Here is a 251,533-nt window from a genome sequence, read left to right as displayed (position 1 = left end):
GCTGAGCTCCCACCTGTCGCGCCGCGATCGGCCGGTAGAGGCCTCCTGTTGGCCAAGTTATGGACGCCCGGCGGGCCCAACTTTCTTCATATCGCGTCGTCACAGCATGCTGACATCGGAGCGCCGGGAACGCCACTGATTGGTTATCTCTTTCTTGCCCCAAGAAAGTCGACCGCAATTCGTGGTATTGGGTGCACATTTCTGATATCATGAACAAACTTTTTGTCGTCTTGGCAGCAGAAGCCGGTACCTAAGCCGGTGCCATCCGGTCATTGTTGGGACAAAGCACTTATTACTATTGCATGTGATGCTCCTTCTTGCTGTAGTTGCGCTGAAGGCGTATAATGCGGGTAGAGCTGGGCATACGAATATGCATTATTTAAATTTTGCAGCTCAATCAATCGTGACTAGATGTGGATTTGATTTGAACTGGAGGCCCAATGCCTCATCAATCAAGTTTGTTTGGTCGTTGGTCTAGCGGAAACTGTTTCTTATGGGAAAACTGCAAGTTATTGTGTTAAAATAACGACGAACGAGGCAATCGTTGTTCCTTTATTGTTCTCTGTGGACTAATATGGCCTCGAGCGTGATGTTCAAGTTGTTGTTTTTATCCGATGAGAAGGATTCCCGCGAGCCCACTATTGCCGAAACTTACACGTCCCAGTGTGACGCTATGTTGCGCCGCTCCGAATTTATGCAGCCGCTGTTTGGCCAGAATCTGGCTCGGAGCTTCGGCTGTCGGCGCCGCCGCTCGGGCTCCTCCATTCGTTCTCGTGTCTCCATTATCTCTTCAAATCGCGGCCGGACACTGCAGTTGCCACCGGACTGGGGTGGCTACAACCGGTTATCTGGTAGTATGTTAGAGGCTGCCATATTTCAGTCACCCGACGCTCATTCAAATCTAGTTGAGCGTGTGTTAACCCGGCGCTAACTTCGTACATACTGTAGTGAAGGTGTTTGACCCGTGAACGACGCTTACCGCCCCCTCCCCGTTCGATTCTGATTGCGTGTCGTATGCTCTTGTTGGTCACCAATCGTGTTCTTTCGCCGGCTGTTCTCTATGACCATCACTGACGTTCGGTCCTCTCCTGTTTCAGACATCACCCCGCGATGACGTCCATCAGTAACGGCTCGCTGGAGATGGCGTCACTGAACGTCAGCTCGCCGGACGAGATGACGGAGCTGATGGAGATGACTGACGAGGTCAGCTCCCTCACCTTGGCCACACAGATATTTGTCGGCACCTTCCTCTCTGCCATCATCATCCTGGCCGTGTCGGGCAACATCCTCGTCTGTGTGGCCGTGCTGACCGACCGCAACCTGCGCAAGATCGGCAACCTCTACATCGTGTCGCTCAGCTTCGCAGACATGACGCTGGCCGGCGCAGTGATGACGTTCGCGCTCACCAACGACTTGCTGGAGTACTGGCCGTTCGGCGCGCAGTTCTGCGACGTCTGGATCGCGTTCGACGTGCTCTGCAGCACGGCCAGCATCCTGAACCTGTGCGCCATCTCTCTGGACCGCTACATCCACATCAAGGACCCGCTGAGGTACGGCCGGCTGGTGACGCGCCGTGTGGTCACGCTCAGTATCGCCGCCATCTGGCTGATGGCTGTGCTCGTGTCGTTCGTGCCCATCTCGCTGGACCTGCACCGGCCGCCGGGACGCAGCGCCGAGCCGGTGGACGAGCGCGGCCTGCCGCAGTGCGCGCTGGACCTGACGCCGCTGTACGCGGTCGTCAGTAGCTGTATCAGCTTCTACGTGCCGTGTGTGGTGATGCTGGCCATCTACAGCCGGCTCTACCTCTACGCCAAGCGGCACGTGGAGAGCATCAAGGCGCTTACCAAGCCCGTGATGCTGGGTACGATTGACGGCGTGGCGCCGCCGCCGGCCTGTAACCGGTGTCACGTCTCCGAGGGCAAGGCAGCGACCACAGTGGGCATCATCGTCGGCGTGTTCCTCGTCTGCTATGTGCCGTTCTTCTGCGTCAACATCGTGGCCGCCTTCTGCAAGACGTGCGTGCCGCGGCTGGCCTTCCAGACGCTCTCCTGGTTCGGCTACAGCAACAGCAGCTTCAACCCCATCATCTATTCCATCTTCAACGTCGAGTTCCGCGAGGCGTTCGTGCGCATTTTCGGCAAGGTGCGCGGCGCGTTCGTGCGGCTCTGTCAGCGCGCGGGGGTGCCCACGCGGCCCCGGCAGCCGTCCCAGTGTAAGTCGGTGAGCTCGATGACGCGTCTGAGCACGGGCGCCGTCGTGGTGGACCTGGAGGTGACGACCAGTGAGCGGGTGACAGCCATCTGACGCAGCGCTGCCGTCACCGTCAGCGCGCCGGCCGCCGCGCCCGAGCCGGCGCCCCGCTCCCAGGAGCTGATGATATGACTGTGGGGGAAGGGGAGGGATGGTGCTGCTAGACTGTCACCACCGGCTGGTACCGGTGCTGTGCTGGTGTTGGTGATGTTGCTGGTGCCGATGTCGGTGCCCATGCTTGCTAGTCCTGGCTGTCAATGTCAAACCGGTGTGGTTGGCTGAGCCTTCTTGTTGCATGTTTGCGCGTATGAGGTGTGTATGTGCGAATTGTAAACGCTGTGCGTTCCAGGCCATAAACTACCGAAATGTCGCCACAGTTGTGGTTGTGACGCTATACTGAAGCTTTACTTGGCATTGTTGCTACTGATGTGAGCAAATTACTACTGTCCGAGTTGATGAGACAGGCTTGTTGAGAGCGTCTATGGGATCTCTTGTTTGCTATTTATTTGACCGGCATTGTTCCCGCGCGCCTGTCGTTGTGTGCCGACCGGTACCAATCCCGCGTAAGCCGCCCTGCTCTGTGCCCTATGTTGTGTGTCGCTGGTCGACCCGTGTCTGCAGCGGGTGTCCTGTATGCTCCGCTCTGTGAGCCACCTATGGCCGGGCCTCGCACCTAGTGCGACCGGTCCGCCGAGGGGGCGCTGCGGTCTCTGTGGTCCGCGGACCGGACCGCCGGACCACCCGTGAGCTTTGGGCCGTGCCCGCTGTGTCCCTGCCCGTCCGAACCGCTCCGTTGTACGTCGGAAAATACAAATGTCCGCGACCGACCGAGTGCTGTCGACTGGCTGGAGGGAGTGGTGCTAGCGACTGAGAGCCTCGAGAAGCTGTGGCGAGGACACAGATGGAAATAGCACCTTCATGGACCTATGCATCTCGAGCTCTATTGTGTATAATGTATATGTAACAGCTGAATTTTACGATTTAAGTGTAGAAGGGAAACAGTCATCCTCACTACACTTGAGAAGAACAGCGTTAGTAATTCCCATCGTATCGTATTCCTCATTCATGCAAATCGTTCGGCGAACGTGTACCAATACCATGCAAACACACAGCCGAACATTGCCGATGCTTTGGTCTTCCTTCGCTGCATCGCACTACATCAATATGGGACAGACGCGGGGGCGGTAGGCTCAGCTGTATGGTGGCGCGCCTGCCGAGCCGCCCCACACCAAATCGACCCTGCGATATCAATCATCACTTATCCCCGAGATCAGTGAACGCCGCGCACCGCATAACCAATGGCCTCGCCGCCATCGGTCTTCATTCGGAGAGCGAAATACAAAAAGGCGCGGCGCGGCAGGAGAAAAGGAACTCGTCGCAAGCGCTAAACCATTATTCACGTCGGTATGAATGACAATTATGGATATATGCGTACCTACTGTGCATTGCATTAAACATTCTGAGAACAGATAACGTTATGTCACAACTGAATAATATGCTAAGAAATGTGAGAAGGACGGCAATGTTACACATCAAAATTTCAGACTGAGGTAGAGGAAATGATCGTTTTCCGGGTATCGAGAGGCATGCCTGTTCCGGAATACGCATGCACACGTCGGTGTTTCACTTACACGCCGGTGAGGTCTAATTAGGGTGCTCTCTTTGGGGGCCGGGGGGGGAAGGCGGCCGATATACTGAAACCGATATCTGCTGCCGACATCTATCAACTTTCTGTACAACTTGAGAAAGATTCAAAGGCGCTGTTGTACCGGTAGGCGCTTTCATAAAATTTTGACGGCAGCGTCAGCCGCTCTTGAAGTTTTTTTTATTTTTTTTTCTCTCTCACCTCTTTATTATTAAATTTAACGAAACACAAGGACGTACAAATCACTTATGCAACACACACAAGCTACACGAATCACAATCAAAGAAGGACATAAACATGACATTGGCCCACATTCACGACACCAACCAAACAGGCTTTGGGCGGCAGGTCACGACCGATGGTCGGCGGATAACGGACGCGCGCGTCGCGCGTCGACGCTTCGTGCGTCGAGGCTGATTTCTCTGCGCACAGTGTAGCGCCGCACTGCGTACACATGCCATAAAGTATGCACGCGACGTCCAAGTGCCGGCACAACGACCATGTGAATTTATTTGCGGACAATATTCACTGAAACAAGCCTCCGTGGTTCCTGTATACGACTTTTTCCCATTTTTCCCAAAATTGGTCGAGCTTATCATCTTTTTTGGCAATCGCTTTTTCAATTTCGTGCTGGTTCATGACCATTTTTATCGCACCTTCTACACTCGGTTGTTGAGTAGAATTGTTTTGTAATTTACATGCTACGATATACTGCTTGCACAATAAAATTACTAAGTTAATTATATTTGGACTGGACGCACTACCGAGAAGCACCGTTTTGGCGTTTACGAAACTGTTTGGAAGTCGAAAGGCCGCCGCTATCTTACATAGCACCTTATCCCAGATTTCGCGAACATCAGTGCAGCGATAGAAGAAATGTTCGAGCGTATCTACCTCAAAGCATTTCAGGCATAATCTGCTACCAATAATGTTTCGTGAACATAGGAATTTACGTGTTGGAATATATCTGTGTATAATGCGAAAATGCAATGATTGTAATTTAGTAGACGTTGTTACTTTGTACGGTATCTCGTACATATCTCCCCAACAATAAAAAGAAATGCCCTCTTGTTCCCATTTGCATTGAGCGGTAGGTGTTTTAATCGTTAACAACTTTCTGTATATGTGATTACACATGAGTGCCCTCAAACAAACTTTCAAAGTGGCACTCACATTAATAAGGCAACATTTTCTATCATCTGGGTCCAGCATAGCCCTGGTGTTTAGCCTAACCATTTGTTTCCATTTGGATGGTATTGCATTTTTTATGCTCTGCAGTGTGAGGAAGTCAACTCTTAATTGTGGCATTTTTTCCTTCAGTTGACTGAAGCTTAGCATACTTCCATCGGGCCCAACTAAGTCATCTACTATTTTAATGCCAGCTTCATACATTTCCTTTTGAAAGGCAGGCTTCCCTCCAATTAATACCGTGTCATTATACCAAATCGATTCAGCTCTTGCTTGGAGGGCTTCGCAAGGTTCTTTATAAAATAACTCTTGATACTGGCCGACCACTTGTTTATAAAAAATCAGGAATGTTCGACTTTTTAACGAAGTGCCTAGCGTTACGGTTCCTTAGCAAATCATCAATGCTATATTTTCCTATGCGAGCCTGAATAATCTTTCTCCACTGCGAGTCCACATTTGTGTACATTCGTTTAACCCATTGCAACCTTAATGCATCATAAAACTTCAATGTATCCGGCGCTTTTAAGCCACCCTCTCTAATACCTAGGCACAAGACACTGGCGGCAACTTTCGGGGGTCTTCCCCGCCATAAAAACTTCATAATCAAACCTTGAATCGTTTGTAGGTCTACCTTAGGGATGCTCACAGAGGAAGCTAGATACACTAGTTGGGATGCGACAAGCGTCTTTGAAATGGTTATGCGTCCCTTTAACGTTAAGTGCCTCTGAGACCAATTGTTCAGCACATTCCTAAACCTTGTAATAACAGGTGCTACGTTTTCTTCCGCACAGTCAGCGACGGCGCTGTGGGTGATGCCAAGGATTTTCAACTTCGAGACAGCTTCAATTCCTTCCACGGCCTCCTTCCTAAATTTGGCTGATCCTACCCACATCAATTTCGTTTTCGTTCTGTTTATTTCAAGTCCAGAAACTTTTCTGAATTTGTCTAATACTTCTAATACTCTATGCACCGACGCTTCAGAGTTCAAGAATACCGTTGTATCATCGGCATACATGCTCAATTTTACTTCGATGCCAGCAATTGTAATTCCCTTGATTAGCCTATCTCTTCTTATCTTGTTCGCTAGTATTTCTCCTACTAAATTGAACAGTAAACCACTCAGCGGAGAACCTTGAAAAGTACCGCGACCGCACGCAAACCAGTTTGACGTAAAACCGTTATTGCAAACAGCCAGAAGTGAGCCGTTATATAAAAGCTTTATCCATGCTATCAATTCAGGACCAAAATTAAATGCTTTCAATGTATGCCAAATAAACTCGTGGTTGATTGAATCGAAGGCATTTTTGTAATCTACCGCTAATACTGCACCTCCTAAGTCATCTGATTCACAATAGTTTATTACATCTGCTATGAGTCTCGAATTTTCACCAATATACCTCCCTTTCAAGAACCCACTTTGATCTTTGTTTACCAATTTGTCAGCAACTTTCTTTATTCTTATCGCAATCACTTTGGCAATCAATTTATAAATAACATCTAGGAGACAAATGGGTCTCTTATTTGACAGCAACTTTTGATCACCTTTCTTAGGTATTAGCGTCAAAATCCCTCTTCTATGAGTGATGAATAATTGACCGTTATCTTTGGCATCGTTAAAATAGCTCACAACTATGTCCCCAATCTCATTCCAGAAGAAAGAGAAAAATTCGGCAGAAAATCCTGAGATTCCTGCTGCTTTATTTTTAGCCATGCCAAGTAATGCCGCACTGCATTCCTCTTTCGTTATATACCCTTCACATCTATTTTTCTCTTCCTCCGTTAATCTTGGGTCTTCATCGCTCAAGGCAAACTCATCTAGATATTCTTCGTTAGTTAATTGTTTTGAATAAAGCGATTGAAAGTGTTCAACGCACATGTTGAGAATAGGTCGATTACCTTGTATTAGCGATCCGTCATCAGTTTGGAGGGTGCTTATCGTTTTTTGCATCGCTCTCTGTTGTGCAGTTCTCATGAAATACCTAGTTGGCTTTTCCCCTTCTTCTGTCCATACTGTTTGAGATCTCAAAATCAGGGATGCGGAGCCGTGGAAATTTCAGACGGCTCCGGCTCCGGCTCCGGCTCCGGAGAAAAAAATCGGCTCCGGCTCCGGCTCCGGCTCCGGGTGAAATGTCATGGCGGCTCCGGCTCCGGCTCCGGCTCCGAGTAAAATGATCCAGCTCCGGCGGCTCCGGCTCCGGCGGCTCCGGCTCCGGCTCCGGCGGCTCCGGCTCCGGCTTCTACTCAGTACATCCCTTATGCGATCAATTAAATACGGGTGGAAGGAAAAAGGCGATGGGATTGGTACACGTTGTTTCTGTATTTGTATCACAAGGCTATTTTGAATACCACATTGTTTTACGCCTTGTACTGTCAAACCGAACTAGGTAAATAATTGTTTCCTCGTAAGAAAAAGAGCCGGAGTCGCCCCCTTTTTTGACGGCTCCGGCTCCGGCTCCGGCTCCGGGTTATATTGTTTCACGGCTCCGGCTCCGGCTCCGGCTCCGGGCAAAATATGCCGGCTCCGGCGGCTCCGGCTCCGGCTCCGGCTCCGGCTCCGCATCCCTGCTCAAAATTGCTGCCTTGCCACGGTTAATTTTGATCTCATCTAATCTTTGTCTGGTATTTTCGTACTCTTTGACCAGTTCCTCTGTCGGCGAACTGGCGAGCTTTGACTCACATTTACTTAATGCGTCATATAAAAGATTTTCTGTGCGACGTAGCTCGTACGCAATTTTCTTACTTCTTTTTATCGCAAGCACTCTTATGTTGCTTAATAGCATATCGATTATCACTCCTTTCTGAATGTTTTGCTGATAAGGTTCAGTTTTTATCAAAACTTTATTTATTTCAGACTTAGCTGCGTTAATGAATTCATCATCTAAAAGAAGGGAATTATTGAAGCGCCACAGACCGGGCCCTCGGGGTTCATCCGAAAAACAAAATGTTAACGTAATAAAGCTGTGGTCACTCAGGATGCCGGTATCGATATGGGCTTTTACTACATTGTTGTTGATTATCCAGCTGCTTACAAAAATCATATCAATTCGAGACTGCTGCAGAGGGTTTGTTCTCCTCCAAGTAAATTTTTTCTCCGTTGGGTGCAGTGTTCTCCAAGCATCTTCCAGAGAAAATTCTCCTATCAACTCTCCTAGTTTTTTACTAGCTCTGCTTTCCCGGAAGGAATGACTGTCAGTGTCGAGTGAACTTAATCTAATATTAAAGTCTCCCGCCATAACTATTTTAGCACAACTGAAATCAGTCAAGACTTGTCTCAGTTCATTTAAGAAATCGCATTTTACGTTTTGATCGTCAACGGCAGGTGCGTATACCCCTAACAACACTACTTTATTCGGCACAGATCCAATTTCCACACAGACTAATCTTCCTTCATGATCAGCAAGTAATTCATTGACGCTATACTCAAATCCACCCGGAACCAACACAGCAACACCTGCTTGTCCTGACTCTGAACCATGTGAGAAGAAAATTTGTCCCTTCCATTCATTCTTCCATGTGTTTTCCATCGACGGTCTAGAGTGTGTCTCTTGAAGAACAACGATACATTTTTTGTACTTTATTCGAAGATGACGAAAAATGGATCGTCTTTTGGTGCGATTGCGTAAGCCTCTCGTATTAAAGGAAACCACCGAAACTTCCTTCATGAACCAGCCTGTAGATTTACAGCAAGGCTATATGTTTTAAGAGGTCTTGGTTGTACCGGCACCACCGCCTGGCACAGACAAATATGGCAGTATATGCACGCCAAAGGAAACCTAGCACGTATATCACCAGTAAAACCATCATTTACAATGAAAAAAGAACTCAATACCTCTAGACCCCACACTTCCCATTCCCCTAACATTACGGCCGTCCGCAGGCTAGTCATATGGACCTCCTACAGACACAGCAGTGCACGAGCGTGCCGCTCCGGGCAGCAATTATCGACGCATAATGGCAGATCACTTCTCACAACAGGTTAAATGCGTCTAGTCAAAAGTCTGATACGTCTAAGCTATCTGTTACAGATCAGAAAACTTTTCCAAACGAGAATATACGTAGAAAATTGAGATGACACGTAAACAACTAAATATATAAATTAATGAATAATAAAAATGAATATCTTATGAAAAAAGCATTTCTATATTATCTTGGAGGGTTCACTAATACAAGACACAAGAAATTCGTCTAATACAGGCGTCATTGGTTAGCTGTACGTTAATGCTAGAAGACAAACATCTACCAAGAATCATCAAGGCGCTATTTAGGAGCACTTACTTCAACGACCAGTAAACGGACCGAACCCGGTGACGAAGACCTGCACCGGAAACGGTTTCCGGTGACCGCGCGCACCGGTCTCACCGGGCTCAGACGACTGACGTCACCGGGTCTCCAGAAGCGGCGACCGCCGGACTGTTCGGCACCTCACCGCGCGACTCCGTCGACGGCCTCGCGGCCGACACCGGCTCGGAGTTTGACGCGGCACAGGATTGCGCTGCAGTAGAACCCGGCTGTGGGGCACCGGATGAAGACGAAGGCGTTGATGTTCCCTTACCGGGCCCGGCCGAACGTACATACGGCGATGACGCCGCTTTTCCGCCGGAGGCACCCACCGCAGGGAGGACGCCCGAGTGAACAGAGGGCGGCGGCGGGCGGCCACGGTGCCGAGTCGAGAAACGGGAGCCGTCCAAGACTCGCCGGAGGGCGGCTTGATCAGCAACCATGATATTGTCGCCACGTTTCACACGCCGACAGAACACAACGCCACGTCGAGTGAACACCGACGCGATTTTCGCACCGTTACAGGGCTTACGAGCCTCGAGGAGTTCATTATAAATTGCTCTGTTGCTCGGGGTCAGGCTCTCATTTACATAAAGAGGTGACAGCCTTTCCTTGCGCGCTGAGTGAGCACTGCCGGAGTTCATGGAGAAGCGGCGTTCATAAATAGAGTCACGTACCCGCTGTTTCGCGAACTTCACGATCACTTTGTCGTCGCCCTGAAGGCGATGTGCGGTCTGTAAGTCTGCAGCGGTCAAGCGGATGTCCGGGTCGCGTTTGTTGATAACATCAACGACTTGTTGTTCGATCTCTTCATTTGGCCGACGCTTCCCGAAGTCCGAGCAGGTGAAAATCAGCGAAGTCATCCGCCCGTTCATGTCCATGGATTCTACCTGCTTCTGCAGCTCAATATTGACGTGAACTTGCATCTCTAGGGTAAGGGCGGGTAAGAGGACGCAGGCGACAAGAGTACGCAGCAGCTGTTTCGGTTGCTTAGCAACGCCTCATCAGCGTCATCTCGAGTCCTAAGGAAGCTGTCTCTCACGCGGCTTCGATGGTGGAAGGTGGGGGCGCTACGGGTTCACTTGTCTTTTTTAGAGGCTTAGACGTGTTTTTCACATCGCTTTTAGATTTTTTGGGGTGCAGGAAAAGGTGTGACCTTCCTCAGGGAGCGGCAATAGAATTTTCATTTTTTCCTATCAAGATACCGCGGGGAATTTGGTGTGTGTGTCAAGTCCCAATTGTTTACGCGACGACTGTGGCGCCAGCTCTCAGCCCGCTTTGTGTCTACCGTATGTGTCGGCCATGAGTACGCATTGCCGTGGCGGACAGGAGTACGCAACTTTCCGAGTGCGTGGTTGTGTTGCATTAATCAACTTAGTGCATCAGGCGCGCAACCCCTCAGCAGATTCACGGGATTGGCCAACAAGGTGGATGACACTCGGGGAGACGCCGAGCAGTTGGGGAAACCACGAAGAGCATCACTGTTTCTGGTAGACCAGGGGGCATTTGCACGACCACAGCGGGGCGCCTCGACTCTGTTAAGAGTGACCGTTTTAGTGGCTGCGGCAGTAAAGATAACAATAGTTTAATTACTTGCATGAATGCATTGATTCCAGCGAGTAGGAATGCATACACGTAGTGCGTACTCCACCCGCACGAAGTGCGTACTCTTGTACTGCCTATCGGGCAAGAGTACGCAAATGCAGGGTGTTAGAAAATTGCTTACGGTCACGCTTTAAATTGGACGTAGGCCGCTGTGGTCATTGCAGTTTGTGGACAAATGATCAGGCTTTATCGGAATATACTGATCGTAGCCGTAAACCAAAACCGAACGGCGTGAGACGACAAAATGCATTAGGTGCGTACTCTTGTACGGTCCTCCCCTAATTGTTCAGATAATCTTCTGATTTCTATGTCGCGATTCATTTCTTCACCCTCAAGAATGGAGATCCTCTTTTCAAGCCGATCAAATTTGGCCTCAAACGCAGAAATGACCTTTTGTATGCCGTCACCGATCATTTGCTGTATGGCGCTCAGCGTCTCGGTGTTCAGCCCCACCCCGGCCCGACCGGACGCCGGGGCGGCCAGCCCTGTAGCCCGGGGCAACGACCGGCCGCCCGGCGCCGCCGGGACGGGAGGGCCGCTGCCCCGGGCCGCACGTTTTGCGTTACGTTCTTCGACGCGTCTCACCATGTCAGAAACGGAAGATCGACGCTTGCGACGACCACTTTCTGTGCCGGAAGTAGCACAGTCGGTGGAAAAGGCTCCCTCACTGTCTGAATCTGAAGTCATGGTGTTTGAAGGCGACTGGATCCGGTGAACAGCGCAATAGATATTTCCTCACCTCTTATGTACGAGCACACAGCACTCGGTAGCAATTCACAAAAAGTCGCTCTGCCGCCAACCTCACTTAACACTGGCCGCTGCCCGGGCGTGCACTGAGCAGCGCTCACGCCACTGCCATGACTGGAGCCGCGGACGGGCGACCCGACCTCGGCCACGGTCAGCCGCCGACTTACCGCTCTTGAAGTTTAGGTGCACTTCAACGAGGCCAGGCCAGGTAGCACATACTGCGCACCTGGCAGAAGTCAGACATACCCCTTAGCCTTCCCGACTGCCTCGACCCGCGGCGTAGCGGCCATGGTGAAAACATCCGGCGGTGGGGTCACCGGCACGTGATCCCTCAGATAGCCCAGGGGCGGACAGCTGGGTCGGGTAGGGTTCGGATTGACAGTAGTGCCCGGCGTCTCGCAGAAGTGGGTCTAGTGTGGTGACATGGAGTTAGGGACCACGGAATTGCGGCGGACCACAATCATGAATCACGGTCGCGGAGACCACAGAGGACCACAGACGGCAGGCCCAGCAACAGGAGCAGCCAGAAAAGCTTCGTGGTGAGTCGTCAGGCCAGCTTTCCTGGCACTTCCCGCGTAATTTAGATGACTGGCTGTGTGTGACTGTGAGCTGGCCCCCTCTTCAATCGGCCCCGCAGCCGAGTCCGATGCCGTCCCCGCTCGTTCCATCCTGCGGTGTTGATACCTGCCACCACCGCAGCACCGAGCTGGCGGAGCTGCGCCGACCATAGATGTCACTGCCATCGGATCTCAACCCTCGCAAAGCTCCCTGGAGCCGGGAGCGTCCTCCACTGCCCAGAGTGACATTTTTGTGACCGGTGACCCGACCTCCTTAGCCTGGAAATTGTACATATTACAGGAAGTGTAGTCAAAGTGTAGTAGTTACAACGTAAGGTGTTACCTTTTGTTCAAGATATAGGTATCAACGTGCGCCCCGCTGGGATTTCTACGCCGTGCTGGGGGGGGGGGGGGGGGGGGTGAAACATCCCGACTTCTAACTCAGCTCCTGGGGTACGCAGCGATACGAAGAAGGCGGCGTCCGAAAGAGCGTAAAAAATAATGTTTGTCACTTTTGTGGTCAGGTCAAAGGTCAGGTTACCGGAGGTCAATGAAGGCCATATTTCGTCGATTTTTAGGTCGGTCACAATTCTCAGCAAACCAACACCGGCGCTAACTCGGAAACCAATAAAGCTACAGCGCGCCGGAAAAGCGTATTTGATAGCCCTTTTGAACGGTCATCTGAACAACTCTCTCAGATTTGACCTAAGGTCAACGGTTTTGCCTGCAGGAGGAACATCTGTGAAAACAGCCGATTTTTGCGGAAAGTTTGATCTGCAATCACTTTTGACTCAAACCTTGCACGAGCCTACTTTTACCGGTGTCGTGTTCCTCTCGTCAAGACGCATCGAATCGACTATAATTTGACCTTGAAAGGTCAACTTTAATTCTAACTTCAGGTCAAGGCTATGACCCGAATGGAAACGGTCATGTTGCATATCAGTCGATCCGTATCGTTGAGCCGGGTACAGCTAAGGCATTTTCGCTGCTCTAGCATGCCTCTATCAAGAGTTATTCACGAAAAACTATTAGATATCATTCGTGACATGACATGACCTGCAGGGGCATGAATAGGGGTCACGGGTGCCATTTTCCAGTTCAGTGTGTCATAGTTACACTTGTTATTCAGTGTTTGAGAGTGTTTAGAATGACGTTTTTTTTCAAAAGAGGCGGCTCTCAATTTTGTTCCGTTGACGTAACGCGGAGGTCGCAAAATTGACCTGACCTTATCTCACTGATATAAAAATTCGGAGACATACGTTTGGTTTGGTACATAGTACATACTAATGTTCTTATCAATCTCTAAAAGTTTAAATGCGATTCGTCACTCGGTGTTGACCTAAAGCAGACACTGAAACTTTTTATGAGGTGAGGTCACTTGAAGTGACCTGGTATAAACCTGACCTTGAGGAATTTTGTTCTGAACTTTTCTTACCATGTTTAAAAAATATGTATGATAAAGTGTGTCCAAAACGTCGACGCTTTGCGCCGCCGTTTTTTTTCTTCTTCTTATAGATAGGTATTCCCGAAAAAAAACACAGGTGGGTGTTCAAATGCCCCCCCCCCCCGCAGGGCGCGGGTTAATAAACGCCGTAACGGTTGATCCGTGACTTCATCGACCATCGTTTAGCCCTCGCTCTTTTAGGGGAGGGTCGTACGGACTCCCTCGTTTTTCACACATAGGTAGCTCACGGATGAAGCGGATCGCGACGAATTTTTTATCATTCGCGGGTCAATGAATTTTACAGTCTTTAAAATTTCATGACTCTGACCTTATTGACTTAATTGACCTCTGATGTTTCTCGTGGTCATGTTTGGCCGGATGGCAATACGACGCAAGTCACATTTAAGACTTTTTGTGATTAGAAACGTGCCAACCTAATGTTTGTGCCATGGATTATGGTGGATGTTAGTGTCACGTCAAGGTCAGGTCAAGGACATTTATCTTAAGTGACCTCGGTTGACTTTATTGAAAGGTTGAACGGCTGAGAAGGGATGGTCGACCCTATTGGCAAGCGGCTGTAAAAATGTCAGGACGGGCGAGGGTTAATTCATATGATTTCATTGAAGTACCTACAACAAAATCATTTCGTGAGTCAATCAAGTATCAACACATATGTCATAACAATAGAAAATGTCTTCTTATCTGTTTGCCCTGTAGCGAGGGAATTAAGAAAAGAAGAAAGAAGGAATAAAAAGAGCTGCATCTTCTTTGCGGTTCATCAACCACCTCAGTCCGCTGTTGTTCGGCTGGTTTAGCAGAAGAGAGAGAACAATTTGCTGCTGTACTGAACTCGATAGTAGAGCTGGTAGAACAGGGGAGCTTGAGAAGAGTCTTGGAAAAGATCTTGAGTTAGCTATAGAGAGGGATCCAGATAGTGATGAAGATGAGATCCTGAGATAGAGATGTAGATATCCTGATAGAGATCTTCACTGACGTCCACCTGGGAGAGATGTAGATACAGAGCCACCCTGAAGAAGATGTAAGTCTAGATCCACCTTGCGTACAAATACATCTGATGGAAGATGCTTTTTAAATTGGAGGCTTGATGATTCTGTTCATTGTATAGACCATGATGCACGAGATGCTTCTTCACTGCTCGGATTAGGGATAGAGGGATCCGATCAGCTGGGTTTGCAGCACAGTTGGGCAGGTGAAGGACAGGGCATTCGAAGTCCCGATGACCACTGCCAAACATATGGGTGGTAATTACATTGATTAATTGAATGTGATCATTCGTCCAGTCACCCATTCCTATATCACTGGCCTCCCCATTACAAAAATTGCCCGCTTAGTTCGTATTAGCGTTGCTAGTTTAGTTGCCCTCGAGAATCATTTGTTCGACTGCCATAACCGAATTCTACCAAATTCCTATCGGCCTTACTCTAAGATTCATGCGTCATCATTCTCACATCCTTGCTCGCATTACGTTCACATTTCATGTATTCACCCAAATTTAATTGGTAGCCCCCGAAATTCCCTCCGATAGTGTTAGGCGTCTTACAAACCATGGTCTCCCCGGCGAGATAAATGTCTCTTTCCGAAATCCATATGCATGCTCCGCTAACCGGCGACAAAGATACTTATCGCAGGGCCGTCCAGAATAATTATACACAAATATCCACCCTACTAATTTATGGGATTCACTACACGTCCGATAGACTTATGGTACACACATACACGATTTATATCCGACTTATCTCTCTACCGGGAGAGATTACCTATGCCCTCTTCCGGTCCGCGTGTAACATTCCCGTTCACGACCCAGGGACCACCGTTCATATCCTGGAACTCTCCTCAGGAACTCTCCTTAAACCATGGGATTTACTCTTCAAGGCCTTACGTGTCCTGGAGTACATTCTTCCCTCCCCTGAGGCTGTCCAGTACCGATTAAGGTACCTTTACAAAATAAGTATGAGGACTTATTCGGGACACTACGGCGCGCCTTATCCGCACTTTTGGGTGACTCACCCCTGACCCTCGGCTTCTTGCCTTTGGCATAACTTACTCTCCACTGCACACTGTGCCAATCTTCCCCTTCCCCCTGCCGTAGAAACCTCTCACTGCCTTCTCACCCAGTGTTACCTAAGCGGGAAAATTAACAGTGGCCGGTACCACTGGCGGAAAACGTGCATATGCCCTGCGTACGTGACGGCGTGTCCCTCTTATTATTCCGGTCTGGACGTGGGTTTAGAGAAGTGCATCTGTGTCTCATACGGTCATGCTGGTAAACGCTACGCCATAGGAGACGGGCAAACAAGCCGTCTGTGCCTCACAATGCCCTGTGCCAATATTGGTGGAGTAATTATTGGCGCTAACTCTCAAGAACGCGAATAACAGAAACGCATCTAATCGTAATCTCAAGTCCTAATTGCTGCTGCACGCGTGAACCTAATCATCAGTTCTCGTAAACAATCCTAGCAGACCTTGAACCGCTCTTGATTTCATCAGATAATCTAGAACCAATTAGTACGCACCGATCTGTCGTCTGGTTGTGATCCACCGTATCATAGTGAATTGCTGAATGCTCAAACGGAAATGACTCCTTGAAACTCGTTCGATAGCTTCTGATGGGCTACTAGTTACCTAAACAAATTATCTTTATAGAGTGCCAGAATATTGTCATAGGGTCCCTAGCCTTTCATAGGGAATCTATTTTAAATCATCCTATTAGCAGTAAACAATGCGCATCAAACGAAGTGCAGTCCTAAATATCAAATAGCATGTCATATTTAAAATTATGCATTAACTGTTTACGTTCTTACCCCGTTGCAACTTTCCACAACTAACCATGCTCCTATATACAATGACCTTCACCTACCGCCCGCGCCCCAATTACGGCTAACCCACTGCCCCTGTTGTGGCTGCTTTTTACGCCCTCTGGCGGCTCAACGCCCGCGTCGAGAGCGACGATACTGGCCGCCGGCTGGCGTCGCGTCGACAGTCAGTCAAGGCCACGCCGCGATGGGCGCGTCATCACTCGCGGTGCAATGCTCGTGCGTGTTGTCTCTTCTGGCCGGGTGGATTCACCGGATGTGTCAGTGAGTGTGAATCTGGTAAAATATCGCTGCAATATCTCCCTGTTCGACATCTCATCAGCTCCATTCAACGTAAGTTTTTTTTTTTAAATTAAATTCCTGTCCCATTTAATCGTTCCCAAACAAAGGTGGTCCTTTCTAGTATTTATTCTACAAAAGCACAACGATCGGCACCTATATTAGTCGCATATTAGTTCTAACCACAAACAATTCTACATCTACCTGTTACTCGACATTTCGCAATTTCAATGACGCAAAGTGACCATCTAAAGTCGCTAAGTGTCAAACCGTCAACCTCAAACCACTGCTCGCAACTCTGCACCTAAGTAACAGAAGAAATTCCGCCGTAAGCTCAAGCATTCGTATCTGTCGGAAATCATAACTCATAGCCATATTCATAGATCGATCGCATGAATCAGTCGCCACCTTAAAACATTACATTCCCTTTCAACCGTATTTACCTGTTCTATAATTGATTTCGACTTCGCAATTAATTCCTACAGCAATATTACCAATGATTTCGCAATGCAACTTTTAGTGAGTACAGCACGAATCTAAACCCTTAATTTCACAAACGTTCCAACCTCAAAACGCACCTGGCCATCGCCCATAATAAATCGAACGAACCAGCTTGACCGAAGACAAAGACATTTCAACGCTGTCACACATCCAGTCATCAATCTCAACGTTCGTGACCATGAGCTGCTTATTCAAATTTTAGCCTCTCGCTCTGGGCCTAATCGTGAACTCCAACTGACAATAACGGTTTGCTGGCGACTCTGACATGACTTCGAAATTCAGATCCTAATATGCTACTAGGGTGTCTGGACCAATAAGCTCAAAGTAATTTAAGTTTTCCAATTCCAATTGAGAGTGCATTTTATGGCAACCGAAAATGTTTGGCAGTCGTCACGGCACGGCAACCGGGCAGAGGGGGGGGGGGTCAAGGATTGGGATTGAGCAGACTTTTCAACAACACTCACATTCTGGAGTTTCTCTGCGCTTCCGCTTCTCAGTGTGGTCACAAGCGTCGGCTGCTGTCCTCGGTTCTGATCACTCGAACTGAAGAGGCTTCTCGCGGGTGACCCCGGACTGACGGCGGCCTCCAGATGGCGTCTCCGGCTCCGGCTGCAGACTGTGACTCTCGGCTGCTCGACTGTGATTCTCCCTCTGGTTGGGTGGCGCACCCTTTTATAGTTGGGGGGAGGGGTGACTGCCACGCCCTTGCGACGTCATCTTCCTCTGCCTTCTTCTGGTGGGTGGGGCCGTAAGATGGCGCCCTCTGTCCTGTTTAGTCACCTTGCTCCTCTGTGCCTGCAATTTTTGGCCGTCGAATCGTCTTCGTGTTGAGTGCTTTATCATTTTAGTAATCGCTGGCATAAAACAATCCCCGAAAGGTTTGTGATTTTCGAGTTTTAATTTTGATTCTTCAATTTCATTTTATTCAAACTTTTGTTTCCTTCCGTTTCGTCTGCCGCCAACGCCCCTGTGACGTCACTCTTGCTCCGCCCACCGTACCGGGGCGTGGCCGTAAGTCAGCGCCTTCTTCCTCTGCGGAGATCTCTGGAACTACCTCATGAGGCCATTGTGAGGTCGGTCACCCGGTTGTTTTGCCAGGTTCACTCACCCTGGGTTGCTGTGCCCGACAAAGGAGGCTGTGTGCTCCAGCCGGCATCCATCCTTGACACTGCTCCATGATCTGTTGACATATCTTACTGATCCAGCGTTATTTGAGGAGGCTCGGATCGCTCATCCTGCGGTAGCTGTCTCCATAGGCGAGCGTTGTAATGAGAGTTTAACGGCTGCCCATTGCGAAGACCTCTGGAACTACAGCGTTTTTGCTTGCCGTAGGATCTTTCTGGTTGTGCCATTCCCACCGTGGGACTCAGCGCGGCGCAGCTGTTGTGGTACCTGACAGAGTACGTGACAAGTGACAGAGTACCTTAACGTGCTCGCTCGCCGCCGCCGCCGGCCGCAGTCCTGACGTAGCTTGTTGACTCAGCTGTGCCTCAGCGGTTCGTACTGATGTGACCGGCATCGTCTTCTCGCAGACGTGTCTACTGCGGGCTATTCTCACGGACAGTGCTCGTTGAGGGAGTTGGGGAAAAGTGCTGAATGGGGATGGCGGGCCTGGTGACTGGGGGGGGGGTTAGTGAATAATGAGAGGGGAGGAGAGCGCAGCAGCAGCGCTCCGCTCAGCTGTGCGTCACCCGGTAGCAGCGACGGGTGTGTGAATGGAGGGCTAGGCCTGTGACCGGACTGCGAGGGGGGGGGACTGCCGGACCGAGCCGTGCCGAAAAGATACTACGTTAAATGTTCAAGATGTAGCGTGCTACATCTTCAGTCCAAACAACCCTAGTTGCGTCCTCGCAACTCATACAAAAAAAGTCACACCCCTTACTCATCTAAAGCTACACAACCATGAGAACTTCCGCAACGCCTACAACATGACATCGCATACCTAGTACAGTACACACACGCACCTGTTGTTCCTCGTCCCCACCTCAGTTTGTCGTTCACCAGATCCGGGTCACGGGCACCAACCACTTTGGTTAGCCCGATGTCGACGGTGGCCGTCCGGTAAGTGGCTTCTCAGGAGGGTGAAGACCTCTGTGGCAGCCCAGATGGGCGGCCTCCACAGCAGTTCGGGTGGCGGCCTCCATGGCAGCTCGGGTGGGCAGCCTTCATGGCGGCCCGGGTGGCGGCCTCCATGGCAGCCCGGGTGGGCAGCTTGCACGGCGGCCCGTGTGGGCAGCCTACGTGGCAGCCCAGGTGGATGACACCTCCGTGGCAGTCCGGGTGGCAGGCTCCGTGGCAGCTCAGGTGAGCGACCTCCATGGCAGCTCAGGTGGGTGACCCCCGCGGCAGCACGCGAGGGCAATGCATCCCCGTGGCAGCTCAGGTAGGCGACTTCCGCGGCAGCTCAGTTGAGTGACCCACGGGGCAGCACGCGAGGGCAAAGCTTCCTCCGTGGCAGCTCAGGTAGGCGACTTCCGCGGCCGATCAGGTGAGTGACCTCCGAGGCAGCACGCGAGACCAATGCTTCCTCCGTGGCAGCTCAGGTAGGCGACTTCCGCGGCCGCTCAGGTGAGTGACCTCCGAGGCAGCACGCGAGACCAATGCTTCCTCCGTGGCAGCTCAGGTAGGCGACTTCCGCGGCCGCTCAGGTGAGTGACCTCCGAGGCAGCACGCGAGACCAATGCTTCCTCCGTGGCAGCTCAGGTAGGCGACTTCCGCGGCAGATCAGGTGAGTGACCTCCGAGGCAGCACGCGAGACCAATGCTTCCTCCGTGGCAGCTCAGGTAGGCGACTTCCGCGGCAGATCAGGTGAGTGACCTCCGAGGCAGCCCGCGAGGGCGCATGCATCCTCCGTGGCAGCACAGGTGACCTCCGTGGCAGCCCAGGTAGCGACCTTTCGGCGGACCAGGTGACAGCCGTTGCAGCAGCCCAGGTGGGTGATCTCTGCAGCAGCCCATCTCAATGGATCGTTTGGCAGCTGGTCTTGCAGCATCCTGGCACCCTCTCCTCGTTCACCAACATGATAATCGCCTCGGCTGTGTTGTGAAGACGACCGTGCTTGTTTTTGATTCATTACAACACGAGCATTCCGCCTGTTCTTCTTCCTCTTCTGCTTTTGATATTGCTGTCCTCTTATCATCAATACTCTAGAAAGTTCGAGCTCCCTTTGCAATACATCAGCTGACCTTGACTTGTACTTGTTGTACAGCAGAACGTAGAAGAATTGATATGCTGCTGCAAACAATTGTCAAGTTTCATTTTCGGTCTGACTTCTGTATTGGTCTGATCCTTTGTTTCATGAGACAGCTTCATTTCCTTATCTTATCTTCAACAACTTCTTCTATGTCCTTTTCAGTATTCGTAAGACCGCTTCCTCTCATCAGCCACCATCATAAGCTTAATCATCTTCACACAGCTTTCTTTAGCTCATCCTCTTCCTTCACGTCGACCCCTGCAGCACGTTCATTTCCACTACTGTCAGTATTTCGAACACCTGCTCAATTCTTCAATTTCGCTGTCATCAGCCATCATCATAAGCTTCATCATCTTCACACAGCTTTCTTTAGCTCATCCTCTTTCTTCACGTCGACCCCTGCAGCACGCTCATTTCCACTGCTGCCAGTATTTTCGAACACCTGCTCTATTCTTCAACTTCTTCCTCTTCTCCATACGGTTGACTTTCAATTCATCAACTTCGGGTTCGGCGGCTTGTGCCAGTCTACCAGCTTCACAATTTGAGAATTATCAAAGCCCCACGTTGGGCGCCATTTGTAGCGAGGGAATTAAGAAAAGAAGAAAGAAGGAATAAAAAGAGCTGCATCTTCTTTGCGGTTCATCAACCACCGCAGTCCGCTGTTGTTCGGCTGGTTTAGCAGAAGAGAGAGAACAATTTGCTGCTGTACTGAACTCGATAGTAGAGCTGGTAGAACAGGGGAGCTTGAGAAGAGTCTTGGAAAAGATCTTGAGTTAGCTATAGAGAGGGATCCAGATAGTGATGAAGATGAGATCCTGAGATAGAGATGTAGATATCCTGATAGAGATCTTCACTGACGTCCACCTGGGAGAGATGTAGATACAGAGCCACCTGAAGAAGATGTAAGTCTAGATCCACCTTGCGTACAAATACATCTGATGGAAGATGCTTTTTAAATTGGAGGCTTGATGATTCTGTTCATTGTATAGACCATGATGCACGAGATGCTTCTTCACTGCTCGGATTAGGGATAGAGGGATCCGATCAGCTGGGTTTGCAGCACAGTTGGGCAGGTGAAGGACAGGGCATTCGAAGTCCCGATGACCACTGCCAAACATATGGGTGGTAATTACATTGATTAATTGAATGTGATCATTCGTCCAGTCACCCATTCCTATATCACTGGCCTCCCCATTACAAAAATTGCCCGCTTAGTTCGTATTAGCGTTGCTAGTTTAGTTGCCCTCGAGAATCATTTGTTCGACTGCCATAACCGAATTCTACCAAATTCCTATCGGCCTTACTCTAAGATTCATGCGTCATCATTCTCACATCCTTGCTCGCATTACGTTCACATTTCATGTATTCACCCAAATTTAATTGGTAGCCCCCGAAATTCCCTCCGATAGTGTTAGGCGTCTTACAAACCATGGTCTCCCCGGCGAGATAAATGTCTCTTTCCGAAATCCATATGCATGCTCCGCTAACCGGCGACAAAGATACTTATCGCAGGGCCGTCCAGAATAATTATACACAAATATCCACCCTACTAATTTATGGGATTCACTACACGTCCGATAGACTTATGGTACACACATACACGATTTATATCCGACTTATCTCTCTACCGGGAGAGATTACCTATGCCCTCTTCCGGTCCGCGTGTAACATTCCCGTTCACGACCCAGGGACCACCGTTCATATCCTGGAACTCTCCTCAGGAACTCTCCTTAAACCATGGGATTTACTCTTCAAGGCCTTACGTGTCCTGGAGTACATTCTTCCCTCCCCTGAGGCTGTCCAGTACCGATTAAGGTACCTTTACAAAATAAGTATGAGGACTTATTCGGGACACTACGGCGCGCCTTATCCGCACTTTTGGGTGACTCACCCCTGACCCTCGGCTTCTTGCCTTTGGCATAACTTACTCTCCACTGCACACTGTGCCAATCTTCCCCTTCCCCCTGCCGTAGAAACCTCTCACTGCCTTCTCACCCAGTGTTACCTAAGCGGGAAAATTAACAGTGGCCGGTACCACTGGCGGAAAACGTGCATATGCCCTGCGTACGTGACGGCGTGTCCCTCTTATTATTCCGGTCTGGACGTGGGTTTAGAGAAGTGCATCTGTGTCTCATACGGTCATGCTGGTAAACGCTACGCCATAGGAGACGGGCAAACAAGCCGTCTGTGCCTCACAATGCCCTGTGCCAATATTGGTGGAGTAATTATTGGCGCTAACTCTCAAGAACGCGAATAACAGAAACGCATCTAATCGTAATCTCAAGTCCTAATTGCTGCTGCACGCGTGAACCTAATCATCAGTTCTCGTAAACAATCCTAGCAGACCTTGAACCGCTCTTGATTTCATCAGATAATCTAGAACCAATTAGTACGCACCGATCTGTCGTCTGGTTGTGATCCACCGTATCATAGTGAATTGCTGAATGCTCAAACGGAAATGACTCCTTGAAACTCGTTCGATAGCTTCTGATGGGCTACTAGTTACCTAAACAAATTATCTTTATAGAGTGCCAGAATATTGTCATAGGGTCCCTAGCCTTTCATAGGGAATCTATTTTAAATCATCCTATTAGCAGTAAACAATGCGCATCAAACGAAGTGCAGTCCTAAATATCAAATAGCATGTCATATTTAAAATTATGCATTAACTGTTTACGTTCTTACCCCGTTGCAACTTTCCACAACTAACCATGCTCCTATATACAATGACCTTCACCTACCGCCCGCGCCCCAATTACGGCTAACCCACTGCCCCTGTTGTGGCTGCTTTTTACGCCCTCTGGCGGCTCAACGCCCGCGTCGAGAGCGACGATACTGGCCGCCGGCTGGCGTCGCGTCGACAGTCAGTCAAGGCCACGCCGCGATGGGCGCGTCATCACTCGCGGTGCTGTGCTCGTGCGTGTTGTCTCTTCTGGCCGGGTGGATTCACCGGATGTGTCAGTGAGTGTGAATCTGGTAAAATATCGCTGCAATATCTCCCTGTTCGACATCTCATCAGCTCCATTCAACGTAAGTTTTTTTTTAAATTAAATTCCTGTCCCATTTAATCGTTCCCCAACAAAGGTGGTCCTTTCTAGTATTTATTCTACAAAAGCACAACGATCGGCACCTATATTAGTCGCATATTAGTTCTAACCACAAACAATTCTACATCTACCTGTTACTCGACATTTCGCAATTTCAATGACGCAAAGTGACCATCTAAAGTCGCTAAGTGTCAAACCGTCAACCTCAAACCACTGCTCGCAACTCTGCACCTAAGTAACAGAAGAAATTCCGCCGTAAGCTCAAGCATTCGTATCTGTCGGAAATCATAACTCATAGCCATATTCATAGATCGATCGCATGAATCAGTCGCCACCTTAAAACATTACATTCCCTTTCAACCGTATTTACCTGTTCTATAATTGATTTCGACTTCGCAATTAATTCCTACAGCAATATTACCAATGATTTCGCAATGCAACTTTTAGTGAGTACAGCACGAATCTAAACCCTTAATTTCACAAACGTTCCAACCTCAAAACGCACCTGGCCATCGCCCATAATAAATCGAACGAACCAGCTTGACCGAAGACAAAGACATTTCAACGCTGTCACACATCCAGTCATCAATCTCAACGTTCGTGACCATGAGCTGCTTATTCAAATTTTAGCCTCTCGCTCTGGGCCTAATCGTGAACTCCAACTGACAATAACGGTTTGCTGGCGACTCTGACATGACTTCGAAATTCAGATCCTAATATGCTACTAGGGTGTCTGGACCAATAAGCTCAAAGTAATTTAAGTTTTCCAATTCCAATTGAGAGTGCATTTTATGGCAACCGAAAATGTTTGGCAGTCGTCACGGCACGGCAACCGGGCAGAGGGGGGGGGGGGTCAAGGATTGGGATTGAGCAGACTTTTCAACAACACTCACATTCTGGAGTTTCTCTGCGCTTCCGCTTCTCAGTGTGGTCACAAGCGTCGGCTGCTGTCCTCGGTTCTGATCACTCGAACTGAAGAGGCTTCTCGCGGGTGACCCCGGACTGACGGCGGCCTCCAGATGGCGTCTCCGGCTCCGGCTGCAGACTGTGACTCTCGGCTGCTCGACTGTGATTCTCCCTCTGGTTGGGTGGCGCACCCTTTTATAGTTGGGGGGAGGGGTGACTGCCACGCCCTTGCGACGTCATCTTCCTCTGCCTTCTTCTGGTGGGTGGGGCCGTAAGATGGCGCCCTCTGTCCTGTTTAGTCACCTTGCTCCTCTGTGCCTGCAATTTTTGGCCGTCGAATCGTCTTCGTGTTGAGTGCTTTATCATTTTAGTAATCGCTGGCATAAAACAATCCCCGAAAGGTTTGTGATTTTCGAGTTTTAATTTTGATTCTTCAATTTCATTTTATTCAAACTTTTGTTTCCTTCCGTTTCGTCTGCCGCCAACGCCCCTGTGACGTCACTCTTGCTCCGCCCACCGTACCGGGGCGTGGCCGTAAGTCAGCGCCTTCTTCCTCTGCGGAGATCTCTGGAACTACCTCATGAGGCCATTGTGAGGTCGGTCACCCGGTTGTTTTGCCAGGTTCACTCACCCTGGGTTGCTGTGCCCGACAAAGGAGGCTGTGTGCTCCAGCCGGCATCCATCCTTGACACTGCTCCATGATCTGTTGACATATCTTACTGATCCAGCGTTATTTGAGGAGGCTCGGATCGCTCATCCTGCGGTAGCTGTCTCCATAGGCGAGCGTTGTAATGAGAGTTTAACGGCTGCCCATTGCGAAGACCTCTGGAACTACAGCGTTTTTGCTTGCCGTAGGATCTTTCTGGTTGTGCCATTCCCACCGTGGGACTCAGCGCGGCGCAGCTGTTGTGGTACCTGACAGAGTACGTGACAAGTGACAGAGTACCTTAACGTGCTCGCTCGCCGCCGCCGCCGGCCGCAGTCCTGACGTAGCTTGTTGACTCAGCTGTGCCTCAGCGGTTCGTACTGATGTGACCGGCATCGTCTTCTCGCAGACGTGTCTACTGCGGGCTATTCTCACGGACAGTGCTCGTTGAGGGAGTTGGGGAAAAGTGCTGAATGGGGATGGCGGGCCTGGTGACTGGGGGGGGGGGTTAGTGAATAATGAGAGGGGAGGAGAGCGCAGCAGCAGCGCTCCGCTCAGCTGTGCGTCACCCGGTAGCAGCGACGGGTGTGTGAATGGAGGGCTAGGCCTGTGACGACCGGACTGCGAGGGGGGGGGGGGACTGCCGGACCGAGCCGTGCCGAAAAGATACTACGTTAAATGTTCAAGATGTAGCGTGCTACAGCCCCTATCAAGTCCCTTCCCACTCCTCTCCACTTCTCTCTCTCTCCCCCTTCTCTCTCTCTCTCTCTCTCTCTCTCTCTCTCTCTCTCTCTCTCTCTCTCTCTCTCTCTCTCTCTCTCTCTCTCTCTCTCTCTCTCTCTCTCTCTCTCTCTCTCCCCGTGGCCCGTGTCTCCTTTCAAGAAGATACTTCTGCTTGCTGTATGCCTGTTTGTGTCGTCAATAGAGATTTGCATTGCAAAGCTTCCAGGACCGCAAGTGACGTCAATGAATGGACGGGTCAATGCGAATTACATGACTCGTTAAACGTAAAGTAATGCCGGCACAAAGCTGGCTGCAGGCAGCACGCTCGGTAGATGGCTCATGTAACATGTTCTGTGTCCCTTTGGCTGCTTCAAAAAGATACCCAGCTGCCATTTATGCATGCATATTGCATATGCAGTTATACGATGCATATTGTATGCCTACTATCGGTGCTGAGTATGACTGCTGACGCATGACAGTGCACATATGAATTTCTTATTATTGCCGTACAAGCACCGTTCCGAGTTGCGAGCCCTATAGGAACACGGTGTAACATCACCGACGGCTTAAACTGGCGAAAGTCGTACAAGCATACAGCACCATGTCAAGGCTGAAGGGTCTCTGTTATATGCAACGTATACGTGTACAAATGTACACGATTAGTCAAGCAGTAAGCAGCGTGGGTCATGTGGGAAAACAATAGAGGGAATTTTAAAGCAGTGAGGTGAATGTGAAACTTAATTCTTTTTTGTAAAAAGATTATGGTCATTAAAAGTTGTTTCACCTTTTTAGTTCCCTGCAGCGTATACCTTGTACCTATATTCAAGTAAGGAGAAATTGTGGGTCATTTGTGAGGCTGTGACATCCACATCCACAACCACATATCTACCGCTATTTTATTGATAAAATAATACAATTTAATGTATCCTCTGTAGGCATCGATGATAATATGGATAGGTATATATGCTTCTGAACACCCGGTCTGAGTGAAGAAGCATAGATTTATAGAGGCCTAGATGTTTGGAGGACAGATATGTGCAATAGAAACGAAGGTGTAGGTACAGAGGTCTATGACAGACAATGGGCATCATTTATTCTGTAGCTCAGACCTCAGGCGTCGGCATGACTCATATTTCTTATGAACTCGGAGTTTTTCTGCACACTAAGCCTTATTATCACCATGTTTTGGCAAATTTTCAAGTATAGTTGCAGCATTTGTTTGCATTCATTGCGTGATTCTGTTAACAAATCATGATGCGGTAGTGTCGAGCCTGGAAACCAGCTTAGAAACCGTCGGGAACGCTATGTGAATGCACGCTGCGCTTGTACACAAATTTGTCTCTCGGAATGTGGTCCTGTCATAGGCGTCCATTCTCGGCCTGTGCCCTCGGAACATATTCAGGTAACGACCTCACAGCAGTGCTGCCCGGTATGGGCGTCTGTCGCCTGGGTTCAGGGTCGGTCAGTGCGTCGACCCGGGTCATAGGGGGACCTCTGACCCCTCTGACACCGTCCGAGGCAGGTGGGATTCTGTTTGTGTCAGACGTGTCTACTGATGTATTCGCTGCTTTGCTCACCTATGCATAAATGTGGTCAATGTTCAGCGTCCACTGACCATCACAATGCCGTGACTGTTCAGTGCTCAGAAGCCAGTTCCCACTATAGGTAACCGACATCCAAAGTCCAGTGTTGTCATTGCTCAGCCCTCCTCCAGCGCGATTCTGAAAAATGTCCCGAGTGTTTGAGGCGCGCTGCGTGCGTCAGATGACCAAACCAACTGGTCAACAACGCCAGCCTTTTCATCGTTACCGCGCAGGACTGCGGGATGACTTACCGGTTACAAAATCATCCATCCGATCAACGATGCCACCTCCGATAGATGCGCTGTTCAATATCTTAATCTGGTGGCTCCGCATACAGAACCCCGTGTCTTCTGTCCGATGGATGCGCGGCTGATCCGCCTTCCGAATGTGACGTATGCTAATAGGCCGCCGCCTCTCGTGGCCCTCTCGGGTGTCCGTGGCGTCTCGGCGCGGTGAAAGGGCCGGCGGCGGCAGACGCTCCGGCCAGCCGGGCGACCTTGGCGGCAGCTGCTGACCTTGACTGCCCCCAGGGTGCAGCAGCCGAGCGCCGAGACTCGGCATCAGCCGGCCGGCGCGTGCATAGTGCAGAGCCACAGGGGGCCCGGTGAGCCACCGTAATCCCCTCGGACACGGGTCTCCGGTGGGAGGGCTGACTGGATGGCCCCGCTGAGCAGGGGTGACAGTGTCACCGCCGCTAGTCCTGACAGATGGTGACAGGTGACCGCCGTGATGACAGCGATCACATAACACACCCGACGCCGCTGGATCCAGTTAGAGGAGAGGGTGTTCGGGCTTCCCAAACACAGTCGACCAATCACGATGGCCTACGTATGCTATTCAGCAGTCATTGGAAAAAGACGCATCGGTAGGGTAGCCAGTGAAGAAAAACGTGGCCTAAAATAGAAATGCCTTGTAACAAAATTACCGAAAGCATTACTCAGAAATCAAATGTCATTGCATTGATACTTTCAATTACATACGGGTCATGGGACTTAACTCCACTTTCCATTGCATTAGAGATAAATAATACGTATAAAAAACAGTTACAATTTGCTTTTATTTTCAATGTAACCACCGAACTCAAATGTGCCATTTTCAAATCGAAATCCGTGTGGTAATTGGAGTAATGAAACCAAAAGCAACGATTTTTCTCAATTATTATGTAGACTTTAATCACAAAGATTCTATCGCTATTTCCAGTTCATCTCCCACCATCTCGTCGTCATCGCCCTCAGCCGAACACCAGCTGATCAGTCGGGTCTTATGGTTCACAGCACCCACCTCTCCCTCCCATGACCCTCGTCCACTGACCCCGGTGGAACACTGACGAAACCTGACGCCCACTCGCACCGTACGCACCGCCCCGGGGCGAACGCGCACCGACGCCGTCTCCGGTGACGCCGTATCGGGCCGTCAGGCGCGCCCATCGGTCTTCTGAACAGGGCGACGCGACGGCGGCGGCGGCTCTGGCGGCGGCGCCTGGGAAGTGACCGTCACCTTGACTGTTCACCGACGCCAGCACGCACAGTTCACGCACATTATGACGAGAAGCCGCGGGCGGTGTGGCGAGTGACCGAGGCCCGAGTTTGGGCGCCGCCCCGGGCGGAGTTCATGTGTGTTTGTGGGCGGGACATTCTATATATAACGCAGGAGGATGTGGAGAGGACACCAGTCGGTCCCAGGGCATCAGCAGCACCATCACAGACACCCGGACATGAGACTCGTAAGTAGGAGCTGTGGTTGAAGTTTCAATATCACAAAGTGATGTAAAGCGTGTTGTAGATGTGCTTGTTTTCTTTAGGACTCGGTCGATTGCAGATGTCATTGATAGCATGTAGGTCACCGGTCCGTAGTGGTTTAGAGCGTATCTTACTTGCAACTAACTCATTATCTTCCAGTTAATTCCGATTAGAGTAAAACTTCAACATACAGGTGCTAACATTTTGGGCACATCGAAGTGATCAGAACCTTTCAGGATATCTTGCTTGCTTACTACCCTGCTCCTTTACCGCTCGGGAGTGAAAAATTTGTTCTGCTATCACTCAAATGCATCTTAGCACAAGGTATAAAGTGAACTTGATGAGTGTCTTATCTAAACAACGCACCATGTCAGTGTCTAGCTGTGTTTCACCTCCCTACCGATTACTTATCCTGGGATTCCTCCTCAGATCACTGACCACCGCCTCCCACCCTCAGCTGCTGCTCGCCGCGCTGCTGGTCGCCGCCGCGGGCCGGCCGGCGGTCGAGGAGGGCTCGCCGGCGGTCGAGGAGGGCTCGCCGGTCGTCGAGGAGGGCTCGCCGGCGGTCGAGGAGGGCTCGCCGGTAGCCGAGGAAGACTCGCCCCCGGACCCGCCGGTCGAGGTGCTCCTTTCCAGCCACGTGCAGAACCCCGACGGCTCCTTCTCCTACAGCTACGAGCAGACCGACGGCCAGGCGGTGGACGTGAGGGGAGAGCAGCGACAGATCGGCGAGGAGTTCGGCACCGTGATGCGCGGATCGTACAGCTTCGTCGGTGACGACGGCGTCACCTACACCGTCACCTGGGTGGCCGACGAGAACGGCTTCCAAGCGGAGGGCGACCACCTGCCGTCGTAGGCGGCTGGCCGGAGGTCAGTTACCGTGGGAGATTGGCTGCTGCCGGCGCAGCATGTCTGGGCACCTCAGAGATCCGCGTCAGGGCATTATCTTATTACGTGTGATGTTTTTGTTTTTATGAGTCCCTGACCGTGTAGTTTATTACATACATGGCGCACCGGACAATATCTCGGCCCTGGCAGGTGACAGTGGAGGCGCAGCGGCGGCGCTGGTGACGCGTCGGCGGGCGTCTCTGCCACCCCGTGCCGAGCCGAGTGTCTCGATGAGGTCGGATGTTCGTGTTCCGTCTCCGTCTGTGTCGTGTTTCGTTTGTATCGCGTAGCTGCGAGTTGCGTAACTCGTGAGGTTGTCGGACGTTCGTGTTTTGTCCGTTTGTATTGTGATGTGCGCGTTGTTCGTGTCTCTCCGCGTTGTTCGTGTCTCTGTTCGTGTCTCAGGCCGCGTCAGCTGTGATAGGAGCGGCCCCGTCTGCACTAACGCGGGCACACAGGCGGCTGGAGCCAGTCCAGAGCGCTCATTGGTACAATCGTGCTGATGTAATACATGTGTTTGAATGCTACAATATATGCCTCAAAAATATTTCAACAAATTATTCACAAAGCATCTGTAACGAAGGAGGGTAAATTAAAGTTGGAGCTTCATAAAACGGGATCAAGAAAATCAACATCATGGGCTGTTCAAATGCATGAACGTGACCTGAATGCTGCCGTCCAGAATGTAGGGTGTGCATATTTGGTAGCATGCATTATGTAAAAGGTTAGCAAGGTTACCGCATGTAAATGGCGGAGACATTGAACACATCCTTGATCGCAGCCGATCGCCTCATAGAAAGCAAGAGTGGCGTATTCAATAGCTTCGCGACAAACAAACTGAAGGCTGCTTGCATCGCATTGCAATGCAAAATCCACCCACCTGGCCAAGAAAGCTTATCAACCGCGTCCTATGTGCTTAGATGCAACATGAAACCAAGACAAAGACGGGATTTGCCTCCTTGTCATCAGATTTGACCTCAGCCCAGCGGTTTAGCCTCCAGAGGGCAAAAAACTGAAAAATAGCCGTTTTACGAAAAATACTCTTTTTCAATAACTTTTGACTCAAGAGGGTCTCGACATTTTTTTTTGCCAGCATCGTGTTTCTCTCGTCGAGACACTTCGAATGAACTATAAGCTGACCTTGAAAGGTCAATTAGAAAATTTGACCTCGGGTCCAGATCATGACCTGACCGGAAAAGGTCATGTTGCATATCAGTCGATCCGTATTGTCGAGCCGAACACATCTAAGGCGTTTCCATCGCTCTAGCATACCTCTATCTGAAGTAATTAGCGAAAAACTACTAGACAACATTTGCGACCTGAGATGACCTCAGGGACATAAGGAGAGGCCGCGGGTGTCGTTTTCCGGTTCAGTGTGTCATGTTTACTTGTAATGAGATGTTTGAAAGTGTTTACAATGATGTTCGTCCAAAATAAGCGCATTTCAATTTTTTCCATTGATTTATAATGGTGAGGTCGCAAAATTGACCTGACCTTAGGTCACCGATATCGAAATCCCGAGACATACCTACTTTTTGTACATACTGTTGCTCTCATCAACCACAAATGTTGAAAGCGATCGGTCACTCGGTGTAGATGGCGGACATTGAAACTTTTTAGGAGGTCAGGTCACTTGACGTGACGGTGACCTGACCTTAATTGCCCTGGGTCTGTAAGTTGTGCGTAAAAGATATATGAAGAGGTGTGCCACAAACGGCGGCGTTACGCGCTGCCGTTTTTGAGATATTTGCAAAGAAAAACCTGAGGGGGGTGAAAACGCCCCCTGCCCTCAGTTTGTTTCCTGGTTTGGCTTTCACCTTTCGAATGAAATATCCGCTATGCTTCTTGTTTCAAGCAAATTCAAGCAAATGGGGCCCAATGCTTAGTCATGAAAAGTGCTAACGGGAAACTGTTGGACAATTATGTGCGATTCCTTGCGATTTAAAGTTGAAAACTAGAATTTCCAGTGTTACGCCTCCCACATGACGTTCATTCATTCATTCATTCATTCAGTGTAGCAGAGTATCCGAGTCTTTTTACACAATATGATTTGATATCCCATTTTTTAAGATATTCTAACTCGTGCTGATAGCCAATCAGGCAAGCGGTACGTAAGGATAGCTCCTAGAAAGGAATCTTACAACGGAGTGGCGCTTTTATGGTTGGTAATCACTCATGCCCATCCGCTGGGTGCCTGTCCCACGGAATGGGTTCAGCTGCTACCAGCGGTTAGACATATCAGCCGAATGTTTCACACATTCTCTCATCCCAGTAACCAGTTATTTTGAAATGGTTTGATTGACCAGAAGGACCTAGCCCAGTAACGCAAAAAGGGTGAAAGTCGCATGTTTCAGAGTTATGAGGCCTTCATGAGCAAAAAAAAAAACTTTTAAATTTAATGCTTTTACAATTAAAACAAGCCAACAACAGAATATAGCTGCTAAAGTGAACAGTGCAACAGTGCATACTCCAGCTGTGCTCACTATCCTTAGGACCAGCACATCTGGATCGCTGCTCAGTGAGCAGGCCTTCACTGCTCAGTGCCTTGTTCGAGGCCAGTCCTACTCTGGCTCATCCCCGTGTCGGTTTCACACGCTTCATGTGGCCGCGATGTATGTATTCGGCAGCGAACATGTGCAATATACAATAAAATGAAAACAACTAAATGAACATGGACGAACCGTGCGGGGTCGGAATGGATCAGTGAGTCGGCGCCAATGAATTATCACGTTTAAACCGCCGGAGCCACCGGGATGGCATCGCCCTGCGGCTGGAAGCCGTTCTCGTCGGCCACCCAGTTGATGGTGATTGTCTGACCATCAGGGGTCTCGAAGCTGTAGGAGCCCTGCATGACGACACCGATCTCCTCTCCAATCTGCTTGGCCTGTCCGGCGGCCTCGACGGTGATGGGGTCGCTGGTCTCGAAGGCGTACTGGAAGGAGCCGTCCTCGTTCTGGGTGCTGTCCAGCCGCAGAAGCTCCGCCGGCGGGGTGTCCTGGGGCCTCGCCACGGCCGCGGCCACGCACAGGCAGAGGATCACCTGGTGGACAGGTCAGACAGCGGGTAGTGAGAATACGGCAGCACAAGCACGTGGGTGGCATAGAGCTGAGAGGTACTTGAACTGGTGGTTACTTGAACAACAATCTGCAGTCCGCAGTACTGGGGCGTGAATGGACGACGAGACAGTCACATTCCCATCAGAGAAATAGTTCCTCATTGCTGTTTTCTGGCAGCTTGCAAAGGGAGTAACTAATTGCCAATTTGTTCAAATATCGGCACATCGACGAGACTTGGAGACGAACAGTTCAAAAGTGATGTCACCATTTGAAAGGCAGGCAAGCGAAAATGGTACAATGTAAATGTACCTTTCATGAAGCGAAAGAAAGCCGAAACCAAAACGACCATTTACTATGACTATTCTAGCCGAAGGCTTCCATTCAGAAATGCTTCACAATCTCAGTTCTCGCAGGGGTTTGGTTCTCACATGGCTCACAGCTCGACTGTTTGAATGTGTGCGGTATGCCATGGGCTCGGAGGTCACTCACCAGCTTCATGGTCTCGATGGGAGGGGGGCACAGGTGAGACTGTTGCACACCTCCCAGCTGGCCACCTTTTTATACCGGCGCGTTCGACAGGCCGGGCCCTATGGGCGACCCACCGGCCACCAGACGCACCACTATGTAAATTCCCGCCTGCACTGAGGGGAGCATTCATCGTGGTGTCACGTGGTCAGGTCACGTGGTGGCCGGCTGATTTCCATTCGCACACGGTCCGGTGTCATTTGTATGGCTCTGTGTGCTGACCGCCCGGCGACCCCGCCGGGTCGGGCTGTCCTCAGCCGCGGGACTCGGCCGGGGAGCGGCACAGCTCCGAGAGCTGCAGATATGAGAGGGAGAGTGACACCCGCTGGGTTCGCAGAGCCAGAGAATGGGAGAAGGTGTGGGTGGGACGTGGGTGTGACATTTGCCAGGTTTGGGCGCTGACTGAGTTTTGATTCAAGCCAACCCACTGTATGCATTGAGCCGCAGTAATATACGCAATTTTGTCTCACTAGCTTCAGTCAAAACACCTGCTGATTTCCATACCTACGACCCCCTTCGCTTCAAGAGAAGAGTTTACGAAATGCCATCTAGTGTGTAACACGTGAAAACTGTATGTGACGACATTGATCTTCAAAGAGTGGACAATTTCAATTCTCTCAAACTACTTTTAGCACAACACTCAGCTTCTAACCGAGCTAAGGACGATCATCTTTGAAAATATGCGTTTCAAGCAGAAAAGCCGCATTCTTCGATTAATCATAACTTAGCCCTATAGCTGTATAAGTGTATACCACTGCTGCAGGTGAGTTGTATCCCTTGTGAGAGACGTAAGACGTCCATTTTCATAGACATGTTCATTGTTTAAATGTCCTATGTCCAAAGATATCTATTTATGTATTATGTCCCCGAAAGCTCAAGGGCCGTCGATCCCTAAGCTGGGCTTTAACCTCGTTCGCTGATATCCTAGGAACCAAACGTGCTACCCCTAGGTCAGGTGCAGAGAGAACTCGCTAGACGCTAATCAACGCGCCACGGTACGTATGTTTCCGGTGTCGGCTGTCTATCGGCTAAGACGGACGACCAGTGGGCTAATGACGTCACAAGTATGTCAGCGATTCAGAGTATCTCTTTGAGAACAAACGGCAAACACTTGTTGGTGGGAAAATGCGCAATCGTCTTCACTTATCCCACACAAGTTACTTTGTTTTACCCGTCAGTTGATGGGATATTTCGCTACCCACCAGTTGCTGGGGGGGGGGGGGGATTACACGCCCCCCAGCCAATAACTCAAGAACCAATAAGCGCAGCGAAACGCACGAAGCTGCAAACGAAAGAACGTGACAGGAAGCTTCTGATGAGAGCTTTGAGCTGCATACGAAAAACTAGCACGGAATTAAAGTGCAAGCAGCTCTGTTTTGCCTCAAAAATACACATTGTACAGTGTACTGCTTCAAAGGGTCTCCCTCAGTCAGGGGCGGATCCAGCATTTTGCCAAGGGAGGGGCTATTCCGAATCGGGGGCCCCCCATCGATGGGGGCCCTACCTACCCCCAAAAGTTTAAGCCTGGATTTCGTCCACTTTATTTTTGGGGGCCCCCTATCATGCTTTTTTTTGCAAAAAAAAAAAGAAAATGAGAAAGTCGCCCGGGGGGGGGGGGGCGCTATAGTCCCTATCGCCCCCCTGGATCCGCCCCTGCTAGGAGGCCTTGTATGTGAACTAGGAAGCCCTCTGTGATAGCTAGGAGGCCCTCTGTGCAGATGCGAGCGCAGGCCCTCAGTACAGACTTGGAGACCCTTTGTGTGGATGCGAGTGGAGGCCCTCTGTGGAGATTAAGAGGTCCTGTGTTGGCGAAGAGGATATCTGTGCAGGCTTGGAGTCCCTCTGTGCAGGATAGGAGACCTTCTGTGTGAGTTAGGAGGCCCTCTGTGTTGGCTAGGAGGCCCTTTGTTCGGATGCGAGTGGAGGCCTCTGTGTAGGCTAAGAGATTTTGTGTTTGTTAGGACATCTGTGCAGGCTTGGAGGCCCTCTGTGCAGGTTAGGAGGCCCTGTAAAAGTGGTCATCTCTGTGAGTATAAGAGACCTCCAAGTTATGAAAAGCTTTACCAATCTTCTAACAAAGAAGTCTTCTCAGCTAGTCTTCTAAGAAATAACTAAGTGGGTAGGTTAAAAAAAAACTCATCGGATTTCGGCCACTTTATTTTCAGGAGGCCCCCTTTTCAGCTTTTTAACTTTTTATTTTATTTTTGAAAAAAAATCGGCCAAGGGGGGGGCCATGGCCCCCATGGCCCCCCCTTGTATCCGCGCCTGCCCTCAGTACCCTGTTTCTTTAGCTACTATAACTTGTAAGTCTTGAAGGGGAACAGCGGCTTTACCAGCCATCAATATTATTTGGTTTGTCACGCCTTTAAGGCTGGATTCTTACATAACGCGTGAAGGCCTGTCAGGGGTGAAGATTGGTTTTTCTACCGAACGGATTAGCTACGCACGGGATCCTCTTCAAAGCTGAGGCTTCCAATTGACGTCCGTGGTATGGTAAAGTTGTAATTTAATTTCCGAGTGACGGTTTACTGCGTGCATTTTGAAGGATTGATGTCGACATTAGAGGATTACCTGGTGATGGTGGGCATGTATAAAACCGAGAGCCACCGTCGACGTTCACAGTACAGTGCCGGCATCTCCGAGAGCCCGAGGAGCTTCAAAAACATCCACTATGAAACTGGTGAGTAGCAAAACAACAGCGAGAACGAGAGAGATAAACGCTAGCGATTTGCCCGTTCTCGTGCTCACGATAATTTTAAAGTTTGCATGATAGCTAAATGCATAAGTTTGTGCGACTAAGATCGAAATGAATGTACTGGCCATATGATTGTGCAATGTGTATACATCCATGCTTTTTAGCATGATATGGGTCTAATAATAAGCAGTTGATCTTCTAAAACTAAGATGGAAATATCAGTAAAACTCATGATCGAAGGAAGATATGGATATCGCAGTACCATATCCCTTTGTGTTTAGGCTAACCTGTCAACCAAAACGACGCCCAACGTTTTTTTTCGACTGTCTCTGAATGTTTGACCCATTTCAGTTCGTGGTTTTCTGTCTGGTGGCCCTGGCCGCGGCCCGGCCGCAGGATTTCGTCGACGACTCCCCAATCCTCCAGGAGATCACATACAAGACGCTTGAGGACGCCGGCATCCTGCGCATGGAATCGTCAATGAACGATGACGGCTCGTTCCAGTACGGCTTCGAGACCACCGACCCCATCCAGCAGGACGTGGCCGGACAGCCCAAACAAATCGGAGAGGAGATCGGCATCGTCATGCAAGGATCCTACAGCTTCCAGACTCCTGAGGGTCAGACCATCACCGTCAACTGGGTGGCCGACGAGAACGGCTTCCAGCCGCAGGGCGATGCCATTCCGGTGGACGCCAACGCCGCCGCACAGGCTGCCGCCTTCGCCAACGCGCCGCAGCAGGTCACCTTCGACGAGCAGTTCTAATGAACTCGGCTGCACGGAGCCATAACACACAGTCTGCAAACGGGTGACCTGACTTGGACTGACCTGAACTGACCTGGAGTGACTTCCAACCGGTGGTGGCCGCCGCCAGTAGTGCCATTCTGCCAACTGTTTAAGATGAAGTGATGTTACACTTTCTCGATTCTTTTTTTTTTGTCTTTGAAGAGTGCTTGTCGTGTATGTCGATGACTTCTGCAATACATGCAATACTTTGCATATTTACCTAACGACTTTGCTGGGAGAGTATTTTGATCCATTAAACCCTCGCCGGACCTATTAGTTTTCTTCATACGTACCGGCCAAGGGGAAGTGGGGTACAGCCCCCTCGCCGTTTCGTCACCAATGGAGCAAGAGCCTCGCAAAAGAAACGAGCGTGTGGACGTTACAAGACACAGCTACTGTTACCCGATGTTAAGGTCTCAAGTTGACTGGTGGCCTCTGAGTTCAGGTCAAGTGCACCAAAGTACAGGTTCGTGTTTTATGAGCTTTGCTAAAAATGTTCGCAGAACCGCGACTTTGGCACCATCGTGTTTTCCATGCTCAGACACGTCCATTAACCAGCGCATGGCTGGGGTATTTTCCAAAACGCGGCTGACTGGGCCAGGGGGACTTTACAGAGCCCCCTCTCCCCACCCTCCTATTTCCGAAACCACTGGTCCGATTGTCAAAATTCAAACGAACGGCGGGTAATAGCCCTCGACAAATTGTCGGACGAAAACTAATTTCATTGACCTTGAGGTCACCGATGACGTCACAAGTCAGATCAAATTAAAAATTATCAGCATTTTGTTTTGGCTTGTTCACAATTTAGGCTCTTGCCGCCGGCTAACACGTCCGATCAGGCTCATTTTGGTTTGCGCACTCGTTGATATGCGCCAAAGATCCCCTGAGGGTAAGAATCTTGTACTTGTGTTACTGTGAAGCTGCTATGGGGTTGTTCGGGGTAGTGATCACGTATTTCATCTTAGTTTTGATCATAGATGATGTTTTCATGTATTTAGGCCAGGTCGGGTCAGGTCAGGTCAGGTCAACCAGTAGGCGTCCTGCCGGCTATCCATAGTAGGTGTCAGCTACCACTGACGGCGTCGTAACATGTTACGAAGGCACCAAAACTACTTCGTAAATATTCAAATGAATGCTAACTTCGAAATCAGCCCGAAAAAAACTACCCTAGAAACGTGTAAAACTCGAAGAATAGAACCGATATCATGGAAGGTCAATGACCTGACCTGACTTTTAGGTCACCTTGACACCCGCCGTAATTCATGGGACGAACATCATTTCACATGTTTGAGCATTTACAATCACAAAAAGACTGGAAACGCGCGAATAATGTGAGCTGACATACGCTGAACCGCGATTCCGGGCAAACATGGTATCGAGAAATAGGTCACAGGTCAAAAGTCAATTGGGTCAGAGTCATGAAATTTTCAGAGTCGATTTAAAATTGATAACTCGAGGGTGCAAAACGTTTCGTCGCGATTTTCCGCTTTTTGCGCGAGTTATTCGAGAAAACCGAGGGCCATCCAACCCCCTACACATGCGGGGGTTAAATCGATCTTCTTCGACACAACACGTACTCGTATGATACAATCAATGTCACAATCGTGTTCTACGCCTAAAAGTACCCATAGGTCATGTGTCATATGCTGCGAATACTGCAGTTTTGCCTTTCGGTGATATATGCTTACCTGATTGACCTGGCCTTGACGCTTACCTGATTTGTATTTGCTTGACTGACCTCTACATACATGAAGCTGACATTCGTGTAGCACTTCTATGAAGGATTGTGCACAGTTTTCACAGAATTTATGTCGAGAGATGCCCAGTGCGAGGCATTGTATTTGTATTTGTATTTGTATTTGTATTTACATTTAAGAGCGATCCACATACAAAGTGCGTGGCGATTACTGCTCAGAATCCGTATCCGCGGTTGCTAATCTAATCATTCAAAACATTTGCACATTCACTCACGTCAAAACAAGGACAAAACACTCTCAGGACAGCCTCATCGCTCTTACCCACCCCCCTCCTATTGGTCAGCGACAATGTGCTGATTCATCGTCCACGATTGCGGCTTTAACAGCGCGGGCGAAGCGGGCGGGAGGCAGCTGCGACAGGTGAGGTGGCAGGCTGTTCAGCAGAGCTGCAGCTTGATAGCCAAACCGCCGCTTGCCCGTTTCCAGCCGCGGACGGGGAAGATGGAAGAGGTGATCTTGCCTGGATGGTCTCTCGCGGATAGCGCTATTAGCGACGAACAGGGCTGCTAATTGCTCGGGCTCTCGGCGCTGTATGACCTTGTGTGCGATAACAAGGGTGTGGAAATCGGACATACCTACCGCGCGGGGACAACCACCCGGATTTTGTTCGCAGGTCGGAGACATGGTCAAATTTACGGCGGCCGAAAATAACTCTAGCGGCGAAGTTAATAATGTTTTGGAGTCGATCGATTTTTTTGGGACCCATTACCATAAACTGAAAGGCAGTACTGGATACGCGATACAACGAGTGCCGTCACGAGCGTTCGAATGATGCCATCTGGGAGACAGTGACGCGCGTGTGAAAGACCAATCAACAGTCCCGTACACCGGCGGCAGAGTTCAGAGACGTGTGCGTCCCATGGCAGAGTGCTGTCGAAAGTGACGCCAAGGTTCCCGACTTGTGCGCATGGTTGCAACGCTGCGTCGCGGAATGGTACTCTAAAGTCTGGTAATTTACGTAGATTTTGACGAGTGCCAAATACAATAAGCTGTGTTTTACTTGCGTTCACGTTGAGGGCGTTAGCGCAAAACCAGTCGTTGAGAGACGCGAGCGAGTCCTCCATGCGCGAGATGAGAACTTCGAGGTCCCGAGCTGGACCGCTAACCAATACTTGAGTGTCATCAGCATACTGAAACACTTTTGCGTCGCCCGCGTATAGCGATAAGTTGTTAGAGAAAATGGTGAAAAGAAGCGGCCCTAACGCAGAGCCCTGGAAGACACCCATGGCATTAGAAAGAGGCCTAGACAGCACTCTACGTCCGGATACATCTTTCAAAGACACGTTCTGAGTGTGTCCATGTAGATAGGCGGCGAACCAGGAAATTTCAATGCCGTGTAACATCAGTTTTTGCATCAGAAGATCGTGGTCAATCACGTCAAAACATTTACTGAGATCGAGAAGGCCTAGCATTGACAAATCCCCCCTATCAGTGGCGGCCAGGATGTGTTCAGTGACGGACAGCAACGCGGTTTCCGTGGAGTGCCGGGGGCGGAAGCCGTGCTGGAAGGATGCCAGAAGGTGATTATGGGAGAGGTAGGCGTAGAGCTGCTGATGGACAATGCGTTCAACTACTTTCATGATTACAGGAACTAGGGAAATGGGTCGGAAGTTTGCGGGGTCTGAAGGGTTACCGGACTTGAACAGAGGGTGAACTATGGAATGTTTCCATGAATCGGGGATGTCAGATTGGATTAAGCAGGTATTGATAATATGCAAGATGACACCACCAATAGCGGGGAATCCGAAGTTCAGCATGCGGACACAGACGTTGTCGGAGCCGCAGGCACTCGAGTTACGCATGCTGAGAATAATCCGCTCGAGCTCCCCCAGCGTTATCTCACGAAGTTGAAAACTGCATGCGCCGACACGGGTGAGACGCACATCCAAATCGGTGGGAGTGCTTTGGGCTCGGATCTCGTCAGCGATACAAGGACCGACAGATACAAAAAATGAATTTAACTCATCGGCAGATAGATCGGGCTGGACGTTTGGGCCGTCCTTCTTCGCGGCTACCACTGACCTGATGCATTGCCAAACTTTGTTGGGGCCCCGCTCCCCAATTTCCCTCCGTATCTCTATTCGCCTGTCTCGACGCACTGCCGCCCGGACTGAGCGGTTTAGGTCTCTATATACGCTCGAGTTGCGGCCTAGATGGCAAAGCGCAGCGCGACGTTGAGACATGAGGTTACGGGTGGCGGCGGAGACGGGAGGAGCGGTCGGGTTACGGATAGACACACGCTTGATTGGGGCATGGACATCAAAAACAGGTACGAAGAACGACAAGAAAGCATGCCACTTGTCACTGACGGTTTCGGCAGAGAAAACATAATCCCAGTCGACATCGAGTAAGTCGTGATACAGCGCAGGGTGATCTCGGCGCTTAACCCTAGAACGCCTAGGGGGGGGGGGTTGTATCAACCCCCCCCCCCCCTGAGGTTTTTTCGAAGTGCACGCTAAACGGCTTGTCGTAGCGGGCTGAAATTTTCAATACCCTCTGGGGCAGCCTTTGCGCATCTTTTGCCGAAAAAAATTGATCGGGTCATGTCAGGTCACGGAGTTATGACGTCATAAGAGGTACAGCCTCCGGCCGGATTTTCACAAACTGAGTGCCAACGCCCGAGGTTTCCTGCCGGTGGTACGGACATCGGTTGATGGATCGTGATGAAACTTCCTATGCATGTTGGGGCAAGTATTGGCTATCATATGGTATAAGAAATTTGACCGGGTCAGGTCAGGTCACGGAGCTATGACGTCACAAGAGGAACAGCGTCCGGTACTATTTTTGAAAAGCGCCCGAACCATAGATATAAAAGACTAGATGGGACATTGGCAGTGTTTTAGTGCGTGCGACTGGCCGCCATGTTTGTGAGGACGGGAATCTGCGGCGCTGTGTAAACACTACGGGAGGAGGGGGGTATTTGAGACTGATTTTGTGGTATTTTTCGACCGAAAAGTGCTAATCTTTTTTGCTCACGGCATTCTTTGGAATGTGTAGATTGTGGAACAAGTGCTGAAATATGCTTATCTATTGTAATTTGGCTACGTTAGCCTTAGACATGTTGCACTGTTGACGCTGATGAAGAATAGGCGGCACCAAAGGTAGATTTGCTTGGCATGCCTGTTTTAGATTTAATTCAGTTCCCATGTTTTTTTTTGTGCACACCACAATCCTTTAATTATTCTTGCATGGATAGAGCATCAGTCATATGATTTTTCACAAAGAAAGCTTACCTAGATAGGTACCAGAACATTGGCAGCGGAAAGCAGACTCATTACCTACACTTGCTTTGCCTGCTCACTTTCTACTGTTGCCTTCAATGGACAATATTTATGAAGTAAGAAGGTTTTATGATTATAGGTTTTAAATAAGTACTTTACTTAATGTCATCAGTTAGTATTAAATAGTAGTTCAGTGCCAAACGAAAAATCCATGCACTATGCCAGATGCCTCGGGGGCTCTTATCCGCTCTGGGTTCAGAGTGCAGTGGCATACCACGCTCACCCTCAACCAGGGGCGCCGCCACGGATTTTTGACTGGGGGGGACGGACTGACCGACTGAAAACCCAAAAGTAGACATTCTTACCGTGGCTTTTTCGGTCGGATGCATTCAACGTTTAACCCGGCAGGCGGTGGGCCTACCAGCCACCTTCCGCGCGGTGGGGGGGGGGGGGGGGGGGGGGCACTTTTTTGCCCCCCCCCCGTATCTCCGAAACTGCTGGACGGATCCGGAAAATTCAAACGGCGTTCGATAGCCCTGTCAAATTTGTCGAGGGAAACCAAATTTCATTGACCTCAGGGTCACCGATGACGTCACAGGTCAGGTCAAAGATAAAATGTTTCACCGTTCACGGGGCTTCTAGGGAAAGCGCTATAACACCGAGTAAAACGCATTTTGTCGAAAATCAGCGATAAGGCGTCGGTTGTCTAGTACATATGTTGCTATTAGAGGTCACTGGTCATACCAGGTCAGGTCACAGGTCAGGTCACCAAAGGTCACCAAGGGTCACCACATGAGCCCAACTTTACTAAGGTTATGCGATGCATGTTTTATGGCCAGTTTTTCATTTCCAACTCAATGGTGTTGGTTATAAGACCATCAGGTACGGTTTAGGTCACTTTCTGGTGGAGGTCAGGTCAAGGTCAGGTCAAAAAAGGTCAAATTTCAAAGTTGATATTTATGCATGAAATGGGTATCGATTCGATGCAGCTCGTCACGGGGAGTCTAATGGTGGTCTTTGTTTTGCGCTACGAGGTCTAGAATTGCTAAAAATGGAGTTTGAAAATTTGACGTCATCAATTTTCAACAGTTTTTTCGCTATAACTTGGCCAAAAAAAGAGGTATCGATCTCAAATTTGGTATGTAGATAGAAGGCGGTAGGGGCTATCACATATATTCCGGTTTTTTTTCGAAATTCAAAAAACTTTTTGGATTTTTTGGCTATTATAGTCAAAAAATCTATTTTTTGATTTTTGGGGGTCAAAGTCCAAAAAATTCGAAAAACCGAAATAGCAGTTTTGTAGCCCTTTTAATTTTACATCTTTTATGTCTGAAACATTTTTCTGTATCTCTAAAGCTGTAGGCCTGACAGCTCTTCCCACGAAACCTTTTTTTGGGTCGAAAATGGCAAAAATGACGTCACTCTGACGTCATTAGCGGCCAACCTATCATGGCCTTTGGAAAAAATTTTGGTCACCATGTGCGCTAGCTGCTCCCGGGAGGGTACTGAAAGTTTGGTGACGATCGGCGCAGCGGTTCTCGAGATATATCGAAAAAACTAAAGGGGGGGCAAAAAATTGCCCCCCCCACCGCCTGGAAGGTTAAAGCAAATATGCCACTTTTAACATAGGGTTTTGAACTGAAGTAGCAGTTTTGTAGCTTGAGCTGAGACGAGAACAAATCAGGAGCTTTTATGGCCCAACGATCGCCCTAGCCAAATATACCGGTATCGATTTTAGGTTTGAAGACTGACGTCATTCGCATAGATTACACTTTGTCATTCTCTTACCGAGGAATCCATTCCCTTACGGAAAAATGCTAGCCAATCAGCATTCAGCTGGTTTGAGTTACGTACTATGCTTGGTCAACGCGTAATCAGCTACCGCTGCAATATAGGTAAGTAGCCTCTACGAAAGATGGAAAATAGTGATGTAAAAATAAATATAAAATCTATTAGCAAATATTCATTATTTCCTGACCATTTTAAGTTTAAAAACTCATAAAACTGTGGCAAAACAACTGGTTTGAGGAAAGTAGTTTAGGTACATAGGTGTCGATTTCTACCGAGTTTGGGGTGCCCGGGCGCAGCAAATCCGCCGCCGCCCTAGCGGTGACCTTGACCCGCGCGGTCTGTTGAGGCTCCAAAGCCAAGCCGGCCGAGCCGGCGGGGAATTTGGAGAGCTCGGGCACCCCCGACTTGGCGGAAATGGACACCCATGTTTAGGTATTTCCTTACAGTAATGGCTATAGACCGCATTCCCACCGAGTACCTACCTATATACACATCTGATGTCCGATTCAGTTTGACACGGCAAAGCCTCGTGTTGTATCACGGTATAATTGCTGATGTATGCCACTAATATGATCGATAATGCATATTGCATAGGTAATGCATATTGCATACCCGCATGGGGGAGGGGGCGTTGTATAGTCACAAATCTCTCTTTTTGGGTTGTGCACGAATCGGCGCGAAGCGCCGCGAAAATTGGCAAAAAAAACACTAGGCAAAACTGCTCCAAAATACTAATTTTGCAGACCGTGTAACAAGCTTGATACCAGAAAACCTTAGGTCAGGAAAACCAAATCAAGTAGTCAAGTCGCCTCAAAGTTTTGTGGTCCTGTCAACCGTATAGCTTATTTCTTAGAAGCTGGAAATTTAGTGTAGCGTGACTGCAGAAGTGTGGGGTCGGAGCCGGAATCAGTCGGAGTTGGCCAGAGTCGGAGTTGAAGTCTTCGAAAATGTTCGGATTTTGACTTCGAGGTCGGATTGGTGTAAAGTCATGCTCTTGGCTGGTTAGACGAAATATATTAGGCCCGTGTTCGGCCAGTCGTGTTATACGACACACGTTGATCACGATATCAAAAATCGGCAGTTCCGCGATGACAGGTCGGAAAAGAGCTGGAGATTTTGTTGGCCGAGGTGGCAGGGGTCAGACCAATGCATCCAACTTCCCTTTCTGCTCTACATAAGTTGGAATGAGTGAAAAGCCACGTTTATTGTGGACCTTATTTGAATACCTCTGAATCTGAATCTGAATCTGAATCTGCATGTAGGCCCACACCCCATATACTGAGTAGGTATCTAAACCTCCTGGACCCTCTCAGATTCGGCACCGGCCGTTCCATCTCTTCCATCCTCAGGACAGTCAAATCCTTCTCCTCCACGCCGCAACCCCTTGCTCTGGGCTGGACGGGCAACTCTATCCTATGCGGGAATGGCTCCACTGGAGCTATAGTCCTTTGCTGGGTGAGTGAGTGCCAGTGGGCTGGGCTGCCTGTTCAATTAGTCGGGTTCATCCCAAGTGGCTCACTGGGGTGGCTGCCCCGACCAATGTCTCCCACTAATTCTTTCATACTTGCGGCTCTGAAATGGTCTCATTGGACCGAAGGGCCTAATCAAATTTCGAGTAGGATAACAACCAGTAAAACGCCTTTTGGGGCGACCAACGGAGCGAGCGAGAGGGTGGAGTGGGCCTTGCACGTGCGAAATTGCGAGGGGATACCTCCAACTAACTTGTGCACTGCACTCTGCTAACCGGTCCCTAACGATGTGCCAAATTTGAGCGCAATCGGCCCAGCCGTTCTCGAGATCTGGAAGCGGCACCCTGCACGTGCGCACGTGCAAAATGGGTCCCAACTGACTTTTGCACGGCACCCTACTAACCGGTCCCTAACCATGTATCAGATTTCAGTATAATCGGTTCAGCCGTTCTCGAGATCTGGAATCGACCCCTGCATGTGCGCACGTGCAGCAGCACCCCAACTGTGGCACATGGATATGCATTGCCTAGTGGGTAGGTATACCTACCTACATGCCAACTTTCAGCGCAATGGCGGCCCAGTAGTTGCCGAGATATTGAAATTGTTACAACACTGACACCTCTTCGTTTTTCACGTGGCACGTGCATATGGGGTCACTCACATGCATCGGGAATAGTCCGATGCTCGTTAGCTACCCTACAAAAATTACCGCATGTAAGTCGATCAAGTGGTTGCTGAGATATAAGCCTAGCAAAAGCGTGACCACGGCATACTCAGAAATTTCCGTTAACCTACGAAAGACTACGCTCGCTTCGCTCGCTCCGTAATGAGTTTGGGGGGGACGTCCCCCTTCCATTCTGTGAGTGGGGGGGACGCGTCCCCCCCGTCCCCCCCGGTGGCGGCGCCCATGCCCTCAACCAGAGCTGATAGATAGTGAAAATGCCAGACGTCGTGATATCTGCACCAGTGAACCGTGTCGCACATTTGATCCCAATAATGAACAGCACAGGGGTGACGTAAAAATGTGTGTTAGTTGGAGCACCTAAACTCAGATTGTCATTACCTAATTAGTTTTCACATTGTAAAGCTTAAACTACACTTCATGCTCTTTTGGCTCACCTGTTATCAGTATCAGTAAATAGGGTATTAGTAAATCTGGCGTTACCATCAATGCTAAGTGCTAACAAGTAAATATGAAGTCCAAGGAAGATAAAAATCATAATCTTACTTGACCTAACCTTACCTACTAACCTAACTAACCTACAACCTACAAACCTCAACCTACATACAACCTCCATACCTACAACCTACCCACCTACAACCTACCAACCTTATATGTGCCGACGGTGGCACCAGATTTATGGATACCCTTATTTGTTAGGTACTTCAATCCACTTCTCATTTTATTTGAAGCTCATTTAAATTATTGTATTTAAGTCTGTGTAAACTATTATTTAAAAAACCTGATGCTTTTCCATGACTGTAATCTCACTGTTTGCTATGTGTATTTTGTAGTGTGTACTGTGTGCAAATCCAGTATCCTACACTTGTATGCTACAGGCCTTGTTTTGATCTGACTAACTGTTAATATGTTTCAGCTTTAAAGACTAGTATCTTTTGAAATTGAAATTTGCCTCTCAGTCTCTCAAGAATCAAGATGCCAAATAGATGTGCAGGATTTGATTGCTGACAAACCAGGGATGAGGCTCAAGAGTCAAGAGATCACCCTGCATTGGCAAGTAAAAGCTACAGACTCTTCATTTTTTTATATTGTTACAGGTTATCTGTCACCGAGAGCGATTGCTGTAGTTCAATTTCTTGCATCAAAATTGGCAGAATATGACTTCACTGATCACTCTGACGTCATTTACGGCCGACCTATGGTAGCTACACAATTTTTATTTCTATAAAATGTTTCAGATTGATGCAGCCGAAGGTACTGCAAGTTTCGTATTGACACGTCTAGTGGTTTAGAAATATTGCAACAAATATATATTTTAATTTTTTCAATATATAAATGTAAATATTTTATTGCAGAAAACAGGAGAGGGGCTCTGTAGAGCCCCACCCTCCAGTCATGCGTGGGTAAAGGCCCATCAGTCACTAAAACCAGAATAAGTGCAAAAAATTATTACCAAATGCCCGGAGACTGCTTTACCATTGCCAACATGTGTGTGTGTGTGTGTGCGTGTGTGTGTGCGTTTGCGTGTGTGTCAACAATGTGTTAACAACAAATACAACACTTGTGCCTGGCGTATGTTAACACTAAACACTATTAGCCATATTTTATTGATACTAATCGAACCTTCCAGGTGGCTGGAACAACCCCAGTGCCGCACAGTTCTGCGGGATATTCCGGCACCTGCTCCACCGCTGCGGCGTCCGGCCCGGCAGCACAGGGAAAGTGGCAGCCCTCGACCCGACCAGCATCCTGGCAGTCGGTCACACGACCAGCGGACGGGGAGCCAGCCTTACTACCTCGGCCTCCACCACCTCAGACAACGGTGCCACGGCACTCCACATCATCGCGGAGCACGACTTCCAGCCTGGGCTGTCGTCTGGTGGGCAACATCGTCACCTACATCGCAGGGTTCGTGGTGAAGAAGGCGCTCGACTCTGTCAGCTGTAGCACCTGTCAGGAGGCCCTGGTGAGCGACATCCAGCCGGACGACATGACACAGCTTTACCACCTCTTCATCATCTCTGCCAGATGAGCTAAGGTGGGGACGGGTTACATGCCTGGGATCTGACTGAGACCCGCTCATACCCTGCCGAAGTGTTGGTGATTTCAGCGGTCAGCTGTCTCTAGCCGGTGTCAGTGAGTCGCGGCCAGCTGCCGCTGGAGTGGGTATCTACCGTCGATAGCTGCTGTGTGGCGGATAGCGTGGATTTGGATGGACACTTCATATTAATGAACATATCAATGTCTGGCCGATAAAAGACGTATTTTGTCGATGATTGCTTAGTGACTGAGTGGGTCCACTGGCGACCAATGCAGTGGGCGCTGGGTTAACGCCTCGCCTCTTGTGACCGTGTCGATATGTAGCACTGTTAATTGCCGATTCGTTGCCGGCCGTCTCTGCTCCGTGACTGGCTGATCCGGCACAAACTGGTGTTCGTGGCTGAAGGCGCGGCTACAGTTACACTAGCTCGCCACGTGCCTGTGCGACTATCGTCGGTGCTGTCTGCAAGGGCGATGTCGGTGCCTGTAGGGGGCGCGGATTGATTCAAAGTGAGGAATGGGTCATCGGAGCTCGGGCCAGGTCATGTTCGGCTAAAATAAGCGGATTTTGCGATTTGCCGCATCCGGGTGAATTTCCTTGCCTTCTAGTGCATGTTTATGCATTTTACATGCGTTTTTTTAGTGTTGATGTCTAGATAACGTGCATTTGCCTCGAGGTCAAGGCTGCGCTTCATATGGGCAGTTTTCGGAGCCTCTTGCTCATTTTATTCGTAATCCTTAATTATGTTTGCGGATTTGTGCCCGCAAATCATTTTTTAAAGTAAGATTGACACGGGATTCGAGATCGGCGCCCATAAATACACTTCACATGACCCGCCATGTGTCAAGGCCATCCGAGGTCATCTAAGGTCGCTGACCTTGTATGACCTTATGTGACCCGGTTCGCTAGATTTCGAGATGAGGTTGATTGGGAATGATGTAACCCATTTCGCCGACAGTTCACGCGTTTTGGTCGATTTTATAGCGAAAGATCTCAAACTCCAGTGACTTTACTGGTTCGATTTCCAGTGTTTGACCTGACCTCTGAGTTCACCCGTTGACCTAGTACCCTGAAATTTTGTATCACTGGTTTACTCACATCGCGGACAGCATACCTATTTTTGTCCGTTCTTGCTCCGTCGAGGGGCGAACGGCTGGAGTTCACTCCGTTCACCCTGGCTTCCCCTACTCGTAAGACGCTGACAAACTACGAACGGGTGAGGGCTAAAATTGCACTTATTGTCGATCATTGTCCATTGCATACTGCATACATAGATATAAAGTATGGTAGCCATAATGGGAAACGAATTTAATCTTAAATTAGCATGCCAATTGCATCTACCTTCGGTGCCGCATATCCTTTATCAGCGTCTTCAGGGCTATATGTCTAGGGCTGATGTAATTACATTACTATAAATACACATGTTTCTGCCCTTGTTTCACAATCTACTCATTCCAAAGAATGCCATAGGTAAAAAAGATTAACACTTTTCGGTCGAAAAATACCACAAAATCTGTCCCAAACACCCCCCTCCTCCCATAGTGTTTACACAGCGCCGCAGATTCTCGCCCTCACCAACATGGCGGCCGCTGCTACGTATTCGCGAGTCGCTCCCGACATGGGGGTGCCCTATCTAGTCTTTATATCTATGGCCCGAACCACTATTTTGCTAATTCTTGTCACCTCAATGGGAATATGCAGCAATATTAGCTTCTATAGGGAGCAAATGGACCTCCCAAATCCAAAAATACAATCAGATTTCAAAAATTTAAATTTTGATTTTTCGAATTTCTGCCGCCGACTGTGACCTTGCCGACTTCCGGCGCTCCCAACGCGCCATTTTTAGAACTAGGGAAACGAAATACATACCAAACGATAGAGAATTGATCAAGGAACACGATAGTGAAGGTTTCAAGTCGATATCTCCCACCGTTTTGCCGCAATCGCCGCCGAAAGTTGAAAAAAGTCTATTTTTCCGAAAATTTGACCTTTGACCGGTCAAAAGTAGGTCAAATGTTGACCTAGGACCAAAAAATATACCACCAATCGCGAGATCTCGTTGAGAGCAATCCGTTGGTTTTTTCCGCTAAGCTCTACGACCTTCCGTTTCGAAACGCCAGGGGGGGGGTCGTAACAACCCCCCCCCCCCCCCCCCTGGTCGTTCGTGTTATGAGAAATGGCCTGGTCGTGCGAGGGTTAAAAGAGCGAGATGAGATAACGGAGAGGTTCTAACTCCATGCTACTGAAAGCCCAATTTCAGGCGTTTGACGAGATGTTGATTCGACCTTTGACCTCAAAGTTCAGCTTTCAAAAACTCATCTTGAAGCGCCTTGTCGCGTTCTTTCGTTCGCCGCCTCGTGCGTTTCGCTGCGCCTATTGGTTCTCGAGTTATCGGCTAGGGACGTTTAACGCCCCCCCCCCTCCCCAGCAAACGGTGGGTGGCGAAATACCCCAGCAACTGCCGGACTATGAAAATTGCCTTGGGCGAGCATTATTTCATATGCATCAGAAACAATTATATAGTTATGTTGTAGAATTTTCTCAGCCAGCTTCACTCAGGAAATGTTTGAACTTTGAAACATCTGAGGGAATCGACATGAGGCTTCTTAGAATACACATTGGCGATGCTTTGTATTGCAGAAAACATTATGTACACTTGCACATAGCTAACCGAGATAACGGCAAATGTGAGAGCATATCATCGTCCAGCATCCAGCACCCAGCAGGTGGCAACCGGTGCAGGTCGCCGAACAATGGTCAGGTCAGGTCAGTTCAGGTCAGTCCAGGTCAGGTCACCCGTTTGCAGACTGTGTGTTATGGCTCCGTGCAGCCGAGTCCATTAGAACTGCTCGTCGAAGGTGACCTGCTGCGGCGCGTTGGCGAAGGCGGCGGCCTGCGCGGCGGCGTTGGCGTCCACCGGAATGGCATCGCCCTGCGGCTGGAAGCCGTTCTCGTCGGCCACCCAGTTGACGGTGATGGTCTGACCCTCAGGAGTCTGGAAGCTATAGGATCCCTGCATGACGATGCCGATCTCCTCCCCGATTTGTTTGGGCTGTCCGGCCACGTCCTGCTGGATGGGGTCGGTGGTCTCGAAGCCGTACTGGAACGAGCCGTCCTCGTTCATTGACGATTCCATGCGCAGAATGCCGGCGTCTTCCAAGGTCCTATACTGGGGCCGTGGCTCCTGGTAGATGACGGAGTCGTCTACAAAATCCTGTGGCCGCGCAGCCACCAGCGCAACCAAACAGCAGACCAGTACCTGAAAAGGAATGAAACATTTAATGTCCTTAACACGAAAAGGAAAACCTTACAAGTCTTTTTCTTTACATTTTTTATCATGATGCTTTTTTATCTAATAAAAAATGCAGCTTTATGAAACATAGTACGAAGATCAATTTTGCTTCGTGATATGCCCTAGAAGTACAAAAAAATATCTGCCTCAGAAATGAAACTACATTCATCACGATGGCTCGTTAAACTTGCTCTCTCATGTGTGTTTACCGTACCGTCCAGAAATGATTATAATAATGATTAGCTTTAAAAAAAACTTACACAAAACACAATTTCTATGATATTTGTTTAATATTGGAGAGCTTTAGTGCAAAGTATTAAAGTAAATACAAATTACAGAGGTGTGGATATCGCCGGTGCCAAAGCAAGCATAGAATCGCTTTATCTAGCAATTTATTAGAAATTCATTTTTATAAGCTTATTTTTAACACAAATAATATTTCTTATAACTCAAACAGATCGCGCACTGTTGTTTCTCTGTAGGTGCGTACAATTGGTGCGCTTTGCATGAGTGCACTCTGTGACGTTTTCTACTCACGAGTTTTGTCATCGTTGCCAGAGTCGGGTCCGTGTCGTACGTAGCTGCACGAGCCAGGTCGGAGCGCGCAGGCCAGTGTCGGCCGATCGCCGACTCCTCCGCTATATACCTCCGTCTCCCACCCATTGGGCCCGATCACTGTGCATCTCAGACTCAGCGGCTCCTAATCCAAGACTTTAACTACCGTCACGCAAGTAAATTACAGCTTCATAGCTCTAAAACCATTGGACTCGGATTTAGAAGCGTGCATAGACGGATGTTGGATAAACCCGGCTGAAAGCTTTGAGGCAAGTCATGAATACTTATTATAATATACACATTACACATCTATCCCAGAGGTGAATTACCTGTTAAGAGTAAAAAGGATTGTGACAAAGCCAGTCCAGGTAGCACTTATCAGATACATTAGCACTACATGTCTTCCACGTATAAAGATTTCTACAATCAGCCTAACTAACGCCTGGGATCGAGGATCGAGGAGACTTATTACCATCCTGCGCGGCTGTCATATTTTTTCGCATCTACATAAATCTATAAAGTGCAAAAAAGCAAAACAATGATAAGCATTCGTGAAGTTAAATCCAGGACGAGCTTGACCTCCGATGTCATGTGTTGACAAAGCTTAGTTATTTTTTCAAGACTCTCAGAGTTCATAATTTCTGAATAATCTTTTATAAAATGACATTATTTTACTCGGTAAAAATGGAAAATGATACCACTCACCAAAAACATGATCAACCTAAGGTGCCAGCAGGAAAACAAATATTGTGCAAAACAATTTCAATGTCGTTTTACATTTTATTCGACTTCATGCTGTTGATTATGATCGAGTATGTACGCGCGCTGGGATTTGTCCAACCACAGACCACCACATCGCCTATTAGATCTGTTGTCATAACAGATTTAGCTGTTATCATAATACTTCAATGTGACGGTAGGTATATGGAAGAGAATCCTGTTCTTGGAATCCTTATATCCAAATATGGCTTACTAACTGCATATCTCATTATTCTTATTGCCAAACTTCCACGCATTGATTCTTAACCCGCGCACCGACGGGGGTCTGCGCCAACTTCGCACCGACGGGGGGGGGGGGGCGGATGACCGCCCCCCCCCGAGATCTCGAGAACGAAGCAAGATAGCGACAAGCGGTAAACGGCATCGGATACGCACGGCCAAGATCTACAATTTTTACTAAGGTCATTTTCAGGTCAGGTCAAAGATGACGTCACAGGGGTCGAAAAAGTCAAAATGGCGGCGCTAGATATGGAGAGAGTTTTTCTCGAATAACTTTCGAATTAGTCAAGATAGGAACAAACTAAGGGCATCATCGTGATCCTCTCGTCAATCCGCATCGAATGATATATATGTTGACCTCGAAAGGTCAAGGTCAAAGGTTGACCTCAGGTCACGTGACCTCGAGGTCATCATGTATATCATTCGATGCGTCTTGACGAGCTGAACACAATGAGACCATCCACGCGGCTGTATCTTGTTCCTGTACGGAGTTATTGGCCAAAAACCTTTGGTGACCTTTGATGACGTCACATGACCTCACAGCTGCCCAACAGCAAAACAGACCTCAAGGTAGTGAAGGTTGATCGTATATGAAGTCATGTATGGTATATGGGGCCATTCCGACCCGTTTTAGTGGTAAAAACAGGGAGTTGATTTTTCCCCCATTGACTTATAATGGGGAGGTCGCGAAATTGACCTGACCTTAGGTCACCGATATCAAAATTCCGAGATATACAAATTGTAGCAACTAATGACCTAATAATATCCTGCGACTTTCAAAGGCCTCCGACATCTACTGTAGCTCTGGCACGGTGACAAAGTTGCAAAAAAGTGACTTGAGGTTGGGTCATTCAAAGTGACCTGGTGACCTGACCTTAAAAGGTAGGAGGTTCAAACTTGCACACCATGTGTAAAATTGATGAGGTTATAGTCATACCAAATTTCGCGGCGCGTAGCGCCGCGGTTTTCCCGCTATTCGCGAAAAACCTAAGGGCGGGCGGATATCCGCCCCCCCCGTCGGTGCGAGGGTTAAACGACAGTGAGCAGCATCAGAACACTACTGGCTCGCTGCCAGACGATCAGAACCAATGCCATCATCACAATGATAAAGCACCGCAAAACTGGCTCCTTGCGCTATTCCATGCCGCCGGATTAGGCTCGTCGTCCCTGCCGAGTATAAAAGTCCACCAGTGGTCTCTTCTGTCATCAGTGATCATCGAATCGCAGAAATCACCACCATGAAATTCGTAAGTTGTCTTGTTCTTCATTCGCTAGTGTGTGTCTACATATTTGCTGTCTTGTCGGTGCTTTCACCAACATCATTGATTATCTTCATTTTCTGCTTTTGTGATATTTCAATTTTAGTCCAAAGCATCACTTAAGAATAGGAATAGATATATGTCAATTAAAAACCAGTGAAGTCCAAAATAACGGAAGTCAGCTCAATTTAACAATACCTCAATGCCTAATCCGCCTTCACTTGAGGGAAAATTGGCAGCACATTGCATATATCCTAACGATCAGTTATTAAATGTTGTTGACAAATCTTGAGTCGGAGTTAATTTATCATAACGTAACTGAAATGGTAAGGATCAGGGAAAAATAAAAAAGGCCTTTAACTCTGCATCAGCCATTAAACATAGTGAGGCAGTACGCCGGCGGTCGTCGGCCTTTTCTGGGTGCGACTGCATGTGTTGCCAACCATAATAAATAATATATTGTTAAAGAGGGACGCCATTTAATTGCGTCCCAGAAAAGCTATTTCTGGCACCTAAAAGCTGACTCGCCCCAAAATTGGTCCTCAGCACCTATTTGGTGGATACCAGCACCAATCATGGAAAATGACCTTAATTAGCTGTTTCTGGCACCTATTCATCGGTACGCCTTACTCTTTTTTCTGAATCTGGCACCTAAATGCTGAGCGTAGCACCAATCTAGTAGAAAAATGAACTACTGGCTGGTAGAATCATGTTGTTCTGGTATAATGACCCCTGGAGTCTAGCCTAATGGTTGCCAGTGCAGCTACACTCTAAGACAGCCCCGTAGTGATCTCAGCATTGTATATGACGTTTAAGTAAGCAAATAATATTGATTTGTTTGAAAAAACAATGTCATTTAAATATTTAAAAGTATTTATTTGTAATGCTTAAAGGGAAACATTTTTGTGAGTAATTGTCTCGATTTTGACCATTAAAACGGGTATTGTATTTTTTGACGTCATCAAATAGCTAAAAAAGGTAATGTTTTCATTCCGTTCAAGGCCGCTGAAGAAACGCGGGATCTTGCGCGGGACATTGTCCGTTGTTTGCCGCGCAGAGTTGTGCCGTGGCCACGGCACAACCACGCGTGGTTGTGCCTTTTTCATCCGTTTCTGCTTATGTCCAGGGCACTAAAGAGTCGGGTACTCCAAAGTTTTTCCTAGTATATACTAGAATTATACTATATCATCTAGAAAAACAACTAGAACTGGGAGCTTTTTACTATATACCGAAAATTATCCTAGGATATGGCTGCGCTGAAGCGCGGCGCAGCTGGCGCTCGTGTTTCAATACATTGCGCTTCATATTTATACACAAGGCGGCTTGTGGTTTCACGCGGTTCCATGGTGTTCTCCCTACACTTAAAGACTTACAAATTGTGCTGGCCAAGTATTTAATAACTATCGTGTGCATTAAAAAATTGGCTCTTCATTATGCATGGAATTGTGTGAACAAAGGCCTTTCTGAGTAAGTGTATGCAAATTTGTAAACTGCTGTACTTGACTGGGTGGTGGGCCAGCCTCATGCTTTCTCATTCTTTCACTGTTGCGTAACAATGTGTTAAAAAAGAAGTTTCAAGGAATTTTATCAATTGTGATGCATGGCGACACCTTTTGACTTAGCTGTGAGCATAGGTATTTGGTATAATCGTATTGCAAAGATTGCGCACACCGGCTTTATCTATTTGCAATGGCAGCTTTCGTACGACATTTGTGTATTGTCTTTTCTATGTTGGTCACTACTTGTTTGTATGTATTTTTAGAGCCCTGACAGGCTGATGAAGGAAGACTGAAGTCTTCTGAAAGCTATCATTACTAAGAAATGAAGCTGTTGTTATGACTTATGAACAGTGAACAGAGTCCCAAAATTTTATTTCAGAGTGAAAAATTGTTCTTGAAAATTGGAGATGAAAGTGGAAAATTGATTTCAGTTAGATGTCATTTCCCCCCAAAACTGGCAAATTTTGGGATTGGTTTTGAACAAACTTAACAATACAATATCACTGTCCCAGGCTCTAGCTGAATAACATCAACATATAACATAATACTTTGTGTGAGCATCTCGTACAACTGTGTTGCTATGATAATGAAATCAAAACACATGCATCCTGCATCCATGAAAGTGGATAGTAAGTAGAAAGAAGCATTTGTTGCCACATGTTAGTGATAATTGTGCAATTTCTTGGTAATTTTAGTTTGTATGAAAACGCGTAAGATTTAGGTGATTGAAACTAAACATGGAAGATAATTTTTAGGTCAATTTTTACTCTTTCTTTTTTAATGCCGTTCTTGATATTCCACTTCACTCAAAACACACCAGTTCATAAGTTATTTCAGGGCTTTCACAATAGCCATGTCTTTGTGGTCAATCATCCTCAGAGCAGCCTGAGTCAATTCCATTCATAACTTCCTTAGCCATATATCTCTGATCCTTTTTCAGGACAAGACATGCACTACCATGTATGCTGTGCCTGGCTCAAGATTCCTATACATATGTAGCCAGGCTGCCCTACCGACACTGGCAAAATGAATGCTTCCTTGAACAAAGCTAACCAAAGGTGCCATCAACTGTCTTAATCTGAACAGGAAGGAAACCTAGTTTTCAACATAACAACAGCTTGTGTGAAGCTGTCACTTTCAGGGTGTGCGCCACCCAGTGTTCATTTGTTAACATCAATAATGTGTGACCACGAAAGGAAACCCTTCTGAAGGTAACATCTCTCGCCTATTCTAAGATCCTGTTAACAATCCACTACCTTAATATTAACAGGTCTTTTAAATAACCATGCATTAACTATTCCTCTGATAATGCTTGTTATGTTTTCAAATAGGTTCATGTTCTTTCATTCTGATTTTTCAAAGATAAGTATCACTTGAGTTTGTTTTTATTGCAAGTGTGATACATGTAATTTCATCATGTTTTCTCAGATCGAAGATCCTGCTCGCAGCTATGCCTCATTGCCTACCATGGCCAAAACCTCTTTGAGGTTTACCGTAGTGTTCTCCGTCTGATTGTTATGTGTTGAGGATGAGCTGAATGTTACTGATATTGATACCTGATATCTAATTGTGGTCAATGTTTAGTGTAATACTGTGACATCTTCCAATGCCAAAGTTTATTTCCAACGAGCCAAAGCTTATTTGCATTGCAATTACGAGCGGTAGTGTGATGTGTGGAACGTGTAGTAAGTACCATTGGGAACCACTTACTCTGTAACCCAAAGTGGCATGTTTGCATATATGAGAATGTTCAGTGTTCATCGTCTTTAGATAATAAAAGCATTGGCATACCAGGAAGTGGATTGTTCGGTAGTCGCCTAAAATGGTATCAGAGCTGCAATTTTGACACCATCGTGTTCGTGATGCTCAGCCACGTCGAATGATATGCTTTTTGTATTTTACGATGTTGACCTCCGTCCAAGGTCAAGTCAGGTCATTACCTCATGATGAGGTCAAGTTGCACGTTATTCAATTCGGCAGGTCTTTCTGAGTCTATTTGTCTCTTTTCCGTCTAAGATCACTGTCAGCGCCAAAATAGCTGTATATCCCCCCCCCCCCTATCGGCTTATAATGGCCAGATCACCTGACCGACCTGACGTTAGGTGACCCTTAGGAGAAATCCGAAGTTAACGACTTTTGAGAATAAGGGAGTTTGATAAGTTCTGTAAGTTTCATCTACCTGTGATAGATCTCCTTGAAGTGATGGAGTAGCTATGTTACGACGTTTTTTAGACCGTGCAGAGGTTCACTTATGACGTCATAGGTCAGTGACCTGACCTGACCTGAAAATGAGGTTGGTGCCGCAAAATCCGGCTTGAATCAAAGGTCAGGTATACCAACTTACAACACTCCATCACCAGCGCGCTCACCCCTACTTTACTTTGCAGCAATGGTTTGCCGCACATTAACGATAAAAGTTTTGAGCTGTCCGAGATTCGAACACAGGACCTTCCGATGTATCAAAAACATGGGGTCATATATAGACGAATATCTCGAAAACGGTTGGATGGGCTTGAACTTTTCGTCCCAAAAATGGAAATAAAAATGTTGTAGCTATCTTTTGACATACTTTGTATGTGGATGCCCACACTACGAAACCTTGAAAATCGAGCGCGAAAAGTCGCATTTTAACACGCAACCCTATGGGCTAGTAGGAAAAGTCACGCCCATGCTGCCATATGACTTTGGAGGGGGCTGCTTATGTCATATGTGTGCATGAAGCTTTGATTTTGTTTTTGGTTATTGTGTGGCCGGTCAGTCAAACGCCCCTTAGAAACCGGATGCTGCGTTTGATCGAGATGGAGTCAGACGATGATTGCAGAAAGCTAATAATATTGAAAAGAGGGCCGGTTGCGTGGCATGTCTGTTCAGAGTTGACATTTTGCTTTACTCCAGTTTATGAACTGAGAGCCTGGCTGGAAGTGACGGATCCAAACTTTTCACGTTAAAATGGCTGAGGGTGCAATAATCTCTAGTCTCTACATAGCGGGCTGGTATATGAGCGTCTTGCTATGCTGCACCATAGCTGGCTAGTGATTCTCTTTTGGCTAGAAATGGCATTAATCATTATCTCCACTGGCGAAAATGGCACTTGACATCACCGAATGCAACGTTCATGTTGTTAGGATACATAAAATCAGGAAGATTACGCGAATTAGGTAGGCAAACGTGGAATAAAATAGGTGCTGGATGTTTTGGTTTTGTGCTGAATCAGCAAACAGCAAATACGGAGTTCAACTAGACGATCTGGCAACTTTAGGCTGTGTGGAAGCAATTAGGTGCCAGATTCAGATATTAGGGTCGAATAAGCATTTTGGGGCTGATCAGCAATTAGGTGCCAGAAACAGCTTTTTAGGGACCAGAAACAAATATTCCCCGTTAAAGAGATTGTGCCATCAATCGTCGCTTTTTATTACTGGTACGCCACTGCCTCTGCATTCATACATCATAATCCTTCTTGCAGGTATATGCAGAGATGCCCCTGAATTGCTTGCTCTTGTTAAAAATAGAATGATAATCTTTACTTTGTTCATTTGCAGTTCCTGCTGGCTTCTCTGGTGGTGCTGGCGGCCGCCCGGCCCCAGGACCTGGAGCCCCAGTTCAAGACCCTGGAAGATGCCGGCATCCTGCGCATGGATTCGACCATGAACGAGGACGGCTCGTTCCAGTATGGCTTTGAGACCACCGACCCGATCCAGCAGGACGTGGCCGGACAGCCCAAACAAATTGGAGAGGAAGTTGGAATCGCCATGCAGGGATCGTACAGCTTCCAGACTCCTGAGGGTCAGACCATCACCATCAACTGGGTGGCCGACGAGAAGGGTTACCAGCCGGAGGGCGATGCCATCCCGGTGGCTCCGTCAGTCTAAGTCCATACAGAACCGAGTACCAGACCATCCCCTGGATCCCTGGGTGAGGTCTGACGTCCGTGACACCAACCGTTCAGCCACCGCCCAGAGGCCTCCATCCGGCCACCCGGCGACCCGCACCCGAATGTCCTCAGTCTTTATGTCATAATGCGCTCGCGGTCACTTGTATGCTGTGTGTATGTAGGCATAGAAATGCATGCAATATATATCAGCAGCAATCTGTACGGTGTTTAGAAATAGGAACATTGGCGAGTGTTTGAATGGGTTCACGAGGAAGCAAAGCAATAGAGGGCAGTAATCGCCATGCCATGTGTGGATCGCCCATGATCGTAAATACATACATACATACATACATACATACAATATTTGACTGACGATCAGTTTTATATGCGTCACAGTCATGTTTGCAAGAACAGCCTGGCGTAACAAAATTAAAGGCTCATGGTCGCCACATGTGTTTGACAATGCCTGATATCCCTCTTATATTATACATACCGGGCTTCTCAAAAAAGTTAGACGGATTTCTTTTGCGAATAGAGGACCCTAACAACATTTAAGCAAAATCAATGCACGTGGAAAAAACGGAGTATTTTTAGTAGATTTATATGATACCATGGTTGTTGGGCTTAAAGGGACCCTCCCACCTTCAAAAAAGTTTATGAATTGGCATGAAAGTGATGTCGCTCGGTTCAGAAAGAGCGAAAACGAATATCTACCAAATTTCACCGAAAAATATTCACCGGTTTTCAAGATATTAGACTTTTACTTTTGTTTACTTTTTTTGGGATCTACGCTGTTTCTAGCGACTTTATTTTAGAAGTGCGGCGTTTGCGGCAGATATTGCGCACAAATAGCGTATACCACCGCGTGCTACAAAACGTTTTAGTCAAACATTTAAAAATCGTTAGATATCTGCGCTGACGTCACACATTCAGAGGGGTATTTTTATGCATTAGCCCCTCTGAATCAAAATGCTGCAATTTTGAAATTCAATATTTCCGATTTAAGGCATTTCTCGATGTTGTGAGTGCCGAAACCGGTAATTGTGAGCCAGGGACCCCATTTTGGCTATCTCAACTCAAATCTAATGTTAAGGTGGGAGGGTCCCTTTAATCTGGAGAGCTCACGATATCGCACAGTGCGTCAGACACATATACGGATAAGTCCTGTTTTTAAGCATGTATTGGGAATGTGTGCATACGCTTCCACATCATACTATACCGGCGAATGTACGAGAAATAACTATACAAGCTGTGTAATGTGTATGTGCACAAAATTTTATACACCGATGCGTCTTGTCAGGGATGACAATTTAGCTTCTGAATTGCCAGATTAGATGAGGAATATACTCAACTAACAAGGATCAGTGGTTGTCAAAGGTAATAACGGGGCCGACCCTAACACACCGCTCTGTATAAAAATGAGCGTCAGCAAGGATGCATGGCTTGAAAGGGCGCGTTCTACTAAACTGATCCTTGTAAAAGGCTAAGCTTATCCACTGTGGCAGATAAATGAGCTCTGAAACTTGTTTTTTTTTTAGAAGCTTGCTGTATTAACCCGCGCGGGGCTGGGGTCTCCAGCCGAACGCGCGGGGCTGGGGGGGGGGGGGTAAATTTTACCCCCCCTGTTATCTCCCGAACTAATGGTCCGATTTGGAAAATTCAAACGCCAATCGAAAGCTCTCATCACGAAATACTAAAAACATGTACTTAATTTAAAGTTTGAGGTCAAGGTCAAGGTCAGGTCAAGGGTACAAATTGCAAGTTTCTACAGTATCGGCCTTGCACCGTAGTTACCGAAGAATGGAGTCATGGACTGAGACTGATCGCCCAAAACGTGTTCTTAGGCTACCAAGACAATATTCGTTGCATACAATATCATTCAGAGGTCAAGGTCAAGGTCAGGTCAGGTCAGGTCAGGTCACCAAAAAACAAAATATAGAAAAGGGCATGTGCGACACATGTTTTATGGGTCATTTTACTCATAGAATTCAATAGGCACACTCAATTAGTGATATTGACCACCTCTGGATGAATTTCAGGTCGAGGTCAGGTCAAGGTCAGGTCAAGTGAGGTCAAATTTTGAAGTTGGTTGTTAAGGCCTAAAAAGGTGTCTATCTGATGCAGTTTTTCACGGCAAATCGAATGGTGCTATTTTTGTTTCCGTTCGAGGTCTAGAACTTCCAAAAAAGTCATTTTTCAAAAATTTTGTGTGTCGTGACGTCATAAAATTTTGAATAACTCCCACATTTTTGAACCGATTCTTCTAAAATTTGGTATGTTGGTGCACATAGACCACTTCTCTGACATATATTCCGGTTTTTTCGATAGACTTATAATTTTGGATTTTATAATGATTTTCCCAAAAAAGTCAGTTTTTTTTGAAAAAATGTAGGCCAAAATCCAAAATTTTCAAAAAACCGAGATAGCCATTTGATAGACAAAGTAAAATTACGTATAACCTTTTTTGTTACGTCTTGATTCCTTTAAAAATGAAGATGTTAGCGGCGTTTGAACTTTTGCCGTTTTTGAGGCGAAAATGGCGAACATGACGTCACTAAAACGTCAATTTCTCAAAAAATTTCCGACGGATTTCGCTCAAATTTTCAGGGAACGTGTCAAATTGATGTAAGAAAAGGTACTGAAAGTTTGGCGGCGCTGCGCGCCGCCGTTTTTGAGATATCGCAAAAATTCGCGAGGGGGTAAAATTTACCCCCCCCAGCCCCGCGCGGGTTAAGATTTGGGCTTATCTGGGATTAGTTGGTGGTAAGTTAATAAGATAGTGCTACTGTTTGGTAAAGCATCACAGGGAAGCACAGACGCTGCCGGCATAACTTGGCTGAGTTAGCTTAAAGACGGGACTTGATAAAAACGAATCATAGAGAAAAAACGACAAGGGATTCAGCAGTTTGCATGTTCGCTTTATGCTATTGTTACCTCTGTACAAGTCCTAGGCTTTACCTTCTATTTTAGAAATAACATGTTCCTAATGCTTTTTATGGCGCTGTTATTGTTTTTACTTGACTTATTCCAAGCAACTTATAGGTACATTTCTTGCGACGCTGGGAGCCCAAGTGCGATTCTGGGGATTGCATTACAACATCAGCTATCAAGGATACGCTGGAAGATATAAAGTGTACCCGCAACCATCGCACTAATCCGGATTTACCGCTACGAGACGCAGTGGACGCATCTGTCAATATATGCCGCGACGTTCTAACGGGAGATGGTTGACATAGCAACAGGCAAGGATTATCAGCGAACATAAACATTTAGACAAAAACTATAGGATCAGCGTAGGTATAAAAGTGCAGCGAGAAGCGCAGAGGGATAGTTCACTCGTTACAACCAACAAGACAATATGAAACTGGTGAGTGGGTCAGTTTTAAAAACATACAATATTCGAGCTGATCTATTCTTTACTTTTACGACTGAACTCCTGTTTCGCTTCTGTTCCTGTCGCCCTCAGTAATGACCACAATTCTCCAGCCCCCACGACCACGTCACTTTGACCCGGTGGCCATCACAGCCTCATCTCCCCTTGTCTTAGTCTTCCGTATTGTCCTAGCCAGGGCACGTCCTAGCATTACTTTGACCAGTCTTCCACCAAGCCTCGTCCCATTTTGGTCTCCCACTGATCGCCTCGCCAACCATCATTTTCCCTTCACACTTTCACCAATAATTTCGTCTCCTCTAAGCAGATGTCCAAACCGTCTGAACTCATCTTCTTCGAGGGGATGTCCTCCTCTGATTGTGTCTTCTCCGCCGACAGCTGGTGGTCTGCGCTCTGGTGGCTCTGGCCGCCGCCCAGCCACAGGAGTTCCAGGAAAACCGTCCCCAGTTCAAGACTCTCGAGGAGGCCGGCATCCTGCGTATGGAAATGAGTCAGAGTGAGGACGGCTCGTTCCAGTACGGCTTCGAGACCACCGACCCGATCCAGCAGGACGTGGCCGGACAACCCAAACAAATCGGAGAGGAGATCGGCATCGTCATGCAGGGATCGTACAGCTTCCAGACACCTGAGGGTCAGACCATCACCGTCAACTGGGTGGCCGACGAGAAGGGCTTCCAGCCGCAGGGCGACGCCATTCCACAGGGCATCAATGCCCAGGCACCGGTGCTGTCTTCAGAGGAGTTCAAGTAGTGGCGTCTGAGAGCGCCTGATGAAATTGTCACCATGACTGCACAATGAAAAATACACTGTTTTTGAGCTCATGTTTACAACGAATTTTAGTTAACGGTATGGAGCTAAGAGGCATGACATTAAAGGGACTATCCCACCTTCAAAAAAGCACCATTTAGGATTCGGAAATGTTACTCATGATATTGTGACGAATTCTGCAGGTTTTTACGCGTTTTCATTGTATACTTTTTGAGATATTGCGACTTTTATATTTCATCGTGACGTCATTTAGATCGGTTCTGTGACGTAATGAAGGATTTACTTCATGTCAATGTGGGGGAAATTTGGCAGCAAATATAGGTATTTGCTCTCAAATATGACGCGGCTCATACAATAACAAGTGTCTCTGATTAGCTTATTCGTAACTCAAGTGAAACTTCACATGCGTGACAGGCGTTCAAAATGCAAATGACGTCATCAAATGGCCGTTAATAGTTAAGAGATAGGGCCTTAGCTAAGGCCCACTTTTCAAACGAAGGGAACGAATTTCTTTAACACCACGAAGCTGAGGATATTGCGACCAGGATATATAGTGGTTTCTGAACCTGGCCGCCAACTTGGCTATCTCAACTCAGAACTAATGCAAAGGTGGGACAGTCCCTTTAATGCAAAATGCCTGAAATTGGTTAGCAGTGCAAAACAATACCCTGGCAGGTTTGTCTTAAACTATGAAGCATAAGAGCACTACCTTAAAGTAAGCGAAACATTTTACTAGCCCGCGCCCCACTGGGGGTCCTGGATTGCCACGCCATGCTGAGGGGGGTGGGGGTTTGACCTTTCTAACTCGGTCCTGGGCCACGTAGCGATACTCGGAAGACGGCGTTCGAAAGAGCGCCAAAAATAATGACGAAAACACTACGGTCACTTTATTGGTCAGGTCAAAGGTCAGGTCGCCAGAGGTCATTGCAGGCAAAATTTCGCCGATTTTCAGGTCGAATGTGGACAATTTCCAAGAAGTCAGCGCATAACTCTAGAAACAATAGAGCTACAGCGCTGCGGAAGAGCGCATTCGGTAGCCCTATTAACGCCCTTTCTGAGCTTATTCTCAGATTTGACCTAATATCAACGGTTTTGCCTGCAGGGGGCAAAAACTGCTAAAATATCCGATTTTTTTTTTCGGAAACAGTTTTCTGCAATAACTTTTGACTCAGGCATTGCACGAGATTGCTTTTACCTGCATCGTGTTCCACTTATCAAGACGCATCAAATATACTATAATTTGACCTTGATAGGTCAATTTGAAAATTTGACCTCAGCTCAAGGTCATGACCTGACCCGAAAGGGTCATGGTGCGTATCAGTCGATCCGCATAGTCGAACTGAACACAACCAATGCGTTTTCATCGCTCTAGCGTGCCTCTATCAAAAGTTATTCGCGAAAAACTGTTAAATACCATTCGTGACCTGGAATGACCTCAGGGGCATAAACAGGGGTCACAGGTACCACTTTCACTACGTGATATTTCTGAGACTAAGAATAATGCATACATGAATAGAATGAGGCTAAGAATAATGCATACTTTTACTTTGTGGCAAAACAATAACTTGTTGAATTTCTGCGAAAGGTGACCGAAAAATAGAAAATGTGCTAACATGCATGTTAATATAACAGTACAAAATGTAAATACTACACTTTTATGATCATATCAAAGCAGCAAAGCTTTAAATGTTATACTTTACAGCTTCTGAAAAAGTAGGTATGCAATTAATTTATCAACCTGAGTAAAAGTATGTAAGATTACTTTAAAGTCCCACTTAGCAAAGCTAATGTTTAGCTTTAAAGGTAGTGTGCCACCTTTGAAAGATTTCCCATTTTATTTTTCCTAGGATAAGAAGCTTCTGTTTTTACCTAATATCGCAAAAAAAAAATCAAAAATGGGCCTGGAATAGTGCCTTTTTCGCCTAAAAGTTTATCGGTTTTTCGATATGTATAACAACTGTAGTGGGCTAACCTGCAAACAGGTGTCGGTATTTATATCTATGGGCGTCGGCAACAATCGCGAATGCGGCGCACATGTGACAATAAGGAAAGGTCATTATAGAGTTACGACGTACGGGAATGAGTTATCAGCTGTCTAATCGTAGACAACACAATGTCGAGCCTTAAACTGTAAGCCTGTATTGGTATTGTTTCTTTTATTTGGCTGTCGAACATTATTTATGGTTTGAAATATGATTTTATGTAAAATAATTGATATGAAAAAGCCGTCTCTTAAGTTATGACCCCATTTCACCACACGCAAGTGGCAGAAATTACAATGATCAGCTGACGCATTTTTCTTGGCCGAAGTCAGAGCGCGCGGCCCGACGCACCACCACCGCACCACAAAGTATGAGCAGAAGCCGTGCCCAAAGCCAGGGGCCCCGGTAACGTGAGGTAGCCGAGTCGGGGCAGCGTGCGCTGACCCAAGCCGGGGCCGCAGCTTTGGGCGCGGTCTACCGCATCCCCGCGGGCAGCCCCGGGCTATCATATGACACCGGGAGGACGCGCGGCCCCGGCTTGGGTCAGCGCACGCTGCCCCGACTCGGCTACCTCACGTTACCGGGACCCTGGCTTTGGGCGCGGTCTACCGCACCACCTAACAGGCGTGTTCGAAACCGCAGGAGATGATGATGAACGGGTTTATCGAAACTTGATTGGATGAGCATATCGGTAATAGCGATTTCAGTGTGTGCGTTTATTGTTCATAGTGGTGTGAAATGTGGTTGGGGTACGACCGACAACCCGTCGGGGCGAATTTCGCACTGGGGTACTCAAAATTTGAAGAATTTAAGACGTTTCCATGAGTTTTGAAGGTATGGATAAGTTCTAAAAATCCGGTTCTCCTTATCTGGGCCATTAACTCCATACGGTCCAGGAAAGCTGGCACACTACCTTTAACACGTACTGGGCTGGGTTTCGATGTAACCATAATCGCATTGCTACTGCAATCACAACATGGAGTATGAACATAGCTTCCATGCCGGATAAAGCCATATGCAGAATGGGTAAATCACGCAGAAACAGGTTTTCGATGTCCCATTTTTGCGGATTGGCCATTCTGACATGCCGCAGGCTTTGGTGCGGTATAAAAGGGCTCAGGGAGTCTCTGCAGCCGTCAGTTATTACCTGATCCGCAGACTCGACAATGAAACTGGTGAGTTACAACTCCTCTATGTCATTCCGGTGTATTAGACGCCCGCTTCGACTGGTCATTGATTTTGTCATGGCATTGTGACTACTTTGTGAAATAACCGCTTGTTATATAAATGCACCGCCACGCATTGCATTACATCACGCATGCATTACATTGCATGCGTCACATTTAAGTTACAAAAGATTATTAGCGAAATTGCTACTTAAGAAGCAAAACTTTGCATAAGATTGCAATAGCAGGCCGGCATTAGGTTATACATTGCAATGCTGATACGTCACCGCGCTTCGACTGAAAATAGCATTCATGTGTGATGTGTTTCTTTAGTTAGATAAACTTGACTATGTAAGTCAAATGCAAAGCTGAACATCAATCTGTATTGCAGTTCCTGCTGGCTTCTCTGGTGGTGCTGGCGGCCGCCCGGCCCCAGGACCTGGAGCCCCAGTACAAGACGCTCGAGGATGCCGGCATCCTGCGCATGGAGTCAACCATGAACGAGGACGGCTCGTTCCAGTACGGCTTCGAGACCACCGACCCGATCCAGCAGGACGTGGCAGGACAACCCAAACAAATCGGAGAGGAAATCGCTGTCGTCATGCAGGGATCGTACAGCTTCCAGACCCCTGAGGGTCAGACCATCACCATCAACTGGGTGGCCGACGAGAAGGGTTTCCAGCCGCAGGGCGACGCCATCCCGGTGGCTCCTGAGGATCCGAACGCCGCCGCGCAGGCCGCCGCTTTCGGCGCTCTGACACCTATCGAGCCAGTCCGTCTGGCCTCGCCCGGGGCACCCTCGTCCCTGATCTAATCTGAAATAAGACCGTCATCATAGGCCTTTGGGCAGGCTCAGTTTCCCGTATGGTAAAGCTGTTCCAAAAGGCAACTATCATCTTCGTGCACATGTAGTCCGCAAGAACAGAGTAGGCTGCGGAGTGGATTTTATGTACAATACATGTTTGCATGCATTGCTTGGATTTATAACTATACCCTATAGCCTTGAACTTGGAGTTCTATAGCCTTGAACTATACATTCGTGCAGTTGATCACCACCTTGCAGATCACTAGTCGAAAACCCATGCAGCCTTCACGTTCCCCAATCTCCATCTACAAAATACAAACGGTGCTACGTGTATTTAGAGGCTGGATAATTCAACATGACTTGCCACCTACGCCAGAAAACAAAAAATATTCTGCTATAAGAGACATAGAAACGAGCATTGATAATGAAAAAAACACACACACACCATTAAAGAAACGAATAGTTTGGACATCAGCTATTCGCAGTCCAGAGCAATGATATATGGATAATGGAGGAAAAAGATGAATTGCCGGAAAAATCTACCGAAACAGGACTGACCGTGAGCGAGGTACGGTCATGGAGGTACAGCGCAGAGGTGTTTGATCATATTTTCACGGGCTTAACAATCGGTATCGCGTCCCAACTAACTATTCTGAAGCGCGTGGCACTGGTCTACTCCGGGTGGGGCAGGGCCTTATTCCGATGAACTGTTCAGGCGGGCGAGTCGCCCGCACCCTCTAAGTCAAGAGGTCAAAGGAGTGTGCCCTCATGAGTTCCCTCCCGCACTGCTTTACAGTAAGGAGTGCGGAGGCCGGAGAGAGAGACGAGGCTGTCAACGAACGGTCGCCTGACACATCTTGCCAGTTCGTGCTTGCTTCGCGAAGATTCATCAGCATCCGGTAGCATCGCTGGACGACTGCACTGAAGTAACAGCTCCGTGACAAGTGCTGGTCACTGAAAACCACGGCACTGACGATTTCATTGGAAAAGAAAATCATCATTTCCGAATTTGACGGAATGCTCTGAATTAATTGGTGTTGTGGCTGGGCGACCTAAAAATGACCATCTTTGTTTTAATTGGGTTAGATTTTTGACGATTTTAAGTGGACCCTGTAAGTGCTGTGCACGGTAAGAACTAAGAAGGATTGTAACCCGTGCTTTTAACCCGGCAGTTGCTGGGGTATTTCGCCACCCACCGTTTGCTGGGGGGGGGGGCGTTAAACGCCCCCAGCCGATAACTCGAGAACCAATAGGCGCAGCGAAACGCACGAGGCGGCAAACGAAAGAACGCGACGAGACGCTTCAGATGAGTACTTAAAAGTTGAATTTTGAGGTCACAGGTCGCGTCAAGGTCAGGTCAAACACCTGAAATCGGGCTTTCAGTAGCATGGACTTCAGGACTTCGCAATGGGCGCCTCTCGTCATAAACTCTGTCAAAACGGTGCACAATCCATCATATAAGGCCTACAAGAGTGTCAGCTCCATGTAGGGGGTCAGTCAAGCATAGGTCAGGGTCAAGGTCAGGTCAACCGGGTAGGCACATATCCCCGAAAATCAAAACTGATATTAGCAGCCTGTGACACATGTTTTATAGGTAATTTGGGGCGTAGAACACGATGGTGACATTCATTTTATCATATGTGTACGTGTTTGGCTCAAAAAGTTCAATTTAAGAAATGCATGTATCATGGTCGTGAAGTAGTCACGAGAAATTGCCAAGATTCAGTTCAAGATTATGGAAAATGCGGAACGACAATCAATAATCGAAGATAGCCATTTGATTGATCATGGTATTGGCAGTCTAATGGCGTTTACGGCATGTCTGTATGTCTATTCTGTGATTTTATATGATTTTTTGAACATATGCCGTTTTTGGTCGAAAAGTCAGAAATCATGACGTCACTAAAATCTCGATATCTCAAAAATTTTCCGACCGATTTTTTTGAAACTTTGTCACAATAAACTTTAATCAATTCCCTACAGGTACCCAAAATTTGGCGCGCCTGCGGCGCGCCGTTTTTATGCTATGGCCCGGCGAAAAAAGTGGGGGCGTTTAACGCCCCCCCCCAGCAACTCGCGGGTTAAGGCTTCAAGCATCATTAGGAATTGGGTGTCGTCAGCGTACACACATTACGATCCTACAATGATGGATGTGGGGTGGTACGTCGTGCATGAAGAGGATGAACAGCAGCGGACACAAAATAGAGCCCTGGACCATACCGCATCTAACGTTCAGCGCGTATGACCCGCGCGCACAGTCAGTCTACGTCCTCGCAGCAATGGGATGTGAACCTCTTGCGCCGCGCGCCGTGCCCTTCCAGCATGCACAAGAGGCGGTCACGTTCGCCACTGCCAAGTGCCATGGACGTTTCAGCTGTCAAAATGCTCGATCATGCCATGACGTCATCTATCTTGATCGATGTTGTCGGTTGTGAGCGTTGAGCAGCGCCATCTCACTGACTGGCCTCGCCGGAAACTGCATTGTGTGCATTGTTAGATGCCAAGAATCGCCATCAGCTGTGTACAAACCACCCGCTCACATAACTTGGCCACGACAGAGATCACATAAATTGGCCGATAGTTAACTGAACCCTACGTGTCACTTCTATTATACAGCGCTGTGACAATGGTTGAATTCTGCCGATCAGATAAGTCGCAATTAGTGATACAAGTGGTGTGTGCTCTGAATGCTGGAAGTATGCAGCGCAACATATGCAGTATGCACGATTATCTCACCTGAGCCGCACGCTCATGATGCACGCGATCACGGCACGTGATGAACATATCCGCTGATCGACCACCGATGCGACAAGAAATGTATACCTACACTGGCAAAAACTGTGGTTCTAATAATATCACGACATCGAGTTCCAAGATAGTTGAAAATGCCATGGCAAATAATAAAGTCATGTGCTGAGTAAGAAAATCACGCGAAAACTGGTTTTCGATGTCCCATTTTTGCGGATTGGTCACCCTGACATGCCGCTGGCTTTGGTGCGGTATAAAAGCCTGAGAGAGCCTCTGCAGTTGTCAGTAATTATTTGATCCGCAGACTCGACAATGAAGCTGGTGAGTTGTATGTACAAACTTCAGCGTATCAGATGCGTCTTAGAACGGTAATTGGTATTGGCATGGCATAGTGTGACTGCCTAGCGAAACATCCGTTTATGGTATAGCCGCACAGTGCACAACTTATTATAAGCAAAGGTAATATTAGCGTTCTACATCAGCAGGTAGTACAATAAATGTTTATAGATGTCATCAGGATCAAAATCGTTTTTCTACTTCTATAGCCACTTCCATAGAAGTAGCTTTGCACAATAATAATAATAATAATAATAATAATTATAATAATAATAATAAAAATAATAATAATAATAATAATAACAACAAATGCGAACACTATTTTTGACCCATAGGTGCATGAGTGTATTTTGCATGCCAGTAAGACACCCCAAAATAGCACTACGCCTCATAGTTCAAATCTCAAGCGATTGGACTGGCCTTCGAGTTACGCTGGATTAATGGAAATATCGATGTGGTCAACTCGAGATTATACAGCCAGTAGAAATGTTTCTCTCATTAGATCGCTGACAATACCAATGTGTGGCCTTAGCCAAACTTCGTTAAATCTAACACAAAACCAAACATCAATCTGTATTGCAGTTCCTGCTGGCTTCTCTGGTGGTGCTGGCGGCCGCCCGGCCCCAGGACCTGGAGCCCCAGTACAAGACGCTCGAGGATGCCGGCATCCTGCGCATGGAGTCAACCATGAACGAGGACGGCTCGTTCCAGTACGGTTTCGAGACCACCGACCCGATCCAGCAGGACGTGGCCGGACAGCCCAAACAAATCGGAGAGGAAATCGCTGTCGTCATGCAGGGATCGTACAGCTTCCAGACCCCTGAGGGTCAGACCATCACCATCGACTGGGTGGCCGACGAGAAGGGTTTCCAGCCGCAAGGCGACGCCATCCCGGTGGCTCCCGAGGCGCCGAACGCCCCTGTTGTGGACCCCACACCAGTGCGTGGCACCCAGCGCCTTTTTACTGCACCTGTGGGCCTCATCTAAACATATGTTGGACCCTCCTCTTCAGCTTTTGGGTGGGCTCACTCAGAATGTCACAAGGCCACATACGCCTCTCAGAACTGGATATTATCTGAATATACTACAGATGCTTCTCTTGCAGAGATGAACCTCCTTCTGGGCGCGTTGAGTGCACTGGGCCATCGAACTATGAAGTTGATGCGATGTAAATATTATGTACCCACAATACATGTCTTTAGCGAGCACTAGATGATTTCTTACTGCGGGTCATCTTACACCATGTCATCCAGCGTTGTGGCGGTGGCTGACTGCTTCTGATAAGGAATGTCGCAAATGGTGGAAAATCTTTGATAGGTATGAATGGCCTGACCACCAACAAGAAATAGGGAAATATATGAACAGCAATACGTATAATTTGAACCGCAGGCAAGTGATAAGCGCATGCACTGACCGACGCGTCATTTATTGAGACCAATCAGTCAACATTTTTTTAGATGGGTAGTCCAAATCGATGGATGGGTGGCTTAGAGCCCGGGTACCTACACATCATGCTAAGCTATCCTTGCTGCAAGTGACACCACGGATCCACCACCCGACCTTGCCCACGCCCGGTTCACCGGATTGACTCGATCCTTGACCTTACCCGTTGACCTTATAGGTGCCCGTAAACATTTTTACCAATCCTTGGCCGTTAACTTAAACACGTATGGACGAACCCGTTTTCATTTCCATGAAAATCCTAGGCCCAAGTCGGAGGGATGGGTCGTATCAGTAGCGGCGGAACACCTTCAATTAAGGGGGGGGGGGGGGCACTGCCGACTTTTGGTCTCATTCTTTCCATGCAACGCCCATAGGGCTAATATTAAAATGCCAAAATCAAAGGGTGGCACGGTGCCCCGGTGCCTTCCCCGTTCCGCCGCCTATGGGTCGTATTATCTCCACCCTATTTCATTGATGACGCCAAATTCGAAATGCCGGTGAGTTTTACTAGTGCAATCTCCGTCGCTCCAGTCGACAACTATATCAATACAGTCGTGAGGCAATGTCGCTGCTCCATCCAGACCCCGAAACACTGAAGCTGAAGGCCTGAGAGGGCCGGCCCAACTTCCTTTCACGTTTGGAATCGTTTGGTGCCGCCGAGTTTTGACCCCCCCCCCCCACGGCGGGCGTAGCCTCTTGGGCTGACTGAGACCGCTGACCCGAACCACGTGATCAGCTGACCGCACGCCATCGTTGAGCGTCTTAGCCCCGACATAATTGCATCCTCTTAATGTACCGGCGTTTGTTACTGTCCATTGGAATCAATGAGGCAACTTATTTGAATGCAGATATTGATATGAGGACAGCAACACTTATGCATTATCATGTGACGTCATAATATAAAACATCATGTCAGAACACTTCTTTTATTCAGTGTTCAGCTTGCTGACCTAGTCTACGTGACAGTATAGGAAGATTAGTCTTGCGGATAGGCAAGACAGAAAGACAGCAAAGCAGGAACCACCCATCGCACAAGCAGGGTCTTGATAGTTTCTCTGCAGCCACGACGATCATGTCACCACGTCACTGAATAGTCCTTTGTTCTGCCATAAGACATCGCCGGTACCTAGAAAGTCAACGTTTACGGGATAGCGTCACCCTCCGGCTGGAAGCCGTTCTCGTCGGCCACCCAGTTGACGGTGATGGTCTGACCGTCAGGAGTCTGGAAGCTGTAGGATCCCTGCATGGCGATGCCGATCTCCTCTCCGATTTGTTTGGGCTGTCCGGCCACGTCCTGCTGGATCGGGTCGGTGGTCTCGAAGCCGTACTGGAACGAGCCGTCCTCGTTCATGGTCGAATCCATGCGCAGGATGCCGGCATCCTCGAGCGTCTTGAACTTGGGTTCGTCCTGCGGCCGGGCGGCGGCCAGAGCCACCAGAGCGCAGACCACCAGCTGACAGAGGAGAAGATGGTCATACTGGAGATAAAACCAAATCACAACAAACGAAAGCTAAGAGCATGTCTACATACAGCGCCATGTAAAGCATGCAGATCACACACAGATAATACACGCACAGATGTACGAGCAACTTCATCATACAAATATATCAAGTTATTTGAGATGCATGCAACTCAGAGGATAAGCGCGTCTGATTCACTTACCAGCTTCATATTGAATCTCTTTCGATGCTAGGAGCGAACTGCTACTGTGAGATTCGGAGCTCTCTTTTATAGGCCGACTGGATTGTTTTTGTTTCCGAACTGGCTGCACTTGTTGGTATGCTACGCATCCTTTCCCGGTACGTGACCGCTCGTCGGAGATATCGACAGGTGATCTGCTTAGTGGTATTAGCGACAGTGGTGACTGCTGCTCTAACCAGGGTGCTCTGCGCTGCTACCGGTCAGTTCAGCAGATTAACGATAAAGGGAGATAATCTTGACAAACGGCTTGATTTAGGGAAATAAGAAGCAGCTGCGATGTGCAAGTGACAGCGTAAAAGGTGCGTTTCGCCCAAAAAACGCCATCTACCCCCAATTTTCTTCCAAGACTTTCAAATGGGTGGTCGACAGCAAACGAAGTTGTATTTTATTTTGACAAAGGGAAGTTATATGACACCTAGCCCGGCGCCTAACTCGAAAACTAATATTGCTACATCGCCCTGGAAAAACGCCTTTGATAGCCCTATTAACCCTCGCCCCGTTGGGGGGCATTTTGGCCCCCCTGTGGTTTTTCCTAAATAGCAAGAAAACGGCGGCGCGCAGCGCCGCCAAATTTTCAGTTCCTTCCCGGGCATCAATTTGACACCTTCACACCGAATTTCAAGTCTTATGTCACCTTAGGTCAGGAGTTATTGATGTCAAACTGAGGTCATGTCCGAGCAAAAATGAGCAAAAAAAAAAAAAAAACATGCAATCTTGAAACGCTCACCAAATTTACAGTTACTAAGCAATTTCAAAGATCTTTATATGGTCTAGTAGACAAAAAGCTGCGCTACAAAATTGCTATCTCGGATTTTTAAAATGTTGGGTTTTTGACCCCCAAAAATTCGAAAAATTGAGTTTTTTAGAAAAACTAAAAAAAAATCCAAAATAATTCCGAATTTCGAAAAAACCGGAATATATATGATAGACCCTGTGCTTTCTATATACATACCAAATTTAAGATCGATATCTCGTTTTTTGGCCAAGTTATAGCGAAAAAACTGTTCAAAATGATGACGTCAAATTTTTGAACTCAATTTTTAGCGATTCTAGACCACGTAGGGCAAAATAAAGACCACCATTGAACTCCCTGTGACGAGCTGCATCGAATAGATACCCATTTTATGCAAAAATATTAACTTTGAAATTTGACCTAATTTGACCTGACCTTGACCTGACCTTGACCAAAACGTGACCTACGCTGGCCCAAAAGTCTGCTTGACCCACATAATCACATTTGTCATGTAAAATGGACCATAAAACATGTATCACACGACACTTTCATATTGTGACCTGCAGTGACCTGACCTCTGTGACCTGACCTGGTATCAGTGACCTCAAATAGCAAAATATGTGTTTGAAGAACATTTCCCCATCGATGATTTTCAATGAAATGCATTTTACTGGATTTTACAACGCATTTCTTGAAATGCCTGTAAACGGTGAAAATTCGACCTTTGACCTGACCTGTGACGTCATCGGTTTGATCTAGGTCAATAAAATTGGGTCACAAGGTAGTTCCCTGATAGGGCTATCCAACACCGTTTGCCGCTTGTCGCTAGGTTGCGTGGTTCTCGAGATCTTAGGGGGGGGCAAATTGCCCCCCCCCCCTCAAACGGGGCGCGTTGCTCGGCAGAGCCCAACGGGGCGCGGGTTAACCCTCGCCGGCACAGGGGTGGGGGGCTGATGCAACCCCCCCCCTAAGGTTTTTCGCGAATAACTCGCGTAAAAAGCGGCCGATCGCGACGAAACTTTCAGTACCCTCGCATTGATTAATTTTACACCTACCCTGAAAATTGTATGACCCTGACCCAAATGCCCTTTGACCTGTGACCTACTTTCCGAGACCATGCTTGGCCGGAATCGCGATTTAGCGTATGTCGGCTCGCATTAGCCGCGCGTTTGTAAGCTTTTCGTGGTTTTAAACGTTCAAACATGTGATTTGATGTTGCTCCCATGCATAAGGGTGGATGCCAAGGTCACCTGAAGATCAGGTCAGGTCATTGACCTTAGGTGACCTCGGTTCACTTTTTCGAGTTTTACATGTTTCTAGGCTAGTTTTTGGAGCTGATTTCGAATTTAGCAACCATTTGAGCATTTACGAAGTAGTTTTGGTGCCATCGCAGCATGTTACGAAGCTGTCAGAGGCGGTTGACACGTATTACGAATACCGTCACGACCCCTACCGGTTGACCTGACCTGACCTGACCCGACCTGGTCTAAATGCTTAAAGACATCATCTCTGATCAAAACTAACACGATATTCGTGATCAGCACCCCAGAAAACCCCGTAGCAGCCACACTTTACAACTTACTAACAGGTCCCGATTTCCCCGATCTTCGGGTCATTGACATGACCTGGAAGGTTACCCGATGACCTAGGACCTTAAAATTGGATAGCATCGGCTTCGTCTTGTGACGGGCAGCACGCTCGTTTTTTCCGCGAAGCTCCTGCTCGATCAGGGGCCAAACGCGAGGGGGGGGGATCGTACCGACCCCCTTGTGCCGTCGAAGGACGCAAAATGGCCTGTGCCGGCGCGGGTTAACATTCTTTCTAAATATTTCTTTCAGATTTGACCTTAGGTCAACGGTTTTGCCGGCAATGGACACGATCTGCCAAAGAAGACATTTTTTTTGCGGAAACAGTTTTTATGCAACATCTTTTGACTCAAACCTTGAACGATTTACTTTTACCGGCATCGTGCTCCTCTCGTCACAATCGAATGAATTATGGTTTGACATCGAAGAGTCAACCTGAAAATTTGACCTCAGTTCAGGGTAAAAACCTGACAGGAAAACGTCATGTTGCATATCCGACGTCGAGTTGAACACATGAAAGGCATTTTCATCGCTCTAGCATGCCTCTATCAAAATTTATTCGCAAAAAACTGTTTAATACCATTCGTGACCTGAGTAAACTTCAGGAGCACAAAGAGGGGTCACGGGTGCCGTTTTTTAGTTTGGTGTGTCATTGTTACTTGTAATTCGGTGTTTGATTGTTTAGAATGACGTACGTTTCAAAGAGGCGCTTTTCAATATTCTTCCATTAGCATAAAATGGAGAGGTCGCAAAAATGACCTTAACTTAGGCATCTAAACTTTTATGAGGTGAGGTCACTTGACGTGACCTGGTGACCTGACCTTGAGAGACTTTGGTCTGAAATTTTAGACGTCATGTCAACGCCATTTCTTCTCAAATCCTTGCTCCAATCCAAGTCTTTGTGGCACTAAAGCAGAACGTGTTGCTGTGCAAATAGACTCGGTGCTATCAAAATGACTGCAATCGATCAAACACGCTCTTTCTTGGTTAACCGTAAACCCAAACAAGCATCAGCATTTATAGTAAAACCGAATAAATGAGAGCCTTTCGGTTACGGTTCTGCTACCTTGCATGACAGTGATTAGCTGAAAGCAGTGGTGACTTTTCATCTGCGATGTTGGTATGAGACTATGCATTCTTTTTTAAAGCTCATGATTTGTTTTGTTTCCATTGCATTCTCCTTTACTTCGTAGCCGACACGGTGCCATTCATCGCTATTTTTCTTGTATGTGACTTATTCTTGTGTCTTATTTGGGCGGGACATTATGTCAGATGTTCATGGAAGACACGAATATTTTTTCTTGATTGTCACAAAAGCTATCGGAGCAATCTTATGTTTTAATTTTCAGCGATTGAGGTGGATCATGAGCCTTTTAATGATAATGCAAAAAAAAAACGGATAGTAAAGACTCAAACGTGGCGTAGGCTCATGCCAAAATATTTGAGATTTGATGCTACATCAGAACTTGTTGGAGTCACTTGAGATCCTTGAATATTCCTACGATGACCTCAGTTTCTTTCAGTCACATGACCTGAGATTCGATCCTACAAAATGACTGGTGAACTTTTTTTGTACCTTTTACGTCATTATTTTTGTAATTGCTTTGGAACAATGGTCATCAGTTGTTGTAATAGGCATGTGTGATCTCCACATTGCTCCGTGATCCAGGAGCGAGTCCAAGATAGGTTTACCCCTGACTCCAGCCATTCGGTCCTCGGCTCAGTTCACCGTCATGACGCTCGTCAGCATTTTGTTGTTTCGAAAATACTAATAGTGTAGTGAATAGGAGAAAATACATGGTTAAGAACACGAGTTGTATTGCATGTTCAGTATGCTCAGCTATTCTACATGAATAATTATAACAATGTTCATACAACACTGGATTACAAAATCAATGTAATCAGAAGCTAATGTCAGCATTTCAGCCGTTGTCAGGCGGTCACCAGGGTGAAGGCACTAGGGTATGATCCGTTAAATTTGCTCGTTGAACTCGAGTTGCTCAGAAGCCTGTGACTGCGAGTTCGCGTCCTGAGGAATGGCCTCGCCCTGCGGCTGGAAGCCGTTCTCGTCGGCCACCCAGTTGATGGTGATGGTCTGACCCTCGGGGGTCTGGAAGCTATAGGATCCCTGCATAGTCATTCCAACTTCCTCTCCGATCTGTCTGGGCTGTCCAGCCACGTCCTGCTGGATCGGGTCGGTGGTCTCGAAGCCGTACTGGAACGAGCCGTCCTCGTTCATGTTCGACTCCATGCGCAGGATGCCAGCATCCTCAAGCGTCTTGTATTTGATCTCCTGGAGGATTGGAGAGTCATCGACGAAATCCTGCGGCCGGGCCGCGGCCAGGGCCACCAGAGCGCAGATCACCACCTGTCAGAGGAGCAGACGTGACGGTGAGTCGGTTGTTCATCTTGATATCGCTAAGGTATTATCAATTAGGCATTTAAATATATGGCGAATGTAAAACAATGAATTAAATAACATTTCGTGAAAACTAAGATCGATCGTGAATCGTGATAATAACGAAACATTTGAAGCGAAAGGTATTACTTTTTTTCTAGTGGTATCAATACCTTTCTGGGCAAGTTGTTCCTAAAATAGCTGATATTCTTTAAAAAAGGAAAATGCAGAACAAAACAAGACAATAGAAGCGCGCAACGATGATGCATTCAGTTGAATGGCTGAATGATTTCGGAGACCGCTTACCAGCTTCATGTTTCCTCAAATGGATGTCTTCAGCCGACTGCCAATGGTTGAGCCGAGAGGCCACCTTATATACGAAAGGGTGTTTTTGCTAACCCACCGGATAATCCTCGCCTGTTGGAATGCCACGCATCTTCGAGCCGCCGGGCGATGACATCTCCCTCGGCCGTGAATGTGTCCGCCGCAGAGCGGGACGCGCGAGCTACCGCTACCAAAAAAAAACGTATCTACCCGTACCTCAGCAGCTTGGAGATTTCTATTGATAAACGGTCGAACGAAGTTATTTTGAACATAACAGAATGTTGCTTGTAGTCGTAAAGATGAAACAATAGTTACGAGCGAGCGCGAAACGCGAAGCGAGTCTTCTCAATATAACGGGAAAATCTCAGTATGAGCGGCCCGGCCCGGCCCGGCCCGGCCTGTAACGCTTTTGAGAGGCTTATATCTAGACAGCCGCTGGACCGATTGACCTGCGTGCGGCCCTTTCTGTAGGGTAGCCCCATCCCTTCTTCCCCTTAACTGACTACCCTTGAAGCACCTAGGGACTACGTCGGATCCTCGTAGCGCGTGCCACGTGAAAAGTCAAGATGTCTAAGTCTTCTGCTGAAGGCAGCTACAACTTCGCCACATCAAAACACATTGCTATAGCTTCACTGTTGCTCGAAAGTTAACCTTCGCCCCAGTGGGGGGGGGGGGCATATGTTACCACCCTGTCACGTTTTTTGCATGTGAATAAAAAACCACGGCGCGTAGCGCCGCGCCGCTTGGGGTAGCTTTTGATACATCAATTTTGGACAATGTGTGAAATTTTTGACCCCAGGTCATGTCAGGTCAGGTCACCAGGTCAAGTTAACTGACCAAGCCTTAAAAAAAGTTTGCAATCATGTCCAGCCTGCAGTGTTTGTCAGAAAGGTTTGAAACTTGGTGGATTGCATGCTGTTATGGGTGCCTACAATTTGTTTATCTCGGATTTTTTATATCCGTGACAAAAGGTCAGGTCAGTGGCATGCCCTTTCCATTACAAGTCAATGGAGAAAAATGAAAATGCCTCTAGATCCGTGTGTACGCATAGGAACAGTCCAAATATTTCAGAATCACAATGATTTAGTCCACTCGTGATGAACAAGGTGTCATTTTTGCTGATAGCCTCTAGAAAGGTCATCCGAGGTCATTTGAGGCTACAAACAGTTTTTTGCCAATAACTCGCGATTGGAAACAGATAGAACGCTGGGGATGGTCTCATTGTGTTTGTCTTGTTGAGACGCATCGACTGATATGCAACATGACCTTTTCCGGTCAGGTCATGACCTTGACCTGAGGTCAAATTTTCAAGTTGACCTTTCAAGGTCAAATTATAGTTCATTCGACGCGTCTCGGTGAGGGGAACACGATTCTGGCAATAGAAATGTCGTGGCTTTTTGTAGTCGAAAGTTATTGGCGAAAAACACTTTTCGTAAAAACAGCTATTTTTGGAGTTTTTGCCCTCTGGAGGCTAAACCGTTAACCTGAGGTCAATATTGATAATGACCTTTTCAAAAGAAGAGTTCAAAAGCTATCGATTGTTCTATCATGCGTATTTCTAGCTACCATAGTTCCTGAGATAGCGGCATGTTTTCTGAAAAATATAATGACAATTGGCAAATTTTGACCTTTGATGACCTCTGGTGACCCTAATATTGCTCTAAGGTGAAAAATGACCGGAATACTTTCAAACGTACGCATTGAGAGCTATCGATTGCTTTTTACCGCGTCTTTCTAGCCCTCTTAGTTTTTGAGTTAGAGGTGGGTGGTAACATATGCCCCCCCCCCCCTCACTAGGGCGAAGTTGGCCGAGACCGCCACTGGGGCGCGGGTTAAAAAACAAAACAAAAAAACAATAGTAATAACTCTCGCCTGCCGAGGGGGCGCTCCCACCACGTTTTCCCGTGATAGCTCAGAACACACCGACGAAGGAGAGCTGAAACTTGGCAAAACTGACCTTTGACTCAAGCCGGAGCTTATGTCACTAAATGCATTTTCAGGCCTGGTCAGATCCCTGACCTATGGCGTCATAGATAAATCTCTACACGGTCCTCTGATGTCGCAGCTTTGCAACGCCCTCAGTACCAGAGGAACTTTCACAGGAAGATGAAACTTACAGGACGTAGTATTCTCCAGAAGTCTCACAACTTGTATATCTCGGATTTTTCCTACAGGTCACATGAGGTCCGGTCGGTCACGTGACCTCACGGTCAATAGGGAAATATAGAAACTGTTATTTTGGCGCCGGGATTGATCTAAAACTATCTCAAACACATGGAATTATTCGTGATTTCATGCACTCATTGCAAGACCAAACGCTTCACTTCAGCATTGTTGAGTGTTGACCTGGCGTAACGTCATTTACGAGTATGACGTTACTAGGGTGATGCGTGTTTTTCGTCAATAACTCCCAATCAAATAAAGCTAGAGAGTCAGGAAAGCCACCAATGGACTCGAGAAGACATTTGCGAAGTTATTAAAAAAAACTAAACCCGTGACTTGTGCCACTTGACCTAACCTCGGAGGTCGCCGGCTGACCTGAAACCTTAAAATCGATATCAATCGCTGCGTCTTATAGCGGCGCATACGTTCATTTTTTACGCGAGGCTCTAACTCCACTAGAGGCGAAACGGCGAGGGTGGTTGTACCCCCCCCCCCCGGCTTCTCTTCATCAACACAATGCTTACTCCTCATGTTTATGCATACAAATTATAGGCACGATGTTAGACAAACCGGCCAGCAGGGACGTGACACATTCAGAAGCAGTGACCAGCTGCGGACTGCGGTGCGGCAATCCTGACGTCTGCTGAGCTGGACGGTGTAAATGTCTATCTGTCAATAACGCCTCTCCCCAGGCCGGAGCCAGCTAAGGTGAAGCCGTCCTGACGTGGCTCGTACGTGGTGGCATCTCGGTGACTAAGCGGCTCTTGCCTATGGCCTTGTGCAGGCTCTGAGCGCCGCGAAAGGGCCCCTTCTCCGTCCGCTAAGCCGGCGGCGGGGTGTGCCGACCGGCCGAAGACGCCCCCGCTCGTGCGCCGCCTGGTCCCAGCTCTCCCAGCTCCGACGCCCGTATAGGTGGCTGAGCTGCGCCGATCGGGCATTCTGGGGACGCGCTCGTAGACCCCCGCCCCCTCCTCCTCGACCTCTCTCCATCGGTAATCCGCGACCCTGCCAAATGGGTAGTCACGCGAGCGAAGATGCAAAGACGAACGGCGAAAACATAAACTGATACTTCAATGGAAACCGATGAAGTAACATACATGCACGTTTTAGCCGTTTTCGTGGTTAAGTGGTCTAGGATCCCTTTTTATTTGCTGGCTGACGGCACTCCGTCCATTGGCTACCAGCCGATGAATCCAGTGACACTTCATACCACGTATGAGTGAAGCTGTTGTCATCATCTTGTAACCGAACAGTGAGGTCGACGACATTCTGTTAGGACATACCGGTGACACCAGTAGCCCAGAGTTAGGACATATCATGAAAACAATGCAAAATGAATAAAAATGAAAAGAAATAATTTGATAGCAGGTATTTATGACAACAAAGACTTTCCGGCTATCTTCATAGACCGCAACAGCATTTTCTCAGGCTGCCTCAGTGATGTCGATTTGGAATTCTCTTGACAGTTGACATTCAACATGATGATTAGTTTCGGTATGTGCATCATTGAATTCAGCCTGCGGCGGTATATGGAGACAGGCTGTTGAAGTCGGCGATATCCTCTGGCGAGCGGAGTATTGAATTCGGCAGCTCGCTGGCACCCTTGAGGACGTCCCCAGTGACGGTATATCTACCCCTCTCGGGCCGGTGCGCCCTTGAGCAGCTGGCGGCCCGCCGATCGGTAAAGCCGTTCCAGGCCAAGGCTGATTCGGCCCGTGCTCAGTGCTAAATCTATGCAGGATGCTCACTGCACTTTGACCACAGATCGTAGCGGAGGCCGCATTGAGATGCAATAAAACGCCACTACTGGGACGCCCGGTGGCGTCTGCGCCCTGTCTGATATGATATTCGTACGAGACCAACATTAAACGTGATGATGAGTCAGCAATGGCATGCAAACCGCGCTTGAATTGCAAATATTTATGCTTTTATTTTTTTGTCCGATCATTTGACCACTTGACTAGATTGTCAAAATTATTTGTCGATATGAGCTGTTTTTAAAAGACGCTGGAAAACTGAGCCTTGTAATCAATTTTACCGGACCTTTTGAAAATGGAGGTCTGTGACTATGGATCTGAACCCGTGCCCCGCTGGGGGTCCTGGATTTTCGCACCCTGCTGAGAAAGGGGTTGAACGGGTTCCGGACAAAATATCGAAAAGCAAAATATCGAATAGCAAAATATCGAAGACAAATTATCGAGGTGGCAGAATATCGAAAGCAAAATATCGAATGCGCAAAATATCGAAATCGCAAAATATTGAACCGCAAAATATCGACATCGCAAAATATCGACATCGAAAAATATCGAATTGCATAATATCGAATTGCAAAATATCGAACTCGCAAAATATCGAATAGCATAACATCGAAAGCAAAATATCGAAACGTGAAATATCGAAAGACAAAATATTGAAAGACAAAATATCGAAAGACAAAACATCGAAAGACAAAATATCGAAAGACAAAATATCGAAAAGGCAAAATATCGAACGCAGAATATCGAAAAGACAAAATATCGAACGCAAAATATCGAACAGACAAAATATCGAAAGACAAAATATCGAGAAGGCAAAATATGGAACGCAGAATATCGAAAAGACAAAATATCGAACGCAGAATATCGAAAAGACAAAATATCGAACGCAAAATATCGAACAGACAAAATATCGAACGCAAAATATCGGAAAGGCAGAATATCGAACGCAGAATATCGAAAAGGCAAAATATCGAACGCAAAATATCGAAATGACAAAATAACGAACGCAAAGCGTCGAAAAGGTCTCTTATCGACTTGAAATGGCCCTCTGCGGACTCCTTAGAGCTCTATCGAACTCTGTCAAAATTAACGGTTTCGCTCGACAGATCTTCCGGGGCTAGTATCAAACACCATTTGAGTTTTGAAAATCGGTCCAGTAGCTTCGGAGATAGGAGGGGGGCTCCAAATAGCCCCCCCCCCAGTCAGTTGTGTTATGGAATATACGCTCCAGGGGCCTACCTGCCTCTTAGACCCCACACATACTTTTGGGGCCCAAACGCTTGCTCCTGAAGGCTCCACTGAGACTCCTTTCCTCTATTCAGTCCTCCATACTGGCTCTTTAGGCTAAACATCGGCTCCTGGTGGCCATCCCAGCTTTGGAGGGTCTCCATACAGGCTTTTTTTGGGTCCGATGCCAGTCTCTGAGAGCCATCAAAAGCCTTTCGAGCCTACGAGTATACTGCTTTCTGAAACCCTTCAGCAACTTCTGAGGGACCGACCCTGGTCGGAGGGCTCATTCGGTCTGGGGAGTCATGTAGGTCTCTGGAGGAGCCTCTAAGGGGTCGGTTTCCAAGGGGTTTTTAAACACGGTCTTCTAAGAACGGTCTCGTAGGGCCCTTAATGGTCCACTGCGGATCCAGAAAAGTGGGTTGAGATGCTGAGGGTGGTGGCTAGACTAAAACAAGATAAGATGATAAAAACTAGCTGCATTTGCTTCGTTATGCTTTATTTGAGATAGGTACACTGTAATTTCAAATATTTTGCAGAACTTGTGTGTTTGGGGATAGTTTTCCAAAATCTTCGTTTTTCATAAAGCAATAATAATCACTCTAAAAAATATCGGGGGGGGGGGCGAAACTTCCAGAGGGGCCCCTTGAGAAAACTTTGCACCCCATCCGAAATTACCTTCCGCCGCCACTGCTGAGATCTACAAAAAATATCAGAGGTTTCCAAGTCTGTCATGGACCCCCTGATTGCTCTTTGAGGCCTACAGATAACAGAGGGCCCGATGAGTTCGACAGAGCTCTAAGGAGTCCGCAGAGGGCCATTTCAAGTCGATATTTTACCTTTTCGACACTTTGCGTTCGTTATTTTGTCTTTCCGATATTTTGCGTTCGATATTTTGCCTTTTCGATATTTGCGTTCGATATTTTGCCTTTTCGATATTTTGCGTTCGATATTTTGTCTGTTCGATATTTTGCGTTCGATATTTTGCCTTTTCGATATTCTGCGTTCGATATTCTGCCTTTTCGATATTTTGCGTTCGATATTCTGCGTTCGATATTTTGCCTTTTCGATATTTTGTCTTTCGATATTTTGTCTTTCGATATGTTGCGTTTCGATATTTTGCGTTTCGATAGTTTGCGTTTCGATATTTTGCTTTCGATATTATGCTATTCGATATTTTGCGATTTCGATATTTTGCAATTCGATATTTTGCGATTTGATATTTTGCGATTTCGATATTTTGCAATTCGATATTTTGCGATTTCGATATTTTGCAATTTCGATAATTTGCGACTTCGATATTTTGCTTTCGATAATTTGCGTTCGATATTTTGCGCTTCGATATTTTGCGTTTCGATATTTTGTCATGGAAGCGGGTTGAACACCCCTCTTTTAACTCGGCTCCTGGGTCACGAAGCGACAGCTGAAGGCGGAGTTTGAAAGAGCGTCAAAAATAATGAAGACATTCCTTTGGTCACTCTTTAGGTCAGGTCAAAGGCCAGGTCAACAGAGGTCACCGAAGGTAAGATTTCGCCGCTTTTCAGGTTAAACGTTGATAATATTCGACAAACCGGCGCATAGCTCAGGAACAGGTAGAGCTAAAGCGACAGGAAAAAAACGCATTCGATAGATCTTTTAATGGTCATTCTGGATATTAACCTTAGCTTTAATCTCAGGCCAACAATCTAGCTTGCAGGGGGTAAAAACTACCAAAATAGCTGTTTTTGAGGAATCAGTTTTTCTCCAATAACTTTTGACTCAAAAGTTGCACGAGCTTTTTGTTAGCAGCATCGCGTTCCTCTCGTCGATACGCATCGAATGAGCTATTATTTAACCTTCAACAATCAACGTTAAAATTTGGCCGTGGGTCAAGGCTATGACCTGACTGAAAATGTCGTGTTGCGTTTCAGTCGAACCGTAAGGTCGAACTCAACATATCTAAGGTGTTTTCATCGCTCTAGCATGCCTATATAATAAGCTTTTACAGAAAACGTTACATACCATTCGTGACCTGAGATGACCTCAGGGACATAATGAGGGGTCACAGCCCACAGGCGCCATTTCCGGTTCAGTGTGTCATGTTTACTAGTAATTCGGTGTTTGAAAGTGTTAACAATGACGTTTGTCCAAAAGAAGCGCTGGAAAGGTTGGATAACACCACGTAAGACGAGCCAAATGGATCGGAGACACTCATAATGCCGTTTTGAGCGTCACTTGACACTCATTATAAGCATAATTTTTGCACCAGAATTTCAGCTTTATGGGTGTAAATATGTTTTTGTCTTCTGTGTATGACATGCATTGAAACTGGAGAGGCAACTTGACGTGACCTGGTGACCTGACCTTGAGTGACCTTGGTCTAAAATTTGCACAACATATTAGAACAGAGGTGTGATAATGTGTGCCAAAAAAAAAAAACGCTGGCGCGTTTTAGACATATTCGTGAAAAACCGCAGAAGGGTTTCAAACACCCCTCAGCAGGGCGCGAGTTAATACGCACTTACTGGACAGGATTTTGATTAATGAAAATTTGCACAGCAACCTATTTACCTATATGGCCTAGCTTGCACGACAAAATTATTAATTTCTGGCCAGTTGACCAAAGATACAAAGTTATATCCAAATCAGGTAAAAGGTGATGCAAAGTATGCTCAAGTCATTCTGAATTCCAACTCGTTATGGCCTTTTAGCAGTGACCAACGTGTATAGAAGTGGTCAGTTAACTCCCCAGCTATTCGGCACTTGATTGAGCTAGAGCTTAAAAAACGGATTTTTCGTGACAAGACGAAGTTTTTTTCTACGTTATCCATTCATTATCATCACATAGCATTACCACATCCATCGGCATACGCAAAACCCACTCCGCTGATCTCGTCAGTTGCTGCATCAGCCGCAACGGCCGACACTACGTACAGCGACAGCTCCTACCGACCCCCCAACTCTCCATAACATACGCACCACACTATATCACCGCACCGCCACCATGGTTTGACCCTGCACAGGTCAAGGTGCCCGTGACACCGTCGCGAGACCAGTCTCTGCGGTGATATTCAGACAGTAGACGAAGCTGATATATTACATTTTATCGCCTCAAGTCATTCTAGTTCAAGTCAGTGAAAGTAGAAAAGAAAATTGAAGTCAAGAAAATTTACACATCCAAACATTCTGTACGTGAGGTATTTATCTGGTATATTGAGGTTTTCATTTCTAACATCTCATTTAATTCCGTTAAATAATGATAATTGTGGTAATTGGTAGGTAGGGTCACTTTGGATCAGGTCAGGGCGAACTGACCAGTCGTAAGAGCTCACGAAGTTTTCAGCCGCCCCTACAGAGGGAGCTGCTGACGGGCATAGGGCGCTCGGATCGACTGAGGGTGTCCGTGAGGGCTCCGTCACTCGGGAAACCATCAACAGATGGCGAGACCAGCGCGCTGGTAGGGAGCGCCACGAGTCGCACTCGGCCCTGGAAGCCACTCATTTTTAGGATACGGCCCTTCGGTTTCTTTGAAACATCTCGGGGGCGTGAACTCAGAGGATAAACGGGGAGACATTTCGCCACTCTGGGCTGACGTGATTGTCTCGTCGCCATGGCTGAGCTCGTCCCGTGGGATTTTGGTGAGCTGGTGCGATAGGTCACAGTCGCTCAAACGATCACCTCAGGGGCGTCTGCTTCTATTAGGCCTTCTCTCTGGATGGCTGGGGAGGGCGGGGGAGGGGAGGTGAATGGCAACCCGGAACAATGCCAAAGGATGAGGATGGGCTGGTTCTGAGGATAAAAATAATACCTACAAACTCGCGTCTGGATGGAAGCATCCAGGAGGCCTAAAGGAAACGATAGCTGATTTAGTCGGAACTTTTAATGATACCCATTATGATCCACAATTTCCCATCGGGTGTAAACAACTTTGACCCCAGGTAACATAAGACAAGTCACCAGCCAAATTGAGCGAACGTGCGACTTGGGACACAGTAATTGGAGCGTTTTCACATATCAGGATCTCCTCGAGCCATGCTGTGGTACTGAAGGCCTTTTCACACAAAGCATGTGTGTGTGTGTGTGTGTGTGGGTGGGGGTGCCACACCTGCCAGTTTTTGCGCGTGTAAAGAAAACCGCTGAGCGCAGAGCCGCAAAACTTGACATATAATTAGCTTATCATTGATGTCACCATAAATGGAATTATTTGAACAATACATAATTTACTAAAAATGAGCATATTTAAAAGACATATTTCCGCACTTTTGAGCGTAATCCAATTATTGCATGACATGTGTGCATGCATTGTGTAGGTGATTTTTTATGTCTGCGTCTTCTATACACCTGCACCGTGAAACAACGGCGCAATGCAGAACAGCATAAAACAAAGCTGAAAAATCCAACGCACCTGATACCCTCCTTTCAATCATAAACCTTTATTCAACGAGACGTTTTAAAAACAGCCTCACTGCAAAACTTCTCAGTTACGTTTTTAACAATACACCGGATTAGTCACAGGGAAGGGTGACGAGCTCCATATACAGCCTGACGTGCAGCATTGATTGTGGTTCGCTGGGCCCGCGGCGCCGAGCGCTCTGTCGCCATGACAACCCAGGGACGCGGCGCCGCGGACCGGACACGGGGTGGCACTGGGCAGGTCCTGGCTCAGTGGCCCGGGGCGCAGCAACTGGTGCAGGGGCGCACGCGCACACAACGTAAGTGTTCAGGCGCAGCGTGTTCGGTATATAGACCACCTCCACGCGTTATTTTTGGCAAAAGGCACATGCACTCAATTCATTAAAATACTGCGTGTCTTTGAATAACTATTGATTATTGAGAAATTCGACGAACCACCCTCGCCATGAGTTTTCCTAAAAAAAAGGCATAACAATGCAAAGAGCTTATTACATCTCGAATGAAGGAATGGGAGAAGCGCACTCACGGCCTCGCACGCACCTAAGGCTATCTATCATTACGAAAGTGCTTGTTTTATCGGTCAGGAGGCGCGGGTGTACATACGGGCCGACTATGGCGTTATGTTCGTAACTTATATAGAACGACATTCGACAACCTTAAAAACACCAGGTTTTGGTAACAAGTATATTGAGAGGGTCTGGTAAAGTGATCTCGCTCGCATGAAAATGCGTCGCTTTTCTAGCCCTGTTACACGATGTTTTCAGAGTGTTTGGAATGTTTTCGTTGAAAAAATCACCGTTCAATTTCATCCAGTCTGACTTAAAACGGGGAGGTCGCTAAGTTGACCTTACATTGTCAACGATATAAAGATATCCGAGGGATATATTTTTTATCATATCCTCTTGGCACCCGAGAGCAAGGTATCAATAGAATCACCACAAAAATTCATTCCCTGGCTTAAAATAAGGTAAGTATGGATACAATACACTCTCAGTAGAGACTCCTAATTATGCGCATGCGCTGTGACCTGTACACTATAGTACACTTTCGGATTCGGGGACTACAAAAAATGGTGTAATACGTGAAAAATGACATTGCATTGTTTCGACAAACCTCTCTCAAAATCATCATAAAACCAGCGTGACTGTATTTATCAACATGAGACGGAGCTGAGGTGTGCGCGCTGACGCTCACCAGAGACGGAGCTGAGGTGTGCGGGCTGACGCTCAGCAGAAACGGAGCTGAAGGGTGCGCGCTGACGCCCAGCAGAAACGGAGCTGAAGGGTGCGCGCTGACGCCCAGCAGAAACGGAGCTGAAGGGTGCGCGCTGACGCTCACCAGAGAGGGAGCTGAAGGGTGCGCCCTGAAGCTCCCCAGAAACGGAGCTGAAGGGTGCGCGCTGATTGTTCAAGGTGTTTACACATTCGAACCTCCCTCGTGGAACTGATGGAAGCAGTCACGATCCGGGCGGCAGCAGAGGAAGATCTTGCACCTGCGGCACTCCATCCCTGTCTGCTGATGGCACCCGGGCTTCCTGCACCGCTTAAACTCCTTCCGAGGGTGGCACTTGGGGAGGTGCTTCCCTGAACGCAGGCGAGCTGGTGACGGCATTGGCACTGTGGCTCGACGGCGCTTCTTTGGATCCGGTCCGTCAGGCTCGTCTACGTCGCTGCTTCCTGAGCTGCTGTGGGATGAGCCATCGGAGCTGATGCCCTTCAGGAGCTGCATCGCCAGGGCATACTTGAACTGGAGGAAGTTCATCACCTCGGCACCCTTGATGCCGGCTTCTTCGGCATCTTGCTGGTACAGTAGCCACGCATTGACAGCTGACAAGTCGAAGAAGTGAAGGATTGTTTTTACCGTCCACTTCCGAGTTCTCGCACCTGACCTATAGTGCGCGATCATCCGATCATTCAGATCCACTCCTCCCATGTTGGCGTTGTAGGCCTTGACGACTGCAGGACGAGTTACGTCAATGTACGACCGACTTGTCTTCTGGTACCTTTTACAGGTGTCTGAAGGTTCGACGCCGTGTTCGGTTGATCCCAACAGGATCATCTTGCGATCTTGCCAGGCCGTGAACGCTACAGCGTCGTCACTGCGGACAGCGCACACAGACGTCCCTCTTCCTCGTTTGGCGAGTTCCCTCTCTGTCGGCAGTTTGGCCTCCTTCGGGACCAGATTTTTCTTGATGGTACCAGTCCCGTGAAGCCCTCGAGCCTCCAGCTGTTCCAGGAGGCGGGACGTTGTAAAGTACCTGTCGAAGTACACGGATGTCCCCGGAACCAAGGTTTGCACCAGTCTCATCACCACAGACTCGCCCACCGTCCATGGCTTGCCTTCAGCGCCTCCGTCGTCAAGCTTCTTCCCTTGGTAGACTTCGAAGTCGAGAACGAGTCCTCGCGGTGATGCCAGCACGAAGTTCTTAAGACCTTCTGGGTGAGGCTTTCCAGGCACATACTGCTTCAGTGTCGTTTTCCCCGTGAAAGGAATCATCTGCTCGTCGATGGACACCTGAGGAGGCCTTTCCTGCTGCAGACAGCCACTTCGAACGCTTTCGACGAGGGGACGCACCTTCCACAAGCGGTCCTTCTTCTGCTCATCGGTGACGTCGACATCATTCACTACTTTCAAGTGTCCCCGAATGAAGTGGAAACGATCCCGAGTGAAAGCGTCTGCCACTGCTGCGATCCGCGTTGGTTGTGACCAGTACATGCGTATCCAGGGGAACTTGAGCACAAACATCAGCAAGCTAGCCCCGAAGAACTGCTCGCACTCGTCGTTCTCCAAGAGGAGGCTTTTGCCCGTTTGAGCGACCGCATGCTGATTAGTTCGCAGCGCGATGGTTCGATACATTTGAGGAGGGATGAACACTTCCATGTACTCTCGGGGAGTCTTCACCCGAGCCTGGGAGGGACCTGACCTCTCTGGGATACATCGGCCAGCATCACCAGCTCCCTGCTGGCGAGACTTCGGAACGAACTCCTCCGATCTTCTGTAGAACACGCGCCTGGGCAACGGATGCTCGGAAGGATCATCGTCATCTCCGGAAACACCGTGTGCATCGTCCTCGCTATCGTTTTCTGGCCCTGAGGACTGTATTTGGTCTGGACCAGGACTGAAGTCTTCATCAGAGTCATCGAGGGAATCATCCAGGTCGGAATCTCTCAAGGACTGGAGGTAGGTGGCGATCTCCTCTGGGGTCCTCAGGACACCTTGGAACACACACACAGTAAGGAGGATTAGATACTAGGACTTACTCCACAAGGAGATCCTTCGATACCCGACTCGATTCGACCCGTTATTGATTCGCTGACGACGATATGTATAATACATATTGAAAGCGCTCCGACCCATTCGATCTCCTTGTGGAGTAAGTCCTAGTATTTCATCAATTTAATTCCATCTCCACATCATGTCATTACGTCGAGGATTAGATAGGTACCTATTTTGAATGAAATAGCTAGCTAAGTATTCTTGCGTATCTAAAATAAAAATGAATCATATTATGTATGAATCATAGTGTTATGTGACGAAAGTGTACCATTTTTTTTATGTTTTTTTCAGTTTTATTTACATAATTCACATAAAAACACCGGTAAAAATAAGCATGAAACGTTGTGCTCACCATCGGCGGCCCGCCTGGCCAGGCCGGGACGGTGCCGTCCACGGCCCTGGGGAGAGCTGGGGGATGCTTCCCCAGCCGGGGAGATCTGATGGCTACCTCCCCGGCGCTCCAGGCGGGCCGCCAGCCCCCGCCCGCACCGCCCGGCAAGCAACCCCGGGCGGTGCCCCCTAACCACCGACCGGGCGAGCGAAGCGCCAACCCGGAGGTCGGCGCTCCGCACGCCCGGCCGGCCGACCAGCCCCTCTCAGGTGGGGCTGGTCCCGGGTTGGCCCGGATGGGTCATAGGGGCGGGGGCATGTTTAGCGTTAGTGAAATCACATTACAGTCATCATGTGACACCACCAAACTCTTTCAGAGTTCTACACGTACCTTGATCCCCGATCAATCGATTAACAGTTCCAGTGTGCCAGGCCTTATAAACAACTTCCATCTGTCTCGAAACTCATCAACCTTCGATCCCTTCACAGCAATCGTTTTTTCCATATCGAACATCCTGGACAGCACAGGACGAAATGCTTGCATATTTGGAGCTGTATCGTGGGAATGTTGCGTTACAATAAATTGTTTTGCCAGCAAAATCATGCAATTGACTATATTTGCGTACTGCCGCCCCCCAAAGAGCGCATTATAGCAGGTAATTTCTATTGTGCCAGCTGCATCCGTCCTTTCATTTAGCATTGAACTTAGCCCTCTCCAAAACTTACGCACATACGAGCATTCAAAGAAGTAATGCTGCATGGTATCTATTTCTCCACAGTTGTCACAGAATGGATCATCTATTACCTGTCTTGTGTGCAAAAATCTTCTATTGGGAAAATACCTGTGAATTATTCTGTGCTGTAGTGATTGCAGACGCGTTGAAGCCGTTACCTTATATGCCATTTCATATACCTTATGCCAATCTTCACCAAAATCTGCTCCCTCGGCTACCCATCTCCCTTGCGCTGTTGGAGCACGGCAGGGCACCAGTTTGTTGTAAAAGAACTTCGATTTAAGGTTTGTCAATGGCATCTGTTTCCCATTTGTTTCGATCATTGAGTCCTCCCTGCGCTCCTGAACCGTTAGGGGTGCGCTGCCTATCAAACTTCGCCTCCAGCGGGCTGGTATCGCTTGACACCAGCCCATGTACTTAAGTGGGTTCAGTCGTATTGTGGGATATGTTTCCATAAGCAACTCGTAACTTAATATGACACCTTCACTATCTACTATATCATCTATAATCAAAATGTCATGCTCAAACATCTTTTTACATGATATAGTTTGTCTATTTACCATTATGGCTCTATTGTGCCATATAATTTGTTTTCTAACTGCCTGGCCAGTTTTCGGTTCGGGTACGGGACACAACCGCTTAAACCACATAAACATTTCTTTATAAAATGTCGGAATCTGTCTGCTCAAAACCCATTTCTCGTCCAAATCACAGTTGACAATACTACGCATAACCATCTGAGCTTTCTGCTCCAATATTTTGACAAAGCTTGTGTTTGGAGCACGGATCATACGCCCGATCCAACCAATTCTAGCCGCCTTATTCATAATTGAAAGCTCCGGTAAATTTAAACCTCCATTCTTTACTGGCATGACCAGCGTAGACTTCGCCACCTTTGGCGGCCGTCCACGCCAGACAAAACGCATTATATGACTCTGGATAATTGATAATAGTTTCTCGTCTACTCGCGTTGACGTCATGATGTACACTAATTGGGAGGCGATCAATGATTTAGCCACAGTTATTTTTCCTTTGATCGTTAGATCTCTCTGCGACCACTGATCTAATGTGTTTCTTATTTTGCTCTCAACCATGCCAAAGTTTTTTTGACCGCAGTCATGTGTCGCGCTGAACCAGACGCCAAGAATTTTTATGCTATCTGCCGGTGCTTTACCGCAGATATCATCTCTACATCCTTTATTTGGTCCCAACCACATGAACTCGCATTTATCTAAATTTAGCTGTAATCCCGAGACACTTCCAAACTCGTTAACCAATGCTACTGCCTTTTCTGCTTCACTAGTTCCCTTTACAAAAAGAGTTGTATCATCGCAATACTGAGAAATTTTTACCTCGTTACGGCCAATTTTTACCCCCGTTATGTCTGAGGTTCCTCGTATTTTAATTGCCAAGATTTCTACCACTAACGCGAACAAAGGAGCAGAAGCCGGGCAGCCCTGCTGTAGGCCTCTTGATGGACGAAACCATGCAGATGTGAATCCGTTATTACTTACAGACAACTCCGTTCCTTTATGCAATAACTTAATCCAAGATATAAAGTTGTCGCCGAAATTAAAAGTTTTTATGGTATCATAGACAAAGTCGTATTCTACAGAGTTGAACGCGTTTCTGAAGTCGAGAGCCATCAAGATAGCTTTCACCCTATCTGTTCCACAATAATGAATGACGTCTGCTATAGTCCTTAAATTTGTTCCTATATAACGTCCCCTTATTGATCCAGTTTGATCAGATGCTACAATTGTATGGAGAACCGTCATCATTCTGCTTGCCAGCACTTTCGCAACTATTTTGTATATGATGTCTAATAAACATATTGCTCTCTTGTTCTGAATAAACTTTTGGTCTCCTTTCTTCGGCAACAGAGTAAGAACACCTCTCCTCTGAGTAATAAAAAAGGAGCCGTCTTCCTTCGCCTGATTTACATAACTAACCACCATGTCTCCTATATCTTGCCAGAAGAAAAGGAAGAATTCCTTTGAAAATCCTGACACCGAGGGTGACTTGTTGTTAAGCATTCCTCGCAACGCACTCTCGCATTCCTGATTTGAAATGGGCCCCTCACATGATGCTTTGTCTTCAGCACTAAGCTGCGGACATGGAGTTCCTTGCAAGAATTTTGACACCTTCATACCCTCTGGGTCTTGCCCTGTAGTTGTGTAAACACCTTTAAAGTACTCACGGCAAAAGCTTAGAATTTCTGTATTTCCGGTGACATAATCACCACTATTATTTTGCAATACTGCTATACTTCTCTCCTTTTCCCTCCTCGCGTTTAATCTAAAAAAATATTTTGTTGGTTTCTCACCTTCCTCTAACCAGCGGGCTCCGGAGCGCATCATGGCCTGCCTCCCCTTTTCGTTCTCCATTCTATCCAGTTTCTCACTAAAATTCCGATATCTATCTGCCGAGGCCATCGTGGGATTTTGTCCCAGCTCTATCTCGCATCTTCCTACCTCCCTTAATAAGTGTGAATGCCTCTCTTTCCTTTCTTTTGCCTTCTGTGATGCCCGTCTAATGCCTAGAACGCGTATCTCACTCGTTAGCATTTCCAGCCGCAGTCCTAAATTCGTCGCGTCAGCATAAACACCTTGTCCGTCACGAGCTAATTGTATGACCCGCCGAGTGGCCTCAACAAATTCTCTATCTTCCAAAAGATTATTATCAAAACGGAATAGACCTCTACCTCTTTCGATTCCAAACATTCTAAGTTCTAACACCACAAGACTGTGGTCACTGTGTGTACCGGGAGCGATTTCAATGCGTCTGACAGCCTGGTTTAACATAAAGTTTTCACTGATGAAAACGTAATCGATTCTTGATTGTTGTAACGGATTCAGCCTACGCCACGTATATCGTCGACTTGATTTAAATCTTTCGCGCCAAACGTCTACCAGGCTAAAATCAGTTAATAAACTTTTAAGTGCATTACTGGACTGTGTTGACCGATACCTATTTTTGTACACGTCTAAATGAGATAGGTGCAAATTAAAGTCTCCACCCATTATAACAGAAGTTCCCTCCTGTGCTGTCAACTTGTCCACCTGATCTCTTAATGTGTCAAGAAAGGACGCCTGCAGCTGTGCACGGTTTTGGGTTGGGGCATAAATTCCAAACAGCATGATTCTAAACGAATCGTAGTCCGAAACGAAAGTGTACCATATTAACCCTCGCCCATGTAGGGGGGGGGTTGGTGCAACCCCCCCCCTGAGGCTTTTCGAAAATAGTGCAAAAACGGCGGCGCGCAGCGCCGCCAAATTTTGGGTACCTTATGGGGCAAACCTTGCGCATCTTTTGATAAAAAAAATTTGACCGGGTCATGTCAGGTCACGGAGTTATGACGTCACAAAGGGAACAGCCTCCGGCCGGATTTTCACAAACTGAGTGCCAACGCCCGAGGTTTCCTGCCGGTGGTACGGACATCGGTTGATGGATCGTGATGAAACTTCCCATGCATGTTGGGGCAAGTATTGGCTATCATATGGTATAAGAAACTTGACCGGGTCAGGTCAGGTCACGGAGCTATGACGTCACAAGAGGAACAGCGTCCGGTACTATTTTTGAAAAGCGCCCGAACCACTATTTTGCTAATTCTTGTCACTTCAATGGGAATATGCAGCAATATTAGCTTCTATAGGGAGCAAATGGACCTCCCAAATCCAAAAATACAATCAGATTTCAAAAATTTAAATTTTGATTTTTCGAATTTCTGCCGCCGACTGTGACCTTGCCGACTTCCGGCGCTCCCAACGCGCCATTTTTAGAGCTAGGGAAACGAAATACATACCAAACGATAGAGAATTGATCAAGGAACACGATAGTGAAGGTTTCAAGTCGATATCTCCCACCGTTTTGCCGCAATCGCCGCGGAAAGTTGAAAAAGTCTATTTTTCCGAAAATTTGACCTTTGACCGGTCAAAAGTAGGTCAAATGTTGACCTAGGACCAAAAAAATATACCACCAATCGCGAGATCTCGGCGAGAGCAATCCGTTGGTCTTTACCGCTAAGCTCTACGACGCTCCGTTTTCAAACGCCAAGGGGGGGGGGTCGCACCAACCCCCCCCCCCCTGCATGGGCGAAGGTGGCAGATCGCCGTTTACGGGCGAGGGTTAAACAATTTGTGTGGGTGCGATCACCTGGTGTGTACTATAGTGTACAACGCGACCTAATTTGCTGAAAACTAAGGGAATATTTGACACCAGGAAGGGAAAATGAGCTCTTTTGAATGTTTATGTAGCTCAATGACAATACATCGCGCTCCATTGGAAATTATTTTACGAAAACATATTTTTTATAGAAAATAACTTCGCTCTGCCGAATGTACACTATAATGGACATGACCTATTTGAACCACTTGCCTTCATGTGAACGGCTATATATTTATTTTTGCACCTTAAGGGAATCACCCAAGCTTCACTTAAAACGGACCAATGTAAAGATCGTTAAATTTTACACGAAATACACGAAAATACTAAATTTCCCGAGAGCTCATCTGAAGCGCGCTTCCCCCGCGAGGACGCTATCACTAACGACATCCGGTGGCAAAATAAAAAAGCGTTGTCGAGTTAACTGACCGACAGGTGGCAGGCCCGGAGTGTCAAAAACATAGGAGAAACTTAACCGAGAAGCTGACACTGAAAGAGGCGGTCCCAGCCGCCTAAATGTCAGTGTGTACTATAGTACACAAAAAGAGCACTAAACGGGTCAGCCAGTGTGGCTCTGACGACCATTGTAACTTTTATTGAGGTCAGGTCGCCTGATGTGACCAGTGACCTGACTTTGAGAGAGCTGCTTCTGCACTTTTAACAATTACATGTGTCGAAAAAGTGCATCAAAATTTGCATAAAACCGCAGGGGGACGTCCAAGGACCCTCCGGCCCGGCACACCTTAAAATATTTCGGCGTAACGGCATCTCGATAATTTTCTCATAATCATCAGAAGGCGCAACGCCAAAATGTTTGAATGCTTTTATAGAAAAAAATCCTAACCAAAGTGACATAAGAATGAACATAATATTATGTTTATTTGCATTTTCATCTACATATTTATAGCGCTATTTCCAGAACGTACGATACATGTAATGTGCCGTTCTACTTCAATAGTTACCAAAGGCATGCACGACATTCTGGTTCAACTGCCATAACTACCATTACCAAGTGTTTGCATGACCCATGTTAACATTCACGAGGACTTAAGTGTGGCTTCTACAGTAAAGCCGCTTTAGGTGGTGCTGGCCCGCAGGTCACGACTGAGCCGCGGCCGGGCCCTGTTCTGGCACGCGGACACCCATGACAGCGCTGGGCCAGCCGGGACCTATTAGTGATTCCCCACGGTCGATGACAGACACCCCTCCCCTCCCCGCACCCCTGCGTCGGTACCGGCGCCACCAGCGGAGTCGATCACCGACGATTAGCCGCGGCATTCTGGGGCGTACCGGGGCGCGGCGGCTCTGGGGCGGCGGCAGGGGGCGAGCGCCAGGTCACCGGTCCACCCCTCCCTGGGGACCGCGGGCGCGCTCCGGAACTACTTCGACCCACATACCCGGTCAGAGTGGGTCAGCGAGCGGGGCTGTTGGCGGACACAGCTCAATAGAAACCTGGTGCAGTCTTTGTTAGCTGCTGGAATGACCACTTTCGACTGTCCAGGGGCTGGCTGCTTCATTTAAATGGAAATTTACATGTGTCTCACAGACTTCTCTATACAATTAGAGAAGTCTGTGTGTGACTTCATTGTTTGCTTCTTTATATTTTTCCCATACGTCGGGCCAATGATAAAGCGTATGGACAAGTGAAATACATCAGAATTCACAGTACTTTTAATTTTATATCCTTCACTACATTATCATGGTTATTACAACAGCAAAGGATAAACTGATTAACAATATTAAATGTTAATACAGCGCCAACTGCCAAAGCTATTGAAGCCATAATGCACCTTTCATGGGCAGCTGACATGCTAAGGAGCGCCATCCTATCGACAGGTCTTCCGTGACATGACTTGCCAGCAATGTTCCGTGACCTGACCAAACCAGTACCAATTAAAAATGTAACGGTCCAGTACTTGCGACCACCTTCCACCGATACCTGCACATGCCAATGGCTCCAATAACTACCGTTGATCGCTTAGATACTACTTAAATATATTACAAAGAGAAGTGATGAATTACGTAGGTATTGTCGGTTGCTAATTTTATGTTTTAGATAAAACAAGCGCAATAATTCACCAGCGTGACAAAACAAGCATCAGCAACATCAGTGATGCACCATAGCTATGTCACTCCACTGAAGAGAGTGTACAATTGTATTTGAATAAAGTGCCACAAGCCAACCACAAACCACTGCTATTTTTCAGGTCACACAGGAAGGAAGAATCCTCCCGCGGCCCACTCCCCACCCGTCTGCTGTTCGTCTGTCGGCTACTCCAGGCAGTAGCGGACGTGACCTCAGTGACGGGCAGAGTGTGTCGGACGACAGTGGCACTTTCAGCCACCGACCTGACCTCGGGTCGCCGGTCTGACGTCATCATATCGCCGGTCTGACGTCATCCGTGTGTCGGGTGTGACGTCAGAGTCTGGGTGGGACGTCACAGGAGCGGGAGGAGGTCACAGTTCGGGTGAGTTACAGCTCCGAGGTCAGGGAGATTCGGCAGGGCTGGTGATGGACGAGCCATTTCGACTCTGTTTTATGTAAATGAGTGCATACTGAAAAAAGTACCACAAAACATGAGCACACGCATGTTCGGTCTTCTTCTGTAAGTCCAAAAGAGGAAAGCGCTGATCGTGCGTAGTGCCGTATAATGCACGTCATATGGAGGAACGACTAAATTATTCGGATTCTCCTTATAAGGAGAAGTGGCCCCGAGTCCAGTGCGTGCCGGATCCCAGCGCCTCACGCATATTGATGTGGTTAGAACTGGGCCAAGGCCTGGCCTGGCCTGCCAGACATCAGCGACCGACCGGTCAGGGCGGGCGAGGATTACTAAGATCAAACGTCGGGTGGTGCGATCGGTCGTATAACCGATTCCCCTTTCAGTCCGTCGGATTGTGCTGGACTGGAATCGTGCAGGAATTATTCTGGGCCCCGACAAACTTGCACGGATTCGGGTAGAATCTCTTGCAAAGCTACTTTTCTAAAAACCTTTGCATCGGCGCGGGGGCTGACTTGCCGACAGAATTGTGTCCCGATTGTCCGCAAGCACCGCACCATATACGACCTGCCCGACGGTCGGTCCATGCTGACCAATGCAGAGGCCACATGTCGAGCGGCCGGCATTGCGCCATTGCTATACGCTGACCGCCACCATCGCTTTGTCCCGAATATGGGACGTTCCTGAAGGGGAGTTGGGAATAGACGGACGAAGGGTTGATGCAACTCTACTCCCACGCGGCTGCGCCATGTCGGAGTGACATCGGAGCCCGGACGTCCCACACACGCTGCTAGGCACACAAGCAGTACTACCGATAAGACCATCATTTTAATGTGCCGTCCCGACAAGAAATTTGCTACAGATCAGCAGGTGCTTCTGCTCATCCCGCTGAAAATGGAACGTTGTCCATGTGTGTATATTCGAACAGCGCTGCTGCACGAATCTGCCTGGATTTACACAACACCCATAGTACCGACTGCTAAACGGACGCTGCGCCGGCATGAATGTATGCATGGCCGAGCCGCCGGGGTCTGTCCGTGACCTTCGCTGTCTCGGGGTCACTGGCGTCCGCTGTCAGTGACAGATGACAGACTGTCCGCCGCCGCTGCTGCCTGTCAGCTGATGGCGACATCCCCGCGGTGACTGTCAGGTGACCCAAAGGCCGCCGCGGCAATACACTCGAGCATGGGCAGACGGTCACGCTGTCTTGGCCATGAGCTATAGTTGTGTTACTAAGGCCCAACACTGTCAATGCAGGGTGATGAGGCTGTGATATTACTGTCTCGGTCGCCTCGGCACGGGTTTGTTTAGCGCTGTCAGCCATGTGCTGTCCGTAGCGCCTGCACAGTACACGTTTACAGCGAGCTCTGTGGAATGCAGCCGCAACTGATGGACGTGCGGGGACATCAGGATGCACAGAGGCGGACCCAGGCACCGGCTGCCGCCCTCTGTCCGGGCGCGGGCGGTGAAAGGAGGCGGGGTGCCGCCCCTGCACGTGGTGGGTCGGGGAGGGGGCGGGCCGCCGGGCCAGAGGGCCCAGTGGGCACCGCGCCGCCGCCCTCTGTGCACGACGACCGCTGGCCAAGGCCAAACTCATCGTGCTCATCGCGGCGTAACTGGCTGCTCGGCGGCGCCGGTACCTGGGGCGGCGGTGGCGGTGGGCAGCGCTCTCTGGCGGCGGCTGGCGCGCAGTGCGAGCCCGCCCCGCGCCGACGCAGGCCGCAGCAGCGAGGGAGGGAGGAGACCGGACCGCGAGCAGCGCCCCCAGGTGAGAGGCAGCTCCGTGACACCTGTCACCGGCACCCGGGTCTAGTGTTTACTGGGGACACGTGAGGAGTCAATGACAGTGACAGACTTATCAGCAGACATTGATGACCACCAGAAAAAAATGTGAACTTCTGCTTCCATATTCGTTTCAAACGCCAGTGGATGCTTCTCTGATTCGCTGACTTCGAGCACGCAGGGTCTAGCACTTCTTTCGCAACATCCCGTCTGCAATGAATGAAATACGACACCGAATAGACCGCCGTCAATCAATCCAGCACTGGTCCAGATCGCTCGTCTTTTTGTTTTGCTGCGTGAGCTGGATCCGAAGCCGTCGTTGCTCCGGTCGTGCCTTGCATAACGAAAGTTCGCCCGTAAACACTGTCGCATTCGGGACACATTTTCTGATCAGCACTGGCGCCGTGCTGGACAGAGATGAACAACCCTGCTGTACAGAGGAACTCTGATCCTCTCTGATCCTCACCCACGTGTTGCGCGGCTCTCTCTCTCTCTCTCTCTCTCTCTCTCTCTCTCTCTCTCTCTCTCTCTCTCTCTCAGTTTCTGGCAGCGTGTTCGGTGTGTCGGCGTGGTGTTTGGTCTATTATTGGCTGGGAGCACGTGTTGAGGCAGGCCGCCGACGGTACCCGTCCCGGTGCCCCATCACCCACTAAGAGGGGCGTGTCACTGAGGACTGTGTCACTGCCAGGGGGAGGGGTGGGGTCCCACGTGGGCGGGGCGCGGGTGGCTGAGTCTGGTGTCTAATCTAACCACATGGCCCGGGCGCATTTCGTTTGACGTTCCCACACTGCCGCCGTCGGCAGCGACTGGAAGAGACAGGGGAGAAGAAAAGAGGGTAGGAGATTGGGGAGAACGGTCAAAGAAACTCCACTCGGAGTGACGACATCCTTTCCTCGCCGACCGCTCACAAGCCGTGTCTCGTTGGCCCTCCCTAGGTGTCATGTCATTGGGACTCCCTATGCGGCAAGACCAGGCTGATCAGCCTCTTGGCACGTTCGTCTGATTCTCCAGATGGCGTCCGCACTGATTCAGGGGGACGCCAGACGCGTGTAACCTGCACCAGCTGGTAGCTCACCACTGCGCTGCGGATCTTCCAGCGGTGCAGGCAGAGGTGCAGCAGAAAGGCTGCACCTGTAGCAAGCGGTCTGGGCCGTAAATTTCGGCCGTAAACGATGGAACCGGACCAGTTACTGCCTCATGGTATAATTAGTTTTGAGTGCCGCCGGACATTTTCAGCTTCTTATTGTTGTTATATGAAGCTCGTGCTGCAGTTCATCAGATAAACTATGCAAAATCCATGTAGTTCGTGCAAGGGGTCTAATAGTATTTAACTATTAAATGTCACTTAGCCTTGCGCTATCCAAACACACTATTTCGAAGTTCTGCAGCTTTCGCACAGGTTTCCACATCATAGACAAATCGTCTTAGCGCGGCGTCTGCCATTTGCGAGTAGTCGCTTGGCTCGAGTCCAGCGCGTCCACCGCCCCTGCAGGGGTGACAGGGTGGGAGGTACTGAGAAGACAGATACCAGCTGGTGGACCGCCCCTCCCCCTGCACTGTCGCGTGCTGTGGCGGGAGGGTGGGCAGCAGTCTGCACCGGCCCTTTAACTGCAGCACCGCCCGCTCCAAAGATACCGCCCACCGCCGGCCGCACCTTGAACGGAACCCACGTCGTCGCCCCCGAGTCTACCATATCGAGAGACGTGATGTATTGTGACCCACAGCAACATATGATTCGACAGCGACAATGAATCTCTGTTGTCAGAGCGGACTGCTTCTTTACTGTAAGTCTAATGCTAAAAACTGCCGAAAGGATTGTTTGTTGAGATATGTTTGAGCCAAATTTAGAGAGCAAGCTTTCACAGTGAGCTGAGATTTCCAGCCGGGAGGTCCAGGTATAGCTCATCCCCAGCCGCCGCCCTTGTATCGCCCACTGCCGATGGTAGAGACACGCTGCATGGTCATATGGTGGGTTACACCAGGGCCCGTGAACTGCCCCGCCCCTATCTCTCCGGCTTCTGAACGTCAATTCATCCGGCATTGGTCAGTAGAAAATTCAGCATTGCGGCACTGTGTTACTTTCCCGCTGTCTACACATCAATGACTAGCGTTAACTGACCTTTTAGGCCGATCGCTAGCTCAGCGATCATTAATTTACTACCCATCGACCAATGGATCGGACACACAACAGCATCACCAAATCATTACCCACCACCTACTGAACATCACAATGCTCAGTACCCGCGCTCAGCCAGCACTGTCGCTACTGCACCACCTAACCGGACGTCCGGTGCCCCGTTAGCTTTTCCCGCCCGTCCCTGAACCAGTCGCGGTCTGCGGCGAACCAACGCTCGCCCATGGTTGTTGGTGGTGGCCGCCGGCCGTGGCCGATCGGTCCTGCTGCCTGCCAGTCACAGAGAGGGTGGGCGAATTACATCGGAATGACCGCAGAATTCCGCGACGGACATAAAGAGGATGGGTGGAGTTATAAGAGAATGACCGCTGAGTGACCGGCGGTCACTCTTGAATGAACAGGTAATATTCAACGGTAGATCATGCTGGAATGACCGCTAAAACACTGAAAGTCGATGGAAATGTCGAAAACACTGTCGATGGACTGTTTACAGGAGGGAACGTGGAATAGTAGAACGTTTTTGAGCATGCTTCTTTGTGGGACATTCTGGAATTAAGGATAACATGATTTTTGGTAGCTCATGCACCACAAGTGACATTATTAGAGACAAAATAAGTATACTGTCATCCCACACTAATTTTATGGATTTGTGCCATGAAGAACGACAATGCAGATCATAATTCATAGCTTTTGCATCCCAATGTGGTAGCTACGGACGACCCTTTTCTCGCTAAACATTTTCATGTGCTGAGGTAATTCCGTGGCCGGCGCTACCGGATGCGCCTGACAACAGTGCTTCCAAAAAACGCTGCAACAGCGACCGCATCAATGCCCACAGCCTGCCCAAGGCCACCGAGCTGCACTGGCCGGCTACTGTCCGCTGTGCATCCAGCATGTGGTCGGACCCGCTCTGTCGTCCGCTGCCAATGCTGCCGTCTGCTGTCACCGTCTACCGCCCGTCCTACTATCAACCACCATCGCTTGTCGCGCGTCCTTCTGTCCAATGCCCATTGGCACCGCTTGCCATACCGCCCCCGTCTGCTAAGATACCCCCTCCCCCCCCCCATGCGCCCTCTGCCGTACCGTTCCCCATCCTCTGCATGCCGTCCTCCACACTCTGCCATACCGTACCTCTTACCATCTCCCGCCCCTCTGCCGTGCCATCCTCCCGCCCTCTGCCGTGCCATCCTCCCGCCCTCTGCCGTACCATCCCCCGCCCCTCTGCCATATCATATCCCGCCCTCTGTCGTACCATCCTCTCCGCTCTGTCACATACCACCCCGTCTTCTGTCGTACCGCCCCCGCCCCTCTGCCGTTGTCGCCGTACCATCCTCCCACCCTCTGCCGTACCATCCCCCGCCCCTCTGCCGTACCATCCCCCGCCCCTCTGCCGTGCCCGCTGCCGGGAGCCGGTTTGGCGGACGGGTTCTGAGAAGGGCGTCGTGCGGAGGTGGCCGGCGGTGCCTCCGACTGTATCTGCCTCCTCACGGCATGGCTGCAAGACTGCAAAATGCACCATGATGCCGTGATGCATGGACGAGCCTGTGTAGGCAGAGGAGTGGGCCGCGACGGCAATTGTGGGAAGTGGGAGGGCGGAGTGCCGAGGCCGAGGTCATACGAATCGAGGTAAAATGCATGTAAGACGTAGTGTAATGCTGGTATCAAATGACACTGACACTTCAATACCGAAATTACGAAATAATCGCTATTTTACTCCTTGCATACCCACAGTTTCTTTTCTAAAATTTACACAACTTGAATTCGCCATTTCTGCGGTGTTTTAAACACAAATGTGATTCATTTGTACGATTTGGTTAGGCAAAAAATTATTATTTGCCAATGGACTGGTCTAAAGAAAACAAAGTGCCGAATCAAAACATTCATATCAGGACAGCGGTCCTTGGACAGCCTAGCAGAGCACGTCCGACACGCGCAGTGTTACTGGCACTAAATCAATAAACATTCACTTGCTTATGTTAGATAACGTGTGCTGCACTGCATGCTTGGTCTGTCAAGCTATGTGTTGCCAGAATGACGGTACATCAAGAAGTTATAATACAGTCACCAAGTTTGGTGATGTAAATGCTTTCCTGATAGTTGGAAAGAAAGTTCGATCTTTTTCAATGCGTGGTAAAATTTTGTATATGTTATGACAGGGACTAACTAAGCCATTCAATAATAATGACGACAAATCTCTACGCATCTACCATTTACAGTCTTGTTATCTTTTTGTGATAGTTTAACAGCCCCTCTTTCATCGAGCTTGGCTGCCGAAATAGCAAGGTGCCGCTGTATGACACCTCCTGACCAGGGATTTGTCCGTCTGACCAGGGAACCCCTTCTGTCTGACCAGGGAACCCCTTCTGTCTGACCAGGGAACCCCTTCCTTCTGACCAGGGGCCGCTCGTCTCGCCAGAGACCCCCTTCTATCTGACCAGGGGCCCGGGGCCGCCCGTCTGGCCGTGTGGGCGGACCGGCAGTTTTGGGTCGGCCGGCCGGGAGGGCGGCGCCGCTGCCGATGTGTGTGCGTGGGCAGCCGAGCGGGCCAAGGCTGCCCGGACGTGGTTCGACCCAACGAGCCGAGGCCGAGCGCGCTGGGTGGGACACCTTGGAGCCCTGCAGCGCACTGCCGGGTCTGCAGAGTCTGCCCCCTGTCCGCACCAATCATTCCCTCGGGACGGGGAACCGTGCCGACCGTCAGTGCCCCTGAGATGAGACGTTCTACCAGTCATACATAACGGTACCACGAACCGTCCCTGGTGACATTTGCTCCCCCAGTTCCCCTGACAGGCCAACGGTGCAATGTTCACGAAAACGACCATACCATAGCCGTGCTGTGGCGTATATGTAAATATATACAGCCCGCTGGTGTCTGCTCGCGAAACTGGGGCGGTGGATCTGGCTCAACGTTCCACACTTGCTGCGGTCAGTCTGCCGCGGCCACTGGCGGCGGTTCCACGGACCTCTGACTTACTTCCAAGGTCCGCACAAGGCGATCGAGGCCGCTCCTTATTAAGAAGCGACACACGCTCAATCGGTGATTCAGCGTTCTCGATCAGTCTGCGACACCTTCCGACAGGCAGATCGGAGATGGACAGGTTCGGTGCGAGCAGCCTGAGAGAGTTCTGGAATCGCGCTGAAGTCAGGCTCATCGGAATGCACTTCAATCAAACACCTCTTATGAAACAAATTACGACCCAAGATCATACAGTTGACTACCTATTTGGAGTCGCAGCTTTGCGGCTTCCAAGGAACACATTTACTTTGACCTTTAATAACTGAAATGACTACTTAAATGGCTTAATAGGCTTTTTTGCTTCTTCTTTTTAAGCCACTCACTTTTTACATCTGCCTACTTTATGAACTGTCTAGCAGAAGGCCGCTATATGAAAATGCATAAAAGTCCGACCAGAGACGGGTTTGATTACGCTGAACGCCGAGCTGGAGGACCGGTTCGTTTGGCGGCCGTCTGTCAGATCTCCTGAGCAGACTCGTGTTCCTGGAACCCCCTCGCCGGATCCCGCAAAGTACCGCCGCCGAAAACACCATATTTGGGGAGCTGTAAGGCTGCTATTCCATTCAGAGACTCGCTCCACCTTCCTGTCACGCGCTGAATCGTTTTAAATTCGACCCTGAACGAGGCGCAGCGATGCTCGAAAGCACTGCAGAACAGACTGGAAGCCGGCTAACTTTGAACCTCACTCAGCACTCTGCGTATCTGTGCTATCCTCTCGTGCTCGCGCTGAGGTCAGCGTTAATCTCGATGTCCTCAGCACTCTGTCTCGGAGCTCTCGCTCTCAGCTGTGTTGCAACACTGCGTCGGGTGCTAACATGGTGACTCACCAGCGGCGTTTCCGCCCTGAGCTCGTTCGATGTGGTCGGCGGCACGCTCCGCTCCAAAAACAACAAACACCCTGAGGACATATGGGGTGTTTCCAGCACCGGCTGGGGCTGGCGAGGCGGGCTTCGTAGTTCGGCTCGGCTCACTGTGATCCAATGGTGGTCCACAGAAGTTGGCTAGTGGTCAGCTTCAGCCTACTGTATAGATATACATAGTAGCTACATCTAACTGCAATGCGTTCCGCTGCCTAGCCTGCCTACAGCCTGCCACGAAAACCAAACCAGAATGCATACAGCTTCATCAACAGCTAAGTTATAAGACTGGTCCGGACCGGCGTTTAAATACAGGCGCTCCGTGCATTAGCCTCGTCACGGAGTCAGCGGCGCACCTGCGTGTCCGCTCTGCGTACCGGCGCGGCGGACCGTGCTATTGAGCGACCGTGCGTGTTTGTCGGTTCATTGGTCCTGTGATTGGCACTGGGGTGGGACCGGGCCGGGGAGGGGTAAGCCTGGCCCCGTTCCGGTGACCGAGGCACGTCCGACGTAGCCGAGCCGTACCCGACGTTCGGTCGTAGGCCGTACTGCGTGCCGCCGTGGCGTGCGATGTCGCACCAGGTGGAGCGCGTCACTTGGACGGACGGAATCGGTCGTAGTTTGGCATGTGACAGTCAAGACACGCCTCTCTAATGAGGGTGCTGGTTGGGGACTGGCACATTGGCGTGCCATTCTGAACAGCGGCGTGCGAGTGTGCAGTAAGCACCAACAGTGCCCGGAATCGGTACCGCGGGTTCGACCTTCATGCTTGGCTTCACGACGGATTGATAGACACTGTCATGCTGTGTTGTTAGCGGCTGCTAAAATCAGAAGAGAGCGGGTGAGGATTTTTCGTCTCTTCGGCACTCCGTTCATTGCAACCCATATTCATAACCTTAGCAGTACCAGCAAAGCAAGCTATATTGTGATTTTGAATCATGTGGGTCGCAGACAGCACTCCACACCAAATGGTAATGTATTTATCATGAACTCATTTTGCCTATCTGCGTGGTATCAGGTTATTAATTGTTGTGAATGTACGTGCACTCTACTTGCAGCTCCCCGGCGTTTTTAGCCCAATCGGGAGATCTGTTCAGTGTTAAAGTTATCGCACAAGATAACAAGTGGATAACAGGCTCCAAGTGGCACATGTAATTACTATGAGCCACAGGCACTCAGACCATGCGTAGGACGTGTTTGTTTTGATTTGGATGTTACATAGATCTTTCTTCAACGACTGCTGTGAAGGGGAACAGATGGAACGATTGATGAGATGCTCCGTCTAATACGGCTGTTTTGATGTCGTACAGGCGGCCACTCGGAATTCCAACCCAGCTTATCTTGAATGAGGTGAATATCCACCTGAAAAATACAAATTGCATACGATATATGCCGGTTGATAGAGCTTAGAAGATTTATGACGTCTCCACCAGTTGGAGAAAGCCAGCATTCGCTGGCTTTTGTTATTGCCATCGTTTGGTTCAACGCCGTTTCTACAGACGTTTTCAATGCAGACTCACTGCTGAGAATAGCCATGTGCACGGTGGAAGCACTGTAGCAGTGTCGAAGTTCCATTTCTGCGTTTTTAGTTGGATGTGCTTAACTCTATCACCAATGCACAAACTATTTTGTGCAATTTATATGATGTAGGTATGATGTCTGCTTCTCTAGCGTGTCTTGCAAACAAGTTGGAGGATAATTTAACTGCCTCTCCAAAGCTCTCTAAGTCTCTGCGTCACCCAGTGCGCGTCATTTGACGTCACCAGCGGCTCTGGAGTCTGCCGGCGATGACGCCACCGGCGGAACTCTGAAGGCTCCCGGCGATGACGCCACATCTGCCGCCATCCCGGGCGGACGAGCTGGGTGCCTGCTCGGCGGCGCGGCCGGCAGCGCGTGACCGGGCGGCGGCGGCGGCAGCGGCGGCGGCGGCAGCGGTGGGCGGCCGGCGCCGCCACGCCAACACCCTTATATGGACCGCCTGTCCATATGACGTCACAGCTGTGGGCGGCCAGCGGCGGCGGAGTCAGCTGACCGTTTTGGTATGACGCCCCACCACCTCTCCAAGAGCGGCTCTGACTGGTCCGCCAGTTAGTCATATGACCTTAACGGGCTGTGCGGCGCCTAGGGTGACCTAGGAGTGTCTCTGCACAGCTGATTGAACCAAATGACGTAGATGGTCTCTGGTCTGGTCTGGAACACAGACGGCTACAGCTCCGACTCCTGACGTCACTGCTGTCGGCTAAATGTTTTGGTCATCAGCTGATTGTGACCTCAGTGGCCTATCGCCTCCGGTCAAGGCTGTTGAAAGCCGGAGAAGCTTAACAGGATTAACATCAAACATTTGATGGAGTCGAAGAGTCAGGCCTTTATCGTACTAAACCCGAACAATGGAGTCGGACCGATGAACGAATACACACGCCAAACTCAATGGTAAACAAGAACACTAAAACGCTATCTCACAGGAAACTCGCATAAACAGGGGAGATCCAAGCCTTTTATAACCGCATGAGCAGAGCGTAGCGTGACGTGCCCCAAACACCGAATGGGCGACTGACTTGAGCGTTCCGAGCGAGGGACGACAGGAAAGGGAAGGGTGGCACTTTCGCCTCTCTCGCCGGCGCGGCCCGGCGCCGGCTGGCCAGGGAGCGTTTCGCCGGTGCATGGGCCAACCGAGTGTAGTCGCTTTCTCTGAACCAGCCGCCCATCGCTGCTGTGGCGGTGGCGGCGGCGGCGGCGGCGGTGGTGGTTTGGTATGTTGTTTCTATCGACCGGCTTGGTGCGTCGCCTTGCCTCCGGTGGGTGGGAACTTAGAACCGACCGTGGGCGCCCAATGTTCGACCCGTGGGTGCTGACGCTTTACTTTGGGTGGGCACAGGTAGGGAGTGGTCAGCGTTGGAGGAGCGGCCAAGTAGTGGTTTAGAGTGCAATGTCAGCGCCGGTGCCGGGACTGCCGCCGTTCAGTCTGCGTCCATATACGCTGACGAGGTACCGTCGAGGACGCGCCGGTCCGTTCCGGCCGGTGGGCGACCTCGCGGACCTCAGTGAGTCACCAGGTGACCGGAGCACCACCTGAGCGCTGACCTGTGCGCGGCGGCCAAACCCCAGTCACCAGCGTCATGACATGCCGCCCCAGCCCAGCTGCTGCCCTAACACGGCACTGGCACCTCACCCCTACCCTCTCTCTTGACCGCAAATGGCATTTTCGCAGGTCGGACCTCCGAGTGGGCGGCGCCAGTGAGTGACGTCACCCAGGCACCCGGCAGAGGGCGCTTTCATAACACGACCGGCCGGCGGCGGCGGGGCAGAATCGAGGGCCGCCCAGCAGCAGACGACCGCGAGCCGAGCCGACGACGCGCCGTGTGCTGATCACGTCCAGTGTGCGCGAGACAGACGACTAACGTGTGAGAGTGAGGCACTTGGAAGTGCCAAGGACTCTTGTGTGCTTGTGTGAACGTGTGAAACTGTGAGCCGGCAACATGCCTGGAAAGACCGGCAAGGTTCTGCGGAACGGGAAGTGGGTGAAGGAAGAGAAGCGCGTGACGGAGGAGAAGAAGGTGCAGAAGTTCGAGACCCAGGAGAAGACCACGCAGAAGGTCTCCGGCAAGTTTTCCAAGAGTGCCACCAGCTCGGAAACACAGGCCGTGAAGAGCTCTGACGTGAAGGCCATCAAGGGGAAGGAGACGACCAAGGGGACGACGAAGGATGCGATCAAAGAGTCGCCGAGCAAGGGGAAGACCAGCGACACGACCGGGACCGGCGCCGAGGGAGGCGCCGGCCCGGTAGTGTCGACAGCAGACAGCTCCAGTGCCGCCGAGTTAAGGGCCTCGACGGCGCAGGAGCTCAGCTCGTCACAGCTGGCCTCCTCCGAGCTGCAGATCTCCGAGATGTCGTCCACCCAGCTGGCCGAGAGCTCCTCCTCACAGCAGGTGATGGAGAGCTCCATGTCGCAGCAGGTGATGGAGAGCTCCTCGTCACAGCAGATGATGGAACAGTCGTCATCACAACAGATGATGGAGCAGTCGTCTTCACAGCAGATGATGGAGCAGTCCTCATCACGTCAGCTTGCCGAAAGCACTTCTTCCTCTCAGCAGCTGATGCAGCGTTCTTCCTCTTCTCATCAGGTGCTGGAAAGCTCCTCTTCCCAGCAAATGATGGAACAATCAACTTCCCAGCAGATGATGGAGTCCATGTCCTCTCAGCAGGTACTGGAACAGTCATCCATGTCCTCCCAGAAAATGATGGAGCAGTCTTCTATGTCTTCTCAGCAGCTGCTGGAGCAGTCCTCCATGTCCTCCCAGCTGCAGCAGTCCTCGCAGATGAGCGAGTCGCAAAATGTGAGCTCGAGCGTCATGGAGTCGAGCTCTTCCTCGAACGTGCAGCAGGTCGGCAGCGTCTCCAGCACCGGTGAGGTGCTGCAGATCAGCGACAGCTCCAGGACTGTGGACGACAAGGGCGCTAGGAAGCCCAGCGCTGCCAAGAGGAAAAAGTCCGACCGACCCACCACCGCCGAGGGCGGCGGCAAAAACGCCAAGTGCATCTGCGAAATCTGCGAGTGCGGGTGAGTACCGAATACCGATTGATCAGCATGCAATTACGTATCTACTATTTCAATTTCACAATTGTTATTCAGTACTCTTGAGCTACAGTAGTCTATGCAGTATGCAGTTACTTTATTCGCACGATGCCATATATGTCTTGAGCAGCGTGCTTCTTGGACAGCTGACTATGCGTGACGTCAGAATCTCATTACCATGCACAAGCAGCGCTTTTGACTTATGGGCGCGAGCAGTGCGTGTCTTGAGCAATGAGCATCCTTCCATGAACCGTATCGAGAACCGTCCTCATCTTAAGTAAGTACCGATAACGTCACCAGCTGATGCATTTTTCTAACTGACTCACTCACGGCTGATTAAACTTTTAAATCATAATTCAAAAGATATATGTATCAGGTCTCTTACAGATCACCGACCTTGGTTTTCTTTCTGACTTCTCTGACTAAGAGACGGCTCAGAACAAAACACAAATTTTCCTTACATTTCATGGTGGACATCAATTTTATACATGTAATTGGGTGAACCTTCAACATGAGTGCAAACATATGTTACACGCTATAACTTCTCCGTCTCCCTACCACTCATTTGGACATAACGCATCAACATACACACGATGATGCCAGCACATAAAGAGGACGACGTCATCACTAGGTGGCGTCACATCCGTCTGAGATGACTGGGATCCCGGTGAGGCATGCAGGGAGTAGAGACGGGGAGGGGGCGGTTGGAACGATCGCCAGACTCCCAGCCCCTCTCCGCCCGGCGTGGTGCTAGCGCGCTGTGCTCCACTGCAGTCTCCCGTCACCGCCCACGCGAGTCGAGAGGGAATCTCGCGAGATGGGGATATTTCGCCGGTGTCATAGCGTCGCAGGGTACCTATGATCGAATTCGAGCTTCGACATAACCTTCTGCGCATTCCTCTCAATGTACTAAATTTGATGTAGACCCAGCCAACCCAACCCAGGAACCGACGTGAACATTGAGATTATGCGATGTAACTGCTGAAAACTTGAAAAAAAAAAAAAATACAACCAGTGAGCGTAGCATCTAATGTTGCGGCTGTATCCTGTGCAGCATTTGTTCCGGTTGGGTTAAGCGCGTTGGCGGTAGGTATATATTCATTGCCCATAATGCTGCACGGCTCTCGAGGTCACGTGACGTCACTAGGGAGGGAGAGGGAGAGGTGACTGGGAGCTGATGCAGTATAAGGGAGAAAGGGAGAGGGAAAAGAGAGAGAGAGAGAGAGAGGGAGAGAGAGAGAGAGAGAGAGAGAGAGAGAGAGAGAGAGAGAGAGAGAGAGAGAGAGAGAGAGAGAGAGAGGGAGAGAGAGAGAGGGGGGTCTGTCACGGTTTTGTGCCGATAAATCTTAGCATCAAAATATTTCGGAACAAGCCTCCTCAAGTTTCTCGCTTTGAAACGTGATCACTAAGATCTCGTATTAGCTCCATCCCTGAAATTCTATCCATAATGGTAACTTCGTTCGGAAGAAAAGCGGGTCACCACGGCGCTGGCTGTGTCCATAACAGAAAACACTGCCTCATTCAGATTCTGTCCAGCACCGTCCCGTCACCGTCGCCCTGTTTTCACTTTCTTGACCGGGCGGCGGCGGCTGGCACCTCGACTGGAGAGGTGGCGGGGAGACTGGGGCGGCCGGCACCCATGGGTGACCGGGCGCACAGGGTGGCTGCGGCCGGCACAGGGTGGCCGCACGTGACCCGGCCGGGCGCCGCGGCTCTCAGCCCCGCCCGGTGACGCGCCATTGTGGTACGCCGCGCGGGAGACGTGCCTGGCCGCCGCTCACCTCACCTGGGGCCGCGGGAAGCTGAGCTGAGCACGGCGGGCCAGCAGTGAGCGGGGCCGGGCCTCGCTCACCGACACCGCATAGTGCTGAACGGTGCAGAATGGGAGCCGGTGCGGTCTACGGTAGGCACGACCTGCTGGCCGACGTATACACAGGCAAGAAGGGAGAGAGGGCAGCAGTTCAGGGAGAGTCAGAGGGGGCACCACACTCAGAGGCCAGTGTCCAGAGAAGGTGACCATAAGTGAAAGAGTGAAAGAGGAAGATTGATGTAGAGATAACAATGAGTGCGAGGGAGAGAGAGAGAGAGAGAGAGAGAGAGAGAGAGAGAGAGAGAGAGAGAGAGAGAGAGAGAGAGAGAGAGAGAGAGAGAGATGAGAGAGAGAGAGAGAGAGAGAGAGAGAGAGAGAGAGAGAGAGAGAGAGAGAGAGAGAGAGAGAGAGAGAGAGAGAGAGAGAGAGAGATACAGACAGACAGACAGAGAGGGGGAGGGAATAGAGAGGACGTTGTTCTTACTATTGCGATCATTGCTAAACGCCCAGCTCCTCGTTAGCCCGTCTGACTGAGTCGCCGGCTCCCACAGACCGCACGCTAAGCCTGTCTACTCGTGTCTACCGGATCAGAGCTTTATTTGCCTGAGATCACTTTATTGTCACGAATTCCGTGACGCTAAATCGCCACTAGTCTGAATGTCGAGAGACCAGCTATCATTCCGATACCAAGGGACTCATTAGCGCGGTAAATGGCGTGCCTCGTGAAACACTGCTACGGCTGCTGGTTTTGGTTGTGTAGTGTAAAGAACAACAAGGTTGTTATGAAAACTGCGGCATTCCATTTTAGTTACCGCTGAAAACCAGCCTTTGATGTCTATGTGCACCTTGGCATTCCTTGCAAGCTGTGTTCAATATCCCACGCGGCGGTGTCGTGCCGTTTTCACGTGTCACGACGTTCTCGTGACGACACATATATAGAAGTCCATCAACATTGGTGCCAAGGACTGCTGCTGGCGATACTCATTATCGCCACTTCATCTTTCGTGACTCCATAAGTTACACTCTCACTAAGTTACCCGTTTACATTAATTACTCTGAAAACATAACGATGTTTGGAAAAGGTATATGTTTTACATAAAGGTGCTTTATATCATTAAGTGGTGACGCTAAAACATTATTTTGGGGAGCATATAACTAGTCCAGTGAAGGCGTGAATACATAAGTAGATAGATAGATAGATAGATAGATAGATAAGCTTTATTTCAGACTCTGGGTCCATACTCTTAAATAAGTAAAGAAATTTATAAGTAATTTATTGATGGGACAACAGGCGATGAATTTGAGAACGACAAGAAAGCGTCTAAGCGACATGCATCCCATCTCACCTTTCATGCGTGCCGGGAACATGGGGGAGGGGGAGGGAGCACTCCGACCTTGATCGTGGTGGCCTCGTATCCCGCTCCGTGGCACACTAACGGCACGGTACAGTCCGTCACACAGGCACACCCCCTCCCCACTGCCAGTAGCCAACAATGGCTCATTTATTCGAGCACGCGCCGCCGCCACAGGACACGACAGCTAGCGGCGGCCGGCGGCCGGCGGCCGGCCGGGCCGGGACAGTGCTGCCAGGACCTGGTGCAGGACGGGGGTGCGAGTTCGGATCCTGGACATATTCAGCGTCGTCGTGAAGTAGTGGTGAAAAGATTCGTTCAGTGGTTGCAGACAGCACAAGTATTGTCGTGTTGGTAGATGTTACTAAGTGGTTTTGATACATTTCCGTGACATTTCCAGGCAGTGTGTACTGTGTAGATGTGATGATAAATAACTAGCCTGGTTAAGTAGCCGTCATGCGACGTCGCGCCAGTCTGAAAATGTGGTGCTTTGTGCCTGCCGGGGCTGGTCCCGTCGAGACAGTCGTCCAGAAGTACGGGTAAGCGACGGGACGGGTCCCGCCCACGTGTTACCACCGGCACACGGGACGGGCCCCGCCCACCCCTGGATCGGCCCCGCCCACCCCTGGATCGGCCCCGCCCACTGATGTGTCCGCTGCTGGCACAGGACGAGCCCGCCCACCCTTTATGTGGTCCAGCCCAGTCCTGTACATGTTGTCACTTTTCCACCCACCCTATCATGCCCTCCGTCATAGAGCCCCGCCCACCCCTGTGTTCACCGTCACATACCCAGACACCCCTGTGCCCGCCGTCACTGTAGCTATGAGTCACGATAGTGACGCGATGGCCTGGAGGATAGCTCCCCGCTCCGGCACGAGGCAGGCGGCCTGTGTATATTTTCACAGGCGCGACATGACTGATGCGTAACGAACTCTCAGGAGCTTTAGGATAACAAAATCGGGCCGCAGGGATCGTTAAACAGACCGACGTGACCAAGTTTGGTGAAAGGTTGCTGAGTTGGATGATTCACGAGTCTGGCGTCTCCTCGTTATGGCCACAACAATGTCTAAAACACTCTGGCTGACATCATCTACAAAGAAGGGAGACCGAGTTTGTCCTGACAAACACGGTTGAGTCGGATCAACCCAAACCATTCACTTTCTTGTTACTATGGACAAGCATGACACATGATTGCTGTCCTTTCAATGCTCTGAGCAGTGCAATGCACGTCGTTGGCTCTTGCTTGCATGCGCTGAAAACGAGCCGTGAGCACCAGCTGAACCCTCTCCTCGGAACTATGACTCGGAGTGACTCCATACTGAGTCAGAGTCAGTGCAGTTGGAGTCACTCTGCTGTTGCAGTTTGAACCGCCGTGACTCTTAGGGAGGGGAGGGCAGAGAGCTGCGGCTCCATGTCCAAGCAGGACCCTGCTCTCCGTCCTTCTGTCATTGTGCTGATTGTTGCGTTTGCATGCTATGATGTGGCCTGTGGTTGCAGATGCTGATATAGAATAAGGTTTGCACACCACGAGACAGGGGACTAGGGATTGGGAGGGACGGCGTAGGCAGGCAGGAGGAGAGGACATCATCATCATCATCATCATCATCATCATCATCATCATGATGGTGGAGGTCAGACAGGCATGATGGTGGAGGTCAGACATGGGTGGAGGTCAGACAGGCAGGGGTCAGATATAGGCCAGACGGGAGAGAGAAGACTGTTACAGGCTTATTTAGCTCAGAGAGGGGGAGGACTAGACATGACCTCGGGAAGACAGAAACAGACACAGGCCAGAAAGGGGAACGAGAACGTGAATCACTAATTCACTAGCACGATCGGCGAACCAACCAAGGAGAGGATAGGCAGGGAGACTGCTTATGTAACTAGTAAAGCAGAGAGAAGATCTGGACAAGCATTGATTTGACTGAAAAGAGAGACGCTTCTAGAAAAAAAAAGTCGAAAAGAAAGGGTGAGCAAAAACTAAGACAAACCAATACTGGAGATGAGAAAGAAGAGGCGGGATTTCCATTCGAGCAGTCAGCCAGTGATAGTTTTGAGCAGAGGCTGCCTTCTGAGGCCGTCCACTCGGTCCGCCCCGGCCTTGTTTGGCGACGCTCCGGTGATGAAGCGATACTGTCGACTGAGACGGCGACACTGGGCGGCCGAGACCTGGCCGCCCCCGCCTCCGCCCCCGCCAACACAAAAACCAGCCGGCGTGGGCGGGGCACAGCGCCAGAGCGACTACGCCCCCTGTGTTGTTGTTTTTCTAGGCCACACAGATGAGGTGGTAACAGCTCTCATGTGGTGCGGTTGATGTGATAACAGAGGAAATGTGGTCTAGGTACAGGTCTCGCGAGATTAAGCGGTAGGTTCTGCACTTTTACATTTCCGGTTATATCTCAGAAACTAATCGATCTACGATGAAGCCATTTTACACGATCATGGCCGGCTTGTTACCCAACAAGTCGATCGTATCTTCAACACTTAAAAGCTTAAGACGACGAAGATATAGCCTGAAGTACACTAAATTTTCTAGGTGCAAAACCTACCGCTAAAACCCGCGAGACCTGTACAAGGCTCTGGTCTGATATGCTCAGTTTAGTTGCGCTTGGATTACACGAGTTAATTACACTTTAAGTCTTATCTTACCATCACAGAAGTATTAACGAAAGACAAATTGCCTGTCGAACAGTGAGCACGTTCATTGACACATCGTAAGCGATTGAGTCTAATTAACCGAACAGCCAAGCCAATTCAACACCCGAATGGACAAAATCGACAAATATAAGCTAAAGTAACAAAAATTTCACCTAGAAACATCGGAACCATCAGGCATGTCACACTCACATACTACATTGCCGCCACGCTGTGACGATTAGTTGGAAAGGGCGGGGCCGTGGCGCTTGTCTGGCGGATGAGTCACGTTTCCAACGGTGGACAAAGTTCTAACCTGTGATTCTGTCCCTCCCACGCATGGGCGGCGCCACCGGGGGGGGGGGGGGGACGGGGGGGACAGGTCCCCCGCTATCGAGAGTTAGGGGGGTACAGTACCCCTCTATCGGCGAGGCCCGTTCAATAGTACTTTATGCGACCTTCACCTCGTTTAAATGTATTTTATGTCTCGCTCGACTTGTTTAAGCACGAGTTTATAAAAGAACGAGTGAAACGAGTTCATTTATAAACGAGTGCTTAAACAAGTCGAGCGTGACATAACATACATTTCAACGAGGAAAGGTCGCATAAAATATATTTAAATGATTTTTCCCGCCGATACGTCAATAAAGTCTTACTATCTTTGAAAAATAGTTGTGCAGGTGCAGCGGATCGGTACAAAAGGAAGAATAACATTGTTAGTAAATGAAAAAAAACAAAGAACTTATAATGTAAGACGAAAACCATACAATTTTCCATCCTCTTCCTTCCCCTCACACTTGGGGAAAATGTGGGAAACCGGGGTTATGGGTGGGGGGACATTTATACACATGTGCTGAATAGGAGCCGCAATTCCATCAGCATATAACCATCCATTTCTGTGTGCTCCTTGTGTCAAGTACGAATACAAACACGGTCAAATACCTGACTTATCACAGAGGACTCGGATAGGACTCGGATATGGTGATAATTTAATAGTCAATGATTATATTCGTGTCACCCGACTGTTGTAGGACACTGTCCAGTGTCCATTGTTCCTTGGTCGGCATTTTGCTCTAAACGAAGCAGCTGTCCTTAATTTATTTGAGAAGATATATGGTTTGCGGATGCATTTGTCACCCACTTCCTCATAACAGTGAGCATAAGGCACGGTACAAAATATTATCAGAGTTTTGGAGCGTGCCTGCTAAAATACGCAATTGGTAGGGCTGTTTAAATGCCATCACCGGCAGAACTGGTCAATTCGTCAATTTGTTTTTAAAAAACTTTCTATTGATCGATGTGCACGAATTTTCTTGTGATACCTATCAGCAAAGACATCCAATATCCATTTAAGTCAGGAGTCTATAAAGGTGATATAAAACAATATCATTACCTATACAATATACAGCTATGATAAGGCCATATCTGAATCTATACCAGGGGTCAATAAACCCAAAGTCGTTTAAATAATATTTATGCACTAGTGCATAAATATTCAACATTGCTTCAGCATTGCATGACCTTATTTATCATCTGGCGCCTCCGATTTCAAAGGACTTTCTTCAACATTGTCGAGGCGGGAAAAGTCATTTAAATAGTTGATAATAATGCATTGTAGAGTTATCCGTCGCATTTAATGCATCGTTGGTTAATCAAGGCAGGTTCTGAATAAAGATTGCTGTTGGGATGTATCGCAGGGGGTCCTGGCCATCTGCAAAAGGTGTGGAGCTGTGATGCCTGTAGTTATAAGGTGATCGGCAGGGCCTCGGAGATCGTGTCCTCCCTTTTTGGGGCGCCATGCAGGGTTATTACCTCCCCACCCCACTGCCAGACCCCATTGCCGACAAAACCAAGTTTACTGAAATTCCATAGATTTCCGTTACTATATGGATATTTTCCATTCCTAATTAGTCAAATTCAAGCATGGCAGTTCTACCACAGGAACCATTTGAAATCTATGCCATTTAACCCCAGCACTTGTGGGGATAAGTGTTCGGATAGATCATAGGCAGGACAAAAAAAAAACGCGCAGTAGCCCAAGACCTTAAAATTGGGTGGCATCGGCTCCATCTCGTCAAGGGGTTCGATAGCACTCGTTTTTTTTTTTTTTTGCAAAACTAAGTTCGGTCGGCGGCCGAACGGCTGGGGATCTAATCGACCCCCCCCCCTCCCCTACGTCAGCGGCTGTGAAAATGCCATTACTGCAGCTGTTGAAACATGGCAGTTGCTTTTGCATGAGTGCACGAAAGGGTTTTAGGTACGTGATGCGTGAAAGGTTCTACATCAAAAATTGAGATACACCAGCTTATCAAATTCTGCTCACTGTGGTGCGCTCGGTTTTATCTTGACTAGTCTTTGAATTCTGGGGTGAAACACACCAGTCAAGAAACCTGTTCCATAAGGCGAGCCACTAATGCTAAGGAGATGAGGGATGAGGTTTCCAGAGACCTTCATTACCTCCCAAAGGGGGTGCCCCGCCATTTGCCAATCCCTGCTGTGGTTGTTACGATTGGAGTGTGAATATGAGAACGATGCATGTCGTGCCAGCTCGATCATGACGAACACAATGGTGCCGACATCACAGCTCTACTGCTATTTTTGACGAAGCTAATCAACAAGGATCGGAATCCTACCTTGGGGCATTTCACCTGCAGAGGTCGCCGGACCTGAGACCCTTTCACTCAATTTTTTCAACGGTGCATGCGCTCGTTTTTCCCGCGAAGCTCTTGGTAAGTAAAATCCATCAGAAAGTGTGATCAAATAACGGCTGGTGACCTTCCATCACCTAGCATGACCTTTTGAGTGACCACCGATGACATGCCCTTGACCACTGACGGCTAGCCATTAGCTGCACCCTGCCCGTTGCATATGGATCAGGTGGTGATGTCATGATTCTGAAATTATATTGCAGTTTTGGCGCACTTGTCAGAGCAGAAGACATTCCCACTTTTCCTCCATGATGGTGAAGCCATGAAGCTGACCAGACGTAAGATCGAAAATTTGAAAGTATGAAACGTAAGAATAGTTGGCACTGCTACTCATACCTAAGCAATTCGCAGCTTGTAGGAAAACAGCTTTGAGTTGGCAAGACTGCAAATTTTGATTTAGAGGCAAGGATGCTTGAGAAGGTGATCGATCTTAGGTGTCCTAGAATAAGTTTGGAAAGGGGATGCACCATTCGATCATCGATGTGTTTTGGGCTTTGCCAAGTTTCGCGGCGTTACGTGCCTCGTTTTTTTTTTGCATACACGATCAGTATCTACTTTTGGGATTTTTGGTCAGGCAAGCCCCCGTCCCCGTCCCCCCCCCCTATCGAAAACCCGTGGCGCCGCCCCTGCTCCCACGATTTACTATGCAAAACTGAACGACCTATAAAAGTGGGGTTCCATTCAGCATAGCATAACTCTTTTTAGTTTGGTTTCGTCTTCGACTATGGCGTGCCTTCCGCACCTAGAGAAAGGGTTCGGAACATATGAATGCGTGTTGTTCAGCCTCGGCGCGCGCAGTTACGCAGGGCTGACTCCATGCGACCCGACACCGGGGCCTCGTTTCATAAAAGGAATTACTTACGGCGTTCCGTCAATTATGCCAGATTTGGCGTATTCAGGGCCTCCTCTAAGGATTTTTCACTGGGTGGGCAGAATTTTCGCTACTCCCCTGCCCAAGGGCGAATCCAGCCACTGTTTTGGGGTTCAACCAATTTCAAAACCTGTTACCGGGGGGGGGGGGGCGGGGGTGAGGCGAAATAAGCAGTGCCGTTATTGGAAATAAGATGATAGTTTGCAAAGTTAACGTTTGTCGTATGTTTTATGGTTAGCGATGCTCGAGCGATTCGTTCCAGAGTTACATGTAGGGGAAGGTGGGGTAAGACGGACCAGCTAAGGTTTGAGGACGCATATCTTGCTACACTGCTCTCGTAATTCATATTATTTATAGTCTTCGGAATGCTCAATCCTTCCTCTGTTGATATGTGTAAAGACTAAATTTCAAATTAAAGACATCTAGGTGGTGGATGCTCTTAAAGAGGGACATGTCAAAAACTCAGACAAGAAAAAACGTGGGGTAAGACGGACCACCCAGCAGTGCCTGCTATCCGTTCATGTGTGTTACACTTCTGCTCTGTACTCTTGTAAGAAAAAGTAACCAGAATGGTAAAATAACAAAATGAGCCTTTATTCTTTACTCTTGTGTGATGGAAGTGCATCTAAAAGCTGGGAACATGTGTGTTGATTGCCGTTTGGCATGAATGCATGCTAACTGAGCACTTGCATGCATGGCTCACATGCAACAAAGACTCCTTCCTGAAAAATTAGCTTACTTAAACTTGTGTCAATGTTTTGGAAAAGAACTTTCCATATGCAGGGTACAATGGACCACCGCAGGGTAAGATGGACCACAGTGGTCCGTCTTGCCCCAAATCTAAATTCTGTCATTATCATGACGTATATGTCAAATAGCCCAACATTGCAAAACCTTGCCTTTCCTAAAGTGTGACTATAACTAAGTTTATAACTTTGTTCTTCACAGTTAAGTGCAAAATAGAAACTAATCATGCAAGAAAGGCGCCGTAATTGAATCACCGGTAGACCTCTTATATTAGATCGGTTTGACGAAAAACAACATTTTTCTCAATAACTCAAAAGCTATGCATCCTAGCAGCATGAGCTCAAGGTGGCCATTGTTACGAAGGAAAACAAACATAGTGAGTGCATAAAGCAGTAGATACCAGCAGCGGTTCAGCCGGGAGGGCTGGTGGTCCGTCTTGCCCCGCTGGGCCGTCTTACCCCACCTTCCCCTACAGCCCTCCGCAAACTGCGTGCTAGGTATTCTTATTCGGTATTCTTGCTATTTTGACAATGTACCAGTTTTTGTGACCTTGTGACCTGGCCTCGGGTCACTGGAACCTAAAACTCCAAGGCCAAGTGACAAACAGATGCTCCAAGTCGTGTCTTAACCCTCGCCCGCACATGGGGGGGGGGGGGTTGCCACCCCCCAGGTAGTCTTTCTGCTCTGCACTCAACATTTTTAGAGCTAGAAGGCTGATTTTTCGTATAGCTGCTCCTCTATCCTTTCTTGACGTCCACTGAAAATTTCAAGTTTCTGTGATTTTTGGTTTCGGAGATATGACCTTGTTTTTCAGGTCATGTCATGACCCAAATGGCCAATTCTCAACATCTTGCGTTGGCTATGGGCCTTGTGAGCTTTTGACACCTTGATTTCGGCCTTTTTTTGCCAGTCTTACCTCCCACCTATCATGGAACATGTTGTTCGACGATGTACAGATGTCAAGGTCAAGGTCAAGGTCAACCTAGGTCCAGGGGCGCCGCCACGGATTTTTGACTGGGGGGGACGGACTGACCGACTGAAAACCCAAAAGTAGACATTCTTACCGTGGCTTTTTCGGTCGGATGCATTCAACGTTTAAAGCAAATATGCCACTTTTAACATAGAGGTTTGAACTGAAGTAACAGTTTTGTAGCTTGAGCTGAGACGAGAACAAATCAGGAACTTTTATGGCCAAACGATCACCCTAGCCAAATATATCGGTATCGATTTTAGGTTTGAAGACTGAAGTCATTCCCATAGATTACACTTTGTCATTCTCTTACCGAGGAATCCATTCCCTTACGGAAAAATGCTAGCCAATCAGCATTCAGCTGGTTTAAACAACGTACTTTGCTTGGTCAACGCGTAATCAGCTTCCGCTGCAATATTGGTAAGTAGCCTCTACGAAAGATGGAAAATAGTGATGTAAAAATAAATATAAAATCCTTTTGCAAATATTCATTTTTTCCTGACCATTTTAAGTTTAAAAACTCATAAAACTGTGGCAAAATAAGTGGTTTGAGGGAAGTAGTTTAGGTACATAGGTGTCGATTTCTACCGAGTTGGGGGTGCCCGGGCGCAGCAAATCCGCCGCCGCCTTAGCGGTGACCTTGACCCGCGCGGTCTGTTGAGGCTCCAAAGCCAAGCCGGCCGAGCCGGCGGGGAATTTGGAGAGCTCGGGCACCCCCGACTTGGCGGAAATGGACACCCATGTTAGGTATTTCCTTAAAGTAATGGCTATAGACCGCATTCCCACCGAGTACCTACCTATATACACATCTGATGTCCGATTCAGATTGACACCGCAAAGCCTCGTGTAACGTGTTCTATCACAGTATAATTGCTGATGTATGCCACTAATATGATCGATAATGCATATTGCATAGGTAATGCAAATTGCATACCCGCGTGGGGGATGGGGCGTTGTATAGTCACAAATCTCTCTTTTCGGTTTGTGCACGAACCGGCGCGAAGCGCCGCGAAAATTGACAAAAAAAAAACATTAGGCAATACTGCTCCAAAACACGAATTTTGCAGCCCGTGTAACAAGCTAGAAAACTAGAAAACCTTAGGTCAGGAAAACCAAGTCAAGTAGTCAAGTCGCCTCAAAGTTGTGTGGTCCTGTCAACCGTATAGCTTATTTCTTAGAAACTGGAAATTTAGTGTAGCGTGACTGCAGAAGTGTGGGGTCGGAGCCGGAATCAGTCGGAGTTGACTGTTTTGGCCAGTTTTGGCCAGAGTCGGAGTTGAAGTCTTCGAAAATGTTCGGATTTTGACTTCGAGGTCGGATTGGTGTAAAGTCATGCTCTTGGCTGGTTAGACGAAATATATTAGGACCGTGTTCGGCCAGTCGTGTTATACGACACACGTTGATCACGATATCAAAAATCGGCAGTTCCGCGATGACAGGTCGGATAAGAGCTGGGGATTTTGTTGGCCAAGGTGGCAGGGGTCAGACCAAGTGGGTGCGGCCAGTGGGCTGGGCTGCCTGTTCAATTGGTCGGGTTCATCCCAAGTGGCTCACTGGGGTGGCTGCCCCGACCAATGTCTCCCACTAATTCTTTCATACTTGCGGCTCTGAAATGGTCTCATTTGACCTAAGGGTCTAATCAAATTTCGATTAGGATAACAATAAGTAAAACGCCTTTTGGGGCGACCACCGGAGCGAGCGAGAGGGTGGGGTGGGCCGTGCACGTGCGAAATTGCGAGGGGATACCTCCAACTAACTTGTGCACTGCGCCCTTCTAACCGGTCCTAACGAGGTGCCAAATTTGAGCGCAATCGGCCAAGCCGTTCTCGAGATCTGGAAGCGGCACCCTGCACGTGCGCACGTGCAAAATGGGTCCCAACTGACTTTTGCACGGCACCCTACTAACCGGTCCCTAACCATGTATCAGATTTCAGCACAATCGGTTCAGCCGTTCTCGAGATCTGGAATCGACCCCTGCATGTGCGCACGTGCAGCAGCACCCCAACTGTGGCACACGGATATGCATTGCCTAGTGGGTATACCTACCTACATGCCAACTTTCAGCGCAATCGGCCCAGTAGTTGCCGAGATATTGAAATTGTTACAAAACTGACACCTCTTCGTTTTTCACGTGGCACGTGCATATGGGGTCACTCACATGCATCGGGAATAGTCCGATGCTCGTTAGAACTTAGAAGGAATGAATCTAGTGCTACCCTACAAAAATTACCGCGTGTAAATCGGTCAAGTGGTTGCTGAGATATAAGCCTAGCAAAAGCGTGACCACGGCATACCTACTCAGAAATTTCCGTTAACCTACGAAAGACTACGCTCGCTTCGCTCGCTCCGTAATGAGTTTGGGGGGGGACGTCCCCCTTCCATTCTGAGAGTGGGGGGACGCGTCCCCCCGTCCCCCCCGGTGGCGGCGCCCATGCCTAGGTCATCTAAGATAATTGCGTTTTAGGCAAGCGGAATTTACTTTTTGTGAAGTTTTTTTGACTGCATTTTTGGTAAAAGCTTCTCAAATCATGATTTCATGTAATATGGACACATAACCAATCGGTGCACACATCAGTATACACACAGACACACACAGACATACAAACACATATAATTGACCTTGACCTAACTTGACCTGAAATGACCTCAGCAGCAAAAACCTGGTCGGGTAGTGTGACAAAGAGGTTCTAGCTGGCTTGGCACCAGAAAACGGCATCGTCATCGGTATATGATAAGCAGCGCACTTGATATTCAACGGTGACCCAAAACAGCAACATTTTTTAGTTTGACCTGACCTGGAAGGTCAATGACTGACCTGAGAAGGTAAAACTGGGTATCATTGGATTCGTCTCTTCCCAAAAAATCTTTTTGGTCTTTACCGCTAAGCTCTATCTCCAACAGGAACGAAATGGCGCGGGGGGTGGCAACCCCCCCCCCATGTGCGTTCTAGGATGGGAAAATGGCATGTGCGGGCGAGGCTTAAATTTGGTAGCGCTACGAGCTATAGAACTCACGCTATCAACGAAAAACTCTGGCATTCGGTTGCCGCTAAACTAGTCCAATTTTCCCCTGACCTTGTACGGGGTTTGTGACCTGGTGACCTGACCTGAAAAGACTAGAGATCTGAAATTTTCAGGACAAGTGCCAAAAGGTTGCCCCAGAGGGTATGCCAAATTTGAGCGCCGCCGTTTTTACGTTATTTGTGGAAAAACCTTAGGGGGGTGCATCAACCCCCCTCACCGGGCGAGGGCTAACTAACATAATACATTGTAGTAAAGGCTACCCGAACCGGTAATGATTCTTGCTTATTTGTTTAGCTCAGCCGTATTTAGAGATTTAGCTGGCTTTGTCCATGAATTACAATATCGGCAGGGGCGTAGCCAAGGGGGAGGGGCCACGGGGCAATGGCCCCCTCCCTTGAGCGCAAAACGCGCCATGGGGGAGCCCCCCAGGCCCCGGGATATTTTTTTTCAAACACTGGATAAAACGTCTTTTACTCGGAAGAAAATTGATATCGAAGTTTCATTTATGTGGCTCTCTGATGGCCCAATGGGCCCCTGCACTCATCCGATGACCCCCGGTTTTCTGGGGCCCCTGGTCGCCCAGAGGGCCCCGGTCGCTTGGGGGCTAGTCGCCTGGGGGCCCCTGGTCGCCTGGGGGCCTGGTCGCCTGGCCCCTGCCCCCTGGTCGCCTGGAAGAACGCTTGTCACCTGCAGTGGCATAGCCAAGGAGGGGGCCAAAGGGACCATGCCCTCCCCCCCCCTGGAAGCCAGGGGTCCTTATTCTATAGGGGCCCCTGGCTGACACAGTGGGCCCTTGGCGACGCAAAGGCCCCTGCGGCAGATCCTTTGACACAGCTGAGTAGTTATACCTTGGCCAAGAGAGCCCCAATTTTAGAGCCTTGGGGCCCTATTGAAACCAGGGGGTCAGTTGGATGGGATGGGTCCAACTTGAGTCCAACGGTGTGTAAACAGAATCAATGCGTTCCGACTGTTGATCTGACCCTATATCGGTTTGAGGGAGCTCGGATCGGATCCACTGTCGATCTGAGGGACCCCTATCGGTTTGAGGAAGCCCTCAAATGCCCTGAACGGGTCCTTAGTTTGTCTGAGAGAGCCCTCCGTCGGCATGACTGGGCCTCTGCAAGTGCAAGGAGGGCTTTTGTCGGTCTTAGTGGCCCTTAAGCGGCTTATATGACCCTCAGACGGCTTACGAGGCTCTCATGCGCTGTAGGGGCCTGTGACGGTCTGAAGAACCCTCATCCGACCTACGGGCCCTCAGACCGCCCTCAAAACCGACTGGCGACTCTAGGAAGCTATTCGTGGGTCTATCTAACAGGGCCCATGGACTGCTTACCCCCTCAGTTCTAATATTTTTTGTTTATAAATATTTTTCTATTTATTTGGGCCCCCTCCAAAAATTATTGGATCCAACCAGATGGCTTTTTGGATTTTGAGGGGGTTATTTTGGGCCCCTGTGCGTTTGGCCCCCTCGGGCCTCCTTGAGGAAATTCTGACTACGCCCCTGAATATCGGGCAACCAGAAAACTTTTTTTGACCTTCAAACAGCATCCAGTTTGCTTAAGACCAGAAAGGTAGTACCGGACGTCCGGCCGGACCAGAATTTTTGCATTTGCTTCTGGGTGGGCAAATCGACGCCACTGGGTGGGCAATTGCGGTGACTGGGTGGGCATTTGCCCACCCAGTGGGTATGTTAGAGGAGGCCCTGGGCGTATTTGATGCCAATTCGGTTTCATAAAGCCGGAGACCGGAGTAATTCACGCCATCGAAAGTACGGAGCTTCATTTACGGCAAACGCTCGATTCCGGACCAATTGATGCCATTTGGGTTTCATAAAACGACGTAATTAACGCCAAATATTTTATCAAGCTCTTGATATCAGTGGTGTAAACTACGCACGAAAATGTTGCGTGATTTTGAATTAATGTGAATATTCGAAGCTAATTTTTAATATATTTTATAATGTTGAGCCCGGTGAGGAAGAAAGAACAGCCAAAATGAGAAAAAGAAACTGTAAATCTTCTGTACCAGTCGCTTTTTGTGGCCACTATCGGAATTTTGTTTATTCGCCGCGCCGCGCCACTTTCGTAGTTAGGCATTTCTGCTTAGCTGGCTTTCTGCTGTTTTTAATATATTGTTTTAATAAAAGATGGTCATCAATATTAATTTTGTTTTTTCATAAATAATTTTTAAGATTTAAATTCAACATAATTGTTTTATAATTTCTCGTAAAAAATAAGTGTTGACATGAAATTGTAATTTGTAGAACGCTTGATAAATTACGGTAGCTACGCAAATGTGCTTAGTTACGGAGGTGTAAACAATTCCAGTCGTGGCTTTGTGAAACGGCTTCATTTGCGCTCCGTAGTTTGAAAGGGTGTGAATTACGGAAAGGTGTAAGTTACGGCAGAGCTTTATGAAACGAGGCCCGGGTTACGGCATAGTGGTTGATGCTCACACAGGTCCATTTCGAAACATGACGGGACGGGATAGCGCGTTACGGCACCGAAAGGCGTATGCAGTAGACAAACCAGCTACAACAATAAAGCTTTACGCTATGCACGGTTATAAAAAAAAAAACGCTTGGCGTTTGTGGACGGCATTGTAGTTTGGCGCACGAATGTCAAGAAACATAATTGCGTTTCGCGATAATTAGTGATAATTGATAATTTCTCTTTTTTTATTCACAGCAAGCACCGGTGTCCGCACACGGCGATGAACACGCACACCTCGCACGTGCAGGAGTGTCTGGAGACGAGCAGCTCGAGCTCCATGCAGGAGGCCTCCTCTCAGTTCACCACCACCACCAGGTGAGGACCGAAGTCCGAGGACAGAGGATATCGGTTCACGGCTGGCCGCCAGCACTCCGACTGGAGCGTCACACACATGACAGGAGAACGCGGAGGCACAATTAACGATACATTACTATAACTTGGTGTTCTGGAATAATATTTATCTGACTATACTCACGGGCTCGTTGATGGACAACTAATGAATCGTAACAGCCAGAAACGTTTCTTGAAAACATCGAATGCGTAACATTGGTTAAGAGCCCATCCTTTAACAACTTTAACTATAACATCGTTCTAATATCATACCAGTTACATGGTCTACATTGCTAATTATATGTTAAGATCTGCCTTTTTAATCCCACTAACGGTATGTCCCACCGATAAACACTTTTGTACATATGTTTGCGTGCGTGTGTCTGCAGAGAGGCGTACACTGCCAAAGCTGGTGAACATGTCTCCCGGGAGCACCTCATCAGGTAACTAACAGAAACTCCATCCAATGCGTCCCTGGCGCAGTTGCATGGTATGTGTTTAATTAGATCTATTGGCAAAAACAACGAATATGAAGACGATAATAAACTTAATTATTAGTTATGGCTATCACTTTAACCCATCTTAATTGAGCTACAATGTAGCTGCGCACGATATAATTTAGACATTTGCGGTAGGTAATGGTAGCGGCATCGGGGTTAACGTATCGCTTTGGCGGCTCATCAACATCAATATTTGATGTCGGCGCCTGCCAGAACCACCACGCCGTGGTGTTTCTGTTGTCATTTGGCAGGGATCGATGGGGCGCGCGTCCCCAGTTACGACCTTGGTGTCACATATTTTCGCTCAGGGTCCTCCTGTCGGGCTGGCTAATAAAGGAGCTTGGCCACAAAGCTTTAGTACGTCGTGCTGCGAGGTTGTGTCTAGGTGTGTGCTCGAATGCAACGAGTGAGAAGACTAGTGTGAACTCTCACATTCAGCTAATTTAGCAGTAGGAACCGACGCAAAAATACTTGTCTGTAACTGTCAGCGCGCTGAATTACTTTATGGATCAACTGCTGACGCCCATTCTTACAACTCAGGACTGCCGCCGAGGACCACCTGCGTGTGGAAGGTGACTTCCTGGGCCGCTCCCTGACCAAGGAGGCGTACCAGGGCCATCACCCGACGCAGCAGCTCCTGCCGGCCGGATCGGCCGCCACCAATGGTGAGTGATATAGGCTCGGCATCCACCAACCGCGATTCAACCAACTGACTACTGCACCCTTTCTCAAACAATCGCCGGCTCAATATCCACCCATGGTGAATGTTGGCACTGGCCGAAATGTTGTTTGCCCTTCATGTGACGAGGTTGGAAAGGTTATGTAACATCGCTGACAGTGCTACTACACGTAACGATTTTTTTCACTCGGATGCGTGTGTATGTAGTTTCTCCTTCCCATTCCTTGTTATTTTAATTTTTGTTACTAATTCTTATAGGCCCAATTAATGTTTTTTCTATGTTTTCTTTTTGTTCTCCAGTTTCATCCTATGAGCAGTCCAAAATGTCATCATCGGAGTTCATGTCTCAAGAAAAGATGGAAATGAGTAAGTAAACTGTTTCGTTTTGCACTCCTCCTTTCATAAATCGTTTTTATTACGCAGTCTCAGCAGGCTGTGTTTTATTTTGTAAGAATATGTTTTATTATCGTAGTATATTTCTTAGCGAAATGAAAATAGATATTATTTTCATACATCTTACAAAGCTTACATACATCTTACAAATTTTGCTCACACGTTTCAACATTAAAATTATATCCCGCCGCCTGAAAACGGCATCAGAGGTGAGGTGTGTAACGGGTGGCGTTTGTGTCATCAGGCGAGTCGACGTCCCGCTCCCAGTACCAGTCGGTCACCGCCGGGGAGCGCGCTGAGATAGTCCGTCACGAGGACAACCTCCGGCTTGAGGGACAATTCCAGGGTGAGTTGGAGATCGCCTCGGTGCAGTGCCGAGCTCTACACCGCTCGGCCGTTGGAGAACCTTGGTCACGGAGCCCTGATATTTGTAGTTGAGTGGTGGGAAATAGAAGGTTTAGGTACACTACCAATAACCAGACAGCCGTGCTGCCATTGTGCCATAAACTAACCCAGCTGATGCTGATTGGTGCCGGTGACCCTCTGTTGTATGGCAGTAGTGAAGCCTAGACTAGTTATGGTGTTGTAACCATAATAACCCGGATTTACCCTGGTGACGGTACCACAGCCCTAGAACCATGCGGTGCTGCACGCGCACAGTGTACCATACGTTAAACCTGCACTCGAAGGGCGGCCATCGCCCGTTATCTAACAAACCCGCTCCCCGGCCGCTGCTAACTCCATCCCTCCCACTAACACGTCCGCGCGTCCACTGTGTCCCGTCAGACTACGACACGATCGAGAAGCGATTTTACGGCCAGGGCTCGGGCGTCGAAAGTCAGTCCGTATACATCCCTACTCGATACAACTCGGCATCCAGCGGACCCCACAAGCCTGGCCTGGAGGATAGCCTGGGACCCGGAGTGGCAGCCCCGCGGGGCGAAGGACTAGCGACTGGGACAGGCGGCTGGGCGGCCAAACTGCGGCACTCACCGGGTGGACACGCCAGAGCGCTGTACGAGGCCGCGCTGCCCCTACACCCTGAGCCTCTGCAATCGGAGCTGGCGGAGGGCGACGGCGCGCGGCGGGCGCCGCTGCCGGAGCGACACCACGCGCCCGACTCGCACCTGAGGCCCGAGGGTGGTATGCAGCTGCTGTCCAGCTCGCAGGCTGACTTCCCGCCACGTCAGGCGATCACGCCGACCCGCGCACACCCGTCCGACCACCTGAGGCCGGAGGGGGAGCTGGCCGGCCGCAGCGCCACCCACAGCGCCCTCCAGCCGGCAGCCGGACAGCGGCCGCAGCTGCGTCAGCTCGACGAGCTGGGGTCGCCGCAAACCTCCGACCAGCTGCGCATCATCCGGCCTGACATCCGCCGGAACCCCGACTCGCTCAGCCTGGCCGGAGAGGTGGAGCGCCTCAGTGCCGTGGGGGACCGTCAGAGAACCCTCTCCGGTAAGGGGGATCCACTGCCCCAATGAACCCCCCCCCTCTCAACCATCATCAAAGGGTCGCTCGCTGAAGCATGTCGGCGCTGTTGACGGAGAGCTTTGCATGCTTCCTTGCCTTGCACGGACCATTACCTCAGCCGATGTGGGAAAACGGCACTGGTATGCATGGCGAGTGATTTAGATTAGCACCCGTGGGAGATGGTTTTTCTTCATGCGCCGCTGCAATGCTGAAATATGTCCATACAAGGTGAACGATTTTAATAACGAATCTTGCCGTAAATTGTAACGCTTGAAGCCACCATGGAAATCATGTTTGTCGATGTTCTCTGATTTTCCCTGTAATGCATGATGCTACTTATATCAATGGTTCTGTCGTTTGTTCAGTGGGCGAATTAGTTGTTTGCAAATGCTCTCAGCCATTATTTAATAGTGCATCTGCTGACTTCTTCCGTTTACCTACAGATACCCGCGAGAGGACTGAGGTGGTTCGTGGGGAGAGGGCCGAGATCGTCCGTAGGCAGGATAACCTCCGCACCGAGGGCGACTTCCAGGGTAAGCTAACCCAACAACAGCCGGTCACCATGGTGACATGAGGTTAATGAACATCGCTGCTTTCACTGATGAAGGTGGGAGATCGCTTTTGTGTCATAGCGCTTTATTTATAAGGTGGTATAGATAATAAACTTATTATTGCGGTGGTGGCGTAATACTGGGAAAATACCATGTGACCTGTAGCAAATAGGGCTTATTTTAACCACAATATGTGAGGCCAGGCTAATATCTGACCGCGCTTCGGACGGCAGGCTACCGCCAGGAGATGGCCACGGTGGGCGAGCGGGCCGAGGTGGTGCGCCGCGCCGACAACCTCCGGCTCGAGGGCGACTTTGTGGACGCGCGCGAGCGGCAGGCGCCCGGCCGCGGCGAGCGTGCTCCCGTGGTGCGCCATCCGGACCACCTGAGACAGACGGGAGAGTTCGCCGGTACGTCCCTGTCCTCAGAGCTAGTCCAAGGTCGCTGCACCGCATCCACGACCTGCCCGCATGGAGATGCCCAGTAGTCTGCGATGATACGAAGGATCTAGTTGTGTCTATAGCGAATGGTAACGGAGTAATGCACATAGTTGCGTGAGTTTGCTAGCACTTTTTTCAGTTGGCTTGGCTTTGGTTTGGTGTTCGACGGAGCCTCTGAATAGCACAGAGGTCGCCACTGCGCCGCCTGCCTGTAGCTTGGTATGTTGTAGCGCCGCTTGCTGTGTTGCCTCGCTTGGTCCGGGTCTGCTCCCGGCACAGCACTGATGCCAGCCCGCCCGACCCCAGGTCAGTCGGTGACACACGCCTCCTACTGCGCCGTCCACGGTCACCGTTCAGTGGCGGTGCGCCACAACGACCAGCTTCACACAGCGCACAGCGAGCAGAGCTTCTGTACGTGACCGACCAGTGCAGTGGTCACACCTCCGCCGGCACGGTCCGGCGGGGCGCGTCTGCTGTTGCAAACTCTCGGAACGGCTATGGCTATGATAAAATTAATGAATTTAAAACAGGTTATGTTTTGAGAAATCGTTGCAAACGTAAAAGTTACCTCTTTTCCCCAGTAAATGTTAACCAAATATGATACATTGGCGCGCTGTAAGTTGTTAACCCTCATTTGTCCCGTGTTGTTTCATCATCCCTCCCCCAGTCTCATAGTTCTAATTTTAATCACCATGTCTGATAGTTAGTAACTGTGATGTTGATGTTTGCAGCCACCTCCTCTCACCATGACGACTTCGGCGCTCCGCACGGCGGCGAGCGACAGCCCATCGTTACGTTCCCGGACGAAATCCAGACCACCGGCGGCGAATTCATCGGTGAGTTCTCATGAGGAAGAGGGTCAACTCTAAACTTATTGATTGTTAAACATATACCAATGTATCAACAAAGTTGCTGACAAAGAACAATGACAATAAACTAGGAAGACTTTAATATTGATAGGTACTTCTACAAGTAGCAATAATTGCTCAGCATGAATCATTTATAAGCCCGGTTAACGGTGAAGTTTTAGACAAAGAAGTGTTCTTGCTTCCGATAATTTGTATTATTCAAATCAAAGTTTTTCTCAAGATGCTAATTCTCTTTCCGAACGTCATTCTTGAGATAATTGTTTCTAAACGATAATTCTTGTTGAACGATGATATTAACAAGGTCATTATTTCCTTTGCAGACACTCGGGATCGCAGCGACGTGGTTCATCGCGGGGAGCGAGCTGATATCATCCGACGTGAGGACAACCTACGTATGGAGGGACAGTTTGAGGACACCCGCGACCGAACCACCGTGCTTCGAGGGGAGCGAGCCGAAGTGGTCCGCCGTGAGGACAATCTCCGCATGGACGGGAAGTTCGAGGACACGCGTGAGCGAACTACCGTTATGCGTGGGGAGAGAGCAGAGATAGTTCGGCGGGAAGACAACCTACGCATGGACGGAAAGTTTGAAGACACTCGAGAGAGAACCACTGTGGTGCGTGGGGAGAGAGCACAAGTTGTCCGTCGTGAGGACAACTTACGAATGGACGGGACTTTCGAAGATACACGTGAAAGAACCACAGTCGTCCGTGGTGAGCGGGCTGACATCGTCCGTCGAGAGGACAACTTACGGATGGATGGCACGTTTGAAGGAAGACCTCGTGATGAAGCGCCGAGAGGGGAAAGGGCTCCAATAGTCCGATACCCGGACAGCATTAAGCTCGAAGGTGACTTCCCAGACAGAGAAAGAGAAGGGGCACCACGCGGAGAGCGTGCTCCCCGGGTGGCTCATCCAGACAATCTCCGGCCGGAAGGTGACTTCACAGGCAGGCCAAGAGAAGGAGCGCCCAAAGGTGAACGTGCTCCTATTGTGAAACATCCCGACAACATAAGACTAGAGGGCGATTTCTCTGACCGACCGAGGGAGGGAGCACCTCGAGGTGAGCGTGCACCTCGTGTCCCTCATCCGGACAATCTTCGTCCCGAAGGTGAATTCACTGACAGGCCAAGAGAAGGAGCTCCCAAAGGCGAACGTGCTCCTATTGTGAAACATCCCGATAACATAAGGCTAGAGGGCGATTTCTCTGACCGACCGAGGGAGGGAGCACCTCGAGGTGAGCGTGCACCTCGTGTCCCTCATCCGGACAATCTTCGTCCCGAAGGTGAATTCACTGACAGGCCAAGAGAAGGAGCACCCAAGGGCGAAAGAGCTCCAATTGTGAAGCATCCCGATAACATCAGACTAGAGGGTGACTTTGCTGACCGACCGAGGGAGGGAGCACCTCGAGGTGAGCGTGCTCCGCGGGTGGCTCATCCGGACAATCTGCGCCCGGAAGGTGATTTTGCTGACAGAGAAGAATACACACCCGGAAGAGGACAGCGAGCGCCGATTGTGAAACACCCCGACCATCTGAAGATGGAGGGAGAGTTCTACGATCGTCCAGATCAGCAAGTTCCCAGAGGAGTGCATGCACCTGTAGTCGAACACCCGGACCACCTAAAGCTGGAAGGTGACTTTATCGATGGAAGAGAAAAGCACGTTCCCGGCAGAGGACAGCGTGCCCCGATTGTAAAGCATCCTGATCATCTGAAGCTGGAAGGAGAGTTCTACCAGCCACCAGATCAAGTCGTGCCGAAGGGGGTGCGAGCTCCTGTCGTAGAACATCCAGACCACCTAAAAATGGAGGGAGAGTTCACCGACGGCAGGGACCGCCACACGCCTGGTAGAGGACAGCGAGCACCGATCGTCAAACATCCGGATCACTTACGTCCAGAGGGAGAGTTCGCTAAGAAGCCGCACGAGGAAGCTCCGATCGGTGAGCGTGCACCCGTGGTGAGGCACCCTGACCATCTGAAAATGGTCGGACAGTTCATTGACGAGCGTGACAAAACCGTCGTGCTGCATGGTGAGCGTGCTGATGTTGTACGCCGCGACGATCATCTGAAGATGGAAGGTCGTTTCGAGGACACAAGGGAATTTACGACTGTCACTCGCGGAGAAAGGGCTGAGATTGTGCGTAGGGAGGACAACCTCCGAACGGGAGGAGAGTTTGTTGACACCAGGGAACGAACGACTGTGACTCACGGCGAGAGAGCTGATATTATTCGTCGGGAGGATAATCTTAAAACAGAGGGACGGTTTGAGGACACGCGAGAGTACACTACTGTTACACGAGGTGAGCGTGCTTATATTGTCCGTAGAGAAGATAATTTGAGGATGCAAGGCGACTTCGTGGACACTAGAGAAAAGACTATGGTGACGCGTGGTGAAAGAGCCGATATAATACGAAGAGAAGACAATCTCAGAACAGAGGGGCGCTTTGAGGACACCAGGGAACTAACAACTGTCACAAGAGGAGAACGTGCAGATATCGTGCGTAGAGAGGACAATCTTCGAATGGAAGGTACTTTCGAAGAGCGCCCTCGTGGAGAAGCTCCCAGAGGCGAAAAGGTGCGTCCTATACGTCACGGCGACAACCTGCGTCCGGAGGGTGAATTCAGCGGGAAGCCATTAGAAGAGGCCCCTCGTGGAGAGCGAGCTCCTGTTGTCAAAAGACCAGACAACCTGCGACCCGAGGGTGATTTTACAGATCGGCCGAGAGAAGAGGCACCGAAGGGTGAAAAGGCCACCCCATACAAGTATAGAGATAACCTCAAGCCTGAGGGAGACTTTGTGGGAAAACGTACAGAAGAAGCTCCTCGTGGTGAACGCGCACCTGTCGTAAAACATCCAGATCACTTACGAATGGAGGGACCATTTGAAGGTCGCCCTAATGAGGAGGCACCTAGAGGTGAAAGGGCGACACCGTTCAAATACAGAGACAATTTGAAGCCAGAAGGAGAGTTCACTGATCGTCACCCCGAAGAGGTTCACAGAGGCGAGAGGGCCCCGGTCGTAAAAAGGCCAGATAATCTACGACCAGAAGGAGACTTCGTTGGTCGCCCAAGCGAAGAAGCTCCGAGGGGAGAAAGGGCCACTCCATACAAATACAGAGACAACTTGAGACCGGAAGGAGACTTCACTGATCGACGCCCAGAGGACGCTCCTAAAGGAGAAAGAGCGCCGGTTGTAAGGCGACCTGACAATCTTCGACCCGAGGGAGACTTCACAGATCGACCTCGCGAGGAGGCACCCAAGGGAGAGAGAGCGACTCCCTACAAGTACAGAGATAACCTGAAGCCCGAAGGCGACTTTGCTGACCGTCGTCCAGAGGAGATTCATAGAGGAGAGCGAGCGCCAGTGGTGAAACGGCCCGACAACCTCCGGCCCGAGGGCGACTTCGAAGGTCGTCCACGTGAAGAGGCTCCCAAGGGCGACAGGGCTACTCCGTACAAGTACAGAGATAACCTAAGGCCCGAGGGAGACTTCACCGACCGTCGTCCGGAGGAGGCACCAAGGGGAGAGAGGGCTCCTGTTGTCAAGCGACCCGACAACCTTCGACCGGAAGGCGATTTTGAAGATCGTCCGCGCGGTGAGGCTCCCAAGGGCGAAAAAGTCACGCCATACAAATACAGAGACAACCTGAAGCCAGAGGGAGAGTTCATCGGCAAGCCAACTGAGGAAGCCCCAAGGGGAGAACGTGCTCCAGTTGTCAAAAGACCGGACAACTTGAGGCCAGAAGGAGCATTCGAAGACCGTCCTCGGGAAGAGGCGCCTCGTGGCGAGAAGGCATCTCCGTACAAATATCGGGACAACCTCAAGCCGGAGGGAGACTTTACTGGACGACCGACGGAGGAAGTACCTCGTGCAGAACGCGCTCCTGTTGTCAGAAGGGCTGATAATCTAACCATGGAGGGAGAGTTTGTCGACACGAGGGAGCGAACCACAGTCACCCGAGGCGAACGAGCCGACATCGTTCGTCGTGAGGACAACCTGAGAACTGAGGGACGGTTTGAAGACACCCGAGAGTTCACCGCTGTGACCCGTGGCGAGCGGGCTGAAATCATCCGCAGAGAGGACAACCTTCACATGGAGGGTACCTTTGAAGATCGGCCACGAGGTGAGGCGCCGAGAGGAGAGAAAGTCCGTCCGATTCGTCACGACGACAACCTCCGTCCGGAGGGTGACTTTACCGACAGACCGCGGGGAGAAGTGCCTCGTGGAGAGCGGGCGCCCGTCGTCAAACATCCAGACCATCTCACGATGGAAGGAGATTTCGTTGGTAAGTGTTTATTTTAAAGTTGTTCTGCTAAGGTATATACTCGTTGACTGCAGTGCATACGCAGTCTGCTCAGGAAGAGTTGTATGTCAAGTCATCAAATGCCATTTAACTTTGAGCGTATTTTGTAAATGAATGAAATTTTGGGAGACTGTTTCAGAATATCGTAGGTCGCAAGATATCATGCTTGAATTAGCACGACTCAATCACACATGTATGAAGGGCTTCCTAATCCATGTAAGTAAAGCACTTCTTTCAACAAGTGCTTCCTGTGTCTGTTGCAGACACTCGTGAACACCGCACTCCAACGAAGGGCGAGCGTGCTCCTGTCGTACGTCGTCCGGACAACCTCCGACCGGAGGGTGATTTCCCGGACCGACCTCAGGACCAGGCGCCCAGGGGGGAGCGAGCCCCCGTGGTGCGCCGACCAGACAACCTCGTCATGGAGGGAGAGTTCATTGGTAAGTGGAGTTAGAGAAAGTAGCATTGCTAATTCTTTCTTTTAATTCTGTTGTATAAAAACACATGGATTCATGAGACATTAATAGTCGATCTTTAACCATTTTAACAAGTGTGCGGTGTTTGTACGTACGTTTAAACAGGATTACACGTCTAACATTTCTATCTGTTTAATTAACACATGCCAAATGCCAGAAAATGTGATATTTTACCTTGTAGAACGAAACTGTGTCCAAAGCCGGAAACAAAAGCTAAATTTATCTGCAAAAGAGCTCATTTTCACGCGTTTAGGAGTAATGGTGGAACGAAGAAAACTGATAAAAATAAGGGTTACGTTGCCACCTCCTTCCTCATGATCACTGAACACGGTTACCTACATACAGCCTGTAAAGCCCTGCTGAAAAATCATCAATGCTTATAGCCTAAATATAATACATTAAATGTCATCACGGAATACGGATGTTTCATTTACGGCTACTCAATTACAGATACATTTTTAGGTTGTTCATTAAACACCGTCATCAGAAACTTAAAAAAAAATTGATCGCGTAACACATACCTGCAGAACTGATATTGAGGGACAAATTGAATTATGATTGGAAAACAATGGGAACGTTTTTGGGTTATATTACTTTAAGTCGGCTTAAGTAACTTAAAGTAAAGTAATTAAGTAGTGCCGACTTAAAGTAATATAACCCAAAAACGTTCCCATTGTTTTCCAATCATACCTGCAGAATATTACAAAGTACGAAAAGAGCAATAAATTTTCGCTTCAAAACCGATATGGTGATTCACCTAAAATGCAGTTGGTTATTTTTCATCAATGCGCATTTCAATTGGTATAGGCGGTTTGGTTTACTGATAAAATGTAGTGCTAACAAGTCTAATGTAGTTTTTCACGCTCCAGCATGATAAATGGTTATCTTACTCTAATAAGTACTAAAATGGTGTCAATATCTTTTGGAAGCCTCTCGGGCTTTTCAATAACGAGCATGCACTTACACAATGCATTAACCATCTTTTCAGATACTCGGGAAACGGTCAGCCCTGTGAGGGGCGAGCGAGCCCCCGTCGTTCGACGACCTGACAACCTTCGTCCAGAGGGAGAGTTCACCCCAAAACAGCAAGAGACTGCCCCTAAGGGTGAACGAGCACCTGTTGTAAAACACCCCGATCACCTAAAAATGGAGGGACCTTTCGAAGGCCGGCCTAATGAAGAGGCACCCCGTGGAGAAAAGGTTACTCCGTTCAAATACCGAGACAACCTACGACCAGAGGGAGAGTTCACCGGGAGGCCTAGCGAAGAAGCTCCTCGTGGTGAACGGGCACCTGTCGTAAAACATCCGGATCACTTGCGATTGGAGGGACCCTTCGAAGGACGCCCTAATGAGGAGGCACCTAGAGGTGAAAGGGCGACTCCGTTCAAATATAGAGACAATTTGAAGCCAGAAGGAGAGTTCACTGATCGTCGCCCCGAAGAGGTTCACAGAGGTGAAAGGGCTCCGGTCGTAAAAAGGCCAGACAATCTACGACCAGAAGGAGACTTCGTTGGTCGCCCAAACGAAGAGGCTCCGAGGGGAGAAAGGGCCACTCCATACAAATACAGAGACAACTTGAGACCGGAAGGAGACTTCACTGATCGACGACCAGAGGACGCTCCTAAAGGAGAAAGAGCGCCGGTTGTAAGGCGACCTGACAATCTTCGACCCGAGGGAGACTTCACAGATCGACCTCGCGAGGAGGCACCCAAGGGAGAGAGAGCGACTCCCTACAAGTACAGAGATAACCTGAAGCCCGAAGGCGACTTTGCTGACCGTCGTCCAGAGGAGATTCATAGAGGAGAGCGAGCGCCAGTGGTGAAACGGCCCGACAACCTCCGGCCCGAGGGCGACTTCGAAGGTCGTCCACGTGAAGAGGCTCCCAAGGGCGACAGGGCTACTCCGTACAAGTACAGAGATAACCTAAGGCCCGAGGGAGACTTCACCGACCGTCGTCCGGAGGAGGCACCAAGGGGAGAGAGGGCTCCTGTTGTCAAGCGACCCGACAACCTTCGACCGGAAGGCGACTTTGAAGATCGTCCGCGCGGTGAGGCTCCCAAGGGCGAGAAAGTCACGCCATACAAATACAGAGACAACCTAAAGCCAGAAGGAGAGTTCATCGGCAAGCCAACTGAGGAAGCCCCGAGGGGAGAACGTGCTCCAGTTGTCAAACGACCGGACAACTTGAGGCCAGAGGGAGCTTTCGAAGACCGTCCTCGGGAAGAGGCGCCTCGTGGCGAGAAGGCATCTCCGTACAAATATCGGGACAACCTCAAGCCGGAGGGAGACTTTACTGGACGACCGACGGAGGAAGTACCTCGTGCAGAACGCTCTCCTGTTGTCAGAAGGGCTGATAATCTAACCATGGAGGGAGAGTTTGTCGACACAAGGGAGCGACACACAGTCACCCGAGGCGAACGAGCCGACATCGTTCGTCGTGAGGACAACCTGAGAACTGAGGGACGGTTTGAAGACACTCGAGAGTTAACCGCTGTGACCCGTGGCGAGCGGGCTGAAATCATCCGCAGAGAGGACAACCTTCACATGGAGGGTACCTTTGAAGATCGGCCACGAGGTGAGGCGCCGAGAGGAGAGAAAGTCCGTCCGATTCGTCACGACGACAACCTCCGTCCGGAGGGTGACTTTACCGACAGACCGCGGGGAGAAGTGCCTCGTGGAGAGCGGGCGCCTGTCGTCAAACATCCAGACCATCTCACGATGGAGGGAGATTTCGTCGGTAAGTATTTGATATAAAATGGAAGAAAACGTTTGGATGCATCTTGCAATATATACTTCACGTCAGATGCGTCCATTGCCTTAAAACATATTGTTTACCTGTTCTTACCTTTCAGTAGGTACATTGAATTGTCATGTGGGTGTACCAGTATATGTATAACTCTCGGAGTACATTGCAGCACCGTATACGATTAGTGTGATGTACGTTATGATTCAGATAGTCTAGCGTCACAAACATATCTCTCACCGCAATATACAGTATTTGTTTCAAGCATTCCTTCCTATCCTTGTCGTGTTGTAATGATGCAATTCTTTCAGCGATTGGGATTCCAAGGATAAATTCAGACGCGTTTCACCTGAGTAGGTACAACTCACTAGAAAGACACTTATGGCATGCATAACCCAAATTAGGGATCTATGTATCTATTTCTGGCGAAAGCACGTCTTCTCATAAAGTCACAAACTATTTTTAACGTCATTATTTAATATGTTACAGACACTCGTGAACACCGCACTCCAACGAAGGGCGAGCGTGCTCCCGTCGTACGTCGTCCGGACAACCTCCGACCGGAGGGTGATTTCCCGGACCGACCTCAGGACCAGGCGCCTAAGGGGGAGCGAGCCCCCGTGGTGCGCCGACCAGACAACCTCGTCATGGAGGGAGAGTTCATCGGTGAGTTTGAACTCATTTGAGCGCGACATCATGTGAAACTCATCAATTGTTGCTAATTTTTAATTGACCTAACTCCTATCCAGAGAGTGCTTGTAACACACTAACATCTCATTGTTACCAACGTGATGTAGTAGATAAACCACAACTTGATATTAGACCATTACTGCGCAACGCGTGCATATACCTAACAAACCAACCTTGACTTATAATATTTTTCTTGTCATTAGCTTCACTGTCTTGTCATTTCTTCTTGTCATATAATATAACATCCATCTTCTTCTCCATGTCTCTTTCTTAAACTCTCTCTCTCTCTCTCTCTCTCTCTCTCTCTCTCTCTCTCTCTCTCTCTCTCTCTCTCTCTCTCTCTCTCTCTTTCTCTCGCGATTACTCTTCTCCGTCGATATATTTCCTTTCATACCAACTAACACTCAATCGTGCATGATTGCAGATACTCGAGACTTTGTAAGTCCACCCAAAGGCGAAAAAACTTCTCTTATCCGTCACCATGACAATCTGATACCAGAAGGAGAGTTTCCTGGTAGACCAATAGAAGAAGCTCCGAGAGGCGAGCGTGCAGCGGTTGTAAAGAGGCCTGACAACCTTAAATCAGAAGGAGACTTTGCCGGAAGACCAACAGAAGAAGCCCCAAGAGGCGAGCGTGCCCCTGTTGGAAGAAGGCCTGACAACCTCAAATCCGAAGGCGAGTTCGCCGGAAGACCAACAGAAGAAGCTCCAAGAGGTGAGCGTGCCGCTGTTGTAAAAAGACCTGACAACCTCAAATCCGAAGGCGAGTTCACCGGAAGACCAACAGAAGAACCCCCAAGAGGCGAGCGTGCCCCTGTTGTAAGAAGGCCTGACAACCTCAAATCGGAGGGCGAGTTCGCCGGAAGACCAACAGAAGAAGCCCCAAGAGGCGAGCGTGCCCCTGTTGTAAAAAGGCCTGACAACCTCAAATCCGAAGGCGAGTTCGCCGGAAGACCAACAGAAGAAGCTCCAAGAGGCGAGCGTGCTCCAGTGGTAAGAAGGCCTGACAACCTCAAATCGGAAGGCGATTTCGCCGGAAGACCAACAGAAGAAGCTCCAAGAGGCGAACGTGCTGCGGTTGTAAGAAGGCCTGACAACCTCAAAGCCGAAGGCGAGTTCGCCGGAAGACCAACAGAAGAAGCTCCAAGAGGCAAGCGTGCTCCAGTGGTAAGAAGGCCTGACAACCTCAAATCAGAGGGAGAATTTGCTGGAAGACCAACAGAAGAAGCTCCGAGAGGCGAGCGTGCCCCTATTGTAAGAAGGCCTGACAACTTAAAATCGGAAGGCGATTTCGCCGGAAGACCAACAGAAGAAGCTCCAAGAGGCGAGCGTGCCCCTGTTGTAAGAAGGCCTGACAACCTCAAATCGGAAGGCGATTTCGCCGGAAGACCAACAGAAGAAGCTCCAAGAGGCGAGCGTGCTGCGGTTGTAAGAAGGCATGACAACCTCAAAGCCGAAGGCGAGTTCGCCGGAAGACCAACAGAAGAAGCTCCAAGAGGCAAGCGTGCTCCTGTGGTAAGAAGGCCTGACAACCTCAAATCAGAGGGAGAATTTGCTGGAAGACCAACAGAAGAAGCCCCGAGAGGCGAGCGTGCCCCTATTGTAAGAAGGCCTGACAACTTAAAATCGGAAGGCGATTTCGCCGGAAGACCAACAGAAGAAGCTCCAAGAGGCGAACGTGCTGCGGTTGTAAGAAGGCCTGACAACCTAAAATCAGAAGGAGAGTTTGCCGGAAGACCAACAGGAGTAGCTCTAAGAGGCGAGCGTGCCCCTGTTGTAAGAAGACCTGACAACCTCAAATCGGAAGGCGATTTCGCCGGAAGACCAACAGAAGAAGCCCCAAGAGGCGAGCGTGCCCCTGTTGTAAGAAGGCCTGACAACCTCAAATCGGAAGGCGATTTCGCCGGAAGACCAACAGAAGAAGCCCCAAGAGGCGAGCGTGCCCCTGTTGTAAGAAGGCCTGACAACCTCAAATCCGAAGGCGAGTTCGCCGGAAGACAAACAGAAGAAGCTCCAAGAGGCGAGCGTGCTCCAGTGGTAAGAAGGCCTGACAACCTCAAATCGGAAGGCGATTTCGCCGGAAGACCAACAGAAGAAGCTCCAAGAGGCGAACGTGCTGCGGTTGTAAGAAGGCCTGACAACCTCAAATCGGAAGGCGATTTCGCCGGAAGACCAACAGAAGAAGCCCCAAGAGGCGAGCGTGCCCCTGTTGTAAGAAGGCCTGACAACCTCAAATCGGAAGGCGATTTCGCCGGAAGACCAACAGAAGAAGCTCCCAGAGGCGAGCGTGCTCCAGTGGTAAGAAGGCCTGACAACCTCAAATCCGAAGGCGAGTTCGCCGGAAGACCAACAGAAGAAGCTCCAAGAGGCGAGCGTGCTCCAGTGGTAAGAAGGCCTGACAACCTCAAATCGGAAGGCGATTTCGCCGGAAGACCAACAGAAGAAGCTCCAAGAGGCGAACGTGCTGCGGTTGTAAGAAGGCCTGACAACCTCAAATCGGAAGGCGAGTTTGCTGGAAGACCAACAGAAGAAGCCCCGAGAGGCGAACGTGCTCCAGTGGTAAGAAGGCCTGACAACCTCAAATCGGAAGGCGATTTCGCCGGAAGACCAAGAGAAGAAGTTCCAAGAGGCGAGCGTGCACCAGTGGTAAGAAGGCCAGACAACCTCAAATCAGAAGGAGAGTTCGCTGAAAGACAAACAGAAGAAGCCCCAAGAGGCGAGCGTGCCCCTGTTGTAAGAAGGCCTGACAACCTCAAATCGGAAGGCGAGTTCGCCGGAAGACCAACAGAAGAAGCTCCCAGGGGCGAACGTGCTCCAGTGGTAAAAAGGCCTGACAACCTTAAATCGGAAGGCGATTTCGCCGGAAGACCAACAGAAGAAGCTCCAAGAGGCGAACGTGCTCCAGTGGTAAGAAGGTCTGACAACCTCAAACCAGAAGGAGAGTTTACTGGAAGACCAACAGAAGAAGCTCCAAGAGGCGAGCGTGCTCCAGTGGTAAGAAGGCCTGACAACCTCAAATCGGAAGGCGAGTTCGCCGGAAGACCAACAGAAGAAGCCCCGAGAGGTGAGCGTGCCCCTGTTGTAAGAAGGCCTGACAACCTCAAATCGGAAGGCGAGTTCGCCGGAAGACCAACAGAAGAAGCTCCAAGAGGCGAACGTGCTCCAGTGGTAAGAAGGCCTGATAACCTCAAATCAGAGGGGGAATTCGCCGGAAGACCAACAGAAGAAGCCCCGAGAGGCGAGCGTGCTCCAGTGGTAAGAAGATCTGACAACCTCAAATCAGAGGGGGAATTTGCCGGAAGACCAACAGAAGAAGCCCCGAGAGGTGAGCGTGCCGCTGTTGTAAAAAGGCCTGACAACCTCAAATCGGAGGGCGAATTCGCTGGAAGACAAACAGAAGAAGCTCCGAGAGGCGAGCGTGTCCCAGTGGTAAGAAGGCCTGACAACCTCAAATCAGAGGGAGATTTTGCCGGAAGACCAACAGAAGAAGCTCCAAGAGGCGAGCGTGCCCCTGTTGTGAGAAGGCCTGACAACCTCAAATCGGAAGGCGAGTTCGCCGGAAGACCAACAGAAGAAGCTCCCAGAGGCGAACGTGCTACAGTGGTAAGAAGGCCTGACAACCTCAAATCAGAGGGGGAATTTGCCGGAAGACAAACAGAGGAGGCTCCAGGGGGAGAGCGTGCTCTAATGATGAGAAGGCCTGACAACGTGAAGCCTGAGGGAGAGTTCACTGGAAGACCGAGAGAAGAGCGTGGTTCTGTTGAGCGTGGTCAAATGTTAGGTGACAGCGAACGTGCACGACCCATCAAACATTCGGACCATCTGATAACCAGTGGATCGTTTGAAGACAGAACAAGAGAGGAGTTCCCTGTCGTTGATAGAGCTATTGCAGTGAAACCTAAGGACAATCTGTATCCTGAGGGGACATTTGAAGGCAGGGTTTCCGGTGAAGCCGAACCTAGAGGAAACCGAGATTCAAACTACCAAATGCCAGACGATTCTCTTTCTGGGATGCATCCAGGTAAGGATACCCGCCTAACACACCTTTTGCCTATTGTTGTGGCTATTCTTTGCATGCATTCTATGAATCGAATCGTTGCTAGTATTCTTCACTATACTTCGCACTAGCTTGAACGAAGATAACTTACTAAATACCCACTGTGCTCGTGTGTGCTCTCTGCATGGCATTTACTGAATCAAACTAGGTTGTTTTTAATCCATACCTACAGTAGGTATAAGTGTTTCACTGTGAAGTGTTCAGAGGTAGATAGAAAACAGCAAGAGAGTTTTTGTTTTTGTTTCATTAGTTTTGCACTGTTACCTCATCGACACACAAAGAACGTGTTTTTTTCTGCGAGCCAAAAAACCCGAGTGGAAATCCTAGCACAACATGTCTCCTGACCCATGTTTGGAAAGCCGCGGTGAGCGCTGCGTTATTCATCAGTTACGTCTGTGTGCCATCGGTCCCCCATAAGGCTGCCGATACTGCTGTGAGCACCATCTGCGACCCCGCTGCCTGTATCTGATGCGACGGCGAGCGACGGGCGCCGCGATACGCCCCCGTCTGCCCGTCACCCCTGGCCGGCGCCCGGGCGCCTGATCGACCGGCGGGCCGCCACGGCACTCGGTCGGCCAGACTGTGCGCGCGCAGCCCGGCACGAACACGCCCCGCAGACGCACCCCTGACACTGCATGTGGCACGTGCACGTTGCAGACACGCGTGAGACTCAGGTGTTGACGCGAGGCGAGCGTGCCGACGTCGTACGCCGCGAGGACACCCTGCGGATGACGGGAGAATTCACAGGTAAGTTTACCTGTATATGTTAGCTACTGCAATAGTAAATGTCATATGGTAACGTCAAAATTATTACGTTTAGAGCTTCACATTCTCGTGAAATCTTTATAAAATCCTCCCAAGTTGATCGCTGGAGCCGCATATTCAATATAGGTATAGCCATCTCTATAGGTGTTCGAATAATATTGTTCTCGGCGCATTCTTTTGAAAACTCTGTGACGAAGAGGCAGTTTTGAAATTTTACATTGTGATTTTATGGTTGGAATATGTTTTGTATACGGTTTGTCATGGCCCCTCCCTCAAAGCAAAACTTGAGGGACCATAATCAAAGCCGCCACAAAATAATTTATAAGACACACTTATAAATGCAACAAACCTAACATTCAACAGTAATGCAATTTAAAACATTTTTAATACATTTTCTTTTGATTTCTTCCCATGCAAAGAAAAATACCCAATTTTATAGTAAAATTGTCCCAACTTCAGTATTCGGACCTTTCAATGATATAGTTCCTTCACAGTTTCTAACATTCAGCCTTGAATAAGGCTAACTCGAGGCGACCTTACGTATTTCCAAAACAGATATCAATAAATACCAACAATGTCGCTTGCAATGCAATAATACGGCACATCAAAAGCCATAACATTAACATTTCATCTAAATCACAAACCCGTCTATTTAATTTCAACGGACGTAACATATAACATCATTGTTCGTTGATTGACGTAAAATTAAGCGCAAACTGACAAGCTGTGTATCGAATAAATGCACGCGAAAAATGCTACACATTTGACCGGACTCGCCCATATCCTTAGTATGGAAATATTCACGAAAAAAACTGTAGGGGAGAGGAGGTAGATGGAATACATTTATATTTCATTAATCAGAACATCAACATATACAAAACAATGATCGCCAAATGGTGCAAAAGCATTTTTGCTTAAGTCGCAGCACCTCTCGGCTCTTACGTGCTCTCACCCGTAAGTAAGGAGGCTGCATTGATAACCTCTAGCCGGGAGGTTGAATCTCATTAAAGTTAATCAGTTTTCACAAAAAAATGCAGCTCTTATTATTCATGCACACACTCCCACCCTCAATGTTTCAGATACCCGAGAAAAGACGGTGTACACGCATGGGGAGCGTACTGACGTGGTACGCCGTGAGGACAACCTCCGCATGGAGGGGACATTCGAGGACCGACCACGGCAAGAGGCGCCGCGCGGTCAAAAGGCGCTCCCCTACAAGTACAACGACAACCTGCGACCTGAGGGCGAATTCACGGATCGTCGCCCTGAGGACGCGCCAAAGGGAGAGCGAGCGCCTGTGGTCCGACGTCCAGACAACCTCACTACAGAAGGAGAATTTGTGGACACTCGGGAGCAGTATACACCCGTGCGCGGAGACCGAGCACCAGTGGTCAAGCACCCTGATCATCTGAAGATGGATGGGAAGTTTGAAGACCGACCTCATGAGGCAGTACCGAGAGGCGAACGTGCTCCCGTAGTCAAACATCCAGACCACTTGAAGATGGAAGGGCAATTTGACGACCGCCCTCGAGAGGAGGCTCCGAAGGGTGAAAAGGCCAGGCCATACAAATACAACGACAACTTGAAGCCAGAAGGAGACTTCACCGACAGACGTCCCGAGGAAGCGCCTAAAGGAGAAAGGGCGCCTGTTGTCAGGAGACCCGACAACCTGCGACCAGAGGGAGTTTTCGAAGATCGTCCTCGCGGAGAAGCACCGAAAGGTGAGAAAGCAACACCATACAAGTACAGAGACAACCTGAAGCCAGAAGGAGAGTTTACTGATCGTCGCCCCGAGGACGCTCCAAAAGGAGAGAGGGCTCCTGTCGTCAAACGGCCCGACAACCTCCGGCCTGAGGGCGATTTCGAGGATCGCCCGCGAGGTGAGGCTCCTAAAGGTGAACGTGCAGCCCCATACAAGTACAGGGACAATCTGAAGCCGGAAGGAGAATTCACAGATCGTCTCCCGGAGGAAATCCACAGGGGTGAGAGGGCTCCTGTGGTGAAACGGCCAGATAATCTGAGACCAGAGGGAGATTTTGTGGACCGTCCCCACGAGCAAGCACCAAAGGGCGAAAGGGCGACTCCATACAAGTACAGGGATAACCTGAAGCCAGAAGGCGACTTTACAGACCGCCGACCTGAGGATGCACCCAAGGGAGAGCGGGCCCCTGTTGTCAAGAGACCTGACAACCTTCGCCCGGAGGGCGATTTCCAAGACCGTCCTCGTGGTGAGGCTCCTAAGGGTGAGCGTGCAACGCCGTACAAGTACAGAGACAACCTGAAACCAGAAGGCGAGTTCACTGATCGACTCCCAGAAGAGGTTCACAGGGGTGAAAGAGCACCAGTTGTCAAACGACCCGATAACCTCCGCCCGGAAGGTGACTTTGAAGTTCGTCCTCGTGGCGAGGCACCCAAGGGCGAACGAGCCACTCCTTACAAGTACAGGGACAACCTAAAGCCTGAGGGTGAGTTTGCTGATCGTCGACCTGAGGATGCACCTAAAGGCGAACGAGCCCCCGTTGTAAAGAGACCTGACAACTTAAGACCTGAAGGTAACTTTGAAAACCGTCCCAGAGAGGAAGCACCGAAGGGCGAACGAGCGACTCCTTATAAGTACAGGGACAATCTCAAACCCGAAGGCGAATTCACAGACCGTCTTCCCGAGGAAATTCACAGGGGCGAAAGAGCGCCAGTAGTAAAACGGCCAGACAATCTGAAGCCAGAAGGCGACTTTGCAGACCGTCCTCACGAAGAGGCCCCCAGGGGTGAACGGGCTACTCCTTACAAGTACAGGGATAACCTAAAACCCGAAGGTGACTTTACAGACCGCCGACCTGAGGATGCACCTAAGGGAGAGCGGGCCCCTGTTGTCAAGAGACCTGACAACCTTCGTCCTGAAGGAGACTTTGAAGATCGTCCCCGTGGCGAGGCTCCTAAAGGTGAGCGTGCAACGCCGTACAAGTACAGAGACAACCTGAAACCAGAAGGCGAGTTCACCGATCGACTCCCAGAAGAGGTTCACAGGGGTGAAAGAGCACCAGTTGTCAAACGACCCGACAACCTCCGCCCGGAGGGCGACTTCGAAGATCGCCCTCGTGGCGAGGCACCCAAGGGCGAACGAGCGACTCCTTACAAGTACAGGGACAACCTGAAGCCTGAGGGTGAGTTTACTGATCGTCGACCCGAAGAGATCCATAGAGGAGAGCGTGCTCCAGTCGTAAAGCGGCCCGATAACCTACGTCCTGAAGGGGACTTTGAAGATCGCCCGCGTGGTGAGGCTCCCAAGGGTGAAAAGGCGACGCCGTACAAGTACAGAGACAACCTGAAGCCAGAGGGTGAATTTACTGATCGCAGGCCGGAAGAGATACCTAAGGGTGAACGAGCCCCCGTAGTAAAGCGACCTGACAACTTAACAATGGAAGGCGAGTTCGTTGATACACGTGAGAAGCACACACCGGGAAGGGGAGACAGGGCACCTGTAGTGAAACACCCTGATCACCTAAGAATGGATGGCAAGTTCGAAGACAGGCCAAAGGACGTCGCTCCAACCGCAGAGCGCGCGCCCGTTGTGAAGCGGGTTGATAATCTCATGATGGAAGGGGAATTTACTGACACCAGGGAGCGAACAACCGTGACTCGAGGGGAACGGGCAGATATTATTCGTCGCGAGGACAATCTGCGAATGGAAGGGACATTTGAAGACACACGAGAGCTTAAAACCGTCACTCGAGGAGAACGGGCTGACATTGTTCGAAGAGAAGACAACCTACGGATGGAAGGACATTTCGAGGACCGTCCGCGTGGAGAAGCTCCCAGGGGAGAGAAAGTCAAACCTATCAAACATGGTGATAACCTTAGACCAGAGGGTGATTTTACTGACAGACGTCCCGATGAAGCTCCTAAGGGCGAAAGAGCTCCGGTTGTCAAACGACCCGATAACATTGTAGTTGAGGGAGAGTTCATTGACACACGAGAGAAAATGACCCCGGGAAGAGGCGATCGAGCACCAGTAGTTAAACATCCAGATCACTTGAAGCTGGATGGCAACTTTGAAGAGCGTCCAAAAGACCAAGTACCAAAGGGAGAGCGTGCTCCTGTTGTCAAACACCCGGACCATCTTAGGATGGAAGGAACGTTTGATGATCGTCCCCGCGAGGAGGCCCCACGAGGCGAAAAGGCAACACCATATAAATACAGGGACAATCTGAAGCCAGAGGGTGACTTCACAGGAAGACCGACAGAAGAGGCACCAAAGGGTGAAAGGGCTCCTGTTGTCAAACGAACAGATAATTTGACAATGGAGGGCGAATTTGTCGATACAAGAGAGCGAACTACAGTGACCCGCGGTGAAAGAGCCGACATCATCCGCCGGGAGGATAATCTCAAAACAGAGGGGAGGTTCGAGGACACCAGAGAATATACAACCGTTACCCGTGGAGAGCGTGCCGAAATCGTCCGAAGGGAAGACAACCTCCACATGGAAGGCACGTTCGAGGACCGTCCTCGTGGCGAAGCCCCGAAGGGAGAGAAGGTTCGTCCTATCCGCCATGGCGACAATCTTCGCCCAGAGGGTGATTTTACTGGTCGTCCTAAGGATGAAGCACCTAAAGGAGAAAGAGCTCCTGTTGTGAAACGTTCTGACAACCTTACGGTTGAGGGTGAGTTTGTTGACACCAGAGAAAGAACGACGGTAACTCGTGGGGAAAGGGCAGATATCGTCCGCCGTGAAGATAATCTAAGGACAGAAGGAAGATTCGAAGACACCCGTGAAGTGACCACGATCACCCGCGGTGAGCGGGCTGAAATTGTTCGCAGGGAAGACAACCTACGCATGGAGGGGCAGTTTAATGATCGTCCGAAAGAGAATGCTCCGAAAGGCGAAAAGGCCAAACCAGTCAAGCACGATGACAATCTAAGACCAGAAGGAGAGTTCACGGGTCGCCCAAAAGATGGGGCCCCTAAAGGAGAGCGCGCACCCGTCGTGAAACATCCTGACCATCTGAAGATGGAAGGCGACTTCACAGATGGGAGAGATCGCCACTCTCCCGGTAGGGGGCAGCGGGCGCCAGTTGTCAAACACCCTGACCATTTGAAATTGGAGGGAGATTTCATGGATCGTCCCGACGAAAAGGCACCAAAAGGTGAAAGAGCCCCAGTAGTAAAGCACCCAGACCATCTAAAAATGGAAGGTGATTTCACTGACGGCCGAGATCGTCACGCACCAGGAAAGGGACAAAGAGCACCAGTGGTCAAACATCCTGATCATCTGAAGATGGAGGGAGAGTTTGCTGATCGCCCAGATAAGAAGGCACCAAAGGGCGTGAGAGCTCCAGTTGTTAAACACCCAGATCATCTGAAAATGGAGGGCGATTTTACAGACGGCCGTGACCGGCATGCGCCAGGAAAGGGACAACGGACGCCTGTCGTGAAGCACCCAGACCATTTGAAGATGGAAGGCGAATTCATGGACCGCCCTGACGATAAGGTACCAAAAGGCGTCAGAGCACCTGTTGTCAAACATCCTGACCATCTAAAGATGGAGGGGGAGTTCGCCGACCGTCCAGACAAGAAAGCTCCCAAAGGCGTAAGGGCACCGGTTGTGAAGCATCCTGACCATTTGAAAATGGAGGGAGAGTTCGCTGATCGTCCAGACAGCAAAGCACCGAAGGGCGTTCGTGCTCCTGTTGTACAGCATCCTGATCATCTCAAACCAGGGGGCGAGTTCCTGGATACGCGCGATAAACAGTCGCCTGGTCGTGGAGATCGCGCACCAGTTGTGAAGCACCCAGACCAGCTGAAACTGGACGGAGACTTTGCCCAGCGACCCGCAGGAAAAGCGCCGCAAGGTGAGCGAGCACCTGTTGTCAGACGAGAGGATAACCTGACCATGGAGGGCGAATTCACGGACACACGAGAACAAACGGTGGTGCGTCGGGGCGAAAGGGCTGATATCGTCCGGAGAGAAGACAATCTTCGAATGGAAGGTAGCTTCGAAGACACGAGAGAACGTAATAAGGTGACTCGCGGGGAGCGAGCAGAGATCGTTCGAAGAGAAGACAACCTCCGAATGGAAGGTCGCTTTGAGGACACAAGAGATCAGAAGACCGTCACTCGAGGCGAACGGGCTGATATTGTCCGCAGGGAAGATAACCTCCGCATGGAAGGTCGCTTTGAGGACACAAGAGATCAGACGACCGTCACTCGAGGCGAGCGGGCTGATATTGTCCGCAGGGAAGATAACCTTCGCATGGAGGGCAAATTTGATGACACCAGGGAGCGCACCTCGATAACGCGCGGTGAGCGGGCCGAGATCGTGCGCAGAGAGGACACTCTGCGGATGGAGGGCGACTTCCAGGGTCGACCTCGCGGCGAGGCCCCGCGTGGTGAGCGTGCACCACGAGTTGACCATCCTGATAATCTAAAGCCAGAGGGCGACTTCTCGGGGAAGCCGCGCGAGCAGGCTCCGCGCGGTGAGCGGGCGCCCGTGGTGCGCCACCCGGACCATCTGCGCATGGAGGGCAAGTTCGAGGACGGCCGCGAGATGGTGACGGTGATGCGCGGCGAGCGGGCCGACGTGGTACGCCACAGCGACAACCTGCGCACCGAGGGCTCCTTCACAGGTCAGTGGCCAGCGGCACCCACGTGCATTGTTGTGGCTTTTAGCTACTTGAAGCTAGTTACTTTTCTTATCGTCATCCCAGATTGCTAAAAAATAACATTTCACTGAAAAAAAAAAACAATGAATGGTGGACACTGGATAGTGAAATGCATAAGTTGAATTTCCAAAATTGTTTCATACATCAAATGACTTTTTTTGTAAAAGAGTCAATTTCACGACAATGTAGGTACATCGTGGTACGATCGTCTATGCTACGTTTACCTCGTTTTCACTTGTCAGAGTGATATAATATCAGATATCTGCTGTATTGTTACAGACACCAGACAGAAGACAACGGTGAAGCAGGGATCTCGGGCGAGCATAGTCCGCCATGAGGACAACCTCCGCATGGAAGGAAAATTCAACGGTGAGTAAACGGACAATTGAAGTAGCATTGAAGAGCCATGCAGTTGACATGTGGTTTATTCTAAATGCTTTGCTGCATTTGTATTGCTTTCACAGTGCACTCAACATTTTTGTTGTTTAATAAACAGCACTACAATGATCTTGTCCGTCTACAACTAGGCACATGATGCACAACATCGAAAGTAAGTGACATCTCTTTCTGTTTGCAGACGGAAGGCAGAAGACGCTTGTCAGCCAGGGTGAACGTGCCTCTATTGTAAAACATAAGGACAATCTGCGAATGGAAGGCCAGTTTGAGGGTGAGTCACTCATGGACCACAGTCGCCTGTTTTTGTTATGACACGATGCACGCACAATTTCGTCTTGTGGACTTTGGTGATTACCTAGGAATGCCTCGGAATTATGATCGTCACTAACTTTTGGTTTGAGGGTTTCACTCACATCTCACAATGCCTGTCTTTAATTATTCAAGTCTGTCGATTTCATCCCGTGTCCCATTGTTGGTTTTCGTTTTATACGTCGATAGAGACCGTACCTACACTAATAAATTGTCCTGAAAAGGTTGGACAAGTTTAAAATACTCATAAAAATCATTACGAAAATATTTTTTCCTAGCCGGAGCTTCGTACACAGTTCTTTTCCCTGTTCTGTTTAAGAAAAGACAATGTTTGAACTACCTCTAGATAATGATTGAGAACAGTGAACTACCCAAAACCAAAGACATCAAACACATAAAACTTTTTATTTTTCCTGATTTGTATCTTCATTAATATCTCAATCTTTGGGCTAAGCTATAATTTCTTTCAGCTTCGTACCTCTTATTTCATACAGCTTGGATATTGAATGAAAACTTTGGATACTCCTGAGGAAGTTTGAATATTCATAGTGCTATGTGCAGTGGTTACCTTTTTAAATAGGTAAAGTGACATGTAAAAAATATAATGGCTCACAATTAACTGACGTCTCACGTCTAGTTCTTCTTAGCACTACCATGGTCACTCTGAAATATCTAAACACTAGCATTCCCCTAAAACTAACACACCGGTACTGTTTTTAGTGACACTCCCTACCACTCCCTGTCTTCTCTGCCTGTGCACGTCGTGTCACGCACTCACCTGTCTCTCTCGCTGCTAACCATGCTCGCCATTCTCACTAACACGACTGCGGCTCGCGCAGACTTGCCGGCCAGCCCGGAGTCTGGCGTCGGCGAGCGGTCCTCGGCCAGCGGACCGGACCGGCAGTCCCCGGAGAGCCATCGGTCGTCGGCAGGCCTCCCCCGGTCTCCGGCCGGGTCCCAGAGCCGGGGCTCTCCGACGGACCGGCGCTGGTCCTCGGGCGAGTCGTCCCTGGACTCCGGGGCGCCGACCACTCGGTCCCCGGCGGACCAGGACCGCCGCCGGTCCTCTGGTCAGTCCGGCCGGTCCGCCGCCGTCCGGCCCAGGGATAATCTGCGCGTGGAGGGAGAGTTCCAGGGCCGGCGCGCCGACTCGCTCGTCGTCGTCCGCGGCGAACGGGCCGAGGTGGTGCGCCACCAGGACAATCTGCGAGTCGGAAGACAGCTATTCGCCGGTACTGGCAGCCGCCTCTGCTCCTGCTGGCCCCGCCGGCCGCGCTCCGTGCGACTCTAAACGGCTTAGTCGCTCAGTTTATATGTTGCAGTTTATATCATGTTCATTTGCACTCGCATATTTATGTTGCCATGAATTTATTTTACTATGCTAGCTTCTTCAGTTAAACATCTGTGTACGTTTCGTTGCTATGTTTCGTCCCCGACATCGGTCCTCGGCCGCCACTGGAGTGTATCGCTGACACCGCTCGGCCGCCCGTGCAGAGCGACAACAGAAGACCACCACAGTGACCGGTGAGAGGGCCGAGGTCGTGCGACACACCGATAACCTGACGGTGGGAGGCGGAGACTTCAGCGCACCGCGCACCCCGACCGCGCCGGCCGCCGGCGAGCGGGCCTCGCCGGTCCGGCCGCAGGACAACCTGCGCATGGAGGGACAGTTCTCCGGTTAGTGGAACGATTCGAGCTAGTCTACAACGACCGCTGCAAACGAGCGAATGCAGGCCAGCTGCTGTATATGGCAGAATCCAACAGCCTGGTTGTTTTGTCTCATTTTACTTATCTATCTGTTTTGTGATTCTTTCATTTTTTTAGACTGTATCTTTATCAATTTTGTTTTGTGTTTGCTGCACCTTTATGTTCAATGTTCGTTCCATTTACGTTGTTATTTTGTGTTGGCGGCCGCGCAGACACCCGCCGTAAGACGGTGGTGAAGCAGGGCGAGCGGGCCGAGGTGCGTCGGCGCCAGGACAACCTGAAGCTGGAGGGCGAGTTCGTGGGTCGCGAGCAGCGCACCTCCCAGACCACAGTGGTGCGCGCCGCCGGAGTGCCGTCAGGAGCAGGTACGGCACCGCGGCACCGCGGCCACCAGGCTATGTAGGACGGTCGACACGCATCAAATTTGACAGTATATTGTAAAACAGATCTCTTGACATCTCTTGATGTCTTATCCTTTTCGAACAAATCACACTATGTAATAAAGGGACCCAATCTGAACGATTCACTTTGTGAGTATGCACTCCAGTAGTCTCACTTATGAATCACGTGAGCACAATGCACATTAGTTTTGAATCACGTGAGCATGCTAGTTGGTCGTAATATGCACCAGGAACACGAAAAACACCTTTTTCTCATGGCTTCGTTTCTGAGTACCTCTTGCCGCGATAAAATCCCGTAATTGTGCTAATAGTTAATTGCTAAACGTATGTCAATCTAATAGCTGATACGAGTACGGCAAAGTGTCGCTAGCCCTGACCTTCATGTTTGGTTGTGTGTTCTCAGCGGTGTCGACCAGCCAGGGCGACTTCCAGCCGTTCAAGACGGTCAGCAAGCCGGCCGGCCAGACGGTGCAGCAGAGCCAAACGCAGCAGCAGTCGTCGATGAGCGTCAGCCAGCAGGGTGGCGCCTCCTCGCGCACCGAGCAGCACTCGTCCAGCGCGCACCTGGAGCAGCGCAAGGTCTCCAGCTCGCAGCAGCAGTCCTCGTCCACCGCCCGGAGCTCGCAACAGGTGGCGCAGCAGCGCTCCGCGTCCAGCAGCCAGCTGGAGCAGCGCAGCATGTCGGCCAGCGAGCAGCGCGCCATGATGTCCTCCAGTCACACCGAGCAGCGCGTCACGTCGGCCGAGCAGCACTCCAGCTCCCAGCAGCAGACGGTCAGCAGCAGCACCAGCAGCAGCAGCCGGCAGATCCGTGACTCCTCCGCCCACCGGCGCGCCACGCGACACAACACGTGGACACGCGACGACACCGAGCGCGTCAAGGCGGTCCGTCAGGCCGACAACCTCACCCTGGAGGGCTCGCACACGTTCGAGACCAGCTCGGGGAGGCGCGGGAAGGCGCGGATCCGCCCGGAGACGCAGCCGGTGGCCGGTGCGCGACCCGTGGGTGTCCAGGAGCCGCGCACCTCGCCCGACAAGCAGCCGGCCGCCGGACAGCGGCCCGGCAGCGGCGAGGGAAGCGACCGCGCCTTCGCCGGCTCTCTGCGCAAAGACGAGCAGAGCGTGAAAAAGTGGGCGGCCAACACCCAGCAGCGCGCTGGCAGCTCCTCGGGCGTCAGCAGCGCCCTCCAGCAGAGCAGCGCCAGCAGCAGCGCGGTGCAGCAGCAGCAGGTCAGCAGCTCCTCGGTCCAGCAGCAGCAGCAGAGCTCCAGCAGCACGCGGCGCGAGTCGCGCGTCTCCAGCAGCACGCAGCAGACTGAGCAGCGCAGCCGGGCCGTGCGCAGCTCCACGCAGTCGCTCGGCATCTTCCACGGCGACTACGACGTGTTCAAGGACAAGTCGGCCTCCAAGAACCAGTCGTACGCCACCTACAAGCCGTGCCCGGCGGCTGTGGTCGACTCGCCCATGTCAAACCTGCGCCCGGTAGGACAGACGCACGACCACAAGTACTACATGCCGAAGGTCAGCGACTAGGGAAACTCGATGCGATTTTGTGATAATGTGTGACGCGGGATGTCGCTAGGACCGCTCTCGGCGACAGTCAGGGGTCTCCCTTAGCTCCTAACATCGCCGAGTGCTGTCCGACCGACCCGAATAAGGGCCAGAGCTGATAGACCAGATGCGTTGTGTTCCACGGAAGCGTTCGTGATGCGAGGTCCGGAGGAAGGGTGGGGGCCGGCGCCGGGCACTGCCGGCTTCCCTTACCCGTGCGGTGCCCGCCCGCCGGCCCCGGCCCGTCACCGTGACCCGGGTAGAGACAGGCGGCGCCATCGACGAGCGTCGTCGCTTTCGTCACGCGCTTCGACGCTCGTTCGCTGCATGTGATAGACACGCCCCGAACACCGTCCACGCGTGAGGCCTTTCCACCGCGCCGGGCCGCCGGCCTGCGCATTGTGATGTCGATTGGACCGCGGATGCATGAGGGTGGCGAGGATGTGTAAAAATCAAAGCTGGATATGTTTTTAGGCAGCGATACTAGTGCTAGTATTTTCCAAGGTATTGTCTTACTAATTCTGACTCGCTTGTGGTTATGGCAACTGATGTCCAATGAACTAATGGCTATTTATACAGCCCTTGGCGAGTGTGAATGCGTTTCTCTAACTAGCTAGTGATGCAGAAATGCTCATTTATGTTTTGATGATATTTTCGAGGTGAAAATACATTGCTTTATGTAACAACAAGCTTTTAATAACGTGAATCTATTTAAATACACGAGTCATAATACTACCGAGAAGTTTGGTATTTTCCGAATGTGGGACTAAACGAATACATACCCAGCTCAGAAAATGCAGTATCTTATGACACTAGCCATCATTCACAAATTACTAGACAAGGCTCAACGTTAAAAATACGCAGACAGTAAATACGCTAACACCCTAGTCCCTACCTATCCACGACATGGAAAATGACACCGACGTTTAGATAATTACACAATTATACAGATAGGCGGATAAAGAAAGACGGTCTGGGACGCTGTGGAGGCGGGGCGAGGCATACCCCCCCAAAAAAAAACTCAAAATTCCAAAAACTCCACGGCATTCGATTCCTTACCCACTTCTCTGCAGTTCTACTAGTACACAGGCTTTTTTTCTAATAAAAACTGTTTAGTCTCCTTTATTTTCCAGAAAGAGCCCTCATTTTCAAGGATTTCAGGCGCTGCGGGGGAAGGCGGGGGGACGTTTGCTTCAAATGCCCCCGGGATCCGCCATGAGTGCAATCAGAGGCGGATCCAGGATTTTCTTTGACCAGGGGCCAATGGTATGAAGGTGGCCTAGTTTCGACGTACCCCCAGGGGCAGTTCAAGACTTGGGGCGCCTGTAGTGAAAAAATGCGGACTTCTTTCTCCCTTCCTCCGAAGTTGTTTATAGCTATATGGGCATAAATGCGGGAGCCGGGGAAGAGGGACAGTGGGGGCAGCCTTCCCACACAGCTCTGGGGCCGTGGGGGTGCTGCCCCGCCCAACTTTCCATTATAGGGACAGGAACCGTAGGGGCAGCTCTTCCTCCCCAAATTAGTGGACGTGGGTCACAAAGGAAACCCGAATGGAAGAAAACATTAAAGTAAAAAAATCCCCTTTTACCTGGCTTGACAGCTCATGTGGAAGATTTAACCGTCGCCCGTATTGGTGTTTTGCCAGCCTCTAACGTATGGGAGGGGGGGGGGGGTCCGTTGGACCCTCCTTGCCATTTCGCCCCTGATTGAGCTAAAGCTTCGCGGAAACAATGAGCGTTTTGCGGAGATACTCACCATTCAGCGATGTCTCCCGTCTCCGTGCCAGACAGCAGTTTTGGCTGCTTGCCGCGCTTGGTGCGTCTGTGGTGGAACGGGGTCGGGGAACTGTTGCCCGTGACGAGAGGAAGCCGATGATGCCCAATTTTAACCCGCGCCCTGCTGGGGGTCCTGGATTTCCACGCCCTGCTGGGGGGGGGGGGGTGTTTGAACACCCCCCCTTCTAACTCGGCTCCTGGGCCACGTAGCGATACGCGGAAGGCGGCGTTCGAAAGAGCGTCAAAAATAATGAGGAAATCACTTCGGTCAATTTTTTGGTCAGGTCAAAGGTCAGGTCACCAGAGGTCATTGAAGGCAAAATTTCGCCGATTTCCAGGTCGAATGTCGACAATTTCCAAGAAGCCAACGCATAACTCGGGAACCAATAGAGCTACAGCGCCGCGGAAAAGCGCATTCGATAGCCCTATTAACGCCCTTTCTGAGCAATTCTCTCAGATTTGACCTAACGCCAACGGTTTTGCCTGCAGGGGGCAAAAACTGCAAAAATAGCCGATTTTTTCGGAAACAGTTTTTCTGCAATAACTTTTGACCCAAGTCATGTACGAGCTTACTTTTACCGGCATCGTGTTCCTCTCGTCAAGACGCATCGAATGAACTATAACTTGACCTTGAAAGGTCAACTTGAAAATTTGACCTCAGGTCAAGGTCATGACCTGACCGGAAAGGGTCATGTTGCATATCAGTCGATCCGTATCGTCGAGCTGAACACATCTAAGGCGTTTTCATCGCTCTAGCATGCCTCTATCAAAAGTTATTTGCGAAAAACTGTTAGATACCATTCGTGACCTAAGATGACCTCAGGCACAGACTTCTCTATATATGGACTGTGCGCTGATTTGGAAAATCAGCATTGGAGGCCCAAATTTCTGAAGCCGTAATATGAACCCATATGTTGTAACACAATACCCTTTTATTGTTTCCTGTCGACAGGCTGAATTTTATGTAATATATTTTGTTTTTGTACTATCTATTGCTCGTAGCTCAGAATAAGAAAGGCTTCTGGTCGATATGAATCTGTATTGGAACATCATTTCACGTTCATCGACACCCATTGATGTCCTCATGTCAAGTTCATCTCACATTGCACCAGTGGGCTTGAAAATGGCGTTAGTCCATTTTCACCGCGGGATCCAGCGAGAAAGGGTGGCTATCATCCCTTTCTTCTTCCCCCGTGTGCTGGATTGTTCACATCTCTGACATGACTGGCTACAAACTCGCGCGACAGTGCACCGACCGCGCTGGTGGTAAAGGTTGGCGGTAATGCCGATGGGGGACTTTACGGGAAAATGTGTGTCTGCTGCAACGGTGTCTTCACTGTTCTTCTCTGCTACCCACTTTTTCGCACCACGCATCTACACATAGTCGCACTTTCACACATTCGCACATGCGCATCACCAATTGCAACGTAACCCTCCGTCTGCTCGTTTTCCACTCGCTGCTGAATGATAAGGCGATAGCTCTTGTGACGGTCGTTCCCATCACGTTGTCATGCTGTAGCTATTGTTGCTTTTATTGTGTCCCTTCGTCCCATGGAGACGTAGCCGAGCAGCTCTGAAGGGACCTGTGGGCGGCCCCCAGGGCCACCACGACGCTGCCGCTCCGCACCTCCTCCATGTTGGGGTTGATGGTCGCCATCAGGCGATGTCGGGTGCCCATCAGAGCCGGGCACCGCAGGAGGACATGCTTGGGCTGTCCGCCTCCTCTCAGCAGACGGGTAGAGTGCGGCTCTGCATTGTCGGTCGTCGCACTGGTTGCACCCCGACAGCCAGGAGGGCGCCAACCCGACTCTGTGGCGCCATTGGGAGGAGCTTGTCCAGTGGCCGGCGCGGAGCTGGTGGATGTCTACCGCCGCTGGCCGGTCGCCGCCGGCAACGGTAGGCGGGAGTCGATCCCCGTCAGCTGGTGGAACCAGCCGGCTGGCCAGGCCCCGACGGTGCGAGCCCTCGCCACTCTGGCGGCGGCCCAGTGGGCCTTCTGGACGTCTATAAGGATTTGTTTTTAGTCGAGTATGTTTGCCTTCTTGGCGATGGTGTCGGCCCTCTCGTTGCCTTCCAACCTGCATTGTGAGGGCACCCACTGTAGGTAGACCAATAGGCCTCCAGCTGTCAGTCCCCAGAGGGCTCTCCAGATGTCCACTCCGAGCGAGGAGTGCTGAGCGGCCCAGCCACCTCGGATGGCGGCGAGGGCGGACTGCGAGTCGGTGCAGGCTACGATGGTGTCTTCGGCGTGCGGCGGGTTCTCCAGCAGCTAGGAGAGAGCAGCTCGGAGGGCGACCATCTCAGCTCGGAAGCTGGAGCACAGGTAACCTGCCGGGGCGCGGATCGAGTGCTCTTCCCCGTTCGGCCAAACGATTAGTGCCCCCGGCGCCTCCGTCATATTCTGTAGCTCGTTAGTTACAGTATGCTCTTCGCCCTTGGCACATTTCTTGGCTTCTTCATCAAGAATGTCCACAGCTGGCCTAGAAATGGTGACCTGCCAGTTTCCTGAGATATCCAAAGTAGAAGTTCCTGTAATAACAGGCCACCACCGGCACAGATGTTTGCCCCAGCTACTTATACTCCAATCAGTCCTATGCATCTTGTTTCTGCTCCACCGCTACTTTTTCCGTCCGTTCTTCGCAGACTGGCGTATTCTTGAGCTTCCCGATCCCGATGCAAGTTTTGCGGTAACATTTAAAAGCGGCAACCTTCATCGTTTAACATTGATGCGAAGGGTACGAATTCCATCATTTTATCGAGCATTCTTCCGAGATGATTTGATCCAGACCATAATGAACTACAACCCCATACGACACACTGGATAAAGTTCATTGTTTGATTGAATAAGCTTACTTCTTTTGGATGTAGTGGCGTATCACTGCCATGGGTATGGCATTATTTAGCGCGGCGTAGCTTCGAACTGCAATGGCGAGTTGTTCTTTTCACATTAACTGCTGGTCAAGTTAAGTCTTTGTAGCTCCTTTCAGTGAGTCTTTTTTTCTCCAGAATAAAATAAGGCTCTAGGCATTATAGGAAGTATGCTGAGACTGGCGCCGTCGATAGCGTCCTGTTTTTCTTCTTGCTGTGTGAGTCTCACAGGAGTCAGTGTTTGCAAAAGTAAACTTGCAAATCTGATTGTCCTCAGCGTTATCTCTTATCTCGATTGATGGTTTCGTCTGTGAACATTTTTTCCTTTTAGTTATACGGGAGGCTAAAAAGTTGCCTTTTTGCTAGAAACTATGTTTCGTTTCACATTTTGCTTGCCCTGACTCTGGCTTGACACCCGGAATGGCATCTTCGCACCACACGTTTTCTGATCCGGTCGTGATGAGGTAGTGATCGATAATATTCTTTCCTTTTTTGACCATTTTTTCGGGCTATTTCTTACTTATTTTTACTGCTTCTTGTGGCCCTATATAATGTATCATTATTTCTCAAAACCCTTTTCAAAACCAACGTAAATGACTAGTTCCGACAAATTAGCAACGACAACCAACAATGCAACCAACATTCAAAAGCAAGAAAATGCGCGCAAAGTACGGCTGCATTTGTGAAGTATATACCTCCAGCGTGAACAAATGGCTAACTGAACGAGAAAACATGTTCTCATTTATATACATTTATTTCTTATTTATTTTGAATTCAACAAAAAAAATGTAATCCGACAGGTAGATAAAAGTATGGGCTATCCTATATCCAAATTTGTAAATATTCTGACACCCTTTTCATTGTAAAAAGATGGATAAAAGTGCACTTATTTTTGGGCCTCCAATGCTGATTTCCCAAATCAGCGCACAGTCCATATATAGAGAAGTCTGTGCCTCAGGGCATAAACAGGGGTCACGGACACCATTTTGATGTTCAGTGTGTCTAAACCACCTGTAATTCAGTGTTTGGGAGTGTTTATAATGTCTTTCGTCCAAAGGAGGCGCATTTCAATTTTCTCCCATTGACTTATAATGGGGAGGTCGCAAAATTGACCTGACCTTAGGTCATCGATATCAAAATTCTGAGATATACATTTTGTACATGCTATTGCTCTGAGCAATCGCTGAAAGTTTCAAAGCGATCGGTCACTCGGTGTAGCTATAACAGACATTGAAACTTTTTATGAGGTGAGGTCACTTCAAGTGACCTGGTGACCTGACCTTGAATGACCTTGGTCTGAAATTTTCACAACATGTGTAGAATTGATGTATGATAACACCCCCCCCCCCCCCCAGCAGGGCGCGGGTTAAGGTCCTTGGTCATTGGTTAACCTTCCAGGTCAGGTCAATGACCAAAAGTCGGGAAAATCGGGACCTGTTAGCAGTTAGAACATCGTAAAGCGTGGCTTCTATGTTTCTTATTTCAGGGTGCCTATCACGAATACCAAATTAGTTTTGATCACAGATGATGACTTCATGCATTTAGGCCAGGTCGGGTCAGGTCAGGTCAGGTAAACCAGTAGGGGTCCTGCCGGGTACCTATTCTTAGTAGGTGTCAACCGTCTCAAACAGCTTCGTAGCATGTTACGAAGGCCTCAAAACTACTTCGTATATACATGTTCAAATGGTCTGCTAAACAACTAGCTTAGAAACATGTAAAACTCGAAAAAGTGTACCGAGGTCATCAAAGGTCAATGACCTTCCGGATGACCTTGACACCCACCCTGATGCATGGGAGCAAGATCATATCACATGTTTGAAGGCTTGAAACCACGAAAAGACTGGAAACGCGCGCGGCTAATGCGAGCCGACATATGCCGAATCGCGATTCCGGCCAAACATGGCCTCGAAAACAGTAGCGGCGGAACACACTCAATTAAGGGGGGGGGGGCACTACCGACTTTTGGTCCCATTCTTTCCATGCAGCGCCCATAGGGCTAATGTTAAAATGCCAAAATCAAAGGGGTGCCCCGGTGCCCTCCCCGTTCCGCCGCCCATGCTCGAAAAGTAGGACTCACAGGTAAAAGGTCATTTGGGTCCGGGTCATGAAATTTTCAGGGTAGGTGTCAAATTGATCAACGCGAGGGTACTGAAAGTTTCATTGCGATCGGCCGCTTTTTACGCGAGTTATTTGCGAAAAACCTTAGGGGGTTGCATCAACTCCTCCCCCTGTGCCGGCGAGGGATATGGGTACCTGAACGTCATAGTCTGAAAATACCCTTTGGTTTTCACATGCTTGTTCAAAGCAAGACGTATTGGCACTTCTCCGAATTGCTTTATAGTGATAAGGTCATGAATCCGCGTGCCCGACCTTCCGGTTCCTGACCAACGATCCGTCGCCATGGTGCAGCGGCCCGACCGGTGGGCACACCGTGGGACGGCAAATGGATCTAGTGATTTTGCCTGATTTCAAAAATGTTACGCAAGAATGAGATGGACGTAGCATAAGTAGGCCAACTTATGCCAACTTCGCAATCGCGGCGCTTCGTGGCGTAGATTTTGCACGTAAAAACTTAGCCCATCACCCCCCCCCCCCCGGCAGGGGCGGATCCAGAAAATCTCCAAGGGAGGGGCCATTAGAAACCAGGAGGCCCCCCATAATCCCACCTGTTGGAGGCCCCATCTTCCCACTTGTTGGGCCCCCCCAAAAAAAAACTGCATCTATTGAGCTTACCTAGCTGTTCAGGCAACATCTCAACATCTGTGCACACTGAAAACCAAAATGAATCTCCTGATGCCCTGATCATTGAAGTCTATACCCCAATTATTCCCTTTTGATCGCTTCATTATACCTATGGGGTATGTTCATGGAATCGCAATTGGCTTCATATTCCCATGATATTCCCTCGTCCTCCATGAATTATTGATTCTCTTAATAAGCTCTTGATATCACCCTGTGAGAACCATATTATGCCATTGATACCCCAAATGATTCTGCATGATTCCGTGCGTATAAGATGCTGTTGATACCCCAGTCGCTGATAGTTATGCCTTTATGATTCTCTATCTATTCTTGCAATATACCCTTTCATTGCCCAGAGGGTATCTTGCCGGAATCACAGGGAGGCTCATATTCCCTTGAGATGCTTTCATATTCTTCTGTTATGCTTCCTTTGCCTGATTCCTTCAAAATACTCTTGATATCACCCGAATAGAACCATATTAATCCTCAATGATTCTTCGTTGGAAGCATCAGGAACGCGCCAAAGGTCCGCCATTTTTCTCCGCCATTTCCGGTGATCAGTGAAGAGCGGTGTTGGGTGCTGTGTGGTTGCGAGTGGTGCCATTTTTAGGCTGGAATTGAGCCCTATTGAGGGTGAGTACCATCCTTAGCAGGAACTCATATGACGATGAAATGCTTGGATAAACGGCCAGCGACCAGTGCCTTGAAGTGCCAGTGCCAGTGCCGGCCAGCGCCCAGACTCCTTCTCTTCGGGGTCGCCCACTACGTCTTCAACCAGAAAGTGTCCCGTGCATCGCGCTCCACGATGTGGTTCATCGTCCACGACATCAATGGGGCTGCCGGCAGAGTCAACAGCGACGGCGGACGCGCTGAAAAAATCTGTCGGTGCTGACAGCATAGTGTGCCCGCGCAGTGAGGTAAGCCCAGTGGCGGAGTGGAGACGGAGTGATGGACGGAGATGATGGAGACGGACGTGATGGCCCGCCCCACAGGGAAAGGGGTCACAAGCGGCATGGGCGGGCCTGTTGACATCCTGTGGCAGCCCCTGGGCTACGTTGTCGGACTTTCTTGAGGTCAGGGAGGGGGAACTCGTAGGAGCCACACGCTCAACTTTTGTTGTGTAGCAAAGGTGGGAAAAACCACGCCATTTGAAGGGGCACCGGTTGTTTTGCGACGCCTTCGTAAGAGGGAACGGTCATCCTAGAAGAGCCAGCGGCGCTTCTCGTGTGTCATGTGTTTTTTACAGCCTGGATCTCAACATGTGATATGGCATTTGTTATATGAGGCGTGTGCGTGACGTATGTTTAATATGGAAAGTACAAATTGAATGTCTCTTGGCAACTAGGAACAGGAAGCTGTGATTTTGAAATGAATGCAGAGGCAGTTGTCTTTCCAATCAATACAGTACGTTTTTCTTATACACACAAGCGTATCGTGGTTGCTGTTGGTGTGGCTGAGCGTCGATGGCATGGGCGGATCCAGGAAGTTCAGAGGAAGGGCGAAGGTGGTTACATAAATGGCGTCTCTTACCTTTGTGTGGGTAAAGAAATCAGTGCGCTAGGTATCTCATGGGGATCTCACGAGGAATAGCATGACCCCGCGAGCCCATCCCTTGATCCGCCACTGCGGAACGAAGCATCAATGGGGTATATAGAGAGCATCAAATCAGCATCAATGGGGTATATAGAGAGCATCAATGGGGTATGTAGAGAGCATCAAAGGAGCATCAATGGGGTATATAGAGAGCATCAAAGGAGCATCAATGGGGTTTATAGCAAGCATCAAAGGAGCATCAATGGGGTATATAGATAGCATAAAAGGAGCATAGATCGGGTTTAGACGGATCATCCGAACTATGCTAGGGGGCATCAAAGGGGCATAGAGGAGAATCATGGGGAATACACTAGGCATTTCGTAAGAATAATGGAGGCATAACCAGATAATCATTTTGATTCCACTTAGCCATCCAACAGGCATATTAGGGTAATAATGTTGGGATATTGGAGGTATCTAAGGCCAAAAAGGTGCTACTTGAAGTATATTACGGGAATAATTGGGGTTTCGTTTTAGACCATTCTCCTAATATCACCCCCCCCCCCCGGAATCATTTTAGTTTTCAGTGCAGGCTTGGAGGCCCTCTGTGCAGGCTAGGAGGCCCTGTAAAAGTGGTCATCTCTGTGAGTATAAGAGACCTCCAAGTTATGAAAAGCTTTACCAATCTTCTAACAAAGAAGTCTTCTCAGCTAGTCTTCTAAGAAATAACTAAGTGGGTAGGTTAAAAAAAACTCATCGGATTTCGGCCACTTTATTTTCAGGAGGCCCCCTTTTCAGCTTTTTAACTTTTTAACTTTTTATTTTATTTTTGAAAAAAATCGGCCAAGGGGGGGGGGCCATGGCCCCCATGGCCCCCCCCCTTGTATCCGCGCCTGCCCCCCGGTGACGGATAAATGTCCCGCGAGTGTGACTTTGCCCCCCCCCCCCCCATTTTGCTAGCGGCTGCGACCGCCAGTGTGTCGGTGCGCAGGTCGCAGGTGCCACCGTGTCCCCGTCACTCACCTGATGAGATGCCGCCGTGGGTACTCGCTAGTCGCCACTCGGAGAGAAAAACGTATTCGCGAAACGCAAACACACTGACACGTCTTCGTCAAAACAAATGATGACAAATTTGCTGCAATTATAAGTCACTTTGAAATGCTCCACTTCTCTCACCCCGCTTCAACACCCCACAGTCCACACTCCACAGTATACAGCACACCCACACACTTCAAAACAAGCTTCAAAACTGTCACACGTTTTGACAGAAGCTCAGCCGCGCGTTGTCATCTGATAACGGGGCGACAACCAATCAGAGAGCGGCACTGAGCGTAACTACTCGCAGCTGATTGGCTGATCAGCCGACGAGCTCGCTCGACACCGCCCGGGGGCATGCATGGTCCGCGCGGTCTGGGTGAAACGAGGCGCTGAATCTCGCAGAAGGCGGGCAGAGAAGTGAGGGAAGGAGGGGTGGCCGGCGTCCCGAGTGACGTTTGTGAAATGCGCGTGTGGAGATTGTGGTGCATGCTAGTGAGAAGTGAGCGTCTGTGGCATGGGCGCCGCCACCGGGGGGGACGGGGGGGACGCGTCCCCCCCACTCTCAGAATGGAAGGGGGACGTCCCCCCCAAACTCATTACGGAGCGAGCGAAGCGAGCGTAGTCTTTCGTAGGTTCACGGAAATTTCTGAGCACGCCGTGGTCACGCTTTTGCTAGGCTTATATCTCAGCAACCACTTGACCGATTTACATGCGATAATTTTTGTAGGGTAGCACTAGATTCATTCCTTCTAACGAGCATCGGACTATTCCCGATGCATGTGAGTGGCCCCATATGCACGTGCCACGTGAAAAACGAAGAGGTGTCAGTTTTGTAACAATTTCAATATCTCGGCAACTACTGGGCTGATTGCGCTGAAAGTTGGCTTCGCATGTAGGTAGAGGTACATACCTATACCCACTAGGCAATGCATATCCATGTGCCACAGTTGGGGTGCTGCTGCACGTGCGCACATGCAGGGGTCGATTCCAGATCTCGAGAACGGCTGAACCGATTGTGCTGAAATCTGATACATGGTTAGGGACCGGTTAGTAGGGTGCCGTGCAAAAGTCAGTTGGGACCCATTTTGCACGTGCGCACGTGCAGGGTGCCGATTCCAGATCCCGAGAACGGCTAGGCCGATTGCGCTCAAATTTGGCACATCGTTAGGGACCGGTTAGAAGGGTGCAGTGCACAAGTTAGTTGGAGGTATCCCCTCGCAATTTCGCACGTGCAAGGCCCACCCCACCCTCTCGCTCGCTCCGTTGGTCGCCCCAAAAGGCGTTTTACTGGTTGTTATCCTACTCGAAAATTGATTTTGCCCTTCGGTCCAATGAGACCATTTCAGAGCCGAAAGTATGAAAGAATTAGTTGGAGACATTGGTCGGGGCAGCCACCCCAGTGAGCCACTTGGGATGAACCCGACCAATTGAACAGGCAGCCCAGCCCACTGGCACTCACTGCACCCGGCAAAGGACTATAGCTCCAGTGGAGCCATTCCCGCATGGGATAGAGTTGCCCGTCCAGCCCGGAGCAGGGGGTTGCGGCGTGGGGGAGAAGGATTTGACTGTCCTGAGGATGGAAGAGATGGAACAGCCGGTGCCGAATCTGAGAGGGTCCAGGAGGCCACTCAGTATACCTCATGGGGTGTGGGCCTACATGCATTGGTCTGACCCCTGCCACCTCGGCCAACAAAATCTCCAGCTCTTATCCGACCTGTCATCGCGGAACTGCCGATTTTTGATATCGTGATCAACGTGTGTCGTATAACACGACTGGCCGAACACGGGCCTAATATATTTCTTCTAACCAGCCAAGAACATGACTTTACACCAATCCGACCTCGAAGTCAAAATCCGAACATTTTCGAAGACTTCAACACCGACTCTGGCCAAAACTGGCCAAAACAACTCAACTCCGACTGATTCCGGCTCCGACCCCACACTTCTGCAGTCACGCTACACTAAATTTCCAGCTTCTAAGAAATAAGCTATACGGTTGACACTTGACAGGACCACAAAACTTTGAGGCGACTTGACTACTTGACTTGGTTTTCCTGACCTAAGGTTTTCTGGTATCAAGCTTGTTACACGGGCTGCAAAATTCGTATTTTGGAGCAGTTTTGCCTCATGTTTTTTTTTGCCAATTTTCGCGGCGCTTCGCGCCGATTCGTGCACAAACCATACAGAGAGATTTGTGACTATACAACGCTCCCTCCCCCACGCGGGTATGCAATATGCATTACCTATGCAATATCCATTTTCGATCATATTAGTGGCATTCATCAGCAATTATACCGTGATAGAACACGAGGCTTTGCCGTGTCAAACTGAATCGGACATCAGATGTGTATATAGGTAGGTACTCGGTGGGAATGCGGTCTATAGCCATTACTTTAAGGAAATACCTAATTCCTAAACTACTTTCCTCAAACCAGTTGTTTTGCCACATTTCTATGGGTTTTTAAACTTAAAATGGTCAGGAAATAATGAATATTTGCAAAAGGATTTTACATTTATTTTTACATCACTATTTTCCATCTTTCGTAGAGGCTACTTACCTATATTGCAGCGGAAGCTGATAACGCGTTGACCAAGCATAGTACGTAGCTCAAACCAGCTGAATGCTGATTGGCTAGCATTTTTCCGTAAGGGAATGGATTCCTCGGTAAGAGAATGACAAAGTGTAATCTATGGGAATGACTTCGGTCTTCAAACCTAAAATCGATAGGTACCGATATATTTGGCTAGGGTGATCGTTGGGCCATAAAATCTCCTGATTTGTTCTCGTCTCAACTCGAGCAACAAAACTGTTACTTCAGTTCAAAACCCTATGTTAAAAGTGGCATATTTGCTTTAAACGTTGAATGTATCCGACCGAAAAAGCCACGGTAAGAATGTCTACTTTTGGGTTTTCAGTCGGTCAGTCCGTCCCCCCCTGTCAAAAATCCGTGGCGGCGCCCCTGGTCTGTGGTGCTATTTCTTTTGGCGAATTTGTGAATTTTGATATCGGTTCAAGTTTGGACAAGCATGCATGGCTGTCCAACTAACAAGAGGCTCCCCGACCCGACCCCGTCCTACCATAGACGCACCAAGCAGCCAAAACTGCTGTCTGCCGCACGGAGACATCGCTGAATGGTGAGTAGAGCAGGGTATATTGAGTGAGTAGAGTACCTACAGCAATTCGATGCATTCATTCAGTGACTATTCTGTCAGTCATAGGCGGCGGAACGGGGAGAGCACCGGGGCACCGTGCCCCCCTTTGATTTTGGCATTTTAACATTAGTCCTGTGGGCGTTGCATGGAAAGAATGGGACCAAAAGTCGGTAGTGCCCCCCCCCCTTAATTGAAGGTGTTAGTCCGCCGCTAAGTGTACTGCTGTAAGTGATCGGACTTCAGAGCCCCATTGATCCCTGTTGCTTGCGATATGTATTATCTTGCCAACGCTAATAGTGATTATCAAAACATTAAAAAGTCGCGTTAGCTCGCCGGGCCACCATGCCACCAGTGGTTAGTCATCTGTGGAATATGCATGTATTAATGACCTCCACGTTTTAACCACTTCTAATTAATGACGTACAAATCAATCACTTAACCTTAACAACCAACGTGACTCGCCAGGTAAGCATATACAAATAAGCGGAGTAATGTCAAGCGTTCGTGCTACTTGCGACCTACCGAACAGTTCAGCATAAAATTAGAGTTCTAGCCGATGCTTGGTTGCTAAAGGTGCTATTTTATGCTGGTACTGCATTTACAAAGAACTTCAAATAGATGTCTGATTGATTAGCAATGAGACGCACGCGTAAAACGGAAGCTGGTAAATATTTATAGAACAGATGCCTACTAAATCAAAGTGTCAATGATAAGTTCAAAAAACCTTTCTTATGATGGGCCATCTACCTGCTAGGTATTTTCAAAACAATAAGGCTGAATCAATGATAGACGATTGGACTACGCATCGGAAGTTTCCGATATTTGTCTTGCAACGCTTCTAACATCACTCATACATTTTCACTTCGCTTATTAAACATATCCACTGGATGCATGCCTTGGTCATGCAGACTCAGTGCAACACTACAAAGTCCTGGCGCCAATAAATCACTCGGCGGTGATAGCCCGCACAGCGGCTAGTCGCCGTCTCTCTCTCCGTTCTGCCCAACTCCGTGGACAGAGCCGGGTCCGTCGGGCCCCTCCCTCATCAGCTCGGTGTGCTCACAGCGGACCTGTCGCCGGTCCATCACAGACTGTATCTCAGGCTTTAGGCAGGACCGCCTCCGGCGATTGCAGCGGTACTTTCGGGGTCACTGCGGTGACGGTGGGCCTCGTCGAACCGTTTCTGGACGTCGGCGCCTCCGCCCGCAGTCCGCCGTTCTCGCCAGGTGGCAGCAGCGGCGAGCCGTTGCTTGCAGATGGCGCTGGCGTCTCGCCGGCAGCTAGCCGTTTTCGGATAGTGAGCCGCAGGGCGCCCTCCGGCTGTTTCTTCAGGAAGTTCCACGCCTCGATACGTGGCATGTGTGTCACGTCCTCGTCGTTAATGGCTAGAATCTGGTCCCCGATGTGCAGCTTGCCGCTCTTGTCCGCCGCTCCCCCTGAGGAGCAGAAGTGGTAGGTATCAGGGTTTAGGCACACAGTCTCCGCTTTTATCCACCTGTTGGGAGGTGCTCCCAATTGATCCATTTGAAAATTGAAATAGATAATGCCCAGGGTTACTTTTACAGGAAAAGTCAAGAGGGGGAATAAAGTTCGGGGCAAGGGCGGATCCAGGGGCATCTGAAAGGGGGCCCCATGCCATTAGGTTTTTGTTAGGATGGCGCCTGCAAAACCTTACCTACCCCCAAATCCTACTCTCTCCCCGGATTCTGGCCACTTTACATTGTTAGGTTGCCAAAAAAATAAATTAGCTATAAAATATGTATACGTAGGTACCTACCTACCTTGGCGGTAAGGGGGGGGGGGGGAGGTCCCAACTTGACTGCGCCCTTGCAAATGTCAATCAGTAGTATCAACCTATTACCCTGGCCAAACATCAAGTAGCGCCTTTCTAAATAGAGAGAGGTTAACACGTGACTATTTTTGCTAGGCCAAGACCGATTGAAGGACCCTGGTTCGAAGGAAGACCCTTGCTTCGAGTTCGACTTCGGAGAGGTCATGACCCCCGGCCCCGTCCCCTCCGGTTTCTACGCCGACGCCTGTAGTGATATGTCATTGATTGCGAAGAGACGGAACAGACAAGACAAGAGACGGTCCCACCGACCATTCGATCGGTATCGGGTCAAATCTGGAGTTCCCGCTGCACTGAACGTAAAATGGTTGGATGGAACCTCAAATTAAAAATTATCTAAGCGCCAGCAACGTTGATTGATGGCTAGAGTCTGATCAACGATGATTATAGAATCCGAGTAGCGAATTGATTGAAAATGGGCTCAAAAATAAATTTGAAAGGGGGAAATTCCCCCTTCCCTCCCTAGCCTTTTACGCACAATTTGAAAGGGGGAGCGGAATTTTCGAAGGGGGAAATTCCCCTTTCCCTCTTTAAAAATTACCCTGATAATGCCTATGCAGCGTTCATCGTGATGTGATAAGTGGACGGTAGTATGACGTGTGATAAGTATGACGCTCCTCAAGTCCATTTCAGTAGCGTAGCTCATTTCTTACCGATTACCGAACCCTATTTCGATCAGCATCCGGCATCGAAAGGGACGTGTGACAGGGTAAGCTGTAGCGACTGCGAGAATATGCGACCCTTCTTGCTTTCGTCTAAGCAACTACCTAAATTGTTGACATACATCGAGTGATACCAAGTTTTTAAAAAGAGCATTTCGTGCTGGCATCAAGTACATACCATGAAGAACAAAAAAGATGCATAGGTATATTTTTTTTTTAATCCAGCTGATGACACTGAAGAGTCATCAGCTGGATTGTTACGGAGCGAGCGAAGCGAGCGTATAGTCTTTCCTTAGATTAACGGAAATTTCTGAGTATGAGCGGCCGGCCGGCCGGCCGACCGGCCGGCCGTGGTCACGCTTTTGCGAGGCTTATATCTCAGCAACCACTTGACCGATTTACACGCGGTAATTTTTGTAGGGTAGCTTCATTCCTTCTACCAAGTATTGGACTATTCCCGATGCATGTGGGTGACCCCTTATGCACGTGCCACGTGCAAAACGAAGAGGTGTCAGTTTTGTAATTGTTGCAATATCTCGGTAACTACTTGGCCGATTGCGCTGAAAGTTGGCATGTAGGTAGGCACCCACTAGGCACTGCATATACATGTGCCAGAGTTGGGGTGCTGCTGCACGTGCGCACGTGCAGGGGTCGTTTCCAGATCTCGGGAACGGCTGGACCGATTGCGCTCAAATTTGGTACACGGTTAGGGACCGGTTAGTAGGGTGCCGTGCACAAGTCAGTTGGGACCCATTTTGCACGTGCGCACGTGCAGGGTGCCGCTTCCAGATCTCGAGAACGGCTGGGCCGATTGTGCCCAAATTTGGCACATCGCTAGAGACCAGTTAGTAGGGTGCCGTGCACAAGTCAGTTGGAGGTACCCCCTCGCAATTTCGCACGTGCAAGGCCCACCCTCTCGCTCGCTCCGTTAGTCGCCCCAAAAGGCGTTATACTGGTATGTATCGCATTAATGCTAACATACAACTATTATACGCAGATGAGAGAAAGAAGTAACAACCTAACTTCAGTTACGTTATATTGAAACGTATCTACCTATGGCACGCGCATTTTATTACGTTGGCAAAAATATTATTTTTTAGTTAACCGTTTCATTCAGCTGACACAACCATTTAGTCTAACCTCTATTCTTCTAGCCTTGTGAGATTTTAAGGTTTGTCGCACGTATCTTTTTATCAGCTGCACTGTTGCAATTTTTTCCAAAAGATAAGTCAGCACCTTGCTAAATTCAAAGCCAAGCCGCTATCACCCATGACTGGTTTGAGCCGAACAGGTTTCGGAGGATGACACCGTATGTCCCCGACTGGTGCGATCTGATAACACTGCATGTGATCGACGGCGCTGGCCTGCCTCGGCCGTTCCGCTTCATATTCTGCTTTATCAGTTAACGGGCATATCAGCAGAGGATCAGACACTGCAGGCCCGACTTGTCACGGTCTCGTCGTTGGCATGGCAACCGGCAGCGTTGCTCCAATGAGTTGCTGACGTGGTTGATGAACACCTATTGGAATTCCACTGCCGGCAGCTGCCGGGTGAAAGTCGCAGACTGGTTCTGGCCCATGGGTATGTTAATCCTCTTTAACGCCAGGAATTTAAGCTGATATTTTGAGCCAGCTAAGCTGCTGAGCATCGTAATAAACATCATCTTTGAGTGGATATATTGTTTTGTTTTGCAAGAAAAATGCTTGTAGCGAGGCAAACAAGAAACATGCTTATAACTTGCTTGTAAATGTAAATGATATCAAATAACTAGCCGGATTACTGAGTAGTTACATGCAGTTGGTTTGAAAGCATACGGGCCTTATAGGCAGCGCAATGAATTAGCGATCACATGTTTTCCTTTTAATAAAACCTTTTCCCAACCGATAGGAAAGAGACGTCGATATCGACAATGCGTACCTGCGAATATTTTCTTGGCCATTAGGGGCCGGTCTCCGAGCGGGGAGTCCTTGCCGCCCTCGAGACTGAAGCCGACGCCGGCGCCCTCCTTCACCAGGGTGACCACCTTGGGAGGGCCCCGCGGTACGTCCTCGAACGCCAGGTCTGCGGAGGGACGGCCGGGTCAGAGAGTGCCTTCAGGGACAGAACATGACACCGTTTGGGACAGGGCAGAGGGTCATGGGAGCGTCCAAAGGGCGGGAGTTATCTCGGGGGAGGGGTCAAGGGATTGAACTAGTGTTTGGGGGTGGGTAGGGGTGAGAGGGGTTTCCTGCGAGACAGCACGGTGCTAACATCGCATACGCCAGACTTGTCGACAGCGATGATGACGGTCGATGTAAGAGAACGTCATCATGTTCATAACATCGCCGTCATCACGTGTACCACTGATACGGGAGCAGGGATGGCGTCAGCGCTGTCGGGGAGCGTCCAATAACAGCGAGCAGAGGAGTGGCCGTATGTACCAACAGCGGGGAGGTCACGCAGGTTAACTGGTCACGGTATCCACCTGACATCATCGGTACTCTCCCTCGCGATTGGTGAGTCACCCTCCGCTCTGCCGTCCTGTGAAGAAGGCTAACATCGGCCGAAGGTGTGAGGGGCGCTGATGGGCTCGCGCGCACTGGAACGTCGGACGGCTGTCTCGTGATGCAGGGATTTCGATCGCTCTGATTCTATGTCGGACACTGAGGACAGTAAGATTGGTGACGGTGTCAGATCAAACAGCGGTCGTCCTCGCCAGTGACACCCGGTCCGACATTCCGGTCCGACATTCGATCCGAGTATTGATGAGGGTTGTGATCAGTGCGACTGATCGCCGCGGCTTATTGGCTCTCAGCTCGGATGAGATGTGACGGACCAAGGTGGTTTCATACGTGGTCTCATCTCGTAACTTGGACTCGGCTGGACTGCCCCGTATTATGCCAGTATGGTTCCGCGCCGTGATGTACGGTGCTGTGCTGTGCTGTGCTGTGCTGTGCTGTGCTCTGCTCTGCTCCGCCGTGCTGTGCTTCTGTGCCATGTCATCTTGTACTGTCCAGTGCAGAGCTATTTTGTGATGCACTGTGCCGTGCTGTTCGGCTCCCACGTGATTCAGTGAGCGGTGGCCCGCTCCCCGTGCCCGGCCGACCACGGCGCGGCAGTCAGCCGTCTTCCTGTCTGCCGCGCAGCGTCGAATTGCTCCTCAGTGGGTGCGGTGAGGTTGGTGTGGTGCCGGGCCGCTGAATAGGCTGTGGTATGTCCACACTGAATGGGTGACGGCGCCCCGACCGGCCAGTGCCCGACGGCTGATATTTTTACGGCTTCCGGCCACAAACCGCAACTAACCCCGCTTTCACATGATAACGCTACGAGTTTCCTCGAAAATACACGGCCGGCTGGTCGTGGCGCAAAATAAGCCAATGCGTTGGGAGCTCAGACTGGAATCCTCACGGTCGGCTGTTTTATTTTTAAATTCTATTTTGGATACGTCCCGGTGCATAGTGAAATGCCGCACCTGTCGCACCTGCCCAAAATGGTTCTGTTTACATTGTAACAATGGCTAGTGCATACGGAGTGAAAAAAGACACCACAATTTCTACGAAAACTCGGATTTTAACGCAAACGACACCTTATCTTTCTTACGGTTTGTTGTGGAAGCCTATGCAGTTTTAAACACCGTGGGACACATTTTAAGACTCGTCAGATTATATATCAGATCGTGTTTCCCTGTCCCGTGAAGAGACATATGTTATGCGGTCAGCTGCTTACGTAAGAAGATTCACTTAGCGTAAAACGTTTAGGATAAGAGCATCAGCGACATGAAAGAGGCCAAGCAATGTGTGAAACTCCAAAAAAGGTCGTTTAAAAACAGACTTATCAGTGCAAAGTACCCATCATCCAACTCGTGCATAAGTTATATCAGAATACTACAGTGAATGTTCTGCACAACCGCTGTTTAGCATGCCTCTCCGACTCTCCATCGATGTTTTCTTGGAAATTCCACTGCAAATTTCCAACAGAATGCAGTGTGCCGTGTGAGGGAGTTGTCAATATTCGCCCCAAAAAAGCAACAGTCGATCAGGAATGTTCCGTTTGAGGTATCACAACCGGTCAAGTTTGCATAGTTGTCCGGCGGCCGGGTGCCGCGACGCGCCCGTTTTCCTTTTTGTCCTCGTGCCGACGGTGTTGGGCGTTATCTGATCCCCGGCAGTTGGGCGACAAATCGCACCGGACACGTCCCGTGGCTGGATCGGTGTCGTCCGCGGCACGGGCATACCGCGGGGCCGGGCCAGAGGTGCTGGTCGGCAATGGTACGCAGCAGGGGAGCTATCTGGGTCCCGTTTGCTCGGCGAGGCGCATTGAGGCAAGTGACGGACATGTTAATTACGAGACTTGTTAATAGTGAAATGGAATAAGGTTAGGGATTTTCGTACACAAGATTATATGCAGCAGCACATAAATCAAATAAAGAACCGGAAAATGAGGCCTCGAGATTATCTTACATGAATACTGATTTATAAATAATTCCTGCATAACTCGTATCCGAGAGTAGTCTCACCTGACGCCAGACTCTTGCTGTCCATGGGGCTCTCGAGGATCTTCGGGGGCCGGCTGGAGAAGGTGTTGATCACGGAAGGACGGTGGACGGCTGACCCATTCTCGTCGGTGGCGGCGTCCAGCGGGGTGACCGACCTGGACCTGGACAGGACCAGCACCACCTCGGCACGCGGCGCCTGCGAGCGGGGAACACAGGGTCACGGGGTGGCGGGTGAACAGGTCACATTGGGTCATATGCAGGGGAGATCGACGGCGCGGAAAGTTCCATGAAAGGGAGGCTTTTTATCAATGCGAGGGAATAAGCATCAGCTGATTTTTGTGTAACTTTCTCATTTTTTAAGTATTTTTGGCCTCTTGTTTAATGCAATCACCGTGCTGTCACCTCAGCTCAGCTTCCGGCTTCTTTCGTGGTTAGAATGACGTAAGCTACAAGAATGGGACCAGTTTTGGCATGGAATGATGCAAGACTTGGTGCAACCATGTGCAAGTTATAAAATAAAGGGGAAATAAAACACAATAATGGTGTAAATAAGCACGTTTCCAGCTAAACCGTGCATCTCTTGCAAAAAAGAAACGTGTGAACTCAGCATACCACGGACACCAAAAGTCGCCTGCTGGAGGAATTTCAGAAGCCGATTAGCAGCTCAGATGATGCCATGGCAAAGAAACACCTCAGGATCTGACAGATTACACCTCGCGTCAGCCGCTTATCGTCACTTAAGTCCCCACCAATTTCTTAGCGCAAGACTGAAACCTAAATGCACAATGCTTGATACTCACGTCGCTATAGTTATTGTTCCCCTGTCAAACTATCCAGATATGACCTGTGTCACCTGTGTCACCTTTATTATGTCTTTTCAGTGGGATTCAGGTGAGTGCCACTGAAACCTCGTCACCCGAAATGATCCAGGCTCTTATTCAGCTAGTGGGACAATCGTTCATCGATCGTGGAAGGCGCATGGGTTTTGATTGCCTCCGCTTATATGATGCCGTGCTGGGCAGCTACTGCTCCCGCTATTGCGGCGCCTCCGCTCTCGATACCTCCCGTTCACGGGTCACGACAGGACGTTATCACGGCTATACCAGCCCAACGCCGTGCCGCAAGATGGCCAGGGAGAACCTGCAGTGGCTGAGGAGGATCGATAATGACTGATGTCCTCCCAGACCACAGAAGACCATATCGCCAGTTCGTGAAGTCAATGGAATTTTGAATCTGGAAAGCATGTTAATTCATTTGAATGAATTCCAAGCTGTCCCCAAAATATAAGTTCTTAGCACCTTAAATATTTAATTCTGCCTTACTGAAGTATAAAAGAACATTTTGGTTGAGAACAGTGCTTTTCTACTTTGAATGGAGCGCCTGATTCACCATCACCTCAGTTGAGTCACACTGACTGAATTATGGTCGGGTGCGCCGTGAAGATTACTTTGACACACTTACGGACTACCTGGAGACCTACAGACGTGCCGGACATATCACCAGCCAATTAACCTATGAGTCATGCCACCAGCCTGTGTTCGCCCATCTCCACACCCTCATCCGTTCCTGGTCGTGGGTCAACAGTAGTACATGCTGGAGCGCTGGAGCCATACGACGAGCGAGACTGCTCCCTCCTTATGTTTTAGGCCGGGCCGCCGGGCCTTGGCTCCTTTTAACAAGGAGCTGTTGAAATCCGTATATTATAGAGCGGCTCTCTCGCGGAGCCATTCGCGAGAGAGCCATTCGCGACAGACGCTCCAGGAAACTGGATCATGCACGACGCATTAGCAGTTAGCACACGGGGAAGGTGTCATTAGCTTGGAAATTATGTGGCTCTAAATTGCTAATGTAGCGCATGTATTACTGAGCAGCATAGGTATAATGTGAATATATGTAGGTGCTCATGGCTTCTGATAATGGCATCATAACGCGACAGGGGATATCAAAATATGGCTTCTTGATCCAGATGTGTACATAGTAAGACAGAACAAGCAAAACATTCGGACCGAAAACGTTACAGAGCTGCCGTCACCGGACGGACATAATATCGATTTTTACATGCAGAATGTATCCAAACATTCCTCTGACATGTTTATAGGAAGACGAACAGATGGGTCGTCTCCCAGAAAACATTCTCAGAATCATCTGCAGTATTTCAGTTTAGACAGTTCTGAAGTACTACATGATTTTCTTTTACCTTAGAGACGACCGGCGGTCATTCGTTTGTGATCTCTGTGATGTTGGCCGTTGGTTTGATATTTTGTCCGTCCATATTCGACATGGCCGAAACAGTGTCAAATAATGCCAAACATACAGCTTTGGGTGTCGACAAGCGCTGTCCACCGTCCACTGTCTAGTGCCCACCCAGGAAGTGACCGTCTGATAACGTGGCCAGCTCGTTATTTCTCAGCGACTACTGTAACGGCACAGTCATCAAATGATAGCAGCGCTATTACGCCCAACGTTGCCATCAACTACCCTCTCGGGACCTAAGGAAACGAAGACACTGAGAGCACACGACCACGCCGCGGCCATTTCGGGACGGTGGCTCTCCAGAACACTGCTAACGAGCCAAAGTAACGAGTCGTCATTCTCGTGACGCCAGCGGTCGTCGAGCCCTCCGAGGTCATCACGCCGGGCGAGGTCGTCACGCCGCTCCGTGAGTGGGAGATATGATCTTAGGGGCGCTGCCACGGAGGCCAGTGTCGTGTCACTGGCGTGACGCGGCGTCAGGAGCCCCGCACAGGTCGGTGGCCCGTGTGGCGGTACGGTATGATACGGACTGATTGCTCTGGGACTGGCGGGAGTGGTGTGATGGGTGTGGTGGCGTCAGGGTGTTGCCTCGGGAGGAAGACGTGAGCTTTAAACCAACCATGTCACTGCAATGTTTGATGACTGAGTACTTGACTATGTGTGTGTATGCCAGTTCCTTGTTTGAGAACGGAAGGCGAAGTTGAAACAAAGGAGCGGTAGTCCTGACAGGCACTGGCGGCCAGCGCCGACTGTCTGGACACACATAATGACACAGAGCCTGACTCACAGCGACAATCCCAACCTGACACACCCAAACAAACGGTGGCATGGCTCTCGACTGGGTGTCAGTGACCTTGCCCCCTGACCGCACTACCCTGCATACCAGACAAAGACGATCAGTCACCTCAAGCCCTCATGAACAGTTCCCCCAAGGCCTCTGGTTTCCCCGTCCGGCTCCGCCCAGTGCCCTTCTTTAGTTCAATACTCCATCCCCAACACAAGATTTCCGTGATTGCCCGGTCACGGCTCCTCCCCATCACGAAACTTCCCCGGCCACGGTCCCTCCCCCTCGGGACTGCCCGGTCACGAGGCCTACCATCACGCGCCTCCGCCCGGTCACGGTTCCTCCCGGCCGGCGCGTGGCCGGGAGGAGCGTCTGCTGACGTAACCCGGGTCGGCTGTCGGCGGTGCGTCCAGTCATGTCACCCGGTGATGGGTTGCAGGTCATCCTCTACCCAGGGTGGACCCTGGACTGTTATGGTTCGCCGTCCGGACGCTCCGGGGAACGGACGCAGGCCGGCGGTGATTCAGAGGTGATGATAGTTCGCGGACGGCCGCAGGAAGGGGAGATACGGCGGAAGACGAGCCGGGGAGATAGGCTTGCAGCGCGAGCAGAGGCATGATGAGAGGGCGTATCATGCGTGGTCATGTGACCCATGGCTGAGGGTGCGATGGCTTGTTGCTCAGATGACCTTCGCGCCTTGCGCGTTCCATCGGTTGGGATTTAAGTGTAGTTGTAATTGCATGCTTTAAATGACGTCCTTTTTCCGGACCTTCAAATTTAAGCCAAAGTCTTTTCGAACATGCAAATTTAAACAGAAAGTGTAATATTGGCTAATTCCCAGAATTAGGCTGATGATAGGCTGGTTAGCTTATGCGGGTCGAAGGCTGAAGGGTATTGGGAAAATGCACATGGAAATCGATGACTATGCCGTTTCATCAACCAAACGGGTTTTTCAAGTACAAAACACATACTTCTCTGTCGGTAAAAGAATGACCGATAAGAACTAAGGACGTGGGAAACATTTAAGCCATTAGCATGCAGTGCATGTTTATCATTTTCTGGCATGTCGGCATAAGTGACAATGCAGTGATCTTTCCCAAGTTATCATGTCCAAGCGAAGGTTAAGCTGTGTCACTTGCGGCCTTAACGTGAATATCATACTTTGTCCTTCAGAAGAATCTGATCTTGTTGCTTCATGTAACAAATGCTGTTGTAAAAGTACCAAATGGGCAATTTATCTTCGTTATCTGCATCGATACAAGTTTTCTCTTATTACGAATACGGTCATGAGCATTACTTGCTTTTAAAGTGTAACCGGTAATGTCAGTTGATCCATGTTCTCCGGACCACCGTTGCGGAAGTTTTTTGACTGTAAGTAACCTGACATGTAGGTATCAAACTTCAAAGTCGCAATGAACAGGACAAAGCCGACAGTCTGTCGTTATTCTTGTGGTCCGCACACCGAAGGAATAACTGACTGAATATTGCATGTATTTGGTTATAGATTACTGTACCGTGTACGCATTGCCATTGTTGATTGCTATATAGTACCGCCTAACATATACCGGTACCGCCTGCCTATATAGTACCGTGGTATCTAACCCACAAGTGTCACATATCCCATAATCTGTGACGGTGATTCACAAGCTTTAACGGTGCGCTGGCAGCGCTGAGAGATGTTCCATGCGAAATGCGTTTTTTACTGTACTCTTCACCTCAACCATCAGTGTATGAATTTCCGTCTATGACAAATAGCGCCAGCTGGCCACGATACCTACTTTTCATTTATACCCCCCCCCCCCCAAAGTACGGCGTACCTCGATATACCAGACGGGCGCGCTCCACGTGGGGCTGAGCAGCTGTCTCCGGCAGAAGAGGCACTCCATGACGGTGGTGGCAGAGCTGCGGCAGCTCGCTGGTCACGGTGGAGCAGCTCGGACACAGCAGCTCACTCTGCGCCACTGACCACACTGCCAGTTCGGACCGCGGCGACAGGGCTCCGACGCCGACCGAGACCGCAGGACCGCGTGGGAGCACGGATGTCCGCCCGGGCGGCGCGAGATAGCACGAGCGGATTGACGGGACGATTGCACCGGCTATGCTGACAGTGAGCCGTCGGTCACCGATCAACAGTTTTTGTCCTCTGTCAGACCAAGACTGACTATTGGGGAAGTAAAAACTCGGCCAACGTGCCACCCACCAGCCACTGTTCCTTCCCAGCGCTGATTGTCCGCTTTCCGCCACCCACACAAACTTCGACACGCCGCTCGCTTTCCCAGTCCTGACACAGCCTATTCAGGGGTTTCTCGTTGATATCTGCACTGCTTAGTGCTCACCCATATCCACCACTGACTTGGAGCACGCGCCGCGGCTGTGGGGCGGCGCCGGGGGACGGACGGAGCGGAGCGCTCGCCGCGTGCACTGCAACTGGAGTCTGAGGGCGGGCCGGACCGTCTGGCCGGCCGGCGCAGCACCGGTATGTGGGGAGACGGTCCAAGGCCGGGACGGCGGGACTGGCCGGCCGACAGACCGACCCGCCCGGAACGGTCGGGGTGGGAGGAGCAGGGAGGGGCGTGGATGGGTGAGACAGGGAGGGTGGGACATGTGGGAGTGACTAGTGAGGAGCAAGGAGGGCGGGACAGGGAGGAGCTGAACAGGGGGAGGGTATAGGAGGAACAAGGAGGGGCGGAATCGGAGACCATGGGCGGATCGTGGCAATGGCAACTTGCAGAGTGGCGAAAGATCTAATCAGAGACCATTGGAATCCAATGACCAGCGAATACAGCGTGCAAAACCATGCGTACTTCCCGTCATGGCCGCACAGGGGCGTAGGCAGGGGGGGGGCCACTGGGCCATGGCCCCCCCCCTTGGGCGCCGAAGGCGCCCTTTGCGATTGGAGGGCGCCGAAGGCGCCCTCCAATCGCAAATGCAATTGTGATATAATCGAATCGAAAAACAATCGCGACTGGAGGGCGCCCTCCAATCGCGAATGTGTTTACAGGGAAAATACGGATGGAGGGCGCCCTCGGAGGACGCCCATTCCAAATACGCCCTCCAAATACGGTTGGAGGGCTCCCTCGGGCGCCCTCCAACCACATTTGTAGGCTGTAGCTCTCTAAGCGTATCGGTGGTCGCCTATGTAAGCCGCTGTCCTGTAAATAAGCGCCCTCTCACCCGAAGGCGCCCTCCTGTAGGTCGCCACCCTGCTACACATTGCCGCCCTTCTGCTGATCGGCGTCCTCATAATTATTGGCGCTCTCCTACCTATTGAGCCCTCATGTGAAATTTTGAAGGCCGCCTTTCTCCCTTTTGGCACCCTCTTGTTCAGTGCCGCCCTCCTACCTATTGGTTCCCTAGTCCTTCCTGTTGAATGTTAATCGGGGCCCTTCTCCTATTGGCGCCCTCGTGTAGATCGCCGCCCTCCTAACCACTGGCACCCTCCTGTTGATCACCGCCCTCCTATCCACTGGCACCTTCCTGTTGACCAGCGCCCTCCGCACAGACGCCCTCCTGTTCGTGTCATCCTCTTGAGCAAAGGCGCCCTCCTCACCATTGCCACCCCCATTTTAATCGTCACCCTTCCGCTCATTGGCGACTTCCAGTTGATGACCGCCCTCCCACCTATTGGCGACCTCTTGTTGATCGCCACCCTCCTATTGGTGCTCTCCTGTTCCTCGCCACCCTCTTACCTGGTGGCGCCCTCCTGTTGATTGTTGATCGGCGCCCTCCTACCTATTGGTGCCTTCCTGTTGATCGCTGCCCTTCTATCCATTGGCGCCCTCCTGCTGCTCGCCAACTTCCTACCTATCGGTGCCCTACTGTCGAAACTCGGGATGTTGATCGGGGCTCTTCTACCTATTAGTGCCCTCCTGTGGATCGCAGCCCTTCTACCTATTGGCAACATCCGTTGATCGCTGCCCTCCTATCATTTATTTACTCCTTTGGCATGTTTTTCAACTTAGTCGTTCTATTGCACATAGTTGATGTCTTGCCTGTGAAAACTGCCACAAATGAACGTGCATTCAGCACAATGAATGAAGTATCTATACCTACCAAAACTATCTACGCTCTACGATGCATAAAACACGTCTTTGGTCTTAACGGATTGATCCTACTTTACGTGCATCATGGCATCTATATGGATTACGATTAAGTATTGTCAACAGGTTCGGGCGCAACAGCAGGCATCTGAAGTTTCGGTGATTGAAACTGGTTATGTGGGTACACTGTATGCATCTGTGAGAAGGCTATGAAGGCTGGTCTGAGGTAATTTGGATGATGTTTACGCATCTCGCGCTCCGGTATCAATCCGATACGGTGATCTGGTGCGTAGATATGCCACCGCCAATAAACTTTTATACATCGACACCCATGAGCCAAGCTTTCAGTACAGTTTGTGTGGCAGCGGCCCGACCAAACCTTAGGTATTTTTTACACCTTCAAATTTGGTAAAAGAGCGAGAGGAGCTTTGAACAGTGATCGTATAAAAGGCGTGCCTAAAAAGCGGAGGAAAAGGTTGTTTTCAAAAATTTCGCGCGCCTTCGGCGCAGCATTTCAAGAACACTTGACCTTTTGTGACCTGGAGTATAATGAATACACACGATGCAAAATCAATGCAGCACGACCTATACGAGGTTACGCAATAAAAAAAAACTGGTGGCATGGTAAAAAACGCCTCCCAACCCCCCAACCCCCACTGAGCGATTTTTTATCTCGCGACCGTATGGCGCCCTCCTTGGGTGAGGTGGCGCCCTCCAAACCCTTGGCCCCCCCCTTCGCGATTTTCTAAATACGCCGCTGTGGCCGCATCTGTTTTGCGCGATCTGTGGCATTTTTGAGCTTAGTTATGATCACGCTATTAGATCAGACCACCTTCAGAAAATTGAATCTTTGTGCACCATCATAGTTGTTGTTTGTGGTATCCATTCAAAGCGCTAAATGTTCAGCGTTTTGTTTGGCAGATATTTTAGTATTCTTCTGTTATAAAGTAAGTATTGAGTATCTTGTTTGACGAGCCCGCGTCATGGGGGAATGAATGGGGGGGGCTGTAACGTCCCCTCAGGGTTATCGCGCAGACCTTATATTTCTATTCCGTAGCGCGGAGTTTGTAACTCAGGTCACCTCGGGTCAGGTCATCAGATGGTGATCTCGCCTCAATAAAAAAAATCGCATAGCTAATCGTACACAAACTGAATGGCTGCTGTACAACTTCAAACGAATGGTTTGAGTGACAGAGACTATTAAAAGAATATGCTAAATTCTTGTTATCGGTAATCCATGGTCAGGCTTATTTTACGTCCACTAATTATATCATTAAACATATTAAAATGTTGGAAACGCTGCGCTGGCTTCTTCCGGCCAGACTGATGCCGGATCCGAATTCCGAACTTATGGTTGTGAGTGATCAATAGATCACTGATCATTAATCAAGACTGAGTAAATGGTCACGTCCTGACTAATCAACTGGCTTTGTTTTGTTTGGCTGGGTTCGTTGTTATTTGTTTTATTGCGTATGGCTTCTTTGCTCTGGCAAGCTGTTCCATGGTCACGGGATAATATGAAGAAGGAGACAGTGGGCTGAATCGACCACCGCAAAACACTTTGCGGCGGCTGAGCCCGTCCCGTGGGACAGGTCATTTAGCCGCGCCGAGCGGTCACGACGGAGGAATGCGCTCTTATTTGAGGTTGTGCCGCAACTGTTACCGTTGCAATGACGTGACCGCCAACCCAGAAGAAGAGCGGTGCTCAATTGGTCTGGGCAAGGGGCGGGTGGTCATTGGGCAAGTCCCGAAGGAATAGGATAAAATTGTCGCGGCCTGCAGAGTGTAGGTAGAGTAGAAGAGCTCACATTCATCGACCTAAGCGTGAGGAATGTGACTGACTGCTTCAGTATTCAGGACAGCTGTGAACCATTCTTTTACCCGTACCATTGAAGATGCTAGATCAAATAAGTACGTCAATGTCCACCTTATCCCATCCAGGGGCGTAAGTGCTGGACGGAGCTGCCTGCCTGTTGTAGGTAGGTGGCGTTGTTACTTTGGCCCTCGTATGGGCACTACAGGGAGCGCTGTCGTCCTCACCGCCCAGGTGGCGCCGTCGGATGACCCGGTCGCAGGGGGCCGACCTTTTTTTTTTTTTTTTTTTTTTTTTTTTTTTTTTTGAATTTTGCTCCCGACAGGCCGAGGCCCTGGTCGGGGTAGGGGGAAGTTACTAGCTGGCAATTAGCCAGATCTTCCGTTTTACTTTACTTTAATGCCGGCTATGTTATTCCGGCCCAAGGCAATATCAAGAGCAAAGTTTACGTTAGACCGGCTCATGTGACGTCCGGTGGGAGCAAGTGCAAGGGAAAGCCAGAAAGGGTGCCAGAGTGGCAGTGCCGAGAGGGATTTTGAGTACTTACATTTCTTGCTGCTGAATCTTGATGCTGAAATGTGGTAGTGTTGTAATGTGTGCTGTTGTTGTGTTGCGAGTTCCACCAGGAAAGTCCTAACTAGAAAAACCTGGTGCCTATCTTAGAGGGCAAAACCTGTGCGCTTTTGCCAAATTGCACAGGAAAAATCCCTTTGCTTTGATATTACGTTACGTTATATCGCTAATGTGTAAGTGTGTTTGTGGGGCTATGTGTCTCGAGTGGGCCTCAACCTTTAAGAGGGATCCCTGTCGAGAACCGCGAGAGGGATGGGCAGGTGCCGATTGCCGCCGCCGCCGCCGGAGGGACGCAAACGCGCGCGCTCGCAAACATAGACGAAATCACGGCGCAACAAGAACAATGGAAACAAAAACAATTACGATGAAATCACGAGAGAAACCAAGAGAAACCAAGAAAAACCAAGAGAAAATCATGTGTCCAAGGAGTTGGGGGAGGAGCCCACCGCCGCGTGCCAGTGGTCCCCGCGGCGGCGGCTGGTGCCCGTAAGCTCGGGGCTCCTACAAAACCCCCACCAAGTGCTGATTGGTATGATTAGAGAACTGACGTTTCAGTGCGGACTCCAGTGACGTAACAATTCATTAAACGGGTCGTTGCGGACGGCATAGTGCCGACACCTCTTTCTCCAAGCAGATGGGGGGCAGAGGAGCCCGCCGCCGCGTGCCAATGGTCCCCGCGGCGGCGGCTGGTGCCCGTAAGCTCGGGGCTCCTTAATTGACATGGCCAGTATCCAGGAAATCAAAAAGATTGAGTCCCGCGCCCAGAACCGCTATCGACGGCTGGCCGACCACGGAACTGAGCGCGAGACTGTGCTATATGGATCGGTCTAGCCTGGAATTCTTCAGGAAAGTGAAAAGCAAGTCGAGTAGATCCGGGTGAGAATCGCCGAGGAGAGTAGGAATTGAAAGTGCAAGTTGGTTGTGGGTGATATATTGGATTATAGGTTGCCTCTCTGCTTGATATTGGGGACAGTGGATCAAGAAGTGTTCAATTGTGTATCTTATGTTACAACGTTGGCAGATTGGAGGGGGGCCTTGATCAAGGATATATTCATGTGTCAATTTAGTATGTCCGATTCTAAGGGCCGACCTTAGCTTGGTCACAGTAATAAATGTTGACGGTAGCTTGGTCTCATTGGTAAATGTAAGTTCGTGTGTTATCTTCCAGTCGCGGATTTAACCCGCGGGCCAAAGGACGTGTTTAATACGTTAGCTTGTTTTATTGTGATTGCAGTTTACCGGCAAGATGTGGGTTCGTAGACTCGTGCAGCCACAGCTTATCGACGCTGCTCCGTGATGATTGTGCGACGTGCGTGTTACCGGCTGAAAGTAATAAATTTGATCGTTTCTAACCGAAGGTCCGCGTGATCTTTCTCAGGGTATGTTTAGAGGGTAAGTGGCTGTATCTCTTCAGCGCCAACGCGCATCCAGTGTCCACTTCCAAGCAATCAGAAGTAGCCTGTAAACCCACAATCCTCACACCTGCCCGATACCCCGTCATGTCATTTAGCCGGTTCTGCCATACCTTGAGCGTGTTGAGGGCCTCGCGGTGGGTGGTGTTCTTCATCGACCGGCCATTGATGGAGATGACCCGGTCACCCTTCTGGATCCGACCGTCCCTGTCCGCCACCGAACCCCGGATTACCTTGTTCACCTGAAAACGGACGACGGTAGACGTTTAGTGATTGTAGATCAAAGCGTTGCGTGGACATGATAGCTAAATGTGTGCATGCTGAGCACTATCAGTATATAAGCACACTTCAACCTGTATGTAGAAAGTATCGTGATCAGAAGTGGCACAAGATAATGGAGGTTGAAGCTCAACATTCAACGGTTTGCCTCGAACGATGATGTTCGATCAAGTCCGTCGATGTCTATGGAATCGGTTCGGTTGTCAAGATTGTAGACGAAAACAAAACACGACAAGAGACAGGCGGGGCAAACACTGAGCACAGCACGATTGAACACAACACACGTCAGCTACACGGCGCGGTGCGGCGAATCTGGCGCTCGAGAGCTAGTCATAAACAACCGACCTGTTGTCGGCACAAACGGTATACACCGAGACACGCTTTAGCGCTAGATTTGGACGGTGATGCCAGTGTGAAACTGAGCATTGCATGCTTTACTGGACTGCACTGGCGATATCTAAAAGGGACCGTACTAGCCATCATAGCATTCATGCCCTTACTCAAAATGTCGCTGCACTGAAGGAGCATTTAGCAGTATAAGACAGATTTGAAGAAAACACGCCGTAATTTTTTCCATACATTATGTACTGCATCTCAACACGAATTAAATAATTCAATGTTGGGTCTTTCTGTATTTAAGCTGGCGAGGCCCTTCAGGCCGGTTCCATCGACTCAGCGTTATCTCGCGTCGCACCGAAATCCATTCGCATCCCACCAAGATATCCCCGCCTCCTAAAATCTCCCCGCCTCCTGTCGAGATTTCCCCGTGAACCGATATCGAGATTGCCCCGCCCCTACCGATGTCTCCCGCTGCGTACCGATGCTTCACGCCCCCACCGAAATCCCACCGCCACCCACAGAACTATCCCCGCCTCTTATTGATCTCCCCGCCTCCTGTCGAGAGCTCCCCGCTTCCTACCGAAATTTCCTCGCCTTCTACCAATATCTCCCCGCCTTCCCGCCTCAACCAAGATCTCCCCGCCCCTACTGATATCCCCCCGCCCCTACCAAGATCCCCCGTCCTTACCGATATATCCCCGCCTCCTACCGATATCTCCCCGCCTCCCACTGATATCTCCCCGCCTCCCACTGATATCTCCCCGCCCCGTACCGAGATCTCCCCGCCCCGTACCGAGATCTCCTTGTTTTCGTAGTCGGCACCGCCGGCCAGCGTGATGCCGATGCTGCCACCCATCATCTCTCGGTGCACCACGGCCACGATAATCTCGTGCGATGGCGTGCCGGCCTCTTCCAGCGACTGGTTGGCCTCTTCGATCAGCTGCTGTAGCTCCTGGTGGCACAGAGAGCAGACGCGATGGTATTATCAAATCTAGAAATAAAGGCCAGCCCTACAGTACACATGATGGTAACATTGCAAAGTTCCGTGAGCATTGAGCCCTGAACAGTATAGGTAAGCAGGATTGGAAATTACTACATTTAGGTGCATTCGCGCTCGACCAGCACATGCATATAAGGGCCAGACAGCAAGCAGTTCGCCGCTTCGCGCTGTTCAGCTCGCGTTCAACAATGCTGCATCAACTGCGATCGAAAAACGGTTGTCTACCGATTCAGTGCAAATGACATGTTATCTGTGCCTAATACTTTGAAGTGAGCAATGCTAATGGCAGTGTATGTACGGCAGTCCAAATATAGTATGCTGGCAAGGAGCTGATATAAATGACAATACGTTAATCACAACACGCTGGCCTGGCTTCTATCATCAACGTGTAACTAGTAGTTGTAAAGATGGGTTCGCAGGGAACTTTGAGCCGAACGTTCATTCCATTAGGTATTATGTATTCCAATAGAATGACTGCCTTATTAGTGCCGCATGTCTTTTATGCCGCCATATGTGTTTTGATCCACCTCGCTGGCTGTGTGAAATTCAGTTTCACTTTTACTTTGGTTCAGCAATCTGCAAGCAGCTTGCAGCATTGTTATCAACCACAATCCTGCAAGAAATTGTCTTCTGTGCGCTGATGTCCGTTTGCAATGCACTGTGCAGCAAATCGTCGCACTGACTGCAGCAGCTCCCTTTGGAAGATCAGTGGCATCCTGCATTCCTAGGGAGTAGGGATCGACAACTGCGTTCGGCGGATTAACTCGTCCCTAACCGCTGCTCAGCCCATTGTCTCCGGGCGAATGCCGTACGTACTCAGCGTCTGTGACTGTACGAGTACTCCGCTAACAATGCCTGAGGAGCGGAGATTATCGGTTTGATGATCGCCTTACTGTCCTCTCTGAGGGAAGGCAATGACTGGCAGCTGACACCTTATTGAATTGATCTGTTTATTGTAAACTATTGCATTTTTGTGTGCATCCTCACGTTAATGAAGAAAGGTATCCCATGATAAATGAAAAGTTTCATAAAACAAACCATGCTGCAGTATAATGTATCCAAGAGAAGATGAGGTCTCAAACGACGGTCCAAAATTGCAGCCAGCATCCGCTTAGGATGGAATTCAGTGGAAGTGAAAGAAGATTTCTTGAATGTATGGACCATGGAGCTTAATTCCTGTCTGTCGGGAAGATTATGAAAATAGCAGCATGTCTGTATCTCATCAACCACCAGCTTTCACCTAGCACACCGGATAATTCGAGATTTACGTGGATAAAGAGGGTGATGGAATTGGCACTTCCCCACCTAGACTTGCACGAGATGTGGGCCAAGAAGTTAGGGAAATTCTAGCATTGTGGCTGTGACAAAATGCTGTGAGTGCCGAGTGCGAGAGAATATCCAGCGGTAGCAAGGGGCACCGGCACGCCCAATATCATTGCTCCAGTCCTTCTTCCTCAACTCATTACGTAGGCATAGGCATCTGTTCCCATTCGTTTTTTCACTTTTACCTTTTGCTCCGACCCGCTTCCTGAAAGCTTCCCGTTATTATTATCCACCGGCTCCCTGGCACTTCCTGCCAATTCCAGCTTGGTTCCTGCTCGGTCCCCGTCGGCAGCCGTGCCCCCTTGTAGCAGCTCCGATTACAGGCACGTCACAGCATAATTCAGCGCCGGCCGGGCCGTCACCTTATGTGGCCCGGTTCCCGGCGCGAGGGCAGGGCCCGCTCGGGAACCGGGCCGGGCTAACGACGCCTGCTCCGTGCCCGTAATGACCGGCAGCGGGGCGAGCGCGGTGGTCCGACGGCGGCCGCCGGCGCCCCCGCACCGCCGCCGGCGCCGGCCCCGTTCGCGGGGGGGGTCGCCGGCAGTCGGCGCCGCCTCTGGCCCGGATTGGTTAGTGCCGAGCCGCGGCTGCTGCCGCCGCCGCCGGGGCCGAACACCAAGGCTGGACGACCACGGCGGGCTGCACCAGACGGAGCGCAGACGACCTCTGGCCGATCGCGAGTGGGTGGCGGACCACGCGGAAATGGCCAGAATGGCAAACCATAGCATCGGTGCCAAATTAGTGTCAAAACATTACCTAAAGGGGCTCTCGTGGGTAGATTATCAGGAATATCCACAATGGCCTAACTTCCAGATTGATACGAAATGGTTTAGTGAATGTGCATATTTTTATGACACGATGGTCCACAAATTGGCTGTCTCATTGATTTCTGACCCGCTCCTTGAGAACTTGGTTCTAAACAGTTCTTTCTCATCATATTCTGTCGCGTCCAGTCACGCCGCCTTGTCCTGTCCTATCCTACTCGCGCGGCGGACTGTCACCTGTCACCACCTCCACCTGTCACCTGTCAGCCTGTCAGCCCACGGACCTGTCGCCGCTACCCCGGGGCCCGACACCGGACACCGGTCGACACGCCGGGGGCACTGTGGACCGCCTTACCGGCCGCCTGCAGCCGTCACATCACTCACGGCCTCTGACAGCGGCGTCACGTGGCGCAGGGGGCCGTGTCAGCGCCGCGTCAGCACCCTCTCGCCGGCTGACGGATGGGGTCGGGGCGGGACGGACACCGAGACGGACAGACTCCGTATGGGCTCAGAACGGACACAGAGACGACTCAAGACGGACACCGAGACGGACACCGAGACGGACACCGAGACGGAATCCGTATGGGTTCAGGACGAATACAGAGACGCTCGCTAAGGTGGACTCCAAGACGGGCACATAGACGCCGACACTGAGACGAACGCTGAAATAGTCACAGAGTCCGACCGTGGACGGATACAGAGACATCGAGACAGACCGAGACGGACACAGAGATGGATACGGACACCGAGACATACACCGTATTACGAGACGCGGACGGACAGCTGACAAAGAGACGGACTCCGGACGGATACAGAGGCAGACTAAGGCGTAGCAAGGTACCCACTCGAGGCGGGCCGATGCATCGTTTTGAAGCCGGATGGACATGGTGGGAGGGATTGGTTCTACTACGAACGGGAATTATCATGATCGGCAGTTGGCATATTGATGACAGAAGTGTCACGTGCCCATTAGCCATCAATTTCGCGTTCCAGGGATGTGGGAGATTTATAAACTTATTAACGAAATGGACCAGTGAAATAGAACTAATGCATGCAATATTTTCTTGTCAGCATGCAATATTATCTGGGCTTCATCACGATTTCCAGCGACGTAAAAGATACAAACACTCGCGCGGACTGCGGATATGCGGATCTTCATATCCACGGCTCGTGTTAGATAGTTATGCTATGCAATATGCATGCTTGTCCTAATGAAATCTTGGCTTATCTGGAGTGTTAAAAGACACACGCTATAAGCATTTATAACACTTACATCTGTGTAGTACGATATGGTGATTGATAAAATGACAGTAAGAACATGTAATGCAAATGAATTCAATGCAATGCAAATGTAAACATGTAATCATTCGTACTAGCAAAATATGACCGACTCGCTACAATGACGAGACAAGGTATGCTTGACATTGAAAGTAAGAGTCAAAAGAGCCAATCTGTTGAAGCCTATAAAAAGTTAAGTTTTGTAACTCATTTGCCATGGCACAAACTCCCACCAAGTGTCATTTCTGTAAATTACGGACTCCTTGTGAAACTCACGTGTGGAGAGATGAGGCTGGTGGACGAGGCCAGCGACGTGATGCTGCCGTAGTGCTCCCTGGCTGACGACCCCATCATCGCGGCCACCCCCGGGCCGTCCTCGCTGCCAGTCGAGTCCATCGAGGACATGCGTGCGTGGCACGTGCGCCCATCAGAACGCTCGAAGGCGCGCCGCAGGTCGCTGACGCTCAACACATGCCGAGAGCGGGCGTTTCGCTTCAGGTTGGCGGTCAGCATCTCCAGGAGGCTGCTGGTCGAGCCGCTGGGCGACTTGCCGCAGTCGAGAGAGTCCATGATGTTCTCCTGGCTGGATGAGGTGCTGATGGCGCCGCCGCCGGCAGACAGGAGGCCGCCGGCGGTCTCCAGGATACGCAGCTCCTGCTCACTCTCGACCCAGCTCTGCGGCCGAGAAGGCACATGCCCGCGCCGGTCCCGCAGCCGTGTCGGTGTGCTGCCACCGTAGCTGGGCGTGCTCAGCTTTCGGTCAATATCGGCCCGCTCACTCTCGATGCTGGGCCAGTTACGGTCGACCACATCCCGCACACTGGTGGGCGTTTCCTTAGAGAGAGCGGTGGAGGGAATGTGTTCAGCGAGGGATGATGTGGTGGTCACCGTCTCAAGGGTGCTGGATTCTTGTGTAATCGATTCATGAGAAACAGTTTCATTTGAAACTGTCTCTGACTCACGAGAAACAGTATTTCGGGATGCAGAATCATCTGAAGAGGAGTCAGTTGTGACACTTTCGCGAGAAACAGATTGGCATGTTGAAGTCTCTCGAGGAACGCTGTCACGAGGCACTGACTCGCGAGATATCGGATCCCGAATGATAACGTCTGGTCGGTCAGACCGGAGACTCGGGGACCGGCTGACGGAGGCGGACGAAGTTTCACTGATGTCGCTCATCATCTGCCAACGTTCTTTCAGAGACTTCACGCTGGCCTTGTTAGACTGCCGGAGTTTCGAAAGATCTCGCGACTCTCCGGCACATGGTCCAGTAACATTTGAGTCAGTGGTTGACGAAAATTTACGCCACGCAGCATCCTCCTGGATCTTTGGCGGTGAGCCGCTCACCCTTTCCGATCTCTCTTGCTGTGTTGCTGGACCTGGTGCCTTCAGAGACGGCGACCGGTTTCGCGACGGCTCACCGGCCGCCGCCTTCCTGATCTCTTCCTCCACGTCGAGTTCTTTGACCGGCGACGAGGCGTGTAGAGTGGACGTGCTGGCGCGGTGGTCGAAATCGAAGCTCCCGGCGCGGCTGCGCAGACCGCGTGATGTTGACGTCTCCTCCAGTGGCTCTGCGACCAACGTCAGCGTCGAGCTCCCAACATCCGTGTCGCTGTCAGCAGGCTGGATCCGAGCGGGTAGCCTGCGGCCTTCAAGTGGGCCCACGTCGTCGGAGATACGGCGGCGACTGTCTCCAGCACCGGCTGGGGGACGAGAGTTCAGTGAGCTGCTGCGCTGTAGTGGTTCCTTGGCTGGCGGGGTGCGCTGGAGGCCGGAGCGAGCCCCACCACGCGGCTCCTGCCGGCGGGAGGCAGTGTCGTGGGGTGTCGCCCGGGACAGCTCAATTGAAGAGCCACCCAAACGGGCAGATGAGGACACGGATCGGAAAGCGGAACCCGGTGACGAGTACACAGAGACGTTCTTGCGTTTGAAGGCCGGTGAGTAGGCTGGAAGGGTGGAAGAGGCATCGCCCTTCCAGGGTGGAGAGGTGAGGTGACGCGGCTCTGGGAGCTCTAGTCGCTCCGGGGTGGAGAGACGCGAGCGGTTCGGGGAGGCCACTGGACTCAGAAGACGAGCCGTGGGCTTGGCTAGAACGCGCAAGTCTTTGCTCTTGATCGCTGGCATGTCAGCGGGACCCCTCTTTGTAACATCTACTTTACTGGGTATAATCAAACCACGGAGCTTTGAGAAACTTTTCTTTCTTTCCTCCATGATTGAGTTGAGAGATGTCTTTCTGGGAAGATTGGCCGACTGGCTTTGGTGACCATAAGCTTTGCTCTGCATGCCGGCATAGCTATGTCTTTTCTCGGTGTGGCCCAGATCGAACAGACTCTGAGACCTTTCGTGGAGAGGGCTGTTACCCTCGTCTCCAGAGGACTCTGACCGAGCTGTGGATGATTCTCGTGAGTGAGACGGAGGGACAGGCAGGGAACATTGTGAGGAACAGGAAGAAGAGTCTGTGCCCGGCGATTGGTCTCCGTCTTTGCCACGCAAGCGCGTCAGGCTGCCGTACTTGTCCCCGGAGGGATCTGAGATCTTTTTGCGACGAACTACGTCGTCGCGGGAACGACAGCGCTGCGACTCGTTTCCTGTCAGCTTCAAGTCGGATTTTGACCGACCCTGACTCCTGCCCTGACTCAACCTGGAGCTATCCAGACTGGTCTCCCTTTCACAGCCCGCTTGAGAAGTCAGCAGGGTCCTGGACCCAGACAGACTCTCCTTGGATGGACTGGAGAATAGTGCGATTCTATCGCGCACGCTAGTCCCGCTCTTGGACTTCCTCAGGTCATGTTCTCCCATGACCCTGCTACGAAAATCCCCAGGACTTCCTCCGTCCCTCTCCACCATCGACTCAGACCTCTGACAACCTCTCCTTTGCGGGGAAGTCCCGAAGAACAGACCAGGCTCGTCAAGCAGCATTGTTCTGGACTGCGACTGCGACTCTCCTTTCTGATCAGCGTCGAGCCCGCTCCGTCCACCGTGACCAGTCGGGTCGCCAGGCGACGGTGTCTGTTCGCGATCACGGAACTCTGGCGGAAACTCGTGACCGTCCGGAGGAAGCCGGGTATCGGTCGGCGGGGGCGTCAGGCCGGTGGACAGAGAGTCGGGCCGCCGCCGCCGGCGACCGACCACCTCCTCAGACGGGGCGCAGTAGGCCAGCGAGTCGGGTCGCAGGCGGGACACGGTCGCCATCACCCGGCCGGCCCGCCGGCAGTCCGCAGAGAGGGCGGCTCAGGGTCGCCGCCCGGGTCCCGCAGCAGCTCGCACCTGCCGGCAACAGAGAACTCGCTTTAATATACGCTTCATGATTGCGTATGTTCCAGTTCCCGGACATATATCGCACTTTGACGCCCTGTAGCTGGCAGGTGCAGACTTAAAGGCTTATCATCATTCGTGCAACTTGATTGACATTTATTTGAACTAAATAACCGGTTTCCGACAGCAGTTCAACAATTCATAAACAACACAACACCGGTTTATTACGCACGTTATCTATCATGCTGACGTTCGATAATAACGATGGGAAGGAACATCACAACGTCAAGTAGGTACTCGTACCACCAAGCGCTTAGCTTAGCACTGTCGTACAGTTGATGTTTCGAACGCACTCAGTATGCAATAACAACAGCGTAGGCGGCTGATGACCGTGATCCTCACTAGAAGATCAAACACCTCACCGACTGTGGAACACGCTGATAGGTCAAGAACACAGGCACACACTTAGAGAGCCAGACAGCCCTTTTGGTTCTGTCAACGGCCCGCGATGTTGTGCAGGTCAAGCAGCTGGGCCCCGTCTGTTTACCAGCGCCGACCCAAACGACTGCATTAGGTGGGAACACAAAAACTGTCGGGAGCCGGCGGACGTTCAGCCAGGGGCCGGCACCGCACGTCCGGCGGTAAAAGGTGCGCCAGCCGGGGCATATTTATCTCAAGTCCGCCGGAGACGTTAAGGTGAACGAAGGTCAGAGGTTAGCTGGAACCGTATCTGGACGCGATTTATGGTCTGAAAACAAATTACTTTCCCGTCAGACACACGATCCTCCTACCACTCAGAGTGGAAATAGATGTATGTATGGCCTGTGCTGGGGCGGACCGAGTAGATAAGGATCTCAACATCTGACGCCGTGTTATTACACAGGCGAGCAAAAAGTAGAGAAAATGCGTCCAGGTTTTGTGATAACATCTCAGATGATATTCACTTATTGCTACATTGCTTTACATGGCACATGTTGACCATGGTTGCAATGCACTTGCATGACAACTTAACGCTCGGCGGATCCATTTCCTCATTAGATGGAATATGTTTTCGCTTTTTAAATTTTCATTTGTGACCGGACCGTATCGTCTCATAACGCACGAAAAAATTCAGGATCAAAGGTGGCCGCCACATTCTCTGGCCTGCGTATCCTCAGTCCCGTGGCCTGCCCCAGCTGCGATCTCGACCTTGACAAACTCTCTAAACCGATCCCTGTTCCATGTCAATGTTCCCGTGATGCAGCTCTGATAATCTCAGATGGCCTCATTACTTTTTTGTCTGTCGTCCGAGCTGGTAAGTTCACTTTCTTCTCCGTGTCTTATCAGTCCCATCGCCATCCGACCTTTTTCATTCATAGAAACTGGTTTGTCCCTGATCTTACACAGTATCGTGGTTTCCTGTCCAGCCATCAACTCCATCTCAAACTGTATTATTCGGTGCTCAAAATCACTCCAAACTATCGTCTTCATCCGTCGGAGGAACGGCGACTGTGTGCCGTCTATTTGTCGGCCTCCCCGGCTGGGGGCTGTATTGTCTCGGTCACGAGCCGGCTGACGCCACCGGCGCGGCGGCCACCTGTGACCTGGCGACCTCCAAACAGGCCAAACACAGGCCCAGAGTCACCCGACACACCACTGAGGCCCGGCGCCCATTCACAGCGGCGCAGCGGGACGGGGCCACCGCGACCGAGACCCACCCGTCACCCGCCGCTGTGACAGAATTGTCGCCTCTGTCCGACCCCTCAATGGAGAGGTCAGGGTCAACGGCTTCAGGTCGAGATGAAAAGCGGCAGCCGCCACTTGGGCCGCGAACGGGAGTGACGCGACGGGAGAGAGGGTTGACTGAGAGAGACGAGACGACAGGTGGTCAAATAAAGACAAGACGCCACGAACCTCAACTCATCGTCTTTAATTGGAAAGAGAAAGGTGCTGCAGAGGTCACACTGACTAAACAAACATGGCATTGTCTTGCAGCAGAAAGCCAGCTTGCATGTCTGCGCTGTCAGAACCAGTCGCGTAATAGAGGACGATTATGATTGAAAGGACCAAAATAACACCCAGCATAGCTGCTTAAGACTGATTTATGTTGAGATGTCAGTGTATCAACACGTCGTGCTGGCGGCTAATTCAAATGATGCATGAAATCCCCTTCATAAGCACTCGTGAGTGAAGGGAGTCGTAGCATTACCAAATGTCAACTGCACCTACCGAGATCTCTGCCACCGTCATCCCCGACATTTTAACCTCAGCCCCAAAACCTCGGACGTCATCGCCATTCGCCGCCATCATCAGCGTCATTCACGCTGCCGCTCCACGCCAGTTCGTCGCTCACAGGGTCTGGTGGCGTCATCAGTCTGGTGACGAGCAAACCAGTTCCGTCGTGGTGAGCAGCTGCTTCCCTGACACTAACGACTAGCTCTACAGTGGCTGCCTCACGCGCGGTTGTATGAGGCTGGGTCAGAGCGATCAACAGTCCGCTATGATCACTCAGCACCATTTCCAGTCATAGAGCGAGAGGACGGTACTCGAGGACGGAGCACCATGTCCAGCCGAGCCGGCCGATGACCGTTTCTCATCACTGGCGCCACAGCCGTGACCCCCGGCGGACCGGGGGCTTGCCGGTGCCGATACGCCACCGATAAGCCGTGTCGGGACCGGAGGACAGACAGGTGTGGCCGCCGCGGCAATATACGCTCTCCGCGGCGCTGTTGGCCACTGCAAACATAACCAGCTGGTGGCCAGATATGTCCACCGGCCGGCGTCACTCTGCCGTCGGTCCGGAGCCGGCAGAGCGGCAGCTAGTGCGCACCGTGACAGCTACCCATTGAAAGGCCATCCGGAAACACCTGCATCAGCATTCGCCGGAGAGCTGGACAGGCGTCCAGGAGGGTCGGTCTTATCGGACGATCGACATGCTACCCGGGCGCCGCAACGGCATCTCGGGAAGAGGCGTTCGGTAAATATGGATGCGCATATTGATACTGACGATAGCACCTGAAGTGGCGCTCAATGACATGTTACGGACGCGGTCCCCGACAAGAGAACAAGAACGATTCGCTCAGTACACTGATGGTGGGCCTTTTGCACGTAGCGGGTTGGCCACCAAACAATGTGCTGTTCCCAGAACTCAGCACAATGGGTATTGGCATAGTGCAAGTGCTATTTCAGAGGCCAAGCATCCGAAGTGTCCTTGAGAAGATATTTTGCCTAGAAAAGATCTTGTTGGTCACGTAATATGTTGCATATCCGCTAATCCTGTTGAGTGTGGGTCAAAGGACATTTTTTAAAGAGCTGCTCGAAGTAATGCTATAGGGATGTGATTTTCTTGTAAAGTGACTTTAGTGCATGGGCTTTTATATCTGATGTATGATCAAAGTAATCCAGGGCTTTTAGTGTGAGTGTCGAATGTGGGTATTAGTTTGTCACTGATGCGCAAAACAGGTTCACATGTGCCTACCCTATCAATCAAATAACTAGAGACCCCCACCAACTCTCGCCACAGTCTGCGAGTGACCAAATAGAGGCATGCCATCTTCCGAAATCCATGTAACAAGGAAAAGGTACTTCGAACATTTCGGCCTATATGCCACGCACGATGAGGGTATGTGGAAACATTCGGTAAAGCATCAGTATCAAATGAGCATGGGGCCCCTAATGTTGAGGTCATTTAAAATAATGGTGGTTGAAATGGCATTTGCATACCTGATGTTTGTATTATAGCTGCAGCCCCACAAATACCATCATGCACACATACATGTGCAACTTTCTCCAAATATATACAGAAGCCCATACATTGATCAAATGTCTGCCGACCGCAAATGGGCGGGTTGCTGCGTTCGGCGGCCGGCAGCCTCTCACAGAAGCGGAGCACGCTTCTGCCACCGTCATCATATCGACAGAGGAGGAGTGCCGCGAGGTCACTGGCGCAGGAACAAAGGTGCCGCCCCGCAGCGCGTGCCTCGTGTCAGTGGCACGTGCTCCCTGCTGCCGCAGCGGCCCCGGTGGACCCACCATCACTGGGGCGTCACTTGGAGCGTCACTGGGCCATCCTGCAGTGCCACTGGAGCGTCTCGCAGTGTCACTGGAGCGACATTGGACCATCCTGCAGTATCACTGGAGCGTCCCGCAGTGTCACTGCAGTGCCATGGCTCACGCTGACGTCAGTACCACTGGCAGCCACTGTCATACGCACGATGACGGAGAGATAGTCCGTTAGGGCGGCAGGGGTCGCGGCGGGGCGCCGCCGCGCTCCGCGCACGTGAGTAATGATACACGCACGGATAAGGCGCGACACGCAGCCGCGTTTGGTACGACTCGAGCTTGGTTCGTCTGTTGGATCTGGTTGGCTGGCAGCGACCGTCGCGCCTCATGCTTCAATCGGACATTGGAAGCTTCCAGTCAGGCCCGAACCGAATAGAATTGATTGTCATGGTAGCAAGGAGTGCCCGTCCAGATTGCACTCTGCATCTCAGTAATGCCTGTCACAGCCGTCCCGTTTTATCACAGAGAGCCGCCGCTCTGTTCGGGAGCTGGTGCCCGTGCAGAGGGGCGCTGCAGACCGTTGTCCATGGACGCCCCGGTCCGGTCACACAGAGTGGCGGCTCGAGGGGTGGTGGGGAGTGGTCTCTCTCACGGTGACCGGTGCAGCAGCAGCGGTCACGGCTTCTCACGGGATTGGAGGGGTGTAGGGATCGGGAGCGGATCGGTCGGCCTAGCAATCGCTGCTTGTTTTGTTATCATAGAGATTTGATTTATCGGCAAGGCTGCTGTAAAGCACACCTGGTATATCACGGTCACCATTGTTATTGTAGTATAAGCGTTTTAGTTTGATGTGTAGAATTACGTGCAACTTTTCCTCTCTTTGAGATGAAATTGCAGTTTCCGCGCGCTGTAGGTAAAGAGGGATAAAGAGCTGTAAAAATTAGCGTCGGAAATGCGGCGGCTCCGGTTTTGTCTTTGTTTGCCACGCGCCACGCCCATGCACTGACATTCGAGCCTTTGACTTATATCCTTATTTATCAGCACCTGTCAGGAAATACGAGAAACCGTTTCGTCCGTGGCAGGATAAGTCGAGAAACATGTTCTACATGCTCGTGTCCGTTTGAAACAAGCCTATCTATAAGCCCATCTCGGGGTATGTATTTCCTTCGCGCCACTGATTTATTGAATACATATCGTCGCCTTTCTGGGCTAGTTCAGTGAAGGAAATCGGTCGTGCGTTGTCCTGTAATCTCTCGGTTACAGTTACATCTAGCGAAGTGGTCGGATACGGCGAGCCCCTCCCCGCCGCCGACCCGAGCTGCCGCCAAGGTCGGGCGTGCCGCGGCTCGGTTATGCTGCGTGGTGTGCTAATCGGGCACATCTGTGAGAATTGTAACGGTTCGCCAGCGGTCCGTGCACGCTGTGCGAACCTCGCGCCAGGGGATGTCTCTGTCGTCTGCGATAGAGACAGAGACGTCTTCTGCCCGCGCACCATGTAGGGAGCGCTGTGCGTGCCAGCCGGGTGTCGCCGAGTGCGCGCGCTGGCCCGACGGCTGAGGGTGGACCAGCGGGGCTGTCGGGGTGCGCGCGCTCGCCCGACGTCTGAGGCTGGACCTGAGAGCCTCAGTCGACACCGGTGTGCGCTGAGAGATCTGTGGACTTCAGTGAGAGATCTACAGACGATATCAGAGGATGGCCAATGCTCCCCGGACACAGTGAAAAGTGGTAGCAGTCGGTCACTGTCAAGCGAGAGACGATCTCTTCTCTCGGTATTCCGTTCGTCTGCCCACAGAACGTCCGGCTCCGCGCTCAGCCCCGCTAGCTCTAAACCCGAGAAATTCTGCAGTGAAAAGCGTCACGAACAGAAGCCCATTGTCACATCATTGTGGTCAGCTCCGTCACAGATGGAAGCTCCTGTGGCCATCTCTGTCACAGAGCAATGGCTCCCAACTCAGTTTTAGTTCAGCGAACAGAAACTAACTTGTGCAGTATGCCGGCTATCGCTCCCCACTCGCACCTCAGTGAATCGGTCACGGTCAATACCAAGCAACCGTGTCGGTCAGGCTCAGTGATCAACCAGCCCAAGCCGTGAGGTGGCCAAACCGTGGCCAGGCCGGGCTGGGTCGCAGACGGACTGTGGTTAGTTCGAGCCGTGCAATCGTAAAGCCGTATAGGCCAAGTCGAGCCCTATCGCAGAGTAATGAAAATGGCCGAACTCGACGGAGATGAGCATGCCTCTCTAAAGACTGGGAGGCCACTGTCGTCTGTCGTGTTTTAGTTTTGGGTTCTGCAGCGCTGATTGTCACTGATAACCACCCACCAAATAGAGTACATACAACCGCAACATGACGCATAAGGCAAGCGAGCCGTCTTATCTTGCCGCCACCCCAATAACTTTTGATTGTCGCCATTTGTGAGTCATCTTTAAAAGTTCAATTCAACCGCCGATCGTGAGCAAGTCCATAAAAACTATTTAGGTTCATTAAAACAGTTTTGGAACGCTGAAATGAGCACCATTATCCTATTGAAGCCGTTTTGCGATTAGATATTATCAAATAACAGGGACGCGTACAAAAAAAAGACCGCCATCCGCCTAACACTAGTTGTGTTGCATCACGACACGTGACGTCACTGCACGAAATGTCGTATCGATGACGTCGGGTCACGCAACATCAGCTCCCGTCACACGGGGTCACGCCACATCACACGCAAGGAGCGCGAGTAGCACGCGACGTGTGATTAGTGCGCCGGTCAGAGTGACTAGCGTGTCAGGTAGCGTATGTTAATTATGGGTGACGGCTGTCTGTCGCACGTCACTTGTTCAGACTTCCAACCAGAAGGCTTTTATGTGGATTTCTTGTTCCGAATAATGGAACCTTGCCATTTAAAAATTAGTGTGAAAACTCGAGCTAATCGAGAAAAATGGATAGCTTTTTTTGAATTCAGCACACGAAACTTGTATTAGAACAGCTGAGAAATATCCAACCTTGGGAAAAATATATCAGCATGCCCACTCCAATGTGCCTATAAATGCATCAGTGTGTGAACTTTTATCCTTGACATAGTTCGAAAACTCGAGCTAATCGAGAAAAATGGACAGATTTTTCGGATTCAGCACACAAAACTTGTATAAAAATAGCTGAGAAACCTCCGACCTTTTGAAAAAAGTTTTGAAACGCAGGCCAGTGTTATCATTCTTTTGCCAACCAAAGGGACCGCTTGCCCCTCATCCACATATAAGATGCAATTTCCCCGGTGCATTTTGTCTGGAAAGTGGCCCTCACATCGGCTTGTTGCTCTGCCTAACGATCGTGATATTCATTCTGACATATCTTAGCATATCGTCACTGGAACCCCTGCGCAGTCCCTCATCTCCAGCCGGGGTACTGAAATCCGGCAAACGTCACATCGCCGGCCGTATGTGGCGCCATCCACATCCCATCAGCGTCCAATCGTATATCGATTCTCCATGGAGAGGAGCATGCAGAGGATTGACGTCCTCCCTTCCCCATCCCTGCCCGGTCTACCGGCCCAGCCGAGCCACCGAGACAGACATATTTGGCGCAGTGGTGCGGTGCAAGTCACCGGAACGTGACATCCAAGTGGCATAATCATGCGAGTTCACCAAACTGAATTCATAACACCGCGTGCACGTATGAATTCAGCGCCGACATAAAAGTTGGAGACCTGACGGCCGCCTGCATCTGAAATGTGTAGAGGATTGGAGCCGAACGCTCTCGCATGAATTGCATTTGATACAAATAATAATCGAAATAAAATGAAACGGCATACCCGTTGATATCAGAGAAAAAATGTGTGCGTTCGATGTGTACGTAAGAACCAACACATTTATATAACGTCGGTGGGCATGAAATGGTCAATTATGGCAGGCAGAAATGTCCAAAAACAAGCAAACAGTAAACAGTATAACGTCGAACAATAAAACAGTCGCCCTATTTCTCTGTAAAATCATCTAGAAAACGCGTATGAATTTGGCTCGCATTGAGTGTTTCTTAACGGTGCAACACTTAAAATTCTACGCGCCTGCCCAGTGCGGTTGAACACAATGTATATCATGTCACTATTCATATGTGCCGATCCGTCCAAGTGAATCATTGCTTACACTCGCGCTGAATTCCAAGCATAATCAATTAAAGCTCTGCACTATCTCTTCGGACCACCCAGGCTGATCAATAACCTCCATCGGGAGTTCGGACAGGGCCGCGGATACGATCCATCCGAGCTGCCATGTCCGGTGGGGTTGCGACAGGACAATAGACGGCACAGCTGTCCGTACTCCCCCTCTGCCCCCTGTGAAGCTGTCTTGGTGGCCAGGCCAGCTGTGCACGCAATCTTACTACGAGCCTGCTGATATCCCATAAGAGGGACGCCTGGTGCGATAGGTAGAGGTTCTGTCGAGGACTTGATTCCTGTTCCAGGTGGTGAGGATACTCGTATAGGTTAGATACGGATGGGGACGTGGGTGAGGTGAGGAGCTCCTTCCAGGTGCCAGAGTCGGGCGGTCTGCCAGCGGGGTAGGGAGAGGAGGGAGAGCCCCAAAAGGCATCCCTCCCTGCTGGCCGGGCCGCCCGCGACCTTGTCGGCCGTGGCAGACCGGCCGCCGACTGATGTAATGGGGCGATACGAAAGGTCACACAGTGTAATGGGAATTAGAACGGGCCAGCCTCATCCAGACGGTCAGGAGAGCAGGCAATCATGCCATAACAACATGGGTACTGGTGTTTAGTGGCAGCTAGCTCTTATTAAACCGTAAAACTGTTTTATGCTTATCTTGAATATACTTATCTATTTATTTCATTGTAAGTCTTTTGAACAGCTCAACTGGTCATCTGCTGTTCCTAACATATCAAACTTCTACTTTATAGCATGAATGTGGCGTTGCCATATTTGTATAGAACATCCATACCCACTTGAAAAGATACAATGGAGTAAGCCCATGATCAATGGAATATGTTTATCCATATTGGGGGTGATGGCCAAAACATTCAGGGATTCATCACGCATGTAAACTAACATCGGTATTTTTGTGTTGCAGTGTCTCTAAATTTACAGTTTGCTGATTTATGTTCGGGTAATAGCTGATGAAACTGGAATCCACTCAGCATATCGTAGAAAACCTTATTGGAGCATAAACTAAGAACCTATGTTAACCCGCGCCCCGTTGGGCTCTGCCGAGCAACGCGCCCCGTTGGGGGGGGTCCATTTTGGCCCCCCCTAAGATCTCGAGAACCACGCAACGTAGCGACAAGCGGCAAACGGTGTTGGATAGCCCTATCAGGGAACTACCTTGTGACCCAATTTTATTGACCTAGGTCAAACCGATGACGTCACAGGTCAGGTCAAAGGTCCAATTTTCACCGTTTACAGGCATTTCAAGAAATGCGTTGTAAAATCGAGTAAAATGCATTTCATTGAAAATCATCGATGGGGAAATGTTCTTCAAACACATATTTTGCTAGTTGAGGTCACTGATACCAGGTCAGGTCACTGAGGTCAGGTCACTGGGGGGTCACAATATGAAATTGTCTTGTGATACATGTTTTATGGTCCATTTTACATGACAAATGCGATTATGTGGGTCAGGCAGCCTTTGGGGCCAGCTTAGGTCACGTTTTGGTCAAGGTCAGGTCAAGGTCAGGTCAAGGTCAGGTCAAATAAGGTCAAATTTCAAAGTTGATATTTTTGCATAAAATGGGTATCGAATCGATGCAGCTCGTCACGGGGAGTTCAATGGTGGTCTTTGTTTTGCCGTACGAGGTCTAGAATCGCTAAAAATTGAGTTCAAAAATTTGACGTCATCATTTTTGAACAGTTTTTTCGCTATAACTTGGCCAAAAAACGAGATATCGATCTGAAATTTGGTATGTATATAGAAGAGCGCAGGGACTATCACATATATTCCGGTTTTTTCGAAATTCGGAAAAATTTTGGATTTTTTTTTAGTTTTTCTAAAAAAATCAATTTTTTGAAATTTTTTGGGTCAAAAACCCAAAATTTTGAAAATCCGAGATAGCAGTTTTGTAGCGCCGCTTTTTGTCTATTAGACCATATAAAGAACTTTGAAATTGCTTGATAACTGTAGATTTGGTGAGCGTTTCAAGATTGCATGTTTTTTGCTCATTTTTGCTCGAACATGACCTCAGTTTGACCTCAATAACTCCTGACCTAAGGTGACCTAAGACTTGAAATTTGGTGTGAAGGTGTCAAATTGATGCCCGGAAAGGTACTGAAAATTTGGCGGCGCTGCGCGCCGCCGTTTTCTTGCTATTCAGGAAAAACCACAGGGGGGGCCAAAATGGCCCCCCCCAACGGGGCGAGGGTTAATGCGCATTTCTTAACACATACACAAGCAAGGTAGAGAACGAGTCATCCTACAACAGTGCAGACATTACACTTCCGACCACAGCACTTCTTACCATGTTTGGTGCATCGCTGCTGCGGGCCGCAGAGTAGCTGCGACGGGCCGAGGCAGGAACAACGCCTAAAATAGTCCCCATATTTGGACCCTCACTCCAGAAGACCAGAGTTTTCACTCAGAAACCCGGACAGCCTATGTAAGACTGAGAAGGTGCTTCATCAGACACCCTTGTAATTTGTCCACCGCTGTATGCGCCAATTTCGGCCAGCGCTGCGCCGCACCCGTAAGGATGGGTTGGGTCGGCTCTGCCGAGGACCAGCATAATCGGAAGGAGGAAGGTGATGAGGTAATACAACGCCAACAGACAGGCTCGTCAAATCACGTTTAATCTAAGAACGATATAATAATAGCGAGCGAGTTTTAATAGGCGCAAGTAACTATGCCTGCTTTAATGAGGTTTGACTGCAGTTAGAAGTTAGAACTTGACTGCAATTTTTGAGATGGAACCATGTTTTGACAAGTTATATGACGTTATATTTATATTAATGGCCCATGTCGGGTTACCTAGTGCGGCTCCCAGATCAGGCACTCGGCACACCTCTGGCACAGATTATCCCTCCCTCCCCACCAGACCCCACAATCCCTCGCCGCCTCCCCCGGAGCGCCGCGGAACGGTGAGACTGCAACGCTACGACACAGCACTAGCACCACCGGGGAGACTCCGACGCCTGGCTATCACACAGAGAGCTAACACGGGCGCGCACTCTGATCGCGCTGTGATGACTGGCGACCCGGCAGTGGCGGAGGTGGTGGCTGGAGCGGCACCGCGCCATGGTGCCGGCCTTGTACGGCCGCGATCGGCGGTGCTCCCGGGCCCGCGCTCGGCTCTGTCGGTATCCCGGCCGGCCGGTGATCGAGAGGCGAACACGATGCCTCACCGAAGCGCTACTCGGCCAGAAGTGGCCGGGTGTGGTCACTCATTAGTGGCTGAAATTGTGAGACCGCGATATTGGCCACAGGAGCCGCGGCCGCGCCCCTTTCCCGCCCCGCCGTCCCTCATGTCCTCGGTATGGAGGCGCGGCCCGCCGGCCCCTGACAGATGCAATCACAGTCGGGCCTGGCGCCGATCCGTCACCTTGTTTAGAGCGCGCGCCGACGGCGGTGACAGTGGTGACAGACGGCGGTGACAGCGGTGACAGAGTGGTCGGACAGCGGCGGAGGCACCCGCACAGGTGGCCGACGCCCGGTAACGCAAACCGGCAGCGACAGCTGGGATACCTCACGGTAACGCAGCTGTAACGCCTCACGGTAACAGCACAACGACCGCTTACATTGGCTGGTAATGCCAATTACGGTTTGGCATGAACATCTACTGTCGTATGTCTTCTATGGTGAAGATCTTTCCTCTTGGATGTTATCACAGTGGCTCCTGAATGCGACTGCTTATTGCCTGGTCCAATTCTTTATATTTTTGGAGGAAAACATTTAGCTACAATGAAAGGTTATATGAACTATTCAAGTATTTTATTCTATTCAACTATTCAACAAAAAGTATCATTCATTCAGACTACTAGTGTATCGTATCCATTTGGTCTATCAGTGAGCTAATTATATTAGTTATTTATTGCAAGCCACTGCTCAAAAAGTCAGATTGAGTTTCTCAAGTCAAATCGTGGCATCATCTGTTGAAAGTCAAATATCGTGTCGGTTTGTTGCAAAACAATGCCATATATATTCTACGGCGGGCTGCAGCCATTCATCATTTTACAAAGTCAGTTCTGATCATCTGACAGGCATAGAAAGTGTGGCTTCGATGTCGCACACACTGAAGGCCAGCCCTGCATAGCAGCCGTCGTGCAGCGCTGTATGTTTTTTTTTTTACCGCCAGCAGCAAATTATCAAAAATATCATCGTCTGATCACTCAGTTCCTTTGAATGTTGTAAGAGGTTCCCTATACTTCCATTTGTAGGTAGTTGTGTTTTGATTTTGTTATGATAACTTATTTTAATTGGATCTAAGATTAGAAAACCAGGCAATTGAAAATGGACATGGTTAATAGTTTATGCATCAACAATGCATTAAAAATGATAACGCAACACATGCTGAAGATATTTTGCCCCTGAAAACTTATGTTTCACATTTCTCTCAAATTAGGGACTCAACATGGAAAATGCATGACTGGTCTTCACCACTGTTGTTTTATTTTCACTTAATCTTTTTTTGCTCCCGACGCGCTACAGCCCTAGTCTGGGTATCAAAGAGCCTCCCGTGTAGGTACACAAATTTGCGTGCGATTTAGCACCTGCCTACCTTCACTGTGCGAGCAGTCAGCCAACCTGGCCCGGCGTCGGAGCCCTCCGTGGACGATATCGCTGCTCCCGTGGACGATATCGCTGTCGTGCAGACCACATCACCACCAGCACGCAACTGGGACTCGGCCGCGGACCCTGCGCTCCTCCCCCGGGGGACGTATTCATAAGCGCGTGTGCCGATTTAACGGCGTCATAATCTGAATCTGCTACAGAGCTCACCACGAACTGTCTGTGTAAATTTCAGTCAATGGTCGCATATCGAACCACCGTTTAGCATTACATGTTCAGCGCTAAGCAGAAAGATATATCTAGTGCTTGCACAAGTGACGTTTCCAGTGAACTCGAGGAGCTCTGAGGAACGTTAGTAGATGCCTACATAGGCGAGAGACTGATATGTGGCTGCGTTCTGCGATAGGTGGCCATATTGTTCGTTCTGCAGAAACAGCAGTACCTTGTCCGTTGTCCAATCTCTCAGATTATCACTGAACGTCATCCCGCCAGGCACCAATCAACGGAGAAACATGACATCACTGTGAATCCACTGTTTGTCTGTGTGTGATTCTCAGTAATCACGGCACGATAAGGCGGAGAATAGCAGCTCATGCTCTGCAATGACCGTCTCCGAATGAGCCGGGCTGAGAGCCCCGCCTGCAGACCTGCACCTCAGACCGGACCGTAACTGCTGGAACGTGACTGTAGGCTCGTTATTCTACACCCTAGAAGTCGTCACTGTTTCCGGCCGACCCAGCGGCCCGGCCATTTCCCCCATAAGTGGAGCTGTGCTCACTGAAGTGCCCGGTGTAAAATGATGTCATGCTCCGACGAATAATTTGCAGGTACTTTGACTACCCATGTCGCTCGTCATTGTTCATGTTCATGCATGGAGGAACTGCGCTACCATCGATAAGCAGCTTTTACGTGGTCTGCCAAATGCATTTGCCCTGCCTACAATATCTTTTGATATGATTATTCTGTATGTATGTATGCATGTATGTATGTATGTATGTACACCTTTTTTCAATCCGAATCGGCATCCGTTCATTCAAATACGGCAGCGGGCACCTTATCTCGACAGGCACTCCAACAACTCGACACTGGAGCACGCATTTCGACACGTTTCACGGATTTAGACTAGCATCTGTTGATATTCGACCAGGGTCATTGAACAACGGCAGGGGCATTTAATATCGACAAAGGGCATTATGTTTTGTCATATTGCATTTTACGTCGGCAGCTTGCAGCTAAGCTAGACAATGGTCAATTTATCTCATCAGTGAATTAAGCAACTCTTATCTTTTCGGAAAGGCATTCTAAGAATGTGCGTTAAAATGTTCCACGGTACTGTAAAGAGAAACTCAATATGGGCGTTTGGTTGAAGCTGGGGCATAAACTTCTCTGTCGGTGGGGATAGAGGGTAGCGGGGAGGGGAAAGAAAGGGTTACGTCGGCGCCGACGATTGGCTGTTTTGCCCCGGGCTTTCCGTGCGCAGCCGCCAGCCGGCGCCACCGTCGGAAGGCCGGCCATGCTGATTGACAGAGGCGTCGTCAGGTGAGAAGCTGTGGAGAGTCGTTCAGCCGACGCTGGACCAGAGGGTGTAACGCTCTTATAGTAGGTGAATACCACCGCTGAAAGTTTTGCAGCATGTTGCAAGGGCTCAGAAGTCAGAAAGTCGTATTCTAATGAAGAAACGAATGAGCCTAAGTTTTGAGCCTAACATAGTTACAGGTGACGAAGATTAATGAAACTTTGGTCACATATTTTGCCAGTATTTAAAGGGACCCTCCCACCTTCAAAAAAGTTAATGAATTGGCATGAAAGTGATGTCGCTCGGTTCAGAAAGAGCAAAAACGAATATCTACCAAATTTCATCGAAAAATATTCACCGGTTTTCAAGATATTAGACTTTTACTTTTGTTTACTTTTTGGGATCTCCGCTGTTCCTAGCGACTTTATTTGAAAGTGCGGCATTTGTTGCGCGCAAAGCAGCATATACCACCGCGTGCTACAAAACGTTTTAGTCAAACATTTAACGGACGTTCGAAAGCCTGATGACGTCATCAGATTCCCGTAATGGTTAAGAGATAGGGACCACGCTGGTCCCACCCTGCAAGTAAAGGGAAGAAATTTCTTGAGCACCATAAAGCTGCGGGGGTTGCGACCAGGATAAATGGTGGTTTCTGAGCCTGGCCGCAAACTTGGCTATCTCAACTCAAAACTAATGTTAAGGTGGGAGGGTCCCTTTAATGTGAAAGTTTGAATGTGTTATCGTCAGTATGTAATAACACAGAAGCTATGCCCAACTGATCATTACTTATTGAACGACCTAATAATAAAGATCTCAACGTAACTGAGTAGACCTCACCCGACCCATGTTGCAAATACAGGGCCCGGCGAAAGTTTAGTCCTCTACCTATGACAACAGTTACCCGGTTCCCAATCTAAGGCATAACGGGGGTTTTGGCATGATGTCAAGGTCAGATCAGGTCTGACTAGGTGAAAACGCTTAAACTGCGCATACAGGCTGCACCCCTACATTGCACGGTCATTGGCCTAAAAACTGAAGTCGTGGACGGATCTCGGGCCATGGGTCACCGAACTACGGCCAGTTTCACACAGATTGTCCACCCGAACGGCAGCGCCGCAGAATGAAGGTCAGAAATTTCTGCCTCGAGGAGCTGAACCAGACATTCGTTTTCCTCCAGGCCGAGCTGACACGGCATGCCATTGCTGATCAGTTGGGACATCTGCCTGCAATTGCATAGTCCGGCGATGGTGGGATAAGCATACGGCTATACTGGCAGTGACGCCGATCATCCCTGGTCGGGCGTTCGCCCACCATTTCGACCGTGACAGAAATCGCATTTAAAAAGGCGGTCGGCAAGAGGAGCCAGTTGTTGACAAAATTGGCCAAGCGGCTCACGCCAGGGTTGTGCTTGACTCATGAGTCGAGTCAGAAATTTGACTCAACTCTGACTCAAATGAGTCAGATTTGAGTCGAGCCGGATAAAATGTTGAGCTGTTGAGTTGAGTCAGAGTTGAGTCGGACAAAAATATTAAGGTGTTGAGTTGAGTCAGAGTTGAGTCAGTAAAATAACTTTTGACATTGCGTTGAGTCAAAAACATTTAGGAACATGAGTCAGCTGACTAAACTTTCCAGAAACAATATATAGTATAATTTTTCATTCTCCCCCGCTCAACAACTTAGGCCTGGCCCTGCTGCCGGATTTTTTCACCCCCCCCCCCGCTCAACAACTTTTTTATCTGAGTCAATTTTGAGTCAACACACTTGACTCAACAAAAAATTGAGTCAAGTTTGAGTCAACTCATATTTTCATTGAGCCGCTTGAGTCATGAGTCGAGTCAAGGGAAAAAATCAGCTCCTTGTTTGAGTCAGAGTTGAGTCAGGGCATTCTGAAGTTGAATGATGAGTCGAGTCATCAAATTTTTTTTAGTCGAGCACAACCCTGGCTCACGCGCAAGGACTATCTCATCTCCAGACAGACCGTGAGACGCTATTAGAAGAGCTCTCTGAGGCCCATTACTTACAGCTACAAGAGCCTCCAGCGGCTCCGAGTTCTGTTCTGAATCGACGCACGTTTGATGACAGGTCGACATGCATTTTCGTGCAGGACGGACTCAAACGGCTCATCGTTCTGCCAAGGCCCAGCGGTGGTGCGAATCGAACCTGCCGGACTTCTGAAGGAAGGAGGTGTTGTTAGCCGCCTACCATCCGGACCAAATCCTGATCGAGGAACTTTAAGCTATCGTCCAGCAGGGCCTGAACAAACAGAAGCGGGCGGCCAGCCCCGGCGCCCTGCAGTTACAGCTCAAAAGGGAATGGTCGAAAAGCAAGCCGTCTGTGCTGCATAACCTGATTGCCAGCAGACCAAATCGCGTTTGTGCTCAAGTCCCTGTTCGTGGGGAATATAGGTGCTGTCTGGCATCTTACAGAGTTTTTAACATATTTTTGATGCGACAAAACTCGTGCCAGACCCGGTAATAATTAGACACGCAACTAAAATGAGATCAGTGTATGTACAGGGTGTTCCAGAATAACCCGAACATTTATTTTCTGGCTAAAAGTACGACTGCGCTCGCTTCTAATGATAAACAAGCATCATACTTTTATAAGATATCCCTTAGCTATCGAGCTTTGGGACTGTGTGCTTTTGGTGGCCGGTAACGACTCGAATCAACTATTATCCAGAGCAGGGCTGCGGAGTCGATGGATTTTAGGGTGACTCCGACTCCGACTCCGGCTTAAAAAGTCGACTCCGACTCCGACTCCAACTCCGACTCCGACTCCGACTCCGGACGGTTCTATTAAAATCCATATAAGGATATTGAAGTTCATAACGGAGACGTTTTTATCTTGCCTGAAACGATCCCTTGCGCGTTCCAAGGCTTTGCGTTGCAAATATGCGTTACAAATAACATGCAGAATTAAAAAGCAGTTTCTGGGGAATTCACAGTCTTCTGCATCTTTCGCTGAAAACGTTCGTCCAAAACAGCAGCATGGCCTTTTTTCGACAAAATCTCATTCCGAGCGCAGTATCGTCAATCAGACAGGTGCAGTGCATGACGTTGATACATGCAGCGTTAACTCCGACTCCGGAGTCGGAGTCGGTAAGATTTTGGCGACTCCGACTCCGACTCTGACTCCGAGCAGAACTGTCGACTCCGACCGACTCCCACTCCGACTCCGACTCCGACTCCGCAGCCCTAATCCAGAGTCAAGTAAGAGTAGTCCTTTTCCGTTTTCAGCTTAAGCCACTAACAGGCAACCATGGTGAATCAACTCCCGTTCTCAACTTTGTAAACGGACTTTCGGCATGGTTTTTGCTGGAGAGCTTCAGCAGCTCATCTGCAAGCAATTAGGATTGAGCAAAGCGCAATTATATCATCTAACGAAGCCAGAGAGAGCAAGAGATAAACCTGATTGACAAGCTTGAGCCCGGCCAAAAAGGGCCATGCACCAGTTGTCAAACAGGTGGTTGCTTGTCATAGACAACAAACGTCACTGATCTAGCTAAAAACTAGCTAAGCAATAGATCAGGATTATCTACAAAACATCAGTCTACTTTGCATCACTATCTTCGACAAAACTTTGGAATTTGGGGTCCTTCGCCAGAAAAATATGCGAAAACTGCGAGAAAATCAGCGCAAATCACTACAATTAGTGGAAGCCGGGGGAAGCCCGGGCGCGGGGGAAGCCCGGCCACCCCGTTTCCGGCTAAATTATTCACAATAAAATGCTCAACTGTTTGTCCTTTCAGCGTGGCAGCTAAGGTAATGCCAGCAAACAAGTTAAGGCTAACAAAAATTGCATATTGTTTAAGTTATAGCGCAAAAATGATATTTTAAGGGTTTTTAGCTAAAAAGTGAGATATGTTGCACTGTTAATGTTATACCATACAGTACTTATATTTATACGAATGTTATGTAAGGACCGTTTAAGTGTTTGTAGTGAGGGGTGACGAGGCAGGCTGGCCTAAGTATGACATTTTTTTTCGAATATCGCTGTTCTAAAATAAAAATTAGCACATTGGGGTAACCCCGGGCGAGTGGCCAAGCTTACCCCCAACCGAGAGCAATGCCACTAAACCACTGTTTTCCATGAGATAATAGGTACTGAGCAGGTTTGGTTTACACCTAGATCAAAGATAAATTTCGAAGATAAACATGTTATCATAGACAAAGCCAGTCATGTCACTTAAGGTCAACTAGGGTCAAACTACATTTTTGCAGATAACGCGACAGACAATGAAGCTAGAGCTTCAAAAATGGTGTCGTTGTGTTCTTCTTCATCAGCCGAGTCGAATGATATGCAATATGATGCATTAAGGTAAAAGAAAAATAAATTTTAAGGAATTTTGGAATACACATTTTTTGTCAATTTTGCATCACGATTTTCATCAACCTGTACTGTATATGTGGTAGACGCTAGTTAAAATACCAGTAGTGACATAAACTCTAAGATGTCGAAAGCTAATCAGTACCTTAATAGTTCACTTTCTGTTAATATTTGGAAGACAGCTGGGGGGATCCATGTGATCGCAAGGCACCTCGCAATTGCGATCAAACGTAAGTTGAATCGGAACAGATATTGGAGGGATCCATCACATCGTAGGCTAAGTAGATACGCAAGTTGTATCGCAAATGGTGAAGATACGAACTAACTTTACGAATCTTCTCGGTCGATCGGAAGGCCGATCGTAGCGAAGCTTTACCTCTTTCTCAAGAGAAAAATATAAGAAATTCTCAAAATTTTCAGAAAACCGAAATATATGTTAAACAAATATGGTTGATGAGCACGTGTGCAAAATTTGAAGTCGATTTCTTCAAAAATGGCTGCGCTAGAGCGTTTTAAATTTACACGTTGAAAACGGTCACTTTCACGTCATTTTTGTAATTTTTTTTTTTTTTTTTTCAATTTTGAAATTTAAAAAGTGTTTTGGGCAATTTTTCGCGTTATTTGCGAAAATCTGACCAAAACATGTATCGCACCATCAATGATCCGATACGCCATCAGAGGCTGCGCCGCGGACAGGTGGGCGCGGCGATACCTAGGCCGCGTGGGGGTTACACTGGTGTTCGGGAAGGGCTTTGTCAACGCGAGGCAGGCCGCGGGGGAGCCGGTTGCGGCGCCGGTCCGTATTTGTCGGCGCCAACAGTGCAGCGGTGCGTTTATGGCGGAGGGAGGGGAAGCGGTGTAGTGTCGGCAAGGCCGCACACAGGAGAGGGCACACGGGCCTCCCCCCCATTCGAGTTGGGGCCCCTAATCTTTAGACCGCCGAAGACCATGTAAAATGAACTGAAATAATGATTGAAAAGACCGGGAGGGCCCATCTCGTTCCCCAGCAGGCCCATACGAGTCCATAAATGCCCAGTAGCGAAGCCAGGGGTATTGTGGTGAAATTTCAATGGCCCTCAAAAGACCTCAAAGGACCCACAGATGGGGTCACCGGGTCCTCAGATGGTCTCGAAGGGCCCTCGGTTAGCGTCAAATGGCCCTCATCTGGTGTCAAAGGGCCCTCAGATGGCCAAATGAAGGGTCACAAGATGGCCTCAAAGGGCCCTCAGATGGGTTCAAAGGGCTCTCAGCCAACGTTAAACCTATCTCAGAAGACCTTAAAGGGCGTCAAAGGGCCCTAAACCTGCGTCAGAGGGCCCTGAGCTCGCGTCAAACGACCCTCCGAAGGCCTTAACCCGCGAGTTGCTGGGGGGGCGTTAAACGCCCCCACTTTTTTCGCCGGGCCATAGCATAAAAACGGCGCGCCGCAGGCGCGCCAAATTTTGGGTACCTGTAGGGAATTGATTGAAGTTTATTGTGACAAAGTTTCAAAAAAATCGGTCGGAAAATTTTTGAGATATCGAGGTGTTAGTGACGTCATGATTTCTGAGTTTTCGACCAAAAACGGCATATGTTCAAAAAATCATATAAAATCACAGAATAGACATATAGACATGCCGTAAACGCCATTAGACTGCCAATACCATGGAGAATCAAATGGCTATCTTCGATTATTGATTATCGTTCGGCATTTTCCAAAATCTTGAACTGAATCTTGGCAATTTCTCGTGACTACTTCACGACCATGATACATGAATTTCTTAAATTGAACTTTTTTAGCCAAACACGTACACATATGATAAAATGAATGTCACCATCGTGTTCTACGCCCCAAATTACCCATAAAACATGTGTCACAGGCTGCGAATATCAGTTTTGATTTTCGGGGATATGTGCCTGCCCGGTTGACCTGACCTTGACCCTGACCTATGCTTGACTGACCCCTGCATGGAGCTGACACTCTTGTAGGCCTTATATGATGGATTGTGCACCGTGTTGACAGAGTTTATGACGAGAGGCGCCCATTGCGAAGTCCTGAAGTCCATGCTACTGAAAGCCCGATTTTAGGTGTTTGACCTGACCTTGACCTGACCTGTGACCTCAAAATTCAACTTTAAAGTACTCATCTGAAGCGTCTCGTCGCGTTCTTTCGTTTGCCGCCTCGTGCGTTTCGCTGCGCCTATTGGTTCTCGAGTTATCGGCTGGGGGCGTTTAACGCCCCCCCCCCCCAGCAAACGGTGGGTGGCGAAATACCCCAGCAACTGCCGGGTTAAAGAGTCCTTAGCTTGTGTCAGAGGGCCCCCAGCTGGTGTCAGTAAGCCCTCCTCAGCAGGCGCCAAAAGTCCATCTGAAGGCCTCAAACGGTCGTCAGCTGGAGTACAACGGTCCTCAGATGCCGTCACGCGGCCCTCAAAAGCATCAAGGAGCCCTTAAGGTCTCAAAGGGCCCTCATTTGGCCTCAAAAGGCCCTCCGCTAGCGTAAACCGGACTTCAGAAGGCCTTAAACCTTATCTGGTGTCAGAGGGCCCCCAGCTAGTGTCAGAGGGCCCTCAGTTGGCGCAAAATGGCCATCAGAAGGCCTCAAACGGTCCGTAACTGGAGTCCAACCGCAACGGTCCTCAGGTGGCGTCAAGCGGCCCTCAAAAAGCCTCAAAGGCCGCTTAGAAGGCAGCAAAGGGCCCTCATATGACCCCAAAGGGTCCTCTGCTGGCGTCAAACGGACCTCAGAAGGTCTCAAAGGGCGTCAAAGGAGCTCGTGTCAAATATAAAAGCGCCCTTAGCTGGTGTCAGGAGGCCCCCAGTTGGTGTCAGCGTGCCCTCAGCTGGTGGCAGAGAGCCCTCAGTTGGCATCTACTGGCCATCAGAAGGCCCCAAACGGTCCTCAGATGGCGTCCAACGGTCCTCAGCTAACGTTAAGAGGCCCTCAAAAAGGCCTCAAAGACCCCTCGGCTGCTGAAGAGGCCCTTAGCCTCAAAGGAAACTCAAGAGACGGTAAACGGCCCTAAAAAGGCTTGAAAGGGCCCTCTGCTGGTGGCAAAGGGCTCGCATATGACGTCAATAACAGCTTTGTCAAAAACGGACCTGAGAGACCTTGCCGGTCCCTGGTTATAAGGGACTCCTGTCTCTTGCAGTAACCTGAGTGGCCCACGTTTACTGAGGGGCCCCTGGTTATTGAAGGAGTCCCTGGTTACTGGAAGGGCCCAGCTGGTTATCAGAGGGTTCCCTGGTCACCTGGTGGGTCCCTGATCAATTGAAACCTCCCGATCATCTGAGCGCCCCCTGATTGCCTTGGTCTTGGCGTTGGCGTACAGTTTAAAGTCGTCGGCACACTGCGGCCTCCTCTTTCTCAACAAGTCCCTCTATTTCTTCTGCAGCGAGGGCGATTTCGTCAAAATACTCCTCCATCGCGAAGCCTCGTGCGCAGACGTGCAGTCTTCGGGGCGCTCGCTGCGCCAACTCTTGACGCCAACTGACGGGCTCCAAATGGAACAGATGGACTCCGAAACGAACGTGGGAATGCCGACACATGATCCCTCCAAATTTACAGAGGAGGAGATGTCCCTGACAGCCCATTTGCAATAGGGGTCACTTTTACACTATAGACGTATGGGGAATTCGACCTTATCGACATGGTACTACGAGGTCAGCTGATCTGCTTGGCATTTAAATCGTAGTAAAACTGGCATTTAAACGCTGCGAAACAACTTACGTACAACGTAGCTCCGATTTTCCGCTCTTTCTTTTTCATCCCTCCGATTTTCTTCCGATCAAGAGAAGTTTCGTACCGAGAGAAGTTTCGCAGCCACGTCCGATATAACTTACGATAGCACGGATCCCCCCAGCCCATGGTTTAATCAACTCGTTGTAAAGCGCTGGGGAGGTGGCCGGCGTTACCCCTATGCCGGGCTTACCCCAGAAAAATCAACACTTTTTTAAAACTCGATTTTCTCAACCTTATACTTATTCCACGAAACCGAATTTTTGGGAAAACACGGCCAATGAACTTAGCTAGCTAACAGGATATCAACATTTTATACAGCACGTATGGTATGTAATAAAAATGAAAAAGAGCTTACTATGCCGGGCTTCCCCCGGCTTCCCCTAACCCCAAAAACATAGCATATACAACAAAACAGTATATTGAAGCACGCTTTGTGGTCTAACGAAGGTATTATGTCGTTTGAACCGCCCGAAAAAGGCGTGTGTGAACGTCAGATGACTACAACGCCCCAACAGCAGAGACGGCCAGGCACCCAATCAAATTGTGAGACATTTTGAACCAACGTGCACTCATTGGGCTTGATGTGATGGCCCAAAGACAACCGTCAGCACAGAGTACTACTGCGGTAATAATCTACCAGTACAAAAACTGGATGCCGTGAACCAAATGGCCATGAACGGGTTTGTTTTGGAAACCAAATCTGTTGGAAGCCAAAGGTCACGCCATGTTCAGGATGGAGGCTCTCCACTTCAGATGCCAAAAAACAGCGCAACAGTGGTGTAGGCAGAATTTTTGGTTTGGGAGAGAATGCCTTATGGCCTAGGAACAGTTTGGATGCAAAGTTAATCGAAAATAGTTATATTATCCACCGGCAAGAGGTCAATGAAAACCGTCTTACAACCAGTTTCGGGAGACCCGTAAAACGACTGAAGCCAGCATCGTCTGGCATTTAGCTACAATTGTCGGCTAATGTTGTAGTTAGCGTGTCTATTGCATGTGCCATTTCGAAGCTACCCTTACTGGCAATATCGGACGATAAAAAGTGCAATTATTTTTCCCTTATCTTATGCACTGATTAACAGTGTTCGGTCAATTCTGGGACACGCTGTACTGTGGTCAAGTTGGAAGCTAAATAACATCATTCTCTGGCTTCAGACAGAGACATTATGGACGCTAACGAATAAATATGTTTATATTGCACTACGTACTCAATACCCCAGATTAATTATATATCTAATAATATACATGATAATATTTTAAAAGATATAACTATCTATTGGGCGGCCGCCGCCACTACCCGCCGTCTCCGCCGGCCACCGCCGGCCGTCCCCAGCTGCGACTGCAACCGCCGCCTCTGCGGCGGAGCGCCGGTAGCGTCGGCTGGCGGCACCAACCAATCAGCGGCTGAGTTATGCCCCCGTCTCAGCCAATCAGCGACCGAGTCGCCTCGATGTGTCGATTGTCTCGAAGAGTCCCGAAGTGTCCCGAATTAGTCCCGAAGTGTCCCGAATTAGTCCCGAATCGTCCCGAATGCGGCTATACCTTCAACACTATTCGGGACTCATTCGGGACACTTCGGGACACAATTGGGAATTTTACAGAGAAGGTATGCCCCCAGGTGGCGCGGAAGTGCTAAGCAACCACACCTTTTTCAATCCGAATCGGCAACCGTTCATTGGAATACGGCAACGGGCACCTAATTTCGTCAGTCGCTCTGGAACCTTAACACCGGTTCGTCCCTAACATCACCCGCTTCCGGCACACAACCTGACCTCATGCTAGGTCATCATCCTTGCGTCACTCTGTGACAATGTGGAAGCACTGGCGAATCCAAAGGGCGACTGGGGTCATTCGGGGCCACGCTCATGGCGAATCCAAAGGTTGACGGGGGTCATTCGGGGCCTCGCTCCTTTCAGCGCATCTAAAGTTGACAATGTTTTAGCCGTATTTCTTGCATGAAATACAAAAATATTGATTTTTTCATTTGTGTCGATCTGTCGACACATTGTGAGTGGCGCTGACCGACAGCGCGGATGGTTCAGGTCTGCCGAGATGGGAATGGGCGTGTCACCGGAGAGCGGCAACAATGTTTGCAGGATGGCGGTGTGGTCAGTCAGGTCAACTGTATTTCTGGACAAAAAAACTGCCCTCTGGAAAGGTGGAAACCCCACGGGCTGACCCATCGATCGCTTTGGCTGCATATCCGTAGCGGGACAGTTTTTTACCGGCGCCTTGTCAGCCGCCGCAGCTCACCGGTCACTGGTAGACTCACCCAAATGCTTCCTCCGCATGATCCTCTCATCTCACGACTCTGACGTGGCTTGCTAGCCTACTCACCCTCCATTCACAGAAGAAAAAAAAATGTTTAGACCTCAAAACCACGGCATTTGCGTATTTTGTGTTCCATTTATCCAAGGGGGAAGTCTAAGAAAAGGAAAAATGCTATAAAGTCTAGTGGTAAGCATTGGAAACGCATCAATGTACAAAATATGGTTTGAAATTTGTTCGATATAACTTGTTATACCGCCAACGAAACTGAATGACCATTGCCATTATAAAATGAAATTTGCCTTTTTCCAATGCCCGATGTCACAGTCCTATGCCGTGTGCCGAAATCCATTGGCCAGTGTCGAAACAACGCCCAGTGTCGACATTAAATGCCCCATGTCACGCCTCTGCACTATGCCGAGTTTGGAGCGTGGTTTGTCGAAAGCGCACTCCGGCTGACGTTCCTAATGCAGATCTGCCGAAACTAACTGACCGGATGCCGATTCGGATTGAAAGAAGGTGTATGTATTTACGATCATGGGCGATCCACACATGGTGTGGCGATTACTGCCCAATTACTGTAGGTATTCCCAATTACTGTATGGCGATTACTGTATTCTTCTAATACAATCGTACCATCAACGCTACAAGCTCATTTAAAACAAAATTCATGAGCTGGCTGGATGCAAATTAAGAGTTTAGGGCGGTTTGTGCGGGCGAACATTTTAGACTGCATTCATTTATCGATCCCAATCGTCGTTGGAACTAAGTGAGATGGATCCACTATTCAGAATAAACTCGGCCGATCTGGGAACCATCCGAACCATATTGGTCGCCGGCTGAGCCGTATTGGAGGAACTGCCCCATATAGGGCCCCATCCGTGGCCATGAGGTCGACTCGGCGGCAATCGAACTAAAGAACTTCTCACTCCTGCCAGCCCAGAAAACCGGAAATCGTCGCCGAAGACAATCCATCTTCTCGGTCGGCCGAAACGACCACAGAGGACAGGCTCGTCTCCAAAACGGGACGGGAAGGGTTCCGGAATGTTTCCCACCGGGAGATGTTCTGGCCGGAATGTCATCTACTAGATGTTCTGGACAGAATGCCTCCCGCCGGGAGATGTTCCGGATGCGCTCTGTGGATCGGCACGGAAGTCTCGCCACGTGCCACGTGCTTCCATCGCCATACGCCACGTGTGACGAACACGAGGAACGACTTTGAACTACTCACCACAAGGTAATCCAGCCTTTCATGGTGACGTGGACATCGTAAATGGCCGATTTCTATTTTCACGGTGATATATGACGATGGGATGATAGTGTTCGGGGGGAATTATCAGTATTCCGATGACGTGCCAGGCGCCCAGGCTTATCGTCCAACTGGCCAAAACTGTTCAGCTGCCCTTCACACCCAACCGGAGCTGTTATCTTGCAAATTCATGAATTAATGAAGCAACAGACTGGAAATTTATGACGCCAACGTAGAGAAAATCACCTTTCATTTCTGGTTTATTGCGATATTGCGATTTTCTAAGCTTTGAATTTGACCAGACATTCGTCGTGCTGCATCAGTTATGACTGAACGAGTGACTCTGGACGGCTACCCAACAGAAGTATTCTTATTTTGATGCCGACTACGGACCATATAAGGATACGTGGCAGCCAGAGTGCGAGGCCGTGTTTCGATTCCCATGGCCGGCTGCATGGTACACGGTTTACTGTCGTTGTTGGCAGGGTTAGTGCCGTGATATGGTCACTGTAAAACACGGACCCCCATTACTCGACCATTCAGATTTATAAGGGCACATCAATCTTGATGTTCCCATGCGGTTTTCTCGGTTAATAAAAATAAACTGCCGAAATATGTCATGATCGGCCTCATTTATGATTAATAGCGTGTCCAATGCTTGCGTGCCGAGACGCGCTAAAATTTCACTTTGTCTTCAGTCGTAAAACCTCTAGTTAGCACCATAGTTAGCGGTAAGCATTGATATATTGATATAAGGTTGCTAGGTTTAATGCAGATTGCGAGCGAATCTATTTTTATAGCTCGCAATCGTCTGCATATTCAGACAGACTTGTTCACGGTCACTGATCTTGCTGCCTATTCACATTTTGAGGACTGCACTTGGGGTGAGTACGTATAGACTGGTCGGTGACCTATTGGCAGACTGATACGAGTATTCTGCGCGCCTTGCGGCGTACGTTATCGATCCAGTGTGTTATTGGTAGGTAAACAAGCTTTGCAGCCGGAAACATGTTCTTGTGCGTGCACAAAATGCCTAAACTAAAGACTGTTTAAACTATGTAGATATGCTATATCAAAAAAGACGATAAACGCTAAGATCATCATCAACAGAAACATGCGAGCATTGTCGCTAGTAATTCGAGACAGTTATGTTCCTAACGTCAATCCAAACAAATCAACTATTTAATCTGCTGCTTGCATTACATCATGCATCATGATCCCGGCAGAAACTCTCTTTAAATCGTACATTCCAGCTCTTCGAGCTCAAACCATATTCCGATCGAACCACATCACATGGAAGCCCTTCTTCAGATGTCAGGCATCTCTCCAATGCAACGTCGCACAACCACGTCGCATAGTTGTCAGATCACCGGGCTGTCGGCTCGTCTGACCATGAAGATTGACCAGCGATCGTCCGGGCATCCACCTCCTACGTTCTGCATGCCTAGAACAGCTCACGGACTCCACGTGGGCCAACCCCCGCAGCTATACAGCACGGCCATCCAGCTGACGGCTGCAACCGCAGCTGCAAGTGCTGGTGGTGCAGCTACTGGTGGTGGAGCTGCCGACATTTATAGCTTCCTCGTCCTCTGGACGGGGTCGGCGACCCAACGGCACCGCGGCGGGATGACCCAGCCCTCCACCTCACCAGCCCGGGGCGCCGGCGGTCTCGGCAGCGGCAAACGACGCCAGCCGGCCAATCATGTTAATCACGCTCATGATGTCGTGCTCAGACCGCAGCATCACCCTGCCAGAAGGCAGCGCACAGCCTCACGACCTATAGCTAGACTCAGTGTGTCGGCCTCAGCGCTAAAGGAGAGCGTTGGGATGGGGAGTACCGAGGCTAGCCGAGTCCGCCCCTGGCGAGCCCGGTTCGCCCCGGGGCAAATGACGGTCATATCTGCAGTCTGGAATGTGATAGCTTTGGCAGTAAACCTCCTGCTGCGGTAGTTACACCATGTTCATGGCTAGCGTAAATAACTCCCGCGTCGACGGATTAGCGCTTTCATGGGATAAGCTCTCAATGTTAAGCATGTTATTATCCTTTAGAAACTTGTTCTTATAGTTGGTTAGATTATTTACCATAGGTAGGTTAGTTTAATCTTTCTTATAAGAAATGGAAAAGTAAGCCTTCTTTAATGAAGCAAGCAGTCGAACACTGCAGAGTCCAAACATGCAGTTTGGGCAACTGGTTCAGCGTCCGATGTTTCAACGATAGAGGAACTTGGACGGTTATACACACAACAAATGTATTCTAACTGCATATATTCTACGGATAACCAATTTTCCATGATAATGCTGAGAAAGGATAACATCAGCAGTTTTCTCTTTCCCTTATCCGCAGGCTTTAGTCCAGGCTGGTTTGGAGAGGGAGGGGAACAGCGACCTGACCAGTGACCAGTGACCAGTGACGACTGACCGGTCCGTCTCGCCCCAGCTCTCTGGTCTCGCGGAAGTCTACTGATCTGCGCAGTGGAGCAGGCCGCTCCAATGCTGTGCCAACGCCGCCAGTCGCCGACGCTGCTGCACTAAGGATCGGGGAGGGTTCGTTCCAGCACCCCATCGACTCCAGTTCCCACTCAGAGCTCGCCCACAAAGGCTGAGCGCTGCCGAGTCGTCTCGGAGCTCTGTAGCTGTCATGTCGACACGCATATGGCAGTCCATGAATCTCTCGGTGCCACGCGCTCCAAACCGGCGATAAATTACACAGGCGTGAGGAGCGGGTCAAGGGACTGTCGGAGATTAGCGCACGCCAGACACCGCCGCAGATAAGCGGACGGTACGGGCCCACATAAAGCGTTTCTTGGTGGTCTTCACTACTCTATACTATTGCACACGAACGAAAATATGAAATTTTCGTGTGATTACTTTATACAAAATTACCCTTGTTGAAATTTATGTTGAGTCCTTTTTGCTTCAAAGCTGTCAATATAGGGGAAAATTAGCTAGAGCATTAAAATGCCACCAGCTATGATCCCCATACCTTTGCGGCTTCTATTCAAGAACGTTGATTCCAATCCAGTACGATTTAAGATCGTATTCAAATACACTACCCGTAAAAGAAGTCATCGATAACAGCAAAGTGTATGTTGATATCACACTGGTCAAATAGTGACAACCTATGCATGTAGTGCACGAATCTAAAACCATGTCATTTACAATGAGAAACTAACGTCGCACCGACGGGCGATGACCATTGTTGGTACTGCCTGGCAATGATGTCGGTCCATGAAAGGTTTTGCGAATCGAGATGGCAGTCGATGCTGAGCAGATTACGTCCGGCATATATCTGGTTATGATGCGTATAAGGCCACGGCTGCGCGGCTGGCCGATGATAAGCCGCCGTCGCCGTTCCTCGGAAGCGGGTCGGGACATTCCGTGGGCGCCGTGTCGGGTTGGAGCCGCACCCTCATGGTCCACGGGGCCACCGCGCACCCAGAAAGGGCAAACGCCGACCGAGCTCTCTCAATGCACATTTAAATCGCGGTGCATTCATAACTTCCGGCTGTTTGCTAGTCCGCACTGGACGGGCCCACCGGCTGGCAAAATGTCACCGGTTAGCGCTGCCATGTTTAGCGGCCGGAGCATGTCAACAACATGCCACCTGATGTTTTCGGCAAGTTTATTGCCCCCAGTGCATACAGCGTCTGCATCAGATTGCCGAAAATGTCGATCATATCTGTGTTATTTCGACAAGACGATCTGCAAACGTTCGCGTGCTGGGCTTGGTAATCGAAAATGGTCGTAGTAGGTATCTAACCCTAAAAGCTTGTTCTGTGCCTGCCTAACGCCTTGTTTGTCTCTGTATCTCTCATTTTAGCAAATAAATAACGATTCTAATTACGAATAAAGGTGGACGTGCAACTAATGACTCAGTATGTGCAACATAAAAAACGGAAAGCTGCCATCGTGCAAATGAGACAAAGCCACAAATCAATAACAGGAGAAGCAGGTATAGCCGGAATATTCCGCCACCTGATCTAATCACATTTGTCCCAAAAACAAGCTCATGAGATCAGAGCTGGTGCAGTTTCTTAGCTTGTTGCAGACTCATTGATCTGACTTGATACAGTTTGTTGAAGCGATCCTTCATGAAACAAGGATTGGGTTGCATGCGATATTGTATTTGAAAAAAAAAACTTTTTTTGGTTGAGGAGAATATGATTTTTGGTGCATTGTAGCTAGCTGGCGACGAGCTAGACGCGTAAAATTCCCATCCTAAACACCGTGGCGATTTCACGTTGTTAGGTCCTGCTCAGCTGCGTGCTGCAGCCGTGGTACCGTGACCTGACCTGGGTGACCCAGCCTTGGGTCAGGCGAGGTCACCGTTTGACCCAGCCGACCTCGCCACCTCGCCTGGCTTAATGAGGGGCGAGCGCCGGCCTCTGCCGCCTCCAAAACCACCGGAGCAGCATTGTTTCGGGCAAACAATATCCCATTACGGCAGCCAGCTGAAACCGGAGCCGCCGCCGCACACACGCACACAGAGCGGAGAAATATTTCACCGGTACGGGGCAGCGTCGGGTGCACATACAGGTAAAAAACACTGCAGCTAGCTAGTGAAAACTTTTCATTGGAGCTTGTGGTTACTATTCGTTAGCACTGTGATCGCCAATGGCCAGTCGCTTTTCTAATGCATATCTCACCAGCACTGATTGGTCATAAAGTCATCTTCCTCTGAAATCCTAATCCAGCCCGGGATCATAAATCGAGTCTGTGGGCGGAATGGCCGGCCTGATCAGCTGATAATCGATCATGGACTGAGCTTGTTAACCCGCGCCCTGATGGGGGGGGGCCATTTTGGCCCCCCCTGTGGTTTTTCTTAAATAGCGAAAAAACGGCGGCGCGCAGCGCCGCCAAATTTTGGGTACCTTACCGGACATCAATTTGACACCTTCACACAAAATTTCAAGTCACAGGTCACCTCAGGTCAGGAGTTATTGAGGTCAAACTGAGGTCATGTTCGAGTAAAAATGAGCAAAAAACATGACATCTTGAAACGCTCACCAATTCTACAGTTAACAAGCAATTTTAAAGTTTTTTATGTGGTTGTGTAGACAAAAGACGGCGCTACAAAACTGCTATCTCGGATTTTCGAAATTTTGGGATTTTGACCCCCAAAAATCAAAAAAATTTTCGAATTTCGAAAAAACCGGAATATATGTGATAGTCCCTGCGCTCTTCGATATACATACCAAATTTTAGATCGATACCTCTTTTTTTGGCCAAGTTATAGCGAAAAAACTGTTAACCCATTAGTGCCCATAGCCATATATATATTTCGCAAATTTATGAATTTTTTCCTCAAAAGTGTGGGTGTTTTTCATGAAAGTATATACGCCCCATATATAAATAAGCATTTTTAAAGGACTTGATGTGCGGTTGCTGCTGCTGCGCCATTTTCTCTGTTCTGCTTGACAGTCGCGAAACTACGTCAACATGCCGAAAAAACGCCGGTGAGTGTATTTAGTTATTTAGCTGTTCTAATTCAATAAATTTCACAGACATGTTTCTTTGAACTGCCCTTAAGACCCCTGAAACGAATAAAATAGCCTCGTTGAAGATTTGCCGCAGCATGACGCTCTTCTGTACGGGTCAATATATTTATGGCCATGGGCGTTTGGGTGGTCGAAAATGTGCGTTGCAGTCTGCTATCATTTTCCAGGTTTGGAAAGCTGATTGATCTCCTGGATGAAGTTGATGAGAGTGGCGAGAGTCCGGCCACTGTCTTCCTGTGTCCTCCTAACGTGCGTGAGGACAGCGACGCCGACTCGGGAGACGAGGACGGAGGCGGTACCATCGACAACCTCAACCGCAACCTGCTGCAAGCAGATGCTGAACTCGTCGGCCAAGAGGACGGTTCTGACGACGAAGCTGCTGAATCGGTCGCCCCAACCAGCCACAGGTGGGGCAAACGAGAGGTCGCTTCATTTCTGAAGGAGCGAGAGGAAGCTTGCCCATACCCACAGGTGAACTTTTCGAACAAGACACCCGTTGAAGTACTGAGCTTCTTCTTGGATGACGAGTTCTATGCGCAACTCCTTCAGGAGACACGCCGATATATCCAGTGGAGAGGGAAGAATGTCCAGGAGCCCTCCATCGCCGAGCTGAAGGCTGTCATGGCGATCCTGTACTTCTCGGGATACCACAACGTGCCGAACCGCCGGGCCTTCTGGTCGACAGACCCTGACCTGCACGTGGAATTCGTCTCCCGGATCATCTCGAGGAACCGCTTTGACGACATCCTTTCGGTCCTCCACTTCGCTGACAACCAGCGTCTCGACCCCAGTGACAAGATGGCCAAGCTGCGACCTCTCTTCAACAGCATGCAAGACAAGTTCTTGCGAGCTTTTCAGAGACCGCCATCTTCCACAGAACTGGACGTGGATGAGAGCATGATTCCCTACTATGGCCGTCACGGGTGCAAACAGTTCCTGAGAGGGAAGCCCATACGGTTTGGGTTCAAGGCGTGGTGCCTTAACAGCCCAGATGGGTATCTACTGACCTTCGAAGTGTACCAAGGTGCCAGCGGAACTGCTCAGCGTCCAGACTATGAGGCCGCCTTCGGGAAATGTGGATCAGCAGTGAAGATCCTCATAGACAGAATGCCGAAGGAGATGCGCATGGACGCACTGCACATCTTTACGGACAACCTCTTCACCAGCCTTCCTCTGATGATGGCGCTGAAGGAGGAGGGAATCGGGCACACGGGAACCATCCGCCAGAACCGCCTCCGAGGATGTCCGCTGAGCTCGGTGGCAGCGATGAAGAAGGCTCCCAGGGGAGACACCTCTGTCGCCGTGGAAACGAAGCAGGGCATCAACCTCGTCAGGTGGAAGGATAACAGCGTGGTGACCGTAGCATCTACGGTAAGCTCGTCCCGAACTGTGGCTGAAGTTCAAAGATGGTCGCGACGAGAGAAGAAGAGGATCAAGGTAGCTCAGCCACAGATGATTCAGGACTACAACTGCGCCATGGGCGGTACCGACCGCATGGACCAGAACATCGGCGCGTACCGCATCGCGATCCGACAGAAGAAGTTCTGGTGGTGCATCTTCTGCTGGCTTCTGGGGGCCGCGATGCAGAACGCCTGGCTGCTCTACCGTCAGCATCATCCAGGCGAGAATCAGATCAACTTCATCCGAGCCATCGTCCGGTATCACCTGGCAGAGACGACGAAGCCACCATCTGGACGTCCAAGTTCCGCGTCGAGTCAGCATCGCGTCCCAGCCAGCATCCGCTACGATGGTATCAACCACCTGGTCGTTCCTCTTGCCAAGCAGGGAACGTGTGCAAACAAGGAGGGAAAGTGCAAGAGCCACCCGAAGACCGCCTGTCGCAAGTGCCAGGTGCCGCTGTGCGTGGCGTGCTTCGTGCCGTTCCATGCGACCTGAGAGTAAGAACATGCTGTACACCATGGGGAAATTTGGGCTAGTTGGGCCAACACTGTTGGATACGGTGAGATGGGTGAAAGTTTGCAAGCGCCGTCTAGATCCCGGAGGGATGTTTTGTTTTCAGCGTTTGCTGTAAGCTGTGTCACTGTCCAATGCACTTCGATGTTTGTGAGTCAGGTAGTGCATTGACTCATCATCGTAATTGATTGTTGACCGCTGACACTATCAATCATCACGATCATTCGCCTGATCTCATAATATGTTCACATGTTGGTAGTGGCAAGTGCCTATCAGCATACACATCTAAGAATATACATTGGTTCTCAAAAGTTTCTTTTGAATTGCGCTTTGTGGCAATATTTCGACTACCCAGGTGCCCATAGCCATATATTTATTGACCCCCCTGGCGACAAATTGGGGGGGATAAAAAACAAGAAAATCATCCTAAGCTAATACACTCGATAAAGAAGCTAGTATTTTGTGCAAAAAAGTTTGAAATTTTGACTAAAAATAAGTTGGGCACTAATGGGTTAAAAATTGATGACGTCAAATTTTTGAACTCAATTTTTAGCAATTCTAGACCTCGTAGCGCAAAACAGAGACCACCATTGAACTCCCCGTGACGAGCTGCATCGAATCGATACCCATTTTATGCAAAAATATCAACTTTGAAATTTGACCTAATTTGACCTGACCTTGACCTGACCTTGACCTGACCTTGACCAAAACGTGACCTAAGCTGGCCCTAAAGTCTGTCTGACCCACATAATCGCATTTGTCATGTAAAATGGACCATAAAACATGTATCACACGACACTTTCATATTGTGACCCCCCAGTGACCTGACCTCTGTGACCTGACCTGGTATCAGTGACCTCAAATAGCAAAATATGTGTTTGAAGAACATTTCCCCATCGATGATTTTCAATGAAATGCATTTTACACGATTTTACAACGCATTTCTTGAAATGCCTGTAAACGGTGAAAATTCGACCTTTGACCTGACCTGTGACGTCATCGGTTTGACCGAGGTCAATGAAATTGGGTCACAAGGTAGTTCCTCGTTGGGGCTATCCAACACCGTTTACCGCTTGTCGCTATGTTGCGTGGTTCTCGAGATCTGAGGGGGGGGGGCCAAAATGGCCCCCCCATCAGACTGCGTTGCTCGGCAGACCCCATCTGGGCGCGGGTTAACATGAGCAGCAGGCCATGCTACACGCCGAGTCGTGTTTCGAGTCGGCCTGCTGCCGAGTTCTAACTGAGTCGGAGAGCCGGCTGGAGGCCGAGGCGGCTATTAGGCACACTTTCAGCATATCCATAGTTACAATTCTACATAAGGTGGTCGCAATTGGAAGTGCTACCAAGGGTAATAGGTAGATCTCATGAAGACGTCGTAAATATCCGACCGTGACCAAAAGAACGCATCTCATCTAACCTTGTTTGGAGGTGCAAAGCGAGGTGTTTAAACCAAAGTGAGATGTCCATGACCTTTGATATCATCAATTAGTGGGAACCAATTAGTGGGAACCACATCTCTGTAATTCATGCCAGTACCAAAAGAAGATGAATGGCGACTTGGATGATTTCTAAGAAATGTGTTTTTGTGCTCATTATGGCGAGCCTAGAAGGCTATTCTGGACTCAGGAGCACAAAACATTGCTATGCCAGCTGTCAACAGATGACTGCCCAATATCATCTGTGACATGCTTCTGTCAGCTCTTATTAGTAATGAAATTGCTTCGGTGCTGGCGCTTTATTTTATCTGGGGCTCTTATCTGCCTGTCGGCCCTATACTTTTTTCGAGCACATCTCTCCACTCGGATAGCGATCAGGGAGGAATGCAAACGGGGAATGGTCCCTCCCAGCGACCACCAGTCTTATCCAGGGCTGCAGCCCTGCACGCCACCCAAAAATGCCCTCCGGTGACCACATACCAAACAGCAAACACTGCACAGTGCGGCTGCAGGCCACCCGGCTCTGCCCCAGAGCTGTACCAGGGAGGGAATGACAGCGCCACCCGTTAGCGGCACGCCTCGCGGGCCACGTATAATGGAGCGGTGCGGTGACCCCCGTGACCTGGCCCGCGGAGGAGCGTCGGACGCTGACCGGACGGCCGTTCCTCCGGTACCGCGCAGTGCCGCAGAGCTGACTCGGCTTACGGTTATCATACATATTTGTTTTGCTAATTGGGTTTAGATGTTTCACAGCTAGCAACAGATACACATAAAACGTACAAGTCCGCAAAAAGTTTCACTGCACGAAAATGGCATCTCAAGATGGATATTGGATGTCCCTGAGATCGCTTTAGTGTCAGCGTTCGATCATCACACATGAGGACAGAAGGGGATATGCTATGTGTTTTGAGCAGTGTATGCTGCAGCTGGCCTGTCTGCAGACGAGCTGGATGCCCGCTGGCCGGCTGGCGTGCCGACCATAGCCAGCGATACGGTCAGCCTCGGCTTACCGCGGCACTAACGAGCATTGGACACGGCAGGTGGAAACCGTACCTGGGGATGGAGAGGAGGAGGATGGGAGATAGGAGATGGGAGATGGGAGAAAAGGGATGAAAGTAGAGCTGTTAGAAGGAGGATGGGTGATAGGATATTTGGGCAATTACGAGGTGAAGGAAGTGGAGATGGGGCTAAATTGCTCATTGGATCCAAACCATTTTAGCAAAAGCATGAAAAAATGGGTATGGGTATGGGAAAAATGGGGAAAATGGGCTCTTGGTTTACCGAGGCACTTCATCATGATATCCACGCTGATGCATATTTGCAGCATCCATTGTCGAATAACATTCTGTTGCAGGTCATTCTCCGGCACTGTTTTCTGACAGCCTTTACCTACGTATGTTTCCTGTGAATGTTGGCCCACAGATCGGAGGTGCGTGTGTGGGGCCGGGTGTGCTCAGGTGTGGCTTCCTCCAGATAAGCCGGAAGCTTTAGTTTGGCTGAAGCCATTCAACAACGCATCCCAACAGTCGAACAACCCTCTCAACTCCAACAGATCCTCCAGTCTTGGCTGGGAACTTATCTGCGTTCTCATCCTTTTTATCTCCCGCGTCCGTCTCCTTCCCGCCATCGTCATGCACACAGGCACCCCTTCCTCACACATCATTGCAAGGATAATCAACATCGTCTCGATGGCGGCCGTCCCTGTTCACGCACGCGCGCTCGGCTGTCCGCTGCGCCGCCGGCGCCGCCGAGCTCGGCACACCACCGAGCCCTGATACGATCGCAGTGAAAGCGATCTCGAGGAGCGGGACGCGCCGCCTCCGGCGCCCGCTCGGCTCGGCGAGGGGGGCAGCTCGGCAAAAAGCCGCCGGCGCGGCGCGGCGCTACCTGTGCGGTGCCTTCATTAGCGGCCGGCCGACGGCTGCACGGCCAGACCTTCACCCTATTCGACGGCACCGCAATGAGAGCAATTATCCGGCATGACTGGGAGCCGGTGGCGAGCTGTGTTTGGACATGATTCGCCGGCGCTGGACGGGGCCGACCCCCGCGAGCTGCATGGTGCATGCTGCACGTGGGACCACCGCGGTCTCTACAGCTCCCCCTCCCTACCTCCTCCCCACACACGAGGTCACAACTGGGGACTGACCGACAGATGCGGAGACATTTTATTGGTTTATTATTCAGGAATGGAGAACTTGAATGACACCACTTAAATGAAGCATAAAAGGGTCAGCATTCCACCCAAACATGGTCTTCCACCCAAACAAGTGTGTTGTTCGCTGCGTATGTCATGCAGTGTTCGCCACGGGCCGGGCCAGCCCAACGGGCCATGGGCCGGGCTGGGCTACGGGCTGGGCCGGGCCCCCAAATATCATTAGTTAACGGGCTATGGACGGGCCGGGCCAAGAGCTTTGTGCACTATGGGTTTTGCGACTAATGTCAAATTAAGAAAATTTGGAAACTGATGGTAACAAAACCCACTGGGAAAATACAAAAACTAAACCAAATTTAAGCAATGTGAAAGAAAACCTACTTGATATTGAATTTTGGGAATCTTGAGAATTATCCAATATCACATCATGTCACACATAGGAGGGTTTTCATAAAAATTCCGCAACCAAAAAGATCAGAGAATCTCTAGCATCATTAGTTAGTTAATAAAAGTTAAAATGTAGTCATCAGAATAACTTACTTAGCACTACAACTCCAAAAACTAAGAAGCCACTCAACAATGATGGGCTACAGGGCTACATTAAGTTTAACACTTATATATGGCGATAGTGAGACAATTCCAACACAGTCTCTTTTCCTTCACCGACGGCTTTTTAACGAACAGAACCTTAAAAGGATACTCACAAAACACACTATAAGTAACGAGGAACTCTACAGAGTATTTCGCGATGAAAGCTTCTTTAAATGTCCATAAATTTGTCAAAATAAATCACAACAAACCAGCCCCTTCTCAACAAAGTTTGCAATCATGGCGGCGGCGCTATGTTTATGTGGCGGCATCTAGGTAGTATACACAACAGTATATCAAATAAATACGTTTTTAAGTAAGTATCAAGGTGAAAAACAAAATTAAACAAGTAGAAAATAAAACCTAAATCATGAAGTCTGAAAACTCGAGCGAAAAACAAAACAAAACTTGATCATATATGTTTTATTATAAAATTGGTCAGAATCGCTACCTGCCGCAGCTGCGACAATCAAGAAGTGTTCGCTCATTTTCGATTGATGGTGATGATGCGTAAAAGTCGCAAAAGTACCCAATGACATTTCAAGCTCACCATGTTTTCTGCTTACGCTGCTAGCGATATCCATATCTTGAAAAGAGCTTAACATAAAATAGCAAGGAAAGTAGCAGATAGTTGTCCACAGATATTCGGTTGACACGTGGGCATGAATTGAAAATAGATTAAATCAGTTTTGCTGATAAATGGATGGATTTTCTCTTTTTTTTTTGGAAGACAGTGCTAAAGTTAGTGTCACCTATTTTGCATGTTTTCTCAGGCTTTTGATATTGCAGCATCTATGGAGTGAATTTAACAGCAAGGTCAATCCCAGACAGATTCATCAATTGCCATAAGTCAAGCTTTTTTTCTGCTGGTAAGTGCTGGGAAGTATAGAGTATGTTGCAAATACTACCTTCAAGTATGCATTAGAGTCACCAATTATGAATGATAATGTTCACACACATCAGCTTGCAAGATAACTTTACTCAAAGAATGTAGTTAATATAATCATGTAAACTTTTTATAGGTGTGTAATCATGACCTAATTGACTGAGGTGCTTGCTGTTACTGTTAAAATTTGTGACATAGGTGCTTGAAATGATTATATTCATTGAAAAGAAGGGGGTCATGATTGCCATGTTAATATTCATGCAATTTGAATTGTTCTCAAAATAGTGTAATCAATCATGCTTATTATAGCAATAGACTAAGACAATAACTAGATTGCTATTTTTGACGGGCCGGGCCGGGCTGGGCTTGGAATATTTGCCAAGAGCGGGCTACGGGCTGGGCCGGGCTCTGAACCCATGGGCCCGGGCCGGGCTGGGCTGGGGATTTTGGGGCCCGTGGCGAACACTGATGTCATGGTTAAACTTTTTTTACAGAATGGTTCGACGATGAAACGGCCATATCCAATATTCAATATATGAAATGTAGCCAAAAATGAGCGCGATTAAATTCCACAATGCCGAGCAAAATAATGGACATGTAATAATACAGCATTATTTCCCGACTGCCCGCAGCGCAGATGCTTCCAGCTTTGAGAGCTCATGCAATTTAGGCGTTATGCACGGTTAGCCTGTGATTAAAGTTTGTTTATTTATTTTATAATAATCTGATAAGACTTGTTGTAGATGGAACGTTAAGTGGCGATGTTGCAAAGATTTATTTCTGATACGTATATGGATAGCAACAATTGTATTTGTACACAGTAATATACATATTCACTGAGTGATAAATTCAGTAACATGCAACACATCGTTTCGTAAAGACGACCAGAACCTCGGTGCAGAGCTGTGCAGAACCTCTGAGCAGGGTGCTATCTGAGGCTGGTGTTTTGCCGTGCCGCGGCAGCCTCTGTTCTATGCCTCCTTTGCCACTCATTGTCTGCAATGATAGGTGTTTCGGAGAGGCACAACAGCGCTGATGATGAATCACATGCAGAGTCGCATTACAGGAGGTATCATTAGATAATCATCTGTCTGTGAGTGTCGACTGTCGAGCCATCATCCAGAGATGCCTCTTCAACTTCTTGGAGTAGAGAGACGTTTATGATCTTCAAAGGGGCGAATAGTTAAAAAATGGATACAATGGATGAATTTGTTAATGCTCGGTTAATTAAGATGTTTAAACATACCTCTCACATGCAAATTAAAATGTAAACGAGAAATGTAAAATGGCTTGTATCATTAATGACATTCAGAAACTCAGCAACGCTCCGTTGCGCCTTATCTGCTTTCGAAGCTGCTGGATCAAACGGGACTGTCCCGAGGTGAGCACCATATGTGTTAGATGTAAAACACAGCCATCGACAGTATATAGAGCAGGCGTGGGCGGCAGGAGGCAATGCTGACGCAACTGATGCGCTGGGGTTGTCTCATGGTCTGACCTGGTACATGGCTGCCCACCGGTCACTTCTGGTCACTGATAGGCCTGACGGCTCGCTGAGGGAGCCTGTCGGACCGTCGAGATGGTCCGTGTAACTTGGCCTGCTCGTAAATCCCGTGCACATCCGGAAATGTGCGCCCCACCATCGCGATAAGCCCATATGTATATGAGCTCAGACACATGGCTGAATATTTGGCGACAGTGAGAAACTGAGCAGCAGGATGTATTGTAGCACCAGATGATCACTTGTGACGCCCTGGCGTTGGACTCGCTCCGAAATTGCTGGAAAATGTCGGTGAAATCGACAATAGTGACGCGAAATGACAAGATGGCTGAGTGCCATCGATCGACTAATAGCAGGTCATCGGATTGGTGGGAAGCTGGTGCCTCATACTGCCGGCGGCAGCTAAACCCGAGGTAGGAAGATTACTCGGCCGACAGGCCATTCCCCACTCTCACCAACCCACCAACCCTCAGGGAGACTGCTGGCTGACTCCTTCCGGTGGTTCCGCGACACTGGATGGCCCGACCCGACCCGACCTGACCCGGCCCACCACCGCGCCGGCATTACTCGGGCCGTGGGAACTGTAAAACGATGGAGAAACGCCATCCGGTGAGACTGGAGCCGCCGCAGAGCCTAGAGCGAGAGATTCTGGGCCGGGTTCGGTCAGCGGTGCTGACTCCACCTGCTTACACAGCTCCTCCGTAGCCGCGTCCAGCGCTATCCAGTCGGAAAACAACCACCGGTATCTCTGGCTGATGGACGAGCACGTCTCAGAGGCAGATACCTGAGCAGGGTATGTCGCCACTGCGCCGAGGAGGGCAGGTCACCGGAGGCGCTTCAGAAACCAGAGCGCGTGTGATGTATGTTTGGATTCAGCTGCGTGCTGTCCGAGGCCTCAAGCGCGGTGAATCCATATTCAGCCGCCAACCTCTGGAGAGTAGTTGGGGGACGGAGGGGGACGGGTGGGAGCTGCAGGTCAGCCGTGCGGCCGTGTCAAGGTCAGCCGGCGGTGAATGATACGGCGCCGTCGCCGCCGGCCGGCAGCTGACGGCTCGATAAACACAGAGAGCTGCGCGGCGTCGATGGGTACCGCCGATAACACAAGGCGTCCGTGTCGGCACACGCGAGCTGCGTGCAACTCGGGAGAGGGGAGAGAGGAAGGAAGAGAGAGAGAGAGGGAGATAGAAGGTGAGAGGAAGATGAAAGAGGTAGATGGAAGATAGAGGGAGACAGGAAAGAAGGATGGAAGAGAAACAGAGAGGGAAGAGGGAGAGGCAAATTGAATCATTCTTATGATAAATGATGTCACAAATCATGGAAAAGATGGTGCTTTTACGCCACGTGGAAAACAACCGATGAGTAATCATTGAATAGCTGTTTTCTTATAGATGTTACAGTTACAACTGTTTGCCTCACATGACCGTAGGCGTGTAACTGTTTGAGACAAATTTGTGCCTAACCCACATCGGTAAGTTGCGAAGGATGGTTGTCCTCCGTGAATGTTTTATTATTGCTATATGTAATAACCTCAGTTGCAGTCAGTCGCAGGATTGATGTTTCTATTACTAGGTAGAATCTATTGCTCATTGGTGTCCTTTTTGGCACCCGAAAATCCAAGTGGAACAAAACGTCCATACACCCTGAATGGGCTAAGGAAAAACCTGCGACTAGCATATCCGCGCTGAAAGCTTACAAGACGTACGAACACACATGATCATAAGCGAAGACGTTATATGCACTATGCAATATTATTCCAGGTTAATGAGCTTTATAGCTGCGATAAGATTAGAAACCAGACAAAACTATATGGAATACATCCGTATAGATGAGTAGCAACACTTTTTTATCACGATGCTATCGCACTAATTACATACTAGCTTACGTTAAAGACTAGATTGCTGTCATCGGCCATAGAAATACGTGATGATCTAAGCCGTTAGATGACAAGATAAAGATGAACGATATTCCAAATGGCTGTACGGTATGCATGGACGAAACGTGATGCCTACTTTTGTGTTTATAAATCGGAAGATAAATGTAATCTCATCAAGGATGTCTGATAAATTATGTCATGAGTTTATCATTTGCTTTATTTTGCTTACCTTAGTTCCTTAGCTTAGTACCTTACAAAGTACAAACTTATCACAAGTATCACATATCACCTAATTGTTGTCCTCATTTTTGTGATCACAGTGATCACAGTGATCAAGGCATTTTCATACCGAAAGCTTTATGTGTTTAAATATACATTTGACGTGTTATTGTTATCATTTATCCTTATCACTTATTAGAAAAAGCCTACTTACGAACATTGATGGCTGTGTTTATTTATTTGTCAAATTAGGCACTTTTGGTGTAATGAGGCCATTAAAAGGCTACGATATTTTTGAGAGGATGGGGAATGCACTGGACTGACCCACCGAATGGTGCGTGCGCATAGTGCAGTGAGTGCGTCCATCCCGTTGATACGGGATTGTCCCGGTGGGAAAATCCGCCAGGCTTCAAACGGACATCCTGAAGGATATCTGGCTCGCCCTCCTCTGGTATCTGCATATAAAATGTCATCGCATCTGTAGGTGCGATGACAGTTTTCTCATCATCGTCAGACAGCTGCCAATCCTGAGAAGATAGAGTAAACAAAAATGGTGCATTGCTGGTCGTGAGGACAGTGAGAACAGATATGGATTTGCGGTTTCTTTTCTGACAGATATGCCTGTGGTCCCGGCACTACATAGTGCTGCCGACCGAAGGAGCCAGTTGGAGTCGGCGCTCTGGACTGGAGCTGTAGCAGTTTCCATGCTGTTCGCCTATATTCGGCGCTGAACCATACGTTTCTGATTCGATGTATGTTTCCGATGTGCGTGTTGAGCCTCCCGCCCTGAGTTGTCTCGTCGTGCTCAACTGTTCACCTACACAAGCGCCTGTGTACCCGACCCTTGTCCCGACGTCCCGTGTCCCCGGTGTATGGTGTCCGGCCGCCGGCGCCGGGTCAGGTCAGCTCGATCAGTATTCCGTGACCGGCCGGCGGCACCCCGGGCCGGGCCACACACGGCTGCAGCTCCAGTTTTTACCGCGCCGGCCGGCCGCCGGTACTGGGTCGGCCGAGGTCAGCGCGCGGCCCGGCCGAGGTCGCGCCGGGCTCCGAGCCGCCGCCGAGCCGCCGAGTCATTGATGAACGACGGCGGGCCGCGGCGGAAGCGTCCGGTTTTTACCACCCTCTGTGCAGACGAGGCGCTGAATTCAGATCAGCCGCCACACGAGATGTTGAGGGGCAGCTGAGAGGAATAGTGAGGGAGGGGAGAGGAGGAGGATGAGGTCTGGTGAGAGGCCGGGTCAGCGGCGGGAGCGATTGACCTGCGTGAGGGCCCGATAGCGCAGGGCCGGCATTATAAGTCTGTCATTCACAGAACGTGTTGCCACGTTGTAATCATATGGTAATGGATACGATTGATCGGCTGAGTAAATCATTTTCATAATGAGATATCGTTATATCTGGCCGGGAATTATGCCTCCCTTATAGGCCACTCAGTCGACAGGAGAGTGCTGGGCCGTCACTATATTTCGACTGGCGGGTCGGTCGACCGCCCAGGGTCCAGTCCTTATGGTGAGTACGTGTCCGCGGCCGGACCGCCCTGAGCGGTGTGGCGGGAACCCGATCCGCTGGAGCCAGCTCGTAACCAATAACCAATGCACGATACCGAGACTTGCCCATGGCTTTTCCCATTCACGTGAAATACCCGGTGGTGGTGTTTGGTGACATTTGATTGCTTTCATTGATTTTTATCGCTGTATGCTGAACCAGATGTCATAATAATAATTTTTGCAGAATGCGATCAACATAATTGTATAAGGCTGAGGCTTTGTGTGCCATACATGCACCTAGAAACCAGCACGCTCACATAGACATACGGCACGCACCGGGCCGGGCTCTCTCTGGCCGGCCCGTTGTGGTGAGCGGTTTTCAGTGCGGCCGGCTGGTGCAGGTCAGGGCTACCAAATAAGACGTGAGCCGCCCCGCCACACCGGTACTGAATTAATTATCCGACCACTCGGCTGTCAGCCGAGGTCGAGTTATCTGTCGGATAAACCCGACATGTGTCCGGTACACCGCAGGCCGCTAATAGGCTCACAGTGGCTCAGTAGCCGGAACTGGGTATAAAATTAGCCCCGTAAAGAAATTCTCAGTTTCTCCTAATGCTAAAAAATAAATACCACCATATATTTTCAGCCGATTAAAAATGGCATGGAAATGTTCTTGTCTATTCGCGCCACGCACCCAAGACCTAGCCGTTTAAAAATTAGCGATGTATTGCCGCCATGCCCAGCAAGGTTCCGTTATTGCCGGACTTCCTGCGCTGAGGCCGGTTTCCACATCCAGGCGAGATGAAGCTGTTTAGATGTAGTCGCCGCACCCTCCCACACCCTGTACTACACAGGCTCAGTGCGAGGAGTAGGAGCCCGGTGCTAACGTACTGGAGTCGTGGAGTTCACCGAGGGCCACTGAGAGCCACTCCTTCGCTGGCAGCCGCTAATCGGCGGCCTTTCCGCAGCTGCCGGGTGGGTATGGCTTCCCGGCCGTGTAGTGGCTGTCTGCACGGATGTTCACTGTTCAGTGTGTGTGACTGTCTGCGCGGCTGTCTGGGTGTGAGTCGGGCTGTCACCACGACCGTCCGTCTCTCTGGCCGCATATGTCCGCCTGTCTGCCTGTCTGAATAGTGTCTTCCAGCTTATCGCCTATCCGGAGGTCAAAACACCAGTGTTCTAACTTCTGAGTTCTAGCTCCGAAAGGGCTAACACGTTGAATTATTATCTATCGTAACCTAAAGCTCTTTTTTTTGCTCTTCCTTTATTGTCATTACATACAGGTCTCAGGTGTCAAACGTCAAAGCGCGACTGCGGCGGTATGAATCATTGGGACAAAATCGGAGGACTCGCAACAGTTCCGATCCGGCCATCTTCCCTGATTGCTGTAATTTCAGTGATATCGCAGCCTGCAACCTTCCGAGATGGAATTTATCGAATGACTGCGTCGGTAACGTTATGTTGCGACAGGTGACCGCTTTCCGACAAGTGACCCGTGACCAGAGCTGCTTTTGAAAGTTGACCGCTGCATGTTCCATTATTTTCCGCCGACTGACCAGTGCGGGGTCAGTCAAGCGAATTCGGTTTTCCCGACAAGCCAATGACCGGGTGACCGGCCAGAATTGGCTGGTCTTTTCGGCCGACCAGTGCAGTGGCGGCAGGTCAGACCCACCGGTATCCTCGACTTATCAGTGGGTAAGGACCAGTATGTAGACCTGCTGGTCTCTCCAGCTGACCATTGACGATTGTTCGGACTCGGAACCCACTAGTCCCAGATGCCGACAGTCGCTAATGGGACCACCCGGCGGCCGCCCAGTTTGTTCCCAGTGATTGGACAAAACTCGCGTGACCGAACGCAGCCGCCAACAATGAGCGATCGAACCGACAACAGGTTAGACCAGACCAGGGCCAAAAGTTCAAACTTGTTCATTCTAATGGAGCAATCGATCAACCACGCTGAAATATAAGTATAGACTGTTTTGTGTTCAGATCAATTTAAATACTTTATTTTTCTTCATCTCACTCTCCACCTCATTCATTCTGAATTCTCGATTCCAGGGACATCACCGCAGCCGAGACTTTTCACGTTGATCGTGCCTGTTCCGATGCCGTCACAGCAGTCGTATCTCATCCTACATGCTGTCCGGCCCGTCAGCGACCTATGGTGACATTGCTGACCAGGTCATGTCTGAGCCCTGTCACCCTATACACTTCCCTGTAGGCGCTGTCAGATGCTTCATCAACCTGTGCACGGTGGCAGAGGGGCCGGACCCGTGGCAGGGTCGGAATGTCGAAGCTGTTCGACAGCCGATGATTATGGGGTAAGATTTACCGAACGGGAATGGCAAGGAACTGTTGGCGAGGCCCACCTACCAAGTGTTACTGCTACATACATAGGACGGTACAAGGAATGACTTCGATATATCACTTCACCCGTAAAAAAGAACACTTCCAGCCGAGTCGGCACCATTGCCTGCATGGCTGCGAGCGATTGATCGCTATCACTAAACGAGAACGTGAAATTACAGGCATTTATCCTCAGCCGTGCTGTGAAGGTTAGCACCACGTGTGTACGTTGTTAAAGAAAAATCATCGTTATCTGATCAACGCGTCATCGCAGATCGGACATCACGCTCATGACAAGCATCGGTCGACCGGCTGCATGCACGCACATAAGGCATCGTAAGTCAGGGAAGACAAAGATGGGGCTGCAACGTAAAGCTATTCACAGCTTACACACAGATTACAGACGAACACACGATAAGTGACCACATCTTCCCATCCCGAGCTATTATGCCCGCGGGAACGTCTCGATGTCATCCTCATGCCAATTGTTATGTTAGTATACGGACGGTGCGCGATAATACAATTCTAAAGCCGTCACTTGTCAGTAATTTATGTGTACCCATCATGTTCCAAGGCATTGCCTTACCTGTCAGCAGGTCAACTTCTGGCGGTTCTTTTGTGGGGGAGTTCTTCAGGTGATGTGTTGATTTGGAGTGGTCGCGCCGCCGTCTCCTTCAGAGCCGGATAAATGCGCCTCTGATGAGTGCTCCGTGCCGATCTATTGTGCTCATTTTGCATTAGTCCATAACAGCAGCTGTATCATCCGCTATATCAGTTACTTTATCACTCCCTGGATCAGTCACAGTATCAGCCACTTTGAAACACCTTGAGCACCTCACACGCCCCCTTGGGTATCGTCCCGCCGTGATCCTCGGCACCTTCCGCGGATTCACCTGACACCTCTCAGTCCTACGGCACACTGCAGTCTCCGCGCCGCACGTGCCACCGGCGCTCCACCCCGCCGTCACGTCACGTCACGAGGAGGCGTCACGGCCCGCGCGGCGCTCCGAGGAGGCGTCACGGTACCGCCGGGCACGCTGTGACGGCGGCCGGTGCACGCGGAGTGTCGGACACCAGCCAGCGGGCCGACCGACCCCAGCACAATGCTCCGTCGGCTGCCAGTCACGACCGGCAACACGACGAGACGGCAACGAGCACCATGGAACCGGCCGGCCTCCCCGGCGGACCGTGCGCCTACTGCCATCTAGCGGGGATATAGAGAATGAGTGGTAAGCGGACTGACCGGCTGACGGCAGCAACAGCGCAGCGCAGGCGACTGGGTGTTTTGGTGCAATATCACCTCGAGACGAGTAATCGAAAGTCGGACCGGTGCCGACGTATGACGCTCGGGCATTACGTTCTGAAGTTAATGGGTCGGGATGGGGGCTGCCAGGCCTAGTTTGGTGTATGAGACGACAGCGTCAAGCCATGGACGGACGCATTTGGAAATTGAGCTCAATCTTCTAGCTGTCTGATGTAAGTTTCATAAACTATGGCAGACCAGCTCCTATTTTAATGCAACTCATCCGATCTTTGTCATCCATTATCGTTACTGGTCAGGACCAGTAACTGGTCAGGAGCAGCGCAGTTGTGTCCCTGATATTTGATAACACTGCCCTACCCAGCGCCCGGAGCGGACTGACGTCCACCCGCCAACCGATAACCGGCGTTTGACAATTCGTAAGGAAGCATGCCTCTCCCTCTGGTGTCGCCCTTTGAGTGGTTGGGTGAGGTGACCTGTCCTACCGGTTCATTTTCGCTCCGACTGACGCCTCGCGATGGGATAAGCCTTTTATGTGGCGCTCCGGTCGGTGAATTTGGGGCGCACCTACCCATCGGGGGCACCGGTCCACCGTCCAATGTCCCGCCGATTCCACGGCTGTGAAGCGGTCGCAGACGACGGAATAGCGTAACCCCTCGGCCTCCTCGCCAAAAAAAAAAAATCCATTACGTACTGGGTACTGTTCAAGCAAGATGCGTACGCAGACGACGGAATAGCGTAACCCCTCCTCGCCAAAAAAAAAAAAAAATCCATTACGTACTGGGTACTGTTCAAGCAAGATGCGTATTGCTTTAATCCAGCCTTACACTTTTCAATGCCTTTCTGATGGACGATAAGGCCGGGTACCTACCTTAGTGACCTATGTACCTAGTGACCTATGTACCTAGGTATATGTTGTTTTTTTTATTACAGCGATTTGAATAATAGTTGATTTCCAACCATTGGGTACCGACATTTAAATTGAGTTGAGATAGCCAGGCTGACGAAGAAATCGAAAAAGTGCGGGCCGCGATATTCATTTGACTTATCTATGTGGTTATAAAAATATTTTCCTTTGTATAGCCCTGTAAGTCCGTAACTCTTCGACATGGGAGTCCTTTGAGTGACGCCGTCTAATAAATGCTCTTTGCCTGGCGTTGACTTCAGCCGGTCACTAAATGAATGGCTTGAATAAAGCAAACCAGTGATGTTGTTCAACCAAAACCAAAACCTATGAGGATTTAGTTTAAGCTGCGGCAACCCCTCCTTTGGATTCGTCCCATCCGGCTCCTTGGCACTGGCTGTGGAATAAATGGTCAATGGAACAGCGATAAATTCTCCTGAAATGTCCGCCCGAACTGGCTTTGTATGGCAGGAGCAAAGTTTCAAACGGAAGTGGCCATTTGGAAGGAGGAAACGTCCCACGCCATAACTCACAAGTTACATTCATATTGCGGCGTTCGAAAGCAAGCGGAAAAGTGTCTTTGTGTGGATGTGACGTGAAACACATCTGCATGGAACATCTATTATAATTCCTTTCAGCCTGATAACTTCTTTGACAAATGATGTAATAGCGCTGGCGTGACCCATTAGTTTTCTTTTTACACCTCGGCCGAGGAAGGTATAGTCAGTGACTTATTTTGCAACTTGTCTAGCGAATTCGTATTGAGCCATAAGGCATTGCCAAAAAGAACAAATGCGCCGTTGCGAGACGCAGCGATCCATACTCGATTTAAATGGGTCAGGTCAATCCGTGACCCCTATTGGGGTCTGACCAACCTTCCACCTCCATGCAGTAGCATCTCCAACATTTTTATTCTTGCTGTCTGAAGACGGAAGAGGTTCACTTTGATGACAGCCAAAAAGTGCCGAAAGATCTGACGTGAATCAAAGAAAATGTACGCCAAATTTACGCGGGCCTCTGACTGCAACGCGCTCCTACCGAGCAGCAGCTCCTGTCGGCCGGGGTAGACTGCCTTTATTTATTGCTTTCTTGGTGATACATTTAAAGTTCATTCATTTCATAAAATCCGGAATGTTATTGGTGATATTGTTGAATGTTGATGCGGTAATCGTTACCTTCTTTTGGATCATCGAATGTGGAAATGGGGTAATAAATTGTTGTCAGTAGTTGGGAGCTTATAGGGTCGCTCGACCACTCAAAATGCAATATAAACGCTGGCTCTCTGAAGGTGTGCGAGTGTCAGGTTTGTCTGTGGACCAATTACTTAACTACTTAGCATTGTGTTTAAACGTGCTAATTGAAATACACTCGCGCTTGCTATCTCTGTTTGCGTCTCAGCTGCATGGGGTAATTAGAGCAGCGTTGGCTTGGGTTGGCTGCTGGCGTGTCCTTATCCTTCCACTGACAATGCGAGTAGGATGATAGGGATGTCGGCGGACCGGCTGTCCCACTACCTGAATCATCACCAGACCGTGAAGGGCGCGGCAGATGAGGGAGACGAGGAACACGGGCGATGGCAGAGCCCGTTCCGGTTATGTCCGGTTCAGCCCGGCTTGGATCGGTTTCAGTTCAGTTTAGTAGTCCGTCAGCCAACGGTGCTTGCTTGGAGCGTATGATAGATTTGGGTTCCATTTTTACTTTTTATATTTTCTTGCCGTTTAACATTGCACTGATATGCATATTTTCTTTGTGTCTTCATATCTTACTTTTTCAGCGGAATCTTCCAAATGCGTTGGGTACCGGTAAGCGGTTTTTCCCTTCGGTATCACTTTGACTATACTTTGATCACATATAGCTAAAATAATTGAACGTGTGCGTAAATTTATGGCGCATGAGTTTTCCCAGCAATATCTTCTTCGCACCCCAGCAGTACCTATCCGTAAATGCCCAGCTAAACCCAAATTGGCAAAAGACTGCCAGCGACACAGGTGGCACGTGAAACTTCCTGGGCCAGTTGTTTTTACCTCGCATCAGGCTTGGAACACCACCATAAAATGTTCAAATAAGGCCAGCGCTCTCCCATAAGGGTGCAAGCGGCAACAAAGGTGTCTGGTGTGCGCGCGCCCCGGCTCATACCAACAACCAAGTGCCGTTACGTGACTCGATTTCGGCGTGTGGCGGCGGTAACAGGGCGGAACTAACCGGCCGCGACCACTTCATAAACAGGGCTGGCGGGTCGCCGGCGGTGACGGACGGCGCGCCGTGCGCCCGCCGGCTCCGACGGCAGGTTATAAACACGGCCCGCGCACGGCGGCGGACTGGCTAGTGGGAGGACACTACCGCTAACACTGCCGACACTACCGGCTCCCAGAGACGGCGGGACAGCGGCCCCCGTTCAAACAGAAGCTGGTGACCGTCCCGAGAGCTCCAGATCTCGCCAGAAGAGCAATTGGGTGCTAGCTACGGGTGGAAGCTGGTTTATGAACAGAAAACTGACGTTAAGTTTGGATCATGCCTGATTCATGTTTCCACTTATCATGCTGGATGCATGTTTCCACCTTCGTAATTGATTAATGTTTCCGCTTCTGATTATTATATTTTTCTCTATATATTCCGTTTATGGCGATGTATGTACTTACTCTGTAACGAAGCGGAGGTGTTTTTGATCTGAACAGCAGCGTCGTTGCGTCACACAAGTAGATGGCAACCCATGCGCTTCATAAATCATTCGGAGGCGTTGACGAACTATCCTTTGACTAGTATGAATTGCGATCGGATATCCCGCCTACCCGCGTTCCGACCAACTTCTCAGTCGTCGCCCACTCTGACATTTGCGTATGCCGGTTTAAACAGTGTCGCACTCATTGGGCCGTTCCATGGGCGGCCCGGCCATACAATCTTCATCTGGACAGGTTACGAGGCCCCGGCGGCCCGGCTGGCGGCCGACTCTGGCGAGTTGGCGGCCGCGCAGCGGCGCTGCTCCACTATTGCCGCCGCCGCGCCATCGTCGCCTCGGCCGCGCCGCCGACATTACTGCAGCTTGGCGAACGATTACCCCGGCGACCTTTCATTTGGTCGGCCTCGCCGCGGGCTCGGCGGCGCTCGCTGGTGATCCCGGGCTAGCGAGGTTCAGGGGGGCCGCCGGCTGCCAGTCGGCCCCCACTAAGTCCTCCTCGTAAGTATTCGCGCCGTATATCAGCAGATGAGTCTGGAAATCTGCGAAGAGATCCATCAATTGAGTGACTTTATCCAGCGATGGTGTCTGAAGTGGAGTTTCCTAGTGTAATTGAGTTCGAGCCATCAAATTTGCAAGCTGTAACGAGAGCCAACATCAAGACACTTGCACCAATTTTGCATCGCCAGTAGCATTGCCTTCATTATCTATGAGGACTTTGGAAGGGAGTAAAGACAACAAGTAAAGACGATTGTAAACGATTGTGCCGTATTCAACTAAAACAGCATGAAAAGCAAGAGATCAAGCGTGTGCGCTGGGCGTATGTGCATTACAAAAAAGGACCTACGAGCGCAGCATAAAAGCAATTTTTGTCGTGGCTGCTCTACCTATACGACGTATGAGAAATGCTTAGCAGTACTAGGGTCCCCCACCGGTCATTTGGGAATCCCCACTGGCCAGTAACAATTATTTATTAGGATCTCAACGCGAGGCTCATTTATTGTGGCGGCGTTTATGTGAGCAAGTCCATTAGGGTGATGACCGTTTCGTAGAACTTTGCGTAATTTTGCGTGTAATATTACTCGGCTGGTTGTGACTCAAGACGAATGAACTAATTTTACTTTATCACTGCTTTATTGGCACTTAACCACCGCAGCTTAATCGTGTGTTTGGCCTAATTTAAGCCCGGGAAGCCGGCCCCTCTCCGCTTTATCCTTAAATAATGCATTAATTTGAGAGCCTGTCAGAGAAGCGAGCATCCGTCGCGGCTTGGCTCGTCTGACACGTGCGACAGAGGAAAAGCGTCTTCTTCCTCTTGGTGGCTGGCTTCCACCGGCTTCTGGGCTGTAAGGCATTCAAATAGAGGACCAAACGGTGTTATTTTTCAATTTAATGCTATAAACTAAAGTACAATACTCATGTATTGGGCACCATAACATCCACATTCCACAAGTTTGGTTTCCTGCCAAGGTTTGCTTTACAACGACCTTCGATTACATCGCTCCATATTTTTTTTTTTTAGCATCAAATGATTATTCATTTGATCAATGCAAGGACACATTACCTATTTATCACTTGTAATGCATATCCGCTTAAAGGTAGTGTGCCAGCTTTCTTGGACCGTATGGAGTTAATGGCCCAGATAAGGAGAACCGGATTTTTAGAACTTATCCATACCTTCAAAACTCATGGAAACGTCTTAAATTCTTCAAATTTTGAGTACCCCAGTGCGAAATTCGCCCCGACGGGTTGTCGGTCGTACCCCAACCACATTTCACACCACTATGAACAATAAATGCACACACTGAAATCGCTATTACCGATATGCTCATCCAATCAAGTTTCGATAAACCCGTTCATCATCATCTCCTGCGGTTTCGAACACGCCTGTTAGGTGGCTTCTGATGCTCGTCGAGGTCGGAATTTCCAAATACGCGTGGTGCGTCGGGCCGCGCGCTCTGACTTCGGCCAAGAAAAATGCGTCAGCTGATCATTGTCATTTCTGCCACTTGCGTGTGGTGAAATGGGGTCATAACTTATAAGACGGCTTTTTCATATCAATTATTCTACATAAAATCATATTTCAAACCATAAATAATGTTCGACAGCCAAATACAAGAAACAATACCAATACGGGCTTACAGTTTAAGGCTCGACATTGTGTTGTCTACGATTAGACAGCTGATAACTCATTCCCGTACGTCGTATGGTCGTAACACTATAATGACCTTTGCTTATTGTCACAAGTGCGCCGCATTCGCGATTGTTGCCCGACGCCTGTTTGCAGGTGAGCCCACTACAGTTGTTATACATATCTAAAAACCGATAAACTTTTAGGCAAAAATTCCAGGCCCATTTTTGATTTTTTTGCGATATTAGGTAAAAACAGAAGCTTCTTATCCTAGGAAAAATAAAATGGGAAATCTTTCAAAGGTGGCACACTACCTTTAATTTGTAATAGCATCACTATTCACTTGCTAGCCAAATTAAGAAAGTGCCAAACTTTTGTGACGTTCAGTTTTCTCTTACTGCTTAGGTACTGTTACCTACGTAGTGCATTAATGCCGCCGTTAAAATCGCTGCCACTGAAATGCTCGCCTAACTAGTTCGCACCTCGTCTTCAAGAATGAGACAACATAAATGCAGTATATGTACGTAACATAACGGTAGGTAATGGTATAGTCAAAACGGGCTACAGAAGTCTAGACGACTCAACTCGAAATTTTGAAACTGGACGTGACATTGAGCAAACAACCTCTTATTATATGAAGCGGAATTGTTCCTCAGTTACGGTTCTGTCCGAGTGTCCTTGCAGGGGTGATTCTTGTGCTTTGCTGTTACATATCATAGTATTCATCTTAACCCTCGCCCATGTAGGGGGGGTTGGTGCAACCCCCCCCCCTAAGGCTTTTCGGAAATAGTGCAAAAACGGCGGCGCGCAGCGCCGCCAAATTTTGGGTACCTTATGGGGCAAACCTTGCGCATCTTTTGATAAAAAAAAATTTGACCGGGTCATGTCAGGTCACGGAGTTATGACGTCACAAAGGGAACAGCCTCCGGCCGGATTTTCACAAACTGAGTGCCAACGCCCGAGGTTTCCTGCCGGTGGTACGGACATCGGTTGATGGATCGTGATGAAACTTCCCATGCATGTTGGGGCAAGTATTGGCTATCATATGGTGTAAGAAACTTGACCGGGTCAGGTCAGGTCACGGAGCTATGACGTCACAAGGGGAACAGCGTCCGGTACTATTTTTGAAAAGCGCCCGAACCACTATTTTGCTAATTCTTGTCACCTCAATGGGAATATGCAGCAATATTAGCTTCTATAGGGAGCAAATGGACCTCCCAAATCCAAAAATACAATCAGATTTCAAAAATTTAAATTTTGATTTTTCGAATTTCTGCCGCCGACTGTGACCTTGCCGACTTCCGGCGCTCCCAACGCGCCATTTTTAGAGCTAGGGAAACGAAATACATACCAAACGATAGAGAATTGATCAAGAAACACGATAGTGAAGGTTTCAAGTCGATATCTCCCACCGTTTTGCCGCAATCGCCGCGGAAAGTTGAAAAAAGTCTATTTTTTCCGAAAATTTGACCTTTGACCGGTCAAAAGTAGGTCAAATATTGACCTAGGACCAAAAAATATACTACCAATCGCGAGATCTCGGCCAGAGCAATCCGTTGGTCTTTTCCGCTAAGCTCTACGACGCTCCGTTTTCAAACGCCAAGGGGGGGGGGTCGCACCAACCCCCCCCCCTGCATGGGCGAAGGTGGCAGATCGCCGTTTACGGGCGAGGGTTAAACTAGTATCCATGTTTGATGTTGGATGAATTAAACTGCAGTAATGCGTGGTTCACACCGGATCCGTAATGACCGTTACGTGCCGTAATGAATACGTCGGCGATTAAATAATATCTTGAAAGTGGAGGGCACAATGCAACGCGCATGCGTAGTTCGATTTTTTGGCGACGTAACGCCGTATTCGTTACGGATTCGGTGTGCACCGGGAATTGCCATGTTGAGCGCCGTCCTTCGAATCAAGTGCGCCAAAACTATTTTGCTTATAAACAATCGAAAAATGGGC

At 49.6% G+C, this 251,533-nt stretch overlaps 18 protein-coding genes and 3 long non-coding RNA genes across 30 annotated transcripts in view; 13 read left to right on the top strand and 8 right to left on the bottom strand.

Annotated features, from left to right (window-relative positions):
• LOC122379646 (DNA polymerase theta-like) overlaps positions 1–1,221 on the top strand; it is a 143,702-nt gene extending 142,481 nt beyond the window's left edge. The window contains exon 28 of the mRNA XM_043362007.1: positions 1,098–1,221. The gene's annotated coding sequence lies outside the window, so the exon portion shown is untranslated. The remainder of the gene's footprint in view (positions 1–1,097) is intronic.
• Positions 1,111–2,304, top strand: LOC122379642 (dopamine receptor 1-like). Its single transcript, XM_043361993.1, has one exon. The coding sequence runs from the start codon at positions 1,111–1,113 to the stop codon at positions 2,302–2,304; it is 1,194 nt and encodes a 397-aa protein (XP_043217928.1).
• A 7,129-nt stretch (positions 2,305–9,433) lies between these two features.
• Positions 9,434–11,455, bottom strand: LOC122379868. Its single transcript, XM_043362428.1, has 2 exons — positions 11,245–11,455; positions 9,434–10,289 (listed from the first exon to the last, which is right to left on the bottom strand). Exons 1-2 carry the CDS (start codon positions 11,378–11,380, stop codon positions 9,448–9,450), a joined length of 978 nt encoding a protein of 325 aa, XP_043218363.1. The 5' UTR covers positions 11,381–11,455; the 3' UTR covers positions 9,434–9,447.
• Positions 11,456–29,061: 17,606 nt separating this feature from the next.
• On the top strand, positions 29,062–30,597 carry LOC122379837 (larval cuticle protein 65Ag1-like). The gene is made up of 2 exons (XM_043362380.1): positions 29,062–29,149; positions 29,623–30,597. Exons 1-2 carry the CDS (start codon positions 29,081–29,083, stop codon positions 30,019–30,021), a joined length of 468 nt encoding a protein of 155 aa, XP_043218315.1. The 5' UTR covers positions 29,062–29,080; the 3' UTR covers positions 30,022–30,597.
• A 2,056-nt stretch (positions 30,598–32,653) lies between these two features.
• LOC122379846 (larval cuticle protein 65Ag1-like) lies at positions 32,654–33,707 on the bottom strand. The gene is made up of 2 exons (XM_043362393.1): positions 33,599–33,707; positions 32,654–33,093 (listed from the first exon to the last, which is right to left on the bottom strand). The coding sequence occupies exons 1-2, from the start codon at positions 33,605–33,607 to the stop codon at positions 32,785–32,787; spliced, it is 318 nt and encodes a 105-aa protein (XP_043218328.1). The 5' UTR covers positions 33,608–33,707; the 3' UTR covers positions 32,654–32,784.
• Positions 33,708–36,251: 2,544 nt separating this feature from the next.
• On the top strand, positions 36,252–37,334 carry LOC122379832 (larval cuticle protein 65Ag1-like). Its single transcript, XM_043362367.1, has 2 exons — positions 36,252–36,314; positions 36,681–37,334. Exons 1-2 carry the CDS (start codon positions 36,306–36,308, stop codon positions 37,092–37,094), a joined length of 423 nt encoding a protein of 140 aa, XP_043218302.1. The 5' UTR covers positions 36,252–36,305; the 3' UTR covers positions 37,095–37,334.
• Positions 37,335–41,771: 4,437 nt separating this feature from the next.
• LOC122379829 lies at positions 41,772–49,520 on the top strand. Its single transcript, XR_006256235.1, has 3 exons — positions 41,772–41,973; positions 46,952–47,092; positions 47,666–49,520. It is a non-coding gene; the product is annotated as an uncharacterized LOC122379829 (long non-coding RNA).
• A 1,174-nt stretch (positions 49,521–50,694) lies between these two features.
• Positions 50,695–52,040, bottom strand: LOC122379820 (cuticle protein AMP1A-like). The gene is made up of 2 exons (XM_043362355.1): positions 51,906–52,040; positions 50,695–51,335 (listed from the first exon to the last, which is right to left on the bottom strand). Exons 1-2 carry the CDS (start codon positions 52,029–52,031, stop codon positions 50,916–50,918), a joined length of 546 nt encoding a protein of 181 aa, XP_043218290.1. The 5' UTR covers positions 52,032–52,040; the 3' UTR covers positions 50,695–50,915.
• A 2,064-nt stretch (positions 52,041–54,104) lies between these two features.
• LOC122379814 (larval cuticle protein LCP-22-like) lies at positions 54,105–59,771 on the top strand. The gene is made up of 2 exons (XM_043362331.1): positions 54,105–54,169; positions 59,220–59,771. Exons 1-2 carry the CDS (start codon positions 54,161–54,163, stop codon positions 59,547–59,549), a joined length of 339 nt encoding a protein of 112 aa, XP_043218266.1. The 5' UTR covers positions 54,105–54,160; the 3' UTR covers positions 59,550–59,771.
• LOC122379819 lies at positions 56,749–57,477 on the top strand. The gene is made up of 2 exons (XR_006256231.1): positions 56,749–56,891; positions 57,109–57,477. It is a non-coding gene; the product is annotated as an uncharacterized LOC122379819 (long non-coding RNA).
• Positions 59,772–62,593: 2,822 nt separating the features above from the next.
• LOC122379806 (larval cuticle protein 1-like) lies at positions 62,594–63,761 on the top strand. The gene is made up of 2 exons (XM_043362319.1): positions 62,594–62,918; positions 63,321–63,761. Exons 1-2 carry the CDS (start codon positions 62,910–62,912, stop codon positions 63,690–63,692), a joined length of 381 nt encoding a protein of 126 aa, XP_043218254.1. The 5' UTR covers positions 62,594–62,909; the 3' UTR covers positions 63,693–63,761.
• A 3,082-nt stretch (positions 63,762–66,843) lies between these two features.
• Positions 66,844–67,756, top strand: LOC122379803 (larval cuticle protein 65Ag1-like). Its single transcript, XM_043362305.1, has 2 exons — positions 66,844–66,867; positions 67,250–67,756. The coding sequence occupies exons 1-2, from the start codon at positions 66,859–66,861 to the stop codon at positions 67,670–67,672; spliced, it is 432 nt and encodes a 143-aa protein (XP_043218240.1). The 5' UTR covers positions 66,844–66,858; the 3' UTR covers positions 67,673–67,756.
• A 2,934-nt stretch (positions 67,757–70,690) lies between these two features.
• On the top strand, positions 70,691–72,213 carry LOC122379798 (cuticle protein AM1159-like). The gene is made up of 2 exons (XM_043362290.1): positions 70,691–70,732; positions 71,330–72,213. The coding sequence occupies exons 1-2, from the start codon at positions 70,724–70,726 to the stop codon at positions 71,732–71,734; spliced, it is 414 nt and encodes a 137-aa protein (XP_043218225.1). The 5' UTR covers positions 70,691–70,723; the 3' UTR covers positions 71,735–72,213.
• An 889-nt stretch (positions 72,214–73,102) lies between these two features.
• On the bottom strand, positions 73,103–73,978 carry LOC122379792 (larval cuticle protein 1-like). Its single transcript, XM_043362277.1, has 2 exons — positions 73,853–73,978; positions 73,103–73,643 (listed from the first exon to the last, which is right to left on the bottom strand). The coding sequence occupies exons 1-2, from the start codon at positions 73,859–73,861 to the stop codon at positions 73,332–73,334; spliced, it is 321 nt and encodes a 106-aa protein (XP_043218212.1). The 5' UTR covers positions 73,862–73,978; the 3' UTR covers positions 73,103–73,331.
• A 4,033-nt stretch (positions 73,979–78,011) lies between these two features.
• Positions 78,012–78,960, bottom strand: LOC122379785 (larval cuticle protein 65Ag1-like). Its single transcript, XM_043362266.1, has 2 exons — positions 78,915–78,960; positions 78,012–78,578 (listed from the first exon to the last, which is right to left on the bottom strand). The coding sequence occupies exons 1-2, from the start codon at positions 78,921–78,923 to the stop codon at positions 78,183–78,185; spliced, it is 405 nt and encodes a 134-aa protein (XP_043218201.1). The 5' UTR covers positions 78,924–78,960; the 3' UTR covers positions 78,012–78,182.
• Positions 78,961–89,887: 10,927 nt separating this feature from the next.
• Positions 89,888–90,967, bottom strand: LOC122379627 (piggyBac transposable element-derived protein 3-like). The gene has a single exon (XM_043361970.1). The coding sequence runs from the start codon at positions 90,965–90,967 to the stop codon at positions 89,888–89,890; it is 1,080 nt and encodes a 359-aa protein (XP_043217905.1).
• Positions 90,968–92,362: 1,395 nt separating this feature from the next.
• Positions 92,363–93,581, bottom strand: LOC122379777. Its single transcript, XM_043362255.1, has one exon. It carries the CDS (start codon positions 93,546–93,548, stop codon positions 92,481–92,483), a length of 1,068 nt encoding a protein of 355 aa, XP_043218190.1. The 5' UTR covers positions 93,549–93,581; the 3' UTR covers positions 92,363–92,480.
• Positions 93,582–101,037: 7,456 nt separating this feature from the next.
• LOC122379750 lies at positions 101,038–158,464 on the top strand. 9 transcript variants are annotated; one of them, XM_043362173.1, is made up of 24 exons: positions 101,038–101,244; positions 110,474–111,823; positions 128,641–128,760; positions 129,165–129,218; positions 129,816–129,940; positions 130,255–130,320; positions 130,592–130,693; positions 132,261–132,350; positions 132,602–132,778; positions 133,115–133,219; positions 133,540–133,644; positions 133,998–137,960; positions 138,242–138,418; positions 139,443–141,191; positions 141,687–141,863; positions 142,312–145,908; positions 146,602–146,691; positions 147,789–153,329; positions 153,645–153,734; positions 153,943–154,032; positions 154,910–155,302; positions 155,565–155,747; positions 155,990–156,142; positions 156,582–158,464. In XM_043362173.1, the coding sequence occupies exons 2-24, from the start codon at positions 110,742–110,744 to the stop codon at positions 157,709–157,711; spliced, it is 19,359 nt and encodes a 6,452-aa protein (XP_043218108.1). In that variant the 5' UTR covers positions 101,038–101,244; positions 110,474–110,741; the 3' UTR covers positions 157,712–158,464. The 9 variants fall into 9 exon arrangements, with proteins under 9 accessions (XP_043218108.1, XP_043218119.1, XP_043218128.1 ...); XM_043362184.1 differs by lacking the exon at positions 129,165–129,218; XM_043362193.1 differs by lacking the exon at positions 130,255–130,320.
• Positions 158,465–170,654: 12,190 nt separating this feature from the next.
• LOC122379745 lies at positions 170,655–180,748 on the top strand. Its single transcript, XR_006256225.1, has 2 exons — positions 170,655–170,820; positions 180,234–180,748. It is a non-coding gene; the product is annotated as an uncharacterized LOC122379745 (long non-coding RNA).
• Positions 171,201–243,742, bottom strand: LOC122379733 (pro-interleukin-16-like). 2 transcript variants are annotated; one of them, XM_043362141.1, is made up of 7 exons: positions 243,191–243,742; positions 193,958–196,948; positions 190,110–190,268; positions 188,812–188,940; positions 177,845–178,019; positions 175,267–175,410; positions 171,201–172,274 (listed from the first exon to the last, which is right to left on the bottom strand). In XM_043362141.1, exons 2-7 carry the CDS (start codon positions 196,871–196,873, stop codon positions 171,937–171,939), a joined length of 3,861 nt encoding a protein of 1,286 aa, XP_043218076.1. In that variant the 5' UTR covers positions 196,874–196,948; positions 243,191–243,742; the 3' UTR covers positions 171,201–171,936. The 2 variants fall into 2 exon arrangements, with proteins under 2 accessions (XP_043218076.1, XP_043218085.1); XM_043362150.1 differs by lacking the exon at positions 243,191–243,742 and adding an exon at positions 207,861–208,076 and having other exon boundaries at positions 193,958–195,384.
• LOC122379723 (piggyBac transposable element-derived protein 3-like) lies at positions 227,999–230,604 on the top strand. Its single transcript, XM_043362130.1, has 2 exons — positions 227,999–228,157; positions 228,367–230,604. Exons 1-2 carry the CDS (start codon positions 228,141–228,143, stop codon positions 230,093–230,095), a joined length of 1,746 nt encoding a protein of 581 aa, XP_043218065.1. The 5' UTR covers positions 227,999–228,140; the 3' UTR covers positions 230,096–230,604.
• Positions 243,743–251,533: the final 7,791 nt, after the last annotated feature.

Source organism: Amphibalanus amphitrite, unplaced genomic scaffold (assembly GCF_019059575.1).
Source record: "Amphibalanus amphitrite isolate SeventyFive unplaced genomic scaffold, NRLGWU_Aamphi_draft 000009F_arrow, whole genome shotgun sequence".
Classification (NCBI taxonomy): domain Eukaryota; kingdom Metazoa; phylum Arthropoda; class Thecostraca; order Balanomorpha; family Balanidae; genus Amphibalanus; species Amphibalanus amphitrite.
Note: the sequence above shows the minus strand (reverse complement) of the source record. Positions and strands in the feature narration are given on the sequence as shown.

Bases quoted from the DNA above. Each gene is read 5' to 3' on its own strand.
- LOC122379642 (XM_043361993.1), top strand. From the start codon at position 1,111: ATGACGTCCATCAGTAACGGCTCGCTGGAGATGGCGTCACTGAACGTC.
- LOC122379868 (XM_043362428.1), bottom strand. From the start codon at position 11,380: ATGATCGGTGACGGCATACAAAAGGTCATTTCTGCGTTTGAGGCCAAA. The intron at 10,290-11,244 runs GGGAGGACCGTA...CCCTTACCCTAG, and splicing joins AAGATTATCTGAACAATTAG to AGATGCAAGTTCACGTCAAT.
- LOC122379837 (XM_043362380.1), top strand. From the start codon at position 29,081: ATGTGGAGAGGACACCAGTCGGTCCCAGGGCATCAGCAGCACCATCAC. The intron at 29,150-29,622 runs GTAAGTAGGAGC...TCCCACCCTCAG, and splicing joins GACACCCGGACATGAGACTC to CTGCTGCTCGCCGCGCTGCT.
- LOC122379820 (XM_043362355.1), bottom strand. From the start codon at position 52,031: ATGGGTGGGAGACGGAGGTATATAGCGGAGGAGTCGGCGATCGGCCGA. The intron at 51,336-51,905 runs GTGAGTAGAAAA...ATTCCTTTTCAG, and splicing joins TGGCAACGATGACAAAACTC to GTACTGGTCTGCTGTTTGGT.
- LOC122379627 (XM_043361970.1), bottom strand. From the start codon at position 90,967: ATGATTCCTTTCACGGGGAAAACGACACTGAAGCAGTATGTGCCTGGA.
- LOC122379777 (XM_043362255.1), bottom strand. From the start codon at position 93,548: ATGGTTATGCGTAGTATTGTCAACTGTGATTTGGACGAGAAATGGGTT.
- LOC122379750 (XM_043362173.1), top strand. From the start codon at position 110,742: ATGCCTGGAAAGACCGGCAAGGTTCTGCGGAACGGGAAGTGGGTGAAG. The intron at 129,219-129,815 runs GTAACTAACAGA...CTTACAACTCAG, and splicing joins TCCCGGGAGCACCTCATCAG to GACTGCCGCCGAGGACCACC. The intron at 153,735-153,942 runs GTGAGTAAACGG...TTCTGTTTGCAG, and splicing joins CATGGAAGGAAAATTCAACG to ACGGAAGGCAGAAGACGCTT.
- LOC122379733 (XM_043362141.1), bottom strand. From the start codon at position 196,873: ATGGCGACCGTGTCCCGCCTGCGACCCGACTCGCTGGCCTACTGCGCC. The intron at 175,411-177,844 runs GTGAGACTACTC...GTCCCTCCGCAG, and splicing joins CAGCAAGAGTCTGGCGTCAG to ACCTGGCGTTCGAGGACGTA. The intron at 172,275-175,266 runs GTACGCATTGTC...TCTGCTCCTCAG, and splicing joins GGCCAAGAAAATATTCGCAG to GGGGAGCGGCGGACAAGAGC.